Genomic DNA, 288,358 nt, shown 5'->3' with positions numbered 1-288,358 from the left:
AGCCGCCTCGGTAGTAAAAGGCAAAGACACAATTTAAATTCATTTGGTTGAAAAGATAAATGCAGCTAAAAGCCCAGTGTACAGGAGCCAAATGCTTTGGCCCAGGAAACAAACAATGGACTTGGCTGTGAGCCACCGGAGCCACTCACCTTTGCTTAGGGCAGTGGTTCTCAACCTTCCTAATGCCGCGACCCTTTAATACAGTTCCTCATGTTGTGGTGACCCCCAATTTCATTGTTACAAATTGAACATAATTAAAGCATAGTGATTAATCACAAAAACAATATGTAATTATATATGTGTTTTCCGATGGTCTTAGGCAACCCCTGTAAAAGGGTTGTTCAACCCCCAAAGGGGTCACGACCCACAGATTGAGAACCTCTGGCTTAGGGCTTGTTTCTGAGCAGCTGCAAGCCTTACTCAGGGGGCCTATCCTAGCACTGGGTGTGGAAGCGGACTGCTGAGTGAAACGCTGGGCAGTGGGGTAGGCAGAAAGGGCTTGACCAGGGCAGGATGCAGATGGTGGAGAGGGAGCCCGAGAGGCTTCAAGGGCTACCTGGGGCCCTGTGAGATTGCCGATGCAGCCTGTTAGCAAAGAGGTGCTGTGGGTGACGACAGACGTTTTTGTCTCACATAAATTATTTTCTGAGAATAATTTATTGAATCTTAGAGGCAATATCAAGGTTTCCAGGTCATTGAGTTCTTGGTTAATGTCCTACTAGCTAGAAGGAGAAGTTAATGCCTACTTAACTCATAGGAAGTAATTTCTTAAAATTTTTATTTTCCTTTCCAGGTTGCCTTGAGTTAACTTTTAATCTGGTAAATAGTTAACTCATCTTCTACACCATTTCCTGACTTAATTCTGACCTCTTTAACTCCTGGCCACTCGATTATTTGAGGTCTTGCTTCTCTCCTTAGACCTAATATTGCTGTACTTTCTCTTTCCCTCCTCCTCTGGGATTTTTAGTCCATTTGACTGTGTTTTTTCAGGTGCTTCAGGATATTTACCTCTAAGGATATACCTGCCCCTGACATTGTGACCAGTGTTCCTTCAGGGTGTGCCTTACAGCACACACATCCCCTTCTCCATCAATTTTGGTTTGGGTTTTTCTTGGTCACCCCATTAGTAAGATCCCATTGAAGTACACACTACCTGCCTTCTCAGAGGAATTCTTTTTTTAAAAATATATTTTATTGATTTTTTTACAGAGAGGAAGGGAGAGGGATAGAGAGTTAGAAACATTGATGAGAGAGAGAGAAACAGCCCTAACTGGTTTGGCTCAGTGGATAGAGCATCGGCCTGCAGTCTCAAGAGAGAAACATCGATCAGCTGCCTCCTGCACACCCCCTACTGGGGATGTTGCCCGAAACCGAGGTACATGCCCTTGACTGGAATCGAACCTGGGACCTTTCAGACCCCAGGCCAACGCTCTATCCACTGAGCCAAACTAGCTACGGCCTCAGAGGAATTCTTGATAGTTGTCACTGATTGTATTACTTGCCAAGATACCTTCACAGCTTCCCCTGGTTTTAAATATATTGCCATTGCTTGTAGGATGTCACCATCAACGAGGGCAAGGAGAGGAGGTGAACACAATCCACAAGAGTCAATATCACTACTTTAGAATGAGCAGTTGTATTTTGGGGGAAAGAAATGTATAACTATCGGCCAATATGAGGAAAAAAAGAAAATGTACTTTAAGTAGGCAAAATTGGGGGAGTTGGAGAGAGTCTCTTGACTTTTAGGGCATGATGTTTTTGTATCTTCAGGCAAGAACAATGAACTGTCCTAATGACTTAGATACTCGTCAGTCAAAATGATTTGAATGTCACTCTCTGAAATTAATGGTCTTCAGTTTTTCTCCTGCCTTGGCTTGGAGTTACAAGTGAAGGCAGTCGGTTCCCAGGATGTTTTGTGCTTCTTGTTTTTTGTTTGTTTATGTTTTACAATGAGCATAAGTTCAGCAGCTGCCGAGTCAGGGAAACGGAATTCCACGATGTTTATGATTGCTAGTGGAATTCATTGCTCTATGTGATAATTCTTGTTCATAATGATGAATTAAAAATTGTCTAAGTATGTTAAACGGTATTTGACAAGTTATTTTCTTCTAGAGAATTACCATTATTGGTTAATCATACAAAATATTTATAACTGCCGACATTTTATTATTTTAAAATTTTTTATGAAGATAATTTTTTCTCATAAAACACATACGCCTATCCCACCACTTTTGCTTGGGTAAGTTCTTTCCTTGGTGCTGAGTGTAACCCTCTAATCCAAACTGCCACTTATGACAAATCAGGACTTCCAGGACCACAAACACAGATCCTGTAGATCACATGTTCCAGAGATGGTGAATGGGATTTCTCCCAAGGGCTGGATGTGCAGACCATTATATCGTCTCACACTTTGAGAGTCTCCCCTCTCCAGACTTACTGAGCATCCTTTGATGGTGCTGCCTCTTTATCTCTGACCTCTAAGTAGGGTCACTGCTGTAACAGCCGGGAGAAAGCTTTCAGGGATGAATGAGTGCTCAGAGAAATCAGGTGGCACGCTCTGTCCAGCACAGCGATCATTTCTGACAATGCTGATGGACGGACTGCCCCTACAGCCCATTGATTTCACTGTCAAGCAGATAAGATGTAGCATATTGATGAGTCTTTGTCATTACTTTGCCAAGGTGTCTTGTCAGATAAAAGACCAATAGAGGAAACCAACTTAAGACAGGCCATCACATCAATTTTCTTGGTGCTGAAGGGAAGAGAATGAACTGTGATATTTAAACTAATCAATGCCTATAAAGATACTTTTAAACTCTTACAATAAATTGTTTTGATTTTCACAAAAAAAGAAGAGTGGTTTATAAAAAAGATAAAGGAAAATGGGCCACAAACGTTGAAGTAAAAGATTTCCATTCACAGTAAAGTTACAACTGAGACTCCTTTTTAATGTTTACCTATATTAAAGGCTTGTCTCTATAACATGAGAGTGTAAAAGGCCTGTGCAATCTATTTTAACTCCCCAGTATTGGTTCCTGGAACTCACATCTGAGAGCATAGGTCACTGTATATTCTTTATTTTAAATTCAGAGGGAACTTCAGGCTGGGGTGCCAGTAACCTAACCAAAGGGATTACTTAAAGATGCCATTTGAGCAACATAAGAGAGAAGCACCTTTTTCTAACCTCTCATCCCACAGTCCACTCATTTGCTTTTTGTATAAAATAGACTGGAAAGGGGGCAGGAGATAACTTTTAGAGGCTCTAACCCAGTGGTCCTGGCTTCCTCTTATTTCCCTAAAGCAGCGGTTCTCAACCTGTGGGTCGTGACCCCTTTGGCATTTGAACGACCCTTTCACAGGGGTCGCCTAAGACCATCCTGCATAACAGATATTTACATTACGATTCATAACAGTAGCAACATTACAGTTATGAAGTAGCAACGAACATAATTTTATGGTTGGGTCACAACATGAGGAACTGTATTTAAAGGGCCAGAAGGTTGAGAACCACTGCTAAAGGAAAGAGTAGCAGTTTTTATTGGCTTCTTCCCTGAAGCCAAAGGGAGTGGGAGATAAAAGCCCTCCTCATAAAGGTTGTGGGTGTCAGCACAAGAAACAGACACTCCTCCACACTTGACGTCTCCTGCGTAGTAGGGCTTGCACACTGCTCTGTGTTCCAGGATCAGGAGCACTGGGGGGAGATGGTGGAATTACAGGGTCAGAGGGAGGAGGCATGAATCAGCCCTCTTGAGAATTTCATAGTTCCCAGGAATGGGCTAGGGAAGGATGCTGAAGATAAATAGGTTGGGTAGGGGTGGCTGTAGGCTTGCTGGGGACTAGTGCAGGTTGGAATGAGACATGGGGGCCAGTTGAAGCTCAGCTTTTGAAGATGCATTCGATTTCAAAAAGAAGTTCCTTCAAGTTGAGTCCAATGCAAGCCGGGCCAGTGGGCCCTCCTACTACCCACTTCCCCTCCACAGATCACAGCTCGATGAGTGGAGCTGACTGCAGAAGAGCGGCAGCAATTTTTGCACGACTGCAGTGTGATCGCTCATATAAAGAAAAGTAGCTGGGCCAGCAAAGAAGAGGACTGTTTGCCATGCATGGGCATGTCGGAGCATGGATCTCCTCCCTCCCTCTCCCCACGCTTGCACTAGAGGAAAAGAGCAAGGAGGAAGGAGCAAGGCAAGGCTGTGGAACCGAAATCTAACCTTCATAGGAGCCCCACTTCCAGGTCAGCCTGCTGCTGCTGATCTGACCTCTGACTGAAGACACGAGAGGGAGCCCAGGTCAAACTGATCCAAGTGGCCCACACTGCCATTTGCAGAACCATGAATTAAACAGTTATTTTTGTAGGCACCGCTAAGTTTTAGGGGAGTTTGTTGTGCTGCACAAGCTATCTGCTACAACATTATATGATGTTTAAAAATCATAAAGAACCTTTAAAATAAAATCATCCCACAGTCCCATAACCCTAAGAAAGCTCAGCATTTTAGAATTAGTTTATTACTTAGCCTTACCCTAAAATTCCATTTGGATATGTTAGTCTAACAATTTCTGATCACACTACTTTCTCTTTCTGGTATGTATGTGCAGGCTTACAGAATTCCCTTTTAAGACACCGGAAAATGTTGAGCAATTTGCTTGTGTTGGGTCACCTTCCACACCAGTGCTTCAGCTTCCTGAGCATTCAGTTGAATTTTCACAGCTCCACCATGTCCTTGGTCAGATCAGAGGCCAGTCAAGGGAAGCAGTGCTGGAGGCAGCAGCTGTGCTGGCTGAAGCAGAAAAGATCACTTCAGCCAACCTTGATGGCCACTGACAGCATGCACCTTGGAAAATATCTTCTACTGGAGTTCTTCAGGTCCACTTTCATTTTATTGGGGGAAAATACACATTTTATTTTCCTTTTATTAGTTTTTGACATTAAATTCTTAGGGGAAAAAACATGTTAAAGGATAGGCCATGCTCATTGCCTTCATCCCCCCAATGATATCCTTTTACTTTAAAAAAATTCTTTTCACCAAATGGTCAGTAGCTTAATGACCTTTAATCAAATCAGACCGAGGTGAGATCTGCTTGGCATGGTTTAGAAAATAGCTATAGACTCAGGACTGGAGGTGTAAATTTTGTTCTTGGCACCAGAATAGGACTGTATTTGAACATCAACAATACAAAAACTATGACCACAGAAGAAATACATATCAAAATTGTTAAAGATTTCGCTCAGTTCAGTCATCAGTTCAAATGGAGACTGCAGTTAATTAATCAAGAGAAAGCTGAGACTTAGTCGGGCAGCAGTGGAAGAATTAGGAAAGATCATTGAGAGCAAAAATGTGTCATTAGAGACCAAGGCTGAGACCATTCACACCCTCATACTCACTATTACTGTGTATGGATGTGGAAGTTGAACAATAAAGAAGACTGATAGGGAAACCATTTATTTGTTTGAAACATGGTGTTGGAGGAGAGCTCTACAGATAGCCTGAACCATCAGAAAGACAAGTGGGTCCTACAGCAAATTAAGCCTGAAACATCGCTAGAGGAAAAAATGACAACACTGAAGCTGTCCTACTTGGGGCACATCATGAAATGGCAGGGTTCTTTGGAAAAGACAATAACGCTGGGAAAAATAGAAGACAACATGGAAAGAGGAGGACCAAATATAAGATGGATTGACTCCATAAAAGAAGCCATAGGCATGGGTCCGCAGGAGCTGAGCAGGGCTGCTGAGGACACGACATTGTGGACATTACGCATTCATAGGGCCACGGGAGTCAGAGCTGATGCAAGAGCGCGCGCACACACACACACACACACACACACACACACACACACACACACTTCGGACTCCATTCAAAGCATTTTATGCATTCTCACAGCAACTCTTGAGCTGGGTATTATTGTCAATCTTGTTTTATAGATAACTAGGGATCCAGTGCATGAATTCATGCACCTTGAAAGGAACTGTGGGCCGTGAGGCTCTGGTGGGCACAGGGGCAGGTCTTAGCCCATCCTTCATACCCCCACCCGGCCCCTCCTGCTGCGGCCCCCAGTTCCCTCTCTGCCAGCAGCCCCGCTTCTGTTGCCACTGCTCCCATGTGTTGATGGCACCACCCTGCTTGCACCCACTGATGGTGTGGAGCGATTGGGGGCAATGCCAGCAGCGGTTGTGAGTGAGGCCAGCGCTGTCAGTGGATGTGAGTGGCGGCTGCTGCCCTGATTGCCCCTCAGGAACAGGAGGAGGTGGAGAAGCCCTGAGGGGCCAGCAGCCAGTGTGAGTGCCAGGTGGGACCAGGCACACAGGAGCAAAGAATTTTCAGTAATCACCAGAGGCTAGACTCGATGACAGTGACTGGTACACAGCCTTGGTCTGGAATGCCCGCTCACCTGCTCCACCATCCCGCCACAGCCAATGCCTGCCATGTTCCACACTCTGCCGCCTACTGCCAATGCCCATCATGTTCCATGTGCACCCCCTGATGGTCAGTGCATGTCATAGTGACCGGGTGTTCAGTTGTTCTGCTGTTTGGTCTATTTGCATAATAGGGTTTTATATATATATAGGTGATACTGAGGGTCAGAGTGATAAACTAACTTTCCCAGAGTTATGTAGCTATTGATGGTGGGACAGGAACGGAATCCCAGTTCTGTCTGGGTCTATAGCTCACAATCTTAATGTAGAGCTATATGTAAATCAGATATTAGTATGTCAAAGTTATGAAAAGTGAAAAATGGTTTTAATCAATCAGCAAAAGGTTTGATTCAGACTAACCTCTTGCTGATAAGTTGAATTTACCAGATGTAGTATGATTGATCATTCCTTATTGGAACAACATGCTCCCATCTTGTCTCTTCTAAGATCTGGCTTGACATGAGATAATTTGTGGAGGATTTGATGTCCAGTGTTATCTAAGTTCATCAGTAACCATAACTTGTAGCAATGTACCATCTGTATAATCCTCTAAAGCAAATACAAGTATTTTACCTGCCTAGTGTTGCTTCATCTTCACATTACAAGAAGATTCATTCAAAGATCACTAAAGGATTTAGCTTGATGTAGCTTTTGTCTTTTCTTTTAGTTTAATAGTTCAATGGGCATTTTCTATAGGGCTACTGCCTTAGGAAAAGTGACCTCAGTGATTGTGTATGAAAAAAACTCCTAAATAAATAATAAATGGGTGAATGAATGATTGAGACACCAAAAATTTGACATAGGAATATGATTAACACTGCAGGCTAGTAGCAAAATCCTGTTTAATTTATTTTGGTCCACAGCACAATTCCCAACTTTAAGGAATGATTTCTGACTTAATTTCAGAGGGAAAATATTTTTAAGGGTAAAAATAAAAATAAAAAGTGGTAAATTAACATGGGTTAGCAACCAGTTCCCACTTTATCGCCTTTGTTTTTACTTCCCTCCCCGAAAGCTTATTTATCTTTACATGAAAAATCTCTGATACTTATCATCTCTTTAGAAAATCCTTTTTCCAGGTGTGTAGCTCAGCTACCCACTCTCCCCTCCATCTTCTCCAGGCCCTGCTGTGTCCTTGGCCCTGCCAGGCTCCTTACAGTCTTGAATGGCCTCAGAGAGTCAGTGTTTCCTGACTTCCCCACTTATTTGGCTGACTGTGGGGAAAACTGAACATAGTCACTGTGAAATGCCTCAAATGAAAGTTTTTACCACTTTAGAAGATATTTTAAATAAGAGATTAAAATAATAGTTTCTTAGTGGTCACTTAAATTAATTTTTCATTGAAAACCTATTTTATGTTACATCAGAGGACACAGATAACCATTCCAATGTGTTCAGTTTCACCTGTCTACTGACCAAATTTCAGCTGCCTGATAAACATCCCCCCTCATTTGTCTTGCAGTCATTTCAGATTTGACACTTCCAGAATTCAAGTGGTCATTATTCCTCATTGCACGAGGCTAGCTCTTTTTAAAAGAAAAATCCAAATGCTATATCATTATCACATAGTTTGAGCATTTAGTACACAATTTTGCCCTTAGTAGGTGCACATATTTGTTGAATTAAAGAAAATGCTAAAGTAAAAGGTTTTCTACCTAAAACTCATAAATAATGGCATTGCCCATAGCTACATGGGGGTGGGGAGGAAGTGAGAGAATTGGTAGAGATGTAAATAACATACTTTCTCTAGCTAAGGGACATGAAAGCTATGTCTTTTCATTTTTTTCCTTCAATTTGTTCAAATGTATTTTTTTGGTCACCCATAATTCAAAAACAGTTTAATGGAAAAACTTCAATTTATATATATATATATATATATATATATATGAACTGCAGTGTAAGAATAATTTTACCAACATGGAATTTAAAGTTTTTTATTTATTGAAGGTTAATTTTTCTTTTCATGAGAGAGCACCATGAAGTCCCTATAGATAAAATCATTTCCACCAGGCATTTGGCAACAGTTGCACTAATCTAAGGTTTCATTTTGAAAAATAAAATGCCTAGTCCTTTCTTTGAAAGGACAAAATCTTTGCCATAAAATGGTTTCCTGTGGGTCTAAGTTTGTCATATTTACTTCTATAAAGTGGCAGCTTCTCCCATGGCTTCTATTTTCATTTGCGCCGTATAGTTCTGCTTCACCTTTGCTTGTAGATCTTTCCGGTGGAAGTCAGCAGAATGTTTCTGTCTTACAAATAAGCGTTTACAAAGGGAAAGACTGGACCTAGTGAAAATGAGGTGGGTAATCAGCATCAGCTCCCCTCCTCAAAGGAAGGTCAGCCCCCATTCAGGGAGCGGGAAGTGTTTTCCGAAACACTACCATTCAGGTTCGATCTCTCCACCTCATTGATACACGAACAAGAACGTCCAGGCTTTCTCCCAAAATGCCTGAGGGGCCTGTTCAATGAATGAGTGTGGCCTAGAGATAACTTTTAAAAATGCTTTTTCCAAAAAGCGTTGGGTCTAATGGAGACTGCCAAGTTCTGGACAGCAAGTATGGAGGAAAATTGAAGTCTTAGCTGTTGGGACAAGTGCTTTATCTTCCCACACATGTCCCAGATTGCTTAATGCTTACACAAAGCCTATGGCCATAAAATTCCTTCTAGAAAGTCATCCCTTGGAGGAAACAGAATCAACCACAGCCTGCCCATTACAGAAGGCCAGCAGGCTGCATTATCCTGCAGGGATGAAGGATCTTTGGCTCCAAAAAGTCTCCAGTTGTTTTTTTCAGGTGATTTGTAGAACTGCTGAACCATCATCCTCTCTAGGAAGCAGGAGATAATAACAAGCAGGTTAAGGAATCATTAAGGCAAGCCTTGCTCATTGATGACGTTTCCTCCACATTCCTCATATTACATGCTTTTAAAGCTTGCCCCACGCCAGTTCACAATGCATTAGAACTGCTGGAAGGAGCAGCCTCATATAATATGGAAGAAGACGAAGAAGCCATGAACGACTGCATTGAGCTTGTCAGCTCAGACATGGAATAAACATCATCGTTGTGGTTCAAGCTGCCATTATAAACTCTTCTTGTGGTATGTCGTTCTTACCACAGTCAATACAGCTGGCAGATAAGATGTGCACCATTAAGCTGCATTACAAAGGAAAGGGAGTTTCCTGTCTAGGGAGCTACACCTCTCACGGTGTAAGGCTATGCAGACCTTCATCAGCCGGATGCACTGTTTTGTCCGGACCTTCACTGTGGACATTTCTATTAGCACCAGCTAATCCTTGGCCCTCCTCTTGTGCTGCTATTTGGGTTTCTTCCGAAGGGTGAATTGATGCTACCGAGTTTAGCCACATTAGCTAGTACATCATGGAATAGGATTCCAAATAGGTTTTGGCATGTATGCTGCTGGTGGGGGTTGAGAATTGGATGACTGTTCACTCCTGACATTTTTGCACCCGACTGTGATCAGGGAGCAGCAAAAAGTTGGTGAAAGAAAAAAAAGTTGTTGACAGCACAGAAGTAATAGAGTCTTGAAGCCCCGGCTGGGGAATTAGGCTGGTCTACAGAACAGCAAGGCCATATGGGTCAAGAAGCAATGAACCTTAAAATAGCTTTAAAAGGAAACAGATGAAAAGAGTGAAGAATTCACTGGGACACACACAGGCCTAAGAGCAGTCAGAGAGGAATCCTAGCAATACTAACAGAAAGTATGAACTACTGGCAGCAGAGGAAACGGCTGGAGGCAGACATTTGGGAAGGAACACGTTTTTGCAGGCAGTCAGAAGAGACAACCTTCTACCATACATAGAGGTGTTGCTCAACTTGCGATGGATGACGCCTTGACAAACCCAGTGTAAGTTGAAAATGCATTTAATAACCTAACTTACTGAACGTCATAGCTTAGTCTAACCTTCCTTAATGTGCTCAGAACATTTATATTAACCTATAGCAGGGCAGTTATATAAGTTTCATCTCAAGAGTAATTACCTTCTTCTAATCAGAAGCAGGGATACAGGTGGGCATTTCGTAGACATGATGTGATATCAAAACACAATGTTCAAAGACACTGGCAACACAGAACATAGAGTATGAGATGTCCACCTTCATGGTCAAGTGGCTGACCAGGAGTTGTGTTCACTGTCGCTGCCCAGTATCACGAGAGGGAATCAGACCGCATATTACTAGCCCAGGAAAAGATCAAAATTCAAATTTTGAAGTATGGTTTCTACTGATGAGTCTCATTTTCACACCATCGTAAAACTGAAAAATGGTGTCAAACCATCCTATTGGAGACCATCTGCATTTCAGCCGATGAGGCATGCACTCTAGGGGAGTTTGGAGGTTAGTCTATTGACCATGAAGAAAGTAGAGCCAGAGAGTACACTGTATCAAGTTTTCCTGCTAAAAAAACAAAAACAAGTTCTGGCCACAGTATGGAGGAACTGAAAGAAGGCAGAACTATGCAAAAAATAACTCCACAGGGATTTCTGACAGAAACTAGGCAAAAAAGTGATGGAAGCACCAGGGCATTTGCTGTGGGCAGTTTAGTTCCTGGGCTGGTTTGGAAACAGTCTTGTCATCTGTGCTCTCAGGTTGTTTCCTGCCTGACTGTCCTTATTCTCTGTTCTCATCTTTGAGAATTACATTTGTCAGATTGCCTTCGTTCTGGCATCCAGGTTGCTGTGGATGATGAGAGACATGGTTGAGGGTGAGAAAAGGGGAACTCCCAGAGTACTTCTCCTTTCTTAACATGCAGAGTCTCCAGAGAGAGCTGCATCTTCTTCCTGGCTTCAGCAGGATAGCCTCTCCCTCCTCCCTCCGTTAAGCCAGCTCCTGCTGGGCGCCCCACTGTGTCCTAGTTCTGCTTAGTGGCCCCAGTGTCTGGGCCCTTATACTATCTACTCCCTTTGTCCCTTAATCCTAGGGTGCTTGTGAATCTCTGAGTCATGTCACCACCACCCCTGTTTGGCTTCTTGCCATCACCTGTAATATCTTGTATTAAATTCTCCACTGGAAATGCCTAGAGTGATTCCTGTTTTCCTGGCTGGTCCCCGATGGATGCATGCCAACCACATAACATTGAAGCCTCTCTAGGTTTTATATATAAATGAAGCAAAAGAAAGAATCTGCTTGAAAGATAAAGGATGACAAGACGATGTCCTAAGGAGACCAGCACTGCTTGAACAGCTCAGAAGTTGAGGATCATATTTATAATAGAATTATTATTTTTTCCAGTTTTAATGAGATATAATTGACATACAACATTGTACTAGTTTTAGGTTCACAACATAATGATCTATATATAGTATGAAAGGATTATCACAATAAGTTTAGTAACCATCCATCCTCCATAGCTACAATTTTTCTTTCTTGCTATAAGGATTGTTTTTTGTTTTTTACAAAATCTTCCTAAGATAAGTTTTGACCTTTATTTGGGCAAGTTAGATAATCTGAAATCAGACCTTATATGTCTTTGAAATAAGTATAAAAATGTTGAAATGACCTATAGAACTGAAACACAAGTTGCAGCCAAGACAATAGACTGAACTCTTGTCATTTTCTTAGCTCTTTAATAGATGTCTGAAGTTTTAATTAGATATTCATCTGTCATTTGTGCTTTAGTCTGGTTATCCCCAGAGATGATGCTTATGTGTATTTCAAGAGAACTGTGAAAAGGCCCATATAAATATTACTGTATTTGACAATTACTGTAGAGTTGTCAGGAATGTACTATTTGATATTGTACAGTTGGTAATCCTCAGTATATGAACTCTTCAAAAGGCTTGTATATTTTTCAAAACTTATTATCATAGCACCTAATGTAATATTACATATCATTATTATATTATTATAATGCTTAATATAGTATAATGCAGTAATCATTAAATATAGCAGATAAAATAATTATAGAGACTTAGACTTTTGTTAGAGTTTGGCACCATCTTCTCTCAACACTGCTGTATAGCTTTCATTTTTTTTTTTATTATTAGTTAAGGTATTACAAATGTGTTCTCATCTCCCCCATTAATCCCCAACCTCCCCCGCCCCCCGCCCCGCCCTGCACACTCATGCTCCCATCCCCCTGTTGTCCATGTCCATTGGTTTGGCTTATATACATGTATACAAGTCCTTCGGTTGATCTCTTCCCCTTACCCCCGCCCTCCCCTACTTTCATTTTTAATAACATTTGTGATTATTCAACAAATGAATCAACTTATATAACATGTTATTTTTGTTAATAAGAAGGAAACCCAAGGGCAATGTTCTTCTAATTTCAAGTTGTGCATTTCTTATAAACAGCACCGTACTATCATACAGGAGCCTGGAAATTAAAATTTTTCAACTAAAATTTAACTTAGATGTGCACCCAAATAGTATGGCTTAGCACCAAAATCTTGGAGAGTCATCCCTTTCTTATGTGACTAGAAACATGGGAGTAAAGCAGCTAATTGAAATTCTAGCTGTAGGGAAAGACATTAAGGTTAACACACGTCTTGAGGGGGATAATGTTCTGGAGGCAAAGGAATGTTTCCTTGAAAATCTCACATGGTATTTTTAAAAGAATCCAGGCGTGAGTACATTTTACCTGGTGTCTATAGAGCTTAAGCCCATTGTCGTTAATATTTCTCTCCTGATTTTTGTTTTTGAATGTGATTTCCTTTTATATCTCTTGTTCTGGTTTCTTTAGAAATGTTGCATCAATAAGCTCATTTAGATCAGACAGGTCTGTCCCGCTTAAGGAAGCCAATGCACAAAACAAGGTGTTCACAGGCAAGAACTTCTGTAGTTTTACTTCTCTTGTTTAATGAGACTTTATAAAAGTTACTTTTGTATTTTTTTACATATTTTCTATGTGTGAACTTTTCCACCTCTTATGAATTTTATGTTTTATAAATGTCTTCACAATTTTACTGCTATTTTAAATTTTAACTTTCAAAATACTATAATTTACTGTAGTCAACAGATCCCAAATGACCAAGCTTCTGAATCTCAAAGTCCTAAACATGTTAGTGGCCATATTCAGCTGCAGAATTAGGGTCCTGATGCATTTTTGGTTAATCTCATTAATTCAAACCATCAGATTTTCTCTATAACCCTATATTTCAAGTAAAACCCACAATTTTTTTTTATTTTAAAATTAAGAAACTATAAAATTAAGAATTAATTAACTATAAGGATAACCAAAGTCACAGCAAAATCGTGTGTGCTCTTCCATCAGTATGACACATAGGGTTTCCCATGTCTCATGTTGTGTTTTAGACTGCATATACTGAAGTTGTAGCAAGTTCTTCCTTTGAACATGCTCATTGCACTCCCTCTAGTGATACACCCATGTATAAACATTGTTTCTGTGTGTGAGAGATGGAATTTCCCCAGAGGCCCACAAAACATTTAATGAAGTGTGAAGCACAAACATTTCATTACAACATATTGTGTACTTTTGCCTTTAATAACTACATTCCTCATCCAGGAAGTCTCGATAGCTTTCAGAAATGAATTACTGTAGCATTATTTCCCCCAGAATATAGTTTTTTCATGACAGAAACAGCACTTTCCTAAACTATTGTATTTATTAGCAACCTGTTGCCCTTCGACACTAGTGCTATTTTCATCGACCCTGGTCGAGTGTGTATCATTTAAACTTCCTTTAAAAAATATTAAAATAGTTTTATGTTATTGGATTCTTTTTTCTTCACCATACAAAACCACCACTGAAAACGATGCAAAGGAAGGGAAAGTGTGCAGTCGTTGAACATTACATTTAGTGGAGAATTACATTCTGAACTTCAAAAGTACAAGCATTTAATGGTGAAGTTTAGAGGGAGTAGGGAGATCTTTCCCTCGACTGAGCACAAAGGAGGCAGATTAGCTCTGAGCTCCTGCATTTTATTACTTCCCACTTCGGTTCACTCCAGAAAAACTCTCCATCTTTGCCTTCCTTCCCTTCCTCCATAAGGCAGCCCCCTATTGGCTCTTCTATACACATCAGAAAGTTGAGAAGCAACTTGTCCTACTGACTCTGAGCTTGTGCCAGTTAACAGAAGTCAATAGTTGTCCAATATCATAGCTCCAAACGGACACTTAAAAATAAGCTTAAATGTTTACAGCATGTGTGTACCTCTGTACAGTATCCCAGACACCAGCTTTTTCACAAAAGTAAAACAACAAACACAGACGATACAAAAACCTGTGGCAGGTGGTCCTTTATAATTGTTGTGTTCTTTTTTAAACTGATTTTAGAGTGAGGAAAGAAGAGAGAGAGAGAGAGAGAGAGAGAGAGAGAGAGAGAGAGAGAGAGAGAGAGAGAGAGAGAAACATTGAACAGTTGTCTCAGGTATGTGCCCTAACTGCGATCAAACCCTCCAACCTGCCACCTTTTGGTGTACAGAGCAACGCTCCAACCAACTGAGCCACACTAGCCAGGGCATAATGGGCATATTCTCAATTTGAAATTACATGCAGCTCCTGAGGTGAAGTGGGTCACATAATGTTATTTTATTGCTCTATTTTCCCTAGAATCATAGCTGTATCTCATGGCTTCATGATTATTGGTTTCTATTGGTAGTCTGTTCAGTCAGAGTTATGGGAAAATTAACAAGAAAACTATGGAGATGCTGTAGTATAGAGTTTTAACTGGTTTGTTTGGGTAAGAGGGTGATTGTGCAAGCAGATGTGAAGCTAGCTTCCTTTTTCCCAGAATCTTCAGAGCTTGGAGAAATAGCTACCCTTTCTATTCCTTCCTAACAAAGAAATATTTCATTGAACAAACATATATTTTTATGTGTTTTTTAAAAATATCTGTTTTCATTAAATTGGGACTTCTTTATCCGCCATTATTTCCATTAGATGTGATGCCAGAAGCTGCTTTAGAATCCCTTAATAATCCTGGCATTTGAGTGATGGTCTGTCACTAACTCATTAGGGAAGGCAGAAGGAACTAAAGCTTATTGTTAGCCATGGAGTTGGGGATGACAATAGCCAACAGCCAATATTATAAATACATGAAATACTTTGCCTTGGTCAATGATGGCCTTCATGGTTTTATCGTGAAATAAATTATCTAAATATTTAACATTGCTGATTTTAATTCACTTCTTAATTATCAATATTGTATGTCTAAATGATCATTAATACAAAACACCCTTTATTTTACTTTCTTGGATTTTTTTCTGTTAACATTCTGTTAAGAATGTTATCAAAATCTGTGTTCCTAGCCTGTGGATGAAGTTAAATTGGTGCTTGGTAAGGTACTCTTAGATAAATTTTGATTAAAAGAAATAAAAGTTATTTCAGTAATTTATGAAATCTATGAGGTATACATACCAAGGTTTAATTCTTGGTCTATAAAATTCCTGGAAAAAAACACACACAATATTTTTGGAAGGAGAATGAACAAGTGGCTACTTTCCGTGCAGTATAACTTTTCTTCAGTGGTGAGAGAAAGAGGAGACAGTTTGTGGCGAGGACCCTGTTTTTCTGCCACTTGCTTTTTCTTCATAGTTTTTGGTAAACTAAGTAACTTATTTGAAAGGGTGGTAGTTGGTGATTTAAATGAAAGAATTCTGAAAAAGAAACATCAAGGTTTTTACTGACTCCAGTCCTCCTTTCTTAACTCCTTGTTGCCCTTATTTTGCATACTGTACATGTAATCTACATTTACTCATTCATTTATTCATTTGACACATGGTCATTGAGCACTGCCTATGGGCATGTGGGAAATACAAAGATGAACAGACAGGAGTTATGCTTGTCAGTATGCCTACTAAATATGGCAACTGCTTCACATTGGGTCAGTCCTCTCGGACCTACTTTTATCACTCCTTTCTGTATGATAGAGGTTGGATACCTAAGAAATAAAAGTTCTCAGATTCCCTTATAGCTAGTATTCCACATGGGCACTTGGTCTCACCAAACAAATGCACCCACATAAGACTTTGAAAATGGCCCTAACAGGTTTGGCTCAGTGGCTAGCAGGGGTGGGCAAACTTTTTGACTCGAGGGCCACAATGGGTTCTTAAACTGGACCGGAGGGCTGGAACAAAAGCATGGATGGAGTGTTTGTGTGAACTAATATAAATTCAAAGTAAGCATCATTACATAAAAGGGTACGGTCTTTTTTTTTTAGTTTTATTCATTTCAAATGGGCCGGATCCGGCCCGCGGGCTGTAGTTTGCCCACGGCTGGGCTAGAGCGTCAGCCTGCAGACCAAAGGGTCCCAGGTTCGATTCAGGTCAAGGGCATGTACCTTCGTTGTGGGTACATCCCCAGTAGGGGGTGTGTAGGAGGCAGCTGATCGATGTTTCTCATTGATGTTTCTAACTCTATATCCCTCTCCTTTCCTCTCTGTAAAAAATCAATAAAATATATATTTTTTAAGAAGACTGAAAATGGAAGTGAGCAACTTGAGCTTGGGGTCATGTGTGGGACGATTGACTGTTTTGGTGGAAGCATTTGGTTTCCCCAAGGCAACTGAGATTGTATACTCTCTCTTCTATCCCTGGTGTTGTAGGTACCATGAACTGAGAGGAGGCAGTAGAAATGGAATTTCTATGTACACAAGGGAATTGTTTGCGTACAGTGACTTTGACTGCATTGTTTCTGGATGTGAAATAGCCTCCCAGTAATTCTATAAGCTATGTAATAACCTGTAATAAATCCCATCCTGTGTAAGCTAGATGGGGTGGATTGTGTTGTCTGTGTCAAAGTACCCTGGCCTTTATGCTACACAGTTGGCGGATATCGTGGGCATAAATTACTTTAGTACCAAGTAAACAGTAATTACTGCTATAGAAAGGTAAAGATAAACTTGTTCAGAAAGAGCTGTTGATACTTGAGAAAGGCTTTGGAAGGTGGACAAAGCAAACTTCTGGAATGGGAAAAAGGGCACACCAAGTTCAGGAAGAAGAGTAAGAGGTAGGAATGGGAGCAGGGCTGGAACATAGAAGCATAATAAGCAATAATGAGATATAATCAGATGTAGTGTTAGAAAGATAAATAGGAAATAATGAGACACTGAAATTTTTTGTGTAGGATGGAAAAGATTTACTGATTGACTTGTTCATTTAACAAGTGTTTCTTGAGACTCTATGCTGTGCCAGGCATTGTGCCAGACAGGACTCTACCTCATTATGATTAATTTAGTAGCAAAGTAAAGAATAACTTTCAGTGATGAGAGCACTGACGACAGGGAGCCAAGAGGCTTTTACCTTAGTCTAATGAGAGATAATGAGCAGTGGCAATAGGAATAGAGCTACTTTCTACTGTCGGCTTCTTTACTTGCCCATTTTAATTGCATGGCACAACTTTTTATTTTGCTGTATTAGTTTAAAATTCTGATGTATATATTTACACATACATAATGAGTTATGGTTTACTTATTATTTCATGTATGTATGGTATGTCACCTCCCATGAGATTGCAATTGCCCAATGAGTAAATGACTGATATTTTAGGCACATAACAGGCACCTAATAGAAATCCCCAAACCTACATAAGATTTGCAAAAATTATCAGAGAACTCCATGAGCCTACAAAACCATATCCAAGCCAGGTGTTAGCAAAGGTCATCCAGGCTTTTGTGGTTCAAGAAAAATTGATTTAAACCCCCATTTCACCTATAGAGGAAACTTAGCATCCAGGAGAACCTTTGAGTGTCCTCATGGGACAGGTTTGGGGCGGGTGAGGAAGGTTAGGATCATGCAGGTCTCCTCTGCTCCCAGGTTCCTGGTTCATCTATTTATTCCAGTTGTGCCCTTTTGTTCCATGATGAGCAATACCGTGACTCTTTCACTGATCAGAATACCAATACCAGCCTTGGTATAGAACAGACTTTTACTGATGAGTTAGAGTCACACAGAGAGTGTATATTAAGGCAAGCAAGTTTCTTGCAATTGGTTATCAGGAAGTCCTGCTCCTAATAGTCTTTTTGAGCACCCAACCCGCCAATCTCTCTCTAGTCATTTCTCTGTCAGGCCAATCTTTCCAACATACTGGTTTTTCTTTTGTTTTGTTTTGCTCTTCTTTCTCTCCATTTTATTCCCATCCCCAGTTCTCATTAATTTTATAAATGGAACAATCCAATCATTCATAGTTTCCTACTGTCTTCTCCAGGACAACCTCCTGGTTCAAGTTTGGATCCCACTTCCTCACCCAAAGCCATCATCTATTATGGAATTTTCCTAAACAAAAGGGGCACTCCTGTGTTATCAAATAATATGTATTTATTCTGCTATACACATAGTAGCAAAAATATGTTTCTGGGGAGACTCCTCTGTGAGAGGGGGACTTATATTCTCATCAGGAAACAGGAAGTAAAACTGGCAAAATAAATTAATGCCAATTTATGAAAAATTGTACATATGGAATTAAAATTTCAATTTTTAAACTGTGTTAAATTCTTAATTCAGTTCCCCATTGAATAAAGGAGTGATATTTAAACAACTTTTTAAAAGCATATTTAAAACTGTAAGGAGCAAACTTAATTTACTAGTCAATTCTACCAGGGCAACATTGGAATACCACTTTTTAAAGAGTTGTTGTGCTCCATAAAATGTAAATTTATTTCAACGCCTTTGGAAGTTTAAGTTCCATATATTTTTCTATGGATCAATCAAAACTTTTGAAAAACTACATATATAGTTTTTATATATAGTAATTAAAATAAATTACTTTATTTGCAGCTAATAAAAATAATACTGTAGAAGAATATACAATGACATAGATAGATTTCAAGATTTATTATGTAAAGAAAGGTTTACAAAATATTATGAATCCACTTATATAGAATATACACATTTATACATATATGTATATATGTGCATATATATATTAGGGTATATATATTTATACTTATAGTGTATAGATGGAATATATATAAGATGGTTACAAAAGCCTTATTCTCTTGCCCGTTTGTGAGCCAGAGATAGATTGGCTGCTGTGAAGTCACAATTCAGTGAACAGAGGCGTCAGAAGCTTCCAAAGCCCAGGGAAGCCTTCAGTTACGCCAGAGAAGCTCTTTGCTCTGCCCGATGAGTCTCGTGTGGCGGGTTCACACTGATACCCCACAAAGCCTGGAAGGAGAACATCATTCTGTGCAGAAAGAGCAAGCCTTCTCCCACCTACTCCTTGGCTTCCAAATATCCTGCTCTGCCTTGGGAACAAACAACCCTCAGGCATGTTTCCTATTTGGGGTTAAATTCAGTCTGTCAGTTGTTGATGGCATGTGACCCATCTCTGTTCACTTCTCTGCACATATAAAATACTTTCAGCTCAGAGTTCTCACTACTTTCGATAATTTAATAGTCGTTTATTTTCGGGGAGAGGATATGAATGCCAAGGAAGGGAAATAGTCTCAACCTCCCCTGTTTTGAACTGTTTTAGGGAAAAGCATACCTTCCAGGTAATTTTTAAAATAGAGTTTGTTGTAGGCATGTTCTGACTATAAAAATAATGCATTTTCATTTTGGTAAATTTTGAAAAAGAAAACAGTAACTATCATTCCCAGAAATAATCATTGTTAGTATTTTCTGATCTTTTACTGGAGTCTTGTACATTCCAGTGTGTATAAATGTGTATAGTCTATATAAATGGAATCATATAGTATTTAGTAAACCTTTCTTCACATAATAAATCTTGAGATATACCTATGTCATTGTATATTCTCCTACAGTATTATTTTTATTGGCTGCAAGTATAGTCATTTATTTTAATCAATCCCATACTGTTCACATATTTTGGTTGTTTTTAATTGTTTAGTATTTTAAATCATGCTTCAAAAAGGCATGTGCTTGTATTTGCATCTGAAATTGCACTTTATAACAAAAAGAAAATTTCAAGAAGCACAATTTCATCATCAGGAAATATGGAAACATAGTTATTGTTTTTGATAAATAGTGCTAATTTGTCTTCAAGAAATGCCATGCTGCCTGTGGTGTAGGGGGATGGCCATTTCTTAGGTGGTCATTTTGATTGTCATTATTTACCTTGAACTTTTTTATTTCAGTATTTGTAATTTTCAAGCTTTCTCTACAAACGGCTTTATTTTAGTTCTCTGTTACTGCTGTAACAAATTACCACAAACTTAGTGGCTTCAAAACCCCCCACAAATTTATCATCTTATAGTTCTCGAGGCCAGAAGGCTGACATAGGTCTCACAGGGCTATAATCAAGGTCTCAGCAAAGGTTCTAAGGGATAATCAGTTTTCTTCCTTTTCCAACTCCTAGAGTATACCTGCTGCCTCGGCTAGTGGCCCATTGCATCCTCAAAGCCCTCAGTGGTGGTTAAGTCCTTCTTGTAACATCATCTTTCTGGTTCTGATTCTCCTGCCTCCTTATGCTTCATTTATAGGCCCGTGGGATTCCACTGGCTCACCTGGATAGCCCAGCATAACTTCTCCATTTCAGGGTCAGCTTATTAACAACCTCAGCTCCATCTGCAGCCTTCATTTCCTTTTGCCATGTAATAGAATATGTTCGTAGGTTCTGGGATAGGACATGGACATATTTGGTGGATGTTATTCTGCTTCCCACCTTTTTCATTTCCTACAAGGAAAAATACAACATAGGAATTTCAGGGCATTTACTACATACAATTTGAATTTTGTAACCACATTACCTATGTGCAGAGTTGTGTGTATTGTATTTCTATATCTATGGCTCTAGAAAAATTTCTTAAGCTTCCTTCTGTGTAATTTCTTGGACAGTTTGTCTTGGATAGCTATGTCTTTTGATAAGCACCCATGATACATGAGCTTTAGAAAGGAAATCTAGAGAAATCATCATTGTGAAGGAAATTGCTACATTGATATATTCCACACTCCAGCATTTAAAAATTCATGTTTTGGTTGTACTTCCATGGCTTTTCTTTCTGTTGCTGATGCCCTACAGCAGCGGTTCTCAACCTGTGGGTCTTGACCCCTTTGGGGGTCGAACGACCCTTTCACAGGGATCACCTAATACATCCTGCATATCAGATATTTACATTATGATTCATAACAGTAGCAAAATTACAGTTATGAAGTAGAAACAAAAATAATTTTATGGTTGGGGGTCACCACAACATGAGGAACTGTATTAAAGGGTCGTGGCATTGGGAAGGTTGAGAACCACTGCACAGGATTTCAAAGTACCCTCATTGCTTCTGGCATTGCTTTTTGGCAAGGTACAAACAGGTTGCAGACAGACCAGTAGATTGGATTTCGTGGTAGCCCTTATAACAGATATTTATTCAAACCCAAAGATCTAGAAGGTACATGGCTTTTGTTACTGTGAGTGATCTAAAAATAGCGTGTGACTTGCCATGCACAGGATGCCTGTCACAGAGGTCAGTCCTACTGTGATCGACTGAAACAGACCGAGCGCCAAGCAGGTGCCAGCAAGCACCGTCTCACATTGATGGAGTGTGAGGGGCCATCCTGTAAAAAAGGTTTCCAGTGAAGTGGTTGGAAATACTTTTTCCTTAGAGTACGCTTGAAAGGAAAGGCGGGGGGCGGGAAGGCCGACCACCATGACCGAGCTCCATCAGGAAGCGCTCCAAAGCGAGAGGGAACAGCTCAGACACAGTTTTAGCACCTCTGGTTTTCAGAACACAGTTGGATGTAATGTCAACATCAAGGAACTGACAGAGAAAAGCTAACTGGTGTGAAAAAAGACCCACCCCACTCCTTCTGCAGAAGCTTCTAAATGCCAGTTGTCTAAACCTATTGGTAAGCATGGATGCATTATTAATGAAGCCAGCAGCCTGCCTGGTGCTGCTCAGAGGGTTCAAGCATTTAGTAGGAAATATTTCTGTGAAGTTGTGCACAAAATAATGACAGTGTCTGTCTTAAATCTAAACAAATGGCTGTTGCAGGCTCTGGGGAGGCTGCGAGAAAGCAGCTGCTTTCCAGAGAAAGGCAGAGGGGCACCACCTGCTGCAGACAGACGGGCAGGCAGTGGCCCGCTGAATACCGACTCCTTAATAATTTAGGGCAACAGGAACCCCTGGCTCTTCCAACATGGCGTTGCCCCTTCATCACAGGCTTTGCTTTACCCTAATGAGCTACTTGAAGAATTTGACGCTAACGCGTCTTCCAGCAATTCTCCAAAGACTAGCACTCAAACTGCCACAATGAAGAGTACTCTCTGCTACTGAAGGGTCCATTTTCTGATTTTTTTCCACTCTTTTCCTTGCTCTTTTATCTCCTTCTTACCTCCCCCCCCCCCCCCCCACATCCCCTTGGCCATTTTTTTCTGTCTTTCTTCCATCGTTTTCAGTTTTTCAATCCTTCCATTTATATCATAAGAATGACAGGTAAAATGCTAAGTTAGGAAAAAGGTTTAGAATCACCTTTCTCCATAAACTTTCGATATATTAAAGGAGCAAAACACGATACATGCGTGATCTGATTAGGTTCCTAGGAGGAATATTTGAGCAAGACCGTGTGCTCAATGGGTCTTTTCCCTTGGACACTTCCACAACCAAGCTTGCAGATGAGTCCAGCAGTCCCATCATGTTCTGCAGAAGGAGATATGTTCTAAGGTTCAGTAGAATAATCCCAGCCAACTGGACTGCCCTTCAGTGGTCACATGTGAAGCCCAATTCTCATGACTCATACAGATCATAACTGCAAGAGGCAATCTGAGGCTTAATTGGTCTCACAAAATAAAAATGTTAGAAAAGTGGTGTTTTTATTTACTAGTGGAATAACACTTCTCTTGGCATTTTTCTTTCCTATTTGTTTAACAAGGATTTATTGAACCCCGCAATGTGTCAGGCATGAGGCTTGCTGATACAGCAGTGATCAAGGCTGACCACTACTCTCATGAGATTTTCACTCTCTTTGGGGGATTTATAAATGATAAACTAGTAAATAAATACATCAAGGCATCAATTACTAGTTGTGTCGAGTGCTTTAGAAGCTCTATGTAACAGTTTCATGGAGAGAAAATGGGCAGGGTTAGAAGGAGGCTCCTACAGACTTGAGTTGTGAGGATGGTTTCGCTGAGGAGGTAGCATCTTAGCTGAGACCTAAAAAGTGAGAAGAAGCCAACCATAAGGTCGGAAATGTTTATCTGCAGGTACATAAGTCATTTCAGCATTATAGTATATGGCTTCCTCCATATCCATTCTTCCCTATTCCCTACTAACAAAGTCATAATTTTATTCCAAACAGTACGCTGTCTCGATAAAAGATAATTATTTTCTGGCTTCTTTTACAGATAAGGGTGGTTAATGAGATAGAAGTAGCAGGTATTAAGACACCGGTAAGATTTCTGGGAAATCTCATAGGGGAATTGTCTCAGCTAGGAAACATGACCTTGTGCCTTTCCTCCCCTGCCTCCTCTTTGTTGCCTGGAGTGTGGTTGTTAGGCTGGAGCTGTAGCAGCCATGTTGAGCCATGTGTCAATCTTGAAAATAAACCTGTGACTAAGAATGTAGAACACAAAGCTAGAAGAAGCAGAGTTGGCTTGCCTCCATATTACTAGTAGCCTATCAGTGCCTAGCCCTCGACACTTTACATGTGGAAGAAAAATAAACTTCTATCTTAGTCTAGAGTTCAGTTTGGGAATTCTGTTGTATACATCGGAACATAATTCTTTCAGAGACACCACACTGTGTTATTTTACATTCAGCCTTTGGATTCAAATATTAGTTATTGAAAGAGAATAAATATGATCTAATTTACTAGGAAAGGAGACATTGCTAAGAATTTTAAAAATAGAGGTATCTTTGAGGAGGATTTTCCCAATACTAAAATGTTCTTTAAAAAATAATTTCAGAGATGATTCACATATACACTTTTTCATGCTTTTTAATATTTAAAAATGAGACAACTTGAAAGATCTTATAAACAGAGAAATGAAAACCTCAGAATGTCCAAGAAGCCAAAAGGGACTTTTTCAATTCTAATTTTCCATTCTTTTGAAATTTTTTGTATCATTTCTTGTTATACTTATCCCTTTGAGCAGAAATTAAAGTAGGTCACCTAATCATATTTTTCTTTTACCAAGATAATTCTAAAATTAGTTGTACAAATTTTTTTTTTGAAAATTGATGTGTTTTCTTGGCTATGTCTTCCTTCTGTTAATATTAAGCACAATATCCCTTGTGGGACTCATGAATCAGTGTTGTCGTACCTGAGACATCTTCATGTTTACATTCATATGATATCATTTACATGAGCAGTGGCTGTTGGTAAATGTTGACTCTACATTTTCACTTGTTTAAAAGTAAAAATGTAAAGGAGGAAATATAATTGTTTTTCTTAAGTTGATATTATTTTCCAAGTAGGCATTTGAATTATTTTAATATTAATTCACTTATTTTTTTTGAATTGAGATATAGCTGACATATAACATTACATTAGCTTCAGGCATATAACATAATGATTCAATGTTTATATATATATATATATACACTAGAGGGCTGGTGCACAAAAATTTGTGCACTGGCGGGGGGGGAGGGGTCCCTCAGCCCGGCCTGTGCCCTCTCGCAGTCTGGGACCCCTCAGGGGATGACCACCTGCTGGCTTAGGCCCAATCCCCCGGGGAGTGGGCCTAAGATGGCAATCAGACATCCCTCTGGCAGCCTGGCAGCCCTCAGGGGATGTCCACTTGCCAGCGGGGAGCAGGCCAAAACTGCAGTCGGACATCCTTAGCACTGCTGAGGAGGCAGGAGAGGCTCCCACTACCACCGCTGTACTGGCAGCCATCAGCCTGGCTTGTGGCTGAGCAGAGCTCCTCCCATATGAGAATGCCCTGACCACCAGAGGGCAGCTTCTGCATTGAGCGTCTGCCCCCTGGTAGTCAATGTGTGTCATAGTGATCAGTCATCCCCAGTCCTGCTGTTAGGGTCAGTTTGCATATTACCCTTCTACTATATAGGATAGAGGCCTGGTGCACGGGTCGGGGCAGGCTGGTTTGCCCTGAAGGGTGTCCTGGATCAGGGTGGGGGTCCCGCTTGGGTGCATGGCCAGCCTGGAAGAGGGGATGATAGCTGTTTGCAGCTGGTCACACCCCCTTCAGGGTGGGGGTCCCCACTGGGGTGCCTGGCCAGCCTGGCTGATGGGATGATGGCTGTTTGCAGCTGGTCACACACCCTTCAAGGTAGGGGTCCCCACTGGGGTGCCTGGCCAGTCTGGGTGAGGGGCTGAGGGCTGTTTTCAGGCTGGTGGGCGACTGAAGCTCCCAGCCTCTCCTTTTTTCTTTTCTTTTTTTAATTCTGGGATTTATTTACCTTCTATAGCTGTCACTGGAGCTGAGAGCCGGCTCCAGCTCTGAGGCCGTTGCCGGCTGAAAGCGGGTATCTGGGTTTGTTTAGATTCTATAATTGAAACTCTGTTGCCATCACTGGAGCTCTAAGCTCTGAGCCTGCTGACAGCTGAAAGCAGGTACCTGAGGTTTGTTTAGGTTCTATAATTGCAACATTGTTCATCAAGAGCTCAGAGCTGTGCTGCGGCAGGCGGGGAACCTTGGCTTCCTCCGTCACTGGAGCAAGCAAGCCTCATGTTCACTTCAGGTGCCTGGCTGCTGGCCGCCATCTTGGCTGGCAGTTAATTTGCATATCTTGCTGATTAGCCAATGGGAAGGGTAGTGAAGTTATGGTTAATTACCATGTTTCTCTATTATTAGATAGGATTGTGAAATGATCACCAAAATAAGTCTAGTTCACATCCATCACCTTACATAGTTATAATTTTTAGTGTGTAATGAAAAATAACATTTACTCTCAGCAACTTTCAAATACATAAAAACCTTGCTTATTGTTAAAGTCTAATAGACAGCAATGAATTTAGAGATTTTTATGAAGATTCTGTTACATTAACTTATTTACCCATTTTGTTTAATAAGTGGGAATTTTCTTTTGTCGCTTAAGTTATACAATTTATTCGCTGAAAGGAGATGAAAGGAGGGCACCAACTAAATGTTTAAAATTTTAAAAAAAATCATACTAAGAAAAATACCCCAAACAACCAGAAGTATGGTTGTGAATGTGACAGACCTGTGTACAACTAACCTTGGTGCCAACCAAGATGGGATTAATACCGTAAATAAAGTGAACTAAAGCTAGAGGATAATTAATCCTGAATATGGGAATCAAAGAAGGCTTCTGAGATGCAGGGCATCTGAGGGGGTCTTGAAAGATAGAAAAGGTTTTGAAAGCCTGCAAATTGTGAGGAAGTCATGACAGGCAGAGGGGAGAGTGTGGGCAGAAGTCTGATGGGGTGAAAACGCCAGTAAATATGGAAGGTTATATTCTTGGAGGCAGGAGATGAGGGAGTGGATGTTGTATGGGACTTACAGTTACTTTTGTTCTTCAAAGCCACATCTTAGGAAGGAAACAGGAATGAAACAACAAATGCCTGCGTGACATTTTGGGAGAGTGGAATGAAAAGGGAAATCAGGTGCAATGAGAGAAAACAACTAACGTTGGGCCCTGTCCCCGCAGGCCGCCCAGTATTTCACATAACATTGACACTGAGATGTGAAGGTCCCCAGCTATGTAACTTTTGGGAAAGAGCATTTCAAGAGAGGGAGCAGAGCTGGTATATTTAAGGGACTGGAAGTGTGTCTGAGAGGAGTTGGGAATATGGAGGAGGAGTGGCAGGAGGTAGGGTGTATAGGAATCAGATCATCTCCAGCCTTTTGTGCCATGTAAGGGTCTTGGATTTTATTCTGAGTGCATGGGATGCTACAGGAAGGATTTATGCAGAAAAATGGCTTGGTTTGGCTTATGATTTACAAGATCATGAACTGATTTATGGAGAATAGATTGAAGAGGAAGCATAGAGACTAGGAGGCCATTGCAGGAATCTGAGTGAGATGTGGGGAAGGGCAGTGGATTTGGGAACTATTGGAGAGGTAGAATCCAAAGGCTTAATTAAGATTGTCTATTGGGTTGGGGCAGTGGAGAGGGAGGAATCCAGCATGACTCTCTTGAAGTCCTATAACTAAAGTTATAGTGAAATTGCTAGAGTCACCAAATTCAGGAAGAGGTTATGAAAGAAATTGGAATTCTCTAGAATTTTCAAGATTCCTATTCTACTTACAAATTATAGAATGATAAAATAGGAGGTGATTCTGATGGCCAAAAGTCAGACTTATTTAAATCATAGTCTCACTTCTAAGGACCTAACCCTCTAAAAATAAATTTCTTTTTGTTACCTTACTTGAAATCTAAAGTAAATGCCCCAAAGTAAATATAATACTCTGTGGTAGTTGTAGATTAATTTTTGGATTTTTCTTGAAACATTTAAAAATGTCTTCTTTGTTTAAAATAAAAAATTTTTGTTGATTCTGACCATTTATAGCTAATCTTTTTTTTAGTGTTAAAGATGAATAATCATTCCCGATGATGGTGGTGGACAGATTCAGCTGAATAACTGAATATCTCAAAATTAATGTTAACCACCTAATTATTTTTCCTACCGAGACTTTGACTAGATTTGTTAAAAAGAGCAAAGAAGATGGATTTTTTGCATTTCTCAGTTTTGCATTTGAGTTGGCGAAATGATGATCTGAGAAATCCCAAAAGGCGTAGAAAAGAAGCCATAGCACTTGGATGCCATAACGTAACTTACATAATTGATTATTAACTAAAGTCTATTTTTAAATAGTCTACAAACATAGCACCCCCTTATGCACTGACAGCTTTTTAGATATCTGAGAAGCCATATATATTTTCTTATTTTCAAATTTCAAAACAAAAGTTTTTAGAGGTCAAGTAAATGAGGTCTGAAATATTATTTTTGACTACTACTGTTCCACCACATAGAAAAAAGAATTCCTTTTGAAAGATATATTTCTACGTGTGTTTCAGAGAAGTTTGAATTTGGGCTCCTAGTGGTACCCAGGAAATGAAATGAACCATAAATGAGACACATCAAAAGTAACTGACAAAGAACTTTTTCAATATTAAAGTGATGAATCAGAGCTCAAATTAACAAGTAAAGGAGTTCGCCTATAATGAAAATCTTTTTCCAACATAACACTTCATTATAAAGGGAGTTTTTCTATAATAGAAGCAAGTGTAATTACATTTTTATATATAATTAGGACATTATTATCATTTCACCATATCAAAGTTCATTATAAGACATCTCCAATACATTTTTTATAGAGTAAAAATAAAAAGAGAACAGGAGTCCTTCAATTAGATTCGTATAAGGACATCCACAGAGACTGAGAGAAGCTGATCAAACAGCTTATTTAGCCCAAAAGGGACCAGGTAGAACCCACGTTGCTTTTATGACACAGAAGTTGCATTTTTTTTGTATCCCGTATAAGTTATAATTGTAGTTTTCACCCCATTCGTATTCAACCATGAGACATTAAAGGTGCAACGTTCTCAGCTGGAACTCGACTTTACCCCACCATTTCAAGCTGCTGTACCACAGTTCCTCAGTGCCCACTCTGCTTGGCATAATTCCTATTGGGCCTGACATGAACACCTGTCCAACGGGAAGGAATCTACAAACCGCGCTATTTCACCAGTTTCATAAAAACAATTAAGGCCCCTTCTTCCCCTGCCCCCAATCACCTCATAACATCTTTGGAAGATAAAGTAGTTTCTAATAAATAAAAAGTTACATTTTAAAACAAATTACATAACAGATATGTCTAGTCAAATGTGAAAAATGTATCATGTGGCAGAATTTGTAAGTGGGTGTGTACAAATAAATCTTGACTTGCAGAAATTAGCACATTAATATATTCAAAGTTAATTAAAACAAAATGCATTTTTGTGCATTATTAACCAGTGAATGTTGTTTTTGTGCAGATGAAATGATGACGGTAACATGATTTGGGGAATTGACTCTTAATACTCCAACTTCAGAATGTCTTCATTTTGGTATACTTAAGACCCCTCACTGAACAGAGCCCCGTGAATTTATCATGAAATTTTATGATTTTCAGCCTTTGCTCTACAGGCAGGATGTGAGGGATGTGCCAGAGAAAGATTTATTTCTGCCCCGTGTAGTTAGAGTCCCAGAAGGTCAGTGCTTGGAGCTGGAGAGAGCTTCGCCTTGTACAGACAGGGAAACTGAGACACAAAAACCGCCCTCCCTGAGCCTGGACCTGGAGCCAGGGCTGGGACCTCTAGGCTCCACCCCAGTCTGATGGCTTTTTTCTAGTTTCTCTATGATGATCTCAGTTCCAAAACATAATTTTTAAAATCAAATTATTATCTCTACTGCACTAAGTAATTTATCTTTAGTTTGAAGATTTTTTATGTGTATGTGTTTGCTTTAAGATATACCATCTCAAATTCCCCACCTTTTTTTTAGGTAGCAGTTTGGTGTGAATTAATATATGTAAACAAATAAAATACATGTAAGTTATCTCCAAAACTAATGATTCAGGAGGTATTTCAGGAGCTTATGATTTATAATTTTAAATACCTATTATTATTATTATTAAGTTACTATAAAACTATAAAAATTTATTGGACTTTCTGATGAATACAGTTTAATAAATGGATAATTTATATATGACCATTTCACCTGGGCTCTACAGATCTTTTTATTCTTTGTGTTTTTTTACTCTGATGGGTGCATATTATTTTTTATAATATGCCCATACTTTGCATATAAAGTGTTAAAGAAGACTCTGAAGAACCAGGTCAGTTATGACAGAGGTGGATTTGAAATAATCCTTTTCTCACTTAAACCTCCCTGCTTCTCAATATAAGTGGTAAGTCATAGATATCAGAATTGTGATTTACTGGTTTGATCATTCACTTATGTAGCTAGAAATATAGTTGTTTAGACAAAGTGAATCCTCTTAAAAATTAACTTGCCCTCCTAATTTCTTAAACCCAATTTAGTAATCAGGAACTTCTCACTGTACTCATGCTCCTGCCTGTAATCCTGTTTGTGATCACATCATCACTGGCTTGTGGGTGAAATCTTTATCCAAAATAGCAGCCAGTATTTCTGTTCCCAGGCAGGCTGTCTGCTTGTTCCTTTGGAATGTTCATAAGATTTTCTTGTAAATATTAGAATTTTCTATGGAAATTATTTCTTACAACCAGACAGTTTCTCCTTTATCATGTTAAAATGCTAAATATTAAGATGATAGTCTCTGTTTGTGATTCCTGAGGGAAGGGGGAGAAATCTGTTAACTGCCTTCTTACTCCTTGCCTTTTACATTTAAAATCCCTAAGTGAGCATGTGTCACATTTCCCTCCAAATTAACCTAAAAAGTATTGTGCAGGAACATTATTTGAATATTGCAAGTTAAAAGTCTGAAACTATCTCCATTTTTTTTTTTTAGCCAAAATGAAATTTATAGTCTGTTGAAAACAATTAACAGAAGGGAGACAAAATCAATTATTGGATTAAATTTATTAAACCTCTATCATATGATCAAACTATGTACCTGCTGTCCTGTCCCACAATAAATGAATGCTTGGACCGAAAATGAGCAACTTGATGTGGACCGCGCTGTCAGCTGCGTTTGGCGCCTGGCAGCCACGTTTCCAGGCCATCTCAGTGACATTAGCCTGTCCGTGAGGCACTTCTCTCTGCACCAGCTCACGTGTTCGGTTGTCACTGCGTTGCATGCTCAGATTTCTTTAAGGTGCACATGCTGTTTATACATTTACATGCATTTGTTTAGATCTGTTTCTTCCATCTGACTGTTGGCCCTTTGAAGGAAGGAAATCTATTTGCCGTTTTATTTTCTTCTTTCCAAAGTGCCAGGTAAAGAGCTCTGCCCACCGCAGGTCTTCAGAAAATATCAGTGGTTTGTTTGCTAACAGCCGATCACTATGACATTATGGTTTTGTGCTTGTTTGTTTTGTTTTAGTTCTGTGGTACTGCTATCCCTCAAAAAAGCTGAAAACGTCTTCCTTTTAAAAAAACATATGAATGCTGGTGGGTGAAACTGGGACCAGGGGACTCTAATGCATTATCATGTCCCCACCACCTTTGTAGATAAATACACCCTAAGGTTTCAGATGTCTTCCCAAGGAAGCATCAAGCACGGACGTGCTTCTTCTTTACAGCAGAGGTGTCTTTTCACAAATCAAAGGTCTAGGTTTTTCCAAGTTGCTTTCGGAACGCTGGGCTGGGTGAAGCACCCCTTTTAGCCTATAAAAGGACCGATATCACATTCCGAGTCTGAAGTTATGTGGATTCATATTTAATTATGTTGGCCAATTATTTTGCTACCCTCACAGAAGGGGGAGGATGGTGACATAGACGAGAATTCCCAGGCCACATGAACTATTGCTATCCCTCCTAGCCATCACTTCCATACTATCTACATATCCTGCCTCCTTTAAAAAAAAAATGAAACTTTTGTCTGTGAAAAGAATAGCATTAAAAGAAAGTGCCACAGAAGGCAGCTGCGTTTGGCATCGAGCAACATGCTGCAAGTGCTTGCAGTTCAGAAATGCATGTTCGCTTCTCCAGAAGGAAAAATTCTTGCTCCCGTTGTGTTTACAGTAAAAAGCTCCAGACATGTTTTTACAACGTTGACTCCAGCTTGGACAGATTTATTATACTTGGAAATGGGGCTCCGCTCTTTTCAACCTTTAGCTCCTTGAGGTTAATATGAATGATTATTTTCACAAAGAATGTGCGCAGTATATTTGTGTATTTTCCTAAGTGGTGGCTACAATTGGGACATCATTTAAGGTGAAATTAAAAGGGAGCTTTGTAACACTTAATGAAGTGGCCAATTCTCAATTCAATATGCTATTCTTGTGCAAGAAAATGGAAATTTTATGAATGATAAATTTAGGTATCTGAATCTATTCCTTTTATGAATATGTCTGGCCCCAGGTAAGGGAAAATTCACAAAAGACTGAAATGATTTTGTTTTAAGGTTCTATATTTGGTCAGATAGAGCAAATCCTGTTATAATTTTCCACATGAACCTCTAGCTTCATATTTTCACATCAGAAAATCAGGCAGACAATGGTGAGCTATCACTCTCAGGAGTAGACCTTTGTATTTGACTGTACAACCACGGAAATATACTTAACATGCTTTTTCTTCCATAAGACCTGCTCTGAAAAAGCTCTCTCCCCAACTCCCTACGCCAGGCTGTGTGTATTTTGCGGTCATCCAGCCGTCCATTCGCTCACATCTGCACACACGCTTTCGTTCAGAGAGATGCCTAAGGACCGACCACAATGCTGATAGCTGCTCTCGGGGAGCTCCCAGCCTGGCAGCAAAGCTCACACGAGCATAAACATGGGGTTAATGCTTTCATTGTTTCAAAAGCAGTGTTTGCTTGCTTTCCCTGCCTCCTCCTCCACAAGGGTTGCTTCGCCTGGGAGATTCGCCTCAGGGTTGAAACGCTGCAGCAGCAGGGACTCTGGTGGGCAGCATCCCTTCTTCAAGAGAGGATGCAGCCCTGCTCCTGTGCTGCGAGGCTGCGTCTCAGGGGCAGCTGGGACAGCTGTCATGGCCAGCTCATCTCCTGTCTTATCTGACCTCTTCTGGGCTCATTTCATCCATAAGCAATGTCTGAAGTTTCATCCAGTGGACGGTGCTCCCACTCTGATAATGTAATTATTAGGGTCCCTCAGTCAACCAGTTGGCCAGATGAACATAGAGAGCAATCTCTCCCAGATGCCCTTGGCACCTGACAGATGGCTGTGTCAGTCATGTTTAAAGGCACTGTGTGTGCCTGAGCCCTTTTAGGCCCCTTTAAAGCTGTCCAGCCAAGTTGAGTGTTAGAGAGAAGAGTGTCATCCAAACAGCATGACTGATATGAGGCTCAAAAATTACCAAGAGGAAATAAGGGGAAGATAGTTTGAAAGGGCATGATGCAGCCCGGCTGCTGTTGCTCAGTGGTTGAGCGTTGACCATGTACCAAGAGGTCATGGGTTTGATTCCCTGTCAGGGTACATGTCTGGGTTGTGGGCTCGATCCCTAGTAGAGAGCATACAGGAGACAGCTGATCAATGCTGTCTCTCATCTATGTTTCTATCTCTCTATCCCTCTCCCTTCCCAGTGGATAAGGCACGGGTACTGTCTGCATTCACAGAGCTCACTGTGTAAGAGAGAAGCATGATCTTCTTTGTGGATCTTATTGCAATCTAAGAACGGAGTTCTTTTAGCCGGAAAGAAGCCTGGGATTCCCAGCAAGTAACCTCGAAATTTCCCACATCAGTGAAGACAGTGGAGCAGTAGGTAATGAGGTGGCCACTGGATGCAACTTTTAGATGAAGCTCAATCCTGCTCAGTCTGAGTCCCTCGGAGTGTCTCTTGACTCAGCCTCTTTTCTTCATCTGACTGTGTCATCTCAGTCTGGAGAACTGCACGTGTCCGGTGGTCTCCCTGCACCACTGTCTCCCAGTGGGGCTGGGGCCCTTCCTTACCGCTGTCAGAGCCTCTTCCCTTTGCTGGAGGCTTTGTGTTGGCTTCCTGTCTGTAGGTTGAGTTCCACATGCCTTATCTTAGCATATGAGGCCTTGTAGAGTCTGCTTAAACTTACTTCCCTCTTCTCATTGCCTGTCATTCTGTCTCCCACCTCGCCTTCCTCCCCCCCCCCCCCGCCACACACACACACACACACACACACACACACACACACACACACAGATACAGACTAAGCTCTGGCCACACGGACGTTCTCACAGTTCCCCAAAGCTGCTGCTCACTCATGACTGCAGCCCTCAGCACATGCCCTTCGCCCAGCTGGAAGCTTCTCTTCACACGTTAAAGTTGCAGACTCTGCATGTGGTCTTGCCACCCTTGTCCTGGCAGACAGTTTAGGCAGGACTGTTCCCTCCCAGGAGATCCCACAGCACGTTTTCATTCCTTTAAAGGATGATATTATAGGTTGTCTGTGTGCACATGTCCTCTCCCTATGAGTTCCTGGGGGGAAGGGGTTGTGCCTCACCCATCCTCATATCCTAGGGGCCCAGCAGCATCTCTGGCACTGAGCGACAGGCTAATAAATGCTGCCTGAATGACTGGATACGTGAAGGAAATCAACTGTGCCTGCTCCAAGGCCTAGCGCATCAGTACCTCTTGTTATTCATTGTTTAAAAGAGCTCAGTGGCAGTCATTTTGTGGCAGTCTCCGGGGTGAGTCTGTGACCACCTGGGGCCCACACCGCATTCCATATCAGGAAGAAGCAGCTGCTGATGGCTTGAATGTAGCTCCAGAAAGCGAAGTTCTGTATCAGAGCAGAATAGCCCCTAAGCACAGAACCTTTGTCCCTGATTGCTCACAGCTCCCCCGTTACTAGCAGTGGGGTCAGGCCTCTCTGTACGGAGCCACTGCCGGCTTTGTTTTTCCCAAAAGTATTTTCCTCTGGCTTCAAAGAAGTACAGCAATGCTGTTTGGGCGATGGTCCCTCTGTGATGCCAAGACGTTTCAGAACAATGCTACGATGCCATGTCGCACCTACTACCACTGAGACAAGCCCAGAAGTTAAATTATGAAGCAAACGTAAGCTTTGAAGAAATTTTTATTTAATCTGTATTCCCCTGTTTCATCTGCACAACCATCCAGCACAATCTGCATCATTATTAGCCACATCAACTTACTAAAAAAAAAAAAAAAAAAGAAAAGAGAGAGAGAGTAAAAAGTAAGACATCTGTGTTACAGCATTAATATATTCAAAGGTTTTTACTTTCATCTTGCAGGCATTAACAGTGTGTAAATGCAATGTAAGCGCGACGTACAACAGCACTAAGTTAGCAGAAGAAAAGCCTTAGGAAAAGAAGGGGGCGGGCTGGCAGAAAAAGAAAGAAAGGTGTGTGTGTGTGGAGGGGACCACGGGGTTGGGAATAATGTAAAAATCAGAGTTTTTCCGGTACGTGGAGTATTTTGCCTATTGCTCTTCCATGGCTTTGCTTCTAATTGCCGGCGCAGTTTCTAAGGCACTGAGGCAACCCTCAAGCAGTGCGCCCAAGGTGTGTTTGTGCTGCTATGCCCTCTGGCTTGGCTGCCAGCCTATTCCCTTAGATCAGAGCCAGAAGGCAGACTGTTTTCGAATACCGATCACCTCACCCGGACCTAATCCTTTGAGTTCTCTTTGGCATCTATTCCTTCTGCCAGTTTCCTCCTCTGTTCCTCTCTTTCCTTCTGAAGTTGACAACAAAGACATCCTCAGGGCCCTCCTTGATGTGAGACCACTCTTGATGTTATTACAGTGTGTGTGTTTTTTGTACCCTAAAGTTGTGCTACTTTTATATTCAGCTAGCACAATATTTGCACACCAGAAGATAAAGAACATGTGAATACGTTATACACAGTGATAGTTTCTTTCGCATTCGTACCCCTCTGTGTTTTTTGATGTAAACCCTCCTCTTTCCCTGTCACTCATCTACATACCTGATCAAGAACCCGAAGGCCTCCCTTTATAGATGATGTTACTTCTCTACCTCAAATTGGCCTGACCTGCCACTTTTAATTTTAAGAAGATGGCTGTACGAGATATGGATGAATATGGAATTTCTATGAGGCACAAAACTTTTGAACGGTTCCTGTCCTCTGTGATAGTGAGTTTTAAAAGGGAAATCTCCAAAGAGCTAATTAGTAGACAAGTAGAGCTCAGCCTGAACAAAGCTGAAGAGATGGCGGATAACTAAAAGGACCTGGCCAGAGCTGACAAAAATCAAAGCCCTGACAGGGAGCTGGCAGTAACCTTGGGCTGCGAACTGACAGGGACAATAAAACAAATGCTCCGAACCCGGCAGAGAGTGACAGCCTCGGTACGGGCTCTCAACGAGCACAATATCACCACAACAGGAAGCGGTGATTTTTCAGCAGGCAAACCAAAGGCTTTTCCACCCACCCCAATGCCAGCAAATGTGAACTGGCTCCAGCCACCACCCTGAAGTGGGAGAGAGAGGGAGAGTGAGAAGGGGAGGGGGTCGGGGAGAGGGAGAGGGAGAGACAGAGAGACAGAGAAATGGCCCCTTAGAGCTTTTAAAAGTTCCTGGGAAGTTCCAGGCTTGTTTAACTAGAGAGTAGAAAGTCTTTCTCTGGAGCAGCAGGAGGAATGTGAAGTGGCCCAACGTGGAGACAGAGCTGGGCTGTTGCTGGCCGCTCAGGCAGAGGAGCAGAGAAGGAAAGCTGAGGGAAAGCGCTAGTTGGGGAAAACCTGTCCAGGCCAGGACTTGACTAGCCCAATGGCCAGCAAATAAATGGTTGCAAATCAAAGGAGTGGTCCTGGCCAGAAGCTTGAGGCATGCAAGGGCAAAGGAAAGTGGGGTCAAGAAAAGAGTAACAGGAAACATAAGTTGTAAGGAGAGGTATGGAGCAGAGAGCCACATTTTAAAACTACTAGAAGAGAGAGAAAATACACAAAAAATTCTTTCAAAAATCTTCTTTTATTTACTAAGAAGAGAGAGGAAGTTCCGATAGGTTTATATCAGGCTTAGGCACTAATGAGCTACAGTCTAAAATCCCAAGGATGCAAAGCCCATGAGAGGTAGGAAAGGATGCTTCCGTTAACCGAGTGATCCGAAAATTTCTCTGTGTTTACAAGGCTCCTTATATATTTCTGGACATACAAACAATTATATTTAGGAAAGAAGCCAAGCCCTACAAAGTGCTATGACGGCAATGAGGTAAAACTTGAAAGCAAGCACTTAAAACACATTCAGCTTTGAAACCCAAATGCTGGTAATGTACATTAGGTGGTTTTTATCATCCCTAAATAAGGTCTGAGTTTCAGGCATATTCTTCTGCTTCTATATTTATTCTTCTCCGAGATTCTAAAATCCAAACCCTTACTGAAGAAGCACTTGAAGACATGAGCAGTGACTGCACACTCCAGGGGTATTATCTCAGAGAAAAACAAGGAGCTAGGAAAGGTGAAAGCTTTAGAAGGAGATACCTGAGGCATTTTTCAAAGTCTATAAAATATGCTTAAGTTCATGGAAAATGCATCTCAATTTTCTTGCTCAGACTCCAGTGTCTCCAATCATATACCTCAAAATTTATATCCTATTTACATAATTATATTATCCTAAATATTATATTTGCTATTTATCTTAAGACTGTTATTGAATTCTCCCATTTGATAAGTTAAAAAGCTTGGCTTGGCTCAGAATGAGTCTGATCTCATATGATAGTCTGAATCTGGACAAGAATGAAGATAAGTAAGAAAGCAACTATTTGAAGATTTGGCTCATAGACAAGCTGGCCCATATTAAACTTTCGGTAAAGGAATAATTTTTTTCTTTTAATTTGGGTTTGAGATTCAATGACCATTTTGGAAAAATAAGCATATATTCAGAACAGCTTCTAAAATATATCTGCATATATCTAAAGCTGAGTTGCATAATCTAAAAAAGAAAAAGCAAGTAATTTAGAAGTCATTATAAAACACGACCTAGCAAATACTTGGTGTTTGTTTCTCCTTAATTCACATCTACAGGAAAAACTAAGGGTTTTCTGTTTCATATTTAAAGATGATGCTACTAATCCACCCACAGTAGAACACATGAGTTATTTTCTCTAGGACTGGAGATAGACTTTTGGTGAGACATTGGTAGGGCTAACTCAAACATCTTTATCCCAGAACACTATCACATATTTGTGGTTCCTGCCCAAGATTCAGAAGAATAATGAGAATCTGGAAACTTTCCTGGGGGGGAGCACTTTGGTCCCTTGTACAGATAGAGTTCCCAAGGCCCAGGAAGTTGGAAAGCTTAAACTGCATAATGAAACTGCACAGTGGCCACGCCAAAAGGAGAGCCCAGGCCTGACACTGTCCACCAGACCTTTCACTACTAAGAGGCACATGAACCACACCGGTACATACCCGCCTAGCTTATTGACCTGCTTTGGTAATAATCAATTACTGGCTGGAGTCTAGGTAAAAATAAACTGTCCAGCTATCCAGGCCTGGATGATCATCCCTTCGTGGTCTATCTTACTGCTGAAATCCTCCCTCCTTCCTTCTCTGATGAAATTATTGTCTCTTGCTAGCTCGGTCTAATTAGGCTGCTACACCAAAATACCATAGACTGGGTGGCTTAAACAACAGGTCTTTCTTTCTCACAGTTCTGAAGGCTGGCAGGTTCTCAAGATCAGAGTGCCATGGTGGTCGGATGCTCAGTGAGGCCCCTCTTCCTGGTTGCCTTTTTGCTGTGTCCTCACAGGGTGGACAGAGAGATTGCCAGCTCTCTGGTCTCTGCTTTTAGGGCACTAATCCCATCATGAGGTCCCCACTCTCATGACGTCATTTAAATCTAGTTACCTCCCAGAGGATTCTCCCTCGCCCCTCCAGCCACCATCACGCCAGGGATAAAATCTTTAACCTGAATGTGGGAGAAGACACTATCATTCCGTCCACAACACTTGCCATCACTTTGGGTTCGTTCCTTCATACCTTCATCAGGCACATCAGTTTGAGAAAACAAAACGAGAGTTGGTGATTGGTTTTTTCCCTTGTAGCATCTCTAATGGTGTCTGGCATACAGTGGTGTTCAATAATATTTTTTGAATAAGTAAATGAACCAATTTCTAGTTCTTAGGTGAAAATCAGACAGTAGCTCTATGGATTTTAAAAAATAACTCTTCATCTGAATCTTAATTAGAACTCATTGAGATGACCCTTTATAAGCTAACTGCTCCCACTCAACTTTTACTGGTGATTATACCTTCTTGATTGGCCCATCTATAATTTATTGATAAAAAATTTCACCTAAGTTTGCTTAATTAATGCAAATTTTGAAAATTCTTCTCTAAACATATGCACTTGTTTGTATAAAGTGATTTTTTTCCCTTTGTGGATCTCTGTGACAAATCCTTGAAGTATGTCACAACAAAATGGAAGAGAGAGTTGAAAACACACTGTCATGTAGACACAGATTATGTATGCTTCATTTCCATAACGTCAGACAGATTTCCTTTTTTTTTTTTCTGAATTTTTCAATGGCAACTCTTCAAGGAATTCTTCAAATTCTTCAGTGACTCTGAGTGGATGCTTCTCATTTCTTTTTCAGTCATCCATCTCTTAGGGCCTTTAAACAGACTTCTCTGTGGCAGCATCCACATACATTGCTATCAGTATAAAACCATAGAAACACTACATTTTCCCAGTCTCTGCACATTGCAATGAACTCATCTCAACACTGACTTTCTTCTTCGTTTAGACTAGAGAACAAATACATTTTCTAAAGGACCATATGGCTTTTGGTTTAAAAGAAAAAAAGACAAATTGACCTAAATAGTAAAAGCTAGGCACCAATCCTATAATTGCAATTTAGGAAAATCATCAAAAGATATCAATGTTAAATGCCAAGATAGCTTTTGGGAAACATAATGTGTGTCAACAACAAATATTTGTTGAGCTCTGCTTAATAAACTCTGCTACTGTGTGTGTGTGTGTGTGAGTATATACACCCACACACGCATTCAGATATGTATATATGAATAGGTAGGCAATCTCTAACTTCCAAAACAGTTCTTCCAAGTACATCACATCTAAACACATTGCTCCACTATTATAATTGGCAGTCAGAATAGTCCACAAATGCTGATTTCACAGAAATCACATTGACAGTCAAAATTCGAATATACCCCCTAGCCAAATGTTACCATTATAATCTGAAAAGGGGTAATAGTGTTCATGGCACAGATTTATTGCCTTTTATCATCTAAAATATGATATATTAAATTCCCACTTCTTTTTTTAGCTGGGTGGCATTAGGACTAAAATTTATAAACTGAGGAACTTGGCAATAGTTCCTTATCTAACTTACTGGGACTTGGTAAGTTTCCCTTTTCCCAGTTATCTTATTTGTAAAATAATTATTCCAGTAAGAGATTAGAAATACTCACACTTAAAAAAATAAAAGGTGGCAGTCTACTGCTTGTAATGATTATATTAGATTTCCACCAGGCTTTCCTCACTTCTGAAATACATAAACCACCAGTAACATAGTCAACTACAAGATCTCTGATTTGAGACAAATACAAATCATTATGGTGCTCAAATTTAGAACAATAATCTGAGATTACATTTTGTATATCTGTGATAATAATTTCCACCTTAATGTGCTTCACATAAATGCTTGTTGATAAGTATTTTACAGTTTTACAGATGGCAAAAGTAGGGAGTCTGTTAGCAAAGTTTTAAAGTTAAATCCATGATTTCCTGATTCCGTTTATCCATGAGACCCATGCTATGATCTAATTGCCTCTCCAGTCCTTTGAACATACCTATGGCAAATGTGCTGTCTCCTCTTTTTTCCTAAACAGTCACAGAAGCCCTAGCCTGTTTGGTTCAGTGGGTAGAACACTGGCCTGTGGACCAAATGGTCCTGGGTCGATTCTAGTCAGGGGCAAGTCAAGGGTATGTACCTTAGTTGCAGGCTCTTCCCTGAGCCGATTAGGCCCTGGTCAGAGCTTGTGCAGGAGGCAACCAATGGATGTGTTTCTCTCACATGGATGTTTTTCTCCGTCTTTCCCTCTCTCCCTAAAAATCAATGGAAAAATATCCTCAGGTGAGGATAAACAAACTGCAAAAACAGTCACAGGATAATATTTAGCATTAAATTAAAATAATTTATAATTTTTAATATTTGAAAATTAAAATAATTTTCTGATATAATAGGCTAATGCCTTTTAATAGAATTACTTCAGAGTTAACTTTTCTAGCTGAAGATGAGTATACACCATGCTTTTCTAGTTAATTATTTTCTATATTTATCAACAAATCAAATGATGCATATCTCATAGATTTGATTAAGTAATGCTCACCAACAATGGGCACACTCAGCACTGGTTGAACGCTCTGTAAAAGCCAGCAGCTGTCCTATGTAAGGGACTAATTATGCATGATGAATGTCTAATTTGAGAGCAACACAAAGCTCATTTTATTTAAAGAGCAAAGAAATTGATGTGACACACTTCATGTATCTCTTGAATTTTTTGGTTGACTTTACTAAGTCTAAAGATGAGTGTGTAAATGACAACCTCTACTCTTGGTTCAGGAACCAGAAAAGGTGGTACATTTTCCATTGGGAAGAACTTATGACATGCATGAATGATTCTGAGTATCTTACTATTTATACAGGAATTTTGTGGTTCAGTACTGAGGTGCTGTGCATTTTAATTAGAGGCTAACTGTGTCTTTCCTCAATATACCCGCAAAAAATAAAATACTGAGTAGTGGGATAAACATGAAAAATTCAGAAAACAACCACAAATTTCTCCTTTAACAACTTGTCCCATGTTTATGAAATATCTTGGTTAAAGTATATCTGATAAAATAAATATTTTTGTGTGTCTCTTTTACATCAACTGCATTTTTTTTCTTTTTACCTATGAACTCCCTTCACCCATTTCTCCCACCCCCATCCTCTACCTCAGGCACCCACCAATCTGCTTTCTGAATCTATGAGCTTCTTTGTTTTGTTTTCTTTTTATATCCCATGTATAAGTGAGATCATTAGGTATTTGTCTCTATCTATCTGACTTATTTCACTTAGCAAAATGGCAAGATTGTTACAAATGGCAAGATTTCATTCTTTATTAGGGCTGAATAATATTTCATTTTGATGGAGTCTTTGGGGTTTTCTATATAGAATATCATGTCATCTGTAAACAGTGATAGTTTTACTTCTTCCTGTCCAGGTTGACTGCCTTTTATTTCTTTTTCCTGCCTAATTGCTCCGGCTCGGACTTCCAATGCTGTGTAGAAAAGAAGTGGTGAGAGTGGGCATTTAGCCTGTTCCCCATCTCAAAGGAGAGGCTTTCAGCTGCTCACCATGGAGGCTGTTAGCTGTAGGCTTGTCATACATGGCCTTTGTTATCTTCATTTATATTCCCTCTAATCCACTTTGTTGGGAGTTTTTACCATAAATGGATGTTGAATTTTCTCACAGGCTTTTTCCTGTGCCCTGATCTTGCAGCTGCCCAGGGGATGCCTCTTGACTGCCTGGCTCTGGAGGCCCGGGTAGCTTGTGCTCCTGGTCTGATGGGATTCTACTATTTGCTGTCACCCAGAAAGGAGCTCCTCCTCCTGTCTGGCACCCCTATTTTTGCACCCGCTGCCATGGGATCCTCTGCATAGCATGGCTCTGGTGGCCTCTGGGTCTCATAGGACTGTAACCAGCAGGGAAAGAGTTCTTAAACAGCCACCACCCCAAGGGCGCAGCAAGAGTCAGCAGATCCAGAAGCTTAGATATTTTGTGAAGGAGGCCTATTAGCTAATTAGCCTGGCTTTGGTCTGAGGGGAAGACTTCTAATAAAACAGGCATCTAGGTGCTGACTGTAATTCTTTACAAAGACCCAGGAGGGTGGGAAGTATCTTTACAAAGTTCTCCTTCTGGCCCTAACGGTATTGCTCAGTGGATAGAGTCGGCCTGCAGACTGAAGGGTCCCAGGTTCAATTCCGGTCAAGGGCATGTACCTTGGTTGCAGGCACATCCCCAGTAGGGGGTGTGCAGGAGGCAACTGATGGATGCTTCTCTCTCATCAATGTTTCTAACTCTCTATCCCTCTACCTTCCTCTCTGTAAAAAAATCAATAAAATATATTTTTAAAAAAAGTTCTCCTGCCGCGCTTCAAAGCTCCAGTGTTTCCTGGGAGGAGACATTACACACGGCTCATGCCCTGGTTTTTACATCTGGTGCCCCGATTTTGTAGCTGTGGCCCAGGGGAAGCTCCATGATTGCCTGGCTCTGGTGGCCAAGGGGGCCCGCATTTCTGGGTCCCATGGGACTCTGGCAATCAGAGGGATGGTTCTTGGCAAGCTGCCACTCTTGGGGCACTGTGCAGACAGCAGACTGAGGCACAGCCCCAGCTTCTCTGTGAAGAAGGCCTCTTGGATTGTGCTGGAGCTTTGGTCTGAGGGGCAGGATTCAGGTTTGGCATTAGTCCGGGGGCTCCAGAGCTGCTCTCCAAGAATGCAGACTGTGCATCCCATCCTGGCGCCCTCTAGTTGTATGCTCCATTATAACAGAGAGCATTTCTGTCTAGTTTACCACTCCCTCCAAACTGTCTATCTCAGGGCCTGGCATGCAATTGTCAGTGAAAATAATATGTTTTGGATAAAAGAATGAATATGTTTTAGATAAAAGAATGAATGGAACACAGAACAATCGCGGTTATTCAATTTCGTTGAGTTCTAAAGATGTCACATCTAGGTAGTTGGGTGGACAATTCCTTATGATTTCCATTTTCTCTAATCATTATTTTTGTCTTTTACAGGGGATATAGCATAATATATCACACATGGTGCACTGACACCCTTGAAGGTTTGAGTCATCCAGACTGATGCACTATCACCAGGTAAGTGATAAAACCACTTGGAGGGAAGAACACATACACTGAAACAGACAGACTCAGACTTGTATACCAAGATACTTAAGCTCTCTGAACCCAGGTCCATCTTCATAGAACACTCGCCTTGTTTCATTCAGTGAGCAAATGAATATAAATTATCTTACATCACACCCAGTAACATATGGTAGGTCTGGATTACATATTAGCCCCTTCCCTTTCCTTTAGAGGTATATATAGACGATTGTTATATTCATATTGAGAATTTGAGGGAAAGAATTCTACTGTAGCCTGTGAATTATGCATCATTCTGCTGTTTTCACTTAAGGCTTTGGACGGCCTATCATCTGCTTATTTGATGTAGTCTCTTTACATCTTCAGTGCTCTCCTTACATGGACTCATTTTCCCAATTAAGCCTAGACACATAGGCATTGATTTATAGCAAGAACACAAGTAGTTAAAGGAAGTCAACATTGAACTCAATGGGCCATATTAAACCCACATTAAATCCACCTGAGCTTCACTCATTCTCCTCTTGACAGTGTAATTATAGGGGCGAGCAGTGAGGCTGATGGGTGAAGTGATGGCACAGATGGTGGGAGAGTGGAAGACAGGTGTTTGAATGGAGGCACCCTTCCCATTAGGTCTGTCCAATTCAACAATTATCAATATATGTGTCTTACCCTATGAGTTCTATTTGTATTATATTGGTTCTGCAGATGGTCACTGAGTAAACAGATACAAAAAAAACCATCAAATTATGTTTAAATATTAAATATAACATTGACATGGGCTGATCTAGCCATTGGAAAGATAATTGTGTCCATGGTGACCTTTTGTGAGGAGAGGCCCTAAGTGTTTAGTACCATCAGTGGGCCTGAATTCTGAAAGCTACAAGCAGGTGTGGCTGCCAGAAGAGACTCACCAAATCCTAATAATTTGACCTGACCACTTATGTTAGCGTTAAGAGTGCATCGTTTCCCCTAGTTCCTATCAGCATCAGAAAGGAACAAGCACCGTGCAATAGGTCAGCTTATGTCAGTAGCTCTAAAGCAATATTTGGTAATATAGGAAAACAGTTAGAAACTGCATTCAATTGAATCTGGCCTTGTTAGAAGCCACTCCAACCTAACTGGCAACATCCAGTCAAAACTTTTTGAGTTGGTCATTCTGGGATGTTCAAAACCAGTCATTGCACTAAGAAGTACAGATTTTGGACACTGTTGTTTCAGGAGAAAGTGTGAGAGACTGGTGACAAGTGTGAAGAAGACTGGATGGCACATCGGGAGAGGATGATAGGAGGCTTGCTGTGGAGAAAGCAAGGTCAAGTAAGTGGAGAACCAAAGATATCGTCGCCTCCTTTATGTCATACAAAGTGCTGGTAACACTTCTCTTTACTTCAACCACATTCTGCCCTTCCCTCAGATTCCACCTTAACTAAAGAGTCCTGCAAACCCTTCCCCCAGATTCCACCTTAACTAAAGAGTCCTGCAAACTCTGCTTACACAGCCTCAAAGGTTTTGAATACATCACTGCTTTCATGGGGCAATGGCAGGTTCTACATATGGAAGACTCCCAGGCTTGCTGGCTCTAACTCTGCAATCCTGCTGCCACACTAAGCACATTCAGAACATGTAAGTGAGGAGAGATGGGAGCAGAAGGACCCTCTCTCCTCTCTGAGATAAATGCATAGAAACCATTGTGTGCATTATATGTGCTCTACCTGGGGCCAACTCCTTGGGATTGTAAACAAATCGAGGATGTTGGAAATGCACTCAAAGTCTTGAGTGCTTGTCATGTGACAGAAGGCACTAGGGAAAGAGTGATGGGCAAGCTAGTCCAAGCCTCTGTTTTAATAAGACTTAACCCCAGTCAACTGGGGGTCACCAACAACAAACAAACTATACAAATAAATATAAAAAATAATTACTATGAATTCTGTGAATTAATGTGTAGTGATTGGTACATGTAACAGAGCATCCTGGCCTCTACTTGGGGGTTAGCCAGAGCTTCTTTGAGGAAAACAGTATTCATGCTGAGACAGGAAACTGGAGAATTATTTAGCCAGATCAAAAATGGGGAAGTGTTCCGTTTTAGGACAGAACTTATAGGAAGGCCCCAGGAAAGAAAAGGGAGTGGGTGGCACATTAGAGGAGAAAAAGGAAGATCAGCACAGTCTAACTTAAAGAGGTGATACGGAGGGGCAAGATCACACAGACGCCTGTGGGAACTCAGTTTATCCCTTGTGGTGTGGGAAACCGTTGAAAAGAATAGATGAAAGCTGAGGGACAATGTTTTCAGAAGTTCAGTTTGGATGTGTTGTGGGTACCTGGAAAGATCCAAGGTGGAAATGGGAAAGGAGCTAAGAGAGTGTCCTGACATTTCAAGTGAGAGACGACGGTGACCTGAGCTAGGGTGGCAATGGGAACGGACAGAGAAGCATGCACAGATGTGAACTGGCTTTTCTGCAAACTCTACCTGGGCCACGTCCTTTTTCACAGCTAATTAGGCCAAAGCATTTAAAGTATATCTTGCCCTGGTGGGTTTGACTCAGTGGATGGAGCATCGGCCTGCGGACTGAAGGGTCCCAGGTTCGATTCCGGTCAAGTGCACATGCCTGGGTTGCAGGCTCGGTCCCCAGTAGTGGGCATGCAGGAGGCAGCCGATCAATGATTCTCTCTCATCCTTGATGTTTCTATCTCTCTCTTCCTCTCTGAAATCAATAAAAAAATATTTTTTAAAAATAAAGTATATCTTATTTTCTGGGAAATAATTGCTTCTCTCTCTGTAAATAGGCACAATGATACTTATATTGTTAAGAAGAGTGCTTAGTACTGCCTTACAGTGCCAGGAATTTTCCAACAATGTAAGGCTAATTCATGTAGGGATAATAATGGTTTGTAAGTGAAGCTATCTCACTTCACTTCTATGATAAGGAGCCCTCTATACATGCTACATTGAAACCTATCATTTGCATGTACTAAATGAAATTATGACTATAACTTAATAAGAGTAAATGAAACACCTAGATGCATTATAAATATTGTAAACCACCAGAATTATAAACAATGTGCATTTTATTGAGAGCACCAATCCTTCCTTACCTGGTTAACTGGCAATGGTTACTCCATGTCTTAGTCCATTTGCATCCTATCTCTATCTGAGCCCACTCTTCCCTACTGGCTGTTTCCGTTGTCTGGTGGAATCCTCTGCATTTCAGCCCCTTCTTTTGTTCTAACTAGTCTGCTCTCTGCTTTTCCTTTAATTTCCTTCTTTTTTTCTGCTGGGTTAGTAGGTTTCTCTTATGCGCTCCCGTTTCACTCTCATCTGTCCTTTCTCTTCCTCTTGCTGCACACCACACTGATTTCTTGCCCTCTCCTTCTGTTCTTTGCTCTTTTTTCTTTTCTGCCCTCACTTGCGATTTCTCTCAGGAAACTCTGCTACTTTTCAGAGAGAGGGAAGTTAAATCCCAAACTTACCCAGTCTGTAATAAAGCCAGTGTCTCCATTGAAGTCAGGAGAAGAAGCTGATTGGATGAACCAGTGAGCACTAGCCTTAGTTCTGGGAAACTAAACCACGTGATATAACAAGGGATTTCTCAAGGCTCTATCTGCACCAGAGGTCAGCTTTGATGCCTGAGTTCTCTAAGAGGCCCCTGGGGAGAATATGTCAGGAAAGAAGGCCATCAGCATAAGGCACAGCAGAGAACCCATGTGGTACCTACTTTGTACTTGGGCATGTGGGGGTGCTGGACCAGGTGTGTACAGCTTTGACATCAGAGACGATGTTCATCCACTTGTGAATTTTAGTTGCTCAAAGTTCAAAAGTCACAGAGAAAAGAATGGAAGACTTGAAGTCATTTATGCATTCATTTACTCAACAAATAATTATTGAGCCTTAACTTTGTACTAGGCACTGTTTTGGACAATGGAAGTAATGGAGTGAACAAAACAGTCTCTGTCCTTAAGGAGTTATATTTTGGTACAGGAGACACAATAAAACTCAAACAAATAAATGTACTACTACTACTACTATTATTACTACTACAATACTACTAATAATTATAGCTACCACTTACATAATGCTTACAATTAGCCAAGCATTGTTCTTATTCTCTTACACAGATTAACTCCCTTAATTCTCACAACCCTCTTTTAAGGTGGGTGCTACCATAATTCCCATTTTACGGATGAGTAGAAATAGGTTAAGTATCCTTCTCAAGGTAATGGCCTTAAGTGGAAGAGTTATATAATATCAGTGATAAACATAATCAGGAAAAATAAAGGTCAAATATGCCATATACACATTTGGCCGGTGGAAGTGATATAATTACAGTAACAACATGGTCTTTGGAAGCTGAGTTCTTGGATCAATGAGCTACAAATGAGTTCTGTGACTTTGAGCAAATTATATCCTTTATTTTATAAAATAAAAGCAAATTCTATAATGATTGGAAAAGACTTGGCGCAGGCTTGGCCTGCAACGTATACATCAAAATGAACAGGGCTTGCAGGCCAACAGCAGCAAGGACAGAGGGAGGAGAAAACAAATTGCCTGTGGCTGAATGTTTCTAGGACAGAAAATAATTGTTTCCTTAAGGATTTGGTCACTTGGAAGACTAAGAAGGTAGGAGAGTCGGATCTCTCCAAGGAAATGGACTTTTTCAAGAAATGATCATTGTTGGCAGATGCATGAGGGTAGAGGCTCCCTGAGGAGCTCAGCCTGGCTGGCAGGAGAGAGCGGCCATGCCCCAGGGGTTTGCAGGACTTCACATACCACAGCTGGAGGCCTAAAGTTGGAAGGATCACACAGTCCCCTCTTGATGACAGAAAGTAAAAGGGCTGGGCCCGCCTGGAGCCCTGTTATTGAGGGAAATCTCACCTGGTGATGCATAGGTGGCTCTTTGTACAGATCTGAGGGGGAAGAAGATGGCCTGAAGCAATGACGTCTATTTTCATTAGTCTTAACAACCTCATAATTCTCTCTTTTGCTTTTCCCATACTCACTCTGTTCAACAGGAACCTAGCTTGTATTTCTCATTATTGTAATATGAAAAAATTTTTTTAGTTGTCACTAATGTGATCCTTAGTTTTTTTCTCCTTCCTATAATCATGCTCTTTGCTTATCTGCTTCATTATTACCAATCAAGATGCAGCCAAGTTCATTCAAAGCATATCTCTCTGAAAGATGTATTGTATTCTCTTTAGGTGGTTATTTGGTGTATTGAAAAGAAGTAGGCCTTGGGATCGCACAGGGATTTTCTTAGTCAGTCAAAAAGACTTTAGAAACCATGACCTCTGCCCAATTAAAAATTAAAAATGTTTAGTACCAGTGTTCAAATATACATTGGCATTGCAGTTGATATTAATGGTTTGAAAATGAAGATGAGTGGATTTTTTTGCTGGATTTTACCAATACTATCTTCTAGCATATGGGGAAATCCATTTGGCTTGCTATGGAATCCTTTCTTCAATGGTGTATAGGGATAATAAGCATCTATAAGACTAGTGTATTAGATATAGGATGGCTTCAATAGGATCTGTCTGCAACTTGTATAGGAACATTCATTCAATCAAGGGAATAATTTAGTGCGATAACTTTATGGAGAGAGGAGAGGATGAGTACAATACAAGCTTGTTATATTGTAAAACATGAAGTTTTAACACCTGTAATATTCTTAGTGAAAATTTTATTTAAGAAAAATAAGCACACTCTTTTGGATCACTGTTGATATTACTTAGTACATTAGAGAAGAATTCCCACAGATTTATCGTTATCAGTATCAACATGCTTCAATTAAATGCCTCCACATTGTGTGACTTTGTTGACTATATAAACAATGCCTGTTGGTAGCACAGGTTGGTGAGGTTAACCTAGCTCTCCTTGGTCTGACAGACACACTGTGGCTCCTTTTGAGTCTTTCTTAATGAGTTAGAGCTGGTGCTCCAATTTCTCTCTTACATTCCATTATTATTATTATTATTATTATTACTTTAAAAATATTTTTAAATTCTTATTTTTTTTCAGCTTTGACCTCCATATATTCTCTAGACTTGATTCAAATGCCTAACCATTTTTAGGTAAATTTTCTGAGACAAATAGCCTGGAATGACTGTCATCACTAAAACTTAAAATTGTATTATTTAACCTATGTTCTCACCTGTGGACAGTCAGTATGTGTAAGTCTATTAATAATCATCCCCAATGAGATTAATTAGCACTCTCCTCTTTTATTTGAAAGACCTGTATTTGAGTGTGAAGCCATGTTAACATATAATTGATAGAGAATCAACATTTAAAAATATATACATATTTTTATTGATTTCAAAGCGGAAGGGAGAGGGACAGGGAGATAGAAACATCAATGATGAGAAAGAATCACTGATTGACTGCCTCCTGCATGCCCCCTACTGGGGATGGAGCCTGCAATCTGGACATATGCCCTTGGCTGGAATTGAACCCGGGACCCTTCAGTCCACAGGCTGATGCTCTATCTACTGAGCAAAACCGGCCAGGGTTTAACATTTGTTTTTGTTTTGATCCATGGGCCCTTCAGAGCAGTTACAGTACAAGATTCAAAATAGCAACAACACAAAAAGGATGAAGTAAAAAATAAAAAGGCTCCAGGGAAACCAACCTATAAATCTGAGTGGGACTGGCCAGTGGTCTTTTAGGAGACACATATATTAGTAGCTCTAGACTGGACTTCTTGACTGGACTGATGGACTTGTATGTAGTTAACAATTGAGCAAAAATTACTGCTTCTTTAGTATAAAAAAAGTCAGCTTCACATTAACTTTTTTGCCGAGTTCCAAGCAAATGAAAAGCACCATATTCTATTTAAAAATGTTTAGGCATTAGAAGAAGTATGTTTTCATAGGACAGGATAATATGGATGTGAGTATTTGAGAAGCAAGCTTTTCCTCTTTGAAAGAGTTACAGAGGAAATATAGTCAATAATATTGTAATAACTTGCATGGTGTGCTCTGAAAGGCATGGTGGTGCCTCCTAGCTCAGGGGACATTTCCAGATTCTACTTCTCACTCTGTGTTCTGAATGCTCTCGCTCGGTCCCAGAATGCTTTGTTTCTCTTCCATTGCTTGACCTCAATTAGGCTCTTGTCCAGCCACTGCTGTCCACCGGGTTTTAAATGTCGGTGTCAGCTTTGGCTGCTTTCTTTGATTAAAGCCATCATCTGTGGAGTTGCCCTGCCCTATCCCAGCCCTAGGCTCTGCCTTATCCCAGCCCTAGGCTCTGCCCACAGGGTATCCACCTAATGGAAGGGTTGTTTGAACTTCACTCTGAGTCTCTTTCCTGCCCCTTCCAAGTGTGAAGTGGCTGGGCAGGCCAGGATTCCTTAACTGCAATGAAACGGAGCCATTTATTTCTTCCGGAGCCTCCATACCTCTGACAAGAACACACCCAGAGCTTGAAATCACAGACTCCTGCTTCTCTAGATAGTCAGCTAGAAATAGAGATGGAACCCAAATTTTAGCAGATTCCCTATGTCTAGTTTGCTTTCTAGCTTTGGATTGGGCTGCTCAGATGTGTCTCCAGGTCTATAGCCACAAACTAATCACCAAAGAAATTTCACAACATTCCAGCCTGATTTATCCCCAATGAACTACTCAGTCCTCATCTCTCAACCTTCAGGTCTTGTTCTCCACACTTCATTAAGCACTTCTTTTAATTTTTCTTAAACCACATAACATGGTATTTTATTCTTTATTACAAAAAGCCTTTATAATCACTCCATGTCATTTTATATTGTTCCCCACGCTATTTATTTCTGGATGTATTTTGATATGTCTTCCACATGAAATTAGAACTTTCTTGAAGGTAAGGACTGCGTCTTAAACTTCTTTCATGTTTTCTCCAAAGATTGTAATGTTATGCTAAGTTCATAAATGAATATTGGTTTGAATTATTATTGACAGGAATTAACCAAAAAAGAAGAGATTGGTGCACATAATTTTTAATGTCCATTAAAATGCATGTTTTAAATTATTTTTAATCTGTGCAGTAAATGTATAAGTGCTAAAATTGTCAATTAGAAGCAAGTATGAAAGCCTTTTTATCTTTTTTGAATATATTTCTTTATTGATTTCAGAGAGAGGAAGGAAGAGGGAGAGAGAGATTAGAAACATCAATGATGAGAGAGAATCATTGATCGGCTGCCTCCTGCATGCCCCCCACTGGAGATCGAGCCTGCAACCCAGGTATGTGCCCTTGGTTGGAATCGAACCTGGGACCCTTCAGTCCGCCGGCCAACGCCCTATCCACTGAGCCAAACCGGCTAGGACGAAAGCCTTTTTATCTTTATTGAAACATTTAAAACAGATGAAATTCCAAGTTCTCAGATAAATGGTGAAAAAGGAAAAAATATATATTTTTTTGATAACTTGAAAAAAGTTAAAATAGTTTCCAAATAACAATTTTCATACATCAATTGTTAGGTAGTCTTACCTCATCATTTTAAAAAGTGTCTATTAACATCTTCATTGTCCACTTTATATAAATAAATGAAAAATATGAGCCTTGAAATCAGAGGGTAGAGTTTTGGTTTGATAAAGGCAAATGCTAACACCTCATTTTGGCACTGTAGTTTAATGAAGTTCCTTTTAACATGCATTTAATAAAATACTGAATGAAAAGCTCAGCTATTTCATTGCATGCTTTGTACACAGCACCTGCTCATCCTCCTTTTTGGGAAACTGCTGCTTTCTGCTTATAAATGATATGTCTTTTGTCTTGTGGCTTAATGTTTCTGGAATTTAAAAAATATCTTATGTTAAAGTTAAACCTACTTATGGCACATTAACATATGAAGCCAAAGATTATCTTGCCACGGGCCATTGCTATGCCCCTCAATAATACAAATTTGATCAAAATCAGATATTGAAGTAGACAACATTCACTGGAAAGTTTTCATTTCTTTCCTATTTTCTTAAAATCCCTGGAAACTTGTTTATTTCAGTAAAGAGCCCACCCCCCTTCCAAACGCGGCAGCCTTCCTAGAGCTTTATTTAAATGCCTCTGCCGAATGAAAGGCTCCTTTCATGTCATTTCAAGCCCTGAAGTACCAAAAGGGTAAATAACTTGAAGTATCATTTTTGACTGACTTGACTTTGAAACAGGCGCAGCCTGCGTAAACAGCTGCTCAGCCCAGACGCTCACCTGTCTTCTCTAAGCAGTGCTTCCGTTACCTACTAATGTTGGTAACAATGATAAACACCTTAATTCACTGGATTAATGAGTTAGAGCCAATAGAAAAGGACAAAAACCCATAACTTTTCCACAAACTTAGTTAAATGTCAAGGTTTTTAAAGGCCTAGTTAGCAAGTATATTAGATGAGATATGTCAGTTTCCCAATTTACGACTCTGACTTGTCTCTTGTGATTCCTTATAGCCTCTAGCCATTCTCTTCTTACCTGAGGCAGTCTCTGGCAAAAACCTGATGCTTCCAGTCATTCTGCATTCTTGTGTTTCTTCAAAAATAATTGGACAGGCACCTTTCCATAAACAATCATCATTAGTGATATAAGGTACACAGATACGAATACCACACAAATAAGTTTCAATGGAGTGTCTTGAGCCAAGCGGTAATAATTTGGCCTGTGTGTTCCTGATGTGATTGACAGAGAGTTAATGCACTTAGCACTCTTCCAGGAGGCTCTGAGTGTTAGCTCCTTGATGCTCAGAAAGTCCTGCTCCCAGAAAAGTGACATAGACGTTGACCATCGAGTTTGTTGCTATTCAATAGCCGGTTCCGTTTCCAGGCTCTATGATTAAAGTCATTATAGGAACTGTCAGCAGGGCGAAGAAATGAAAACTGTCACAAGAAGCAACTGTCTGAAATGTTAAAGATTCCCATATTGTTGAACAGTTTTAAAGCAGGAGATTTTAACTTAATGAAGCTCAACCTAAATTACAAAGCTTCAAATATTTTCTGCTAGATTGATTAATCCCATATTCCTCTATTCCTTCCTTCCTTCCTTCCTTCCTTCCTTCCTTCCTTCCTTCCTTCCTTCCTTCCTTCCTTCCTTCCTTCCCCTTCTTCGGAAAATTCTGCAAAATAAAAATTTAAAAAGCCAAACCTCTGTTCTTATGGCTATGAACAAAGTTTACAACAAATATGAGTTACCGCCTTTCAAGGATTGATTCTTAGCAGCGTGCTTATTCTGTGGGAAAGACTGAGTAAACTAAAAGCACATGACCTGAAGGTTTTTGGTAATTATTTTTATATTGCGTGACCGTGATGACTCTAATATTCAATGGAACACAATATTTTCATTCTGATGGTGAGCCTGGACATGCTTATAAGTTGCTACTAGTTATTTTGTTCTAATGGTAAAAGTTAACATCCCTTATTTATAATTGGGATTTATTATTGTTTTTATAATTTTATAAATAGAGCATTAGATATACAGACCATTGAAATGATTTATAAGTTGAAAATTTTTTGGAAATTCATTAATTTAAAAAAATGGATTTTGAGTACATACATCAGTACTTATTAACACTATTAGATTATCAATTAACATTTTATTTTGTACTGTATTTAAAAATAAATGGGAAGTCTAAGAAATGGCTAGAGGTCAGAGGAGCCCACGAAGGTATGATAACTGAATGTAATTTGGTATCCTGAACAGGATCTCAGAACAGAAAAGAGATATTAGGAAAATTTAGTGAAATCCGAATAATGTGTGGAATTTAGTTAACCCATATTGGTTCTGTAATTGTGACACATGTGCAGTAGGACAGCAATGAGGATTGCCGTGGGATACATGGTATACTAAAGAATGATTTGCTGTTTATCTGAGATTCACATTTAACCGGGTGTCCTGTACTTTATCGGCTAAATCTGGCCACTCTGATAGTAATGTCAGATACTAACGACAGGAGAAATTGGATGAGGGGTTTACAGGAACTCCCTATAATATCTTTACAACTTTTCTGTAAACCTGAAATTATTCTCAAGTAAGAAGTGTATTTAAATTTTTAAAAAGCAAATGGGAACACATATAGCTCATGCTTTAACATGTTAGTTGGAGCATTTTACATAACTAAAAGAGATTAAAATCTGACACCAGCCTAAACTTATAATTCTTTTCCAATATGTAAACAAGTTTGCCTTTTCAATAATGTATGTTTTAACCCATTTGCCAGTGAGAGGAGAGCCGGATACAATTATACTAACAGTGATAGTCTTCTATTTATTTTTCTTTCCTCACCTGCTATGCCCAGGTTTTGACATTAAGAATATTGTGTTTGATATTTTCTGCATTAAAAGCCACTTTAGGCTTTGGTTCCATTTTACTCCCAGTCAGAAAGATCAGAAAAAGCTCAAGTCACACAGTGAGAAACTTTATCCACTGAATGAGACATTATCCATTCCACCAGACTGCAAATCAAAGAGTATCTCTTAGGCTGCTTAAAAATTCATTTTAAAATCTGATCCTGATTGTACTTTTATGGTAATTTCGTACCATCAATCATCCTTTTACCTTTAGTCTCTGGGTCCACTGCTCTCCCCATAGATCTCATTCACTCTGCCTCATTATAATTCTTTAGGTGAGAAAACAGGGGAAGAAACCTTAACAGAAAATGAGAGAAAGATGTAAATTTCTTGAGAAAAGTCAGATTCACTAAGAAGCAGAGCTAATGATATGTTCTGATCTTCTTTTCTTTTTGTAATTAAAAGATGGGAGGAATAACAGACCTCAAAAAAGCCCTCCCCTCCCAAGAAAAAAATCCAGTCTTCCATGCAAATAACCTATTTGTAATCTGCATTCTGTCTCCCTAATATACCTTATAGTTCTAAACTGCCAGGGTTCCAACTTGTCCCTGCCACTTGAAGTGAACAAAAGAAATGTTTTTGAAACTCCAGAGAACTTTCCTTGCATTGTGTGATGTTTGCCTGCCCTGCACCCAGGCTGCCTCCTTCTTAATTCTGTTTTTAGGAAACGCAAGGGTCAGAATTACCAGCAGGCAGCGGTTAGCCATGCAGAGCAGGCCCCTCGCTAGGTACATAGGTTCACATAGAGTTATGGGAAATCAATAACATAACTTTGGTTATTATTCTCCGTTTGGCAACGTGTATGTGCCTGCTCCAGCTAACAATTAATCACTGGGAGGGAACAGCATATGGCTGCGTGTCAGCCAGAAAGCGCTCGTGGCAAGTGAAATGATTTCTCACATCCAGTTTAAGTCAAGCATTCATTCAGCCTTTGCAGCATGATTCAATTTTACTAACAATAAATGTTATATTTTTGCTCCATTGATTTGAATGCTGACTCTGGTGTAAAGCATATTTCTTAGAGCAACAAGAAATGTGATAGATAATAAACTCAGCAGTGCGGCTCAGCCTCGGTACATTTAGATTGGAATAAAAAGCGGCCATTAACCACCAGGGAAGGGGCTGATTCCTCTCTCTCTCAAGTACCAAGTCCAGCTGCACTGTCGCTCATAAGGTCTTTAGCAAAATGTCGTGCCATAAACCACAGAATGCCAATAATAGCAATAATCCCTCCAAAAATGGGTTGTTACCAGCAGTTAGTGACCAGTTTCTTAGTCAATGGCCTGAGGGGAAAGGCTTCAGGAAAGCTGTACTCACTATTTCCTCTCAGGCAATTTAACTGGATGCATTAAACTGCATTTTCATTGGGATTTCAAAATGTTTGTGCTCTGACAAGGCACTCATCTTAAGGCCTTTTGATTAAATCTCCATCTCCACAGTTTTAGGAAGAGCAAATAAGCAACACATCTAAGTGTGGAAGTGGGGTCATTTAAACAGTCTCTTAATTAGTAACTTAAGTGACAACCTGAAATACTGTATATAAAAATATATACGCCAATATAATCGCACACAAGTTTTTTGTTCATGATCGAATGCTCTGTGCCATTGATGAGCTGTAAACTGACCCTCCGTTCATTCATTTGTTCATGGAGATGACAGTTCCCACTTCGCGGGGTATTGTGAGGCTCAAAGGCAATTCTGTTTGTGAAAGAGATGGAAAACTACCTTGTGCCTGGGTAGCATGAGGCAGGGACCGCTAGCCAGCCCCTCCTTCATCAGTAGCAGCCAGTTGTGCTTTGACAGAGCTAACTGGTTAGTTCTCACATATGCCCAGAGGATTAAATTTTAACTCCATTTGCAAAGGGAGATGGGGATAAGAGTGGGGAGGTGACCAGGGCAATGAGTTTTCAGGAATTGCATCTAACAAGCGTCTGAACCCATTGAAATTTAGATTGAAAATTCAAGGTTTAAGGGACACAGCATTTATTTTGGGACTTATAAAACACTAGCTCCTCTTCTTTTGAAAGTTGTTAAAACATCTGTTTATTATAGGCTAGTTTCTGTTAGAAAAGAGTAGTACCTTGCATGCAAATTAACTCAGACCCATGGACATGGGACTTCGAAGTGATTACAAGGAGTTTTAAAATTCCACAAGTGAAATAGTAAGAATGTTATAATAAGTAATATTTGGACAAACTGCTTGATACCATTATTATTTAGCATCCTAATCTACATGAACATAGAAGTATTTGACCAACATATGTGGGAATAGTTGGCAGAAACGTTTCAGCTGATAATAGGATATACAGTGGCTGAAATGTTCATAACTAAATAATAATAATAATAATAATAATAGTAATATGTAACATTTGCCTTTCAGGAACTCCAAATTAATATTTCAAATGCCATATAATTGATGCATTGTTTTTCCTGATCACATCTAAAATAATTTCTCCTCCTGATTCATATTTTAGGTATGTGATTAACATATTAGAATGAGGCACGAACATCAAAACCCTTATTTCAATGCATTAATCATAGGAATATACTTCTAAATTTAAACTAAAGTGTTCTGACACTATTTATATATCAATCATAAATCATTCACAAACTTGAATAGGTTACATAGAATTTTTTAATTCATCTACTTCCACAGTCTATTGGTTTCATGTGAAATACTTCAATTGCTCATTAATCACAAACATTAACTTAACTTTGTAAATAAAGGCAAAAAATGATTGACATTACAAGGAAAATGGCATGCATCAGGCACCAGTTACTTTTTACTCATTATATATAGTGCTATCTCAGATCACAAATACTCACTTGTATGTGTGCACTGAGGACAAAGGTAAAGAGCATACTGTCTGTCTATCTATATATCTATCTACCTACCTGTCTATCTAATCCATCTATATTGTTGCATGTTATATATTTTTTCTTTGTGAAAAATCAAAGTAAAATAAATGAAGGCTTACATAGTAAGTTTATCAGATTGAAATTACATGTCAAGGAAAGTCCAATATACATTTGAAATCAGAAGTTTTTATTTTCCTCATAACCTAAGGACAAGATGGGTCTCCAGCATCCATCCCTTTTAAAAAACAACTGGGAATGATGAAGGGCAGGATTTGTCACCTGAAGTGAATGGGCTGGGGGTTAACGTGCTTGTGAAGAGCTCGGGGAGGGGAATGAAGACGTGGCCCACTCTGAGGTGCCATTTTACAAAGAGAAAGGCAGGATGGAGGGGCCCTGCGTGGGGCAGGTGGACAGAAATCCTTGCCACAGAAAACAGGCTTGAGTTTGGGCAGATGGGGGAGGTGCTGAACCTGCTTCCCTCAAATCTGTTCTCTCTCCTCACCGCCCTCTCCCCCACGACCATTTTACGGATGTCTAAAATTATTGGAGTGGAGGGAGACTAAGCTTTCTATCCTTTGGTGCCACTCGGGAGAAGGTGATGGTGTGCACTGTAAAGGGTCTGATTGAAAGGGACAGAGTGTGAGGTCATGGCCCCAGCAGTAAGAGAATGGACAGGACCAGGTGAGGCCTGGGCAGTCAGGAGAGGCTGTGGACACAGGAAACCAGCTTTGCAACTCTTCTGTGTTTCTTTCTCCAGCCACCCTTTGCCTGCAAATTCAGCTCTTAGGAATATTTACAGAGTATAAAATAATGAGAGCTGAATTTCTTGGAAGAAAGAAAAGCAAGCTTTCTACTCAGACTGTGTCTTGAAAGAGTATGAAGAATGGAGGGAAAGAGCGTATAAAACATAGCATTAGTTCAGAATTTTACTCACTTAATTTTCTTTTATTTGACATGGTACTAATGTGTTACACATTAGAAGAGTAAACAAAACTGTGAAAAGGATGCTAAAAAATTCTTTTGGAGGACTTTAGTGCCTTATACTCTCACAAATGATGGCATTGGTGGGAGAGAGTGATGGGGAATCAGAGGGAAGAGAAAAAAAAACAACATACAGATTACAGTTTTAGGTGTTTCATCACATATTATTATTTTTTGGTCCTCAACTTTGAGGTAGTTGTTATTATCTCCAGTTCACAGTTGGAAAGGCCATATAATTTTAAGTAATATGCCCAAGCTGGTATTTTGCATAGCTAGATAACCTAGTCTCCAAAACCAAGGCCCCCAGGTACTAATGCTCAAGTTCTTTCCACAGCAACACTTAAGGGTCTCAGGCCTGGCAGGACATCTACCTATAAAATCACATTGATAACAATTAATTTGAATGATTATAACATATCTGTTATTGGGGTTGCATTTTAAAATACCAGTTTTAAAGTCTATACATTTTCAAAGTAAATTATCTGCAAATAGTTTTGATTCCTGACATAAGTTTCCATATTGTCCTGGTGGAAAAAGAGGATTTTTGAACGGGATATTTTTAACCAACACTAGTGGCCTACGTGCTTTGCAATTATCAAAAGATTAAAAAGACCTTCCTGTAAGGTTTTCTTAGAATTTTTGAATGTCGCTTTTCCACTCACTGCTCCCTAACCTGCTTTATTTTTCAGACTTCTAGAGACACACTTTCCAAAGAACCTGGCCTCATGCTTCAGGTGCTCATGGAACTGGAATTGTCAACACAACCCTTGCACCTCGGGCTTCTCACAATGTGAAACATTGTTCAAATTACAAGATTATTCAGTAACCTAAGCCATTTCAGGTGAAATCAACATTTCAGGGCTAGATGGAACCACTGAGAACATTGAGTTCAACTCCTCAGATATGTTTGCAATCCTTCAGATGTCTCACAGTGTACCCAGTAAAGCCCATTTCTTCAAAAGCCCTCACCTAAATGCGGGACCCCCTTGCTAAAGACGTTTTACTAAAAGCAGTTCTTAGCATTATGGCCGGGTAACAGTCCCTGCGTGTGAACAGTGCAAATAAATCTGATTTGTGGCTGTAAGCAATATTATAACAGGGCAATGATTTTCAGGCCCTGCTCCCGTTCCACAGGCTGGAGCATGGGCTTTCACTAGTAAAACTTCATAGCAGTGATCTTTTTCAAATATATAGAAAAAATTATCAGGATTTTCTCTGCCAATATGTTTAGCCCCCATATCTTTGAAGGCTTCTCTATTTGAAACTTTAGTATAAAATATATCCTTTAAAACTAAATTATTTGGAATTTGTTGCTTTACTATTTTATATTTATCAATATTTTAACATTTCACATTATGACTTTTATAGTTGTTCAACTAAAAGTTGAATATATGGGACTCACTGTAATAGGGGGCTACATTCCTGACTGAGAAACTGGTACCTGATTTTTAAGTAAAACCAGACACACATATGCTATTTAACCAATTGTCAGTAATACATTTTTACATCACATAGCATGAAATGCTCTAATCACATTTCTGGAAGTGGCAAATTATAACTAACATCTCTAACATGTTTCTCATTCAAGTAGGAGACAGAAAAGAACCAATGATACATATTTATCCAGTGCATTCTCAGAGAAGCCTCAGGACAGCTGAGGACTCCTGGGCTGGGCCTGCCCTGGGCAGCCTGGACTTAGGAATTGGGTAGGGGAGTTGCACCCCAGCTGGGTGGTGTTTGTTTCTCTTTATTAAGTACTATAAGTAAATAGCATGGGTATAATTTCCAGAATTTTGCCCATATGAATCTCAGTAAGTTGGATCATTGTGAATCAAAAGTGAATCATACTCTAAATCTGATTTGATGAAAGCACAAAATAATAGAAAGGATTCTTATCCATGAGTAGATGAGTGGATAAAAAAGCCATGGAACATTTACAATGGAATATTATGCAGCCATAAAAAGGAGTTCTTACCTCTTGTGGCACCATAGATGAACCTGGAGATTGTTATATAAGTGAAATAAGCCAGTCAGAGAAAGACAAATATCATGTGATCTCACTTATACGTGGAATCTAATGAACAAAATAAACTCATGAACAAGATTGAAGCAGAGGCATGAATACATGGAACAGGCTAACATCTGTTCGGGGCGGGAGGTTGGGGGACTGGATGAAGGAAAGTGAAGAGATTAGTCAAAGAACATATCTGCATAAACCATGGACATAGACAACAGTGGGGTCAGGAGGAAGGGGGGCGCTGGGTGGAGGTGGACAAAGCAGAAAGGAGAAATGGGGACATTTGTAATAGAGTCAACAATAAAAATAAAGGTTTTTTGTTTTAAAAAAACTCTTGTAAAATACATGAAAAGGAAGTCTAATAGGAAAGGATTTAGTTCATAAAATGGAAATGAAATGAAGAAACTAATTCTTCAAAGAACTGATAAAGAAATTTGAGACCATTTTTCTATATATCTGGAAAGGTCTTTACATTGTACCTTACATGGAATTTTTAAAAAATTCCTAAAGCTAGTATTATCTGCTTTTGTTTGGGGAGCCTTACGATTCTCATTTAGAATGTGTATATTCAACATAGGATTGCAGGATTTGCTCCTCAACTTCTATTTATCAGAACAGAGGCTGAGAGAGCCACCTAAGAACATGGGGCAGAGAGGTGGTAGGAGTGTATGTTAAGATTCAAGCCTACAAATCAAATCAAGATGTTTGAGTATCTCATTCAACCCCATTAGTCCAGTAAGTCAGGAAAACTGGATAAGATGAATTCTAGCAAGTGCCTGGGGACCTCTTCTACTTGGTCTTCTAATTATCCAGGAAAAGAATGCTATTGCAGAAAAATTAAGCTAATGACTAGAATTCTCTCAGCAGTAAATTTTAATCCCCCACGTTTGTCTCATGCCTTTTCTATGAGAGACTTGAGTGTAAACTAGTATCTCATTTTAGTATCTCATTCAGAACTGGTTTCTTAGGAGGAGGGGGTTTGGTCCTGATGACTAAGCAAAATGATGTGTTGGAAACTGAGCTGATATTTACCTTTCAGTGTGTCCTTCCTATCTTGCTCTGCACCTGGCACATATTAAGTGTGCAAGAAACTGTTGTGCAGTGATAGGGTAAATGAACGCATGCTATGTGGGAGGGATTCTGAAGACTGGAGAGGCAGTGGATTGTAAGGTAGAATATTCAAACTACCTCAAAAGTGTCGTAATTTTTTTTTATTTCTTTCTATTTCCACTGCTACCACCTTAGTCCAGATTTTATCATCTCTTACATAAACTACAATAGTCCCTCCTTACTTGGCCTTCCTGCTGTTATTCTTGCCCCTTACATTCTGTTCTCCACAGTTCAACGTAATCTTTTAAAAATATGAGTCAGATTATACATGCTCCTACTTAAAACCCTTCCCTGGTTTCCTGTAGCATTTGAACTATATGCTGACTCCCTCGCCTGGCCCACAAAGGCCTTGCTTCACCTGGCACCTGCCTAACTTCCTTATTTTTTATCCTTGACTATTTGCCGTAGCCACTATGCTCATGTGACCCTTACCTTCCTATTTCTTGGATATATCAAACTTCTTTGCACCTCACATCCTTTGCGCTGGCTATTCTCTCTACCTGGTGAGCTGAGCGCCTCCTTATCATGGAGGCCCCAGCTTACATCTCCTCTTTGGAGGAGCCTTCTCTGACCACCTCACCAAAAATAGCCCCCGGTGCCGCTATAGGATATCATTGATTATTTTAATCATTTTGCACTTATTGCCATCTGCTCCTTTCTTGTTTACTATTTTATTGCTTATCTCCCTTGCATTAAAGGGTGAGTATCATGAGAACTTATCCAAACATAAATCCTCAAGAAACAGAACAGTCTGGCATTTAATAAGAGTTCAGTAATAGACTGTTGAAAACAATAAAAGAATAAATGAGTTGTCTTGGCTTGTGAAGAATCTGTGATGGAGAATCTTGATGAAGAATGCATTGTCCTGTGGGTTTCTATGTACTGCTGTGTCTGTTCCAAGTGCCAAAATAACACATTTACACAAGGTGGGAATCAGTTAAGCAAGAATATTTCTGGTGTCGTGTAGGCAATGCAATGGCTCATGAATGGGATTTTATTTTCTGTTTGGAAAGTTCACCAGAAATGAACCATTTACATTTCATTTAGTCACATTTAAAACGTGAAGTTTCCAAGTGGCCATTTTGTCCTAATTTCTGACTGGCTTCTCAATATCTGTGCTGTGTTAGTGTGATTCTTCCCATCCAGCATAGGCAGGGTTGTTTTCTGTGTCTCCGGTTTATACAGTTGTTGACAAGTAAACACCAGCTGTGTGGGGAGCTGGCATATTTCCAGGCAGGGTGTTATCATAGGAATCTGCAATGGGGAAGGAGTAGGGGTGATGAAGTGGGAATCTGTCCACCCACACTGGTTGGACAGCCTACTTTAAAACTCTCCCAGCGCCAACGGAGCTTAATATGGTTGTTACAGGGAGTGTGTGCACTGTGATGGCAATGTGTCAGGCCTAATTGGGACCTTCTGAGAGCTAAGAGGATGTGAAATTCTAGCAAGAAAATGTTAATCCAGTCACAAACACCGTATTCACAGGAAAACTTTCCTTCAGCCCTCCCTGCCTTCCTTACTTAGCTATTCAAGGGAAATGATGGGTGCATGCAAACTTATAAAAATTTAAACTATTTGGGTGCTTTTTGGAAATGACTTCCAGAGCTCGACTAAACAAGAAAAAAATTCTTCCATGAAAATTAGATATTTAATAGGTATCGCTGACTCCTCTCTCACATAAGGGCAGGTCCAGCCAGTTAGAAAAGCACCTGGATTTACAGGAGTGACATTTGCAGGTGATTCAAATTTAAACCAAGCCTACCCTGTGAAGTCAGCCCCAAGGAATTCACAGCTCTCTGCATTAACCCCAATTTCCAATTTTAGGTAAATGTTCACCAAACCATGTCTGGAACAGTAAATGGAAAGAAATCCAGTATATAGGAAAAAAATCTCTCCTTCTCTGACTTAGAGGGAAGCTGAGGAGGGGTAGAATGTTGTCTATGCTGATATGATCCATTCTGGTGTCATTAACACCCAGTCAGGACCACTCCCTGTGGGGGGCTAGCTAAGCTTATGACCTAGATTTGTCTTTTGCTAGTGGAGGTATTGGGTCAAGGTACTTGGAAGCAAGGAGTCAAAATACTTCTCAGATCATGAGATGACTTTGGGTGTCATGACCTTCATTTCACCTTGCTAGTTGACCAATCATGAACAAAAGAGCAACAACTCATAAATGCCATCACTTGTGTGTTGTACGGTATGGTTAACCATGAGAAGAAGCTTTGAACAATAAACTGTGACATCTATAAAGATAAATCTAAATGAAGTAAAGCAAGAGACCTTAGAGAAATGTCCTTTGCCATGCCTCCCCTTTCTATTTGGAAACGAATGAACTCTTAAGGGGTTTGTTTCATTGGATGTCTAGATGTATTGGGAAAGTTTGAAGTAATTGTTGAATATTTTATCTTGGCCTGGTTTGTGCTAACATTTATTGACCATATACTATGTGCCAGATACTATTCATGTGCTTTACATATATTAAATCATTTAATTATCACAACAGCCCCAAAAAGCAGGTATGTTATTATACCCATTTACACAGGCAAGGAATTGCACAATGTCACTTGGCTTTAAAATTGCAGCACTCTTATGAAAATAAAGTACCACCTAACTTATCATTTTCAAAAGAGGGCTTGAGCCAAACTGGAGAAAATGTTTTGATTTGTGAGAACTGAGAGTGTCAGACGAGCCAATACTTAGGAAAATACATTGGGAGCCAGACGGAGGAAGAGAGCAGCATTCCGGACTGAAGGAGACTCTCATACATGGGTATGAGCATTGACTGATCAGGACCTACATTTCCAAGCATCCAGCATCTTACAGTCATACCATTTCCTTGCTATCTAAAGTGACACGAGTATCACAGTGGTTTACAGTATTTGCCTTGACTGCACACCATGTATCCTATTTATTGTTGATGTACATATTTGCTTTGCTTTGTATAGTTTATCTCAAGGGCTTCAAGGGGAGCAATATGAAAAGAGCTCTTCTGTGAGATTTCTTGCTTTCCTGCATCTGGTGTGTAACTTACATGTGACTACTTATTGGTTACTAGATGCCCGGTGCACGAATTTGTGCATCAGTGGGGTCCCTCTGCCTGGCCTGCAGGATCGAGTTGAAACCAGCTCTCCAAACCCCCTGAGGGGTCCCAGATTGCAAGAGGGCACAGACCAGGCCGAGGGACCCAACTGGTGCATGATCGGGACCGGGGAGAGATGTGGAAGGTTGGCCAGCTGGGGAGGGGACACAGGAGGGCTCCAGGGCATGTCTAGCCTGTCTTGCTCAGTCCTGATTGGCTGGACCCCAGCAGCAAGCTAACTTACCAGTTGGAGCATCTGCCCCCTGGTGGTCAGTGCATGTCATAGCGAGCAGTTTAGTGACCTTAGCATATCATTAGCATATTATGCTTTGATTGGTTGAACAGCTGACTGGTCAACCAGACACTTAGCATATTAAGCTTTTATTGTATAGGATACTTAGGACAAAGTGGGTTGCTGTGTCATGCCAGGTTCCCCAGAAGCAATTCTTTGTTTATCTAGCTTTCTTCTAGATCATCTCCAAAGATCTGTCTACTTGTGTTTTAGTTCAATGTTTTATGGTGTCTCACTGAGGCCAGATAGTACAGAAAGGGACTTTGTGTTTTGTGTTAATTTCTCCTTTCAAAGCTTCATGCTCAAACAGAACTAATGACAGTGTCAGATGTCCTTTACCTGAAGCTTAACAAGCAAGTCCTAAGCTCCAAACAGAAAATGGCTTTATTGGACATCCCACACCAAACCACAGACAGCTTCTTAATCTTTCTCAAATATTCAAAGTTAGCATCATTCCTATTATGAAATACATTTTTAAAATTCCCTGGGAGAATTTGACTTTGTCATTTTTAAAATTCCCTGATGAAACTTATGTTGAAGTAACAAACATTATTTTTCATTTCTGCCATATTCAGCTCATTAGGAAATAGTCAGCCAGAGACATTAATGCCTGCTCCATTCATGCAAAAGTGTTCTCATTATTTTCCATGCCATCTCTAAACTTATTCAAAAGAAAAAAAAAAGATCTCACCATGAAACTCATTCTGACTACAGGGATCTCCATGAACTGTATTTAAAAATTTAGCAGAAAATGTCCTCTTCCTATACATGAAGTTCTTTTTATAAATTGTAAAGGCCTTGAATTTTAGGAGCCACTTTTATGATGTCTTTTTTCAGGGAACCTATGAAATCAAGAAAAGATGCTCCTACAGGTGGCATTGTCTCAGCATATCACTTTCTTCTGATTAAGAGCACCACGGAGCTGCTGGCAGTCCTTGCTGGATTTCATACAAATAATGAATTCTTTCAACATTTTCTTCTAATGCATATTCTTAAACTGATGAACCAGCTGGTAGGACAGTTTCAGACATGGAAAAGACTGACTCAATGAGAGCACGTTACCCATAACCCCAGTCTACAATTGAGCACAGCCCACGTCCCACCATAGTGAGGGCTTTGATGTGGATAACACATTCAAGGACAGAGTGTCAATGCTACTCAGTTGCTCTATTATCAGTTATAAATGAGGAACTTTCTCTCTTTTGGATTTGCCTTCCCAAATTCATCTTAGGTGTTGGTTCCTATGCTTAAGGATACCTATACTTAAAAGGTGCTGTAAAAGACAGGCCTGGGAGATTTCCTGTGAAGTGTGAGGTAGGTCACCATGCTCCACAGAACTAGAGGGATATGATGCAGTACCTGGGCTTAAGAGTGAAAAGGGAGAAGCAAAGTTTTGGATTCTAGTAGTCCAAGAAGACTGATTAATTTACCAGGTCCTGATGGTTTTCCACAATGACCCACTGGCACCTTTCTGGATAACAAGGATTCTTTACTACTTAACACAGTCAAACTTTGATAATCCACTGTGTCCTCCTGGGTCTAAAATCATATTCCATGGATACTCATTGCTCTAGGTCCACGGCAGTGAAAGGGCATTGAGGAGGACTTGGGCATGACTGGGGTATAGACTCGTGGAATGTCTACAAAATCATCATCTCTAGTGTGGTGGCTCTCAGACTTGGCTGCACATTTGAATTGCCTGCAGAGATTTGAAAAATCCTCCTACCTATAATTAGGTAGAAATCCCTAAGAATGAAACTCAGGATTTTAAAAAGACTCTTAGGTGAGGCAAGTGAGCAGAAAAGTTTAAGACCCAGTACTGTCTTGCCCTTGCTACTCAAAGTGCCCTCCGTGGACGTGTAGCTTATTGGATCTGCAGACTCTGAGGTCCCTTCTCAGAATTGAGTTAGCATCTGCAGAAACACTGACATTTGGTAAGTGTTGCAGGATAATCTGCATTTATAATAAGCACCCCTGTGATTCTTAAGGCTACCCAAATTTGGGAAACTCTGATCTAGAATTGTTCTTATTATATGACAGCATGCCCAAGGGTTAAACCCAGGCTGCGTGATTTCTTCTTTCTTGATTCAAATGAATGCTGTTTTATGTTCAGCAGTTAATTTTCCCGTCTTCTCTCTCCTTACTGCCATTTCCCCTTCTTCCTTGAATTACTCAGACACCCACCCCCATTGGAGCTAAGAGAAGAGAGAATTCCTGAGAGATAGACACAGGTTGAGATGTCTTGTGGCTCTTGAGAGACACAATTTGACTTATGTACCTTTTGCATAATCTGCCTATAAAGAATGGTCATTTTAAAAAATATTTATTTATTTAAATTTATCTTTATTGAAAGTATTATAGATGTCCTCCCTTTTTGTCCGCATTGACCCCCACCACCTCACACCCACCCCTCCCAGGCCTTCACCACACGAACTTTATCTTAAATTGGCCTTTTAGCTATTCATCTTTGCATTTTTCAAAGTAGTTGCTTAGTGATTACACTATTTATTCTTAACTTTCCCCACATTTTACTTAGATTTCATATTTTACCACTTCATACAAAATTTATGAACCTTATATCCATACTAGAGGCACAATGCACAAAATCATGCATGGGGGAGAGGTCCCTCAGCCCGGCCTGTGTCCTCTCACAATCCAGGACCCCTTGGGATGTCAGGCCTAAACCAGCAGCCAGACATCCCTCTCGCAATCCAAGATGCTGGATGCATCAGTGGCCATATTTTTCATACAGGTGAAAGGCATCTTGCTGTTGTATGGGCAGCTACATTTTTTTGCCCTGATTATAAAAAGTAGTACATAACATGATCCTTCTGAGGCAGTAGTACCATTTTCCCCATCTTATGGGTGAAAAAACTGAAGCAGAAAGAAGTTAAGTAATTAGCTTTGTCACACAGTTATAAGTGTCAGAATCAGGGCTGACCACAAAATGTGCAAACCAGAGTCCATGCATGTCATCGCTGCATTATTCAGTTTCTTCAGTGTTAGAGTAGCCTTGCCAGGTTTTAATTTTTAAATCTAAGAGACTTTCCCAATATATAGGGTAGGGTCCCTAGGCCTGGCCAGCAATCAGGGTCATCTGTGGGACAAAAGGCAGGCAGAGTGATTGGGGAGTCCTGCTGGCACCTGCCTTGGCTGGCACCTGCCAGACCAGGAGCAGCTCCTGCATTGAGTGTCTTCCCCCTGGTGGTCAGCGTGCATCATAGTGACCGGTCGGTCCACTGGTCGTTCTGCCATTTGGTTGATTTGCATATTAAGGTTTTATTATATAGGACAGGTCCATTTATTCCCTCACCCCAACCTTTATGCTATACTTATCCTATATAATAAATTGACCCTAACGGTGGAACAACCAGTCACTATAATGCACACTGACCACCAGAGGGCAGGCACTCAATGCAGGAGCTGCCCCCTGGTTGTCAGTGCGCCTCCACAGGGGGAGCCCTGCTCAGCCAGAAGCTGGCTTATGGCTGGCCAGTGCAGCACCGGTGGTGGGAGCCTCTCCAGCCTCCCAGGCAGCACTAAGGATGTCTGACTAATGGCTCTCCTCTGAGGAGCAGGCCTAAGCCATTAGTCGGACATCCCTCAAGGGCTCAAGGGCTGCCAGAGGGATGTCTGACTGCCAGCTTAAGCCTGATCCCCCGGGAAGTGGGCTTAAGCCATCAGTTGGACATCCCCTGAGGGGTCGAGACTGCGAGAGGGTGCAGGCTGGGCTGAGGGACACCCCCCATGAATGCACAAATTTTTGTGCACCAGGCCTCTAGTCATGTAGGTTACATTTACATATTTTATACACCCTACAATACAGTGTCATGATTTTTACTTTAGTCAGATGCATTCTTCTTGGAAATTAATATGATTTTAATATTTTATATTTATTTAAATGTTATATTTAACATATTCATGGATTATCATTCCTTTTTGAAGAGGCTCCATCTATGCCATTCTCCTTTACATGATGAACTTCATTTAGTATTCCTTGTAGTGCAGGTCTGCCAACAATGAGTTCTCTTAGTTTTCATCTGTTTGAAAATTTTCTTATTTCACCTTCACTGGGGTGGACAGACCTTGAGGTGACTCCTAATGCCCCACCTTCTGGTGTTCATGCCTTTTAATAGCCCTCTCTGGGACTGGGACTTGCTTCTAACCAGTAGAATATGGCAAAGTGATGGGATGCCACTCCCATGGTTATGCGACATGATAAAACTGTCTTGATAGCTCACTCTAGAGTTTCTCTTTCATTTTATGATTCTGAGCAAGCAAGCAAGATGCCTTGAAACAATTGGACTCCACAGGGCAAGAAATTTCAACCAGTGTCTAGTTGTTGAGGATGGCCTCAGTCTTATGAACTCAAAGAAATAGATTCTTCCTCTAACCTGAGTGAGCTTTTAAGAGGATTCATTATTGTTAGTTGAGTTTCCATCTAAGAACTTGAGCCCTGGCCAACACCTTGATTGCGGGCTTGCAGAGGACCCAGCCAAGGCATCCTCTGATTTCTGATCCACAGGAACTATGGGATAATAGATGTTGTGTTTTTTTAGGCCACTAAGTTTGTAGTAATTTCTTTTTACTTTTAAAAAATATTTTTATTGATTTCTGAGAGGAAGGGAGAGGGAGAGATAGAAACATCAATGATGAAAGAGAATCATTGATCAGCTGGCTCTTACACACCCCCTACTGGGACTCAAGCCCAGAATCCAGGCATGTGCCTTAACCAGAATCAAACCAGCAACCTCTTGGTTCATAGGTCAACGCTCAACCACTGAGCCACACTGGCCAGGCTGTAGTAATTTTTTTTTTATGCAGCAGATATAGTCATTTATGAAGTATTAACTGACTTTAGAATTCTGCATTGACATTTATTCTTTCATCACTCTGAAGCTGTTATTCTATTGTCTTTTGCCCTTTTGATGTGATGTCAGAAGTCATTCAGATGATTGTTCCCAAGTATGCAATGTGTGATTTTTCTCTGGCTGCTTTCACATATTTTCTTACCTTTGGTTTTCAGGAATTGAGTATGATGTATCTATATGTGGTTTTCTTTGTTTGTTTGTTTTCCCTACTTGGGATTTGTTGAGCTTCTTGAAATTGTGAGTTTATAACTGTCACAAAAATGAGGAAATTTAGCCATTATTTCTTCAAACATACAGAGGCTATTTAAAGAACAAATGTTCAGTGTGGTTGGAGAATAGGTTAGAGCAGGGTTTCTCAACCCTGGTGCTATTGACAGATTGGACTAGATACTGTTTGTTGTGGAGGCAAGCGTCCTGTGTATTTTAGGATGTCCAGCAGGATCACTGACATCTCCCACGTTACGACACCAAAAATATCACCAGACATTGTCAAATACCCTCCAGGAGCAATATCGCCCCTGTTTGAGGACCAGTGAGTCAAAGAATTGCTGGAACACAGGGCTGGAAAATGCACAGAGGGCTACAATTTGAGAGATCTGGTATGCCAGCAAAGGGTATTCCACTTAATTTAATAGACAAAGCATATTCACTAATGATTTCTGGGCTAGGGAATTATAGAACCAATAAAGTGACTTAGGGAGAATAATTTGGTAGTTTGTAAAACTGTTTTCATTTTTGTAAAATATAAATAAGTACTATTTATAATATATATCAAATCACTTAACTTACTTGTGCCTCAGTTTTCTCATGAGTAAAATGGGGGAAATGCTATAATTGTGGCATTTTAATAAGTACTAAATGAATTAATTCACATAAAGTACTTGGAACAATGCCTGGTACATTTAAATACATTTTTTCAGTATATTGTTAATGTTCCTTATCAAAAACAAGGTACTGTTGTGGTGTGAGCAACTTTAGATAATTTTTGAAGTGCAGTTACCATTTCTAATAAGAATCAATATAAAATAATTTATTCCAAAACTAAGTCTACATAGAACCAAAATAATCACACCCAAAGGGATTACTATTCCCAGTCCTCCTTAAACTCTGGATTAAAAGCTAATAAAATTACACTTAAACACAAAATGGGAGAAACATTAAAAAGAGAGAGAAAACTGATTTTCAAGCTGCTTCTCAAATACAGATTGGAGCGCCCTGGAACCATGTAGACAGACGAGGCACCAGCCCACAACTGCTCCACAGGGGCAACTTTCAATGGGTCGGCTTCCACATGTAATTGCTAACAAGCCACAGGTGCCAAGCCACATGAGCCGGCGATAGCCTGATTTTGAGAAGAGAAATGACAATTCTTTACCCATCATTCATCCCAAGGTGCGCTTGTCATCTCTCATAGCACAGAGCGAGTTACCTTTTTATTAGTGGCTTTGGAAATACTTTTGCCGGGGAGCAGCAGCAGCATCCTTATCTGCAAAACCGCGTGTAAATGAGACTATGCCTACGGAAGCCATACATGCCGCTGCCTGGGGGATGAAAGGTGTGCATTTGGGCTCTCAGGCAGCGAGATTAGGGTTCCTGCCTGCCTGCCTGTCTCTTCACACTGACCAAAATGATGGGCAAATGCAGTTCTCCCAGCTTGCTTTGTTCTGTTCCCTCTTTTTCTGGCCATGTAACCTCACCACATGAAGTTAAGGAAATACTTTATCTAAAATACAAAATCAAGTTAATTTTATCGGTTGCTTAATAACACAACCTATTTCTTCTAGTTTTCAAAATGCTTTGCCATAAGCCATCTTGCTTGAGCCCCTACCAAAGCCCTCGGTAAATAGCACAAATATTATCTACTCCTTTCTGAAGGAAACTGGGGTTCACTGAGGTTAAATGTCTTGTCCATGGACCTGGTGAAACTTGAGAGTAGAAGGTAGGTTTTCTGGCTCAGAGTCCCAACTCTGTGACTGTGGACAAGTCTCTTAAACATTCTGTACCACAGGGTCCAACAATATTCATTACCTCTTCCTTTTTATTCCAGTCGGAATCATATATGCAACTAACAAATTTACAGATATCATGAGACTCTTCTCATACTTTGACTGATTTTCTTCAGAAGATTCTTGCTTGGCCTTTAATCATGACCCCCTTAAGTCCTTCATAACCCCCTCTTCTCGGTGACACCTTGGCAGGATTCCGCCACCTTCGGCTACTTGTCCAGCCCCATTCTTGCTTATAGTTAAGGTTTGTCCTGTTCATCCATCTTTGATCACAATTCAGTCCAAAGCTTTCCTTTCCTCCTCCCACTGTAGGTGAGATTTATGATGAGAGGCTCTGACATGGTGATAAGAACATGGTCTGGGTCTCCAATACCAACTCTCCCTCCTCCTTCTAGGTTAGTTCTTGTAGTTTTGGAGTGGGAAATGGGGCGGGGGTGGGGGGACTTGAGAGAACTTTTTGAGTAATGGTAATGCTGTATATTAATTGCTGTGATAGTGGAGTCAAGACTATACATTTGCCAAAAATCAATTTGTTATACCTCAGTAAAACTTACTTCAAAAAATTTAGCAACATTGTTGGTATGGTGAGCTAGTTGGAAGTCTTTTTCTAGAATTTCAGGTATTGCCGGAAATGGAAGTTACTGTTTGATTTTTTTAATGGGAATTTTTCAGTTGTGAACCTGTGAATAGAGGAACCATTCCAATAAATATATAAAGTCCTCCCAGCCATCCTTTGAGCTTCACTGAAGAATAGGAATCTATATTTAGGTGCAAAGTGCGTACTACATGAATGCAGCCACTGATTTTTTCAATGAGTAGGAACGATCCACTGAAGGTACATATACAGATGTCAGTATTTGTATCCTTGCTATGAAACGTCTTTTCCATCTCAACCTTGTAGTAAGTTAGCATCTCTCACTCAGGTTCATCTTGATCCAACCAGGATTCAGATATCACAGTTCCTTTTTTTTTTTTTTTTTTCAGTTTAGGAACCTTCAGTCTCTCTCACCAAAGCAGAAGTTTCCTCCATGAGATCACCCGCTGTTATATCATCTCCAGACCCTTGAGCTGTTCTAAAATCAAGATGAACTTAAATTCATTAAAGCAGCAAATAGTTATCAAGCACCTTGTATGTAGCACTGTGCCAGATGTTATAAAATATGGGAAAATATGTGACAGTCCTGTCTTCAAATAATTTAAAAATACAGCTAGAGGTCAGATAAGAAGGCATAAAAAGCTAGATATCAATGAAAGATACAAATAAAAGTTTACCAAAGAGCTGCCCAAAGACAGCACGTGATTAACCGCATTGTGAGTTGTATGGACAGTAACTGCTGTCAAAGTTTAGCAGAGTCTGTTTATTCATGTCACCTCTCCATTCCACCTGATCTACCAAAGCTACTCTGCTCTCTAACCACCCACCCCCATGTATCTTCCCCAGTGCACTAGCTTTCTCCGTACTGTTTAACTCAGCAGGCAGATGCTTGGTGAGCCTCGTCAGAACGGCCTTTACTATCACTGTATCTGGGAATTATTTGCTTGTCTGCTGAGTCCTAAGAGTCACCTACACTCCCAAGATGAGAAAGACAGCAGCCTTGGGAATTGGGTGTGTCTAAAAAACCACCTCAGAACACCTGGGCACTTCAAAGATGGGTTTGAGGTATGCGGAGAAGGCTCCTCTTAGACAGTTACTGGAGGGGACCCTAAGTGGCTGAGAAGGAATGTGGGGGTTGCCCAAGAAGAATAGAGGCAGAAAGAGTGGCATGGGCAAAGGTACAGAGATGTGAAAGAGCAGGGGTAGGTATAGGGATCTGTGAGTAGCTGGTTATAACAGGAGTAAAGGATGAGAATGGTGGGGTGGTAAGATGTGAGAAAAGAAAGGGTTGATGCAAGTAGGAAAGATAGCAAATGTGGGATCCTGTTTGACATGTAAATTAAAAAGTTTTAAATATAAGGTGGTTCCAAAAGGCAGCGTAGTGCTGTAATCAAGAGCACAGTTTCTGAAGGTAGACTCCCTGACTTGAAATATCAGTGTCAACACTTGTTAGCTGTGTGTACTTGGGTATGTTATCTAGCCTTTTTGAGAGAATTAATATATTTAAATACATGTAAATGCTTAGAGCATAGCACATAATATGTACTTTAAAAGGTAGTAGTAATAATAACAAACAGTAAAGAATGAGATAAGACCTCCAAGAGTAATGCTGAAAGTTGTGGGTTCTCTATTCCCTCCCAAACCCCTTCCTTGCAACAGGAGGATGTGGTTTCAGTGAGAATCACTGTACGGATATATAAAGAAATGCAAGTTCACATGCTTTCCCAAGAGCCCAGGTAGGCGACAGATGATGAAAACCCAAACTAAGGCAATCAAACAATTCACAACCTGCAGTGAGAAGGGTAGAGAATCTAGAGATAGTTAGGAGGTAAAATTGACAGGACTTGGTAATCAACTGACTCTAAAGAGAGGAAGGTATCAAAAATGATTTTGAAGACAATCAGCTGCTGTCTTCCATCCTGGGAGTGAAGGTCTGTTTTAGGAATTGGCAACTCTAGCAATAACTTCACAGTTTGGTAATAGCTCCTGCATATTATTACGTTGCAGATAGTAGACCAAATAAAGCTTCATAGCAGTCTAATTAAATGATCTAAGAAACTCACTAATACTAGTAGGAAAAATAGCCAGAATATATCATTGAATTTTTACAAAAACACATAAATCAAAATTCTTACGTGTTCAGGCTTATAAAAAAAATAGCCTTGCTATTTTACTGGCTGAATAAAGTATCAGATTAGTTTTTTTTATGAATCATTCATTTCATTGAGGTAAATTTATATATTCTAAAGTGCACAGATCTGCACATTTCAATGAGTTTTGACAAATGCATACACCTGTGCAATCCACATCCTTAATGAGAAACACAAAATTTCCATTTCCTCAGAAAGTCCACTCATGCTCATAACCCATCAATTCCTGCCCTCCCAGAGGAAACTGTCATATTCAAATTTCTCATGTAAATGGAATCACATAGTCAGCACCCTCACATGTCTGACATCTTTTGCTCAGCACAAAGTTGTGAGATTTATTTGTGTTATTGAGTGGATCAGGGGTTCATGCCTTTTTATTGCTGATTGGTATACAGTTGTATGAGTACCCTATTATTTGTCTGTTCTCAATCCATGGTTATTTGAATTGTTGCCAGAATGGGGTTAATAGGAACAAAGCTCTCACGTAGAGTTTTGTATAAATATTATGTGGACATATGTTTTCATTTCTCCTTAATAAATGCCTACAAGAGTAATTGCTGAGCCATAGGATAGGTGATTCACTTTATATGAAACAGACAAAAAATTTTCCAAAATGGAGCAAAATGTTATACTCCCATTAGCAATTTCAGTTTCTCCAAATCCCATGAATATTTAGTGTTTTTATTTTTGTATTTATTTTTCCCTATCCTGTGAGTGTATTCCAGTGAAGACCTCTTTCAGGTTGCAGATTTCTGGCCTCTAGTATCCTCATATGACAGAGCTCTCTGGAATCTCTTGCAGAAGGAGGGCACTAATCCCATTTTTGAGAACTCTCCCCTCATGGCCTAATCACCTCCCAAAGGTCCTACCTCCAAATACCATCACATTGGAGATTAGGATTGAGCGTAGGAATGAGGGGGACAAACATTTAGTCTATAACACCCTGACAGGAGCAGGAAAGAAGAAAGAGACTCAACCCAAGAGTGGAGGGACGCTAGAAGCATTTTGTTCTACCTGGAGTGTGTTAATCTGTGAGTTTTTCTTGCCACCGAAGAAGGAACTGAACCTGCCATATTCCCATATTATTTTGTATAGAGTGGTTCTCAACCTTCTGGCCCTTTAAATACAGTTCCTCGTGTTGTGACCCAACCATAAAATTATGTTTGTTGCTACTTCATAACTGTAATGTTGCTACTGTTATGAATCGTAATGTAAATATCTGATATGCAGGATGGTCTTAGACGACCCCTGTGAAAGGGTTGTTTGACTGCCAAAGGGGTTGCAACCCACAGGTTGAGAACTGCTGGATAGAAGGTAAACTGTAGGTAAATAATTCATTTTATTCAGCATTTCAAGTTTGATGTTTATGTGGGATGCCATGGCCAAGGGACTCTCAGATAGTTGTTTTCAAAGACAAGATTTTTTATTAAAGATTACATTTATGGAGTTACTGCCATTGTTTGGTCAGCTTCTGAATTAAGACTCATGTTTCTGCTACTTCAAAAACACTTAAAAACTTGGGTTTTTTTCACTTTTAGTTTATCACCTGGAAGGACTTGAGAAAAATGTGTAAAAAACATAGACCAACACAATAATTTGTCTGCTATCTGTAATCAATATCATTTTCTCTCCTCTTTCCTTCTTTGACATGTATTGATTGACTGACTGTTGCTTTTTGTGTGTGTGTGTGCACTGTTTCCTATTAATGAATTAATATATTTGTGGAGTCTTTTGTCATTTTCACAGCATTCTACACATCATATGCATTATTTCATTTAATCTCATAATAATTATGAGGGGAAAAAAACAGAAAAATAAGTGTTACACCCATTTTACAAACATAGAAATGGGAACAGAGGGGTTAAGTAACCTCCCAGAAAAACAAAGGGAGCTGTGACAAGAGCTCAGATTTCTTTCTTTCTTTCTTTTTTAAAATATTTATTGATTTGAGAGAGAGAGGGGCAGAGAAAGAGAGAGAGAGAAACATCAATTTGTTGTTCCATTTATTTATGCATTCATTGGTTGATTTTTGTATCTGCCTTGACCAGGGATCAAACCCAAAACCTTGGTGTATCAGTTCAACACTCTAGCTAACTGGCCAGGACCAAGCCCAGATTTCTTACTGAAGCAATTTAATCACCAAATGTAGCACACACAAAATGGAGTTTTGTATACTCTATATCTACAGAAATATGTATTGAAAATTAGTAATCAAACTCACTGAGGAAAATGTTTTATATACAAACTAGAGGCCTGATGCACAAAATTCGTGCAAGAGTAGGCTTTCTTTCCCTTGGCTGCTGGCACCGGCTTCCCTCTGGCTGCCGGCAGGCACTCAGGACCTGGGCTTCCCTCACAGCTTTGTCAGGAAGGTCATCTGGAATGATGTCTGGTCTAATAAGCATATTATGCTTTTATTATTATAGATGCATTTAATGATATATACTAGAATTATTTTTCCTGAAGAAATATTTCAAAGTGAAATCTAAATTTAGGGTTAGATAGAAATTGCAGTTGAATTCAGAAATCAGTCTTTTCTAAACTTATTTGTTAGGTTGGGCTTTATAGCATCAAAAACCAGTGTGTTGAATGCAGTTGGCAATCGATTAATTTCCCAAAGAGATGGAAACAGATGCTTCCGCATCTCTTTCACATTTGCGTGATGAGGCAATTGAACTGATCATATTTTACCAAATCAATTCAACTTGCTCAACTTTAGAACAAATCATGACTCTTTCATACCACAAATGTTCAACTGTACTGCCAGAGAGTAGGCATCATATTGATGTGCTTGACTTTCTCTCTTCTTTCATCTCCTTTCTTTGCCTTCTCCTTTCTTCATATCCCACTCCAACTTAAAGAGACTTTTGTTCTGGATCCAGTTTGTGCATTCTGCCAAAATGCATGGTTGAATTGGTAAAACAGAAAGAACAGATGAAAGATAATCAAATGCTAAGTCAATTTCCTCTATCAATCAGATAAATTTTCTCTTGTCATTTATAGTATGTGTTGCTTAGTTAAAATAGGAAGCCCACCAGGCAGAAGAATCCTAAGGTACCTGTAGGTTTTATCACGGAGTCAAAATTTCTACAGCACTAATTGACATAAAATGATAATATACTCTAGTGAGCTACTTTACTCATAATTTTTCATAATGCTGCATTTAGTATATCTAGATTATACGTGCAATTATGCATCAGGAAGTAGAACTCCCTGGCTATTGATGATATACCATCATATGGGTTTGTCTTTTTCCTAAAATCATCAAGGCTAATATTCAGCATGTACTGCTTGCTGATAGTATACTAAGCCAAAGGACATTGTACCAAAAGGAAAAACAACTATCATTTTCATGCTCTGTTTGTTATTTATAATGCATTGAGACAAAAAGGAAAAAAATAATCAAATAGTCAATCCCACAATAAAACTGCCAACTCACCATGTGCCCTGAAGAGGCTGATGGGGCAGGTGGTTAACAGGGCACTGTGGGCAGCTGGATCTGCCTTCTGCTCGGTTCATGCAAGCAGAGGCCAGAATACTCTTAACCTTTTATGGGTGGATGAACAACTAATTAGGAATCTCTAATTGCCTTCTCTCTGAGGGCTCTCTCCCAACTATGTCATGAAGGTATCAGCAGAGAAGTGTTGTTCATCCAAGGTGATGTTAACTTTTTGTGAAATTAAGAGACCTTTATTTGAAAACCACTTCAATAGCTTCAGGCGTAGAATAGAAGAAATGTACTCCAGGCTGTAATAATTGCTGGCTGCCCTGGGAACTGGCTTCAAGGCCGGAGCAGCCGTGGCTTCATGCAAGCACATCCTCTAATTATTGAAAAACCTGTGTAGAGTCTTCATGTTAATCAGTCTCTCAGAGACTTCAGCTTTATGTGGTTAGTGCAGATTTATAGCATTTTTCTTTTCCTGTTATTAAAACTGATATTTCACAAGGAAGAAACTATCTCCAGACAACAGTTAAAATGCAAAGTTTCAGTCATAAAAGAAAACTGCAAGATTATTCTGAGAATATTCCTTAGAGAATTCCAAACAAGGATGAGAAACAACACATCAAAGCTGGGGTGCAGGGGGGGACTCAAAAATAAAAAGGCATGACTTTAAAATATTAACCAAAAGACTCAACAGTTGGCCCATGGAATCAAGAGGTTAGAGTGTAATTAACTTAAATGCTTGTTACAATTATGGAAATAAACATTTCTGCATGAAGGCAAACTGAATTATACATAATTATGAAGGCACTAAACTAATTGGAGCATTTGGATGAACAAAGTAGAAGCCAAATTGCCTTTTTAAACCAATGATACAGTGCTTTGCGAGCACCCCGCATGTGCATGGCAAATAGTAGTTAATGACGGAAAGCAGCATAGATAGAAACATATTTCTGTCAAGTCAACATTTTTGTTTCTCTTGTAGAGTATACTCATATAATATAGATTAAATTATAGTGATTCTTATTAAAGAGATACACAGCTAGGGCTGGCTGGTTATGCCAGTTGTAACTGATCTGTATAGCAAAACACCATTTCCATATTCTTGGTATTCCAGGCTTAATGCAATACTGAGGCCTGGCTAGCCTTGAGGTCACATGGGAGTAGAAACTGCTTGAGTTCTGGATTCAGACAGAGTAGCGCGTAATTTTGCTAAATGTGTAACAGGTTTTATAACCTCCCAGAGACTCAGATAACTATCTTAAAATATTTAATACTCAGTAAATAACTGACTCCAGGTTGGATTGACTCTCTTCAATGCTTTGATTATCTGACTGCAATTTTCTTCTTTTATGCCCTTTGACCCTCAACTCCTAAGCATATGACCAACTTTCTTGTCCTGGTTCATCACTTAGACCAGTGACCCATAATCATCTGAACTGGCAGTAACACTGGCAATAAAAGGGGGTAGTGGCCAGGACTACCAAGAACTTCTTTTCCTTCTTTGGAGTTCTGAGTGTGTGTGTGTGTGCGTGTGTATTCAGGTGGAGGGGCCATATAGATTTTATGAGTCACAGAAAGTTTAAATATTTTTTTTGGAAATTTGGCTTCTAACTGTGGCTCCAACTTTAGCCAACCTTCCCCTTTCATCTCTCAAAGGGAATGAAAAAAGTGTGCAATGGGAAAAACTTGATTTATATTCAGACAAGATTATGTGACTTAATTTCTCTGAGCCTCAGAATCTCAATCCTAAAGTGAGAGTAATGCCTTTTCAGAAAATTCTTATGAGGATTAAATGGAATAGCCCAGAGTGTCTGGAATCATGACTGGTTCATTATAGGTGTTCAATAAACCACCTGATTGCCAAGAACAATGGACAAGACAACTACACTACTCATTCATTGTTTCCCAGCCAGTCACTTCTATCCTTAAATTCTTTTTACAAGTCTTACTTTTCTGCAAATCTATCTATTGAAATGAAAATAATCCTTCACAGCTAGGAAGCCAACTACATATAGATGTACACACACACCAACTACATGTACACACACACCATTGATCTCCCAGTAAATTGAGAAAATATAATATGTATGCATGCTTATGCTCTGTAGTGTGTGTGTGTGTGTGTGTGTGTGTGTGTGTGTGTGTGGCTATATGTCTCAATAGCTATTTAGAATATAACTTCTTAAAAAACAATGAATCTTGTGCAAGTTTAATTCTGTTTAGTTCCTAGGTTTATGAGAACATGACAGAAACACTATTGTGGCTGCATTTTGTTGGAATAAGAGTTTCACTCACCAGCGACTCATCGCTTGACTGTTTCATATTCTCAGCATTTTTTTCTACCCAATCCTCACATCTCTCCCATGCATTTGTCTTTATATTTGCATTGTCTGGTAATTTGAATATTTTTATTTGAGATTATTTGGCCTATGTCAGGTATTCTTCTCTCTGGTCCCCAGGGTCTTGTATCTTGTTTTTAACTTCTTCTCTCTCCTTGCTCTCTTTTTATCAGATGTCATCCATTGTGCCTCACTATTTTACCCTTGGGTGTTTCAATTATGCATGAATGAGATCTGCCTCACAGTTGCATGCTTCCGTTTTCAGTCTAAATAACTGCACAGAAGAATGAAAGTCTCTGTGTTGAACTTGAGAGGCTCTCAGCTGGACGCGGGTTTCATTTGGATGCGCTCTGGTCCTCTCTCCCAGTAGCAATTGTTTAAACCAGCATCTCTGAGTTCACCGTGTTGTTGCATCCAGCTCTCTCCAGCCTGTGCTCTAGTATTCAGCTAATCCACTATTTCCACATTTGTATATTTGCAATGGCCATGGTTGCTTTGAGTTTCCTTTGAAACAAAAACCAGATAATTTAGCAGCAGTTTCTCTAAGAGTCTACATCAACAAATAGTGTTTCAGCAGTACCAATAAAGCACTATTCTTCTATTAAGCCCCATGATTTAAAACAATCAGAATTTCTCAGGTTTTCAAACTTACCACATTTTTTAGGAGGTAGGAATGAAAAGAGTGGAAAATATCATCTTAGCATTAAAAATTGTGTGTGCCCACGGCAGATACAGAGAAGAGCAAAAAAGGGATGATTATTAGAGTTGGTTTCCTTTTGTAAATCATCAATCTGGCCATGAATAAAACTCTTAGCTCCCCTAGCTTGCTCCTGTCATAGAACCAACCACATTTTATTACTTATTGTATTACACTTATTTGACTATGTGTCCCCAGTACCCCACACAATGCCTGACCCATAAAAGAAATTCAATGATAAATGAATGAGTGAATGAATCACAAAGATGCTATAACTGTGACAATAAAAAGGATTATTATGTTATGCATTTTAATTACACATGTACGTGAGTGAAGTAAATCTGAGGTTGTAGCTTTGTAGTTAGGACAATTTTAGGTGTTTTTTCCCCCTGTGCATTATTCTCACAGGTAATCCTTTGAATCTCATGCACCAAATAATTTTAAATATCTATGCCACCTTTATATAAGAAGGCTTCTTTATTATTAATACAATTAGAGGCCCGGAGCACAACATTCGTGCACTCAGGCGGGGTCCCTCAACCTGGCCTGCGCCTTCTCACAGTCTGGGAGCCCCACAGTCAATCACCCCACAGAAGGAGGCCCAGGCTACCTGGACGAGGCACTGCTGTGGGTGGGTGGGGCCTCCCTCTATGGGGCGATAGATGGCTGAGCTCTGTGATGGATCACCCCCGCAGAAGGAGGCTCCGCCCACCTGCCACAGCACTGCCACCACTGGGTAGCCTGGGCCTCTCTCTTTGGGGCAATCGTTCACACCCCACAGAGGGAGGCCCTGCCCACCTGCCACAGCCTGCTGGTCAGTGGCCTGGGCCTCCCTCTTTGGTGCAATTGTGGAGCCCCCCCGATTGATCACCCTACTGGCTGGTGGTCTGGGTCTCCCTCCGCTAGGCGATCATGGGGCAATGACCGAAACCCCGACAAATCGCATTGCACCCTCCTTGGCTGGCCTGGCACCAGTGGGTGTCATAGCATTGTTGTCCAGATGGTAGTTCTGCTGTTTGGCCGTTCAGTTGATTTGCATATTACACTTTTATTATTATAGAGTAGTGGCCCGGTGCATGAAATTCAGCCCGGCCCTCAGCCCGGCCTGCACCCTCTCCAATCTGGGACCTCTTGGGGGATGTCTGACTGCCACTTTAGGGATCGGGCTTAAACCAACAGTCAGACAACCCTCTCGCAATCCAGGACTGCTGGCTCCTAATTGCTTGCCTGCCTGCCGCCCTGCTTGCCCCCAACTGCCCCCCCGCCGGCCTGCTTGCCCCCAACTGACCCCCACTGATGGAATGCTCACCCCCAACTGACCCCCCACTGATGGCCTGCTCACCCCTAACTGGCCCCCCCTGCTGTCCTGCTTGCCCCCAACCTCCCCAGCCCCTCGATGGCCTGAACCCCCCCCTCCCCTCCCCCACCAGCCTGATCACCCACAACTGCCCTCCCATCTTGGCCCCTAACCGCCTCTACTTCAGCCCTGCCACCATGGCTTTGTCCAGAAGAACATCTGGGAGGTCTCCTGGAAGGTCTCCCAGTCTAATTAGCATATTACCCTTTTATTAGTTAGATAGAGGCCTGGTGCATGGGTGGGAGCTGGCTGGTTTGCCCTGAAGGGTGTCTCTGATCAGGGTGGGGGTCCTCTTGGTGGGCGGGGTGGCCTGGGCAAGGGGCCTGTGATGGTTTGCAGGATGGCTACACCTCCATTGGGGGTGGGGTCCCTAATGGGGGGTCGTGGCCAGCCTGGGTAAGGGGCTGATGGCTGTTTGCAGGCTGGCCACGCCCCCCAGTAAAGACCCCCACCCCGATGGTGGCATGGCCAGCCTGCGTGAGGGGCTGTGGGCCATTTGCAGGCCCCTCCCTCGGCAGCCGGCCTGGGTGACCCAAGCCTCTCCTATGCTCAGGCCGGCTCCGTGACTGCCGCCCACAGGCCCCCTCCTTCGGTGCCAGCCCAGGTGGGTGGGAAGCTTGACTTCCTCCATCACCAGGGGCGACCCAAGCCTCCCGCCTGCTCTGGCTGGCCATCTTTGTCCCACTAATTTGTATATTCCCTCCTGATTGGCTGTGGGGGTGTCACGGAGGTTTGGTCAATTTACACATTTGTCTATTATTCGTGTAGATGGGTGTGGCATACATAATTAGAGAAACAATATAAAGTATCTTCCTTCGTGAGTGAATAAGGTGGTTTATGCCACACTTACTTAGAAGAATACCTCAGAGTCTTGGTAGGGTATTTTTTACCCGTTAATGGTTTAATTGTTGTCACTCTGTAGAGGTCAGACACTGGTTGTGTTGTGAACAATCCTTACAGCCAATCTGTAGAGCATCGTGGAGTAGAGAATTTCCTAGCATCCTAGCAGTCTCCCTTAGATGAACAGCAAGCGCTCTGCCAGGGAAATGTATGTGCTGTTTCCTGAGCTGGTCTAGCTTCATTTCATTAAAGAAGAACATCTTTAAAAATGTTGTGTTAAGCTCTCCAGTGGTGCCACCTGGTCACAGAGATCAATGCCCTGCACTGTTAAGGATGACAAACAGTCGTGTGTTCTTTATTGCATAGAAACTACACTCTTGCAACATCAGAGGAGGAGTGACTAGAATTTGGAAGCAGTAGCATCAAACATAAGCAAGAAATGTGTATGGAGGCCAGCATTTCCCAGGAATGTGGACTTCATAAGACATAAAATTTCAAAATATCTTGTAAAAGAATGAGCAGGACCAGTACAGAGCTGCAAAGCTTTTATTACCAAGTGATGCCATTAAGACACATGCATACTCCCCATTACTAACTGCCACCCTTGTAAAAGAAGGAAGAGTTAAAAAAAAAACTGGGAGGGGCACCATTTGAGCAGTTCTTTAAGTATAAGTGTCCTTATTTTTCTTTGCACAAAGTGTGGCCCGTGCGGTTGATGGCTCAGGCTCCTGCCTCATTCTTTTCAGGATCAATCTCACAAGGCCGGTGTTGAATAAGCCACATCTGTTCAGTCCTGCGCAGGACATAGGAGATGTTGAGATTTTTACTGCTTCTTTAAGCAACAGAGTAGAAGGCTGTGTCTGTACTTAAAGTGTACATTCAAAACCCACTCACCCAGCGCCAGACTGACCCTTCTGTCCTGTGGAAACTCAGGACAGCGACACCAAGAAAATCCAGAGGGATTGGAAGAATGTAAGAGAACCAATAGAAAACTGAGTTCTGCTCACCTACCAGCTAAATGTTTTCTCTTAAGAGGCTTCATTGTCATTCAGTGTAGCCAATAATTACCCCCGAGTATACATTTTCAAGGATAATAAACAAAAGGGTTCATCTGTGATGTGATCAGCAGTGCTTCTAATGGGACACAATAAGGAGCAAAGTAAATACAAATCAACAAACATACGACTGTAGGAAAAACAACATCATCCCTCTAGGGAACATCAGGGGAAAAACTGAAGAAACAAAAACCAATCAACCTGCTCAAACAAAGACTGCGTATAAGGGATGTAATTATTAGTTAAACCATCTTAATGAAATGTACAGACCTATGTGCTCTTAGATAGATAATTCATGTGCAATTTTATCCTCTCTCAAGGTTTAATTAAATATTTGCCTTTTGGCTAATCAACAGCAATTAATAAGAGATGCTTACGTTCATAAAATGTATGAGAAGTGTGGACATGGCCTTCACTGGCATTTTAGTGGTCTACATAAAAGCATGGGCAGGCAACAACACAGGTCAGAATTAAAGAACCTGTATATTAGGGTTCTCCAGAGAAAGAGAACTCAGTGTGTGTGTGTGTGTGTGTGTGTGTGTGGTGGCAGAGATAGGGAGAAAGAGAGAAGACAGAGAGATAGAAGAAAAGAGATAGATTTATTTTAAGGATTTGGCTCCTGCAATGCTGGGGGACAAGTCCAAATTCTGTAAGGTCAGGCTAGCTGGCTAGAGACCCAGGGGAGTAGAGATGGCAGTCTGGAGGCAAAAATTATTCATCCTCGGGGAATTTCCATCTTTTCTTTTATCAGCTTTACTGAAAGTTCACTGATTCAACTGTTAATCTTATCTAAAGATACCTTCACAGCAATATGTAGACTGTTTGGCCAAATATCTGGTTCCTGTGGCCTAGCCAAGTTGACACAGAAAATCAATCATCACAATCCCCAAAGGCAGAGAGAGAAAAAAAGCATGTTTATTTTTAAATAGAAGGCTCAAAATGGATGAAAAAGTAAATATAATAAATACTTGATAGGTAAAGTCTCTTTGTAAGTATCACATTTATCAGCATAGAGCTAGGAAAAAGAATTTGACTGGATTGAAAGGGAAAAAAAAGTAATAATGAGTAGTTGACCCAGAGTCATCTGTATCTTAAAAATCTCCTTGTGTCTTATGTGTGGATATGCACTCATGGCACCAGCAAGGCACAGAACTGCAAGGCAAAGAAGGGGACTTATTAAACACATAAAGAACCAAGAGTGTCATGACTGGTCATGAAATAAATGATGACTCTTGATCCTCAGTGTTGTGCCACCACTTCATGTAAGCAAACAGCCATAGTCTGTCTAGAACATAAAAATAAAAAAATCAAGGCAGGAGGAGACTCATGAATGACAATGATGACTGTGAATTACCAGTGCATTTTGCACCTTTGGACTGTGGTTTAAGAAGGAACTTTGAGTAACCCTCTGGTGGAAATTTATTTTGCCTTAGTTTACACTCGGTGATTCCTTAAAAGTAATTTGTAGCAAAGAAATTCTTCAACTACAGTCCACAGTGAACCATGGTTTGGGGGAAGCAGAGAAAGTCATACCCCTTCCAGAATTTAACCAGAGCAGCTCTGATTTAGACATCAGCTTTATCAGAATTCGTTTGAAAAATCAACGATTCCACTGCTAAAGAAGCTTTGAAAAATCACTGTTGCTCTCATTTCTTCATTTACAGACATTATTTGTATGTCCATAAAATGAGCAGAGAAGTCATGCTGGGGCAAGGCCCTGGCTATCCCTGAGGCAGATTAATTTGGGAAAAGTTGACACAGGACACAGACTTGACCAACCTAAGATGACTTTGTGTGACAGAATATGTCATCCCTTCCTCCAGGGATTGCAGTCCTCACTAGGGCACAAGCGGGGAAGTAGAAATAGGCTGGATTTCAGCCACCATGTCTCACCTCTCCTCTCAGGAGCCTTTGTTCAAGGTCTAAAACACACAGCGGTATCTTTGACCCTGTGCCCATGTTCCTGAAGGGCCTGAATAGTTATGTAACATTACCATATCTGCCTGGTAAATTAAATCCAGGATCTTTCTCTCTGTGTGCAAATGGTGTTTATATCAGGTAAACTAATAGATTGATATAGCCAAAAGATTACTAACCAAAAGAACTGCAACTTACACAGCAACACCCAGAAGTGGCTTGCTTGGGGGAAATAATCAATTTTCTATTTTGAAATTCTGCCCACCCTTAGAATTCACACCTAAAACAGCCAGGAAAGGGATAGATACTCGTAGATACAGAAGATCAGCCACCAGAAGATCCATATTTGCAAGGGCAGGAGATGATTTTTTTTTAGATAGTATTATATTTCACCTTAAAGCAGGACCTTTTTTGGGGGGGATCCTCTTCCTCATACCCTCTGACAATTGCTCTCAGGGTTAGGAAACTCCCCCTCGTCTTTGCTCCTTAGGGGAAGCAGCCACGAGAAAATGACTGATAACTGCAGAAAGAGACTGGGTCCCAGGAGCTGGAAGGCACTTGGAAGGATGAGAAGAAATAGTTTTAAAGACCAATGACCATCTGGGCTTGGAAAGGTGGGGGAAGAGAAGAGAGAATCCAGGAAGATGGGCTCAGCAATGGCTACAGAGGCTCTCCCACACCCAGAGTGCAGCTGGGCAAGTCAGCCACCTCAGGAAAACACTCTCCAGGGCTGTGGCCCTGAGGCATGCGTATATATTGACATGCATTGAACAACAACACTTTGGAAAGACACTGGTTTATTACTTCTCAGAAGTGTGTGTGTGTGTGTGTGTGTGTGTGTGTGTGTGCAGGAATCTGTCACTCTTCCCCCTTAGTCTAAAGACCATCTGTTACCTGTACTTGTCCTTGCAGAGGATGGGAAGGCAGAATCATGCACAGGAACAGCTCACCAGTAAGGCTATTTTTATTTTCAGTTACAATCAGACCTTTTGTGTTAAGGGGAATAGTGTCTCAGTTTCAGCAGATTCTTGGAGAGGTTGGTCATTCTATTCCAGAGAAATTATTCTACCAGGTCTAGATTCAGTTGGGTTCTTTGAAGTTTCAGAATGCGGTGAAGTTTTTTGATCTGCACCAGATACATACGTTAGTGTGAACACTCAGTTACAGTGTGATTAGTTAGTCACTGTGGATTTTCTATATCCTTTGCTCTCTTTTTCTGATTTTTGGCCATTCCACTGCTCATTAACAACTCCATGAGAAATAAAAGAGGAAATAAGATAAAACTCAAATCAAGGATGTCATATTCTCTCTGATTTGCTCTGACTTAGCTAGGGAGAAAGTTGACCATATTGGCTGAAAAGGCAGTGAATTTCAATGACCCATCTTGACTGTGAAAGGAGAGATGACATGTAGCTGGTCTTGCAGTGTGAAGAAAGGCCTGCCTTGTCAGAGCTGGATGACCCATGTTCTTCTGCTACTGCCGTTAGCTGGATGATCATTTCATCTCCTTGGACTTCAACTTCCTCAATTGTAACTTGGACTGGATGTTTCCATTTTCTTGGAAAACTTCCATCTAGGCACTGGCAGTTAGGGAATTCACTTGCAACTAAGAGTCCTTACACCTACATAGCCTCCTTGTGACCATTAGTCATCATCTTCTGAGGAAGTTAATAGGAAGTAATGTGCAATTTGTTAGTCATAAAACAGAGACAGAAATCTGGCCCTACTCTCATTAATCCCTTGCTCCTTCACATGATCCACTCTTCCCTATAGACCCCCAGCCAGTTACTATTGCCATGCCTCACTCTCCTGGTTTTCAGGTATTTATTGGAATAAATACAGAAGTGGCTTCCTCTTCCATCCTCAGCGCTGAGTATGGGAACTTTATGGTGAATAACTCCCCCACCCATTCCCCAGTTCAAGGTCCACTGTCAAAACGACATCCTTATCATCTCTTTCAGGGTTTGCACATGTTAACTCTTATTCTAACATTATTCAAATATTTATTCTAATATAACACTAACCCTTAATCCTAACATAACTCAAACATGCTATTTCTACCTCCTTAAATACCTTTTTTTTTCTTGCAAATAGTCCTGCTATGTGGAGTCTTTAGCCAAAGAATGCAGTTTTCATTATTTTCTGGATATTAGCAGGGCAGCTATCTCAGATATTTTGGGGACTCACTTTGACTTTATCCTAATTTCACTGCTGGTCTAATATATATTTCTTCATTTGGAGCCAGCATTCAAAATAATCTATATGAATAAATGGATAAGATAAAATAAACTTTCTGAGTAAATCCTTAATGTTGTTCATTTTTATACTCTTAAATACCAAATGTTTATTTGCTGCATAATAGAAACTAGAATCGTTTTATTAAAATGTAAATAATATGTACTATAGCTTAATTTCTCACATAAGAAAAGTATTCAGAATAGATAATTGCTTCTATTCCCCATCCATTGTTCACTATCTAATAAAATTTTGCTATGTAATTTTCATTTTTAAATCTTTTAATTATTATAAAATTTAACGGGCCTGTGTCATTGCTAATAATAACTAATAGTAGCTTCCTTCTCCTTCTGAGGTAAACTTTCCTTGTCATGCATCACTGTAGGTCTTTTTTCTTTTGCCACTTTTTCCATTCTGTTTCACTCTTTAAAAAAAAAAAATACCACAGAAGTCCTTTGTTTTCATTCTCTCTTTGGAAAGGTATACTGAAGTTTCAAAGACTTTCAAACACAAACCACATACCTGTGTCTTGAGAAATAGATGCAATGAAGGAAGTTTGATATCTTTGTAATGATAATTTAATGGCTATACTACTAGATGTTAGAAAATTCCTCAAAGTAAAATCCTTGAAACAAGATAACAATGTATGCAGTCATTAAGAATATCTGATAGGCATGGTATGAATCATATATTAAAATGTGTCCTGACTTAAATTTAAAGCATTAGTTTAAACAATTCTCTGTAGAATAAATACTATCATGACCTAGATTTTGATGATTATCTTTCATTCAGTCTGAAAGGAGACCTTCAAACTCACTGCCTAAGGCACTAGTGAGCTCCAGGTTTTACTCACTCATGAAAGAAAAATAAGAGTCACTCTTGAGAAGTGAGAAATCTCACAGTAAAAACCCAGTGTGGGGTTATCTGTATTTCATTTCAGCAACCACACCTTTGTAGACCCTTAGTTTATTATTACCAACTTACTTAACTCTTTTACCATAATCCATGATTGTAAACTGGCCTTCATAAGTTAGCATTAATGCAACTGAAGTGTTTTTTAAATGTATCCCATTAGGTAATTTTATTTAGGAAGTAATCATTTCTAATTAGTAAATTAAAACTGATATGTAAACAAGTAATAATGGCTTACAGCCTGGAAGCAAGAGATCACGTAAAACCAGTAAAAGGTGACAGTCGACCAGTAGACCAGTAGAATAGGTTTGCCAGGGCTAGATCTCTGGCTCAAATGGAAACAGGGGCAGTGGTGAGGGGGAAATGGAACAGCCTGCCCCAGGTAGGAGCTGTCCACAAAGAAGGCTGCCTGGGACTTCGGTGAGACTTGTTTTACTATACCTACACCACTGCCATTCTCCAAATTTCAAGTAAATATTAAGTATATATTACAAATTATGTTATGAATATTATTGAGCATAGTGATAATAGCCTATGGGTTTTGACGCTGACAAAGCCAAAATCATTTTCAATGTCAGAAGAACGTTTATATATTTATTTAATTTTCTATTACATGTTAACACTTCCCCCTCCATGGTTTTTATCCCATTCCTGGTTTTTAATGCAAGCAGTATTCCATTATCACCTAATAGAGACCACCAATACTACGTTCCAGACCTGTTTATTCATTGGCTCCGTGACATGCTCTCCCTGAATATGTCAATGACATCTCAAATGTAACATGTCAAAATAGCACCATGGATTTGCCCTCTCTTTGTTCCACCTGAGAAACCCAACTTTAACTCTCTCAGATTTCTCCATTTCTTAAAGGAATCACCATACTTTCTGCTGCTGAATCCAAACATCTAGGATTAGGTAGACTGCATTCAAATTTTTCTTGACTCTTCTCCTTTTTTAATATATTCCATTTCTACTACTGTGATCAAAGCCACCTCATTATTTCACCTACATTAATGAATGCAATTGCCTTCTGAGAAGTCTCCCTATCTACTCCAGTAGCCCACCCTTCACAAGTAGCCAGAAAACTTTTAAACATGTCGAAAAGATCATGGTACTCTCTTGCTTAAATTCTCTAATGACTTTGTAACATACCTATAATGAAATCCAACTTTCTTACCATGGCCTAAGGTTCTATGTACTCACCCTTCTACCTCATCTCATATATGTACCTCTCCCCTTGGATCACTGCCCTCCAACCAAATGTGTTCTAACCTTGGGCCATGTATTAGTTTTCTATGCTCTGTAACAAATTGCTAAAAACTTAACAACTGAGAACAACACATCTATTACCACATAATTTCTGTGGATCAGGGCTTAGCTGGATCCTCTGCTTACCCTCTCACGAGGCTACAATCAGGCATTGGCCAGGGCTGTGTTCTCATTTGGACTCTCTACTAAGGTAGCACCTGCTTCCCCACTGGTGTGGTTTTAGGAAGCTTTGGTTTCTTTGTGGCTGTAAGATGCATGGTAGCTTGCTTTTACAAAACCAACAATACATAAGCCCTGGCCAGGTAGCTCAGTAGAGTGTCATCTTGATATGCCAAGGTTGCTGGTTCCATTCCTGGTCAGGGCGCATACAAGTAGCAACCAATGAATGCATGAATAAGTGGAACATCAAAGCCAACAACATGAGACAGGAAGACTAGAGCAATTCTAATAGATCGAGCCTAATATCACATTAATCATGGAAGTGACAGCTTATCATTTTTGCCATATTCTGATTTTTAGAACCAAGTCACAGATATCACACACACAAGGGGATGCTGTGGACATGAAAAGGAAGCAATCACAAGAGGTACCTGAACTGTCTGCCACATGTCAACATCCCAATTTTGCTCCCACCTCTGGAGCTTTGCCTGTTCTATACCATCTACCCATGATTCTCTTCCCCCAGATCACTCTTCTACTAGATCAGTGCCTGACTTCATCATAGTTTTCTTTCTTTAAAAAAAAATTTAAATTCTTTATTGTTTAAAGTATTACATATGTCTCCTTTTCCCCCCATAACCTCTCCCTGGCCATTCCCACCCCCCAGTACATTCCCTCCTCCTCCCCTCCTATTGCCTATGACCATGGGTTATGCTTATATGCATGCATACAAGTCCTTTGATGGTTCCCTTACCCCCACCCCTTCCCTGTCTTCCCTCTGAGGTTAGACAGTCTGTTCAATGCTTCTGTGTCTCTGGATCTGTTTTTGTTAATCAGTTTATGTTGTTCATTATATTCCACAAATGAGTGAGAATGTGATATTTCTCTTTCTCCGACTGGCTTATTTCACTTAGCATAATGCTCTCCAGGTCCATCCATGCTGTTGCAAGTGGTGAGAGTTCCTTCTTTTGTACAGCAGCATAGTATTGCAGTTTTTTAATTCACTCATCTGCTGATGGTCACTCTGGCTGTTGCCAAATCTTAGCTATGGTGAATTGTGCTGCTATGAACATAGTGGTGCATATATCCTTTCTGATTAGTGTTTTTGATTTCTTGGGATATATTCCTAGAAGTGGGATTACTAGATCAAATGAGAGTTCCATTTTTAATTTTTTGAGAAAACTCCATACTGTTTTACACAGTGGCTGCAGCAGTCTGCATTCCCACCAGCAGTGCACAAGGGTCATCATAGTTTTCATTCAGATTTTACTTCAAATGTCACTTTTACACGGAGGCCTTTTCTAATAGTCCAATCTAAACAAACATCCTCTAACACACACACACATACACACACACACACTAATCTAATGTAATTACCTCATTTTTTTTCTGATTCATAGCCCAGAAAACATTTATTTACTAGAGGCCTGGTGCATGAATTTGTGCATCAGTGGGGTCCCTCAGCCTGGCCTGCGGGATCGGGCTGAAACCGGCTCTCCGACATCCCTTGAGGGGTCCAGGATTGCAAGAGGGCACAGGCCAGGCTGAGTAACCCCACCAGTGCATGATTGGGGCCGGGGAGGGACATGAGAGGTTGGCCAGCTGCAGAGGGACCACGGGAGGGTTCCAGGGCATGGCTGGCCCATCTCGTTCAGTCCTGATTGGCTGGACCCCGATCGGAGCGTCTGCCCTTTGGTGGTCAGTGCACATCATAGCAACTGGTCAACCAGTCGACTGTCTGCCCCCTGGTGGAAAGTGCACGTCATAGCGAGCAGTTGAGCAGCCTTAGCATATCATTAGCATATGATGCTTTGTTGGTTGAATGGAAGACTGGACACTTAGCATACTAGGCTTTTATTACATAGGATTTACTATCTGTCTCCCATTTCCTCCACTAGAATATCATGCCCACTAGGCCCATTAGACTGGAGACCTGTGTGTCCTGATTAGAACCATATTTTCAGTACTTAGAAATGATAGGCAATAGCAAAACTAGTATTACTGGCCAAATTTAATGTAATATTCTACTAAACAGCTTATAATTTATAATTTTACTTGGTATAAAGAATTGAAAGAATTGTAAGATTCCCATTTGAAAAATTTAAAAATAAATTTATCAAACCTTGTTCTAAAAATTAGTCTGCTAATGAGAGTAGCAAAGTGCAAAATGCAGTGCTTGTGAGTCTGAGGTCTGAATTAAAATCTATAATTACTTTCATTTTCTTATTTTAGAAGGATTATGAAGAAAAAATACAACTTATAATTTTATATCTGCAATGATAATTTCATTTCTAAATATATATTACCTATTTACATGAGGTATATTCATGTGTATATGAATTTTGCAGACTCTAAGCACAACATTCTATCTTCACTTAGATAATTGCCATGTCTTTTCCAGTTGGAAAAGTAGAAAATTTGAACAGCTGTAATGCTCACTGGGATAAAAAGAGACACTGAAATAAGTTGCTCTGTAAAGTTTCATAGAAGGCAGTCTTCTGTGGAAACACTAGCTCAGTGGCTAGTTTACAGCTTTGCAGATTTAAAGGCAAATATTTACCAGTTCACCAAGACATAATTAAGAAGTATAAAATGATTTATATTAACCAAAATTTTAAAAAGACTAATTAATATACCTGATTGCCAATTTATGTTCAAAACTGTATTTGGCAAGGCAAAAATCCTGGGTGTTATTTAGGGTATAACTGCCTATTTAACAGTAGAAAGCAAATCATAGAAAGTCACAGGTGAGCACAGAATGAGAAAGGAGTCAGATGTCCTTAAAATATACACCTGCCAAGCTTTGAAAGCCTGCAGGATTGCCATACTCTAGGGCTGTCCCTGGCTAGGTAGGGACTTTGCCAAGCCTCTCTGGAGACTTGTAAATTCTTCCTCATCCACTGCCTTCTGCTGTTTTTATCAGTCATAACATTGTCTCCTCTAGGAAACTTCTATTCAGGGGAATCAATTATCGACACAACTTTCCAAAAATACAACTGGGTCTTTATAACCGTAAGTCCTCAGTCTTAGTGGCAACACTTTACAAGTGATTTCATATAATGCGCTACTTTTATAGATGCAGAGCCCTCTTTAGTACCTGTAGCTTCTTATGGAATCAACTATATGCATTATTCTTTACTTGATTAAATAATTATCTGCTTAAATGCTTTTGGTGGCACTAATCCAGAAGAAAGGAAAAATATTTTCATTCTGAATTTCATCAATATTTTAGAAGAATAAGCTATTGGAAAACATCTTCAATTTTATCACAAATTTCAACTTTTTTTCCCCTCTGGAACAAAAGGTGAGAGAGGGGGAAATGGAAACACTGAAATTCACGATTTGAGTGTCAGATTTCTTGAAAATATTTTACTCTTCCTTCCATGGGTTGTTGGAACAGTGAAAACTGATGGATGTGCTCTTCTGGAATTTGTGTGTGTAATGAGTTGCTAGATGAGCTCTATCTACTGAGAACGATTATAATGGTGGTTTATTTGATCTTTAACAGCGCTGCCGTCTCCATCTCATCATTCAATATGAATGTTTAAAAACAGAAGAGGTAATTTAGAGAATTTTCTAGGCTTATTATGTATTAGCTATGTATTAGGGAACCAGTAGACATCTTCAACCAAGTAAGTTTCTGTTTTTACAAAAAATATGCCTTCTATGATTTTCATGAAAAATTAAGTGCATAAAGTTAAGTTCATTTTATTTGTGGTAAACTTTTATTGAGTTCAAACAGCCTAATCAGAGTTTCTTCTTTCCACAAAACCACCCACCTACCATTTCAAAAGCACTTCTGGGATCAGAAGACAGGAAGTATGGGACTGAAAAAATAAAGGAAGACACTGAAATATTCAGGAATTTGAGAGTCATTATCTTTTTGTAATTTAATGAGGTTTCTCTAAGTTTTCCTCCCAATCACCAATGGAAAGTTCATGCCATGCATTTCTACGTGACCTATATAAAACGCTGCGCTCTTCCTGTTGGGATTGGCAAAGGGCAGCCTGAGTGAAGAGAGAAGCACACGAGGGTTTCAGAAGGCAGGAAGGCGAATCCAGGCTGGACAGGATGCCGAGACCACGCTGCTCTTTCTAGAGAGAGGAAGTTAGTGAAAGATACACTGATTCAGGGCAAGTGGGAATATTCGTATAAGCAGCACATTGATGAGGTGAAAGGGACAGGGTGGTTGGGTGGGTGACATTGGAAGTTTCCATAATGAATATAGCTTGCTAATCAAAATAATTGCTATTGTCATTAGGTGGCAGTCAATCAGATGATATTAAGATTGTATTAATACTGTGATCTGGAAGAGTTGCTAGGAGACCTCTCACCTTCAAAGGGACCATTCCCATCTGCAAAACATAAATAATCAAAGTCAGTAGAGCATCATAATTAGGAGCAAGGTCTGTAGAGTCAGAAAATCTGAATATTTACCAGGTTTGTAGCTTATTAGCTGAGTAAACATAAGCACTACAGCAGAACTCAGAACCTTCTGCACAACCATGGGGAGCTTCACAAAGCAGAGGCAGAGCTAACCCTGCTCAGGCTTGAAACAGTTACTCAAACAGTACAGTCAGTGTCTGGCAGATTGGTGCTGACCTTGAATGCATTCAAGGGCAACATGCTCTAGTCCAGGCAGTAGGAGCCAAAAGTTCTCTGAAATTACCCATTCAGAAGAGGTGGAGAATTAATCAGGATCTTAGTTGTAAAGATCAGAAATCAACTCGGGCTAATATATGCAGATACTATTTTATTAAAATCATATTGGATCACTCACAAAATATTCATAGAGCTGGAGACCATATATGAAGGTTTGACACAATACCCCAAATCATGCTTCATAATTGGTCCTATGAATACTCTCATACCACAGAGTTTGTGGGCACAGATGCCCCACCTTGGGCTTCTACCTCCATCAGTGCTGGATCAGGGCCCTAGGCAGTGCTGCCTTTGAAAATGGGTCATGATGGCTGCCACTGCTCTCAGCCTTGCCATTCTCTGTGTGATCCCTATGTGTTTGTATGATTCACTGCTGGTTTTACAAACTGGCTGGGAGCCGGTAACAAATGAGGTGTGGATTGCTGGGAAGCCTGAGGTCAGTACCAGAGGAGAAAGAGTCAGATCTGAGCTGTGAGTTTGAGTCCAGAGCAGAGGGAATACAGAACAGATTGGGAGTAGGATGGGAGATGGGCTGTGGTACTGGTCTAGGACTTAGGCCTTTAAGAAGACAAGGACTTCAGTCTAGTTCTCCCTGGTATTGGTGGAGATGGATCACAAAGCTTGAAGGCAAAGAAGCAGTTGTCTCTTTAGCCTGCCTGTCTTTACTTCAGTGAGTTCACTGAGGATATAAGTTAGCTTTATATTCCTACCCTAGCAGAGTACCTGGCTATTGAAATGCATGGATGGATAGATGGATGAGTGGATTTAGACTTTCACATTTGGTGCGTAGGACTGCTATTCCATATTTTCCCCTCTTAAAACTAATTCAGCTTTTATTTATACCTTTATTTAATAAGTTCTTTCCCTCTGAGACTGTACTGGAAGTTGTAGTAGAATTTTACCAAATGTGATATTTGTCATCTTATTTATGACAGTCTTTGAAAATATCATTATATTCTATATTTTTGTTTAGAATCCCCCTTGCATATACACCATTAGATTTTTATCCTTGGAAAATGGGGAACTTCATTTCTGAATTATATTGAAAAAAATAATAATAGGCCTCTTAATATATATATGTGTGTGTATAAATATACATATATGTGATAATTGTATACATATAACTAGCTGGATAGAAGTATATATGTATATGTTTATTTTTATGTACAGACATAATTAAGGTTTAAGAGATTTGATAACTACTGAAGCATATTATTTTGTGAAGATTTGGCTCTATTTGTAGAAAACATTGCTATTGTAGGTTTATCCAGTCAATGGAGGCACAAGATAATGAGTAAATTTAACAATGAAGCATATTTTCAAATTCAAATGGCATTCTTAATTATGAGCAGATTTAGCAGTCTGCTAGAATTGCATCATAAGAACCAAAAGTAAGACTGTGCTGAAAAAAAGGGGGCAAATATTTTTAATACCAACTGACATTTATATGACAAATACTGAAAGTTGTTTTTTTGTATACTTTGGATTGAAAACAATGTGACTTATTAAAGGAAAAAACAACTGAAATTAGATTTAAATCAAGGAAATATGCATTAGATAGCAAACAAAGTAGCTTAGGTTTTCAAGGTAGGTCCTGAAGACTTTCCAGGCTTTTTAGAAGTTGATAGCTTTAAGGATTTTTTCCCCCAAAGCCCTCAACTTTCAAATGTGCTCTTTCCTAACATTGGCATGCCTGAGTACCATGTCCACAGTCTACTGCTTCTCCTCCACACCTCTTTCATGGTACAAAATCTTGCCAAAGGGACAATTTGAGAATGCATACTTTGCAATCTATTGCTGATTCTATTTGACTAAACCCTAAAAGCTAGTTTTGTAGTTTCTTTTAACTGCAAACACTTATGACAATTACAAGAATGTTATGCATATTGGTAAAAATCTATAAAAAGACTTTTGACTCTAAATTAAGTATAAAAATTACTTGCAAGCATCAATAAGCAACTGGCTTTTTGTTTTACCTTAGAATATCTAGTGCGATACACACTGTTTATGTAAGATCAATAAATATTGACTAGATTTCTCCATCTAATTTATTCTACAAATGGAAAATATTTAAACCTCAAAAATATTTTATAGTTTCAATGAGTTCAAAACATATCATCATTGGACATAAATAGAATATTTTGGCCTCAAATTTTTTTAAATATATTTTTATTGATTTCAGAGAGGAAGAGAGGGGAGGAGAGAGATAGAAACATCAATGATAAGAGAGAATCATCGATAGGCTGCCTCCTGCAAGCCTCCCACTAGGGATCGAGCCCTCAACCCAGAGCATGTGCCCTTGACTGGAATCGAACCAGGACCCCTTAGTTCGCAAGCCAATGCTCTAACCACTGAGAAAAATCAGCTAGGGCTGGCTTCAAATTTTTAAGTGAATTTTATCAAATCTCTATGTAGCAATAGAAAATAAATGTAACTATATATGCTCTTTAGTGCAATTTCTTAATTGAATTTTAGAGTTTCAGCTATTACTTTAGAAAATGTATAATGTTCTAAAATGTTCAGTGTGAAACTTGATATTATCTTTAATGCTTACTAATTTGTGTTTTTTAAAACAAATTTTATTATTTTATTTTTTATCACCTAATACTTTCTTAATTATTGTGTAAACTAGTATTCTGTAGTTGTAAGTGGTAGAAATCAACTCTGGTTAACTTTAGAAAAGTTCATTTATTGGAATGGTATCAGAGGCCTACAGAATCATTGTGAAGTTGTGAACTAGACTTGGGAAGGGCTGATATCAGGCCGATCCTACACCTGGAAACCAACAACTGTCGCTGTTACCACAGGGCAGAACACAGCTTCAAGAGGAAATCAGAGACCATCATTCAGATCAGCCTCCAAAATCCAAAGATGTACATATAAGCATTTTGGTTGAATATGCAAATTTTAACAAATTATCTTTTACATTAGAATATTTCTTCATCTAAGCTATCCTCAATCCTTACTGATGTGAAAGACACCTGTATTTCCATAAGATATATATTGTTCCTTTTGCAAGTATTTATATTATCAAGGCATGGAATTACCTGCTCCTTCTTGCTCTCCGTGTTCTATTAGACTACTTGTCAGGGCAGTGATCCGGCATAATATTCTTCGAGATGGTAAGATAATTAAGGTCCCTGAAAACTAAATTGCAGCAAAGAGCCATAGTTGACAGATTTCTGAGTTGGAAAATAAAAGTACACTGCTAACCCTCCTAGGTAACAGCAAATCGCTTCTTTTTTCTTGCTATCAATCAGAATATGGGGTGGGGGCAGTAGATGCTACCTAACAGCAAGAAGGCTCTATTAGAAACAGTAGCACAATTTGGATCACCATCTGGTCAACCTTTTATTCTTTAAGATATACATCTATGTTGTGCAGCTAACACAGATAATTAAAAAAGAATAGTCAAGGAGTTATCACTCCTAAAATTTTCAAGTCTGAAATTCCCCCAGAAATGCAGTATTGCTTTTGATTTACTATTTTGGTAGGAAAGTACAGGGTTAGCTGGCAGCTGATCTGTGGTAGCTTTTTGTTTATTTATCTCCAGGGATGCCTGGAGCCATGATACTCCCTTTAGCCAAGATAGGAATAAATGTACTCGCTAGTGATATATAATCACTATTTAAAGGTTGAAGCTCCCTTAATTCACCTGTACTACCTTGTCTACCTTGTTTATTAAAAATATATATTTTATAATCTGCATCTGTTTTACCTGATTATATAGCCTGGTTTTGGCTATGTGATCAGTGGTATATAAAAGACCCTTTGGTGAAAAGGAAAGCCTTTGTACACTGTTGGTGAGAATGTAAATTTATATAGCCATTATGGAAAATTAAAACTAGAACTACCATATGACTGGCATTCTCACTTGAGGTATATAGCCAAAGTGCCCTTCAATGGATGAATGGATGAGTGGAAAAGAAAAATGGAAGATATGTATATATATATTGCAAGTAGAATTGATTTATGGTTAATAGAATGACTTGTATTGCTGGCTCCCTCACCTACAGTGTGTGACAGGAGGCAATGAATAAAAGCCTTGCTTTCTAGCACAGCTATATTTGGGAATAAGCAACAGGCCTCACTCTCTTGTCCTCTGTATGTATGAGAGAATGAGCAAAGAAGTGAGCTTCCTTGCACTTACAAGTGAGAGATGAGATGGAATGATGGGCTGAGATTAACAGGCTGACATTAATCAGTGTAAATATAAAATCTTGAGTTTCAGGTAAAAAAATCACACAGACACACACACACACACACACACACACACAGATTCTACAAAGAGATCTTGGGTTTTTAGCTCACCACAACTCAAAATTAGATTTTCTTTCTGGAGAATACAAGGGAAAAGACGGCTCTGGCTGCAACTAAGGCTGAGGATGAGGGGAATGAATTGACTTAACTAGCTCGCTAAAGTGGCATCAGGTCATGGAGGTCACGAATGCCAACCTGAGTGTCTTTCCATCAATCGTGTGGACAGCAGGGAAATGTTGGTGAAATATTGAGAATGCAGCGCCATGAAGGAAATGTTTCGGGGCGGCAAATGCCAGGCCGATGGTCTGGACCTAGAACGAATTTCTGAAAGCGGTCTCACTTTTGAAAGCTGCCTTGTTTGAAAAGCCTGCAGGGTCTAAGGGCCTCCCTGCCCCCCGTCCCCAGCCCTCTGCAGGCCCCGCCCCCACCAGGCCCCGCCCCCGTGACGAGGAGTCTGGGAGCTGCCCCAATCCCGAGCCCCAGTGCAGCCTAACCCCACCCCGCCCGCCTGCACCGCCCCCTCTGTATCCCTGGAGACGCTCCGGCGTCTGCTCGCCCAGCCCTGGCTTCGCCAAGTCCTGAAAACAAGAAGGGAAGTCGGGGCAGCGCCAGGGCCCTGCACCTGCCATTGGTGGAGGAGTCACTGAAGGGGAATGGAAAACCAGAGCTCCCCAGAGCCAGTCCACCGAGGTTCGTGACGCAGGGACAAGGCAGGGGCAGGGCTTCCACAGCTCCCAGGAGAGGCGGGCAGTGCCTTCCCTGCCCACCCCCACCTCCCACCGCCCCCCCAGACCTTCCTCGCTGGTCTAGAGACTCCTCTCAGAGTTCCTCAGCTGGGGCCCTGGCTCGGCAGTGCACCTGAGCCTGTGAGGACAAATTAGTTGGCCTGTTTAGAACCAGGCAGGAGCAGACAGGGACCTGAGGTGTCCTCAGTTTGGGTAAACGTAACGCAATCTCATAAGTCTGAGCGATCAGGTGGTTATCCCTGATGTCGCATTTGTACTGGAATAGAGGGTGGGGCAAAAATAGTTGTAAGCATCTGAAACACAGAGTTTATTCTTTATTAATTATTGTATTATTTTACATCTGAACAACTGTAAACCGACTTTTGCCCCACCCTGTAACATAACAATATAGGTAGTGGCGTTTCATTGATTAGTGATTAATTTATCCCATAGTGTCTATACTTTTTTTTTTTTTTAAAGTTCCTCTAACCTCATAGTAAGTATTTGGTATTTGTTGTATGAATAACTTTTCATGATGTGGAGCGGGGAGAGAAATTGTTCTATTAACTAATTTAAATTTTTTTTCCTTTTCTCCTTCGCTATTATTCTTTACTTCCTGATGTTCAGGCTGAAGTCTAGCTTGGAAAGATTTTCAGCAGAAACCTCCATTGTAAGTCGAGTGAATCATGCCTGTCTTCAAACACTTTCACTAATGTATATTTTGATTAACCCTCAGTAAATGTTCATTAGTAGGAAATCTATGTATTTAAAAACTTACCTAATTACCTCCCATGGAGTGCTAGAAGTGTCCAAAAATTATGATGTAGGAGATAAAAATTTAGTGACTCTTCAAACTCATGTTAATTTTAAAAATTCTTTTTGGGAGTGTAATTCTTTGGTAGTTTTTTCAAACTTTCATAGTAAGAGAGCTTGTGGTGATCATATGAAAAGTTCTCATTGTTATAAATGGTTTTGAACATAGTGAAATCCTATTTATTTTGTATTCTCTTGATGACAACTAATAAATTTGCTTGCTGAGGTTTGTTGGCTTTTACCCTAAAGTGCCTGAATTCTGGAGACAGTGGTCAGCCTCAGGCATTGTCACTCCTAAGCAGACTGCCCTGCACGATGCTAGGCCTCCCCTCCTCCCTGTGTATTTCCTGAGGAGGATCTCTCCTGGGAGAGTGGGCAACAACAGGGTTACTCTTTGAAGAATTTTACTTGGAGGCCAGAGATTTAAACTCACACTGTGGGACACATTCAGCCTGACCAGCGTCCTCAAACCTTTCATCCCGTGTTTCTCCATTCTCATCTGTCCTTGCATGTGGGGGCCAAATTTAGAGACTAAATATGACCGATACAAGAGCCAACCAGCAGATCAAAGAATCCACCAGCCATGAATTGGCTTCAGGCAGCCTTTTGATCTTTGTCTCAGCCCCTGTGGTGCCACATGCAGCGCCGCCCACTTGCTGGCACTGGGGGGGGGGGGGGGGGGGGGGCTGCCTCTGGGTCCTCCTCACAGACTGCTTCCCCCTCAGCTCCTGGGGCTAAGCTCGTTTTGGTACCAGCTAGAGCAGTGGTTCTCAACCTTGGCTGCACATTTAGAATCACCTGGGAATCTTTTTAAAATCCTGATTTCTGGGCCTCACCCTCCGGAAATTCTGTTTCTTTGTTACTAATGTTGTGGCCCCACCCCATAACAAAGAAACAGAATTCCCGGAGGATGAGGCCCAGAAATCAGGATTTTAAAAAGATTCCCAGGTGATTCTAATGTGCAGCCAAGGTTGAGAACCACTGAGCTGGAGAAATACTTCTTCTCTCCCTTACCCGAATCTGAACCATTGCCCTTCCTGCCTTTGCTCCCATCTTGTGTGATTTCCTCTGTGGTCTTGAGCTAGGAGAACCCCGATGAAGTGCCATGGTTAAGGATGTGTTCCATTTCTGCTTCAGGCTCGGGTAGTTTAATTCCTCATGATTAGAGATCACCTAGGCGCTGGGGATACTGGTCATACCAGGAAAATGATACAGCTCAATTTAACAAACAGCAAAAAGCTTTCTTCAATCTGCAGGTAAAAGTAAGCCTGAAATAACAGGCCCCAAAGCATGCTTGCATTTTTTCTCACTTATTTTCCCTCTGGCTGTGTCTATATGCTAGATTACAACTATTTTCTAATTCAGCATAAATAAGACTGTATTTATAAAAAAAGATAGTGATTACTTAAATGAGAAAATAATTTGTTACAGGATCCCTTTAAATATTTAATGCATTTCAAATATTAAGTGTGCAAAATTTCAGTACACACATTATCTATGATGGAAAACAAAATATGTGGCCATGTATTGTGAAAAACAAAAATCCCCTTTTTCAAAAGGCATAGGCAAGGTAAGCTGTGGGGTTTAGAGTGGGGAGGGAGCCTGTTTAACTGCCACCCTAACTCTGGCCTGAAACTTTGCAGCATAGATTGCTTGAGGGATATTTTCCCCAATATGCAGTTAATACCTTTTTTCTACTTTATCATTCAGCTCTGATCACCCCCCATTCAGAGTTTGTGCCTTGAGGCTTGCCAGCAGGGCTTGCAATACTTACATTAAACTAAATTTAAGAGTAAAGCTGCTCCTGCTGCTAATGTTCTCAGATCAGAGGAGAGCAAAATGAAGGAACTGGAAGCTGAAACTTTAATGGTAGGAAACGTTGACTCAAGTTTTTAGAGGGGAAGAAATCACAGCTGATCTGTGTGACAAAGAAGACCTTTTCCTCTCCCTATATGACAGTGATGGCGAACCTAAGACACGCGTGTCAGAGGTGACACGCGAACTCGGTTTTTTTGGTTGATTTTTCTTTGTTAAATGGCATTTAAATATATAAAATAAAAATCAAAAATATAAGTCTTTGTTTTACTATGGTTGCAAATATCAAAAAATTTCTATATGCGACATGGCACCAGAGTTAAGTTAGGGTTTTTCAAAATGCTGACACGCCGAGCTCAAAAGGTTCACCATCGTGCTCTGTGACATTTGCATCGGATTTCATTAGTTGTTTATATTTCCTAGCAAAATAATCTAACCCCAGTAAACATTAAAAAGGACAATTCTTATATCCCATACTTGTAGCCCAACTTGGGGAGAGGGTGCTGATACGTATCTTGATGGGATATATTGGCTGGATCAGAGCTTCTGGGGCCTGGTCCCACTGTTTGTAAGTAGCCTTGTCTTCCTAGTATTTAGAGAAATTACAAGTACTGTTTTCTTATTTTAAAGCACAATTATGCATTCATCACCCCTGCACCAATGCCCTTGTTATGCAAAGTGGGGCTCTCAGAAGAGTCTTGATTCATAGAGGATGGAATGCCCAGACTGAAGCAAGAACAGTCTCTGTTTTCTCCTCTCCTTTTCAAAACCCACTAGGGAGAGACCAGTCAGGGTTAGGAAACTGAGATGGTCCAGATTTGCTCTGTAACATTAGAGGATTCCGCACATGGCGTCTCACAGTTTCTGTGAAACAGGCTCGTGGGAGGTGGGTTTGGGAGCCTTTTGTGTCCCTTCAAAACTGTACGTGGGGTCCAGCCCTGTGTTGGTCATAATTTGTCACCACAAGTTCTGCAAAGGTTGCCACTTAATAAGTTCTGGTTATGCAATAACTCAACTAATTAATGCAACACCTAATCAGAGAAATAAATTTTTTTTCAAATTACAAAAGAATTAAGTCACTATATTATGAAGTTATAAAGTATAATACAATGTTTCTAATGTTTGCTATAGATCTTCTATATATTGTGTTTTTTGTGTATTGTCTGTTTTCCCCCCACATCCACCCCTATAATGTAAATTCACCAAGTCAGAGATCTTTGTCTTTTTGTTCAGTTGTATCTTCAACACCTAGAATAGTATCTAGCACCAAGTAGTACCTTAATCGTTGAATATATTCAAGGTCTAGATTGATGATGACTTATCCTATGTCACAAAGGTAGTAAATCCTAGAGGTAAATAATGTAAAAACCAAAAACAAGCCTTCCTGTTGCTTGGTGGGGCTCATAGTAGAGGTCAAAACTGATGGACATAGTGGTGGTGGAATCAAGAAGCTCTGGCTTTGGGGTGCCTTTCTATTTAACAGTAGAAGTGTGGGTTCTTTGGCGCCTGAAAGCCCTCACAGCATATGACAATTTCATCATTCTATGTCCACTGACATTGTTTCCACACTTCTTCCTCTTTGGAGTAAGGTTTAGATAACTTGGTTTGTTTGTTTGTTTGTTTTAAAATATATTTTATTGATTTTTTTACAGAGAGGAAGGGAGAGAGATAGAGAGTTAGAAACATCAGTGAGAGAGAAACATCGATCAGTTGCCTCCTGCACACCCCCTACTGGGGATGTGCCCGCAACCAAGGTACATGCCCTTGACCAGAATTGAACCTGGACCCTTGAGTCTGCAGGCTGATGCTCTATCCACTGAGCCAAACTGGTCAGGGCTAGATAACTTGGTTTTATAGACTCACTTTTTTAAAAAACATTTTTAAAAAATATATTTTATTGATTTTTTACAGAGAGGAAGGGAGAGGGATAGAGAGGTAGAAGCATCGATGAGAGAGAAACATTGATCAGCCGCCTCCTGCACACCCCCTACTGGGAATGTGCCCGCAACTAAGGTACATGCCCTTGACCAGAATCGAACCTGGGACCCTTCAGTCTGCAGGCCGACGCTCTATCCACTGAGCCAAACAGGCTACGGCCTCACTTTTATTATTATCACTCATCTTCTCCAGTGTGACTAATTGCATTTCCCAAAGATGGCCCCAATAATATTGTTCATCTCACATTCTTTCTGTCAATGTGACTTTGATGCTCTCTCATCAACTGGGGGGGTCTATATTCACTAGCTTTGAATTCACAACTGGGGGGCCTATTGTTATAGCAGAAGTGATGCTATGTAACTCCCAAGGACAGGCCCTAAAAGGGGAACAGCTTCCACCTGGCTTTTCTTAGGGATACTTGCCTTTGGACCCCTAAGCTTCCAAGCAAGAAGTCTAGGTTCACCATGCTGTGAGGAAGCTCAAGCCATATGGAAAGGTCACTTGTACATGTTCTTCCAGAGACCCCAGTTGATGTCCCAGCTAATAGTTGGCATCAACTATCAGATATAGGAGTAAAGGCACATACAGATGCTTTCTGCTTCCCCTCATTGAGTTACCCCCAACTTTTAAGTCTTCCCAGCAGAGGTCCCTGCCATTGTGCAGTAGAGAAAAGCCAATCCATTGTGCCTTATCCTAATTCTTGACCACAAAAAATGTGAAAGATAATAAAATGATTATTGTTTGAATTAATCTTTTTTAAAACCACTGTGTTTCGAAGTGATTTGTTACACTGTTTTCTTTGTGTGTCTCTCATGACAGCTATCTCCATGTTGAGAATTATTCTTGGCATCTGTCCTTTCTAAGGGAAAGCCTTTATTTGTGAATGATAAAGTTTTTTAGAAAATAGAAAAATATGAGCAATTTTCAATTATTGATCATAGCAGGCAAGCAAAGCATGAACATTTGAAATTCGTAGCTGCCCTAAAAATCTTTACTTTTTAATTGCAATCATTTCTCTTATACCAACACTCCTGATTGACTGAATTTTCAACTCATTAATCAGATTTTCTCCTTCATGGTAGAGAGGCAGACAAGTAATAAATTGGCCACAAGGCATCTAGTAGAGGAAAATAATGAGAGAAGTAACCTGTGGAATTCACTCACTGAGTATCTGCCCCTATAATGAATAACAGAGCTGTAGCTCTGTGTACACCCAGGCTTTCTCAGCTCAGATGATAGGCTGTGGATCTAACAATGTCCTAAAATATTCTTTGAAAGATTTATTCTTTAAAATACCATTTCTGTGTGTGTGTGTGTGTATGTGTGTGTTTATTTGTAGTCTGGAATGACGACCCTACCCCCACTGCCCATGTCACGCCCCAAGCTTACAGCCTTAGCCAGAGAGAAGCTGCCATGCTCCCCCAGAACAACGCCACGGTACGTGACCTTGGTTTTCATTTCTCTTCCTGCAGAATAAACTCCTTCCTGTAAGAATGCCAATAACATGTCTCAGAAAACAAGGTGTTTAAAGACAAAAGTATATTGTTATATTTAGAGTATTCAAATGTGTGGTGTTAAAAGAATTGATGGACTTCACTTAAATATTAAGAATATATTTAATTAACAAGCTAGTGCTCATTTGATAATTTTATTTCATACTAGAAGCACAGTGCACGGATTCGTGCACCGGTGGGGTCCCTCAGCCTGGCCTGTACCCTCTGCAATCCAGGATCCCTCAGAGGATGTCGGAGAGCCAGTTTCAGCCTGATCCCTGGAGGCCAGGCCAAGGGTCCCCACCAGTGCACAAATTTATGCACCGGGCCAGTTTTGGCCCAATCCCCGCAGGCCAGGCCAAGGGACCCTGCTCGTGCACAAATCCGTGCACAGGGCCTCTAGTATGCATATAAAATCTTTGGCTAATCTCTTTCTGCTCTACCCCTCTCCCCTTCCCTCTGAAATTCATCACTCTGTTCCATGTTTCCATGCCTGTGCGTTGAGTATCTGCCCCCTGGTGGTCAGTGTGTGTCATAGCTATCAGTCAAATGGTCACTTAGGCTTTTAGATAGATAGATAGATAGATAGATAGATAGATAGATAGATAGATAGATAGATTCCCATTATATCATAGTTCCTATAAAGCTTTGGAAATACATTTTTTTAAAAAAAAAAAAATGTGTATGGAGAACAAAATGCAGAAGCTTTAGGAATGAATAGTGTCTGGCTTCCAATCCACAAGGTCCTGAATGCTGATTTCTGCTTTGGGGGAAGGAAGACACAGTCTTACTACTAAGGTAGATTGGCAGGCATGATTTAGCTCCTGAAATGACCATAGGGCCTGCAAACACACCATCTAACTGCTGCTGCCAGTGAGGGGCTGCAGAACCCCAGAGTTGTAGCCCAGAAACTGCAGGACAGAGAACTTGATGTATTTTGTCATAATTATGAATATTAACTAATATTGCATTGTTTGGTAATTGCATTTATAATTGTATTGATGTTTAATAATGCACATGCTGTTTATCAATATAAATAATTTGCCTATCTTGGTCTGATTATTTTCTTTACATACATGCTTTTCAATTCCTGCCAAGCATAATGATCAAAGACAGTATTATGAGACTACTTTGTTCTGAAAAACATCATACCTCATTTTTAGTATTTCTGGGAAAGACCAAAGCCCCTGGACCAAACAAATACATTTAGCTAGACTACATAAAAAACACTTTTATAATAGAAAATCAAATTTTCTTTTCAAATTTTTCAAAAAAATAATTTTTATAAATACATAATTCCAGGATATATATTGTTATGGTGGTATAACTGGTATATTATATTACAGATACATATGTACATATACTAGTATATATATTTTACTTTTGAGCAATGTGAAATATTAACACAGCCTGAAAAAGATTCTTCTTATTCTTGTTTTTAATTATTGAGATTACATTTCCTTTACAATATGAGTAAAAATATAGCCAATCTCACATCTCTAAAATAAGATGGATTTTCAAAGAAAAATTTTTCTTGTATTTGTATTGAATAAAAACATTTTTTATCCTAACCATTTAAAGGAAAGTTTTGTATCAACATTCTCCATTACTTCCGAATAAAAACAGATAATTGTTCAGTTCCATACTCCCATGCTTATAAACTATTAATAATATGCTTATATTTAAAGGTTCAAGGGAGTGTAAAGAATAAAACACTATACATGTAATATATTTCTCAGTAAAGTGTTCTTAAAATCACTTTGAACTTTTAATAATTATTTGAGTTTTATCTATGACTTAAAAAAAACACTCAAGCAGCATTTCAGAGCAAATTTGTTAATGTTTGGAACAAATAAATGTTACACATTTGTATCCAATAGGTAGTCTTAGTTCAAGATTCTGTGCCAAACAGAATATGACTTCGTGAAAGTTATGCTGTGAAACAGCATGAGTAAAATGGAAGATCTCCTCAGTTTTAAGTAAAAAAATTCCATTAATTAAAAAATGCAGATTATTTTAATGTGTTTGGTTTTTATTTGTTTACACACTGGGTTTAATATTCTTCCCTGCCTCTTTCATATGAGAAAATGAAAATTTAGAAATTATCAATCAATAACCTAACTCTACAGCTACTACAGAACATTTATTATATATGGTTTCATGCCCTGAATATTTGTGTTCTCCTGGTGGCATTTTATGTTTGGTAGCTTTTCTACTCAATAAGGCAGTGCTTTATTATTTCTTTCCATTTCATTTAGGTCTGAGTTGATCAAAGAAAAAGATGACATAGATCATTATCTGGAGGTGAAGTTCAAAGGATTGTCAAAAGAGGAGGTTGCTGCGTGAGTATAACCTCTTAAAGGCACTTTAATATAAAGTTTGTTTCTTTTGTCTTGATTCCTTATTGAAATTTCAGTTTTCCTGTGCAGTACACCTTTTCATTGGAACTTGACATTTAAAAATTAAAGCTCATATTAAATAGTGATAAGTCATGTCTATTGATCTTACACATATCAAAGTCTTTAATTTTATGGCTCTCAAAATTCTCATATTTACCAAGCTATTATACTGTCACATTTGTAATATTATAGTTAAATCTGTGCCGTTAATTGCTTATTAACCTCCATTTTAAGGTGTGTTGCCTCCATGTGGGTGAAAAAAAGCTTTAAGAGAAAGATTCATATATCTTTTTTTCCTAGTGATTAAAAAATAATTCTTACTAATGTGTTTCCTCCCCACCCCAGAACCCACAAAAGATTTAATGAATTATAGTTTATTGGTTAATTTTTAAATAATTCTAAATTGTATGAATTTAGTTTTTAAATAAACAATGTAAACTTTGCCATTTTACCTACCACTAGTTAGAAGCTAATTTATGTTGAGTGTAAAAACAATTTAAAAAATCCATGTAGGTTAGAGATAAATAAATAGAAAAATAGCTAAACAGGTTTATATTTCTTACCTATAGACTTGGTGATTCTGTTATCAGATCTTTAGTTGTAAGCATTGAAAAATCAAATCTTGTAAATGCATGTGCATCTTGTAGAATTCATTAAATCATCCAATTAAAATATTTTATGAAGAAATACTTTAAAAATTATATTAGTATTGTCCAGGACTAATGAAAAAGTATTCCTAATGATATTTTTGATATTGATTTTTATATAATCTAAAATTCTTAAGTTTCTTGATGCATTTCCTTTTATTTGATATTATTTTGCCAATTTGAATATGACAGAAATAGGGAATAGCTCATTCTGTCGGTAGATACTTTATTTTATGGAGTGACAAAATTTTACAGTAGCTGTCAGCACTTCTTCCTTGGAGCTCTACTAACAGCCATATGTAGTATCTGAGACCTTTTGTTAAATGTTCTTCTGATTGTTAATTTGTTAACTTCCCATGGTAGCCTGTTGGGTAAAACTAAAGGTCAATATTGTCTGATTACATACTTCTAAAAAGAAAAATACATATGAGTGACACTTGCATTCTGATTTAAATATAAGAACACCCAAACAGCTGTAAGTGGCTTAAAAATTTGGGCTTTAGTTTGGAATTAAACTTCTTCTTCTATAATTTAACAAGCTGGAAATCCATATATGTAAAATCTGCTAAGCTCTCCGTCGGTATTGAAGAAAACTTTGATCTAAGACAATGCAAAATAGGCTATATTGATGCGTATTCTCTTAATAATATATTTTTTCACTAAGGAGATTACCAGATTGATTTTAAATTCAACAAGTAGCACTGGGTAAATTTCAGTCCTTAATATTGCATTTTTCTTAAAGCTACCCATCTGTCTCTAAAGTATTCAGACCTTCATTAAACAGCACCCTCTCTCATCTTCCAGCTTTAGTGTATTGCCATTCCCTTGGCCTAGAATGTATTTTCCCTTTACCATGTCCTGGCTGACGGTTACTCATTCTTAAATGGCTCAACTATATTAGGTAACCTTGCTAGCCTAATACCTGTAATGAAACCTACCCTAAGATCTACAATACCCAGAATGCCTCCCATCATGGCACTTACAGCTTTGTATCGATATGGCTACTTTGTGTCCTCTCCTAGACGGTCAGCTCCAGGAGGGCTGGAGCCATGGATGCCCACGTGTGTCTTTAGTGCTCGTGCCTGTCTCACAGGTTTTGAGCCAGGTACGAAGATATCAATGAGTGGTGAGCATTTGTCCCTTCATCGCCTTGCGCGTGTGCCCTGTCTAAAATGCCCTCCTCTTTCCCCACTCCTGTGTACTTGCTAAACTTTTTCTCTTCCAGCCTCTGCCTGCTTCTTGCTCTGTGAGGCCTCCGTCAGCTCCTCCTCACCCACATGCTAGAGTCCAGGGCTCCTGCTTGAGCTCTCTTTAGTAACCACTGACAATCATGTTTGTGTGGGGTTTTTCCTTCCTGATTAATGTTTAACAAACTATAGAATGTGACCCATTAGTGCGTCGTGGTTATGACCCATCTGTTTAGGGATCATGACCAGTATTTTAAAAAATGAAAGGGAGGAGAGTAAAATAGAGCTTTAGAAAGGCATGCTCTGCACAGAGTAAGGCTGATATTGGGAGGGCGCCCAATGTAATGAAATAGAGTGCGGGTTCTACTACCAGCCTCCCCAGGCGCCAGCTTCACACTACTAGCACTGGCTGATTTTGGCTGAGCACTTATCCTTCCTGTGTCTCACTTTCCTCATCTGAGAAAAATAGGGATAATAATGATAGGGCCTGGCTCATTCGTAGTTATGAGGATTGAGTTGTTGTTTATTAAGAGATGGGAACATTTTGAGTAGTCTTGGTCTTGAACTTTTGCTTCATAGACATGCATGAAGCAAATATATGTGCACATGTACTGAATGGCAATAGAAAAGTCTTTCTTACTGTGAATTGCCATAGGAAAGGACTCTGCTCTAGACTTAGAGTCCTTTGCAAGCAGGGATTGTTTTTCACTCTCCTTTTAAGACTCTTCTGACTTACACAAAATACCACTTTATTGCTTGCTTACTTGCTTTGTAGGAAGGATTGAAGAAATTTAAAGTTAACGTTTTATATTACACAGCTGTCAGATTATAAATAGAAAATAAAAGGCAAATGAAGGAGAAGTAGGTAAATATGCTTCCCACTAGAGTTAATATAGTTCCCCTGAGGAAACATTAAGTTTCACTCTGAACTCCTGGGCAGACTGGGCAAAAAGGGAGAGGTAATGGACTATGCATTTCTCATTACCTGAGGAAAGGAAACATATCAATTCTTCAAAAGAAACAAGCTTTTTCCTGATAATAAATTACAAAAGGAAGTTATCACATGACATCATATAAGGAAAATGGAGCAACATATTATAACTTTGCATACCTAATAAATAATAAAATGGATATTTTGCTTGTCGTAAATATTATATCTCTTAGGTAGGTTTTACTTCAAGCAAGATAGCAATGGGTAAGATATATTAAATGAATCCTGTAAGCTGGTCTGTTTTAAGTGATCCTTACAATAACCCTGTGAAGGGCTGACATTGCTGCCAGAGACCAAGGCATGGAGAGGTTCAGTAATTTGACCAGGGGGATCTAATGTTATAAATAAGCTGAAGCAATAAGATAGGAAAAGTGATTCATAGAGAGGAAGGAATGACTAAGCGAGACAGAAAATGGATCAGTCATACATGGGAGATCAGAACTCCAGACTCCTCCGAATTCCCATTACCACTGTGGCTCTGGAACCTCCCTTCGGGTCTACCTCATGAGGATGCGGTCATTCTGTAATCCTGATTCAGACATCCATAAGCTCCCTTTAAGCTTGTCTGGAACAACCTCTTATCTTACAACCAGAGCAGCCAGAGAAATATATTACTAGACAGGGAATTGCCTTAAAAATTTAGTTTAGTGGGTTTTTTCCCCACTGGAAGATCAAGATCAAAATGGATAGCTAAGCACATTTCCTTCCTCTATTTGAATTTACAACATAGAAGTACAAAAGATGGTAAAGTCTCAACATAATGAGAAAGAAGAGAAAAGAAAATGAGAGCTTCCAAGATTTCCAGATATATATTTTAAGAAAGCAGTTGGAATATTACCAAGGATAAAAAGTGACATTTCATAATGATTAAAAGAGGTGGTTTATCAGAAAGACATAACCCTAAATGTTTATGTTCCTAATGACAGACTTCAAAATACATAAAACAAAAAAATGATAGAAAGAAAAGGAGAAACAGATAAGTCCACAATTACAATTGGAGATTCTAACACTGCTCTCTCAGTAATTGATAGAAAAATTAGTATTATTGAAGACTTGAATAATACCATGGATCAGCTTAATTGACATTTAGAGAACATTCCACAACATCAGAACACACACTATTTTCAAATGTACATTGAACATTCACCAAAGAAGATTATATTCTGAGCTATAAAATAAAACAAAAATGAAAGGATTTATATCCTACAAATAATTTTCTCTTACAACAATTAAATCAAGTTATAAATAATAGCAGGAAGATCTCTGGAAAACCCCCCACCCAAAAAAAAATTTTTTTGGAAACTAGACAATATACTTGTAAATAAACCATTGACCAAAGAAAAAAATCACAAGGCAAATTAGAAAATATTTTGAACTGAGTAAAAGAGAAAACATGGTATGGAATACAGCTAAAGTAGTGCTAAAGGGAAGTTTATAGCATTAACATGCTTATATTAGAAAAATAGAAATGTCTAAAATCAGTGTCCTAAGCTTTCATTTAAAAAAAAATAGAAAAAAATTATTTAAACTTAGCAGAGGAACAGGAATAGTGAAGTGAGAGCAGAAAACAAAAACATTAGAGAAAAATCAATGAAACTAAAAACTAGTTCTCTTAAAATATCAATAAAATTGATTAGTGTCTAGTCAGACTGGTCAAAGAAAAAGGGAGGAGACACAATAAACCCTTTCAGAAATGAAAAGACATATCAGTATAGATTGTCCTAATATATAAAGAGCCAGGATCCGTCATGACTGAAACATCCAGATGGACGACCAACCACAAGGCTAGGGTGCTGGCCAGAGCGGCGGAAGTCAGTCCTGGACCCCAGTGGCCCGCAGCGGGAGCCAGTCCTGGCTCCCAGCAGTTCATGGTGGAAGCTGGTCCTGGGTCCCGGTGGCCCATGGCACAGCAGCGGGAGGGAGCTATGGGCCCCGGCCGCCCGCGGCACGGCGGTGGCAGGAGGGAGCTGTGGGAATGGAGCCATGCTGCCATTGAACTGGCCTCTGGGTCCCTCCCCCGACCCACAGGCTCCAGGGAACCAGACCATGCTGCCATTGGACTGCATCTTGGTGCCTACCCCTGGCCCTCAGGCTCCAGAAACTGGAGCCATGCTGAGATGGGACTGGCCTTTTGGTCCCGCCCCCCTCCCACAGGCTCTGGGGAACTGGAGACATGCTGCGATCGGACTGGCCTCTTGGTCCTTACCTCCCCCGTCCACAGGCCCAGGGAACCAGAGCCATGCTGCGATGGGACTGGACCCTACCCTAGGGGTTCCAGATTGTGAGAGCTTACAGGCTGGGCTGAGAGAGACCCCTCTGAGTGCATGAATTTTTGTGCACCGGGCCTCTAGTACAAATATAAGAATGCTACTTAGGGAAAAAGCATTATGCTGATAAACAACTTATATGGAATGGCTAAATTTATTGAAAGACGCTGCCAAGTTGGCTTAAGTAGAAATAGAGAAAACAGAAGGTTTATCTCCCTTAAAGACATTGAATTAGTCATTTAAAACCTTATAAAGAAAATTCCAGGTCCATATGGCTTCGCTGGTGCATTCTACCTAACTTGTGAGGAGGAAATAAGGCCAATTTGGCTCATATTCTTCAAAAAAATAGAAAAGGAGGAAACACTTCTGAACTCCTTCTGCCAGACTGGGATTACCCTGATACCAGAATGAGGAAGAGCCAGTTCATAAAAGGAAAACTATAGGATAATATCTCTCAAGACAATGATGCAAAAAATCTTAAAGAAAAAAAATTCAAAATGAAGCTAAATAAATAGAAAAACCTCTGCTTTAAGAAGCCTCAATCTTACGTAAACAAAAAATATTACACAAAGTGTATGTTCTGCCAAAGTAATACATTAAAAGGTCTTTTTCTGGACACACAGTGCATTATGTACACTATCTGTACTTTGCTTTTTGTATTAATATATTTTGAAGGTCACTACAAAAACATCTGAAAGAATAGTCACAGTTGGCCTGAGCTCCTGCCAGGGAGGCTGTGCACCATGCAAAGTCCTTTCCATTTGGCATTGGCGCGAGGAATACCCAGCCTTGCTCTCCTGACCCGCACTCCTCAGAACGAAGCCTGCACACAGAGGGAGTGCAAGCATGCTTACCTGTGTTAGGAAACCTAGAACTCACCATGGCTGGGGTGGCTCCGTTGGTTGAGCACTGGTTCCCATGAACAGAGAGGATACCAGTTTAATTCCTGGTTTTAGGTTTGATCCCCAGGAGGGAGCCTGCAGGAGGCAGCCAATAGATGTTTCTCACATCCAGTGTCACTCTCTTTCTCTCTCTCTAAAATATCAATAAAAACATATTTTTTGCCGAAACCGGTTTGGCTCAGTGGATAGAGCGTCGGCCTGCGGACTGAGAGGTCCCAGGTTCAATTCCGGTCAAGGGCATGTACCTGGGTTGCGGGCATATCCCCAGTGGGAGATGTGCAGGAGGCAGCTGATCGATGATTCTCTCTCATCGATGTTTCTAACTCTCTATCCCTCTCCCTTCCTCTCTATAAAAAATCAATAAAATATATTTAAAAAAAAAAACATATTTTTTTTAAAAAAAAAGAAACCTAGAACTTCATTATAATAAACAAACAAATATACTCTGATATTTGAGAATATAACACAATACAAAAGAAAGAAAAGGTGAACCAAAGAATACTCAGCCTGAGCTGAAACAAAGTTTCTATAGGGAAAGGAGACCTTTTAAAGATTTCCAGATTGTTTTTTACAGACATTGTAGAAAATCTTATAAGATGTACCTGATGCTATGAAAGACTTCAAAGAAATGGAATTTTTTTTTATTGTACAAAGATTTGTCTTTTTATATAACCAGTTATTTTGTTTTATGGGTCGACTTTTTGGTTTTTGTTTATTCATTATGGATTTACCTTTAATATTTTCTTCCCTGTACTTTATTTGACTTCATGTCATTGGTTATTTTCTTAGGATTTCTTTTCTAGCATCCTGAGTTGAAAGCTAGCTTCTTCACTTGTCCAAGTTGTTCTTGTTTTCTAGCAAATACATTTAAATTATAAATTTCCTTTTGAGTACCATGATGACTTCCTCCCCCAGGACCTGATATTTAGTTTTTATTCTCTCACTTCTAAATCTATGAAAATTTCCAAGATAGTTTCCTCTTTAGGCAATGAATAATTTAGAAATATATTTGTAAATTTTCAGGTGAATAATTTTTTCTCATTTTTTTTTTTTTTAATGAGAGGATTCAGGATTGTGAAGTGAATTTATTTTTGTGCTCAGTAAATGAACCCTATATGATATCAGTTAATGAAATTTCTAGTGTGTCCAGTACATGGTCAATTTTTATAAATATTTCTTGTACTTTTGAAAAATATGTATTTTCAATTTATTTGGTAGACAATTCTATCAGAATCTAATAATTAGATTGAGCCTGTTATTTTAGTCAAGCTCAACAGTTGTTATTCAAAACTTTCTTTGAAATATATATTTTTTCCTCACAGATATACTTTTTATTGATTTTTAGAGAAAGGAAAGGAAAGAAATGTAGAGAAACATCTATGTGAACCCTCCACCTTTCAGTGCATGGGACGATGCTCCAACCAACTGAGTCACACTGGCCAGGGCTATATAAAACTTTTTAACCTCTACTTTATTTGTAATCTTCGGGAGTGGGGAGAGGCATTAAAATAAATTTCTTCTTTTTCTGAAATGTTTATAAATCTTGAATCTATGTTATTAGATGTATTGTTTCCTAATTGCTATATTTTTCAGAAAATTAATCTATTTATGAATCACTGATATGTGTATGCCCTTTAATTTTTTATGACTTCTTTTTTGCTTTATGTTAATCAAGGTATACAAACTCTCTTTTTGTTGGCATTTTCACTATTATATGAAAATACAGACGAAACAAATGACATGTTCTCTGTCTCAAGGAAGTTATAATCCCTAATATATCTATTTTTACTATTTCCTAAACATTTAAATTCAAAGCTCTTTTATTTTCTCACCTCACAAATACTTCCTTTAGTTCTTACAATATTCTTATTCTTATACATATTTGATTTTTATATACCTTATGCTCTCAGTTATAAGAAAGAATTTTCTGAATGTTTGAGATAGCTACAATAAAATTAATACAACATTCAGGAAAAGAAGATACTATCTGCAAGTATTGTCTAACCAAAGCTTCAAAAATGATTGATTTATTTTTTGGTTTTATTTTAGTTTTTACTAAATGGAAAACAAAATGTATGTTCTGGAAGTTTGATCACTATGTACACATGGCCTGAGAGGAATCCTGGCCCAGCTCTTCCTATGTGCAGTACAGCCCTCCTTTGTTATGGTAATTAAAGAGCAGACAATACGAAAGGTTTCTTCACAAAGCTTACAATTTGGTAGTTATCTTTTAAGCATTCAAGTTTGAAAGGGGAAAAATGTATGCTTAAAGTATTTTTGATACGGGGAAAATTAAAATATGTTTCGTGAAAAGATGAGTATCCACAATAGAAACTTAAAAACTCAAATAAATGAGGTCACCTGCTGCCCTAAAATAACCAGAACTTGACATTTCTCTTCAGTTAAATTTACTGCAGATTTCTTATCCAAGAAATAGAAAAGGACAGAGCTGGAATGAGCCTAAAAGTTATTTGATTTAGTTTTTAATTTATTCTATCCAAAAAAGTCAAAAGAGTGTAGTTAACAGAATACCAATGGGTAGTTTGTAATGATCAGTTTATAAAGATTTTTTTTTTCTTATGACAGAAGAAATGTCATAATGAAGAACTGTAACTGCAGTTTTGTTACTTACTCTTACACTATGGTTCGTTATGTTGCTGAATAGAGCATGAATAGTATTTTGTTTTCATTTTTAATTTACATGATTTTTCCCTTTGAATTTAAACCAGTATTGTTTTTCTTAGGTACTTCTCATGTTTATAGCCCATGCATGCTATTTTTTGCCATTATTTAAGTATTATAGTATCATAATATTGTAAGGAAATATGTTTGAAAGGAGCAAAATTAAAATGTATGTGATAAAGTTATAGGTGTAAAGAATTGATCAGTTTACTTTTACCAAAGAAACCTCTTCTTACAGTTGTTTAATGTGAAAGGCTTTTCTTGAAAAGGTTAAGAAAGTTCTAATCAACTTTTGTACATTATGTAGAACTTCATTTTCTAAACTCTGCAAAAGAAAGTTTCATATTTAATGGGAAATCATGAATTATTCCATTTATTATCTACTTCCTCCTTTCAAAGACACGATCTGGATAAAAGGCGGGGTGAATAATTTCAAAAAAATACAATACATTTTTAATGGGAAGGTGCAAACTACAGATTCTCATGACTATTAGCAAGTGTAGAGGAAACAGAATTTTACTTGCAAAACTCGTCAAACTCTTGAAAATATAAAATGTATGACATACTTTAGTAAAAAAAGAGCACAGTGAGCTGAAGTTTTCTTTTTAATGCAACTTGTTGTTTTTACAAAGTTTTAACTTTATATTCTCCAGCCTTACATTTTTATTAAAAGTTTGATGTTTCACTCAATTTATATGGAAACTTGATAGTTCTTTTATTTATAAAGATATGTAGATGAAGAACTGAAAGAAAAATTTAAATATCTTTTGAGATGAATTGTTTTAAAAGAATTCAAAAAATTTGGAGAGCAATCACAGAATTATGTTTTAAAAAACAGTGATATATTATATGGAGTTTTATATTAATTAAAAATTATAAATAGTAATTTAAACAAAAATATGGGAGTGATGTGCTAATGTAATCATGTTTACATGTGTGTGAAGTCCATTGTTCATAGTGATGTAGTATGAAGTTTATATTTTGTTTTTTTCCTTTTTTATGGTTCATTTTCATTGTATTAGGATGCAGAACATAACAGAATTGTTATTCAGATTTTTTAATAATTATAACTCAATCCAAAAACTAAGATTATTTTCAAACTTTATTTTTTAGCTTATGTTTAATTGGTTAAGTAACAATATAACCAATTTAATACAATTGTTATATAACTGTTTTCCTATGGTGGAAAGTCATAGTGTAAATTTAAAAACAGCAACACCAACAACAATACTAGTAAACATGGTTGCTTCATTTAGCCAAAGTTGTCTGGACTCAATTGAGGTACTTCTGGCTTGAAAATACTTTCACTGAAAATTCTTTTTAAACAATGACATTCACTTTATACCTTTCCATTTATGATCTGTGTCTTAAAACATCTTTTGTTAAAAAAAAAAAAATTAACTTCTCCAGAGAGTTTGCAAGTAATAAGAGTATTTATAAAGATTTTATTTGTAATTAACCTCATACAGAGGTTAATTACAGTGCTTTTTCACTAAATTTCTAGTGCTTTTTCACTAAATTTCTTCCAGTGATTTTTCACTAAATTTCTAAAGAAAAATTTTTTTAAAATGTGGTTAAGTTTAGTAAAGATTTTTCAGTAACAAAAACATGTGGAAGCCGTGGGTAGATATTTTGGTAATATTGTATATTGACTGATGAATAGTTTATTCATTTCTGATTGATTACAATCGCTGTACTTCAAATATTTGATTGAATGGGAATCACTTGAGTAAATCATTTTCAACAGGGTATGTACCTGAAAAAATGCCTTTATGTTACAAGAATTATTTAAAGCTATTAAAAGGATTGTAGTCTGTCTACTAAATAACCATGGCTTTCCTGTGATACCAGGTAACAACCACCAGCAAAATTTCTATTAGATTGATTAACATTTATTATCTCACAAAAAGTATTGCCTTTTTGCTAAATATCAGTTTAACATATTGAATCTGTCTTTGTTTCATTCTACGTGAATATCCTGTATATTCTAAAATAAATCACCCATATTGAAGTGAATTCTTATTGTGCTATTGAGAGAATTCTTTGCTGATCAAAGTTTTTAATATTTTATTTTTGTTGAAATACTTATATTAGTAACAGTCCAATTTACATAATACTATGAGCTAAACTTCCTTAGTTGTTATTGTTGTTATTTTTATTATTAGATTTTTTAAAAACGAATTAAAGGTTGATTTGGATTAAATAGTGTTTTTCAAATAGCATTTTTCAGTTGGTATATATACTTTTAAAATTTTGAAAATCTGTGCTTTCTAACTTTGATTATCAAGAGATACAAATATGTATTTTCAAAAAATATAAAGCAAAACGTATATGTAACAATTTCCTCTAAAGACTCAAATTAGTAAACTTCTAATTGCTTAGAAAAATCACAAAACCTCTTGTGGAGTGGATTTTATTTATTTATTTTTAAGTTATCAATAAATCCAGCTATCTAAAATAAATCTTAATCTAAACTGAAACCAAAATCCTGCTGTATTACCAGTTATTAATGTTCTGATTGCTGATAACATTATTATGTTGGTTAGTTTTTTCAGTTGATTATTTATTTGGACAGTGATTCTAATAAATTTTCAGGAGCAGTATAAACTAATACATATATGCATTAGTGGTGTTTTGCTTTTATTATTTATTTTGGAATGACGCTAAAATGTTATATATGTCAATCTTTATTAGGAGGGTGTTTAGATTAAATTATAGCAGTATATGAAGTATATTATGATAAGAAAATATGATTACAATTTCACAAAGAAAATCAAGATTATTATAATGGCTATGATGTTAAAATTCCTATTATATGATTAATCATAGCTCCAATAATATCAGTATGTGTTACTTTGTTTATTAAAAAAATTAAGCTTCAGTGATCATATTATGTTCATTACATGTTCATTTTTCTTTAAGGATGTTCTGCTAAAATGTTTAGGAGAAATTAATAACAATGTTCATTTGAATAATTAAATCTAATTGTAATGACTAATTATTGGAAAGGATAGATTCTTTGGTCCCAAATATAACAAACTCTATTTTTTGAGATATTAACTTCTAAATAGTTAAGTAATATAGAAAATAAGCAGTTATCAGGTTATTTATGACTTGTGGATATACTGAGATACAAAGTGTCTTTGTTTTAGAGAAATCATAATTTTAAAAGGGGTTTTATATATATTTAATTTGGATTAACAAAATGCCTCACTAAGTGTGTGAATCTCTAAAATATATTTCTAGTTTTTTCCAAACATGAGCATTGAATGGTTTGAAAACTTCATCTGTGAGATGCCATCTGCCCTATTTACATTTTTAAGAGTTGAGTATTTGTTAACTGATCTCATAGACAGTTACATGTTTTGCTGTTACCAGATGGATGAGATAGAATACCATGCATAACTTTACATTTATCTTCTTTGAGTGCCACCTTATTTGCATATCAATTAAAATAATATCTGTATTAAGATGGATAATGAAAGTTATCAAATTTACATGAAGTGACTGCAGTTTGCTGAATTTCCAGTAGATGCCCCCAGAGACCAGTCAACTCATTGGAAATCCTTTAAATTTGAAAAGAGACTTTTTTATATTGAAACTTTTTTTTCTTGCTATATTTTGAAGTACCTGGAAAATAATTAAAGGTCATAAAAAACTCAACTTTCCAATAGTTATTACACAAAAATATGTATGTGTGATGGTAGTGTGATTCCTAATCAGCATTAATCAACACTATTACTAATCATTGTTAAAAAACAAATGTGTAAAATTAAGAAAAATGCTTTCAGTTTTCATTGTGATATCATTCTATATGCTTTTAAAGTTAAGTCATTTCAAACGGTGCTAATTTTTTTTTCTATCTGATTTCTCTTAATATGCTGAAAAATGCTGTATCTTTGCTTTAGCTTTTTTGGAGGAAATTGTCCTTTTCATGAAAAACTATAAAACATAACCAAATAATTTATGTGATTGTTATCAGTGTGTGTGTGTGTGTGTGTGTGTGTGTGTGTGTAAAATATATATTCCCCGTTCTAATTATACGTAATATCTACCCACACTGAAAAGTATGGCTAAGAATAGTGACTCACTTTATTCCATGGAAATTATATTAACTGAAGCTATTTAAGTATTAATTTAAGAGTCAATGTAATTATCCCGTAGGTGATTCCAATAACATTTATCCCTACAATATGAATGTAAGACTCTTCTAACTGACACAAAGATAACCCACTAGTGACTTATAAATATTAATTTAATGGAATAAAAGTATTATCCAGACTTTTGATTAGATATTACATATCTTTTGAGTTTATCTTTGTCAGATTAAATAAAAATTTTATGATCTTTTTAAAGTATGGATTTTTATTGAATTGCTTTTGAACTATTTTACTGAACGTGAAGTTTCACCTTGATACAGTATTTCAGTTTATAGTATAAAGAAAATATGTTAAATCTATTAATTCTATAATAGAATAGTTGATAATGCGTTTTGATTTTGAAAGCCTGTAAGTAAGAGAGAATAAAATAAGCTGTCATATCTACTCATTCCATTCATTCATGTGTTCATTTTTGCAGAAGTGTGTGCTTTTCATCCTTTCATGTGTTTGTCTCTTTCGGTGTTTTCCCTGTTAGACTTTACACCCTTGAGTGGTGATCACGTTATTCAGTTGGCTTTGCATGGACGCCATTGGTTGTCTGCTCCCTCGTTTTAAGGACAGGGATTGTCTGGGAGAGTCACAGAATGACGCCTGTCATTGCCCCCAGTTTACCAGGGATCCAAACAACACATTGACATTACATTGTAACTGTCTGGTTATGTCAAATTCCTAAACAATCAATGCAAATAAACAGAAAATTGTGCAGAAGGAGGAGGAGAAGAAATATCAACAATATTTGATATAGTAGGCAGCCATGTGGTAAAGTAAAAAAAATTCAAGACTTCCAGTCTGAGAAACCTGGGTGCAAATTCCAACTCTGCCTCTATTAGTTTGTATTGCTTTGGCCGCAGTGATGGCGAACCTTTTGAGCTCAGCGTGTCAGCATTTTGAAAAACCCTAACTTAACTCTGGTGCCGTGTCACATATAGAAATTTTTTGATATTTGCAACCATAGTAAAACAAAGACTTATATTTTTGATATTTATTTTATATATTTAAATGCCATTTAACAAGGAAAAATCAACCCAAAAAATGAGTTTGCGTGTCACCTCTGACACGCGTGTCATAGGTTCGCCATCACTGGCTTTGGGCAAGTCACAACCTCAGGTTTTTTGTTGTTGTTGTTGTTGTTGTTATTGTTTTTACCTGTAAAAATAGAAGTAGTACTTTGTAGAGTTCCTGTGTGAGTTAGAAATAATGTCCACACAGTGTCTGACACACGTAGGTGCTCTATAAATGGTAGCTATTCAAAAATGGTTTCAGGCAGAGTTTAAAAATGATATAATATTTCCATGGCCTTTTAACAGAAAGCTCCCCATTCCCCAGCTCCACGCATTCAGCTGCTGTGGAGGTATTTGAGATTGCTCAGTTTTACTTTCTGCCAGTCTACAGAATTTTTTAATTTTAGAATTTTTTAGGGAAATTTTGATGTAAATTCAGAATATTTACATATAATCTCTACTGAATAATGTCTTTGACTAGTAGTAATATAGTCCATGTTAAATGCATGGATGCTTAATTCTTTAAACCCATTCTTCCCCAGGGCACCCCTTAGCCTAGGGCAGCCTCAGGTATCTGCAGTGGCAAAAATCTTCCTTAGGCCAGTGACCCATAGATGTCCAGCACACCCATGGCTGTCGCAACTTGTGCTTCCATGGGTGGCCTGCTTTCTGTCAGGACAACTCTTCCCAAATTCCACATGATCAAATCTCCCCATAAGTTTTTCCAGAATTCTCAATTTTCAGTACAGTGACTTCAGGTCAAGGAAATTTTTCTTTTCCTGATATTTAGAAAGGACATATTTTAATTTAAACTAATATTTGTTTTAATATGTAAATGAAACCAGAGACTAATCAGTTCATGTCCAAGTGAAATAAATAATGAATTTGCATTCCATTTATATTTATATTTGTATTTTTTAAAAATTCCTTTCCATAAAGTGAGTGAACCTTGGCTGTGGTTGTCTGTTATGAAATATAAAACCTGAGAAGTCCAAATATAATATAATGGTGGAAATTAACATGTATTTTTATTTTCAGACACCCGGCCAGTTTGTTGTAATAAATGAAAAATTTTGCAGGTAAAAGAAATTATTTACATTATAATAATAAAAGCATAATATGATAATTAGACCAGACATCCTTCCGGACGTGATTCTGGACATCCTTCCAGAAGAAGCCAGGGCTGGAGGGAAGCCCGGGTCCCGGGTGCCAGAGGGAAGCCGGTGCCAGCAGGCAGGGGAAGGAAAACCTACTCTTGCATGAATTTTGTGCATCCGGCCTCTAGTAAAGTATAAATAAGAATCTATTTAGCAAATCACTATAATTGCTCTTTTTTGCTCTCAAATATTAGTAATAAGACTTAAAGAATGGCACATACACACACACATATAAAATAGAGATATTAGAATAGTAATGTATTCTGAAATACTATTCTATTTGAAATGTCTTTTGCAAAGAGTGGTCTATTTTAAAAATATACTTGAAATTTTAAAAATTGCTTTTAGTTACATGTTGTGGATATTTTGAGGTTGAAAGATGTATTGGAAACAAGTTTAGTCCAGTCCCTTCTGAATCAGTTCCGTGTTCTTTGGTCAGAGTCAGCAGAAACTGCTTCTGACTAAATAAAGTGGAAATGATTTTATGGGCAGGATATTGGGTAACTTGCTGAATTTAGGGGGGAACTGTCTCCAAAGAAAAGAGCAAGACCTGGCACCCTTGTATCTTGAATGGGTCTAGGTAGCAAGACCTACATGAGACTCCCGTCGGGATGTTGCTGCCAGGTGGTTTGAGCTCCAACCTTCTACACTTTTGTGTTTCTTACTTCAACTTTCAAAATCCTGGAGAAGGGGCAGTGGCTTAACTGGAGTCACTGACCCACCTGTGCCCAGGGAGTCTTTGCAATCAGGTCCAACCGAGAGGACACACAGCGTGGGGCCAGCCGTTTCCAAAGTACTTTGCATTCTGGGAGGACCCAGTCCAACCCAGGCAGCCTCGCCTTCCGGGGCAGGGAAATGGACCAGAGGGTGCTTTCCTGCATCTCTGTCCCAGGTGAGATTAGAACTGGGATGGCCTCATCTAGTGTTTATTTTTATTGTTTAAAATGAATAGTCTAATTTTGGTTCATTTAGTCTATTCTTCATTTCTGCTCCAGAATGCGCTCCCATTCACAGGAAAACATGCTGGCAGCTCAGGCATCGACCTACATTTAGTGCCAGTGCTTGTTTAAAGCCTGGTTGGATTTCCAGGCCCTTATCCTCTCAGTCCTCCTATACCACCCCAAAACTCTCTTTGGGGTTACCCCTTGGGTATTCTTTTAGGCTCCTCAATCTCAAGTTATCTGAATCCAAATTCATTCTTTCCCCAAAACTGTTCATCCTTTTGTGTTCCCCTCTTCAGCAAATTAGCAATTACCCCCTCCAAAAACCTGGCTCCTCTTGTTCCATCACCCCCAACATTCACTCATGAATCAAGTAATCAATATTTTTCTCTCCTAACTATGTGTTGAATCCACCTGGTTCTATTTACTCTCTCAGTTCCCTCAGTTCCATTGTATGACATTCAAATTAAACTGGGCAGCTGGCCCAGCTTTATCCGGCATCCCTGAGCACCGGGGTTTGTCAGCGTTCACTTCCAGATCTTGATCTAGGACCTGTGATAGACACTGGCTTTGCCTATCTGTATCCATTTCTCCCTTCTTCTTTGCCAACATAACTGCAGTTTCGTTTATGGTAGCAAGGTGCCCTAGAACAGGCAGCACCTTTGTTTTTCTAGTCTCCTTGTAGCAAGGATGGCTGTGGGACAGGGTTCTGGCCAGTGGAACCAAAGTGGACATCTGTTAGTAGTTGCAGAACTGTTTCTCTTTTCCCCAATAATAGGGAAAGACACAGCTGGTACCATCCCATCCTCCCCTTTTTTTTGTGGCCTTGAAGGTGGAAATGATCACTGGGAGCTGGAGAAGCCCTCCAGTGACCAGCAGGGGACAAGCATGAAGGAAAGGCTAAAATAAGGTTCAAGGCCTGAGCCTTGAACTTGCCAGCCAAGGCCAGTAGCAGCCTACCTTTAGGCATCTTGTTCTGTGAGAAATATAAACCTCTCATTTTGAAGGCAATGTGAGGCCAGTTTTCTCTTTCTTGTAGTTGAATGTTTCCCTAGCATGTGGGGTTCTATACAGATGTCCATCTCTGATGCACGCGATCCATCCTTTTCCATCAGCTCTGGAAATATACTGACCTGACTCCCCTCCATCCCTCCTCAGTGCTTCTTATTCTCAGAGTCGTAGCTGTGTCCTCCTTCGGTCCCCAGTGGGCAGTCCACACAACAGCCTTTAGCACTCATCCCCTTCCTATGGCATTGTGGGGAGGGGAGGAGAGAGGACATGGGCTTCCACAGCATCCCATTGCTTCTTCTCCACACTCTCTCATGACTAGAAAGCAGGAACTTAAATGTTATTTCCTCCTGCCATGTAGGTATGGCATATATTAATATGCACACTTCACAGATGACAAGAAATGAGGTTGAGGGGGATTTCATAGACCTGGGTGTTCTGATCCAGACTTTGGGTGTTTTGACTAATTCTAGTCTATTTCCACTCCACACTGAAATTTTTATTGCAAGTAGTATCATATCAAATCAGTTGTTCTAAATATTTTTCTTCTACTTATTAAAAAAGAGGAGTGTACTAACCGGTTTGGCTCAATGGATAGAGCGTCAGCCTGCAGACTGAAGGGTCCCAGGTTCAATTCCAGTCAAGGGCATGTACCTTGGTTGCAGGCACATCCCCAGTAGGGAGTGTGCAGAGGGCAGCTGGTCAATGTTTCTCTCTCATCAATGTTTCTAGCTCTCTATCCCTCTCCCTTTCTCTCTCTGTAAAAAATCAATAAAATATATAATAAATAAATAAATAAAAAGAGGAGTGCAAAATAGTTAATATAAAGCTATATCATTTGGTCTCTAAATTCTTGTTTAGTGGAATAATAGCCACCCTATTTCCTGCATGGCAATTTGCATCTGAAATTATTTATTATTTGTTTGCTTATTTGTTGATTGTTTTCTCCCATGAGAATACAAACTTGCCCCAGGGCATTGAACCTAATAGGTCTAGAACAGTGCTTGGTGCTTAACAGGAAACTCAATAGCTATTTTTTGAATAAATAAATAGAATATTTACTTGTCACTTTATCTCCTTGCATATGATTTATTATTAAGTTAGTAGTGAAATATTGATCTAACAAATTATAATGTAATCTTAACATAAGTAACTCAAAAATATATTTGGTAATACATTTCAATAAACATATTCTGCATGAATGAATGAATGAATGACTGAGCCTACATAACATACAGTGAAACCATTTACTCTAGACTGCATGCTTTGATATTAAAATATTTTACTTTTTTTTTGTTTTGCTCAGGTTATTGGTCGTTTTGTTTTGGTGAAAGTCTAGTATATCAAGTATTTTTGGATGTCATCAATTGCCATGGTCTGGAATGTTTGGTGCCCCAAATTCATATGTTGAAATCCTAATCCCTAAAAGTGGTAGTAAATAGGGGCTTTGGGAAGTGCTCAGGTCATGGGTAGATCCCTCCTGAATGGGATTAGTACCTGATAGAAGAGGCTTCAGAGCAGCGGTTCTCAACCTGTGGGTCGCAACCCCTTTGGGGGTCGAACGACCCTTTCACAGGGGTCACCTAAGACCATCGGAAAACACATATATAATTACATATTGTTTTTGTGATTAATCACTATGCTTTAATTATGTTCAATTTGTAACAATGAAAATACATCCTGCATATCAGATATTTACATTACGATTCATAACAGTAGCAAAATTACAGTTATAAATTAGCAACAAAAATAATTTTATGGTTGAGGGTCACCACAACATGAGGAACTGTATCAAAGGGTGGCAGCATTAGGAAGGTTGAAAACCACTGCTCCAGAGAGATCTCCAGCCCCTTCCACTCTGTGAGGGCACAACACAGCTAGAAGGTACCAGCACAAACCACACTGACGCCTTGATCTCGAACTTCTAGCCTCCAGAACTGTGAGCGATAAATTTCTTTTGTAGATAAGCTATTCAGTAATATTTTGTTACAGCAGCTCAGACAGACTAAGACATCAGTCAACTACCTAGCTTGTGTGTCCATATCAAAGGGAGCTCAGCTTTAGAATTGATATATTTATAATGTAATTTTATTAAAACTACTGAGTTTAGATGGCTCCTGGCATCTTTCGTTAAACTGAAGTTCTTCAGTGGTTAGTTTTCAGTGCTTTCACGGAGGAAAAAAAGGCAGCATGATTCAACCTTTCATTATTATAGGAAAAAAACACTGCACAGACTTCAAGAATGAAAATAACATTTTGAGTGTTCTGATTCTCGCTCCCAGTTACCGGAACACATACAAGAAGAACATCTGTGTGGACATGCTGCGAGATGGGTATCACAAGTCCTTCACTGAGCTCTTCACCCTGATGGAGAAGTGGGAAGCCCTGAGGGAGGCTGCGAGGGTCAGGTCCGTCTTCTGGTTGCAGAAACCCCTGGAGGAGCAGCCTGATAAGCTGGATCACTTCTACTACTACCTGACCAGGGCTGAGGTGGCTGAAAGGAAAAGTAAGTGCAGGAAGGATTACAAATTGTTTCTTGTATACTGATATACCTTGATGTGGAGATGGGGGAATGAGGAGAGATAAACCAAAGAACTTATATACTTACTAGAGGCCCAGTGCACAAATTTGTGCACTAGTAGGGTTCTTCGGCCTGGCTGGTGATTGGGGCTGATTGAGGCTATCTCACCAATCCCTACCAGGGCGATCGGGGCCAGCCGGCCAGGGGAGGGACCACAGGAGGTTGGCCACCACGGGAGGTTGGCTGTTCATCCTTTTGTGTTCCCCTCTTCAGCAAATTAGCAATTACCCCCTCCAAAAACCTGGCTCCTCTTGTTCCATCACCCCCAACATTCACTCATGAATCAAGTAATCAATATTTTTCTCTCCTAACTATGTGTTGAATCCACCTGGTTCTATTTACTCTCTCAGTTCCCTCAGTTCCATTGTATGACATTCAAATTAAACTGACCACCAGGAGGTAGCTCCTGCATTCAGCGTCTGCCTTCTAGTGGTCAATATGCATCATAGCAACTGGTCAGCCAGTTGTTCATTGCAATGGTCACTTAGGCTTTTATATATGTAGATATGCATAGCCCATAGATATGGGCCATAGGGTGGGGAAGCCCTGAGGAGATGGGTTGGGTCTAGATGGAGGGGAACAAAGGAGGGGGAAATGGGAGACATTGTAATACTGTCAACAATAAAAAATATACTAAAAAAATAAATTGTTTCATGTATGAATTTGAGACATTAAGACATCTTAGCACAGTTCAACCTAGTCAAATAAGCATCTTTATGGAATAAGTGCCAAAATCTTGAATCACGGGGCTGCCCCAGACACAGGGGTATTGTGGTACTGTCATTGCAAACCAGAGGAGACAAGGAATAGCACCTAATACCATCTCCACAACTTTCCAATGTATTAAAATCTTCTGTATCACTAAATATGAAACTTTCCAGAGTTCTTTATCTATGAACTGAATATTGACTTTCATTGAGGCGATACTTTCAAAGAGCATTAGAATTTGAAAATTAGTATACTGATTTTCTAGTATTTGATAATGGAACTTGAGGGTTTCATCAATAAATGCTATAGATTTCAATCAGAATTTTTACTAGTAAACTAGAGGCCCAGTGCACAAAAATTTGTGCACTTGGGGGGTCCCTCAGCCCGGCCTGTGCCCTCTCGAAGTCTGGGACCCCTCAGGGGATGACCGCCTGCTGGCTTAGGCCCGCTTCCTGGGGGAATTGGGCCTACGCTGGCAGTCAGACATCCCTCTGGCAGCCCAGGAGCCCTCAGGGGATGTCCACTTGCCAGTGGGGACCAGGCCTAAGCTGCAGTTGGGCATCCTTAGCGCTGCTGAGGAGGTGGGAGAGGCTCCTGCCATCACTGCTGTTCTGGCAGCCGTCAGCCTGGCTTGTGGCTGAGCAGAGCTCCCCCTGTGGGAGCGCACTGACCACCATGGGGCAGCTCCTGCATTGAGTGTCTGCCCTCTGGTGGTCAGTGTGTGTCATAGTGACCAGTCATTCCCAGTTGTTCTGCTATTAGGGTCAATTTGCATATTATCCTTTTATTATATGCCTGGTGCATGGGTAGGGGCTGGCTGGTTTGCCCTGAAGGGTGTCCCAGATCAGGGTGGGGGTCCCGCTGGGGTGCCTGGCCAGCCTGGGTTGGGGCTGAGGGCCATTTTCAGACTTGCCACACCCCTTTCAGGGTGGGGGTCCCTGCTGGAGTGCCTGGACAGCTGGGTAAGGGGCTGAGGGCTGTTTTCAGATTTTCCACACCCCCTTCAGGGAAGGGGGTCTTGCTGGGGTGCCTGGCCAACCTGGGGGAGTGGCTGATGGCTGTTTGCAGGCTGCCAAGTCCCCCAGCAGGGACCCTCACCCCATGAGGGTGTGGCCAGCCTGGGTGAGGGGCTGATGGCTGTTTGCAGGCTGGCCACAGCCCCTTCAGGGTGGAGGTCCCTGCTAGGGTACCTGGCCAGCCTGGGGGAGTGGCTGATGGCGGTTTGCAGGTGGGCCACAGCCCCCAGCCACCCAAGCTCCCAGGGGAGGCTGGCTGGAAGCAGGTATCTGGGATTTATTTATCTTCTATAATTGAAACTTTGTTGCCTTTAGCGGAGGCCACAGCTGGCCAGGGCAGGCGGAAAGCTTGGCTTCCTCCATCACCGGGGCATGCAAGCCTTTTGCATGCTCCAGCTCCATGGCTGCTGGCTGCCATCTTGGTTGGGTTAATTTGCATGTAGTCGCTCTGATTGGCTGGTGGGCGTGGCTTGGGGCATAGCAAAGGTTTGGTCAATTTGCATGTTTCTCTTTTATTAGATTAGATAATGAGAAGAATTAAAAGCTGCAAATCACAATTATGAATAAAATTGTTAATTTTATGTATTTCATCACATTGTTTCTAACAGATTCTTTTTTTGTGTGTCCTAAGATTTTCCAGAAAGTCACTATGTTTCAAGTATTGAAGAAAATATTTTAATTTCTACTATAGTACTGATGTTGTTTTCATTTGTATTTCTTAGTTACATATTAGAGATTAGTCATTTTATATCATCAAAGACGGGAAATCCTAGATTTTGACATACACTTGGCATTCTAAATTATTCTTTCCTTCAACTTCTTGTGTGAAAGTACCATAGGACCTAAAGAGAGAAGCTCATGCCCTACCATGACAATGTCTACATTTCACTTCAGGCCTTTCTATGAAAAAATATTAGCAACATTTTGTTACTTAATGCTACAATGGGGGAAATTGATGGGGCCATGGAAACAGCATCAGAAGATAGCAAGAAGTCTTTCAACATCCTTAGTAGAGTCAATACGTATTTCTCATCAGGTTGTGACCTGACTTACAAATATGAGTAACACAAAAATCCTACCACCACCACCATAAGTGAACTAGAGAGAGAGAGAGAGCGCAAATAGGAGGTGATTATTTGTATTATGAGAAGAATTTAACTGTAGAATTGACTTTTAAAATAGAATACTTGGGCAAATTTTAAAATGTTATTTACATACAATTTCTCTGTAAATTAACTTTTATAAATAAAAAAATGCTATTTTAAAAAACCTACATACTGATATCAACCACAAATTCTGAAGTGATATTTACACTGAAAATAAAATTGATCAAGGTTAAATTTGCCCAGTGGTCATTTTTTTCAAGTTGAATCATCATATTCACTAAAGGCTTTAAATAGAGGCTTTCATTTAAGTAGAATAAACATGAGTCAAATACATCACTTCAGAAAGTGTCATTAATATGAGAAACTTATCATAAAGCATTTTGTAATGATAAGCAAACTAAAAATGCTAAATAGTCATTTTAGGGTAGAAAACATTTTAATTTATAATCTTTTATTAAAGAAAAGTAACTATACATATAAGTAAAAATGTTTCTCCAATTCCAAAAATTAGCAAAGTCCAAATTTTATAATAACCAATATCTTATATACATGGTATAAATAATGAAAATAAATATTTCTTTACTGAGTGGTCTATTATATATCCATGGCAACCAAGGTTGCATTTGTTAAATGGAACAAAATTACCTCTTGCCCAAAATTACTCTTTTATAGGGTTATCTCCATCAAAATGCAGTGGCTTTTGCCTGTTTGAAATAGAGAAAATTAAAATTATTGCAATAAATATTATTGGAAATGCTTCCATTGCAGGACATATGAAACATTTACATGTTCTTTTTAAAATTTTGTATACTTTTTTTTTCACATTTAACACATGAATTTTGTTGGGAGAAAATTGTTACTTGAGTTAAGACTATCACAGGAAATGGGTAAGGAATATGCACATTCACTCTTATTAACTTGGATTAATCCTAAATCCTTAAACACACACACACACACACACGCACACACGCACACGCGCTTCAGGTAATATATAGAATTCTGTTAATAGTACTTCAAGATTCCATTGCATATGGTTATGAGATCTAAGACGTTTACTCTGAAGTAGCATATCTCTGAGAATTCGCATTTCTTCTCATTGAAAAGACCGTCACCCTAGAGTTACCATGAAGTTCATGTTATCAAAGCTGTGGCACTAACAATAGTTACCTTGTGGTCAGTTCTGTCTCTTGAGATTTCCAGAACGGGAATCTAGACTTACTTAAATTATTTTGCAAAACATTTTCTGTTTTCTAGCAAAGAAGTATTTTAAAGTAAGCCAGTCATTGCTTTTTGGATTATTTTCCATTTGTTAAAGTGTTTCTTTGTCCCTGAAAATGTTTCTTATATTACCCGTTGTTGTGAGTAATCTCTGTACCATCTGTAACATTATGGTTATGGCCCCGTGCCCCCATGGGGCTAGAGAAGAGATGACAATAATGGTAATGGGCAACTGAATCAATAGATAATTCAAACATTATTTACACTTGACTTTATTTTTTAGATAAGTCTTTATTGTTGAAAGTATTACATATGTCTCTTTTTTTCTCCATTGCCCTCTCCTACTCCCCCCCTCACCCCCCCCCTCCCCCCCCCCCCCCCCCCCCAAGCCTTCACCGCCCACTTTAAATTATTGCCAAGGGTTAACTAGCAATTTTTTTTCTGGTAACATTTACTTAGGATATTCAAAGTATATTCTACTCAAGCAGAGTTCCACAGGATGTTGATAGGTTTTATGTGAAGCAAAACAAAAATAATTTTCTGGTGAAATAAGTTTGAGAAACATGTGAATTAACATTAATGTCAGGCAGGTTGGTTTATTGCAGGACTTACCAGAGCCTTTAACATGCCAATGTATTTACTGAAGGAGGGAAATTAGCAAGATAATTTCCCAAACTTATTTTATCATGGAATTTCCTTTTTTAGGTAGCTTAATAAATACTGATCTAAATAAAAATGAACAATAAAGTTGATTTTTATTTTATAAATAAACCTGCAGATAATTCAAGGAGGGTAAAGGCTGCTTATAATGTGAAAAATACAAGCCATATATTTGAATCACACAAAGATTAAAAACTTGAATATATCCCTTTATACTTATTACTCTGAAAAAATTCCATTTATCTTGATAGCTCATATCACTCATTCTAAAAAAAAAACACAAACTTTATTTATGAAATGTTAGAAATGTTTTTCTATTAAGGCCTAATTACTGAAAAATAGAAAAGTTATTTCAGCATTACATATATTTTTAAAAAGTTCATTATATAACTTTTAAAAATGGAAGAGAAGAAGTATTTTAATTACAGGCTTAAAAAATAACTCTCTAATCACTGAATACGACAAAGAATATAAAATACTACAACCCAGATTTTAGTGTTCTGTTCACAGTAGGTAGAAGACTCAGAATGGGAAGATCGCACGTGGGAGAAGCCAGCTCTGAGATGAGCGCATGGTTTTAAAGTAAATACCCTCAAGTTAGTCTCCGATTTTCACCTGTGCTGCTGCAGGATGGCTCTCTGGAGGCCGACAGGGAAAACATTTTAGTTTTACTTTATTTTTAGGTATAAAACCTATTTTGAGGTAAATCTAATTTCCCGTGGAATTATGAAGCAATATATGTAAAGGAATGACTTTGGTTTAGAAATTTCTTTTGGAACATTGGAGTGACTTATGTACAGTTCTAGTAAGCTTATTTTCAATTTTTCTAAGCAATTCAACTTTAATCTTACAGGAATGGTTGTGGGCAATGTATAAATATTTTTCACAATTGTAACCTTTTCAGGAATATATCAGTGAATAATAATGATTGTGTGTTTTTTAAATCCTTGGAAAGGTAATCCAGAGGCTACCACATATTTACAAGTGTGCTTTTTGCACAAAGGCAAAAAGACATAAGGATTCTGAATTTGTTCCTATTCACCAATAGATTGGAGTTTACAGGATTGAGACACAAGTTATAAACATACAATGTTTTGATTCAAGTTTATGATTGATGACAGTGGGATTTACAAGACTGATTCACAAAGGATTAATACTTTTTTTTTTAGTACAAATAGGTCAGATGCCACTTCAGGGGAAAGGGTAGCTTTAACACACTAACAACTAATAAACTAATACTGTTTGAGTGACAGGGATGACTAGTATTAATGCATTTTCAACAGAAAAAAGGACTCATAGAAAACAAAAGCATAGAAGTTCACTCTTTCTTAGCGTTGCTGGTAACTCTTATGCCTGGAAATATTGCTAGAAAGTATATGGAGCTTATTGCGTCATCTTTTTTTCTTTTCTTTATTGATTAAGGTATTACATATATGTCCTTATCCTTTCATTGCCCCCCTACTGCCCCCACTCATGCCCTCAAATCCCTGTTGTCCGTATCCATTGGTTAGGCTTATATGCATGCATACAAGTCCTTTGGTTGATCTCTCCCCCTTACCCCCACTCTCCCCTACCTTCCCTCTGTGGTTTGACTCTCTGATTGATGTTTCTCGGTCTCTGGATCTGTTTTTTTTTTTTTTTTCATCAGTTTATGTTGTTCATTATATTCCACAAATGAGTGAGATCATGTGATATTTATCTTTCTCTGACTGGCTTATTTCGCTTAGCATAATGCTCTCCAGTTCTATCTATGCTGTTGTAAATGGTAAGAATTCCTTCTTTTTATAGCAGCATAGTATTCCATTGTGTAGATGTATCACAGTTTTTAATCCACTCATTCTTGATTTTTTTTCTTATAAGCCTCATGATTGTTTTTCTTCTAAGTGAAAAACCTTGCCATTTTCATTTACATTATTTCATTTACATTATTTACATTATTTCATTTACATTATTTACATTATTTACATTTTATTTACATTATTTACATTGCCATAGTTAAGAAACCTTGCTTTCTCTGTATTTTTAATCTTTAGTGAGAAAAGTTTTTAATGATAACCACATACTCATTTCTTCTGAAAGCACTGAGCACATTGCTACTATATGTTGTTGTCTTTTGTCTTATATATAAAGTCTAGTGAGTCAACCAAAGAGTATGTTCATTTCCAGCATGTGCTAAGTTTTGGGGAAGATTTTTTGTTGCTTTCCTCATATGCATATTCTTTAATTAATGCAATTACTTTCATAGTTAATATACATTAAGTTTTGCATTTCAAGTTTTAAATGTAGTTAATCATGTTTTAAAGGAAAAATAGAAAATAAATGTCACTGTATCGGTTTGCCATTCGAAGGGATGTGTCATTCTAATGCAGTTTATGATGTTTTTCTCTCTTTGAAGAATATTTTGAAGATGTCTATGATAACTTGTATGCTCTGGCCTGTTACTTCAATAATTCTGAAGACAAGTGGGTAAGGAACCACTTCTACAAACGATGTTTTGAGATTGCTGAACTGATCAAAATTGACGGTGGGAAGAAAGAAGCCGAGGCGCATGGACACATGGGACTTCTCTTTGAGGAAGAGGGTGAGTGGCCCTTGGCCTGGATGCCTTGGGTGCCTTGGAGGATCCAGAGTCCAGGCAATCAGAAGGCACGTGGGGGTCGACAAAAAGACCTGAGGCTTTATAAAAATATAAGTTACTGAGATTCAAAAGCAAAGGTGTGACTTACGGACTCACCTTCAGTATTGCTTGTGTCTGACGTCTGCCCCAGCGCTAAGCCTCAAGTTCCCAGCAGCATCACAAAGAGAAAGCGCCCCCTAACCCCCATACATCCTTCATTCACAAACATGCTGCACCATTTTGAATTGTTTTTCCTTTTTTAGCGCTTTCTTTGTTCATTTTAAATTAATTTCTCATGTGTGAAAATGGGTATTTTTCCAAGTGCCCCTATACAAAAAACAAAAAATATCTAAAAAACTCAGATATGGCTCCATCATGATTTTTATAGTAATTTCTGAAGGAAATGTTCTTTTTTAAAAATAACTTCATAGCTAACAATGTTATCTTAAGACAAACCAAACTCTAAAACAACAAAAAATCACCAGAAACATATGTTGTATGGTGGTTTGTGGTTTAATAAGGACTGCAAGTAGAAATTTAAGTTATACTTATTTATGTAAGGACTAGTGTCCTGGTGCACGGATTCGTGTACATTGAAAGGAAATTAATTAGTCCCTCTGGTGCAGGGATTAATGCAGGTGGTCCCAGGCAGTGGCTGGCGGGGCAAGACTGAGCCAGATGGGCCGGACACCCCCTGGAGCCAACCTCCCATGGTCCCTCCCCAGCCGGCTGCACCTGGGCCAGTGCCGCAGCTCAAAGGGCGTCTGCGGAGTAAGCGGGGTCCCTCCAGCAGGTGGGATCCCTTGGCCTGGCCTGCAGGGATCAGGCCAAAACTGGCTCTCCGACATCCCCCGAGGGGTCCCGGAGTGCAAGAGGAATTGCAAGGAACCGGGCTCCCTCCTCCCTGGTTCCAGGGTGTCACAGCTTGGCAGCTCCTGTGTTGAGCATCTGCCCCCTGGTGGTCAGTGCGCATCATAGCTACCGGCTGGTCAGATGGTCAGACGGTTGCTTAGCCTTTTATATATCTATAGATAGTGGGTAGAAAATATATCTGAAGACAAAAATACTTTATCATGTTTTTCAATTTGTAAAAATGGGGTAAGTTCTTGCTTAAATAAAGTAAGATGCAAGGTGAAATTTTTGCTTAAGCTTTTAAAAATTACTACCAGTATTCCCATTTCACAGGTGAGATAAATACTTTTTTTTTAAGCTTTTAAAAAGTATCTTCACTTTGAGGATGAGGAAACTGGCACAATGAGGGAAAGCTAGTTAGTGTTGAAACTGGTATTAGTCAGCTAGCTTCACAGCCTGTTGCTAGTAGCCCCTGCTCTACACCAACAAATAATTGCTTTACTTTTTTGATGAGCTAAGTCTAAAAATTCCTGAAGATTATATGCTAAAATATAATGCTGCACTTTGCTGTCAACTATGGGAACCCCCTAAAAGAATAAAATAAAAATTGCTTTTTGGTTTGTTTTTATAATTGAAGCCATCAAATTCTGTCGCCTATGATGACAAATCAAATAATTAAACTGTCAGTTACTGGTCCCAAAAGAGAAGTCACAAAATAAATAAGAAATAATATCAGAAAATAAGGGGTGATTAAGTCAGGGCTACACTGATGAAAATGTAAGAGTGGTCTGGTAAGATTCAGATAGCTACTAATAAGTATATTCTGAATTTTTCTAAAAAATTTATTTCTGATTTTTAATATTTGGTTTGATTTCTCAAAAAATTTTTATTGTGGTAAAAAACTATATAACAAAATTGGCCATCTGTTTCTAAGTTCATTGGTGTTAAGTATATTCACATTATCATATAACCAGACTTCAGAACTTTTTCATCTTGCAAAATTGAAAGTCAATACCTAGTAAACAACAACTCCTGGTTTCTTTGTTCTGTTTTTTTTAAAATCTTTCGATGTATTTCTATTGGAGGATTTATTAATTGCTTCATTCATTCATTCATTCATTCATTCATCCATTCATCCATTTACTCATCCAACAAATATTGGAGTGCCTAGTAATCTTGATCAGTAACCATGGCACCTGGTTGCCCACATCATTTTAGTGGCTGAGAGTGAGGATGCATTTGGGAAATGTGATCAGGGTGGGGCTGCCCTGAGAGCAGGTCGTTGGCTGGCTTACATTTAGCTGTCCCACCATATAGCATAATTCCATAGTAAATCGAATATTTTGACTATGTAATTATTTTCAGGTTGTGTTGTTTAGTTTTGCAACTACTTTCTGTCAGATCTGAATTATTTTTCTATGGCTTAATCAGTTCATAGGCCCTGAGAAGCATGCCTTTACTGCCTGATGGATAAAGTGGGTGAGTTGGTATTGATGAAAAATTCTAGAGACTGCCTTTGATTGTGTACTGTACCTAGCAATGGTGAAAATTACTGGTGTAGCTTTTATAATTTTAGAATTTTCATGAAGGAGGTAAAGTAGAGCTATCCAAAATATGTGGCTAGGGTGGAATGGGGACTTACCTGGCTGTAGGGTTCCCACTGAAGTGACTATGGTGTAGCTTCCGCATATCTGACCTGATTGGTCTAGACAAGCTAATGGAGGCCCCACAGCAACAGCTAGGTGGCAGCTGTGCTCAGGGGCAGGTGGCAGCATCCTGATTCCAGGGGTGCCCATTCAGGTTAAAGCAGGATACCAGCCGGCAGATGGCAAAAGGCGGACTGTCAGGGCCCAACCGAGCAGGCTGCAGTCCAGGGCATGGCTCCAGCGCCCTCAGGGAACCATAGAGCAAATGAACTTGAGCAGAGGCCATAGTCACAGGGTCTGGGCACCTGAGTACAATCAGGGCCAGTGTTTAGCCCAGTGGTACATATGGGACCAGAGCCTCACCCAGAGCCCCCTGGCCAGAGTCAAGCACAGCAGACAGGTTCTAACCCCCAGTGCTGCTAAAGATGGGCCCTCTTGTACAGTGTGCCTGATCTCCATTGGCTCAAGGGCTGGCAGTTTCATTCTTCAGGGCAGGTATTTTGACGATAGCTGGGGTGGCAGACATGGACTAGTCATGGACTGACAAACACTTGTGCAAATCAGTGGCTATATATTCAGTCAGAATTGTGACCTATTTGTAAGGACTTTTTCATGCAAACAGGGCAAAGAGGCAGAGAGCATTCATGCCATCCTGGAGCATTGGGGAAGGCCCTCAGACACTGATCAATAGGAGATATGCCCATTCAGAGGTCTAGTGGGCCAGGTGTCAGACCTGGGGGGAGAGAGCGCTTTTTAAAAGACAGAATTTGTGAAGCACTGGCTCCTTCCCAGTATGATCAGGGGCAAGGACAATGAAAACACGATGATATAGCAGAACCTTAACTGCAGTCCTTTCCTGCCAGGGCAGCATTAGTGCTCAGATGGAGCCCCAAACCCTTCCCTGACCAAGGAACTGGGTCCAGTTCCTCGCAGCTTTATTGGGAGCTGGTAAACTAGAGCAGTGTTGACCACATCATTGTTTATAGTTGAGCAAATACCAGAACCTTTTTCTCTGCCCTTTCCAATGATTTAGAATCTGGGTCCAAACTTTGCTTTTGACCAAATTAATGGACTTAGTACTAGGGACCAGCTGGTTTCCGTAGAGCCCTGCAGAAGGCCAGTCTCTTTTGTAGGAGGCTAGCATGGAGGGACATCAGACTTGGACAAATTAACCCTTAATTTCTGCCTGTTTTTTTGTCCTGTCACTCCTTCCCCAATTCCAATGGGCAGCTTCTAATTATCATCTCTCACTCTGGGACCACCCTCTTCTATTCCAACCCATATGGGCTTTGAGTCTGAACTTGCCTGTGGGAGATCAGGAGGAGGATTAGAAATAGATGTTGGGTGATAGCCCGGATGCTGATCATGTTCACGGGAGACGGGCAGGGGAAGCCATTGTTGGAACAGCTTAGGGAGTGCACACCACCTATTTCAGAAAGCCATTACCTGTGCTTTAGCCCAAGGATTGATTAAAGGCAAACCAGGATCTACAGCATTGATCCCAAGTTCTCCCCATGACTGAGGAAAGACAGAGTTATCCTGGTTAGCTTGCTCATGTCTTAGAATTAATGTTGACCTGGACAGATTCGAAATAGTGTGTGTCAGTGTGGTTTGCCAGGGCCCCGAGGGCGCCAGTAGTAGGGTAGTGTTTGGAGACACACTGGAATGCCTCTTGGTTACTAACTGGCAATCCTGAAGCTGGTCACAACGCCACCTGCAGGACTCTTCCTCTCCATGGTTGGCCTTTAATCTACCTCCAGTCCCCTGACTTGCTACCAGGAGGCCATGGTCTGGGCCTGGCTGGACACCCAGTTTGCTGGGACAGTTGCCATGCTAACAAGGTAATTGGTCAGAAGCACTCACAGCATGCCTGCTGGGGCAGCACTGCTCAAAGATGGCTCCCAGAGACAGGAGCAGCAGCAGGAGTGCTGGTCCCCCACCGCCCTTTCATTGGATGCTGTATGTTTAGGGAAGTATCGTCCAACTCCTGTTGTGATCTGGGGCCAGACAGAATAGCAATATGATGTGGCAGAGCCTTGATACCAGCCATATCCTGCCAGCTCAGCACCCAGGCTTTGAGGTTGCAGAGTCCCTCCCGTGCATGATCTGCAGAGGGGGTGCAGGGAAAGGTATGGGGGCTGAGGTATGTGCCTAGGGTTGCAGCCATGGGATGTAGCATACAAATAGCAAGATTTCCCACGTAGGCATTCACTGTTAGGGGAGCATCAACCTCTCCCCTGTCAGGAGAGAGGGACTGGGGCATAAGCCTTTGCAATAGGTCAGGATTGAGTTCCTTAAAAGCACTGAGCCTAACTGGTTTCCTTGGAACCTTCTTAGAGTCCATCTTATTTTCTAGGAAACCAGCCTGTGGAGAGCGGCTACAGTGTTTGGACAGGTTCAAGCCTCAGACTAATGAGAGAGCATAGTCCTCTTATTGCCACGTGCAAGTCCCAGCTTGGAGGGCAAGTCTTCCCAGCACAATTATAGTCAACAGCTATAGTTGTAAGCTTGAACCTATGGTCCAAACATGTGGCCTCACGTGTCCGAGTAAGATGGGCTTGATAGAGTTCAGGTGCATGTAGTAGTTGAGTAGAATCGAAACCCACAAGAATGTTGTAAACATCTTGACCACACCCTTACTTTGCCTCGTGGAATCTGGCTATAAAATAAAGACATGGTTTGTAGTACGTGGCGCTGTCGCTAGCTCTCCATCAGAGAGGACAGCTTTTATTCTCTTGTCTGTCTTTTCTCAATCCTTCACTGTCCCCTCTCAGCGTCACTGAACCTGGCTGAGCTGGCACGGCACATAAGGTGCTTTGGGGCTGAGTATGCCATAGCCGTGTCAGCTCGCCACACCAGCCTGCAGGGGATCAGTGTTGGATGAGTTAACCCTTACCTCTTACTAGTAAATCTTTAAGTTCTGCATAAAGAGATTATGGGCACAGAAGTCCTGATCTTTAAGAATTAGGACAAAGCTAGGACCATGAGCAAGATTCTGAGCTTCAAAAGGAGCCCCCCCCCCCCCCCGCCCTTCCCCACGACCAGATGTTTCCAAGAACTGATCAAGGTAGAAGAGAACCAGTGAGTTAAAGCAAGAGACGATCAAACCTGTCCTGGAAGAATGCCTGATAGACACTGGGCTTGAATGAGGTGCTGTTCCTACAACTGCCTCCCCCCCCCCAACTCTAGGTAGAAGCAGGGTATTCTACCAGCTCCAATGGCTCGTGGACAGAGCCAGGGGGAGACTGTCCATCCTGCTTGCCTTTAAATACCAGGACTAAATAGGCTGCTTCTCATTGAGGAGTGTAGGGAATGCAAGGAAAACAAAGCATTCGTCTTGCAACAGCTCTCACAGCAACTGATTCAACTCCTCTAAGCCCAAGCCCTACATGTGTGAGGGGAATGGCATTTTCCCTGTTCAGCAGTCTGGACGTTAAGCCGGTTGGAGGCACCACCAAAAAGACCAGTTCTTATTTCTTCAAATGAAGACCTCCTGCCGTGAAGCCTCTTAGCACTGTCCTCATACACAGCCTGATCCTTTTGCCCTGTCCCCTCTCTGCCTTGACCTCAGATTTGCCGTGGGCATGGTCTCCCATGTGCCTCACGCTGTGACCGTGTCTGTGACTCTGATTATCTGTTTGCTCGGTGGAGAAGGACTTTTCCAGCAGCCCGCAGACTCCTGTCATGGGATCACACTCTTTTGCTCTGCTTCTCCAGGTTTGGTACTGACAGCTCTTAGTAACTGCACTGCCAGTCAGGACAAGTGTTGTAATACTGCTGGCACTTCCTGGTTACTCATTTGAGAAAGAATTTCCAATCACATTTTTTATGCGTTGAATTGTAGACCCCAAAAAGATGTTGAATTCTTAACCTCCAGTATTTGTAGAAGACGGAGATACGATGACCCTAATTAGATGGACCCTAATGACTGGTGTCCTCATAAGGAGGAGACTGGGCAGAGAGAAAGACATATACAGAGGGAAAGCAGTGTGAAGACACGGAGAACATCATCTACAAGCCAAGGAACACCTGAAGCTACCAAGACCCAGGAGGGTGGCACTGAGTGGGTTCTCCCTACAGCCCAGCAGGAAGCAACCCAGCTGACCTCTTGGTTCAGACTAGCAGCCTCCAGAGAACGAACTCTGCCATTGGCGCCACCCAGTCTGTGGTACTTTGTAGCGGCAGCCCCAGGAAACTAACACGGTATTCAATATGGTGTCAGTAATTTTTCCTAACTTAAAAAGAAAAGATGTCATTTCAGGGGCAATAGGGAATTACAATAATGGTAAAGTGATGTGAGGACATGTGACGAATGTCATGTTCCTTCATTTCAGGCTCTGACAGATAAGACATTTGTGATAGTATCAACTGGATACTATCTAAAATAATATGAGGAGATGTTTTCGTATTCTCCTAACATCTCCTATAAACAATCTTTTCCTACAGTTTTGGCTTTTTTTTTACCTTATTCTGTATTCCATTAAAACATGACTTCATTTGGTGGATGTGTTTATTCTTTGTTATTTTAAATGAAATTTATCATCACGGTATTCAGTTCTCAAAAAAAAAAAAAAGGTTAAAATACAATAATATCATCAAAGATGCCACATCAAAATTGATAGAAATTTCTTGGTAGTTTCTTATTTGTCATGGAATAATGTTTGCCACTTTATTAGAAAAACAGCCTTAATAACTAAAAGAAATGCAAAGGATATATCAGTTTTTAGTGTGGTATTTTATTTTCTCTTTCATTTTATTAAAAATTAATAGAGATGTAAGCGCTGTTGAGGGGATTTAAAACCCATCAAATACACAACATCTCATCTGAACGGAGGCGCCTCTGGAGAAGCACGCTGAGGATGTGGAAGGAAGACAGGTGCATTCTGCATATGTGCCCTTTCGTACCACACAACTGGTTACCTTGTGCATGTGTTGCTTTTTAATTAGGGGAAAAGGTAGCTAATTTTTTAAAAATCTGTTAAATTAAAAAGCATAGGAAAGGGCAGAAGGTTTTTAGAGTTGGTAAGAAATATAGTGGGGGATGGGAACAACCGGGGGGAGGTGTGGGGGGGAGGGGGTAAGGAGACTTATGTAATACTTTAAACAATTCAGAATTCAAATTAGAAAAAAAAATGCAAAAAGATATAATAGTGACAATTAAAGAACTATTATAGATCCAGTCCCATTATTAATGAAGTAGAAAAGTGGGGGCAATGTGAATTGTGAATTGGTTTTCAGATAGAAAGGGAAGCTCAAAGCTGCAAGAGTAGTAGAAATATGGGTTACAGCTTAAGTAAAGCAGGCACAGGGATTACATTAGTGTTAGATGATAAATGCTGAATGATTTTCTTGGTTTAGATCAGGGGTCCTCAAACTTTTTAAACAGGGGGCCAGTTCACTGTCCCTCAGACCGTTGGAGGGCCGGACTATAGTTTAAAAAAAAACTATGAACAAATTCCTATGCACACTGCACATATCTTATTTTGAAGTAAAAAAACAAAGCGGGAACAAATACAATATTTGTATTGCATGTGGCCCGCGGGCCGTAGTTTGAGGACCCCTGGTTTAGATACTTAACCTAACACGGCATTGAAGCACAAGGCTGCAGATGAAGTCTAGCGGAGGAGAAACTGTTAGGCGGGGCAGTAAACTTGGATTCTCTTGACATTGTCATTGGCTAGTTAACTGTGTTGATCTTGCTTCCCTTGTCTCTGACGTGAGGGAGTGCGAGCACGTGCACTTCGCTCTTAGTTCACGTCCAGCTTTGATTTCCACGGCTGCTTAGGTGGCTATTGAAAAACCAGTCTTTTAAAACTCTGTCAACTTCTTTCCTTATTAGGGAAAGAAAAATGTCAGTTTATAAAAAGCAGAGATGGAGCCTAAAATTAACTTCTTTGTACCACTCTTCATTATTAAAAAACAATAATAAATCAATTCTAGCTCTTCAGAGAATTCTTTTGACGATCAAATGAGATAAGCGAAGTGCCTGGTGTTCTGCTTGGCACATATGGCACGTAGGCCTACATAAAGGCTGCTTTCTGTTTTCACATTTTCTCCCTCACAGTGTGCCTGCTACTTAAGTAGACGGGGAGAGCTACCATGCCACAAAAGTGCAATATCAGGCCGACAGGCAGCACCTGTAGTGAGCCCCAGTTAAAACTGGAGAAAGTCCTCAGAGAGGCCAGCAAGGCAGTAGTGATCTGCACTGGGGACCCCCTCACCTGCTCCAGCTGGGAACCGCTGCTCTTCTTCCTCTGGGTGTCTCCCTTCATCTCCTCCCTCTTCCTTTGAGCTCCGACCTTGCATCTTGGTCCTCCCGTCTTCTCCACTGAGGATGCCTCTAGATGAGAGGGCAGGCCTTACTCTATGAATAACTTCCCTGTTGCCTTTCCAAGTGCTAAGATCACATTTCTGCACACAGTAGGTACATATTATTTTGGTCTTTGCTTGTCCCTATTCTTCCACTTGAATGCTGGGCTCCTGCAGACACTTTGAAGGGGCAGTAGCTTGGGTGGAGAATAGAAGAAGACAAGAACTATTCTCTGGTGATTCATTTTTCACAGGTTTTCATGATTCCTAAGTTGATGCTCGAGAAGAGCATAATTTGCCAATGAGGAAGCTGAACCGGAGTAATTAAACATTTTGCCATGGCCACATAGTTTGTTAGTAGCAGGTGCAAGACCCAATCCAGAGCTCCAGACCCCTGTCAGCTAGCTTCTCCTTCTCTGTGAAATGCTCAACACAAATACACACGGACTATCTTAATATTGCATGGTTCTTCAAACTGATTTACCAGTATCATTTAGATCAGTGGTTCTCAGCCTTCCTAATGCTGCAACCCTTTAATACAGTTCCTCATGTTGTGGTGACCCCCAGCCATAAAATTATTTTTGTTGCTACTTCATAACTATAATTTTGCTATTGTTATGAATTGTAATATAAATATCTGATATGCAGGATCTATTTTCATTGTTACAATTTGAACATAATTAAAGCATAGTGATTAATCACAAAAACAATATGTAATTAATGTGCTTTCCAGTGGTCTTAGGTGACCCCTGTGAAAGCGTTGTTCGACCTCCAAAGGGGTCGCGACCCACAGGTTGAGAACTGCTGATTTAGATGGACTTAGAGCAAGTCAGCTGTATCTGCGATGTACATAGCGGCAGTCACACATAGGTGTATGATGCGACATATGAAGTGCTTTTTCTCATGCATGATGTAGGTGATGTTATTCCCCTTTGTAGATTTGCAGGAAACAGGGATCTGAGAGCTTACATGAGAACTAAAACATATCAGAGCCCAGACTGGACCCCCGTGTCTTTGGATCTTAGTCTGGTGTCCTTTCACTTCCTGGAACCACATCTCTGCACAAAGGTTTGCTCAGCAGAGAGACCTCACAAAGCTGACCTTCTGGATTTACCTATTTTTATTAAAATTGTAATAATAAAAGACTCTGATATAAAATGAACCCTGAGAAAATTATAAATAAAAAAAATTGTGTCTCCTTTTTTATATCCTCTGTCGTTTGCCAGCTTGACCAACCATCTGCCTTCATGGTCCTTTCCCCATCCCCCACCCCAAGAGCCCCATGCAGTGTTCACTGAGAATCTCTTTCCATCTGTGGGTACTAGTGACCTGACCCCCTCATGATGTAATGTTTACTACAGTTTCAGCCTAGCCAGGTTGTGCAGAGACAGGATGGTTCTCTAAGAAAGCAAGTCCATGAAGGCTAGCACAGTATAGAGGCCTTTTCAAACAAAGAGCAGATTGGAGGAGAACGTGACTAGTAGACTGAGGGAGTGGGGGCAGGCAGGTCTGGGTGGCTCTATAATCCGGCTTTTGTCACGTGTTGACATGTGAATTAGGCTGCTCAATAATTGTGGGTAGGATAACCTAGAATGGGGGGACCAGAAGCAGGAGAAGCTCAAGGAGGTGTTGAGACTGGTGAGGGGAGTGGGCTGGTATGTTGGCTAAATAGATGGAAAGGAAGGATGACTCCAGACATTGCAGCAGAAGAAACAGCATTGGTATTCACATAGAGGGTAGGGGATTGGAGAAAGGAAAAATATAACTTTATATGCAGCATATATGACAAAGAACAAGTAGCTATATTCTGTATAAAGTATATATCAATTGGTAAGAAAAATGTTAAGATGACTGTAATTTAATGGAAAGAGGATAAAAAGAGACAATTTGTCAAAGAGGAAATATGATATGTAATGAATATATAGGAAAATAACAAACTTCTACAAAAATCAGTTTGAATCATTGTGAAATGCCATTTAACACTTCTTAAAATGCAAAAAAAAAGAGTAATTAAGATTCCTTAAAATAATACTTACAGGTATTGCTGGTGATAATTTGAATCATTTAAATGATTTTGGGAAGAAATACAGCAATGCTTAGCAAGTATAAAATTTTCAATACATCTTTATCGATTAACTTCACTTTTAGAAATGTGGAAAGTAGTTCTAATAAAATAATTTAGGTTAGCGGAAATTTACATTAATCTCTTTACAACTGTTTAAAAATTCTGTATGAATATAGAAAAGGAGGGGAATGATACTTGACCAAAATTTTCAAGTGCTTTTTAAGATTTCCTCCTCATCGTGTTTTATTTATGCTGACAAAATATTTTTTGCCTGTAAAATATATTACACTTTTGCTAAATATTTTCAAAATTCTTTGTATTTTGAGTCAGTGTTAGGGTCACTGCTCCACAGGATTTGCCTGGGCCTGAGCAGGCTCCCAGGACTGGATTCGGTGTTTGAACCTGCAAGTCCCAGGCAAACCTGAATAAAATGGTTGCCCTAATGTAGGGAACATTAACATTTTATTTTGTATCTCTAAACCTAGCATTTTATTCATGCTCCAAACAATGGTAAGACAATCATGTCTTTTTTTTTTTTTTGCTATTAATAGATTTTGACACACATAACATGATTATTTTCGAGTTTAAGTGACTCTTATTTATTTTAATTTTTATTGAATTTATTGAGGTGATATTAATTAATAAAATTATATAGGTTTCAAGGGTACAATTCTATAATCCATCATTTGTATATTGTATTGTGTGTTTACCATCCCAAGTCCAGTCTCTTTCTGTCACCAGTTATACCCCTTTACCCTCTTCTACCTCCCCCCACCCCCCTTGCCCCTCCAGTAATCACCATACTGGGGTGTTTTTTTTTTAATTTCTTTATTGGTTAAGGTATTACAAATGTGTCCTCATTTCCCATTAACCCCCAACCTCCCCGTCCCCCCTGCCCCCACTCCTGCTCTCATCCCCCTGTTGTCCGTGTCCATTTTTTTTGTTGTTTTGGTGTTTGTTTGTTTTTGCTTACTCCCTTCACCTTTCTACCCAGCTTCCCATCCCCCCTCCCCTCTGACAGCTGTCAGTCTGTTCTGTACCTATGGAATCACTCTTATTTTCTGTTTAAGTTGCTGTCATATTTTAAAATTTGTAACCATGAAGCCTCTATTACATACATAATGCCTCAAGAGAAAACAGCACTGGAACCAACAAAGGGCAACTCATTCAATGTTTACCCTGAAAATAGATTTCCTGGTGGGCACTGTGGATATTTGGGCTAGAGAAGTGGGGGGAACAAAAACCTTCCTCCAACGGTTGCTGCTGAATCATGACCAAGCTCTCCCTCAGCCCCGTGTCCTTCCCCGCCTGCTCACACCTCTAGTACAACTGCCCAAGTTCATGGGGAACGTTTTTTCCCTCTTAATAGTTAAAAAATAAATTATATTTGTCTATTTCCCCTCACTTTTAAACTGCTTCTAAATTTGCATTTTAAAGGTCCCTTTGGAGGAAACTTTTCCAAAAAGATTCTCTGAAAGAGTGAACACATTAATCCATTCAGGTTTCCTAGTAACAATATGAAATAAAGCCAAAAAGTGTCTAAGGATGAACCCGATTACTCCAACATATCCACCCATAGGAAGGCGCCGGGGCTGATGCCTGGCGGCAGCATCTCCCCTTTCACATCTGCATGGTTGCCTGGCTCACCACTCCGGCACTTCTCGTTCGGATTAAATTCCAAGAATGGATTCGAAAAGTGGGCACTAGTATCCATTTTCTAAGGTGCACCTGACTAGATCGGTATTAGAAACTGATCACTTTACATTGGAATGAAAGTGAATTTAATATTAAAAAGTTATTTTTTGCCCTGGCCAGATTTGCTCAGTGATTAGTGTGTGGGCCTTGGGACCGAAGGGTCACAGGTTCAATTCCTGGTCAAGGGCACATACCTAGGTTGCAGTTCCCCAGCCCCAATAGGGGCAGGTGAGGGAGGCAACTAATTAATGTCTCTCTCACATAGATGTTTCTCTCTCTCTCTCTCTCTCTCTCTCTCTCTCTCTCTCTCTCTCCTCCCCCTCCTCCCTCCCACTCTCTAGAAATCAATGGAAAAAATATCCTCGGGAGAGGATTAAAAAATTTAAAAAAAGTTATTTTTCATAAGTTAAGTCAATTAGCATTACTTTTTCTATATTAATTAGTTGTCACTTTTCAAGGCATGTCAGTTTATTTCCCATCTACTATATGTACTTGTTCATAAGACCTTACAGTATTTAATCAAGAGATCCTTTTAAAGTATTGATAGCCACAAGAAAATTATTCCATGTTTGATCTGTGTTAAAGAACCAAAGTCCAAGATCTTTGAATGGAACTTAGAATAAAAATGTAATTAGGTTACATCCCTAAAGTCTGATATATCTTTAAACAAGACTGCAAATGAAACTTTATTAGAGCTTCAAATGAATTATTTCATTGCATTTTTTTAAAATTCATTTTCTTCCCCTTTTCTTTCATGTCTGTGTTACTGACAGAGCTGCCTCTATTTTACCTGTCTTTTTCAGGGAGTTTTAATTATTTACTGCTTAACGAGGAGTGCGGAGACACAGCCTCATTCAGAGGTGCCTGCTCTGCTGCGGGTTTTTCTTTTTCAAAGCTTTGCAGGGAGGTCTTGAAAGCTGCACTGAGCCTCCAGTCTCCACACACTGAATAGATGGCTCTGGAGGCCGTGTGGCCTCTGATCCTCTGAGAAGAGGCACTGCCCCAGAAAAGCTCTTTGGAAATACCACTGTCCAAGGGCGAGAGGGGTGAGAGTTGGGCGAAGTGTACCGTTTCCAACTAGCACCTCAGGTGGGTCTCAATTCGAAAAAGTGGCACTGCTCCATGCTATTTAGGTGTTAAAGCAGTCCCTATAGCAGGCCCATCCCGATTGGCTCCAACTGGCAGACAAATAGAGACCATGGCATGAAACGTTACTGAATCTGTGCAAAACCCAGGCACTCTGCACGGTGCCAGCACAATTGTTTTAATGCCCCTTGCAAACACATCCCAAAGTTGGCATTGCCATCCTCATTTCAGAGCCCTTCAAGAAAGGATGTGAATGGTCCAATTATATCATGATGTTGAGATTCAAGCCTTGGTCTCTGCATTTATGTCAAACATTGGACACAGTTTCTAAAAAAAAGGGTCACCATAAGGAAGTAAAGCCCCATCTCTGGGCATCATTCTGCCACCTGCTTGATATGTGAATTTAGGCCAGAGAAGCCCTAAGGCTTATCTTCCTCATCTCTAAAATATAGGCACTAACAAATATATGTAGCAGCTACTGTTGTGCTCGGCATATGATCAGTGCTCAAGTAACATTTTTTTCTCCCTCCAAACTCACCTAGATAGATTACTGTCAGTTTGTTATCTATAATAATAAAAGCGTAATATGCTAATTAGACCAGACATCCTTCTGGACAACCTTCCGGACAAAGCCAGGGCTGTGAGGGAAACCCGGGTCCCAGGTGCCTGCCAGTGGCCGGAGGGAAGCCCAGGTCTCAGGTGCCAGAGGGAAGCTTGTGCCAGCAGCCAGGGGAAGGAAGGCCTACTCTTGCACAAATCTCATGCATCAGGACTCTAGTCCTATATAATAAAAGGTGAATATGCAAATCAACCCAAATGGTGGAATGACTGGTCGCTATGATGAGCACTGACCACCCAGGGGCAGACACTCAATGCAGGAGCTGCCCCCTGGTGGTCAATGCACTCCCATGGGAGCGCTGCTCAGTCGGTTCATGGCTGACAAATGTAGCAGCAGTGGTGCAGTGGCGGGATCCTCTCCTGCCTCCACTGCAGGTGGGTGGTAAGGAGCGAGAGGTCCGGGACTGCGAGGACCCCAGACTGCGAGAGGGATGTCTTACTGCCGGCTTACTAGTAGGCCTAATCCCCCAGGGGTTCGGGCCTAAGCCAGCAGGCAGACATCCCCAAGGGGTCCCAGACTGCAAGAGGGCACAGGCCAGGCTAAGGAACCCCCCCTCCTCCCCCAGTGCACAAATGTCGTGCACCAGGCCTCTAGCCTATATATATAAAAGCCAAAGCGACCATTCAACCGTTCGACTGCTGGACTGTTCAACCGGTAACTATGATGTGCACTGGCCACCATGGGGCAGATGCTCAATGCACAGGCATGGAAACATGAAACAGACTGAAGAATCTGAGAAGGAAAGAGGGAGGACAGAGGGAGGAGAGCCGGAAGAGATTAACCAAAGATCTTATATGCACACTAGAGGCCCGGTGCACGGATTCATGCACCAGTGGGGTCCTTCAGCCTGGCCTGCGGCAATCGGGCCAAATACCTGCGCCAGGCCTCTGACATCCCCTAAGGGGTCCAGGATTGTGAGAGGGTGCAGGCCAGGCCAAGGGACCCCACTGATGCATGAATTCATGCACCGGGCCTCTAGTTTATTTTATAATATCCAAAATATCATATGCTTATTTTCAATCAAAACCACTCACCTCCAACTTCCATAAGTTAATCAATACTCTGATACTTTGGTCTATATGCTTCCATCCCTTTCTCTTTACTCATATAAATACATATCCATAATCAGTATGTGGTTTATCTAAAATCAGGAACACTATGTGATTCAAGTAAGAATTAAATTATTGATTAAGTCCAGAGCAATATAATTCATCAGTTGATCTAATGTGTCAATACTGACTTTATTTCTCATATTTTTATGCTTGTCAACAACACGTCTAACTTAGTATTTTAAGGTGAGGTGGAAACCATGAAGTAAAACAATTTATCATTTGAGGAAAATAGTAAACTCTATGAATTCTCCCAGGTTTATAATGGCTAGTATGAATTTCTTATTTATGCATTACACATTTTAAAAAATTGAGTAATCTTCATACTTCTGATTATGAACATGTAAGAGCAAAGATGTCTAATGCTTAATCCTTAGAAACTAGAAAACGTGGATAGGAACCACCTGCCTATGTTTATTAGAACATAGACCAGTGAAGCCTGCTTACCGTTCCTATCACTGGCCACAATGCAGCTATCTAAAATCACAAACAACAATTAATAACAGTTCCTCCAAAATATTTTAGGGATCTTCTAGATTTTATTTATTTATTTTTTGCATTGGTTTCAGGTGTACAGCACAGTAGTTAGACAATCATCTACCAAGTGTTGCCCTCGATATTTCCAGTGCCAGCCTGGCACCATACAAAGTCACCGAAATATTATTGGCTGTATTCCCTATGCCGTACTTTACATCCCTGGGACCATTTTGTAACTGCTAAATTGTACTTCTTAATCTCTTCTCCTCTTTCACCCAGTCCCCCACCTCCCACCAGTTGGCAAATCCTCTGGATTTTAAAAATCAACTTACTAGCATTGCCAACATCAGTAAGAAAGCCCTTGGTGAGTTCCTCCCACACCTGTGTTCCTGTGGTCCTTTCCGCTGTCTGGCTTAATGACTCGTGCCCTTTAACCGGGGTGTGGTGGTAGCATTCCTATAATGTCCATCTGAAGTCTTTGCTCAAAATGATAAAGGAAGAATTTCATTTTCTAAATAGCATCTTAAATTTCTTCTAAGTATCCCAAAGTAGCAACAAAAGTTATGGGCACATTTTCTTCCTGGTTTATTAGGGAGACTATTGAGCTGCAGGACAAAATCCCTGCTTTCCAGTGTTCCATTTGCAAAGGCGTGCAGTGGGTTATAATATAGAACAGATCTCCTCTGACAAGAGAGAAACCCTTGAAAATGATAGTTTCCACTGGGAAATGGGACCGGCCCTTAACTATTTCTGCATGTATAGTGCCATTATAATGATCAGAATGGAATGTAAAAACCTAAAGATAATATAAAATGTTCGTGTGGTTAAACTGAAATAGAAAGCAGTGTCTTTTGTTTTTACAAAAGGGCAATAACATTTTTCTCTTTCTGCTACTCTTCAATATTGCTTCTAGCAGGTTTTATGTCTACATTGTATGGAATAGTAGCTTAACGCCAAAGATGTCCAGTAGCTCCAGATTAAAATGTCATAAAATATACATAAAGCTTTATTGTTCCTCTAGGTTGCTGCTTTAAACTAAAGTGGAATATTTCCCTAAATTCCTCAACAAATGTGCACAATTTAGAACTAAATATGCCTAAGACTTATACGAGTGCTGCTGAAGAAATAGGCCTTATGGGCCTGTCAAATTATTTTCATGCAATTGTTTCTGTGGCATTATTTCTACTGGCAAATGTACAAGTTGATAGAAAAGGAAATAATTAGCTACTTTCAGAACTGCTGATGCATGGAGCTAATGCAGGCCAGTCTGAGCGTCTTAGAGATTGTGACATTTTAAATTACCTGAACGAAAAAAAAAACCAGGAGCTATCTTTGGACATAATTAACATCTTGCCTAATGAATGTCAGGCTAGACAGAGTCACACTTTATTTATGAAATATTATTTTATTCAAACTTGCTCTCCCCCTTATTATATTGCAAACTTTAGATTTGTGTGCTGTTTTCTTAAGTGGAGCAACTTCTTTTTTTTTTCTTTTTTCTTTTCCCTCCCCCTTCAAGTAATCAATGCACTGCTGAATGAGTTCATTTTAATGCACTCAATCATGCCTCTAATGTTCGTAGCTTACGGGCGCAAGCATCAGTAATGCAGGAATGTTATATGGCTTTAGTTTGGGCCATTTCATAAAATATTCATGGAATCAAAAATGTGCATCAAAATAGCGGCTGGGAGAATTACATTTATGTTCCTGCTTTTATGGCAGCTTCACATTTAAACCCATTTGTGTTAATATCTAGTCAATCTTCCTACTTTAAAAAAAACTAAAATGGGAGAGATCATATACATTCTCCTTTGCTTAATATTTGTTCTAGACATCTGCTGTGATACCACAAATATCTATAAACTTTCAGAGACGCTACACAGGGAAGAGAGGCAAACAACTATTTGGATAATACCCAAATATATAAAATCTTATTTTCCCTACATAGTGTTTGTCTTAGAATCCTACCAAGCAGTTTTGCAGTTTACAACATTGTTTGGGTTTGGTTCGTATTTTTATATAAATGGATGGCTTTCTTGGTTGTGTGGGCTTTCAGTAAAGTGAAACTCCTTTCTAGTAGTGTTATTTTGAAAGTGCACTTTCCTTTATGTGACAAACAAAATGCATTTCCTTTATGTGTCAGCCTTTTTCTTGTTTATGTAAATGTTATATAATTGTTTAAACAACAACCACCCTGAGGCTTAGGCTACTTCTATCCACACCTGGATCCTCTTGTTCTACGCACTTGTTCATGGTGTGTCCGTAAGATGTGCTTTCTGACGTTACCTCCTATTACTGAGATAAATAGATCATTGATGGTATTGATGGGAGGCCATCTCCAGTCTATTCAACAAGACATATTGGCTCCATTTTCTTCCCTGAGTCACTGGACGTATTAGTGGACTCTCTATATTCTTGCCAAGCACTTGAGTGAGCAGTAGTTGGTGGATCTTCCTTATTGTGATGTCTCATGTGATCCTTGTTGCTCACGGTGATGATGAGTATTTGTTGGTAATTCAGGAGACTTTTAACATCTATGACTATTCCTGAGGCCTTCTCTTTTCTGTCCTTATTTCAGTTAACTTTTATTTTTGTGAGACCTTGGTGTAATCATTCTTCTCTCCGACCTCTTCTTCAATAGGAAATAATGTTGGTATTTGATAATTCCAGAAAAGGGATGTTGTCTAGATCCTTGTCCTTCAATGAGATTGATGGTAGAATCTGAAAATCTGTCCTGGTTCTAATACATTAAAGTTTATTTTTTTTAAGTTTATTTGATGACAAAGTGTAGTAGGCTGTATATGAAGACTTGGAAGATGCTATAAAGGGATGCTATGAGCCAAAGTGGAAAAATCTAGTTCATGATCTTCATTTATATTTAGCTTTGTCAAAATGAGCACTCTATTGATGACCATTTAAGGTATTTCTATTAAATTTAAATTTCAAAACAAGATGTATTATGTCTTAATAAATATGTAGTCTCAATATCAGAGTCTTTACTCAGAAAGTAATAAAATCTTTAAAATTCCTATGCACAGTTGGAAATATAAATTGGATGGAAATCATATCATTGTTAATCATGCTTAAAGGAAAATACTTGCATATTTAGATGACTATAGTCCCTTTATAAGATAGACGTATATTTTAACATTTTAAATCAAACATTGTACTATTTTATATAATATGTACTTTCAATCTGACCAGCCATTAGCAGTTTTAGCCACGCCCTTTATGTGCTTATGGTCATTTTTTTTTTAATTAAATCTTTATTGCTCAGATTATTACATTTGTTCCTCTTTTTTCCCCCCATAACTCCCCTCCTCCCAGTTCCCGCCCTACCATCCGCCCTCACTCCCCACCCACTGTCCTCATCCATAGGTGCACGATTTTTTCCAGTCTCTTCCCGCATCTCCCACACCCCTTTCCCCCACAAGAATAGTCAGTCCATTCCCTTTCTATGTCCCTGATTCTATTATGATCACCAGATTATTTATTCACTTGATTCTTAGATTCACTTGTTGATAGATGCATGTTTGTTGTTCATAATTTGTATCTTTACCTTTTTCTTCTTCTTCCTCTTCTTAAAGGATACCTTTCAGAATTTCATATAATACTGGTTTGGTGGTGATGAACTTCTTTAGCTTTTCCTTATCTGTGAAGCTCTTTATCTGACCTTCAGTTCTGAATGATAGCTTTGCTGGATAAAGTAATCTTGGTTGTAGGTTCTTGGTATTCATCACTTTGAATATTTCTTGCCATTCCCTTCTGGCCTGCAAAGTTTCTGTTGAGAAATCAGCCGTATGGGTACTCCCTTGTAGGTAACTGAGTTTCTTTCTCTTGCTGCTCTTAAGAGTCTCTCTTTGTCTTTTGCTCTTGGCATTTTAATTATGATGTGTCTTGGTGTGGTCCTCTTTGGATTCCTTTTGTTTGGGGTTCTCTGTGCTTCCTGGACTTGTAAGTCTATTTCTTTCACTGGGTAGGGGAAGTTTTCTGTCATTATTTCTTCAAATAGGTTTTCAATATCTTGCTCTCTCTCATCTTCTGGCACCCCTATAATTCTGATGTTGGTACGCTTGAAGCTGTCCCAGAGGCTCCTTACACTATCTTCGTATTTTCGGATTCTTTTTTCAATTTGCTTTTCCGGTTGGGTGTTTTTAGCTTCTTCGCATTTCAAATCTTTGCCTTGATTCTTGCAGTCCTCTGGTCTGCTGTTGGGAGTCTGTATAGTATTCGTTATTTCAGTCCGTGTATGTTTAATTTCTAGTTGGTTCTTTATCATAACATCGAGGGTCTCATTAGATTTGTTGAGGATCTCAATAACTTTATCGGCGGCTTCTAGACAGTTCTTGAGAGACCTTAAATGTGTGGTTCTGAACTGAATATCCTCCATGCTTATGGTCATTTAGATCAAGTCCCTGCTGGCTTATTTACTGACCTATTTACCTCCGAATGATTTTAGAAATGAGTCCCTACATCTGAGGACTGGAAAACTCTACTTCCTCTGTGTAGGCACTTTGGTGTAAAATGCTGATCAGAATCCCCAGTGAGCTCATCTGTGGCAAAGTGATTAAGGAACAGTGAAACCATAAACAGGTAGGTATGGCCACAGGTGACTAAGTCTGGGGCACCTGAGGAATTCCAGGTGCCCCCCACAGATGTCACCACGTGGTTCAGGGAAGTAAGAAATTTAGATGTAGGTCACATCCGAAGCTCATCAGAGGCTAACACCTGTGCTTTTATGCTAGAGGTGACCTTGATTATCTGAGTATAGTCACAGTTATAGAACGGGAAGAGACTAGAAATCACACAATTTAAGCATTACTTTTTTACTTGAGAGATTTATGTCCAGAAAATATAACTTACCCCACCTAAAGTCCTGACTCTTGGTTTGTTGGCTAACATGTGATATGGTGGTACGAAGCTGTACGTGTTTTGTGATCCCGGGTTTAAATCCTAAACATCCGTTTTTAGCCATTTAAGTCATTTAACCTTTGTGAGCCTCAAGCTTTCTCTTTAGTGTAAGAGTAATATTTACTTCACCAGTTTTTTGAACGTCACATAATGTATAGGATGGGGAAGCTTTCCATTTTGACTAGTACCTAGCAGGCCTTCAGGGGAGAATAGTTCCCTGTTCTCTTTTTCCTGAGCGTCTTGAACCACGATCCTTCCTTGTGGGACACCTCAAGTAGTCTATTCTGAGAGCTGAATCTTGGCCAGTCATCAGGAGCTAAGCACTACTAGCCCCAAAGCCCCAGCAAAAATCGAGCTCAACCAAAAACAACTATTCTCAGTAATTCAGAGGCCGCCTTTCATTGCAACCGGCCAACACCAATGTCCCAAGTACCTCCCTTACCTCATTCCTGATTAGACAGCCTGTGCATGATGCCTAATGGCATCAGTGACCCAGGGAAGTCTGGGATATGTGGGACACAAGGACACAGTCCCCACCTTTTCTTCACTCTTCCCCACATTCACCCCTCTCCCCATTTCCTCCACCTTTCCTTTCCCCACTTTCTGCCTTCCCCTCCCCTCCCCCTTTTTGTCCCCTTGCAAATCAAATATTGAACATGACTATCAACTCTCATATTTTATTTGCTTCATTATACCTCATTTGCATGTCATTGTAATTAGTTAAGTTAACCAAAGCCTCATCTCCTGGCTCTCCTCCTAAAATTCTTAGCAAATCTGTTATTTTATAACCCAACTTTGGACCCTCTTTCCATCTGGTTACTGTATGCGACCCTCAATGTTGTTAAGTCTTTCCTAGTTTCCTTACAGTCCCAATTTTCTCTGGACTTTCTGGTTTACTCACAGTCGCCTGTATCCACCATCTCCTGTTCACATGGCCAAAGAGAAATATGTGTCTATGCTTTGTGAATAGATGGATGCTGGATAGGAAAAAAGAACTCTTGTATACATCTTCCCAGGGAGGCAGAGCTGTACTTTACAGGTAGAAATATAGTTAACAGAGGAAACATAGCACACATATATGTCAATGCTTCATTCGAGTTTCTTAAAGAATGAGGGTCATGGGTATTCAGAGCAAGGTGTTTCTGGTGAGAGGTGCTAAGGAGAGAGATGACAAACTATGCTGCTTTTTGGGAGGTAAAGAAAAATTGTCGGTTAAATGTAAAGATAGATTAGAGCAGTGAACTTCAACCTTGAATATTCGTATCAAAAATGAAAAAGGATTGGGCATTATTTTTAAAATAGCTCCTATTGTATACTTATTACAAATGGACATAATGTGCTGATAGAAACATTAGGAAATGACAGTTATAAGAGAAAAAATAAAAGCAGGAAAAACCCGTTCCTCACCTATATAACACTGATAATGTTTTGTAAATGTTTTCTGATGCTTTTCAATATTAACACCAGGCCATGTAATGAAATATTCTTATATAATATCATACTTATAGTCTTTGTAATATCATCTTTGCAGTCTTTTATCATGTGAAAACTTCATAATACAAGTTTATAAACATCTCTGCAGTACACATTCCCGTTTGTCTGTGTCTTTGCTCATATGCCCTCCTCTGCATGACACAGCAGGGTCCAGACAGGCCACGTCTTTACTGAATTTGGGTACAGATTATTTGCTCATTAACCATCTCTCTTTTTGAAAATATTTGTGTTGATTTCAGAGAGAAAGGGAGATGGAGAGATAGAAATATCAATGATGAGCGAGAATCATTGATCAGCTGCCTCCTGCACGTCCCCCACTGAGTTTTGAGCCTGCAACCTGTGCATGTTCCCTGACTGGAAATCAAACCATAACCTCCTGGTTCATAGGTTGATGCTCAACCACTGAGCCATGCAGACTGGCAGACTGGACATTATCCATTTCTTTTGTGTTTCTGTGTGAATACTATTCTTTTTTATGTGTGCATTCTTTAATGCTTTAATATTGGTAATGTTAGATAACAAATTTGGTGCAAAAATAGGAGGAAATGATATGTCATAGTCTTGGCAGTGGCTACACTATCTGGTAATATCCAACCTGAAATATCCAGTGAATCCTATTTGAGGAAATACATTGAACCTGATATGATCTAAACAGGGTTAATTTAATCAGCCACAATAACATGGTAATAAGGACTCAACTGTGTCTTTTGCAGGAAAAGGAAATTGTACTTAAAAAACAAATTAGTGCCCTAACCGGTTTGGCTCAGTAGATAAAGCGTCGGCCTGCGGACTGAAAGGTCCCAGGTTCGATTCTGGTCAAGGGCATGTACCTTGGTTGCGGGCACATCCCCAGTGGGGGGTGTGCAGGAGGCAGCTGGTCGATGCTTATCTCTCATGGATGTTTCTAACTCTCTATCCCTCTCCCTTTCTCTCTGTAAAAAGTCAATAAAATATATTTAATAAAAAAACAAATTAGTGGCTATATTTCAATCAACCATTTGGATTTTTAAAAACTATTATCGCTATGTCAACAGTAGCGATGTTTATTGAGCACATACTCTGCATTAGGTATTGAACTCATATTAATTTCTCACAAAAACACCTTGAATAGTTTCACTATAATTGTATTTTACAGAAGAATTAAACTCAGGCACAGGAAGGGTAGTAATTAGCCTGAGGCTCAACAGCAAAAAATGATCAAATAAAGTTGGGATAGAAACTCAGGCTGTTTGGACTCATCCTTAACCACTTCTGTTTGAACTCCTAGATATAAGTGCTTTTCCAATTTATTTCAATTAGGGAACTCCAATAAAAGAGTATTTACATTATAGGACGGGGTGAACATTTCCACAAGGCAATTCACAAGTAAAATGCAATCCACAGCAGGGAGCTGCAAGCTGCTCTTCCAGAAATAGGCTTGCTCATATTCCAAGGAATGAAATGACTCAAAGCTAATTTAGAGTTTTGGCTTTGAGAAGATATAGTTGGACTATATTGGGGAATGTAATCCAGAAAGGCAGTTAAGTTACATTTTGATTATTCAAAATTAAACAGAATTATGTACACAAATGCCTGCTTGGAAAGTTCTGTCAACTTTGAGAAGACCCATAATATTTGAATTTGGAAGTTCTAATGGATGCATCCTTTCTCAAGATGCCAGCATCCTTCTTGAGAATGAAGAATGCTGCCTGGTGGGAGAGCAGTGCAGGGCAGTGGTGCGGAGCCTGGGCGCCGGAGTCAGACTGCCTGGATCTACGCACCCACTACACGGGCCATCTTGGGCAAAGTTCTTACCCTCACTTTCTCTTCTATAAAATGGAATCATGAGTCTAGTCCACGTGACTGTTCTGAAGGTTGAGAAATGTATATAAAGCACATAACTCCATGCTTTGCGTATGTAATGTTAAATGAATGTAAGCCAGTGTGATGCTAATGAATAATTATTAGTGGACTTTCACACTCTCTCTAAACATCGGTAATCCTAGTCAGTTTCTACTACCAAAGTGCATCCCTCTAGCAAGTGTCCAACCAGAATCAGTGCTGTATCGGAGTCCACACGGAGACAGCTCCCTTTCCAGCTTAAGTCTTAGAAACCCTTGAATATATTTCACGCTCTCCCCCACCCCCTTAATAGTAAAACATAAGATGTACGCAAAATTTTTGAAAGTATGTTCTGGCCTGTGGTTTATATTTATGAATGGCTCTTACTCTTCAGGTAAGCTTCTGGACGCTGCCGAGCATTATGAAGCGTTCCATCAATTGACACAAGGGCGGAGGTGGAAGGATGAGACAGGCCGCTTTCTCAACTTGTTGGCCTGCGAGAGTCTCCTGAGGACGTACAGATTACTCTCCGACAAAATGCTGGAAAATAAAGATTACACACAGGCCATCAGAATTCTAATAAAAGCTTCTGAAATAGCCAAAGAAGGTAAGTGGGAAAGAACACTCTCACACGGCTTCCTTTAATGGGCAGACGCTGCTTCTCCCAAGAGAGACATAAACATCGTCAAGTGTTTGGGTGATTATTTCCTATGAAATGCAAAGACAAATGCCATCAATATCCTTTCAAATTTCACTGTAAAACAGAGGAGCCTTAGTGCTGACAACAAGAAATCCATTAGTTTCTTGAAAGCTTTATCTCCAAAATTACAACCTTCTGGGAGGAGTGTTATAAAACAATGAACCCATAATGAGAAAGTACGGTCGTTTGCAAAAGTTAAGTGTGTGTGTGTGTGTGTGTGTGTGTGTGTGTGTGTGTGTTTAAGGTCTTATTATTCTCATAATCTGATAGACTTTTCATTGTTTGTAAATTCCCCATTGTCAGGTAATAGGGAAGATTTGCTAAATATTAGGAGTAACAGGAAAATAGAACTCTAATATATTGTAGACTCTTGCCTGTCACAGTGTGGCCTTTGGGCTGGCAGCATCAGCATCATCAGGAAGCTTGTAAGTAAAGCAGCAACTCGGGGCCCCACCTGGGACCTCCTGCATCAGAATCTGCAGTTAGCAAGTTCCCCAGGTGATTCACATTCACATTACAGCAGTAGAAACACCTTTGCAAAAGGGAATCCCTGATATTCTGTATCATTTGCATACATACAAAGTATTTAAAAATTGTGGAGCATACTAGTATGCTCACAAGCTTTTACTTTGTGAAATGCAAGGGTATTTTATTACCATACTAGTAGCCCGGTGCATGAAATTCCTGTACTGGAAGGGGGGGGGGGGTCCCTCAGCCCAGCCTGTGCTCTCACAGTCAGGTAGCCCCATGATTGATCACCCCGAAGAAGGAGGCCCCGCCCACACACCACAGCCCGCTGGTCGGTGGCCTGGGCCTCCCTCTGTGGGCTGATCATGGGGCGATGGCTGGGCCCCCAACCAATCGCATCGCACCCCGCCTTGGCTGGCCTGGCACCAGTGGGTGTCATAGCGTGGTAGTCTGGATGTTCGTTCTGCTGTTCAGCCATTCGGTCAATTTGCACATTATACTTTTATTATGGGTAGTAATGTATTAATAGAGTAGCCTTTTCATGAAGAAAAAAAGATAAAAATTATGCTCTTGCCCTGAACTTTATTGGCTTGTGGATATATTTTCTCTATTGAAATAGCAGATGGCTTATTTGGAATAAGCAAGACTGATTTTTCTGGGTGTGATTTTAATTTTCTAAGTAGCAAAAGTAAACATCTTAGCTTATTGTCTCTATTATGTATTTTAATGATATTAGTTGGAATACCCATAGGAAAACATCCCACCCCCCTTTTGAAAGATGTATTTCACTGCATGAACTACTTTTGAATGAATGGTGATCTAGTACCTTCTCCAAAGGGGTAAACCGTGATGTAAATAGTTAGCTCTTAGATCAATTGCAGTAGCTGACTTTAGTTACCTGGAAAGTTATGTGGAATTTCAATGAAAATATCAATTAGGAAAAGGTATTTTGCTTTAGGTTCCCATATGCTAAATTGTAAAGTCGTTCACAAAGAAAGAATGGTTCCCATCAAGAATCTTGAAAATAAAAACAGTATTTTCTTTAAGATAAATGATTATTGATTTAGAGAGCAAAGCCAATATTAATTCAACCCACTCAAACTACACAATATAAACAGTATTTCTCCCTTTGCTAGATGTGTCACTCAACTTTAATAGCCCTGACATTTCCCTCCGTTCTTTCATTGCTTTCACTTTTCTTAACTTTTTCTGAACTAGTAAACAGGAAAACTTTTATGCTTAAATCCCATTTTAAAACTAATATTTGATGTGATCTAGCTGTTTAAATTAGCTGCCTCAAAACCAGTGGTTCTCAGCCTTGGCTGCACATTAGAATCACCTGGGAATCTTTTTAAAATCCTGGGCCTCATCCTCGGGCCCAGAAATCAGGATCTATTACTGCTCAAAATCTATCAACCAGGGTAGATGTTCTTCCTCTCCTCCTCTTTGCTGGGATGCCCTTTACAAAAAAAAAAAATAGATGCAAATGATAGTAATACATCAGTGCATGCTGTGGTTAGTGGTTTAACGCAGTTACTCCATTTAACACAGCAAGTCACATATAACCAACTTTTCATCATTCCAGGGCCACTTCCCTTCTCAGCCTCTTCCTTTTGCCGCCCCCCCCCCTTCCCTAGTCTCATTCCTATCCCATCACTCATATACCTATTCTAGAGGAAAAGTTAGTGCCCAGGTGAATTTTAAGAGTTAAAATTCCAGACTGGATCTACTGGTCTCATCCACTCCGCTGAACGGAAATCTTATAATTCTTTGCAATTGGTGTAATGGCTAGAGAAGAAAAAAATACAGCCACTGGCATTTGCAGTCCTATTTTCTTGCAGTCTTCCAAATGAGACACGCTCCATGAGGGATAATGCACTCGTGAAGTGCTGAGCACGAAAGCAGCACAGAGAATTGCTGGCTCCTGCTGACATCCATCATGGTGGGAACGCAGAGTTCAGAAATCTAAGGATACTTACTTTCTAAAGATCAAAAGTGAGGGTGCACCTGTCAGCATTTGCATTACCTAGGAGTTAGTTAGGTGACACTGAAAGCCAATGACTTCCCAAAGTAGAAGGATAGTATTCTTTTCATGTTTAAGCATCTTGAATGGTTTTTATAAGTATATCATATGTAAATGTTATATCTAGTATATTAAATGTGAGTAAATTATGTTTATGAGATGGTATGATGTATATATTATTGGACCACATGTTGCATGTTTACACATTCTACTTTTGGAAAAGAGAATTTGATAATTCCTGGAATAAAGCGCATTACACAGAAATAAGAAAGGTTTAATTCCTCGTGAAAAGAAGATGAAAAACAAAGAAAAATGACTCTTTCAGTCACTCTCATCCAAATTTTAACCAATAGCTTTTAAATTGAACCTAATAAAAAATAATTCCTGAATTTGCTAATCATCTGCCCTGTTAGAGACTTAGCTCAATGTCAGTTTTGTGTATGCATGTTTGTGTATGCATCATGTAATGTTGGTTCTCTTAAGTGATTATTTGATGTGTGTAGTAGCAGCCATGCTGGACGACTATAGGTCTTTACACGGTGGACCAGCATAGAAATTATACATGAGTCTCAAAATGATAATACCGGTCTGTGCATGTCGAGGATAACTCCTCGTGATTATATTACTTATGCACTTTAACATCTGTGATTCAGGTAAATTGTGAAGCAACAGACTTTTTTTTTTTTAACAGAAAATAGATTTCAGGGATTGTTGATAAATGTGTATACTTTGCTATAACTGTCTACTGTCTTAAAAGCAAATATTGTTTGTTGTAATGAATAAATTTCTTTAAAGCCACGATAATTTTCTGTATTTTCACTTTAGCAAATGACAAAAAGATGGAAGGGGAAGCTTCCTATTACTTGGGCTTAGCACACTTGGCTGCTGGAGAGCTTGACACAGCATTAGAAGTAAGTTGAACTAAATGTTTAAGTGTTCCCACTTTAAATTTTTGTTTTATTGTATTTTATTTTATTGTATGTTGTTATAAGTCTAACAGATATGGACCTTATAGCAGTGTACATATGTATAGACACTAACATACAATAGCAATATTCTGGAAGCACAAAAATTGTTTTTATTGTTTATAAAAGGTAGTACATAGTCAATTACCATTAAATGCTTTAGGATACATGAAAGTTAAATATATAGAATCATGTAACTGTCTATATTCTCATATCACCAAGGACAAGAGAAATGGGTTTAAATGGCAGTAAAAAGTAAGTAATAAAAAAAGTTACTAAAGAACCTGGCGGGTAGCTCAGTTGGTTGGAGTATCATCCAGATACTCCAAGGTTGAAGGTTCAATCCCCCATCAGGACACATACAAGAAGCAACCAACAAATGCATAACTAAGTGGAACAAATTGGCATTTCTCTCTGTATATACAAGCATCATGCCATGCACTGGATCTGTTCTATAAATTTGCAAGATAACACTAGTGGTGTAGTGTAGAGTGCAGCTATAGGGTTAAGCCTCGGACTGACCTGTTGGCAAAGCCACAAACAAGTCCCAGCTTAGAGGGCACAGTCCTCTTAGCATAATTAGGCTTGACCTTATGATGCTCCCTAGATCTTATCTGGGAAGCTAATGGGCTGTGGGAGATGTAGCAAGTGCTGCCAAAACAAGTGAAACTCACAAGAACATTGTAACTATGGTGACCACTACCTTGTTTACCTCTGACTATAAAATAAAGGCTCAGCTTGTCTCTGGATCTCTCTCTCTGTGTGGCCTCAGCCAGGCACAGGAAGATCCACCTAGACCCAGCTTATTCTCTTTGTCTGTCATTTCTTCATCCTTTCGCCGCCCTCCTTCAGGCTTTTGAACCCTTGACTGAGCTGGCTCGGCCCAGTGTAGGTAGTCTAGTAATGAATGTTATTAGGAAACTAATACACAGAGTGATTAGAAAAGATAATTCACATAAAGTTTTAAGACCACCTGCCTGGTATATAATGAACCTTTGATAATGATTAGCTTTTAACACTTTTACCCTGACCAGTTTCTGGGCATTAGTAGAAGTGAAGGTGGTGACGAGTAGATGCAGTAGTTCTGAAAGACTTGGGAATAGAGCAGGGGTGGGCAAACTTTTTGATTCGAGGGCCACAATGGGTTCTTAAACTGGACCGGAGGGCTGGAACAAAAGCATGGATGGAGTGTTTGTGTGAACTAATATAAATTCAAAGTAAACATCATTACATAAAAGGGTACGGTCTTTTTTTTTTTAGTTTTATTCATTTCAAATGGCCCGCGGGCCGTAGTTTGCCCACGGCTGGAATAGACTAAATGTGGGAGGCAAGGGATGTAGAGGTGTCCAGATGGACCCTAGATTCCTGGCTGTGTGGCTGGATAAATGCCGGGCTCATTCACTGAGGCAGAGAATGCTGAAGGGTACCAGCCTTGGGGGAAATGGAGAGTTCCGTTTTGAATGTTGAATTTGAGGACATTTTAAGATATCCAAGGAGACAGAAGTACATGTGAGTCTGTACACAAAAGGAAATCTAGGTTGGAGATGCTGTATAAACTTCACACTGAAAAATGTGTAACTTTAAGCAAACTAGAGCTGAGGAGTAGAGGAGATTTCCTAGAGTAGGTGAACAGTGATTGATGAAAAAGTCCTAGGGCCAAGCTGGGTGAAGGTGGTACAAAGGGGATTAAGCAAGAGTGTCCATGGAAGTGGGAGGAAAACCAGGAATAGATGATCTGACCAAAGATAAGCCAGGGGAACTCAGCAGGTCTAAAAGACTTAAATATGCCAACTCCTTTGCCTCCTATCCCAGGTTTTGGGCTGGAATAAGAGAGCTCCTTGCAGATATTTTCAGTAAGAACTTATCCCCCTCCCGTAGGCAAATATGTGGGTTAGTTAGGTTAGTTAATGGTTGTTCCCAGCCAGGGCAGAGGCTTTGGGAAACCAGGCAGGCCACACTCCAGGCCTCGGGCTCACTGCTGCACTCACCATACAAGACCAGTCTTTGCAGTTGGGAAGAGTCGGGGGCTGTCTTGGAACCCAGGTCTCATGGCAGAATATTGCTGCCTTTTGGGAACACAGCTGATCCAGAACTGAGACCTTGCAGGAACCAAGCATAAGATTTGGGTCAGATCCACAGGAGAGCTGCAGGGCCAAAAGTGGGTTTTGTTGTCAGGTCTGGACACAGGACGCCAAGAGCAAAGTCGAGAAGGAGCCACCAAGGATTGGGAAGTTGGGCTTGGGACTGGCTGGGTGGAGAATGGACACTGAGCAGTAGTAGATTTGGGGGGTGGAGGTCTCCCAGCTCAGGCTGGTGGCAGAGAGCAGCCGGCTTCTGTGGTTGGACTCATATAAAATAGGTTCCCACAAAACCTGACATCTTGCTTGGATCTCAGGTTGAAGGCCATGTCTTTTCATCCTCTCTAGTATCTGACTTCAGCCACTTTCCCCTGCTTCCTTTCAGGGATAACAGGGCATGCTTCAGACTACCATTTGATTCCCCTTTCTCTTTTTGCTTCTGGACCTGGGAGCTCCTCATGTTACATAAACGATCTATTATTATTTATTTGCAAACTACTGCGTGTCTTTCCAACTGCAGTCTCTCTCCTTCCGACAGCATTGCTTCTGGTTTACAAGATGTCTGTTAGCAACTCACAACATATTTTACTTCTTTAGTGAATATATTGGGGGGGGGAAATCACATGATTAGTTCATAAATAGGACTGATTACTTGATTGATTGATTAGATATCTGTCCAGTTATCTAATGGTAAAGTAAAAATTCAACATAAAAAAATTTTTTTTGAAATCTTCTTTTATCCTACGCTCCACTCCCTCCCTGTGCAGTATTACCAACACCATTGATAGCATTTCTGTCCAGTTTGCTGTGAAGGGGGCCAGAATGCTAAGAAACCAGCTTTGTGGTGCTGGAGCCAGAGTGATAGCTGGTCGTTTGATCTAGCACTTCCTTCCCTCTTCTTATTCAGTCTAGCTTTAGTGTTCCTCAATGCCATATACTGTTTTTATTTTCTCACCTGTAATTTAAGTTTTGAATTTAGAACATTTTCACATATTCAGTATCTTGCCTCTAGATTCAATCTCCACCTCTCACAGATGTCTCTCTTCCAATAATGTTGTTCATCTGTTTAAAAACTTTTACATGATTTTTCTGAGAAACTGGGCTTAGAGAAACCTGTCATAAGGAAATATTTCTAATTGAAGGTTCTGATGATCATAAACAGATGAGATTTTGAAAATTTTCTAATTTAACTTAAAGGCTTTAATTTATTGATATATGATTAATACATGTAATATGAGAATACGTTGGCAAGCATATGAATACAGTCTGGCTGATAAAAAGTTCTTTTCTCAGTGACAGAATAGAGCCAACCTAAAAACAAATAGTGGATTTCTTTAGGGCTGAAGTACCTATAGTAATGAGGAAAAGGTATTTGGTGAAGGGAAAGGACAGTTACTCTAATAAACCTGTGCATGAGGTCATGGAGACCCTGACATTTAAAGAGGAGAATGTTACCTGCATATATCAGGTGCTGAGAAAAGAAATAGTCATCCCCTTTGGCCATCATCAATTTAGATCTATAAATGCTCCATGTAGAGTAAATTCTGAATTTTAGAAGGTAAATCTTATGAAGTTCTAAGGTTTTAGAGAGAAAAACTCTGGGGTGGGCAAAAGTAGGTTAATAATAAATAATGCAATAATTAATATGGGAATAATAATACAAGAATAAACTGTGTTTCACATACTCACAGCTGTAAACCTGCTTTTTCCCACCCCTTTATTTTATTAAAAATCACATTTAAGGCCTTGTGCAAAGTTGGACCAGCTTTCGCAGTCAAATATTGCAACCATGAAATTATTTTAAGAAAAAGGAAGGTCCTCCCTTAGCACTTTGTTTTTATACATGAATTTTCTTCCTCTCTAATCCTTTATTCCACTTAAAAATTTTGGTAACACCACCTTTAAATTTACTCATTTAGTATGTTCAGTGAATTATTTGCTTCCTGTTATTTAGCAATAATGCAGCCTACCAAAAAATTATACTGTGAAAGCAAAATTCATCGTATTGATATTTCATTAATTTCATCATATGTACTATGATTTAATTTTTCCATATACAAAACAGCAGCTCTCTTTTTGCATATGTTAGCATCTTTATAATAGCTTAGAGTGCTTCTAACATTGGTGTTAGTGTGCGTACAAGGTTACCCCAAGTCTGTAGCCTCAGCAGCAGCAGCATTTTGTGGCAAAATTATCTTATTAACATATCAGAACAAATATAGGATGTCCCAAAAATTGCATATATACACTTTGAATAATTATGAAGGCAGTGTTTATTAACATACATTTCATTTTCAGAATTGAGCTATTGGCCGTTAAAGTATGCATACATTTTGGGGAACATACCCTGTAGTTAGACTATTTAATTCCAATAAGTCATGGATCATATTTGTAAAATGATATATTCTTGGGGTCTCACTAAGTAAATGTAATTAGATGTTATTTATTTTTTCAACTCAATAGATGTAAACAAAGATAAAACCATTTTATATGAGGGCATCTCTAACAAAGAATGATTTGTTTGTAATCATTTGTTTGGGGGGAATGATCCTTGTAGCTATTCCCATTTAGTTCCTTTCTCTATTTAGAATGTTACCTTCTCCCTTAAAAGTCACTCCATTCTTGATATTGATGGACTCTTTATTAAAATGACTAGAGGCCCGGTGCACAGATTCATGCACAATGAAAGGAAATTAATTAGAAGGTAGCCAGCAGGGCGGGACTGGGCAAGACGGGCTGGACACACCCTGGAGCCAACCTCCCACAGTCCCTCCCCAGCCGGCTGCACCTGGGGCAGCACTGGGTCTCAAAGGGCATCTGTGAAGTGAGCGGGGTCCCTCCAGCAGGTGGGGTCCCTTGGCCTGGCCTGTGGGGATTGGGCTGAAACCGACATCCCCCAAGGGGTCCTGGAGTATGAGAGGGCATTCTGCAAAGTTGCTGTCGCTCGGCTGCTCCTGCATTGAGCATCTGCCCCCTGCTGGTCAGTGCGTGTCATATCTACTGGCCGGTCGGCTAGTCACTTGGCTTTTTATATACAAAGATAATCTAGCTGACATGCAGATGCTTTGGTAGATTCCACAGTAATGTTCATAAAACAAGTTTTTCTTTTGGCCCCTTTTATAAGCAGAGACTTTTATCTACCGCTGAAGCCATTATGCAAACAGAATAAATTGGTATTTCATATTTAAAGAAAAAAATCCAGCACACTGAAAGAAAAACGATTTGAATTTCTACTTCCTTGTCTTCAAAGAACAGTAAAAGAGATACATTCTTGACTCAAGGCAACATTAATTTTTTTAAATCCTCACTTCCATTTAAATTTTTTTTCAATTTGTCATTCTCTAGGATATTCTGAAGCCTGTATGTTTCTTCATGCCACTCCCTAAACACCAAAGTTTCTCGTTTATTCCACTCACATATTAACCACTCCTCTCCCTTCCCTCTTTCCTTCTGCCTTCTCTTCTCTCTCAGGTAAAGAAATTGTGGCTCTTTTCAGCAGGCCGTTTGTATCCTTACATCCCTATTCTCCCCCCAAATTTATAACTCACTTAAAAAATAGGATTTATGGCCCTAACTGGTTTGGCTCAGTGGATAGAGCGTTGGCCTGTGGACTGAAAGGTCCCAGGTTCGATTCCAGTCAAGGGCCAGTAGGGGGTGTGCAGGAGGCAGCTAATCCATGTTTCTAACTCTCTATCTTTCTCCCTTCCTCTCTGTAAAAAATCAATAAAATATATTTTTTTAAAAATAGGATTTAGTCAAAAAAGGAATTTGAGTTATTTACTTATTTAAAGATCAGAACTATTCACTTCTCATGCAATAGAAGTTGTCTTTACTTGCCAATTAGAAACCAGTACCTAAAATTGACCCTTCTGCTCCTGTTTAATGGCCTCAGTGCCTGAGGGGGACTCCGATGCTGGCACAGAGGAAACGGTGGACTCCTTCTCCCTGAAGACCGCTGGTTACCATTGCCCCAAACATGCAGACAGTCCTGCCTGCGGCCAGCTTGCCTCCTATGCTGTGCAGTTCATCCCCAGCTTCCGGCGCAGGTTAGAGGGCTCTCCACTCCACTGGGGACGATTCAGGTGTAAGCTTGGGGTCGCAGCAGTCATTTTCTACTTCACCCCAGAGTATTCATCTGCCTCATTCTTGTGTCCTATGACCCACTCAGGCGGTCTCCTCCAGAATCTAAAAGGAGCAGCTGTTACAGACCCATTTACCCCAATTGTTGCCACACCAACCTCTTTCCTTTAGCATCATATGCCTTCCACACACCCTCACACCAGTGCACAACTAGCACTTACTTCCTTTTCATTCCAAACATTTGCTAAGTAGAGAAATGTTCAAAATATCCGTTATCTGACAAGCAAAAGAAAGATGATAAGATTAGAAAACACACCCATATAAGAAGAAAATAGTCATATTTCCTAATTTTAAAAAATTGATTTATTTCCAAACTGCATAAAGTTACATTACTCAAAATTATAAAGCAATCATCTAAGGCATGGGATAAGCATGAATTCCATATCTGATATTATTTAATACATTTTTGAACAAGTAGACTTACTTGGAAAATAACATTTTAGGTAGTTCATAAAAATGTGTTTTAATAATTTGGTGATTATTAAAATGTAAAATGTCTTAATAATTTGCTACTACTGTCTTTGTATTTAAAGTCATGACCTTTCTAAAATATTAAAACAGATAACCTCCAGTAATAACTAGATATATGTTTCTGGAGCAAAAATTGTTTGTAGACTAGAATATTAGTAAATTGAATGTGGTGTATTTTAAAATTTCCTCATTAATTGAGTTTAGTTCTCGTTATACCTTTTTCTTCTGTTTAATTTTTCTAATTCTTCTCTTTTCAATGTTACAGATTAGAAAAATAGCATGCGTAGGGATTTTTCTTTTGAAATGATGAATACTTAATGGTATCTGTCATATAAATTATAATACTTGTCATTTAAATGATAAAAAATTACAGAAAAAGAAAAAACTCAAGAAAAATGAAAATATGTCCTTTTAAAATAGTAATATGTAATGTAAAAACTTGTAAGATATAGACAGACTTTAATGGAAATAAAGAGATATTTGATGTCAGGAAAGAAAGGGGTCCATGGCCTAAATTAATATAAACACTGATATTCTAGTAGTAAGATGTATTGATTCTTTGACATGTGAAAACTGGTTTTGATCCCTTTGAGACCTAGAATAGCACTTTAACCAAAACTTCATGATTATTATTATTATTCATTATAAAAAGTGCTGCTGGAGTAGCTGTTTACAAAGCTGCTGACATTTTATTTCCAGTCATTCACATTTTTAGAAATAGTGCAAAAAATTCCCAATACTCATTTTGAGAGAAAATAAAGAAAAGGATAGTTACTTTTATTTGGTTCATCCTAAAAGGATAAACTTCAACACACTGAAAATTAAGTACCTAATCAACTACACGGAATAGTAGTGACATATGGAACATAATGTATGTACACTCCTTAAAGTTCAAGGCCTCGCACAAGAAAATGTTCTCCGGAGCAATAAAGCGACCTGCATAGTTCATCAGAAGACTAATTGTGTGACAGACCTAGAGGCAGCGGCTCAGCTGTTAGTGCACGTTGATATAGAGGCCATCGCACCTGCAAGAACCTGGAGATGATTATAAGACTCACATGTTAAACAGCAATAGTATGTGGATCCTACTTTGTCCTTCCAGATTGAGCCAAATTATATTTTCCTCTACCACACAATAGGGGTCACTTCAGAAAGAAAAATGTAATTCGACATCTTAAAAATATCCAAAATATTCTCAAATGTATTTGCTGTGTAGACAGTTACTTGATCTTCAGTGAACAGCTATATGGATATTAGAGCTTATCCTATATAATAAAAGCCTAATATGCTAAGTGTCCAGTCATCTGGTCGGCCATTCAACCAATCAACGTGTAATATGCTAATGATATGCTAAGGCTGCTCAATTGCTTGCTATGACGTGCACTGACCACCAGGGGGAAGATGCTCCAACCAGTAGGTGAGCTTGGTGCTGGGGTCCAGTCAATTGGGACTGAGTGAGATGGGCTGGACACACCCTGGAGCCCTCCTACTGTCCCTCTCCAGCTGGCCAACCTCCCACATCCCTCCCCTGCCCTGATCATGCACCAATGGGGTCCCTTGGCCTGACCTGCACCCTCTCGCAATCCAGGACCACTCAGGAGATGTCAGAGAGCCGGTTTCGGCCTGATCCCACAGGCTAGGCACAGGAACCCCACTGGTGCACAAATTTGTGCACCGGGCCTCTAGTTCAGTATAATTAGTGTTCAATAAAAATAACTTATAATAGACTTTAAAATAACATTAATGCTACACTCCTAGTATTCAATTGTGTATTTAGAGCACTATTTTACCCAATAATTTCAGTTTCACTTAATAAACATAAAATTTTAGTCAATAACTAATAAACTAAACTTGCTCTATATTAAATCTGCATTTGTCCTATGAATGTCCTCTATACACCCTCCTTTTCCCCTAAATGATAATGACGATGGCCATGATAGAGAAAGAGAAGGAAGGTGACAAAGAAACCAAACAACCCACAAAATGGTGTTCAGCTCCTGAATAATCAAGAGTTGATTACATAAATGTAGGTAACAGTTTTTATTTGTGGGTATTTTAAAGGAGAACATTAATATTCTTTTATATAAAAGCATAATTTAGAGGTATGGAAGGTTAGCAAGGATGTGAGACAACAGGAAGTGCAGTTAGAGGTGGAAGCTGGGGTAGAAAGTGAAGGGATGGGTGAGATTCAGGATGATTAACCCATGGAAAGCCAGTCCCACACTGCAGAGAAACTCTTTAGCAACACATCAGAGAGGGGAAAGGGAGCAGAGTGGGGAGGAAGGATGAAAGAGACAGATTTATTAAAAACAACTGATAAAAACTTACTGACCAATGATTAACGTGTATCTTGCTCTAAAGAGTTTGAGTAACTCAATCCATGTGTTAGAGTTTCAAAGTAAATAACAGTATAACTTACTCACAAAATCTTTTTCATTGTAGTCTTAATGTGTTTTTACAGTTTGTACTTAAAAACAATATTCAGATATTTTTTTGCAAAGCTTATAAGGCATTCTTTGAGTTTCTGTAAAAGCGTGGGCCATGAGAGGTGAAGTTTTGGACTATTAGACTAACAACCGTGATGTCTTGGTTTGGGTTTCTCCAGTAGCAGACTTCGAGATGTGGCTTTGAGCACAAGTAGTTTATCTGGGAGGGGTTCCACCGGTGAGTTACTACTGTGGGAAAATGGAACTCAGTCCTGCTGGACACTGAGAGCCAGTGTAGAAACCAGCCAATTACCCCAGTAAAGGGACAAGGGAGCTGGGGTATTTATTTGCCCACCAGTTCCCATCCTTCATCGGTTGAGAGCTGCTTCCAGGGACACTCATTCTCCAGCAATTCTAGTGTACCATGAGCCCAGCCATTGGGCAGACAGCAGCCTTTGGCTGGCTGTGGTCTTCCCTCTAACCTTGGATTTATAGACCTCCCACCACCACTACTCACCCCAGTCAATCTCTAGGAAAGGTTCCCTAAACAAGCTAAGCCAATCAGGTTGCTTGCCTGGTAATTTTGTCTTTTCAAATCAGAGCCAGTCCTCTTTGGTGAGGTTGGCCTGGAGCCTCCAGAGCCATGAAGGACCGTGGGAAAATAAAGCTTACACACAGAAACCGAGATGAGAAATGGAGAGAGCAATTCCTAGTGGCATTGAGTCCCTAGTTTATCCTTTTGCCTAAATTAGATTGGGGTGGTCTTTGTCCAGTGAAATCAACTGAGCCCTAACTGATAGAGAATCATCACCAGGAGCAACAATAGCAACCACTGTGTCTTTGTGTGCTATGTGCCTAGAACAGTACCAACTTTATCATTTACATGTTTCATCCCATTAATACTCACAAGAACCCTAAGAGACAGATATGATTAGTATTTTCTACTTACCCTCACTCCCATTTCACAGATGAAGACCGAGGCTTAGATTAAGTAACCCGTCTCTTCTTGCTCCCAATGCAAATTTACTCTCTGCCAGAAACAATTAGGAAATGCAAGGGAACATGCATAAACAGTACTGTTAGTTTGATTTTAAATTGAAAAATCTGGTAGGGCAGAATGCTTATATTTTTGGGGTAAAATGAAGTAGAGGAAGGGAAATAGGGCCCTTCCCTTAGATTTCAATTCTCTGTTACCGACTTAAACATTATCATGGGTTAATAGAGTGGTTAAGAACATGGCCCCTGGTTTCTAATCCTGTGACCTTGTGTGCCTCGGTTTACTTAATCTCCCTTGTGCCTTGGTTTCCTTATTGACAGCATAAGGATTATACTAGTACCTAATTTATGGGTAATTTTGAGGATTAAATGGATTAATATGAAGAAAGTATTTGGAACTATATCTGGCATACTCTACTGTCTCAATAAATACTGGTGAATATTATAGAACAGTAAAAGTATAATTTGCTTATGGATTATGTTATTCCTGCTACCACTACTGTCTTACCAGATCAGAGACAAATCTCGTAGGATCCTGCTTTGTAAAATGAAGATGCTATTTATTAATATAGCATGTTGATAAAAATTCCAATAGAACAGTAAAGAGATAATGGTTTATTGGTCCTTATTATTGTACTGCAAATGATTTAACTATACATTTCCCCTAAATTTAATTAAACATATTCATTTTCCCTATGAGCTTATATTAGCTTACAGCAGAGTGACTATTTATTATGTTCATTTTATATGTTTATAATATCATAGATATTACAAAAATAAACATTTCCTTTTGAAATATTATGTAAATGAACATTAATATTTGTTACAATGTTGCAAAGCCAAAATTACTTTTTAATTGTTTATTTTAATAGATTATATGGGAATGGAAAAGTACTACCCAGGCAAACACTATGATCTTCAAATTAATTTTGAAAGTACCAGAAAAGACCACCAAATTGGGAGTCAGACATCCTAGGTTCCAGTTCTGGTTCTGGTTTTGTCACCAAGTTCTTTGGCCTGGATAAGTCATTAAGCTTTGTTCAGCTTCCTCAACGACATTGTGGCAGGACACAATTGTTGTAATATTGGTCGACAGTAGGGCAGGTGGTACCAAAAGGAGCTAGAACTTGAGCCCATCTATGTGGTGGTATTGTTAGGCACCATCTTGGCACTGAGGTGGGAGGGGCCAGATAAGAGTGCTGCCTCTGAAATCAGGCGACCTGGGTTCATGTCCTTACGACTTGTATGACCTTGGCCTAGCAGCTTCATCTTTATGTACCTGTTTCCTTACCTTTAAAAAGAGATAAGAATAAATATTAATGCCTACTCATGGGATGTTGGGAAAATTAAAATAGTTGATGGGTAGTCTTAAGAATAATCTGTGACTTATTTATTCAGCACATAGTTTTGGAGCACCTATTACCAAGCCCTGTTCTAGACACTTGGCTTATCAGCAATAGCAAACCAGAGATCTCTGTTGTCCTGAAGGTTCCATCCCATTTGAAAAAGATGGTAATGAAAATTAAATGTAATAAACAAGTGAATGAGATAGTATGTTAGATAATAATAAGCACTATAGAAAAAAGGAAGAAAATACAACAGAGGAATGCTTCAGGAGTATCAAAGCAAGTGGTGGGGTGAGGATTTTAAATAGGTGATCAGAGAAGGTCTGGTTGAGAATTTGACATTTGAGAAAAGACTGGAAGCAGATGAGAGAGTTAGCCAGGCAGATGTGTGAGGGACACACGTTCTAAGCAGAGGCCATAGTCAGGACCAAAGCCTGATGGCAGCAGTGTCCCCGGGAAGCTTGGGGCCAGCAAGACTGAGGAAGAGCAAAGGGGAGCAGAGCAGGAGGAGCCAGAGTCAAAGAGGGAAGGGGTGGTGGCCTAAACCAGTTTGGCTCAGTGGATAGAGCATCGGCCTGCAGACTGAAAGGTCCCAGGTTTGATTCCAGTCAAGTGCATGTACCTTGGTTGTGGGCACATCCCCAGTAGGAGGTGTGCAGGAGGCAGCTGATCGATGTTTCTCTCTCATCGATGTTTCCAACTCTCTATCCTTCTCCCTTCCTCTCTGTAAAAATATCAATAAAAATATATTTTTTTAAAAAAAGGAGAAAAGGGGTGGGATCCTGGAAGCCTTGCTGGCCATTGTGAAGCCAGGCGTTTTCTCCTGAGTGGAAATGGGATCATTGTAGGCAAATGAATGTCAGAATAAATACTCAGTATTGACTATTATAATTAGGCCACAGACTGAAAAAATAGCAACTGGTAATAGGCAAAGCTGTATCTGGGCAAACATGAAGTTAACATCTAGACTGGCAGATGTCAGTGTGCAGTAGGCGCTCCTGTAGATGTTTAGGGGCTGGCTTCCAGGAACTGTGAAGCATTACACTGTGAGTGAAGGTCTAGGTCAGCATAGACATGCTTGCTGTAATCCAGCAGCAGGAGTCACAAACCAATAAACCCAGTTCAGGTTCTTTCTCCTCCTCCAACTCTAGGACTGTGTGTTCTGGAGCAAGTCACTCAACCTCTCTGCACTTCATTTTTCTCATTTGTACAGTGGAAATATTGTGAAGATTAAATGCACCATAAATGTAAATACTTGCACATGTGGATTTTGCTCAATACATGGTAGTAACCACCATAGGCAAGTGACAAGCACAAAGCCACAGGCTGGAGATCAGGAGTAGGACTCCTAATGTGAGCATATTGATGGCAGCAAGGTAGGTCTCCAGACTTTCAATAAGTAGGGATCAGATCAGGTATCAAGACAGAGACTCAATCAAGAAGAACAAGACTGGGACACAGCTCATGAGAACAGGGCTAGGACACATGGTGGGGGCTTGGTCTAAACAGACATGGTAAGAGCCAGGTCACCATAACAGAGGTTGAGATCAGAATATAATCTACACACACTGATGTGATACCAAGCTTCTACCCTGGCACGTCGGGGACAGACGTGGTCCTGGGGACCGGAGCAGGGCGACACTGCTCAATGAAGGGACCCCGGCTGGGAGGATGGCTGAGCTTAGGAAGCAGGGCCACTAGCAAGGGATTCCAGATATGATCTCCACCAGTCCTTTGGGCTCTATAATCTCCATTTCTAAGTATTGGTAATAATTTGAAAACGCCAAAGATAATATCCTACTTTATGCTATCAAACCTAAAGCTTACTATAAGAACGGTAGCAGCAATTTGTTTTGCCTTTTTATTTTCAGCTCATATGTTATTTCAGAGCCGATCAAAGGCATTGGTTGCAAAGTAGAGAATAAATCACACTTCTAAATAAACCACTAAAGAGTGTTAAATTGATTTAAGTGATTTTAGGAATATTAATATTTAAAACATCTGTGTCCCAAGTCTCTTTATGACTACCTATAGCAATAATAACTACCATTTCATTCTACCATTCTTCATTTTATAATATTACATAGTAAACTGTGGGAAAACATTATTTTTTAGCCCCAGAACAGAAGTATAAGATTTCAGTTGTTTATTTAGGTTCAAATATCTTGAATTTTATTCAATCAATAAAAGTATACTCGATTAATGCCTTCATTTTATCCTTTGCCTAGGTTGAGGTGAATAGAGTGCAGTGTCTGCTTTTTATTATTTAAAAAACTTTGCCTTTCAGTCACATTTCTTTGCATTAAATTTGATTTTAAGCTGCATGTATTTCAGGATTAGTCCCAGTCTGGAGAAATTTTCTAGCTTCACAATTTTGCATCTTTGGCTTATCTTCAAATATTCTTAAAATTGCATATAAGAATCTCCTAGATTTTTATTAATACACGGGGGAAGAAAAGGAAGCCTCAGTGTTCAAGAGGGTCTGGGCACCGAGGGTTCCACGCATCCACTTTGGTGTCAGAGGCACCCAGGCTGCCCGGTTGGACAGCCAGCTGTGTGAGTGGTGAAAGCAAGCAGACATCTGGATCCCAGTGCACGCGTTCCAAGGCATTTCTGAACTGCTCATGCATTCATACTTACCCAAGTCCGCAGCCTTGCCCGGGGCTTGCTCCTCAGTTTCCTCTCCTCCTCAGCCTGTCTCCATCTTTTTCCGCACTTCAGCAACCTCCCTTTTCCTTTCCAAGTTGCCTCCATCTGCTCATGTGTCAGCATGGCTCTCCTGCCACACAGCTCACTGAGGAATCCATCCCGTGCCTGTCACCGCTCAGCGCTCTGTGCCACACTGGCTTGTTTTGTCAATAACCATTTATTTGTTGCTGGAACAGTAGCAGCCATTACATCTGACCTCCCTGTTTCATCAATTATGGATAGATTATTGGATGTGAACATCTGCAAAAGCTTGCTGTTGGACTCACCTCCTGCCTGGGATTAGATAAAGTACTAAACTGTTGTTTATTGTCAGGCCAAAACTCTACTGGGAAGGCAGGGAATTCCAAGAGTGGCAGAGCCCCATCAGAAGTATCAGAAATCGTTTCATATTGCCACCGTTTCCCCGAAGATTCCGGCCACTCATTATTCACACGTATTACTAGCTGGTATAACCTACTTGATAAAAGCTCTTGGCAGGCGTCACATTTCCACTCATTGTCTCATCTGTCAGAATGGAAATGACTCATAACTTGCTTTCTTGTCTCTTTTATCACGGTGAAAGGGTAATAGACAAAGCTTCCTCTGCATGCAAGCATTCGGGGAAGATTCAAGAAATGTGTTCGCATAGCCGGATAGGAAATCATTACATCATGGATCTAAATCAGGGTTTACCGAGTTTACCAGAATAATGGCTTGTGGTGGAAAGGTTATCAAATTGTGCAGAGAGAATATGCTCCAAATGTTTTTCAGGGCTCTCATAGATTTCTGAGAAGGGGAAAGAAAATGGAATTTTATGGAAGTCTGCCTTAAATGAGGGAGAAATCTAGTAAAAGGGATTATGAGTAGAAGCTGGCTCTCCTGCCAAGGGAAAGACGAATCTCCTAGTGGTAATTGGTTCATGAAGAAATAGAGAAATATTCACAGTATTAGTGTTTATTAAAACCATCTAGGAAGTCACTCACTGATAGAAACCACTCATTGGTTTGGTCCCATAGAGCCATAAACCATGTTGTTCAGAGGTCAAGTGGAAGAAGGCTGCTACGGTGGCCACTTTGGGGAAGGCCGAGGAACTTGGCTTGTCACCACGCTAGTGACTTTTCACGGTTTACTTCTCTGTCTTAACTCCTTACTTATCAAAGTAGAAACTACATTAGTCTTTCATCATTCTAGATGAAAACAAAGAGAAAAAGGTATTTTGTATTCCCTCCACAGATTGGAAGAATTATTCCTCAAGATACCATGGCTACTTAACATGATGTCAGCCTCTGATCTTCCTGTGCTCACTGAGCATGAGGCCACGCGCACTCATAATGGGGAAACACATTCATTAGAGAATGCGACTAGATGAAACAAGCACACATTTACATAGGGGCTCTATGTTATTTTGAAAAATCATTTAAATCCTCCTTTGGGAATCTGGCTTGTTTTCTGATACTTGAACTCTCCAGAACTGGCTATTAACTGAAAATTTTCATATAGTTTCCATTTACCATAGTTATAAAGTTATTTTTTAATAAAGGGAGATGTAATGTAAAACATTATGAAATATGATATAAATATATAATAAGGTGTAATATATTATGTAAATATATTAATATCTATAATAATAAAAGTATAATATGCTAATTAGACCGAACGTCCTTCTGGAGTCCTTCCAGAGGACCTTCTGGACGAAGCCAGGATGCAAGGGAAACCTGGGTCCTGGGTGCCTGCCAGCAGCTGGAGGGAAGCCCGGGTCCTGGATGCCTGCCAGCGGCTGGAGGGAAGCCCGGGTCCCGCGTGCCAGAGGGAAGCTGGTGCCGGCAGCCGGGGGAAGGAAGACCTACTCTTGCACAAATTTCATGCATCAGGCCTCTATTTATATAATAATTTACATAAGAGCTTATTCTTCTTTAAGCCAATTAAATAGTTATATATAATATAATTACTATAATATAGCATATAAAATATCATGAAATCCACATTAATGTTTCTGCAAGTACTTCACTACCAGTACTTTGCAAAGGCTCTACCATATTTATTCAACAATTGTCAACTTTAGCATAAGACTAGGAGTTAGGGGTATAATGGAGAACAAAACAGAAATAGTTCCTGTCTTTACAGTACTTATGATATAATTGGAGAGAGACAAATATTAATAAGTAGATATATTAATGCTGTGGTAAGTGCTACAATAGCACAAAAAAGTGATGTGTGTGTGTGTGTGTGTGTGTGTACCCAAGCACTGAAAGAGTCGGGTGTGAAATCCAATGCGGGCAGAAGGATGTGGAGATGGAGAGAAGTGAGCTCATTCCTGAGAGTGGAAGGCCTGCATGACACAGTCCAGCAGGACAGTGATGTTGACATTTCTGCCCTGAAAAAAGAGTAACAATACCTAGTTGGTCAAATTAGATTTGGTGGGCATATCATCTGATTCATTTTGCCAGCGCTCTCTTTGGTCTCCATAAATAACAGAGAACTGAAATTACTTTCAGTGTCATCATGGGTATAATGGAATTATTGTTCACACTCACTTATCATCATGTAAACATAGCCAAGTGGAGATTGATCATTTCTCAGCTTAAAAATATACACAAACTTCCTCCCCACCCCCACCGCTTTATATAATCTGTGTCTACTGGCCTGTTGCCATGGAAAGAATCAACCTGTAGTCTCTCACTGATTAACATAGAGGAGGAAATGGCTTGACGTTATTTACTTGCCACTTTAGCTCTAGAGAACCCTTTTATGTCTCAGTACTTCTCAGTTTTATTCTTTGGGTATAAGAAAGAGATTCGTTCAGATTACGGCAAGTAAGGGAATTGATTGTAAAGATTCCTGTGGCAATGAGAGAGACCCTATCCGAGGAATACCCAGGATCAGCAGGCCTCCCAGACCGAAGATTTGGGGGAACTGGAGAACCCCTAGGAGACAGGGGCTGAATTTTCTCATTATCCCCTCAGCAGCAGCCGTCGGTTTGATTCATTCTATTGACACAACTCGGTCACTGTCTTGGTGTTCACTTATCTCTGAGCACCTTCTCACTCCGGCCATCACTAACTTCTCAGTGAGTCTGGATTGCCTAAGAGAACATGATTGGGCTAAATAATCACTATAATCTTCCATTGAACAGAACACTTTATATGAGGCCACTGCACAGATTACTGGACTCACTTTCATCCAGGTCCCCCTAGCAATATATAAAACAAAACCCCAAAGGATTTCTATCACAGGAGCTTAAGGGCAGAGAATTTTTCTTCTTAAGGTGCTATAGAATATAACTCACACTATGATTGGGCTGTACAGGATAAATATTTCCACACTTTCAAATTTATAGTATAAAAATAACAACTGAGAATTAGAATAAAAATTCTTCATTAATATGTCCCTCATTAACATAGCACAAAACTGTATCACCAACTTAGGAATTGGCAGTTTTGAGCAATATATTCCAATTTATTATTTAGCAAACTTTTATTTTTAACTATAAGTGAAATTTTATCTTATTATTTTGGAATTTGAGAATCATCTGTACATGGATGGGTAGAGAGTTTTAGGTGAGAGAAGATTATTGGAAAGTTTTTGAAGTATAATACTATCCTTATAACTTTTGAAAATGCAATACAAACTCCTAGCATGTGAGAAATTAACTAGCAACTCTAATTCAGTTTATGAAATTTAAGGATAACCTTAAATTTTATCAAATTCTTTAAAATTTCAGACTTTAAAAGAAAAATTTGCTAATTTTGAAGAGCACTGGTCATTGCATTTATAATAGCTGCTATTTAATATGAATCAAAACCATTGTAGATTCAGCTCTCTTTGCTATCACCTATTTCATTGTAGGGACTTTAAAAATAAAAAATGTAGCCCTAACCAGTTTGGCTCAGTGGATAGAGCAAATCCACCTGTGGACTAAAGGGTCCCAGGTTCAATTCTGGCAGGGGGCACATGCCTGGGTTGCGGGCTTGGTCCAACATGCAGGAGGCAACCAATCAATGATTCCCTCTCATCAGTGATGTTTCTATCTCTCTTCCTCTCCCTTCCTCTCTGAAATCAATAAAAATATATTTAAAAAAAAAATAAAATGTAGGTCATTAAGATGATACAAGATTGTTCAAATGAGGGGGTAGCATAAAAATAACATTTCAACTGAATAAAATGAGTCATCATTAAAAAAATTTTTTTAATATAAATTTCCTGGGATTTTAAAGCCAAAGATACATGATTGAAAATAATAAGGGCATATATTGAATTACTAAATATATCAATGGAGAGTCCTAAAGTCAAAGTCATATTTTTGGAAGAGAAAATTCTAGATCATTTTGTCCCACCCCATTGTCTTGCAGACTTGGAAACCGAAGCTCAAGGTAACCAAGTTACCTATCCAAGATCATACCCTGAGCTCATGGCAGAAGAGAAGCTAGAACTCATATCTTCTAACACTCAGTCCTTTCTGTAGCCCATGTGGCCTTCACTTTATTGCTGGGCGATGTAAGCAGTCCAAATGGTGAGCAATGAATTTCAGGGAGAAAGAGTGCATACTCCAAATGATCAAATAAAAAGTAAAGCTACACTTCCCCTAACTTATAGTTTCAGCAGAATGCAAAATATTTGACTACTTTTGTGTATTATAGTTTATGGAGCTGCATGCTTGATGGCCTTAGTGTTGATTCCATATAACATATTTGTAGGGAAGGATTATGTGTTTATTGCATGACAGATACTGTGCGCTTGCACAAAGTGTTTAAGAGACTTTAAGTGATGTGAGACCAGCCCTGTCTGCTCCGTTTTTATCATCTTCCACCATTGCCTACTGCTGGCTCCAGGAGACGCTCTGACTGCTGGTGCTGCCCAGTCTGGTCCTCAGCCTGTTACTGCAGTGCTTGTCAGAAATCATTAGCCATCGATTTCTTGACTAATGTTGCAGGTGATTGTCTGAATCAGGTTCAGACACTGTAAATGAGGCAGAAACATCCTTTCTGCTCACCAACTGTGAAATGGCTAAAGGGGGTTAGATTGCCAGGAATGAAAATAAATGTATTTCCGATAAGATTTGACAATGATTTCAAGCTCAAGATGGCAACTTGATTTTTATCTCTGCGTTTCTTATCACACAAAAATAAAGCTGTATCATTGCCTTTTTCTCTTCAAAGTAATGCATTGTATTGAGCCCAGTGTGGAGCTTTCATTACGACGAGGCACAATTTGGAGTTTGTGTAGGGGATATATAACCACATGTGCGTTGTGCCGCCTTTCAATGTGAACAAGAAAGAAAGAGGTTAAGAAAATGCACCCCTGGCAATGGACGCATAACTTCTTGTTTACAGACAAATCTAAAGGATGCCCCTTTATGGTTTTTCAGACATATTTTTGTCCAAGTGGGTTTATTTGAGCCCTTCTAGGACTCTTAGACTTGCAGACGAAACTACAAATAAAATGTTCAAATGCAGCTAAACTGTTGGGTCTTTGTTCTCGCTTGTTTCAGAGCATCCCAGATGCCTCTGTAAGTCTGGGGGCTTTGACACGGCAAAGCAGCCATCTTTCAGGATTGGAAGAACTGTCACAGGGAAGGGGAACCAGCTTGTGTTGTCCCACAAAACACAACCTGGCCAGCAGGCAGAGGTTACAGATTTTGCTTCACCTCTGCCCATAGTTTTCTCACGTAACTCTCCAATAGCTGAGTGGCTAGCCTCACAACGAGATAGTTTCCAATTATGGATAATTTTTCAAGAGAAGGCTAGGTCAAGGTTTCTCAATAAAAGCACTATTTACCTTTGCGAGTGGATAAATCTTTATTGTAGGGGCTACGTGTGAATTGTGAGGTATTGAGTAGCATCCTTGGCTTTCACTCCCTGGATGCCATGAGCACCTCTCCCAGTGAGGACAACCTAAAATGTCTCTCGTCATTGCCAGATATCTCCAGGGGGCAAAATTGTCCCCATTTGAGAACTGACAGGTTAGATGTTGGGAAAAGTAAGGATTTGCTTCATTCAAATCCTTAGTGGGGGTACTGTGGGTTTACTTTTTTTTTTATTTTAGTTTTTTTATTGAATTTTAGAGAGGAAGCAAGAGGGAGAGGGAACGAAACATCAATATGAGAGAGCTAAACATTGATTGGCTGCCTCCTGCAAACCCTGTATTGGGGATCAAACCAGGAATCGAACTGGCATCCTTATGGTGCACAGGACAATGCCTAATCAATTAGACCACACTGCCAGGGTGGTACTGTTGATTTTTTAATGAAATGAAAAATACTTCTATTTTTATCATATGTGCTTTCCATTTGTACCCTTATTTAGCTTGTAAGTCTCCTACATATAACTATGTTTCAAACTTTTGTAGGAATGGTGGGGGGAAGGATAGGTAAAGATGCACACATTTTTATATAAATGTCAGGCTTATTATTCTTTACCTTTCAATTTCTCATTAGATTTATAAAAAAAATAACTTACGCAGTTTGGGCAATGATCGCTCTGAGTCAGGGCTGCTTTTGTGCATGTGCCACCTAGACAATCACAGAGGACTGTTTGTAAAAGGACCTTCGTGGGTGCCTTTAAACACCTCATCTTATTGGAAATTCATAACTTCCCTTCAAGGTAGACTTTATTCATTTCCATTTTATACCTGAGGCATTGAGTCACTCGATACATGTCACTCAGCTCCTTAGTAGGTCTGCCTGACTTGAAAGCTTAGGATATTTGGAGAAAATTGGAGCACCCAGAGGGAGATTTGATTAATTATCCCATAAGGCCCTTCCAAAGCCTGGTCTATCCCCTCAGAGTAAAAGTCCCAACTGATTTCAAATATTGAAATAACTAAGAGAGAGCAGAGGGGTGGAGGGTGGTAACTGGAGGAAGGAATATACTGTATATAGGAAAAAATAGCAGAAATATGATGTAAAGGTAAGATTAGAGTTCACTACAAGTTTTACAAAATTTCCACATCAAATGGTCTGGATGCAAGAACTTATTTATATAGTAGTTTCTATGGATTGGATTAGTTTCCTGCAGAGACAATGGTAGATAGAGTCACCAGGCAGAGCACAAGGCCCATTTAAACTTCACGCCACCGATCAGTATTAGTTTGAGTTGTGCATGCTCTAGGTTATGCCATGAGAGAAAGAAAAATATTTCCTCTCCTTTCCCTAGACATGGGAACAACTCTAGATAAAATTTTGAAAACTTGGAATCATGGGAAACAAGGCAGCCAATTGCTGCACCTTGAATGTGGCACATTTTAACCAAGCACATTGAGCTGCCTCAAGAGTAGAAAGACAAAAAAGTCCTGAAAAAGACTACTTTTGTGTGCAGGTAGAATAAATGGATGAAATGGAATGACCAGCCTTACTTTTAGAACAATAATCAAATTCTTTCTTGGTAATCAGAAAGTTAAATTGCACATGGAAAGTCTGTCAGTTAATGTCATCAATTAGAACTTTGATTACTTGGTCCATGTTACTAGACAAAACATTCTATGTATAACCTTTTAAACAAACTTTTATATTGGACATTGTGGCTTCTTTGTACCCAGTAAAGCTTTTTTCCCCTTATTTTATCACTCATTTCTGTCTCCAATCATTTGCTCAAGCTGCCCCTCTTCACTACTGACCCCAGCTCCTATCATTTGTTTAAAATGCAGATTGAGTTTCTCTTTCTAGGTGAAGCCTTTCCCAGTTGTATTTTCTTCAATGTTCCTATGACTAGCTGAAATTCACTTATTTATTTATTTCATTCCAAATCATCTCCTCATCATCTAAATACAGTGTAGCCTGTGTGGGGGCAAGGATTTTCCATTACTCTCTGATGTAGTCTTAGCACCAAGATCAAAGCTTGGAAGATAGAAGCCATTCAGTATTTAATAAGTCAATGTCCTTGGACTAAATTTTCAGTCCTTAATACAGACTTAAAGCACTATACAATTTCAATGTCTGTAAATCTTATTGCCTTATATAGTAAGATCTTTAAGACCAGGGTTATATCTAATATACAGACTTAAAGCACTATACAATTTCAATGTCTGTAAGTCTTATTGCCTTATATAGTAAGATCTTTAAGACCAGGGTTATATCTAATATATATATGTGTGTATATATATAAAAGCCCAAGCAACCATTATGGCTGGTCGCTATGACATGCACTGACCACCAGGGGGCAGATGTTCAATGCAGGAGCTGCCCCTGGTGGTCAGTACACTCCCAAAGCTAACCTCTCACAGCTGGCCAACCTCCCATGGCCCCTCCCCCCCCCCACCTCCCAACTGGACAAGAGGGCCCTATCAGTCCTGATTTCTGGCCAGGCCAAGGGACCCCACTCATGCATGAATTTGTGCACCGGGCCTCTAGTAAAATTTTATATATATATATATATATATATATATATATATATATATATATATAATTTGAATTGAAATAATACATACATTTTACACATATATAATTTTACCTTACAGTTACATCTATTTAGCTAATGGAATGTACTAAAGGAGTTCTTTGTATAACACATTGATCCTGAAGGTTGAGCATTATTAAGAATTCTTAAAGTGATAATGAGAGGAAATGAAAATAGCATATAGTTACCTTTTTTAGTATCAGTGACTTACAAATACCTGACTTTCATATCTGCTGCTATTAATTTTGTTTTTAGGTGGCTGATATAAATTATCTCATTTTAAGAACTTGGATTTTATTTGAAAATATCTTTCCAAGTAAATAAATTTCATTCTAGTGGGAAGATAGAGTTCATTGCAGTGAAATCACTGTCAAACCTTCATCTCCATTATTCACTGAAATCATTGAAACAATTTGATCCACTGGTCATGTAGCACTCAGTTTTTATTAGGTATGTGACCTGACTTTTCCAATTTTGGCAACCTCATTATCATGCACAATTTGGTGTTCATTTAAATTTACATTGTAGTATGCTTAATCAGTGTTTTCCTCTGTCTTTTGATAAAGGTTGATTAAGTTAATTGTCTATAAAAATTAAATATATATAATGAATTTTCAATTTAACAAAATTTTTTGTACCTGAGATTCTTTCTTCTTTCTTCTCCTATTTGTGATGCTAGATTTTAATTTTCCAGACCCTGGACTTGTTTCAAGCATATTGCGTGCCAGGGGATAGTCAATCAAGTACAGGGGATCCCTCACATCTCCACACTGCAGCTTATCACTTGAAGTACTCATTGAAAAGGGGTTCTAGTCTTTGTCTAAGGATTCTAGTTGATCAATATTTATTAAAATTTAAATTATACCTTGCCGACTTTAAAAGACACTTGAGGTTGCTTACTATGAGAGCAATATAAGACATCTTTATTTTCAGAATTCATAATCTCACTTTCTCTTTCCACTTACTTTTATGGGTTTTCTTAATTTTCATTTTAACGATGTTCCTTTCTACTCCCTTCAGGTTGAACTATACAATTCACCAATCTTCTGGGTTTTGCCTTGAATTCTCCTTATGATTTCACCTGACTTTACTTTCTCGCAATAGTGCTCATGTTCCTGAGGAACGGGGTCCTTGTTCTTGATTTAGATGAGCTCCTGTACTGCACTTACCAAGGTCCTCAACATAGATTTCCTGTAATTGACTGTTTCCCTATTGGACCAGCGATGACCTGTGTTCTTCCCACTGCCTATGTATTTCCTATTTGTAGGTAAAGGAGATACAGGAACTTTCTCAAACCACAGATACAATTTGAGTCTTTGCCTTGAGGTAGAAAGCTTTCACCAGGAGTCATTCACCAATGGCTGGTTTTTCCCAGAGACTCCCTGTCCTAAGGTTTACAATGTCGCACTCTATATTACCTTACGGTAGCCTCACAACAGCTCTCAGAAGTGGATTTTCTTTTTTACTTCTGAGGAAATTAAGTTTAGGGAGCCTTCCTGGCCCACATATGTTAAGCTTGAAAGAACTGGAACTTGAACCAAGTCTTTTTACTCTATGGTTAGTATTCATTCCAGCATCCATACCACGTCTGGCTCTATAAAGAAGGTTCTATAGAATCAAGTCTGAAGCCAAAACCTAACCCCAGACTGAGCTGTTTTGGGCCCTGCTGCTCCCTGGAAGCATGGCACACTGGTGTGAGATGAGAGCTGTCAACATAGATGCATCTATCTATAGTTACTTGGGCACCTACCCTCTTATCCTTGGACTGAAGAGTCCCACCTCTGAAATAAAATTGGGCACCCCCATATGTTATTGGACTGCTTCAGGGCCTCTGGTGGCCGGAGTGGCACAGTGTAAGCACCGTAAGCCCTGGAGAAACCTGTCTTCAGTCATCACTAATTCCCACAATTGCATCAGGTCTCGAGGGCTGCAAGCATGCTCTCTACTGGTTGAGGTTTCCATGGGTATGATGTAGCACCTGGCACACAGTAACAATATTTGCTGAAAACAAACTATTTTTGACTTAATATAATAGTAAATCTTAAAGCTCTAGAATGTCAAATAAAAATATATGGACCAAAAAAGATACTAGAAAGTTACTTTCTAAATTTTTATACTTGGATTCAATCAGGCCTCATAAATTCACAAAATTTTGGAGTTCTTCCCCTTAATTCAGAAAGGTCTATGTCAAGGCATATCTAACTAAGTCTAGGTGTTGTCAGTATGCAAGACCAAGTGAGAAGAATATTCTCAGGTTTATACAGGTTTATTAAAAGCCTTAACAACGATAGTTAAACACTTGAACTTTGCAGGTTTAGTGGGAATTAAACTGGGTCAACATGTATCAGTAAGTTTTAATATGAGTATCTGCCAAGCACTCACTTGGAAACCCAAATCTTATGAGGTATCCCAATGGCCTTCTCTAAATTATTTCCCAACAATTAACTTTTAGGAAGTAAAGAAGAAGACCAACACTGCCTCTAATACTTAATTCTCTGAGCTGCTGAGTTCAGGCCATGGTCCATGCTCATCTTGGTGTCCTCCCTCATACCGTCTCTCCCAACGCTGTCAAATGATTCTCACTAATTCTTTCTTAGAAAATGTACAAAAAGGATTTCCATAAAGGTCTTTGGAAATTTCCTGTATCCTCCTGTGTGTAATAGGTTGGTTCAAATAACAATGAAGGAAGGAGAAAGAATGGGGGCTTTGTTTTATGTACTTTCCTTCTCTTGGCCATCAAAAGGGGAAAGGAATAAAAAGAAAAATGATGCCATACAGATGATGTCAGCGTTAAATTAAATTAAATTAATATCATGCATTAGACTGTGGCAGCCATAATCTTTTGATTATTGAAGAGATTGTTGGTAATGAAGTACATTTGTAATAAATACTTTTAGTGTATACTGAATACGTGTACAAACTGTGAGAAATGCATCTAATAAAATGATAGATTTAGAAATTGCCTGGCACCTAAATTCATGTTTTTCAAACAGCTATTTATAGAAAGAAAAGTGATATTTAAGCTCCCATAGTAGAATATTATAATCTGCTTTATATTACCTTAGGTAATAGTCCCATATTTTAAAATAATGGTGCAAGCCATTCAATTATTTATTCACACCTAAGTTATATAAATTGGACGATTTTGGATTGTGCAGGAAAAGAATTATTACCATGAAAGTAAGACCTCACTGTCACGGCTTAAAGAGAATGCTGTGAAACAAGTTATACTATAGATAAAAATAAACCAAACCAACATGAATTTTTAATAAACAAAAAATAGTTTATGGAAACATTAAAAACAACTATTAATTTTAATCACTGTGGCTGTGCTGTACGTTTCACATGTGTTTCTCCTCCTGCTAGGACCTCAACACTTACAGTGAGATCTCCACGGAGCTGGAGGATGACCTCAGCCTGGGGAGAGCCTATGAAGCCATAGCCAGAGTCCTGCAGAGGTAAGTTAGCACATCCTTGTCTTCCTGTCACTGTGAATTCACTCAACTGTGAAAGACTTAAATTGTTTGAGGTCTGTCGCTTTCCATTACTGCCTGCTTAAATTTTAAGCAGTGCCCTTCTTAAGTGACCCTTTCATCAGAAGTTATTTTAAACCAACGTGGTATTCCATCCAAGCTATGCGTCTAAGGTCTTCTCTGTCTATTCCTCCTTTGTATTACTTTATTTTTTATTTTCTGTACATTTAGTGATGACCTTGAGTGAAAGGGAAAAATCAGGTCACATCTCACAGGTTAAAAAAGCAGAGAGCATAGAAGTACATTGTACGCTTCAGTCACTGTGGCTCCCCGCCTTGCCAGATCTCCTCTTGGAGGAAACTGTCCACTTGCGCTTCAGTCATGCTGCTTCCGTTAAGACATCTCTCCATAGAGCAGATCTGGAGGAACAATTGGGTGCAAAAACAATATTCCCAAAATTTCACTTAAAACAGAAAATTTAAGGAAAGTATACATGAAAAACCTCTGATACAAATTTTTCCATGGAAAGTATATGATTGGCCCTTCACTCATTGCGCTGTGTCTGTTGTACACTCCATTTAAGCATTGCATCATATAGGAGCACCACTAGCATTATAATGTAAGGCAAGGTAGTCTAAGATTTGGTAAGAAAAGTTATCAAAGTTAAGACCTTGGTTTTGGGTATGTTATCTTATATACAAGATACAGCTTTTTAATCATGATAGTAGTAATAATATAGGTATAGATTGTGTCAAGTTTAATTTCTTCTCATTTATATTTTACTTGTAAATATATACAGGGTGGTGTTTTAAAAGGTAAAATTGTTATTTAAAAGTCATTGAAAACATCATATGCCTAGGGAAGTAAGAGTACGTCATCATTATGTAATAATCCTTAAGTGCTAAATAAATAATTAAATATTAAAATCCAACACCAATGAACGAAAAGGTGCCCTACAAAATGCCAAATAAAAGGCCAGGCAGTCATCACTGGGTGCATGGTTAAGGACATGGACATATGTATAAGGAGAGAATGGACATCTGCTCATGGAAGGCAGAGCCACATGAGTGTCGTGGTTCCTCCAGGTAAAGATTAGTGACTCACCCATGGAAGAGCAACCCCGCTGTCCCTTACACTTTTACTTTACAAATAACAATGGGAAAGAAGCAAATGTTTGAACACAAAGAATAGATACGTATGTATTCAATTTCGTGCCTATGTGGGACACACAAGCTCTGTGCCCTTTTGTCCAGCTCTATTTGATTATTAAATTATTTAGCCCTACTGTTAGCACTGCTCAGAATCAGTAAAAACTGGCTGGATTATTTATCTTGTTTTGTAGTAGCAGACCTGGCCTGAGCCCATACACTTAAATAAATGTGTCTGTTAATGTGTTTATAAAATAATTTTTACAAAATGGCATTGTGTCCCAACGTAACTAGAGAGATAAAACTCCAGGGGAAAATATTTTCTTTTGTAAACATATTGAGCAGACAAGTGTTTGGTTACAAAAATACAATTATTTTTGAAATTTCTGGAGACATGCAGTTATCTTAAACTAATTCTCACCTGTTAACCTAGTGCAGTGATGGCGAACCTCTGACACGCGAACTCGTTTTTTTGGTTGATTTTTCTTTGTTAGATGGCATTTAAATATATAAAATAAATATCAAAAATATAAGTCTTTGTTTTACTATGGTTGCAAATATCAAAAAATTTCTCTATGTGCCACGGCACCAGAGTTAAGTTAGGGTTTTTCAAAATGCTGACATGCTGAGCTCAAAAGGTTCGCCATCACTGGCCTAGTGTTTCATTGGGATATTTTAGTGTTTCCACTCCAGGGTTTGAATTTCTGGTCTATACAGTAAAAGCTGGGCGGGAGTTGAACAGTTATTGGTAAATATTGGCAATAACAACAACAGACAATCTAATGTTTTAATTTGACTGCTTAAGTATTACTTGGGATGCAGGTGTGGAAAAGAATATTGCTTTGGAAGATTTGACATATGAAGTGGGGTGTGTTTGGGGTAGTCATAGGGACAATTCAATTCCAATACTCTCAACAGTCCAGCAACTTGCCTTGGGGCAAACCTATAATGGGCAGGAAGACTTATCCCTAGCTCACTTTTATTCCAAATGAAACTAATTCCACCTGTAAGAATTCTCATCAACCAAATTGCAGATGAAGCTGTTGATGATTTCTTTGGGCTTTACATTTAATAATGTTATGCAGCACACAAGAATACAGGAGATGCTTCATGTGAGGTCTTAGGGCAAAAGTGTTCCAAGTCCACAACAGCTTTCCAATCCAAACCTGAAGCGTTGCTGGTGCTTATGGAGGAGCGCTCCCGGGAGTGTAAGCCTTGGCATATTCTTCTCCATGTGTGCAAAATAACTCAAGAGGTGGGCAGATGTGTCAAAACCAAAAGTTCTGTACAGGCAACATCAGCACCCAAAATATCAGAAGCCTTAGTAAATCAAGCCCACTACTTACTGGAAATATTTTGATATGAATTTTGTGATCTTTTTAAAAAATTTGCTTCAAGGGCTTGGTGTTTTTTGACACATATTCACACACACACACACACACACACACACACACACATACACACATATATGTATGTCCCTTTCATAGTCCTAAACTGTCCTCAAATTAGCAGAAATAGAGCGCAACAAAAATAGAGGAAATTATGGTGGTGTCGGCTGAGGAATAAATCAAGCTGCATATGGAGCTTAGCATCACCTCTAAATCTCTTTCCCAACCTGTGCAATTGCACAGGCTTCACTAATGGGAAGCCCTATCTCTATAAACATATTTTATCTCTTTAAAGGAAATGGAAGAGGATAGCCATGTCTGGGATAAGTGTGTGTCTGAGGCCATCAGCTGAGCATGCATGAAGGGTGAATAGGCTTTAAGGCTGGAAGCTTCTAAATTGGTTATAAGAATTTATACTGTGATTTCAACTGAAAAACACAGCACATTCCCTCCAGGCTGAGGACTTGGCAATGCAGAGCTGCTCAGTAGGTAATGCTAGAACTATCCCTGGTATTAGAGTTACTGATGCAGGTTTTAATAATGAGCCAGGTTTGTTATTTTTGCTATTGGTCTGAATAACATTAAGCAGCCTAACAGAAAATAGGCATTTACAATGCCCTTTTTTCCTACTTGAAATACTAGTGGGGGGGGAAAGAGTCAGTATTCTAACATAACAATTGCCCATGACACAGCTATGAAAGCCAGAATTATAGTCCATAAAACAAAGAGACAGTGAGTTGAGAAATTACCAAGTAAATATTATTATATGTAGACAAACAATTTGAGTAAATATAGAAGGGGGAATAACCTCAATTTTTCTTACAGCATTTTTTGGCCTCATTTTCTGAAATAACTCATTTACTAAAACGGCACAACTCTCCAACATAATCAGGGTGGCTTATATAGGGGGGAAATTACAAAAATGACAGTTGTTCAAGTCACCTTGGTCACAATTGGCCTGGGTTTATTCCATAGCCCTTGTAAATTTTCTTATAAACTTGGGTTCAATTATTTCCTAGAAAACTTTCCACAGTGGACATCTTTCAATCAATCAGTACAAAGTTTCAAGTTTGAAAATTAACTTTCTGTTACAGCTGAAAATTAATTTCTTCTTGCTTGAGAGAAATGACATGCCCTAGTGATTTCCATATATTCTTTAAAATGGAACATTCAGGCTTTGATGCGAAATCTCCTAAAAATGACCCCCCAAAATACATCAAAACATTTCTATTAATTCATGAAATTAAAGACAGCGTTTTACATTTTCTCCTGTCACTGATTCCATTTGCCTTATTGCTTTCATCTGTGGCCCACAAACTTGGTAGCACAATCAACAAACCCCTTGGCGGCCGCTTCATCTCTGCTCTATTTGATTTCTTCTCTCTGAGTAAATGATTAAGTTTTCATGCATTGGTTCAACCAAAATCTATGTTCACTCAACCACATCCTTTATTGATTACTTCTACTGCAAACAGTAGGCCAAGTGTGATATACATAATTGGACAGTTGTCAGGGGATGTGGGTGTTAACAGTCCTGTTTTCCCAGTTGGAAACTGGAATCACCTTGATACACAAATATTCTGCACTGTTTCATTCTCATTCTTTGGACCGAGGAGTCCTGTTCCTCAGAATATATGTTTTTAACTCTCTAAGGTCTGGTTGAATGAATTTAATGATTATACCATATAATATGCTGCTCAAGTTGCACCTGTGCACTGCATATAGAAAACTGGAATTAATATTTGCCTAACATTTTAACCTTGTCCTTGAACTCATTCAAGTAATCCCTAGCATTTCTGTGATAAAAAAAAAAAAATTTTATTATTTCCCTTCTAAAGAAAGACTGGCTTCTAAATCTAAGGCTAACTTTTAAATTTAGAACTCCTTTAAGCAACATATAATGTTTATATTTCAGATGCTATATTAACAGCTGTGCTGGCTATAGAGCTGTGTGTTCACTGAGTGGAGCATATAATTTATAATGGGAAGGCTATTTCTGTAGCATTATTTGTGAGAGCAAGTTCCAGATACTTTTCAATGCTTTGGCGATCTGTTGCTCCTTTGGGAGGAAAACAACTCGACTCACCCAGCAATAGTTTTATTTATACTATTTTGTATTTCTTATACACTGAACTTGTTGTGCTTTTTTGTTTGTTTGATTGTATATGTTGTGATTTAACAATCCTCAGCAGGCCAAACTTAATTCAAAATATACTTCCATCAAAAATATATCAGCTTTTAGGAACATTAACATAAATAAGCTTCAGTGAGTCCATTTTAGCTAAATAAAAACAATAATTTTTTCCACTAAGGTTTTAAAGTGATATGCAAAGAATTCTCTATTTTTTTATGTCATTTTTTTTTTCTTGAATACTACTATCCAAGAAAGAGCTTGGAGAGTTAACATCAATTTGATCAAACATTTTTAGTTCTAGGAATTTATGAGTTTGCTCAAAATTCTTAATATATTTATTTATATTTTTATACTCTTGAGTTCTCTATCATTTTTGTTTTTCCATGAAGCAAATATTTAAATTAAAGCAATGAGTATACCTCTTTTTAATATTTTAATTCATGTCTGCATTTGAAATAATCCTCATAACAACTCATATTTTTTTCTGGAGAATTGAGCCATGCCTAAATGTAGAAGAAGATTATTCATAATTTTGTTATGAGAAGGTGAGAACTGAATCATAAAAGGCAATATTAACTTTGGGAATGTAAAATTCCATTCTATTTCTTATATGTAAACCATTCTCTTACCAGTAAGAAAGGAAGAAATAATGCATTTTATAGTGCCTGATACTCAAGTAAACAAAAAGTGTTAGTTCTTTGACACATGTCCCCTAGAAAATAGATAGTAGGACTTTATTTGCCTATCTGTCTTGCAAAGTGTCCCCTCAAACCATGGTATTTCATTCATAATGAAAGATTTTCTAAAAGTAATGTCTAGCTAATTTGACTTTTCTTCTCAGCTGGTGGTAGATTCTATCAAGCAGAGAACTGTGGGTATGATAACTTTTTACTTCACTGAGAGGTAATAATAATAATAATAATAATAATAATAATTAATAATAATAGCTGTCCTTTAATGAATCTCTGTGTGCCAGGCTATACATGCATGTAATTTTTCATCTCACAACACTCTGTGGTCACTTTAAAAATGAGAAAATTGGAGCTGAGGAAGATGTGTTCAAAGCTATTCAATTAAAAGTCCAAACTTGGGATTAATGGCTAGATATTTCGAATATGCACCATAGCACTCTGCAACTTTAAAGCAATTTACCTGATTTTTATAAACATACTAATGCTTATCTATGAACATGCATGTGGTCCTTGTCAAATCTTGGGAGGTTATGCAAGTTGATACCTCTAATCCTGCTACCACCTGTTTTTTAAAAAAAGGGGGGACATATGCAATTCTTTCAACAATCAAGATTTATAAAAATAATAATAATAGATTGCACACCTTTGAAATGCTTGTGGCATATTCTTTTGAATGACCCCTATAGATGTGCATCTTGTTTGAGAGGTAGGTTTGATATTTGCAAACAGCCAAAGGATTTAGAGTCACATTTAGAAAAAAAACCACATAATAATATCTAGGGCTAACTCCATTTGGGGGACATAATTGATTAAATTACTTATAAATGCTTTATAATAAACCTACACTATGAAGATGTTTCCTAAAGAGGGATTCCAAGATGCCATCAGCTTCATCACTAGGTGACATCTTTGGAGATAACCACTTGGAGGAAATTCTGTTCCTTTGCATGTTAGTAAATCTGGACATTTGGAAATACAGTCCAGGGGTGGGGAGAATGAGGTGTAGAAATATAGATTTTCCATGTGTGCATACGGGAGTTAGAGCACGCCATAGCAGCATGTGAAATTGCCCATAGTAAGCATCTAGTGGAGGGGGAGGACAGTCTTAGAACTCTGGAAAGAGTCAACTTTGGGTGGGTAGAGACTCTAATGTCAGTAAGATACCCAGGAAGATAAAACTATGAGAAAACAGGTCAGCTTGAGTTCTGGACAGTAGAGGGAGAACCATTTGGAGAAAGATGGGATGTTAACGGCCGGGATTCCCAGCGTGTGTGTTAAGGCCTGAGTAAAGGCACAGGATGAAGAGGCCTGGGAGCAGAGCAAGGAGCCTGAGTCCATATACACTAAACATGTGATCCATTTCAAAATTCAAACATATGACAGTTTTTCAAATTTATATAGGTGCTTTGAGTTCACCATTGTATTCCCTGGAGTTGGCTCCAAATCCTTTGGCTGCCTTTTACGATCAAATTTACACAATAAGCTCTAGACATGTTCTTGTGAGGAGGATATTGAAGGGAATATGCTCCAAGTGTCAAAGCACTATACATAGTTCATCGTGCCCATCACAGTTAATCCCATGCACAAATTTATATATTTATCTCTCCAAATTGACAGGGAAACTCTTTAAAAGCAGGAACCATATTCCCCAGAAAGTAGCATTCTAGGTTTCTTGATATTACTGGAATATCCAGAAGACAGGAGTTTACAGTCATGAACTTCAAACATCCAACCCCATGACTAGGGTTCTCACAATTTACCTGGAAGCTTGACTTTCATGTCTACTGCATAAATGTTTCCAGTCTCAAACTTCCTACCATTGCTTCATTCAAAACTATATGAATGGCTGGTATATACCAAGCACTCTGCTAGAAACGATGTCTTTCTGGGCATTTTACCAGTATGTAACACCTGTATAGGTAACTTCTGGAATGCCTGAGACTTCACTGCCGAGGGATGCTGACAAAAAAAAACTACCATTCACCTTTCATAAACTTTTAAAAGGTTTTATTGAAAAAAAACCCAACTTTATTGCATTATAATTCATATACCATGCAATTTGCCTTTTAAAGTCTACAGTTCAGTCACTTTCAGTATATTTACAGAGTTTAATTTGAGATCATTTTCATCACCCTGAAAAGAAGCCCTACACCCTTTAGCAGCCACTCCCCAGCCTCTAGTTATCACTAACCCACTTTCTGTCCCTATGGATTTGCCTACTGCACATTTCATGTAAATGGAATTATATAATATGTGGCTATTTGTGACTGGCTTCTTTAATTTAGTATGTTTTCAATGTTTATCCATATAATAGCATGTATCAATACTTCATTCCTTCTTATAAGAATGAGGCTAAATAATATCCCATTGTACAGATATATGACATTTTGTTTATCCATTCATAGACATTTGGATTGTTTCCACTTCTTGGCTATGAAGAACAATGTTGTAATGAACACTCATGTACAAGTTTTTGTATGGACATATTCTCATTTATCTTGGGTATATATGTATGAGTAGGATAGGTGGGTCATGTGATAACTCTATGTCAAAGTTTCTGAGGAATTGACCAGCTGTTTTCCAACACAGCTGCAGCAGTTTACATTTCCACCAGCCATGCATAAAGGTTAAAAGGTTTACATTGTAACTTACTATATATTCCAACAAAATCAAGCCATGTGTTTTTAACTTGATATTTTCACTTTAAATTTCACTATCCTGATAACCTTCTAAAGCAAAAGATGCACAAGATCTTCTCTTCACTGTGATATTAAGTGAAATGATACTCCAATAGTTTCCTGTTTTATTTATTCTAGCCAAGGAGAGATGGTAGAAGCAATTACATACCTGAAGAAATTTGTGAAACTGGCAAGAAACAATTTTCAAAAGCTAGATGTTGTGAAAGCAAGTACAATGCTTGGTGACATCTACAATGAAAAAGTGAGTATATGTGTTTCTTGCTTATGGGGGAAGAAAAAGTAGCTTTAAAATTTATTCCCATTGTGTCCTCACTTTCCCCCATACATTGTGCAGAATGACCCCAGGGCTGCAGCACTTAGTTGATGCACAGGGCAGTGACTGGAAAGAGAACCATCTCTTTTTTTCCTCTTCCTCCAGCACCTGAGTGCCATGTCAGGCACAGTCACCACAAGCTGCCAATCTTGATGCCCATCTTCACAGCCAATGCAGGTCCTAAGTAATTTCAGATGTGAAGGTCAATTAAAATATTTAAATTCAAAGGAACTTCATTATAATAGTTGGCTCTCACCAGCTGACACTGACATTGGTGGCTCTTGCTCCAAATTCTCGTTTTACTAACCCAGCGGTGAGGCCTCTGCTAGGTCCCACAGGAGAAGAAAGGACAGTCCCAAGAGCAGTTCTGAAGGAAATATGCAATTCTAGCAGCAGATTGGTTATGGGAAAGAAGAGAGAAAGGCGAGAAAAAAGTATAAAATAAAAGTATCTCATTCAAGAGGCCATTACTAGTGAAATGCAGGTCACACTTTAATGTTAACTTTCCATGTAGCACTTATTGTTTTCTTATTTGTGACGTTTTATTGTTGCTATTGTTTAATCAGGCTGGAATGGAAGCTTAATGAGAACAAAGAGCATATCTGCCTTGTTTATTATTTTATTTCAGTGTCTAGCAGAGAACCCGGCTCAGAGTTGGGGAGCTAAAAATTTAATTTGCTGAGTCAATCAATAAATTTATAAGCAATTTTATATAACTGAAGAGTAGTCTTTTCTCACTTCTGAAATCCTAAACTTATATATTTTATTCTTGTACAATATTTTGGCAGTTTGAAAACTTGTAGTGAATCTTTAAAAGCAAATCTAATGGTACTCGTCAGTCTACCTTTTAAGGCCCTCATCATAAGATGAAACCTTTTCTGGTTTCATATAATCATGTAATGTATTCTAATAATAATTTCTAAGAAATAATATTATTATTATAAGGCCACAGTACAAAACTATGTTTGGAAAAATGTTGGAGTTTTCTCTCATTGGTATAGTGTTATTATAATTAAAATTAACATATCTTAAAAATATCCTTTATCTTAGATCAATTCTCTTTTATGTAGTAAAATAATCCTTTTACTACATAGTCCTGAAAGTGGCCACCAATCCTGCCCTCCTCAGATGATCTTTTTCTGGACTGACTGTTCATTGAAAACATATAATTAATACAAAGTGGCCAAATGAGAATGTTTTAGGGAAAATAACTTAATGAGATTTCTCATTCCCTAATAAGATCAGAGAATAGTCACATAGTTAAAACAATCATAGTTCCAACACTGAAATAGTAGGGAAAATGTGCACGAAATTATTCTTCCTTATTTCTGAGAAAATGCCCATTTGTTCTGAGCTTGAGATAGAGTAACATTTTAGACACCAAAAAGGATCTAGTAAGAATCAGAATCATGCTTGAAAATTCTATGTTATAGTGTAATAACACAAGCTTTGTTTCAAGGCCTATGATGTCATCAAGACCCTGTCCTGAAATTGTCCACTAAGTGCTTATCAGTGATATTTATAACATTAAATGAAGTTCTTGTCTAATAAGATGCATTCATGAAATGCATAAATTCATTTATATATTCTCAAATTCATATTTAAGATTACCAGGATTAGCAACTAGAATCTTCTGAATTTTATAATAGGATAGGGATTAACCGATAACAGAAATGAACTATCAAGGTTAGACAGAACCTTTGGAGAATAGATTAAATTTAGATATTAAACTCTTAAAGAATTAAAATTCTGGAAATATAATATACCTTAATGATGTCTCATTCCAAAAAGGTATGTATAAAAGCACTTCCATCTGAGAATTAATGTATTTTATTAAGAGTGTTTTAAACTAGAGAAATTACATTAATGCCAGTTTTATGACAGTTGTGTGTCTAAAGATTGAATGCTAGGCACAATTTAAGGGAAGAATAATTACCTTAAGAATGGTGAAGACCTGGGGTGAGGGGTGGGGGCGGGCTAGACGGAGTCAATGGGGGAGGAAGGGGGACATATGTAATACTTTCAAAAAAATTTTTTTAAAAAGAATAATAACCTCATTTTAGTGCTCCTATTTTTAAGGGAGAAAAAGCACTTGTTAAATAAGATCTAATAAAAATTTTAGGCACATAAATACTTACACTGACAGCTAGCTCACCTCCTGATTGTAAACTTGTTTCATTGCTGAATTCCCAATGTGTGGTATGGGGCTGGCATATAGTAGATGGCCAATGAATAAATGGATGAATAAATGAGTTTGTTTTAACATAAATGAAGTAATATACCAAAAAATTTCTGGAAATTCAACTATATGTTAATTATTCCTGGTCCCTAATTTTCCTGAACCTCTCACCTAAAACAATAAATAGCCTAAAGCACAAAATTATAACTAGAAAAATAATTAGATATTTATACTTCTCTTTTTAAAAATAGAAATATTTGGCCTGGCTGGTGATGCTCAGTGGTTGAGCCTCAATCTATGAACCAGGAGATCATGGTTTAATTCCTGGTCAGGGCACATGCCCAGGTTGTGGGCTCGATTCCCAGTAGTGGGTGTGCAAGAGTCAACTGATCAATGATTTTCTCTCATCATTGATGTTTCTATCTCTTGCTCCCTCTCCCTTCCTCTCTCTGAAATTAAAAACAAAACAAAAAAAAACACATTAGAAATAGAAAGATTTGGACTAGTCATATATTTTCATATATTTTATCCTATATCTTTGATGTCTAGCAGGACAATCTATAATTTCAATGAATTTTATTTTCACGTTCAATATTTCTGTTGTTTCTCAATCATCTAATTTACTAATTGGCATATACATATCTGATAGTTTTGTTTCCTAATTAAGTAATCTTATTCTCATATCAATTCTATTATTCTATGTTTTATACTTTGAAATAAGAGAAAGAATTGCTCATCTCAGCAAACAAGAATTAGTATTTGTATGATATAGAAGGATTTTGTTTAAATTGGCAAACCTAAACTCCCTTGTGGGCACGTAACAGAGTGTTATATGTGCTGCTCATAACTGTCACGTAAGCCCTACTTCTCCCCCTCCTCACCTTGCTAGCAGCTTCTTTATTCAGTCAGTTTGACTGCTCGCTGAACTCCAGTTATACAGAGGTACATAGAGTTGACTGTGCACCGCACCTGAACTGGTGTGTAGTATAAAGCTATTACTGTGGTGTTTTTATTTCTAATTCCTTCATAAAATATTGCGAGAGAATGACTCACAAAGCCAGAACAAAACATTCTCTCTTATAAGGGTTTCCTTTCAAAAGAGAAAGCATGTAAGTTTTTGTGTATATTCGATAGAGAGTAAGGTGAGGGTAGGGCAGGGAAGGGGAGAGGAGAACGGAGCCCAAGTGTTATGTCAGTGAAGAAAGGAAATCTTGTTGCCTAGAGTTTTTATAAATATAGCTCAATTCTGAAAAGATCTTTCGTTGAGGATGTTTTTAATGAGGATTTTCAGAAGACTTGGGGGCAGCGAAGATAGTCTTTTCTCTGAGACTCAATTTCATCATTTGTAAAATAAGATTTTCTCATAGGATGACTTATGAAAGCTAATGACATACTTATATCTGAAGTCCTTGGGCCTGGCCCTGATACTTCATAAAAGTTAGAGAAACATTATTCATTTGTGGGCAATAGCTTTTAGGAGGAGAGGTGAGGATGACAACAACAAAAAAGAAAAGAACAACAACAAAGACCTTTAATTTTTGTAATTTAAAATGTTGCAGAGAACTTGGAGAAGAGATGGACATTTAAATGATCATTTAGGTGGTATTAGTCCTACCAAGATCTTTTTTTTTTTTAATCGCAGTCAAGAATGGCATGTGCATGTGGTAGAACAAGACTAAATACTAAATCAACAGACACATACATCTATTTTCACTGATGATTGCTTAACAGCTTGGTTGGAAATTATCTTGTACTGTGTCTAATAGCTAAAGCTAGTTAAAAATATTTCATTAGGTAAATCCTGTACTACAAGTAAGAAAATATCATCCATATCAATGTGAATTGATTCATTCTTTTCCAAACTTTTTTGCTATCATGTATTAGGTTAAACCATATAAAAATGCTAATATTTAAATATTTTTTTATCCAAAAAACTTATGTTTCACACAGTTCAACCTGATAGATACGGTTTTCTTAGTGAATTAACTTCAAGAATCGCACAGTTAGTAATCCTGATGTTTAAAGAACACCTTGTTGTAACAGAGACCCTGCTTGCCATCACTTTCTTCCTGAAGATGAACTGATATAACTGTTGAAAGAACAGTGTGGTCCTTGTCAAGGTGGTAAGACATGTGAAATGGTAAACTGAAAATTAAGAAAAAAATCATTTCTCTTCTATTTTTAGGGACACTACAACAAAGCTTCTGAATACTTCCAGCAAGCTTTTGACACTACAGCAGAGCTAACAAATGTGCCTCTGATGGATGAAACCAAAGTTCATTACGGAATAGCAAAAGCTCATCAGATGATGCTGACAATTAACAATTATATAGAAGCCGCAGATCTCTCCAGCCTGAACAGCCTGCTCTCGTGGAAGGAGACTAGAAGTAGCATTTCACCTGACCCGGTTATTGGTAAGGCATTGGTTTTTTGTGTGTGATTTTACATCGTTCTTAATGTCTAAGTCATTTTCATTTGTAAAGGTTTACTCAGCCATTGGTGATTTTAATTATATGGGCAATTTTATTTGTTCCTTATGTGAATATTATATGTACTTTTGTGCTATCTTGTACCTTCAATTTTAAGGAAAGCATAAAATCATGGGAATGATGCCTTCAACTTGATAAATGGCCATCCTCAAGCTTTTTTTTAGACCAGTGATGTTCAATGTTCAACAGTAAGTAGTGATCAGTTGTGAAGACTGTGAAATAAGTTTTGTGTTTTTTTTTTAATGTTCAGTGTTGTGCCTTATTGTCAAGAGCAGGTGTATACAGGTGCTGATTAATATTAAACTCTTACTGTTCTGATGGTAGTGAATTTTCCTATTTGTTGTCAATTCAAATTTGAATATTAACTTCAACAATATTTGGTAGTAATTTCACTCAAAGCCACTTTTTTCCTTTATATGTTTGCTGGTGACAATTAGTCAAAATAGTCCATTAAAACAAATAACTTGGTAGGAGAGGGTCAGTTTTGCCTGTCAACTTGACTAGGCTTTAGTCCTCAGTTAAGAATTTTAGATTGGGGTGGGTTGTTTTTTTTTTTAACAGTACTGCCTGTGACAGACCTTGGGTTGCATGAGTATTTGTTTGCAAGTCAAACTTTTCAAAGCAATATATTTTAAATATTTTGGGATAACTCAAATGGAATCATTTGGAAAAATTTTGTAATGTGAAGCAGCATCTCCACCTTTGAACTCTTTTTTTTCTTTTTTTTTATTAAATCTTTATTGTTCAGATTATTACATTTGTTCCTACTCTTTTTTTTCTTGTTTAGATAAAACAATAATCTCTCTTGATATTTATTTCCTCCATAGAATAAACAGTAAATTGGGCACAAATGAATTTTATTGACTCTTTATATTAGCAAAATACCAATTACCACTCTCTGACCCCTAGTTATGAAGAATGGTCTCGTTCCAAATGTATGCACAGCAAGGAAAAACAAGAGGAAGACTTTAAAAACAGAAGGCTTGTTGAATTTCAATGCACTCAAGTGCCCCAAAATATTTATGGTTAACTATTGGTAATTATTGACAACCACTTTTGATCATATGTTGCTTACTTCTGAATGTTGTCTTGTCGTATATTTGGGAGTTTCTTCTGTAGTTTGGAGGTATCTCCCCTTTCATTTCTCATTCTTCCTTCCCAGGAGATCAAGTAGGGAAAGTACGATCCATCTAGTAGAATACTTGCTTTGATAAAAGGTTTGGCAGAGAGTAGGTTGAGTCACTCATGTTTTCAAGTTTCCCTTGGATGTACTTTAGCCATCACACGATGATCATGAAAAAAATACTCAAAACCGGCTTTTGATCAGAGCCATGTGTCTAATTGCTATAATCCAGCTTTTGACTTTTAAAAAATCTTATTTTACTTTTCTTTACTCTATAAAGCTATTTTTCTATTTTTAAATATTTTATCTCCATAGTGTTTGTAAGAATGCATTGTGTTCTAAAGGACTTGGGAAGAGAACAAAAATGCATTTGAAACTATTATTCGGAGAGTAAAACCTCAGCTATTCATATGATAGAGATGATTAAATTCAACAGAATGCTAAGAAAGTACACCCCCTTACTGATTCATTTGATCAAGATTAGAAATCTATGCATGGATGAGCGGCATCATTATAAAAGTGAGAAATAATCATCATTCAGATTCTAATATAAATAAGTTAATTCTCATGCTATTAGGGTGTTTAACATTTTTAGGGGCAGTTGTTCTATATAGAAATAAAACCTGTATGACATTATCAACACAATTGCTTGTTTACAAAGAATATTTTAGCTCAAAGTACACTTTAAAGTCTACTTCACAATGTTTCCAAAATATTTCTTAACCACAACTCCTATTATTCTTCTGTCTTCGCTCTGCTTAAAAACCTTCATTGGCTCCCTACTGCCTATAAATTAAGTACAAGCTTCCCAACCTTTTCTGACCACCTTTCTCCCCAGCTACCCACCTCCTCCCAGACACCTCACTTCCAGCCCCAACACTCCCCAGAAACATCTCACTGATTTTGCAAGGACCTTCTCAAATGCTAAAGTCTTCCCTGATTCCCCTCTCACTTGAATGTTATCTTTTCTCTCTGTTCCCACATTGAATCTCATTCATTAATCCCAAACACGTTTTGTCATATTTTGCATACTATCCTAGCCATTTCTTTAATTGCCTTATCTTCCCATTGGGAATATGAGTCTCTTGGAAACAGGTTCTGATTCTTGGTGTTCCCTACGAAAGAAGGCACATGTCTAACAACTGCTTGCTAGCAGGTAAATATTTGTCAAATTAAAGAAAATTCAGTGAGTATGTATGTCTTAGCCATAAACTAGTTTGCACTAACCACTTTTAAAAACAAGATTCATAGTTTCCACCTCTTGGAAAATATGAGAAAAACAACCCTATGATGCAACACCGCATTCTGATTACCATGCAATCACGTGAAAGCAGGACAACGCCAAGTATGAGGTTGACAAAATGCAGAAATATTATTTGGAAGTCTGAGCAGCTTTTAGGTTTTCAAATGTTGCCTTTCTTGTCAGAAAAGGCGTCTTTAATCTTGCTACAGAGGGGTCCCATGTAGTCAGAAAAAGGCAGATCAAAGATTTGAAAGATACATTATAAAAGCTGTGCAGTTATCTTCACCTCTGAGACTCGCATCCTCCAAACAAATCATTAGCTCACAGAGCAGGCAATATTCCTTTAAGCAGAGGAACATGACCCCCTAAGGGAATAGAGCAGTGAGAGCACTCAGGTCTCTGGATGAAATGTAGCAGTCATTCATCAGCAATCCTCTTATCTTTGTACCCTTCAGAGGAAGCACAGCAAATATAGGAACCTTCATACCATTCTAATACTCCCCGGTATAGTTTGAATGGTTTCACATTCCTCCTTCCCTTTCCAATAGTTATATAAGAATAGATTCTTCTCCCAAATTTAAGAATTTAAAAGAAATTCAAATCTATTGCAGTTTAATAACATATTTGAAGTCTGACCCAATAGAAATTAGTTAGCTCTGGGAGGCTTAAGGGCCTGTGAATTTCTGTTGATTTCTCTAGACCAGTGATGGCGAACCTTTTGAGCTCGGCGTGTCAGCATTTTGAAAAACACTAACTTAACTCTGGTGCCGTGTCACATATAGAAATTTTTTTATATTTGCAACCATAGTAAAACAAAGACTTATATTTTGATATTTATTTTATATATTTAAATGCCATTTAACAAAGAAAAATCAACCAAAAAATGAGTTCTCATGTCACCTCTGACACGCGTGTCATAGGTTCTCCATCACTGCTCTAGACTATAGTTTATTTTCCTTACTATAATTATTATCTCTACAATCATGAAATTTTTGGTAATGAAAAGTTAATTCATTTTGCCTTGTGGAGATCACAGACCCAGATGTGGGACAGGGACACAGAAGCAAAAGCTATCTATTTATCTATCTATCTATCTATCTATCTATCTATCTATCTATCTATCATCTATCTATCTATCTATCTCTATCTCTGTCTCCCTTCCTCTCTTTCTCTCAAACATATCCTTGGGTGAGGATTAAAATGAATGAATGAATAAATAAATCTATACTAATAAAAGAGTAATATGCTAATTAGACGGGGTCGACTGGCCATCTTCTGGATGTCCGACTTCCTTCAGGACAAAGCCATGGTGGTGGGGGCCAAGGCAGAGGCAGTTAGGGGCAATCAGGCTGGTAGTGGAGAGCAGTTAGGGGTGAGATAAGACTGGCAGGGGAGGGCAGTTGGGGATAACCGGGCTGGCAGGAGATGGCAGTTGGGGGCATTAGGCAGGCAGGCAGATGAGTGGTTAGGAGCCAGTGGTGGAATTGGGCCTAAACCGGCAGTCAGACATTCCCCAAGGTTGCAGGCCGGGCTGAGGGACACCCTCCCCCCCGCACGAATTTCATGCACCGGGCCTCTGGTACATAAATAAATAAGTCCCAAACATGATTCTAGAAAACCCTATTTAAAAATTCTTTTACATTGTTTTTGCCATAATATTACAAGTATATTAACTTATAGTGAGGGAGTGAGAAAAAAAATAAAGGCTAATGAGAGGAATCATTATATATAACCTTGTACAGAATTACTTCCAAGTTCCTTAGCTGTGCTCTATAAAAACACTTCTTTAAGGCTTTTTAGGCAAACTCAATGACAGGATTAAGGCAACTTCAAAAGAGACAAGGCTGTGAGTTTGGAAAAGGCATATTTCAGATGGGCCATCTTCTCGGACCATATTCCCAGATATTGTAAACAATCACTTTGAATCCCATTTCTATCACATCATAGATGGCGAACCTGGATAGCTTTACCTTTTTTTACCTCATATCCAGGGGAATATGACAGTTTCACCTCACAAGATTGCCCTGACAGTCCTTTTGGTTGCCGACCCAGTGGCCATTGCCCAACTTCTTTCCTGCTAAAGGAATCCTGATTGTTCTCTTTCCTCTAGGTGACATGTCCTTAGGGGGAGGTCAGGCCTTTTCCCATCCCCAGTGGCTGAATATTACATAACTAGTGTAAGCCAGTCACTAAGACCTCATTACACTTGCCAAGTGATAGCTGTAGGGAGGATATGTGACACAATTCTAATTAATGATATAAGAGAAGAAAATCTTCTGAGGAATGAAGGTTTTATTCATTCTTAAAAAGGGACACAAGATGATGCAATTTCCTTTTTCCTGACTTTAAATGTCACGCGAATATATGATGCCTAGAGCTGCTTTAGCCAACTTGCCACCAGCTACCAAACTGATGATGGAGCAAGAAAGCGTGGAAGGAGTCTAGGTCCTTAATGAGCCCCTTCCATGCTAAATTAACTAGTCCTGTAATTTAACCACCTTTTTTTTTAATGTGAGATAAATTTTTCTATTTCTCAAGTCACTTTTAGCTGGTGGGAGTTTTTTTGGTTGTTGTTTCTTTAAAAAAAACAAAACACAAAACAATAGGTTAAAGCTCTAAGAGCTAGGGCACAATAACAATAAAGTGCCAAGCAGTGCTGACACATGATCTAGCACAGAGTAGCCACTGTGGTCGATATTGTAGCCCCAGCAGCTACCGCAACACCTCGCACATAACAGTGCTCAAGGATTGCCTGAACTGTGGACTTTTTATTGAATAATCCTTTTATTTCGTTTTCAAGCATTAGGCAGTATCTCAGAATCTGACATTCTCTCTGAATTTGAAAGATGTCCCATGATCTAAGTTTACTTCCCTCCTCCCAACTTAACCTCTTTCCTAATTAGAACACCTATCCTTCAGAGGCTGGAAGTTCTGGCCACTGTTAGGGAGAAATCACTGAGTGAACTGATTCACACCATACTGTGAATGGCTGAAAGTCTTTAACCTATTCAGAGCAATTGTGATTTTTTTAAATGTTTGAACATTGCCTATTTCCAAAACTTAGGGCAGCTGTAATGTAGTGTGTAATTGAAATCATCCAGGCACTGTTGGGCAAGATAATTATGAATAATGAGGCCAACACAAAGATCTTCTAAAGTCTGGGAATCTACCCTAAAATTCAATTCTCTAAGCTATTCCTGCATTCCAAATCTTTCCTTTTCAATATAAATCTATACCTATTTTTAAAAAAATGAAATCAAAACCTTATTAGAATTTTTATGTGACACATCACGCTCCCATTAAAGAAAGTGATGAAAGCTAAGGTCCCTCTCATCAAAAAACACTCAGTTAGCGCATGTAGTACTTAGAGGGCTCAGGAACCACTGCGGAGGGGGTCGAATTCACAAGTGCTTACCAGTACCTGGTTCTTCACTCTTCTGGGCACATGGGAGATGGCTCTTCTCAGTCCCTGGAAACCAGGCCAGGGCTCTGGGACCAGTCCTGGCCCAGGCGCCAGAGGCACTTCTGGGCTCCGACAGAGGAGAGCCCACCTGAGATCCTGCCGCTGGTTCTTGCTCGGCTGCAGTGAGCAGGGAGGAAGCCTCGTTAAAAATTCTGGAGCCGCTTAACTCATGAGTGTGCGGGGCGGGGGGGGAGGTTGGGAGTTAATGGGGGGGATGAGGACACATTTGTAATACCTCAACTAATAATAAAAATATATATATATATAAAAAAAATTCTGGAGCCGCAAGATTGAAGCAGGCGGGATCGCTCACTGTGCAGGTGCGGAGCACCTGTTCTGGAAAGTCACTTATACCTGCAGCAGCCTTGTTGTGGGCACAGAATAGCCCTCTATTGGGGAGAGCCACGGTGATTTTCGGAGTAGTTTCTTCTCTCAGCTTAATTTAGGCTGCCCTGACTCCACGAGCTTCAGGCTTCTTGATGACAGCCCCCTGAATAGCAGCCGTGGGAGCTCCGGTGGGAAAACTGTGACAGCCGCTTCTCTGTATGACAAGTCAGAAACTCTGTGTTTCTGTGTTACAAGTCTGCCTGTGACTTTTTAGAGGCAGAGAGTCTTTGTGTTTTCTTTCATTTCCAGTCACACAAAAAACAAGTTTGCTAAGACAAGTTGAAGATGAAACATTAAAATATATTCTTTTTTAAAATATATACTTTTTATTGAGAGAGAGAGAGAGAGAGAGAGAGAGAGAGAGAGGGGGAGAGAGAGAGAGAGAGAGAAACATCAATGATGAGAGAGAATCATTGATCAGCTGCCTACTACACGCCTCACACTGGGGATCGAGCCTGCACTCTGGGCATATGCCCTGACTGGGAATTGAACTGGGACCTCCTGACGCTCAACCACTTAGCCGGCCAGGCTAAAATATGTTCTTTATATGTGCTCTGCTACTGTCAAACAGCTTAAGAAAGATATGCATCTTTTCCATTAATCTAATTTAAGTTGATAGGTTATCAAAGTGTACTTCTAATACATTTCAAGAAAGAGCGTAGGGAATTGGATGTCTTCTGCAAATGATAAAAAATAATTCCAAATCTGAAACATGCTGAAAAAGACAAATCAATAGCTCACTGCAGCCAAATTCTTAAATAAAAAGGACAGCAGAATTTGAGCCTGAATTTCAAATTTCCTTATTCAAATACAGTTCATCCATCTTCGTATGTTTTCTACAACACAAGCGACAGGTTTGGCTTTCTTAGGAATCAAGTATTCTTCAGAAAACTAATGCTCACTTCATTGGGAAATAATAATGTAGCTCTAGATCCCTCGGGTTGAAAGATCTTTTTTCTTTTTCTTTTTTTCCCCTCTCTGAGAGCCTCCTTCTCTATCTGCTGCCGTGGTTCAATAAAAGAGAATTCTTGATTGCTCAAACAAAAACTGTACTTCTTTTAGATTCTGCTCACAGTTCTTGGTAGCTGATGGTGTTACCAGTTTTAACTTTCCAATGTACACTGAACTCACCAAGAAAAATGTAGCTGAGTTTCTCTAATCTGGTTTAAATTCAATTTCTGCAATTGCTCATTTGAAAAGCTTATGAAAAGCTTGGTGGTTGGTGCAAGCATAGCTGGCGCTGTTCCAGTAGAAGGCGAGGGTTGGACGTTCTGGCAGAACCCTGTTGTCACCTGTTTATATTAATTTTATTCCCAGTGAGGGTCTTACCTCGCTTCTAGCTACATCGTTTTACCTATGATCATGGATTCTAAACAGTGTGCCAATTTAACTAAAATACTTTCTACCATTTTGCCCCCTAATTGGTAGGGGGCAAAGGTCTTCTAGTCTTGCTTTATTGTTACTGTGCTCTTAAGGCTCTGTTAGGACAATTGTAGTGATATTTGATCCATATGATTTTTTCCCCCCCAAAAAAGTGACATTAATACTGTATTTAAAACATGAACCTAGTAAAGAAACACATTTTCTTGGCTTCTAATTCTTCCCAAAGTTTCCTTGATCCAGGGTATTGTGTGGGAGTTTTTCTTTCTAATTACCTCTCACTTGGTATTGTCATCATTATGAATTTTATTTTTTTTAACCACAACATCAATCAAAAATTATATCCATGGTCCCAGAATTCACTTTCCTTTATATTTGTTACTCTGTCCTCCTTGTGTCTTTAACTCCCTGACAAGAGTGAATGTTTTTATAGTCTAGGTTCTTTAGCATAATTAATAGAAAAATAAACACTTTTCATGATGCATATTCTTTTAGAAATTATAATGCTTTATTATGTGACTGACTTGGCTAGCAGTCACTGGATATATATTTCACTTCTCATGGATGATTCTTGCCACCGGGGATGGTACAATAAGTAAAGTATGGGAAATATTAAGCAAGAATCTGATCAGAAGAAATGCTAGAATATTTCTTAATTTTTATGCCAGTCCATCCTGACCAGTGTCTTAACCTTCCTAAGTGAATCTTTAAAACACTTCTAATGTACCTGAACACATTTACTTCCTCAATCCTCTGAACTAATCTTGCAATAAAATAATTATTAAAGACACTGACCAATATTCATCACCCCCAAATCCTTTAACACTACAATGTACTTAGGTTGTTTTTTCTACCTTTTAATGCATTCTAACCTTCAATCAAAAAACCTGAGTAAATAGATATGTGTGTTTTTTATCATGCCCTTAAGGTAAACAAAGTTGGATTTTGTCAAGCCAATGGGGAAAACTAAAGTTAGCTCATTTAAGTGCTATGCCTCTAAGGCAGTGGTTCTCAACCTGTGGGTCGTGACCCCTTTGGAGGTCGAACAACCATTTCACAGGGGTCGCCTAAGACCATCAGAAAACACATATATAATTACATATTGTTTTGTGATTAATCACTATGCTTTAATTATGTTCAATTTGTAACAATGAAATTGGGGGTCACCACAACATGAGGAACTGTATTAAAGGGTCGCGGCATTAGGAAGGTTGAGAACCACTGGTCTAAGGGATTGCGTTTATTGACTTCTAACATGGAATCGGGCACCCAAAATGAGAAAGAAAAAACCGGTTAATTTTAGCCTTTGGTGAGAAACAGTATCTGATTTTTCTGAATTAAGACTATACATTTTATTAGTTGATGTAGTACAGCTGTATTGCAGAATACAACTAATAAAATGTAGGTTGTATTGTTATCAAAAGAATTTTAGTTCAGTCCTTTCAAAGGTCTTCTAGTCTTGCTTATTAGACAAGCTCCTGGGAAGGAATACATAGTTTTTCTTGAGTCTCCACATATTTTTAACTTAGGTATTAAAATAACAGTGGAAATATGAAATGAAGCTGCAAAATCAATAGTTAAGAAGAGGTTGGTGAAAAACATTAGAACAATCTGGATCCGAATGACCATTATAATATTTTGAGGTTAATATTTTTGCTGTTTAGATCTATTTGGTCCAAGTTTTTGCCAACAACGACTAATAAGATTATGAAAAGAAGGAAATAAACTACACAGAAGGAAGATGGTATGTCCAACCTTTAGGTATTAATTAAAATTGAAAACAAAATTAATAAATATAAGAGCTCGTTGTATTGATTATAACATAAGCAAGTGAAACATTTTTCATAAAAGTCTTAGTGGAGACAGGTTAACAGACTGGTATTATGATTTGATCAAAGGAATTCTTCCTAAAATATGGATATCCAAGTAGCTATATTAACTCTCTCTCATCTGAATGGATTCACTTATTCATTCACCTTCATACAGGGCTTTACATTATAACTTTATCTGAAGACTTCTATGATGAAATATGAATATAGTATTTTCTTTGGTAATTTGATTGGCAGGAAATAGAGAGCAAATACACACAGCTTTTTAATAATTTATAATTACTTACATGAATCTACTAAGTTTAGGCACACAATTATATGACTAATTATGTTGAAAATCCAAGTGGATGCTTAAATAGATGACCATGCCTCGAGGCCTTTCCAGTTGTTTCTGCTGTCTCATTTAACCATGCAAATGTTATTAAGCATTCCTGGCTAAAAATGTTCAAGCATGTGCAAGTGTAATTGCATAGATAATTATGCATAATACTGCCACTTCCTATATCTAACATAGGAATTTTCCTTTAAAGAATATTAGCTTCCTACTGGGTAACTTTCTCAGTACTTGCAAAGAAAATATAATTTGTAAAAGATAAGTAGACCAATAAATCCTATTACTCTTTCTTCAGACTCTCTTCTTGACTCTTTTAAGCATAACAATTTGAAGTAAAACAGAGAAATATAAAGCCATATACAAAAAATTAAAGCAATTTTAAATACCTATAAGTGTAAAAATCTATATTCACAAAGTATAATTCAATAACTGTTTTTAGATTCGTGTAAATATTTATACAAATCTGTTAACAAGGATACAAAAGAATTAACAACCCTGTTCTATGAATAAAAACATATGTGACAATATACTAAAGGCATGTTCATATAAGAGCAAAAAATGTCCAGAAAAAAATTAAACAGCACATTCACATTAGCAAGTTAATTTCTTGTCAGGAAAAATATTAGAATGTCCTTGCTGATGCCATACCTCACCAGATTGGATTCTGCACGGACCTGCTGAGCAAGTCACAGCTCTGGATGCAAACTTTGGCATGTATGCAGCTGATTGGTGGAGCCTGGCTCACATGACTCTGCCCAGATGCAAGAGAAGCTGGAAAAGTATCTGGCTTTTCAATGCCTTACTTGAATTATAATTTCTGAAGCATGGAAATGGAGGTTTAGATGCTGACAGGCAACCACTAGAAATAGTGCCAAGTGCTATGAAGAAAAAAAGAGGGGGTGGAGAACAGAAAGGGATTGCCTTTGGGGAGGGCTATTTTAAACAGAAGGTTCAGAGAAGCCACACAAAAGAGGCATGGTTTGCATAGAAACCTGATTGAAATGAGCAAACAAGCTGTGTGAATATCTACAAGGGTGGGGAAAAGATATGCAGGTAAAGCTAGGCTTGTTCAAATAACAATGAGAAGACCAATATGGTGGGAGTAAATCGAGGGAGGAGGAGAGGGAAAAATTGAACTTTTAGTAGCTGACAGTTCATTTAGGCCCTCCAGGCCATAGTGATGACTTTGGATTATATTCCAATTATGATGGAAAATTGTCCTTGAGGTCTGAGTATGGGACACTGACTTTTTAGAAGGATCACTTTGGCTGCTGGGTGAACAACAAGTTGTAAAGCAGTGGACTTGAACTAAAACCTCCAGTAAAAAAAAAAAAAATGTATTTTACCTGGTGACAGAATTCATAGTTGAATCAAGAGTTTGACAAAAAAAAATACAATATGTGAAGCAGGCTGGTGTTTTTCTAGTATAGTCTGATCTATTTCATTTTTTTAATTTTAAAGAAATTATAAGCAAAAGGGCCTTATAAGGAAAAAATTGAAATTAGAATTGTTCTCTGGTGACTTGGAATATACCGTTTCATTTTCTATCCTGATACAAGTATTTTAAGATACCCTGTGGAAAACTAAACTTCACAATAAACTTTAGGCAGTTTCTCAAGGGTGCAACTAAAGGGCCATCTGCATTAAAACTGCCCGATTGGTGGTGATCAGAGAGGTGGTTATAGATGCATTACCACAGATTCATCGAATCAGAATCTCCTGAGACTAGGGCTTGAGAATCTGTTTTTAACAAGCTCGCCAGGTGATTCTTATGTGTGAGAACTACTCATAAATTTTTCAATATTTTAAGGTAATAATGCAAGGTTAGATTTTTATTACATATATTCTATACATTTAGATATTATATACTTCTATATTATATATTTATATATTTTGCTATATATAATGTATACATGTTTATCAATATATAAAATATAGATTTATCAATATATAATAAGCATATATATGTAAACCCATTTAGTGGATGTTTGGATAACATTTCTTAATATTATAAATTCACATGAAATATGGAAAGCACTCTAAATCAGTACATTGATTCCTTTCATTCCTTTTAAATATCTATTTTTAAATCAAGTGAAAGTCCTTGAACTCTTCCTTCCTAATCCTGATGCTTATTTGTTACTTCGTATCATTTATCAGAAGTAACATTTTTTTTTCTGCTCAGTTACCTTTCCTTTCTCCTCCTAAATGTTTCCAAAATTTCACTTCCCCAAGGAGCCAAATACCCACGTTGAAGCACAGTTAAAAGTCACGTAGTCACAACTCCACGATTCTAGGTGTTACATGACGGCCTCATTTTTCAGTAGATTTGCATGGCATTGACTTTTACTAAACATTTTCCTCAGCATTTTCTCACCATGTCATTCTGTTTTTGATACATTCTGAATACAACAGATTAGATGGTTTCTCTAAAATAGGTTTTTAAGGTATCATTAGAGAGTGGGGAAAATTTTCTTAGTTCTAAAAGGAAACAGGAAGCAGCTATATTATTGATCACATGCCTGCAAAATCCGCTTCGATCTGATGCATTTGATGTGTGTAAAGAATTGGGATTAAGATCTGATGTCCTAAAGTCACTTTGTAAAATGTTTTCCAATTTCGCATTCACTTTTGTTGTGGTTGGAACAATGTCCCCCACATCAATGGTCTGCACGTCAAAGGAATCATCTCCCATCCACTCAGCTTCGAAAACAAAAAAAGGGACAGAATTCTTAGGTGTTCCTGGCGAAACATGGGTTAAAGTGGACAGTACAGCAGGAAGTGCTCAGTTGGCCTGCTCTGTGGTGGGAGACTGCGGTCCTAGCTAATGACTTGTAGGTAGGAATCCTCAGGTCTCTCAGGTGGTTTCAGTCGACCAGTTTCAGCAGAATGATGAAAAGGTTGAGATAAAATAAACTGACAGTTGCTACTCATCACAGGCAGCAAGCTGTACCCAGGCAGCTGAGACCCCGGGAGCCCTCTTTCGAAACAAAGGCTTTCACTGCAGTGAGCAATGAACTCCACATTTAAAAAAAAAATGGGAGCAGGTTGGCAGCTGGTGACCGACTGGAGGAGGGAAAGGAGGGAAACTGGGAAACACAGCAATCGTTGGCTAATTAGAAGCCACCCCCACCTACTTAATACCAACCCATTAAGCAGAAAACACTTTTCATCCTTCTCCCCTGCTACACATGGCATTGTACTCCAATCAATACCCTCCCACTGGCTGCCTCAGTGCCCACAAATAAATACACTTCAAGTTTAAGAATGCAGTAATTGATTTGGGGCAGTGAAACTGCAGCTTTCCCAGTGTATCTTCTGAAGATACTAATGCGGTGTTTGTGATGCTTAGATAAAGCAATCATATCTGTAAACTGACAGCTGCCGGAGTTGAAAAACATAAGGGAAACCTAGACATGATAGACTTGTTTGAGCTTTCAAATATTTGGCTTACTAAACTCACTCACAAGCACCATTTGGCCCTCTACACCTACACACACATACATACACTTTATAAGATGACATATGAGAAGTAATGATAGGTATACATAAAATTATCTTGCATTATGTTTGTACATAATTTTAATAGAATTATTAAATAATAAAAAAGAGGCTCTAAAAGCAGTGGAAATAGCAGGTGGTTCTATTCTACATGGAAACCTATAAATTCAATCTTATTTTGACTGGCTTCCAGGGTAGTCTTCCAGCCAGAGGAGATTCAGAACCAATGTAAAGGAAGTAAAATGAGCCCTTGGCAGTTTCACCAATAGGTGGGAGCCAATGAATGTAATTGTAGTGATGCCCAGACTCATCCAGATAGAGGCAAATGTGATCTAACTCTAACCTGTTTAAAAATCCCAGACTATAATGGCTCACATGGTAAAAATTAAAGAGAATCATATCATCTAGTTCTTTTCTTTAAAATATTTAAGTCAATATTTTAATTACTGATAAAACTCACATATTAACAATGTTAACCAATGGATCTAAGAATGTGTCACATATTTTCCTCAAACTCAATTTACAATATTATTTCAAAGCTTTTTCTAAGCCACAGTGAATTCCTTTAAAAATCTATTGCTCCTATTTGTTTATGGTATAAAGCTATACAAAACACTGAGATAGTTAGAAATTACTTGGGAAATTTAAGAGATTAATTGGAAGAAATAACATTATTTTTTAAAACTATATAAATGGGAAATATTCCATTGAGGTTAGCAATAAATGGCTATAATGAAATCTTTTTCAAAAGTCCACACACAATAATTCTGGAACTAGACATTTATTTTATTTATTCCTTTTTTGTTCAAATATGTTTTTATTGATTTCAGAGAGTAAGGAAGGGGGAGAGATAGATAGAAACATCAATGATGAGAAAGAATCATTAATTGGCTGCCTTCTGTATGCCCCACACTGGGGATCGAGCCCACCACCTGGGCATATGCTGTGACCTCCTAGTTCATAGGTTGAAGCTCAAACACTGAGCCATGCCTATTTATACATTAACTTTACAGGGATTCTAAGATCATTTTAAATATACTTCAGATTGAAACTCTTCCTCCTATTTTTCCCAAAGTCGTTGCTGCCCAACTTATAAATCTTAGAACAGCATTTCAAAACTTCTTTCTGCAAGGTTGCTCTTTGTTGCTCATCATTTCTAGAAACTAACTCAGTATGTGGTCCATTTCTTTCCTAATAGAGAAATGTGTACTCACATAAGTACAGTTGCAAACATGAGATGTGATTGTAGACGCTGAAATTGCTGTTTGATGTGTGTGCATATACAGCTGATTCTGTGCATCAGAGAATCTATAAGAACCTAAGTATTCAGAAATCAGAATGAAAACTGGAAGAGATTTTCCAACAGAATTCCTACCAAAAGAAAATTAAATGAAAATAAAGAAAGGGTAAATGACATACTGATACATTCTGCCCCTCTCTGAAAAGTGGTTGCCCTCAAGGTATTGGCACAGATATGGCAATAAGAGAGGCAGACAGACTTGAGATATATTTTTGTGCAGAATCAAGACTTGTTGATGGATACATTTCAGGGTAAATAACAAAAAGAAATAAAGGATGATTCCTTAATTTTTGGCTTGAGTAACTGTGTAGAGATGACTGGGAAAAATCAAGGATTCTAACTTAGATGTTTTGTTTTAAATGTTGAAGGTGTTTATTAGATCCTCAACTACAAATGTCAAGCAGGACTTGTATGTGTGTGTCTGGAGCTCAGATGGGAGGACTGGGCTGCAGATATGAATGTCAGAATCATAGCTCATGAATCATATTTGCAGCAGTGATACTTTATGAAATAACTTTGAAAGAGCATAAAAAGTGAAAAATGGCCAAGGCCTGAGAATGAGGAGGTTACTCTACAAGTTAAAATTGAGGTTTAAGGGCGGAGCTAGAGGACAGGAAAGAGCACAGATGACTACATATCCATGAAACACTTTATTTCCATTTAAAGGTGGAAGATACATTTTTAGACTTTAAAAGTCATTGTGGCTTAAGAGGAAGGAGCAAGAAGACAAGTGATAGGATATGAGTTCCCAAAGTTAACGGCGGGGGTAAGGTAGGAATGATCCAATAGACAGGGAAGAAATTATGGTGAAAGAGAGGGGACAGTTGTTGGAGCAGTGTTCTTATTTGGTCAAGAGGGAGTGGGATGATCTACACAAAAGGCAGGGTGAGCCTTTGATGGCATCTTGAACACATCTCCATGGAAACAGGAGTGCATACACATGGCAAGTTAGGTGAGTAGATATGTTGGAAGCTTATCCAAGTTATCTTTTAATTGCTCCAGGTGTCTTAGTGAAATAAGAAACATCATTATCTAGAGGCTACACTTATGGAGAAAAGAGAAGGCATAAAATCATTATCTAGGAGAATGAGAGAGTAGGTGGGCTAGGTCAATATATGATCATTCCAAGGCAAATCTAATGGGTCACTTGAGGTTTAAAGTGTACTTTTTCATTTCATTTGTTATAACCGGGTAGTTCTATGTTCTACCTATGTGAAGTCTGGCTTATGAAAATCATCCAGATTGCTTGAAGTCTGATACAAAAGGAAGATATTGAAATTTTTATTTTAATCCTATGCCCTTCCTATACTCAACCATCTTTAGGGGTTATTTTAGCAAAGCTATCTCCTTTTATGTCCTCTACATTTAAAGTTTTGCAGTTGAGAGAAATTTTGTATTTCCAACTGTATCTCTTGAAAACTATATCTCTTAAAAAATGTAAAAAGAGGCCCAGTCAGAGTGCTCAGTTGACTGAGCATCGTGCCATGCACTGAAAGGTTGCATGCTTGATTCCCAGTCAGGGCATATACCTAGGTTGTGGGTTTGATCCCCAGTCAGGGAGTGTATGGATGGCAACCAATCGATGTTTCTCTTTCACATCGATGTTTCTCTCTCTCCCTTCCTCTTTCTAAATATGTCATTGGGTGCTCAGCCAGGGTGGCTCAGTGTTTGAGGTTGACGCATGAACCAGGAGGTCATGGTTCGATTCCAGTCAGGGCACTGCCCAGGTTGTGGGGTTTGGTCCCCTGTAGGGGCCAATTGGTGATTCTCTCTCATCATTGATGTGTCTATCTCTCTCTCCATCTCCCTTCCTCTCTCTACAATCAACAAAAATAAATATATAAAAATAAACATGTCCTTGGATGAGGATAAAAATTAAACAAAAATTGTAAAAATGTAAAAAAGGAAACTCTGCTTAAAATGGAAACTATTTCATAATTAAATGAGCCATTTCTGAAACTATTAAGCTAATTGATATGCAAAGCTTTTACCAAATTTGTATTTAAGGAAATGTTAAACGTTTTTGCACTATTGCTGTCACTGGAATTTACTGATCACGTTTACAGACATACTCATCAGTGCTATTAGAAGGAACATTTGAGCAACATACAGCCTTTGACCAAAAATTGACCATAAAACTAAAAACTAAAGTCCTCTCATTTCTCAGTAATGATGGCTTAGCGCTCTGCTCCCGGCATTTCATATAATGTGCCTGTAAACTCTATTCTGGACCCAAAACTATGATTAGTATATTTAATCAATGGTTCCTGTCCTTATTGGGGCTATCCACATATCAAAACAGTATGTGCTAATTGCACATTAAAACAGCGAAGATTTCAGAAGTAATATAAAATAATGACTAACATGTACTGAGCCCTCACACGTTAGACCCTATGCTAAGCAATTTCTATGCTGTATCTCTTTTATTCCTGCAAAGATGCGGTAAGGCAGGCACAGGTAAGCTTCTTGGCAGAAGGAACCTTGGTCACCCTATTCACTGAATGTCAGTGCCCGGCATCACATGGCCTTAGAATGTACATTTTTCAATAAATGAACAAATATTCTTATTGCTGCCATTTTACACTTTAGAAAACTGAGGCTTAGGAAGAGGTTAAGAGTGAGTGACAGAGCTGGAATCCGAACCCAGGTTCCTTTGACTTCAGAATCCATGTTTTAACCACTGTCTTTGCCCTATTTAGTCATTGACCCCTGGCTGATTTTAAAAGATGTTATCTCCTATTAGATGATGCTTAATTTTGAACTCCTTGAAGACCAGAATTCAGTTGGGTGCATTTCTGACAAGCAAATTGTTATTCATTCCAGTCAAAGAAATTGCAGACCTACTCAAGGAAATATTTGCCTCCAACTCCTTAAATATAAAAGGTCTTCTTTTTTAAAAAGTGAAGATGTTTTAAGTGTTCCCATCAAAGTGGTAACAGAAAACTGATGTGAAGGAGGAAGCATGGTCTTGATACTCAAAATGTGGTAGCAAGACATCACTTAGCAGTACAGACACCACGTGGAGTCTCTTAGAAATGAGAAATACGGAAGCTTGTTCCTACCCAGCTCTCCTGATAAGATCAGCATTTTAACAGGATTCCAAGAGTTCCCAACCCTGGCTGCACTTTAGAATCCTCTATCAGCTTTTTAAAACTTGATGCAGAGACCTCACACCCCACACCCAAAGATCTGGATTTTAATGGTACCCAGACAATTTTTTAAAATAAAATTTAAAGCTTTTTGAGCTCGGCGTGTCAGCATTTTGAAAAACCCTAACTTAACTCTGGTGCCATGGCACATATAGAAATTTTTTGATATTTGCAAACATAGTAAAACAAAGACTTATATTTTTGATATTTCTTTTATATATTTAAATGCCATTTAACAAAGAAAAATCAACCAAAAAAATGAGTTCGTGTGTCACCTCTGACATGCGTATCATAGGTCCGCCATCACTGTTCTAAGAACAGCCTAGAGTTCAGAACCACTAGAATTATAAGCCTAAAAGTGATCAAGTCTAGGTTCTTTTCCCAGTGCCCGCACCGGCTGAACCAATCATCTAACTTCTCTAGGTCTGCCTTTTAGTCTACTCGGTGAAGATGCTATATATGCCCCTACTACAGGGGAGTTGAAGCAGATCGACACAATAAACTCTGAGAAAGTTTAAAGCATAATGTGCATGCTACTTTTATTTTTTAATTATTTTTATGTTCACCATTTCAATGTTAAAGTCTTATTTTAAATGACTGGGAGTATGCGTGCAGGGCAATTCTTTAGAAATTTTGAAATTGTGAAAGCAACTGAAGATTTACATGCTCCTAAAACATATGAGGAATAACCGAAAAGTGTCTGCATGAAAGCCAGTTCTGGGTCATTTTTGTGCGACACTGATTATCAGCCCAAAGTGTAACTAAGACGGTAATTGGAAGTAGGGCAGACCCACTATGAGAAGATACATTTTTCTGTCCTGTGTAAATCACATCAGAAATTGGGCCTTTCTTTTGCTTTTAATGATATGTCATGTGCTATCTCTTTATTTGGGGCATGCATGAAAATATATCCTTTATCTTTATTTTCGTTTCTAAAAGCTATAAATAACCAGTGGTAGACCCTTATACTATTTTTTGCTACTTTATTTTTGTTAGGTATGTCTTAGTAAAACTCCATAATTCATAAAGAGAGAAATCTTTTTTTAAATCCTGAAAGTCAGGAGAATATTCTAAAATGTGATTAAAAAATTTGAGTATTTGACTTTATCAGATACAGTACTTTTTATTGTATGTAAGTCAATGTGTATTTAAAAGGAAAGACAAAAATATTTGCAATCACTAGAGCAAATCATTCGCAACATTATGTCTTGTTATGTTAGAATTTCAACCATAAATGCTGATATTAAGGATTTGATTCAAAACTTTGATATTATAAGGTAAATAGGTAGTTTTAAGAAAAGAAAGATTTGAAGAAGAGGGAAATGCTTGAGAGCAACCGTTTTGTTGCTGAAAGTTAGGCATAGTTAATAGGTTAATTTCTGTTTATTGAATAAGAGAGCCCAATGCTGATTGATATAGTAATTTCAGTGTTTGCTATGGCAAATATTTAGCTCATTATCAGTTTTAATAGCATTTTGCAGAACAAGCCTTTTCTTGACATCTAGAAAATACTATTAAATTTCCCTGCATAGATACATTGTTATGACATGCAATAACTACTTGAATATAAAGGGGATTAATAATTTAAAAGGTGTTAACAAATTAGGGCCATCATTAAAAATAGACTTTGAACCATTTTGTAGCAAAATCAGATTGAGGTAATGCTCCGCTCTTATGATAAAGAATTACTGCATTAATTCTGCAAAGTGAACTTATTGCTCCTATTCGTCTCCAAAACCCTGGAGCATTAAAAGACAGGAAGAATGAAATGATCACTGCATTTTTTCCAGGCACAACAGCTCCAATATTTCCATCACAGTTTCACAGCTCAGCCAGCCCAGTTGTGTTAATGGGGGAGGGAAGGGGCCCTTCCACATGTCATCTTCTTCTTTAATTTTGCTTTTAGCCTGTCCTATAAAATCGGGCCAGATATTCTCAGACAGCTTATGATAATTAATAGAGAATTGTATGTAACTTATGGACCGTCAGTATTAACTACATGACTTAATGCTCTTTTGCATTTGACTTTTTAAAATTTAATCCATGAGTGTGTTGAAGATCTTATTTCCACATCTGTTACCCTCCTGGTGGCTGGAGTTGATTTAGCTGATGAGGACAGCTAAGTGGTGTCCCCTTCCTCTCTACTACTCCATGCACATCTCTCCTAAGGATAAATATTCATCCTAAAACTAAGCACTTTGGGATACAGAGGGCAACCCGCGTAAATTATTTTTGGTTAGGAGAAACTGGTAGCTACATTCTCCCATTTGAATATTTAAATTTAATACTCAATTTTCTGTACTTACTTAATCTTCTTTTCTCCAAAAAAAAAAAAAAAATTACATATGATAGCACATTTTTTAAAACTATTATACTTGATAACTGAAGTCTCTGTGCAAACTGTTGACATAAACTGAAAAGAAAATGAAAACTTGTATAGAAATTGCAACTCTGAAGTATATGTTTATAGAATCATGGCATAGTAGAGCTGAAATAGAACTAAGAGGTCACCTTGCTAAACCCTTGACTTTTAAAGGTGAGGAAACTGAGGCCCAGAGAGCTTAAATGGAGCGCTTCCCCATGCAACGCACTGAATGATGGGATCTCTCCGCTGTCAGTTTTGCAATACCAGCCATCCTTCAGGTCGGAAATTGCCATATTTCTCAATATTACTTGAGCACTTTATTAATTACAGCTGTGAAGTAGAAGGAATGCTCTACTTAGGGTCAGCTGGCCTAGAATTTGAGTCCCGAATCATGCACATGCCCTGGAGAAAAATCACTTGACCTCTTAATGGTGCCAGTTCCCTCATATCCACTGAATGTAGACAACAATCCCCCACCTCAGAGATGCCATGTGGATGAACTGAGATGAAGCCTGTAAACTATAAATCATTATACAAATATAAGTTATTATCATTAAGAGGGAATGTCTGCTTCCAGTAAATTAAGGCATTTTGTTATCTGGGAGGGGAATTATTCGTTAGCTAACACGTTAGCAAGGCCTGGAGGCAATGGGACAAAACAATATGTTTTCATTCTGAGAGAAGAAAGGTAGAGAAAGACTTTGGGCTTTGGTAATTAGAGCGGAAGGAGGAGGCACCCAGGGCAGTTGTCAAAAACAGAGGAAAGGAAAGGGAGGAGATGGGAGCTTCTTATAATTGAGAAAATGGGGGCTTAGAGAGGTTAAGTAATTTGACCCCCATGACCCAGCCAGAAGGTGTTAGAAGTAGAACTGAAAACAAGGCTCTCTGATTCCTGAGACCAGATGTGACTAACTCCTGGGGGAATGATTCACAATATCAACAGAATGAAATTCTCGCACAGAGATCATAAGAGAACACTCTTATCTCATGTCAAAAGTTGTAGGTGCCATGTACTGTGAAGGAAAACTATGCAAGCTCTGGAGATGTGGAAGGCCAACCTGCTGACCAGTGATGGCCGGAAGGTTTGGTTTACAGCAAGATCGAGTGAATGATTCTAAAGGAATTTGCCAATGACCTTCTTTAACTTTATACAATGCATTTAAGAACTGAATGACTCCTAAATGTCTAGTTCTAACAATGCTGTTTTTACCCACCAAGGCTTCTTCTCAATTCACAGGCCTTTTAACAATCCCTTCTAACCTGTATCTCCTATTTGGGTTATAAATTGAGAAAAAGGTATTTAACAATTTATTAAACCTTTTGATTTCATCCTGTGCTAAGGTCTAATGAAACCTAATGCTGAAGTATACTTACACATAATGTCATTTAATCCAGTTTTGAAAATCACTGCAATGAAATTTAGTAATTATGAGACTAATGGCTTTATTACAAACCCGCTTTTAAAAGATACTAATTCAGTTTTCTTGTTTAATGTTTTTATCAGATAGGTAGTCCATGGGCAACAAATATATTATTAAAATATTCATTTAGAAATATTTAGCCCTACCAATCCCATTCAAATAGTGAGGCCTCCTCATCCACCACCGATGCCATGGGAATGCGTAGAAGAATTGTAAACTTCATCTCTGAAAATACCTCCTGGTATAGAAGTAGAGAGAGAGAAGCAGCTCTGAAATGGTAACCAATAAAAGGAGCAATTTGTTCTGTGGTAGATGCCAAGCCCCAGACCAGGCTTGCACACAATGATCTCCTGATCAAAATCCTCTTTCCTCACTTGTCAGAATTGTTTTACTTCTGACAATACATCTTACTTCTGTCTGAGATTCAGTAATGATGTATTTCTTTAAGTAAACAAACATTCATTTTTAAATGCAAATATCTGTCAGAAGGTAGTGGGCATTCAGACATGAGAATTGACTGGCTTAATCAGATTGCTTTCTTCCTAACATTTAGCTGAGCACTGCTGAACTAAGGCCCTGTGATTCGGAGTGAATGATATTTTGATTCTCTGCTCCCCCGATTTATTCCATTTCTGAAAACCCAGGAAATGCAGCCATCGGAGGGCATAGGTGCTTAGGCAGAGGCCGTATATGCTGAGCAACATTCCCCTCCAGCGAGTCGGAGCTTTAAAAACACACAGCCAGTGTATTGACAGTTGATATATAGCCTTTGAATTTGCACTCCTAGACCAAGATTCCCCTAACCATGGACTATTATCATCACTTAAAATGGTAAACCTGGGCAAATGCCAAGGCCTGCCTGTCTTTTGAAGTCTATCTATCTAATCGATCCACCTGGTGTGGGGCTATGTTACAAAGCAAATCAACTGTGTTAGTGCTGACGTGGGGATAAGGAATGCCTTGGTATCCCCGAAGGACCATCTACTAGTACTTATACACAGGGATACTTTCAGGAAGAAATGATATTAAATGCTTTCATTTTTATAGATAAGATGAAAATTAGAGCTTTAGTTCCAAATTTAGCCCATTCTTTGTTTTAAAAATTAACACCTGGAAAATTAAATGTATTTAATTTAAATGTTAACTTGTGATTTTTTTGTTTCTTAAAAAAAAAAAAAAAAAAAAAAACTAGGCCTTTAAGTTATAACTTGACTTTATCAAGAATTGCTTTCCATTAAAATTATGTCTTACAAGTGAATTAGCCTTAATACATACACTTCTCTCTTTTTCTTATATTAAGGATGTAATGTTCTAAGTTTTTAAAATAGCAGACAATTACCCTTTTAAATGTATCTAGTGTATGTACATGCCTCTAAGATATATAAGGCTAGCTGTTTTTAAATAAGCCCTAAAATTCTTTTAAACTTTTCATTACATTTTTTCTACAAAATAATAAAGTAATATATGAAGGGGTTTTTTTGGTAACACATATAAAAATACATAAATATTGCTTATGTCCAGACTGAAAGCCAACAAGCCTGTGCACAAAAAGCAAAATAGTCTAATCAGTAAATTGGAATCTGATGTTCTTCCTGGGGAGATAAAAAGAAGGAAACACCTCTCTTCTAGTAGCTGTCACTTTTATCAGACAATAGGAAAGCCCCTCACGTTAGTGGCACCTCAGGCCATGACCGTCCTTTTGAACTGACTTTGTCCAGCACATTCCTGTCCCTTAGCCTCATATCTCCAAGGATTGCTTTTGCTAACATTGTTAAGGACCCCAGTCTGGAGGGGATCCCTTTACTATATTTTGATCATCTGTAGATAAAATGTCAAGCACTAGTGATGTAATAGAAGCAGATTATATTTATGCTTGAACATGATTTATTTTTAAAAAAGAAAAACCTCTTACCTAACTGAACCTAGGTATATGTACTCTCCTAAATGGATTCTATGTTCAAGTATTTTTCCTTTTTAAAATTAATTATTCTTATTGAAATACTTATAAACCAATTAACCAGGGAACTGTGTGTCAGTAATGCCTTAAGGAATATTACTTATTGGGATGACGGAGGCTTGGAGTTGTGATTGAATATGAAACTATCAGCTCCCTCCCCCTACGCCCCCCAGAGAGGGGTGAAGGCTGCATCTCTCTCGAGTAGCCCCTTGAGGTTAGCTTAGAGCAGAGCTTTTGCTTTGGAAGAAGCTGTCAGCCTCTGGGCTACAGGAATATGCTGTTTTTAATAAGAACCTTGCACAAGACAGTAGCTATGATTTGGAGTCTATTTTCTCCCCTCTACCCCTCTTGAAATGGAACCTATCACAAGGTGATTGAATACTTAATGCCAAACTAGTTCTGAGTGTTAGAAATCACCAAGAACTTCCACTCCAGATGTTAAACTTACAAAAAAAAACAACGGTGTGATTAAGATGCTTTTGGCTTATCTCCTGCACTTCGCACTCGGCAAATATCGTTATGTTGCATAGTGTGATCTTTTCTCTAGAACAAAGTTTGGAACTTGCTTGGAGTCAGCCTTTAAATATGAATGTGCCATCTCTGAAAAATAAATAAGGTGCAGATTGAAAAAATAGAGGCTTTTTGGTCAAGTCTATGAGTGCAGCAAGTTTGGAGGTCGTGGTCTATGACTTTCACTTTCAGATCTCACTGATGGTGACTACGATAAAGACTGATATTGCTCCTGTTTCTGACATCCTGCTATTTTCTCTGCCATCAACCAGTTAACCATTGACCAATTTTACCTTTTTAAAACATGTGTCATTTAACTAAATCTATCTGAAAGTGATGAGATAAGTACATCTACTCCTTGTATTGCCTTAAGACAAAAGTGGGGAACGTCCAACCCCAGAACCATACAAGGCCCATGAAATCATTTGGCCTGGCCATGCCAAGGCATTAGGGGTAAGTTAATTAAATGTTTGACCAAATATAGCAAGCTAATCTTTAAGCTGGTAATTTTGCATGGCCCACAAATGATGTTATAAATATTCAAATGGCCTTTGGCAGAAAAAAGTTTCCCCACCCCTTCATTAACAGTCCTAGCCTAAATTCAATTGCTCATCACCTTTAATATACCCTTTACTATCTCACAATACTTACATTAACCTTACCTTGAAGATGGTATGTTCTACCATATCCAACACCACATTGGGGTTAAAGCATTTAACACATTTGGGATTGCCATCAACAACAATGCCTTACATTTACTAAAAGTCAGCAATAGAACTGAGCATATATGGAGGTGATCAGAAAAAATTTTCATCATATCCCCAAGAATATGACTCTTCAACCTGAAGTTGATAGAGATTAAGAAGAGATTCTCATTTACTTAAATAGTTGGGATGAGGAGGGGAATATCAGAAGCAGAGCACAAGCAACAGAGAATTAATGTCATTCAGCGTTATGCCTGGGGAACTGACAGTGAGCCCCAAATCCAGAAACATGCTTCAGCTACACATTTACAGCTCAGAATTTCAATATCAAAGCTCAGTTTGGTTGTCAGCTTTGATAGCTGATGTAGAATGTGGGCTTATCCTATATAATAAAAGGCTAATATGCAAATTGACCAAACAGCAGAATGACCAGTCGCTATGACACGCACTGACCACCAGGGGGCAGACGCTCAACACAGGAACTGCCCCCTGGTGGTCAGTGAGCTCCCACAGGGGGAGCTCTGCTCAGCCAGAAGACGGGCTCACGGCTGGCGAGCACAGCAGCAGTGACTGGAGCTTCTCCCACCTCACGGCAGTGCTAAGGATGTACCCTGAGGGCTCCCAGACTGTGAGAGGGCACAGGCCAGGCTGAGGGACACCCCTCTCCTAAGTGCATGAATTTTGTGTACCAGGCCTCTAGTATTGTTTATATTTTAAAGAGATAGAAAGGTGTTCATGTCCTACAAGTGTATCAGAAATAAGAACAAATGGGACATTATACTTAGTGTTTCATAAACCAGACAGCCTACGGTCTGTGGTCAACTCAATTCTCACCTTTTATTTGTAGCCCTGAATTCTTTTATGACTATTTTTCAATAGTTAAAGTTTTTAATAGTGTGCATGTGTGGAAAGCACCTTCTTTCTTAAAAGATATGAATGCATTGCTAAGTGGAAACTGAAAATATAGATACATTAAGCACTGTATGCATTGTATCATTACTTGCATATCTTTTCTGTGGGAGGGAAGGGGAATTGCAGGGGTTGACTAAGTTAGATCATCTATTCCTGAATCCAAAAGTCTCAAAAGCAGTAATCATGTGCTCATTCCTGCACACTTTCCTGAAATAAAAACTGAACACAGTTAATAGAATTAATGTCTCAGTGAACCCCAATTGTGTATGTAATAATTGGCTACTATAGACTTTATCTAAGGGGGTGATTCTTGGTTGACTGTAATAACAGTGAGATTACAGTAAAGAGAGATGGCCAGCTTTTGTTGTCTACAAACTATGTTGCCTCTTAATTGAAACCAGCAGAGAGAAAAAGAAATTACACCAATTCTATAGATATACTGCTGAGAGCTTTCTATTATATTTCTACCACAGATGTTATATCACCATTAAATTCATACATTCAGGCCCCGGGAATCAGGTCTGCCTGACACATAGTTTGGCTAAAATGAATCTACTGTATTAGTTTTTGTGAAAATGATTAAGCTCTCTGGATTCCAGATCAGTTCTATTTTTCAAGTAGTTGAAGGCAAATAAACCCTAATGTAAGAGACAAAATGAGGAAAAGCCGACAGTGATAAAAATTAAACCGCAAAGGAAAGCAAGCTGTCATGTGACATAGTCTGAGTCACAAAACAGCACAAGGTCATTGATTTGGCAGTTTTGTTTTTTTTTAACCTGCTAATCCGAAACATTTTTAAAAGCCTTTTGAGGAGATTGTCTGTCACAAACGCATAATTTTAATCAGAATTCTTACAATGTTTCCCAAGTTCCTAAAGGCAATCAGCTCCACTGAAATTAGTAACTCAGATAAATCACCATTAATTCACTAATATAAGCCAGCAGGTGGTTTTGAGCCCAGAGACATTCCCTGGTTATTTAAATTATGTATATCACACCACTAAAGAAAGAGTTAGGAAAAGGGAGCACAGAGGCAAGTCTATTGAAAAAAAATATATCTGTTGAGGGATAATACTCAACTAAAATCTCCTGCAACTTCTACATCTTACCCAGAGGAATACATGGCAGCTGTGACCCCCTGGATCAAAAAATACCATTCACCAACATCCAGTTCTTATTTCAACATCGATTATGCATGCATTGTACAAAGTGTGCATGGGAAGCTTACCTGAATATATTTGTTCTAGAAAGATTACCAATTACTAAAGAATAGCAGAGGAAGAATTGTTTTTCATGAATAATTTGTGACACAAGAGAATCCTTTTCATAATCTTTATGCCCTTGTGCTCTTTAATTGACCTACTCCAATTTGTGTAATTGGGGTTTATTTCCTAGATTATAAAAAGAGATAAAGGCACCATGCAGCTGCCAACCATCTAAGAATGTATTTGTGATTAAATGGTACAGAAGATGGTTAGTTTATATTAAAAATTAACTTGTCCATATAGAGGCAACTTTTCTTAACCCTGTTAGAGATCTACCCCTGTATTCTCATGGACATCTCCCTCAACAGTTAAAATTTTGTTAGTCTAACCACAATACCTTTTGGGCAAAATCCAGATACCTTGTTTTATTCTGTTTTGCTAATGCTACCTATAGTATGTATCATTTTAAATTTCATAGATGTAATATCTCCTTAATAAGATCTCAAAAGCATGAACATGATAAAGTAAGTATATATCTGAAGCTGACTAAAGACTTTGCTGAAGAAAATCATAGAGCCTAATTCTGTTGAAACAAAGTTGAATTTCAATAAACTAGAACATGTTGGGGCAGGAGATATGCATTTGTTTTAGCAAGACCAAAAGTCTTTTTTTAACTTACCTTTATTGTTGACACTATTACAAATATCCCCATTTCCCCCACCTCCACCCAGCTCCCACTCCCCTTCCCTCTGGCCATCACCACACAGTTGTCTGTGTCTATGGATTATGCATCTATGTTCTTTGGCCAAAAAGTCTTTTTGAATTGAAGCTTTCAGAGATAAACAAGCTTCTGGAATAGGCTAGACTTAGTTCTGGGTCATTCTTTGAGCTCCATTTGGAGCTGTTGATGCAGAACCTGCAATTTACACCTTCACCATGTCTGGAAGGGAGCAGAAACCAGACCCATCTACCGAATTGGGCAGTGGGAGACTCTTCTCCCCAGCATTTCTCTAAACACACTCTCTTTCACCTCAGGGAGGGCGGGGGGGAAAACCCACTCCCCTCCTCCACCAACACATCAAAATTCCCTAAAAGTACTGCTGTAGTTTAGAATTACCTGGGAAATACTTTAAACCATTAGTCCACTGTGCTGCATATTTGCAACAGGATCAAACAAAACGGAAAACCATGACTACTTTAATTTCTTGAAGTTAGATTCAGCATCAAACTGAGCAATTACTTCACAAATAAGAAAACCTAACACCCTAACGCTAAGCCAGTTGGAACATCAGCAAAGTGCATTTGGAATTTGGGACGATGTACCATCTCTAATTTCTCCTCCGAGTCTGCATCCTTGTTGGAGCCTCCTAGCGAGTCCTGTGCGGCATTGTAGCCCCGGATGGTGCCAAGAAGCAAGCACTGACTTGTTGCTCGCTTCATGAAACCATGCCCTTTGATATCATTTTCTAAGTTTGTAATAATGCTGCTGTGACTCCTGCTGTTCACAAATATTTTATTTATAAAATCTATCCTCCCCCAGGGCTGGTACAGAGGAGCTACAAGCTGAAGGCTAGTGCGCACACATGAGCGCCACGCTCTAGGAGACCGAGCTGCTTTCACTCACGGCAGTCGCCGGGCTGGGAGTTTAGGCAGAGTAAAGTAGCTGCGCTTCCCACCTGCCACGCAGAAAGAGAAGTATCTCTTTGCAGATAGGTTTTCCTGTTGTGATATTCTTTAGACAAAAGGGGAAATAGATTGGGAGGTAACAGTGCCCTTTGCTTTCGTGTGAGCCCTAGAGGCCAGCATGACAGGCAAAAGAAAAAAATATTTTCCAAAACCATCTTTAGAGTAACATTTGAATTCTCAACCTGACACGGTATATTTCGGAACATCGAGTAGTCTTTATGTACTCCACATTCCCAACACTTGACCACACTGTTCCATCAATTATTGAAAGCATCAGTACAGTGTGAGTCCAGGTAAGGTGGGCAGAAGAGCACTTCGTTTTGTATCAGAAGGCCTGGGGTTTCTACAGATACAAGGATTGTTCTGTCAGGGGTATTTTAGGTAGCCTTCCACCAGTAGAGCATTGAGCATGACTGTAGTTAATAACTAAATTGTCGTCTAGAGTTCAGACATTAGCGAAGCTCTGTTTAAAACAGGATGGAAGAAGAATTCTTCATTTCCTCTCTATCTGTTGCCCAGCCAACCTTTGCTGCTACAGCAGACAACACCACTGTGACTAACCACGCTGAAGTGTCTCCCTCCATACCCAACATCTCGTGCCAGTCCCAGCTCCATGACCAGGGGTGCTCTCCCCACCTGCCACCATTTCCTGTTCCTCGTCTGTTTCCAGGAGCCTTTGGTTCTTGCCAACACATTTCTACTTTCTCTCACTTGACTCAGAGTGCTCTCTGCCCTTTTTCCTCCAGGCTCTCGCCCCGCTCCTGCCTTCCCCATCCGTCCACCAACTTCTGCCACTGTCTTCTCAGACCCGTTGTCCGATATCCCCACTGTGGATATGCCAAGTGCTTGATCAAAATCGGGGGTAGTCCAGCACCCACACCAGGCCTCTGGGTGTTGATGTTCAATAAGCATTTGCTCTCTGAATCTGGGTAAGTGGGCTTTTGATGAAGAATGACAAGGAATCCATTTCCACTTTCCTCTTCATTTTTCAGATTTTCACTCCTGAGATATTGAAAGGGTTGGGGGACCACTCTCTTGTCTCCACCTCTAATACATACACCTCCCTGCAGGGGTAACCTTTACTTGAGTATGAATTATAAGCTGGGTATTTCCTAGGCCCTGGAAATATAAAATGAAAAAACACAATCCCTGCCATTAAAGAGCTCCTATACAGACAAGTAAGCAGATGACAAGAGGCCGTGGCAGTGATGAGAGAGGCTCACATGCCACCTGTGGGGGCACACAGGCTGCCACCCATCCTGCTGAGCAGAGGTCCTTACTGCATCTCCACGCTGTGCTTGGGGAGGAACCAACCCCTGTGCTGAGCCCTTTGGGGAACTAGAATGTACATGAGAAGACTGTGGGGAAACTTGCAGGCGTTTACTAGAAAAATCTCTTTGACCTGGAAATCTATATTTGAGGAACCTCTAAGTTCTCTCTCTGTCACTGTGCACCTATTCATTCTTCATTTCTCTCCTCTGCCTTTCTCTCTCTCTCTCTCTCTCTCTCTCTCTCTCTCTCTCTCTCTCTCTCTCTCTCTCTCACACACACACACACACACACACACACACACACATCTCTGCATGGGAGACATCTAACAAAAACCTCCTTCATTACAGGTGTGTGGGCATTTGCTCCCAGAGTTCCTGTTACGGGGTTCTACCTGTTCCTTTGATTAGCTGCTTCCTGTGAGGGGAGCTCTCCCCAGCCCAGTCTGTAGTTATTTCCATTCCATCAATCCCAGATGCAAAAGGAACCACTTGCTGCTGATGCCATAATTCAGCGACTGTGCTGCCCACACCCTTCATGGGGCAGTGTAGATTAACTGCTCTGTCAATTCAAACTGATACACAAAGTTTGGGTTTTCAAAAGCTAAATAAGCAAAACGCCCAGCAGAAGAAAATCAAAGCGATCTATAATAATCCTCAAACGAGATGTATTCACCCCCAAACTGGCTCCTGATGGAAACCGATGCACTGAGGAACTGGACTGAATATTTCTTTGGGCTCCACAAAACCGAAGGGTGTCTCGAAGGCAATGCTTTGTTGTCTTAGGACATGAGAAGAAAAAATAACCCAGAAAAAGCAGTCTGGCTGTGCAGCTTGTTCCCTTTTGAACTCTGCAAGCCATCTACCTCTAATGCAACCTGACACTGCTAATTTTGGCATTAGAGTTTGAAATGAAAATCAATATCTGTTTTGAGCTTGAAAACAGTGACTGTACCTTGGGCAGAGCATGGCCAGGCGCTTATTTTCAGTGATCCATAGGTGAGGTCATAGAAATTTCCAATTTAGAGCATTGCAAACACATATTCAGATGAAATCTGATTGTCTTGGTGGAATTAACTATGTCACATTCTCCCACCCTCCTAAGACCTGTTATGCTTTACAAGGTTTCTTATGTTTTCTTCCTTAAAAAACCCCTGCTCCTGAGAACAATTTCCACATGAGATTTCGAGACTTGCCTGCCTTTCCTGCTAGGACAAAAGGTCTTTGACTAATGTAGGTGAAGAGTAAAGGGATGAGGGCCTGAGGACTGACCTCTCTCATGATGTCAGGCTGAGAAGTTAGCTAATGCTTTTGCAGGAAAAAAAGTCCTGTCTGAGAAATTTATTTCATATTGTGTTTTCCGTTACCTTTTTTCGTTTTATATTTCCATTAAAGTCTCTTCTGAAAAGAAAATTATATTCCAAAATGTTTGATATATGTAGCATAATATAATTTAACCTTTACTTTGATCAGTAGGAGAATGGATTAATAAAGTGTGGTACATTCAGAAAATGAAATATTACTCAGTGTTAAAAAGAAATGAGCTATCAAGCCATGGTAAAACATGGAGGAAACTTGAATGCATGTTACTAAGTGAAAGAAACCAATCTGAAAAGCTAACACACTATCTTATTCCTACTACATGGTATTCTGGAAAATGCAAAACTATGGAGACAGTAAAAAGTAGTGGTTTCCAGGGATTAGGGTTGTAGGAAGGATGAATAAGGAAAGCACACAGGGCAGCAAAACTATTCTGTATGATTCTGGTGGGTACATGTCATTATATTTGTGTCAAAACCCATAGAATTGCAATACCAAGGGTGAACCCTGATGAAATCTATGGACTTTGGGTGATAATAACATGGCAATGTAGGTTCACTTTTATGCGAATAAATATTCTTTTATCCTTTTATACATGCATGGAATGTTTCTGAAAGGATACCCAATAAACAGAAACAGTGATTGCCTCTAGGGAGGAGACATAAGTAGCTGGGGACCAGGGGTTTTGAATAGACTTTTCACTGTCCAACCTTCAAAAAAAAGAAGTACCATGTGAATGTGTCACTTATTAAAACATAACTTTTGAAGTAAAGAATATGACATGCAGGGAATTCTATATAATAAAAAGCTAATACGCAAATTGTCCCGACGGGTGGGAGTTCGACTGACCAGGAGTTAGATATAAGCTGACCCCGAGGGGGCAGCATAGAACATGATGGGTGTCAGCAACATGGCGCTGGCAGCAGGTGGTAGTGGAGGCACTGCCGGCCCCAATGGGCCCTGATGAGAGCAGGACCACAGCGGGATGTTGGAGCAGGTGAGCAGGTGGCGCCAGGCCAAGGCAGGTGTGAGTGGGGGCCCTGATTGCCCCGCCGGTTGGCTCACAGATAGGCCCTGATCACTGGCCTGGTCTAGGGACCCTACCTGTGCACAAATTCCATGCACCGGACCTCTAGTAATTACATAATTCTTAGAGCAGTCTATTGAGCTGCTGAAACCAAAATATCATAGACGGGGAGGCTTATACACAACAGGAATCTATTTCTCACAGTCCTGGAGGCTGAGAAGTCTAAGATCAAGGTGCTGGCAGATTCAGTGGTGAGCACCCACTGTTGGCTCTTGGATAGCTGTTCTTTCACTGTGTCCTATTATGGTGGAAGGAGTGAAAAGCTTCCTGGGGCCTTATTCATAAGGTCACTAATCCCATCTATGAGGGTTCCACCCTCATGACCTAATCTCCAAAGTCCTCACCTCTAAATATCATGCATTATGTTGGGTGTGAGGATTTAATATGTGAATTTTGGGAGGGCTCAAACATTGTCTATAGCGGGGCCTATTATTTTTTCACTGTTTTACAGATGACTTAATAAAATTCTTCCTCTCTAGTGTCAATACACACAGACTGCTTATTCATTTTACTTCCTGAAGTTTAAACCCCTTTCTACATTTAGTTTATACTTTATAGTTTAGAAAAAGTGACCTCATGGAGGCCTCTTTAATATCATTCCAAATGCATTGTTTGTATATCATCTTAATAAAAAATACTACTCAATGTTGAGCAAGATAACAGGTAGCAAATAGAAAAGTGTAACTATGTGACAATATTTAAATACAGGTCAGCCCAAGTAAGATATAACGAGGTATGAGGGCAGAGACTGCATTAGGGAAAGGTTTTAAATAGGTAGTGTAGGTGTATAGATATAAGGGACTCTATTCAAGTTTATGTATAATTTTCCTGACTTTCCCAATATGTGTGATTAGATGCTGTATGATGCTGGAGCAGCCCACCACAACTGTAAAGTAGACCATTTGAGTTTTTTATTCCCAGATTTTCAAGTCAGATAAAAACAGCAAGATTGATGACTGTATATTTTTATGTATTTTATATTGATATTATATGTATTTAACATATTAAAATATATTTATATTATGTCTACATATTTATATTATGTATATACTAAATATTTATACATTACATATAAATTTGATAGTCTTATCACTGAAAAGCCTATTTTTATTTTTTTCTTTACCTTAATTCGTCCACATGGGATTAGCCATAAAAAGTCTTTTCCCAGTAACTTTTATCATCTGAATATGAATCATTATCATTTTTAATCTCTTCCCATTATTAAAGCATAATGTATGTAGGTCTTTACACAGAAAATATGTCTGGTTTTAAGACATAGCACCTTTCCCCTCAACCACAGTGTAATGGAGCCAAAGAAGGTAAATTTGAATGGAGATTATTTGTGTAGTAAGAAAAAACATCCTTCCAACTCTGCTATTTCTTGCTCCTCCGCTCTGTGCCCATGCATACTGCAGTTAGAGAACTAAAATGGGGAAAGGGGACATGATGCCCTCTCTGCTCTTTAATACAACTGAATTTTTAAAAATTAAGATAATTTGTGTAGCTGGAAACTTCTTTTATAAAGACAGGAAGGAAATACTAAATAAGTATTTATATAAACTTAACTTTTAAATTATTTGAAGCCATCGTGCATAAAGAAATGTCATTTCTGCCCTGGCCAGTGTTTCTCAGTGGTTAAAAGGGTTTTCAAAAATGACTTTCACTTATCTAAAGTCAAAACATATGCACAGACGGATAATGAGCACATGTTGAGGATACAGCCTCTAACACAGAGATGCTCCACTTTCCAAATTTTTTACCAGCTAACCAAGCTATCAAAGAATCTGCATCCTACCATGGAAAACCCAGCAGTCTTATATTTTCCCGAGACAAGCATTTAAATGTCTTCTGTTAATGTCTAAATGTGTTGTTGTTTTTTTGAAACCCTGTGCCCCTTACTAGATTATTCTAAATTAATTGCTTTAAGAAATTATACATAAAACTCTCATTTCCCCTCTGAAGTCCAGGCACTAATCCAAAGAAAGATGCCATGATTGGAGACAGAGCGCCCCACTGCCCCCCTCTACCATGTACTCCTGAGCCCATCTAACTTGAACACTGCTACAATCTGTACCCTAGAATCTATCCCACAAATGTTTTTCACTTGCTGGGTGCTCAGTGACTGCTGAATGAATGACAAATGAATAGCGGTTACCAGTTGAGAGAGACAGTGCGTGTTCAACATAAACTCTACACACTACTGGAAAAGTTAAAATTTGTGTCATTCTGAGAGTGGAGTTGCCTGAATCTCTGTCTCATTATTATACAAGTGAAATAAGAAATATGCTTAATCAAAAGAGTGTTGCTGCATGGCTGCTGCAAAGCACACGTCATAATGGCCCAGGCCTGTTCTAAGTAGCATTTCAGGAGTCTTTGTGTATGATTTTTATTTCTCATTGTCCTCACCTTCTCTACAAGAATGACTGATAGCCTTTCCTTGTGATATCTTGGCTTTTAAGAGTGTTGTTTTATCTATTTTTTATGACCAACCTTACACTGGTTAAGTGTAATTTTCACTTTATGCAGCATATATAAAAAAATCTGTGATATGGTATCCCATGAATTAACAAGAATGGCTGGACAAAAGACAAGAAATCTTTTAAAAACGAATGTTCACATTAGATACCTTGGATAGGTAGGCCTTCTGGGGATTTTTCCTCAATGCAACAAAATTGCACCATTTCTATTTTCAGAAATAGCTTCTTTAGGACACTGAGCTCGTCCAAAGTCATATTACATAAGTAAGGGCTTAGTTTGTACATTACTATTTTACATCTTAGAGTCTTACTAAATCCTTTTTTGATCAATCTGATATTGAAGAGATCTATATTGATTTCTTCTTCACTTGTTTATGGTATTTATTTTGATATACCTAAGATTAAAAGCCAAATTAACAAGTGTAATCAATTTTGGTAGCGATAAAGAAAAGTCCTCTGGTACCCTTACACACATTCATCTAGGGATAAAATACTTAAGTGAAGATGTTGTAATAAATGGATCGATTTATTCAATCGCTTGGCATAAAAACATTAGCCCTGGGAAAGCGCTTTCCTCTAAGAGCTTTAGCTCCCCAGTTTCACTTGTGTTGCACCAAATGATTTACATTTTTAGAGAAATTTCATGTCTGCGGTGAGCTCCCGTGAAAACATGAATAAATTGCTTTCTTCCCCTCTTTTCCTGACTTTATAAAGCCGAATCCATTAGGGGTCCAGTCAAAGTATAATGAAATCAAGGCAGCAACAACTCACATGATGCAAACCCTGGATTAGGATTCGTCCAAGCTCAGTTGTCCTGGCCTATGTGTCAGACTAGTGGTCTGCAGGGACATCCCTGGGGCACGTGGCAATTTTTTAAACTGCTGCATTAGAAGCAGTCTCTAGAAGACAAGAAATTAAATAGACAAATAACGATTAAGAACTGAATAGGCTTTCTCCACAAAATCAGATAAATCAACCTCTCCATGGCCAACACATTGAGTTGCCTGGAGCCTTTCTTGGTACTCACCTTCCTTCTGAATTCACTGGAGTAAGAATGAGTATAAAAGTTAGGAGCATGGACGACGCATACCATATTATTATGTGGAATCTAATGAATAAAATAACCTAACAAAATAGAACCAGAATCATAGATACAGAGAACAGACTGACAGCTGTCAGAAGGGAATAGGGTTGGGACCTGGGTGAAAAAGGTGAAGGGGTTAAGAGAAAAAAAGACATCATAGATACAGACAGCAATGTGGTGATTGCCAGAGGAAGGGGGGGCGGGGGAAGAGGGCAAAGGGGAGATAAATGGTGGCGGTAAGACACCTGCCTTTGGGTGGTGAGCACAGAATGCAGTATGCAGATGGTGCGTTATAAGCTTGCACTTGAAACATGTGTAGTTTTATTGACCAGTGCCACTAAATTGACCAACTGATTCAATACAAAAAAAAGACTTTTTTAAAGGAGCATGCCCTTTGAATCCAATCCAACCTGGGTTTGAGTCTCCACTGAGCCAGTTATATATGAGTGATATGGAGCAAGTGAACCTCTCCAACCTTTGGTTCCCCTTTCTGTAAAGCAGGGATAGTAATACCTGGAGCATAAGGTGGTTGAGAGGTTTTTTTAAAAAGTCCCAATTACATCCCCTAGTACAGCATACATTCTCAATCCATGGAAACAAATTTAATTTCTACTTACGATCTGAATGTTGCAACTAAACAGGACAAGTAGCTATTACTTCACCTTTTACAGAATATGCCATTTTGCTCCTACCTTAAATAGTATAAGTAAGAGTAAGCTTATATAAAACAACTAGAGGCCTGGTGTACAGATTCGTGCACCAGTGGGGTCTCTTGGCCTGGCCTGCACCCTCTTGCAATTGGGACCCCTCGGGGGATGTCAGACTGCCGGTTTCGGCCCCATCCCCACAGGTCAGGCCGAGGGACCCCACCAGTGCATGAATCCCTACACCGGGCCTCTAGTATGCATATAAGATCTTTGATAAATCTCTTCCCGCCCTCCGCCGACCCCCTTACCTCTGAAATTCATCAGTCTATTCCATGTTTCCATGCTTGTGCCTTGAGCATCTGCCCCCTGGTGGTCAGTGCATGTCATAACTATTGGTCCAACAGTCAAATGGCCACTTAGGCTTTTATCCTATATAATAAAAGCCTAATATGCTAAGTGCTGGGTCATCCAGTTGTCCATTCAACCAATCAAAGCATATATGCTAATGATATGCTAAGGCTACTCAATCACTCACTTTGATGTACACTGACCACCAGGGGGCAGACACTCTGACCAGTAAGTTAGCTTGCTGCTGGGGGTCTGGCCAATTGGGACTGAGTGAGACAGGCTGGACACACCCTGGAGCCCTCCCGCAGTCTCTCCCTGGCCGGCCAACCTCGCACATCCCTCCTTGACCCCGATCGTGCACTGGTGGGGTTCCTTGGCCTGGCCTGCTCCTTCTCGCAATCTGGGACCCCTCAGGGGATGTCAGAGAGTTGGTTTCGGCTCTATCCCACAGGCCAGATCGAGGGATCCCACTGGTACACGAATTCGTGCACCGGGCCTCTGGTATATATAGATGAGTCTCAATGTTAATGAGAAAATGAATCACCTTGAGATCCTTTTAAAAATGTAGATTCTAATTTACTAGGTCTGCATTCCTAACAAGCTCCTGATAATACTGGTGGGAGAATTGTTTTGGTTTTTCAAGGAAGATCTATTTCTAGGCACTAGAATTTACTAGAAACTTTGCTGCTGACAAGGTCCATATTGACTCATAATATTTGGACTGGATATTGTATACCTACAGCATCTTTTGTTTGAAAATCTCAGCGTACATTGGAAAATTCATGTTTTGCAAAAAATATTAATTTTTACATCTCTATATTATTTATTGAAAATGTTAGCTCCTATACACTCCTTTGTTCTAAAGTAGTCTGTTCATGAAAAAAGCATAGAGTTTACGTGTTTTCCAAACACTATTATTTTTATAAAAGCACCAGAAAAAAATCGAAATCTTCTACCAGTATTTAGATTTATATTACATACTAGAGACCCAGTGCATGAAATTTTGTGCACTGGGGGTGGTTACTCAGCCCGGCCTGTGCTCTCTCGCAGTCTGGGACCCCTTGCTTCTTACCACCCACCTGCAGCGAAGACAGGAGAGGCTCCTGCCACTGCCACTGCTCTCACCAGCCATGAGCCTGGCTTCTGGTTGAGCAGCACTCCCCCTGTGGGAGCACACTGACCACCAGGGGGCAGCTCCTGTGTTGAGTGTCTGCCCCCTGGTGGTCAGTGCGCATCATAGCAAACGGTCATTCTGCCATTTGATTGATTTGCATTTTAGGGTTTTATTACTAGTATTTAGGATATTACATTTCACCTAATTTGGTCAAGGACAATTAAACTTTGGGAGTGATAATAAAATGGTTACTGCTTTTAAGTCATTAATTCATCCTCAAGCTTCAGTTCAGGGAAATATATAAGCAAGATAGATTTTCAAATGAAGGTTTAAATTAGAGGTAGATTTCCTCATTTTTAGATTTGAGATATGATGATTTTCAAATCTTGAGGGGTTTTTTTTCTTTTTAACCAAAATAGTTAAAACAAAAAGTGTAAACTACAATGTGAAAAAAAAAGTAATGATCAGCATATATCCTTAATTTATCACAGTTTACCTTCACGTGACATTAGACCAGTTAGCATCCTATATAAGAAAAGGCTAATATGAAAATCAGCCAAAGAGTGGAATGACCGGTCACCATGACATGCACTGACTACCAGGAGGCAGACGCTCAATGCAGGATCTTCCCCCTGGTGGTCAGTGCGCTCCCACAGGGGGAGCACTGCTCAGCCAGAAGCCGGGCTCATGTCTGGCAAGTGCAGCGGTGGTGGTGGGAGCCTCTCCCACCTCTGCAGCAGTGCTAAGGATGTCCGTCTGGCAGCTCAGTCCAGCTCCCCACAAGGAGCGGGCCTAAGCCACCAGTCAGAAATCCCCCAAGGGCTCCCGGACTGCAAGAGGGCTCAGGCCAGGCTGAGGCACCCACCCACCCCCCTCCCTCCAGTGCACTAATTTCGTGCACCAGGGCTCTAATAGAGATAAGAACATTGAGAAGCATACTTCTATTTCTCCCCTCCCAGCCTTTGCAGTGTTGTTATCATATATTATACTTTTACATATATTATAAACTCCACAATCTATATTAGTATTATTTTGTTTAAATAATCAAATGTTACTTGAAGAAATTCTTAAATTAAAAAAATATTTTATATTCATTCATGTACTTACTATTTCTGATGTTTTTCATTTCTTAGCATAGATTCAGATTTCCATCTGGTGTCATTTTTCTTCTGCCTGAGGACTTAATCATTTCTTGTAGTGCTGTCTACTGCTGATGAATTGCTTCAGCTTTGTTTCTCAAAAAGTCTTTATTTTGTATTCATTTTTAAATTTTGTTTTCCATTACTCCTTATTCCCTCCCCCTCCCCAACAATAAGCACATTGTTATCTGTGTCATGATGCATTCATTTTTTAAAGATATTTTTACTGGATATAGTAGTCTAAGTTTAACAGGGTATTGTATTTTTTAGTATTCTAGGTTTCTTTTACTTTAGATCTGTGTGTTTGTGATATTCATTAATTTTAATTTTTTACATTATTCACCCATCATCTTCCAGAACTCTAATAACATATATAGTATGCTGCCTAAAGCTGTCCTATACCTCACTGATGTTCCATTCATCTTTTTAATTCTTGATCTTTCTTTGTCTTATTTCAGGTAGTTTTTACTCTGTCTTCAATTTCACTAATGCTTTCTTTCATTTTACCTTCCATGTGTCTAAACATTCTTTAATGTCTAAAATACAGCTATAATAACTTTCAATGTGTTTGTTCCAAATTCTAATGACTGTGTCAGTCTTGATTGATTTATTTTTCTCCTCATTATGCTTCCTTTCATAGTTTGTAATTTTTATTAGATGACAGACATTTTGAATTTTGCCTTATTTTTGGTGCTGGATACTTTTTTAGTCCTGTAAATATTCTTGAGCTTTGTTCAGAGATGCAATAAAGTTATCTGGAAACAATTTGCTCCTTTTGGGTTTTCTTTTGAGATCTGTTAGGTGGGGTCAGAGAAAGCTTTTGTCTAGGGGTAATTATTCCCCACCTCTTAGTCAAGAACTTTCTGGGTACTCTACCCAATGCCCTATGAATTACGAGTTTTTCTGTTCTGGCTGGTGACAACAAGGAGCATTCCTAGCCTTCTGTGAACACCATATACTGTTCATTGACATTCTTTTGCATTGTTCTTTCCTCATCCTTGAGTAGTTTCCTCACATATGTGCTGTGACCTGTCCTTTGCTGAATATTTGCAGGTGGCCTTCACAGATCTCCAGGATTCTGTGTGCAGCTTTCTCCTCTCCAGCACACGGGTTTCTAATGACTGTGTCAGTCTTGATTGATTTATTTTTGCCTGGGTCTCCCAGCCTCTCAGCTTCATCTCCTCAACTAAGGAAGTTCTCTGGGCTCTCCCTGGCTCCTCCCTCTCTGAGCCATGACTGGAAGCTTCCTCAAGGCAGCAAGCTGGGCAATCATAAAGCTCATATTGCTTGTTTCCTATCTTTCAGGAATCACTGACTTTTGTTATCTCAGGTCCAGTGTCTTCAAAATCATTGTTTTCTATATTTTGTTCAAGGATTTGGGGGGAGCTGATGGAGGTATTGTTTCAAGAAAGAGGGTAAACTGATTTCTGTTCCTCCATCTTGACTAGAAAAAAAAATGCAGAATTTGTAATGTAGCATTAGCAGGAGAAATAAAATGAACAGTATGAAGACATCAACATTGTATTTATTTATCTTAAGAAAGTATTTAGTATCTACATAGATTGACAGATCTAAAGGAGAAACTCTCATTGAAGTTTAGATATCCAAAAGAAGAAATTCAGTATAATTTTGTGCTAATATGGTATCTTCAATACTTCCAGGTCTAGCCCCATTCCACCTATTTTTAAGATAATGATGCTTACGGGAAAGAAAAGAACCCCTATTTTTGAGTTAGAATATACTTCTGATCCTTGTATAAATTTTCGTTGGCTTCAAATATTAACAAAACCCTTTGGAAGGGAATTGCTATATTCCAGAATCTGTAATATGAAGAGTACATGTCAGTTTTTGACACTTGAAAGAACCTGCCCAAACTTAAATTATGTCTCCTGCCTTAAAAGTTTACATCTTGACTGTTATACTCACCAGCTATGGAATAACCACATCATAACCTCAACTTCAAAGCACAGAACAAATTACCTTTCTGTTTGTTTACAAAAAGTAGGAGAGTCTTACCAGGAAACAACTCATACATGTTCTTGGTAGAGTGAGATTAAGTCTATAATCTCAGGGTTCGGTTTATAGAATTTTTACAGAACTGTTGGATGAGAAGTGGAGTGGGGGAAGGAGAAAGGGAAAGAGAAGGAAAAGAGTTGCAGCAAATTATATGCTAGCATCAAGTACATGAACACATAAGCTGCTCTTCCCATGACTAAATTTCATTTTGTGATTGTTATATGCTATTTCACACACACACACACACACACACACACACACACACACACCCCCCAAGATCCGTTGTCCTACTTTGCTCTGTGTCACAGGACACAGACTTCAGACTGCATCTCACAGGTTCACTTGCCTCTGGCTTCCTGGTTTGGATCAGTCCAAAGGGAGTCACCAGCAAGATTATCAGAGGTGAGGAAGGTAAAGAAGTCTGGGAATTATTTCTCTGCCCCTGACTTCAGTTCAGTTCTGCAGTGGTGACACTCTACAACTGCTGCTTCTGGATTCTACCGCTGACCCCTTTTCTAAACCTCCGCTTCTCACTCAGGGTGCAATAACACCATCCTCTCCCCCTTTACCTTCAGCCCCAGGGAAGATGATGGCATGGCATCCCTTCATGGCAAGGTGCTGGGTGTTTCCCCATCCCTTGTTGGTTCCTCAGCCCTGCCCTCACCTTCCAATAGTCCCTTCATTAGTCTCTTCAGACTCCTAGTTGAATGTGCCATCTGTTTCCTCCCGACTGATACCCACTCCTCCTCTGCTGTATCAAGTGGAGTGGCTAAAGGCAACCAAGTACAAGAAATATTAGGAAACTTCCACTTGCTGGAAAGTTCAGTCAATTGGAGAACAGAGCTAGAGGCCAAAATTAGCGCCTGGCTGTGCTCCAGGATGGCAGGCTCTGTCCCTGACCAGACATTTTCCACACCATCAGTTACAAGGAGGAGCATGCGGAAAAGGACAAATGAGGCTATGCCAATCCGCCACCGCTCTGGGAGCATGTTCAAAAACTGGCTGTTCAACGGAGATCGCTTCAAAATCATCTTTGTTCCCAAAGGACAGCTTTTGTAACCTGATTCTAGTAAAAGTTTTATGTAGGTTCTTTAAAATAATAAAGCCATAACTGTCAATATCTTTTTCAAAGTTATACCATCATTTCGTTACTTCACCTATAGCTAATTTATGATACCATGGGTTAAAAGTCAAACTTATCAAATCATGTTTTAAATTGGTAATGGGATTCAGGGTTTATAAGAATATATATTTAACTCACTTCTTTTAAAAAAATTTTAACTGTTATGATTAAATGACTGAAACTACATACCCATTGTCTACAGAATAATAAATAAATGCTTATTTATTTATTTATTTATTTATTTATTTGAAGTTATTTTATCATTATCAAGTGTGAATGACAAATTTTCTTTCTTTTTTTTTAATCCTCACCAGAGGATATGTTTCCATTGATTTTTTAAGAGAGAGTGGAAAGGAGAGAGGGAGGAGGTACAGAGAAAGAGAGAGAGAGAGAGAGAGAGAGAGAAGAAAAATCAATGTGAGAGAGACACATCACATCAATTGGTTGCCTCCCAAACACCACAGCTGGTGATCAAACTTGTAGCCCAGGCATGTGACCTTGACTGGGAATCAAACCCTTTGGTGTGAGGGCCAATGCTCTAACCACTGAGCACACTGGCCAGGGCAAATTTTCAACTTATATACATATTTCCTCAAACAAAACTCTTTTCTCCTTAGTATAGTTGCCTTATAAAACCATATTATAATTAGGCTATTGTAGTTATACTATTGTATTAATATTAATGTAGTGGACTTACTTCCATGGTTTTAATTTTATGTGATTTGAATACATGGGAAGGAGGGAGAGGCTTTTTTTTTTTTTTTCCCCAGAAATCAGTTTCTGAGACTCTCTGCTATCAATGAAAAAAAAGTATTGTTTCTACTAAAATTGAATCTATGACTTTAAGTAGAATGTGCTGAAATGCTAAAGCAAAATATAATCTCTTCATGGCATAATGCTAAAAGTGCCCATAAGATATGAGCATTTATATACATAGCATTTATTCTTAATTGTTTTCATAAAACACAATCTATTTTATTTTTTAACAAAACCTTTTGCATCATTTTGATAAGGTCAACAGAAAGCACAGTTTTTTAACGTTAGGTGATCAACTTTTTGACAATAGCAGAACCAGCGTGGCTAATGGAATAATAGCCTGCAGGGTCCAGCTAAATATGATATACGAACGTAATCAACCCCTGTGATGACTATTCAGAAGTAATCCCTTTAGCTTTGAACTGCAGCATATATTTCAACAAGGCAAAAACCATATGAAGAAATTCTCTACAGACCACACTGATACAATACAGCCTTCATATCCTGCTCTATGTGTTTGCTGTTTATAGTGAGTTTTAAATTTAAGGTAATGACTACTGTATATTCATGTGAGCATACAATACTTTTGATTTGTTGTGGAAAGGTTGAATCCATTACCAGGGGTCTAAGTCTATAAACTCTGACACAACCTTTATGTATGAGTTATTATTTACTTTTTTCTAGAATACGGCCACTAAAAATGTTTTGCATGGCAAAATTATAAAAATTCACCTTTTCAGTTACAAAACTACCAGGTAGTATCTCCTCCATTTTGATTTGTACTTTTCTACAGATAACATTTAAAAAATATTAGTTTATTTATAAAGTTTATGTATAATACTGTATTACATATTTGAAAATTATATGTCATTGTTTTCAAATAAAAGGGTGTGTGGTAGGTTTATTGCAATTCAGCATTTGCTGACTTATTCCATTGCTCTTTGGTACAATGTAGGCTAAGTGGTGATATAAATGAGATCCTTTTGTTCCTGCTTGAGGGACTCTACCATTTAAGATTCCTCATATTGGCAACAAATTAGTGCTTGTTTCTACTGAAATGGGCGACAGTATAAGCAATTATCGCACTCTCAACTTTGTCTTGGTTTGGTCTCCCTTACTGGGGTGAATTGGTCCTAATCTTCCAGCTTCCTTGAAGACCTACAGATCAAACATCTCAAATCACATTGTCAGGCAGACTCACAGCAGAAAACCTAGGTGAGGAATCTAAATGAGAGCGTCTACCAAGACGGAAACAAGAGTGAGCACCCCTGTGGTGCTCTCCTTGTTGCAAATAAAAGCATCAGAACACTTGAATGATGAGGTAAAGTGCTCCCCTATGTAATTAATCATCGCTAATGTTTCCTAGCACAGAGAGAACATTAATGTCTTCTATTTAAACTAGCAAATGTGGCCTACATTGAAAAGAATCGCTACAGATAGAGCTATTTTTCTCAGATAATTTACTTGGGAAATATTCCTCAATAAAAATCACCACTCCTCAACATCTGGGGAATGAATGCTAAACAATTACTTGAGGCTACCCAGGCACAATTTCAAACTTAGGAAATCCAGGAAGGATTTCTCCAGCTTAAGAGATACTGTTACATCTGCCATACCAAGAATGCTGAGTTTTAGACATTAGATCTAAAAGAGGCACTGGGATGTTACTATGCTTCTACATGTTGTGATGCAGTGAAAAATATTAAACTGAGAACCCCAAGGTGCTTCTTTACCTAAAACAATGATAGGGCATACTTGCTGGGGTTCTTGTTCCGGCATTAAGAAGGGTTCAGCAATCTGGAGAAGGGGCTGTGTGTAACTTAATAAAGCGTCTAGAGATGAAGCATAATTTTCAAAGGCACTTGGGGGTCAGAGGAGCCTAGCTAAAGAAACTAAGATCTCCTCGTCTCAGGACCCCATGCTTTTTATTAACACAAATTGTCCTGAGGTGAGGCAGAGATATATACTTCAAAGGGTCAGAGTTTCCTATACAGAGGCCATTGTCAGATTTGGCAAAATCGCCTATGGCTGTTCAGGTGTTTAGCCAGTAGGAGGCAATAACATGTAGATTAAGATGCCCTGAGCTATCTGGCAGCAAGCAATCATCCCTTTTCAGGTTTGGGGAAATGCCCTTCAGCCACTCCAGATGATTCAGCCCTTGCTGACATGCTGGAATTGGCTTCTAGCACATACTAGTTAAGGTAACAGCTAAGCTCCTGTTTCAAGAGCCCCAATAGTACAGCAGTTTTAAAATATATATATATATATATATATATATATATATATATATATATATGTATATATATATATATATATATGTATATATATACATATATATATATATCCTAATCCTTAAGTGGGCCATTTATATTAATGCAGTAGCCCCACTGACATTCAGGGGGCCATGACCTTCCATCTGCCTGCCTCACCACCCTCTAGAACAGGGTTTCTCAATCTTGCCCTGTTGACATTTTGATCTGGATGAATTTTTTTTATTGCGGAAGGGAGATGAAATGGCTGTGATAGGCACTGTTGAATGTTTAGCAGCATCCCAAACCTCTTCCCATTAAATGCCAGTAACAAGTCCACCTACCTGTTGTCACAACAAAAATGTCTCCAAACAATTTTCAAATTCCCCAGTGGGGCAAAATCACCTGCAGTGGTGAACCACTAAGTTAAGGTATCGTCATCGTCTACATGGTAGAAAATGAATCCTAAGGTAATAGTTCCATGTGTAAGACTGAGGGAAAGGGAAGGTTTTAGGGAAAATGAATGCCCAACATCTAACACTCAGACCCAGGAGCATAATGTCTCACTGTCCACATTCATTGGTGAGAACTGAAGCTTGTCACTTCAACTAAATATTGATGTGCTGGTGAAGATCTAGGAGAGAGGAAAACCTGATGCTGGAGGCAGAAGGAGTTACTGGAGTCATGTCTTGTGTGGTGGGCGGGGGAGGGTGAGATCTAATGAAGAAGTAGAGGGGTGGCCTTCGAAGGGAGCACAGGGAAGAGAGAGCATGGGTGAGTTACTCTTGACACGGAACTTGAGGAAGTTGTTTTTTCCTACTGTTTTTTATTCCCTCTTGAAACTAGGAAATGAATCATCAGCTGAAAATGATAATGCCTGTGGAGGGTTGGAGTTTTAAGAAAACAGAAAAAAAAACATTTAAATAGACATCTAGGAATGTAGAAGAATGAATGGACTAGGAATGTTTAAAGTGAGGCCACTTGAGCAATACTGTGCATGAGAAGAATGGGCAGAGTTGAGTTTACAGTTTTGTGAAGTTCGCATGACAAAGTGAGAGAAGGGTAAGGAAGTCAGGCGACATGCAAGGGAGTGAACGACCCTGGAATTTAAATTGTATGAAGAAGGAATAGAATTCACTAATGTGAGGAGGAACAGTGGAAAGGTGGTAGGATTGCAGGTCCCAGTTTGAAGAATTCCTGGGGTTGGTGTCCTAGAAGGAGTGATCTAAAAAGATAAAAGCTGTTAGTCAAGTAGTTAAACACAGAAAACTTGAGTTTGAAGAGGACTTGCAGTCTCTGGTAATGACTAAGTCCAAGTATGGCCATGGGAATTAATGACTGTGGGTGGATGAAGGTCCAGATTTAAAAGGATGGAGCTCAAGGAATTAAGACTCTAGGTCAGCGGTTCTCAACCTGTGGGTCGCAACCCCTGTGGCGGTCGAACGACCCTTTCACAGGGGTCGCCTAAGACCATCCTGCATATCAGATATTTACATTACGATTCATAACAGTAGCAACATTACAGTTATGAAGTAGCAACGAGAATAATTTTATGGTTGGGTCACAACATGAGGAACTGTATTTAAAGGGCCAGAAGGTTGAGAACCACTGCTCTAGGTGGAAGAATCTTCTACATGTACATTGAAATTGCTAAATTACGAAAAGTAACAATGAGCCAATACAAAAATTAATTGTAGTTAGATCATAATACTTGATTGGATAAATTGATCATGTGAACTTCGGGAAGAAGAGGGAGGCCAAAGGTCCTGAAGGAGAACAGGATGTAAGAAGGACGCCTACCTATATCCAGGTCCAATGGTAAGAATACTGAGGAAAAGAAAAACAAAAAGGGCTTCTGGACTGGCAGTGTCTGCAGAGGACAGCCACGTTTCTGTTAGAGCAAGAAAGTAAAGGGTGAGAACACAGTGGACTGTGTCAGGAACTGTGGTGGGTGTGAGATGGGGACAAAATAGGAAACGTACAGAGCCTGAGGGAAAGCAGAATATAAGAAATGAAGGGGAACCTGGAAACTGAGACTTGTCATAAGCAAGGAGAAAACGCATTTCATTAGATTAGTTCCAGTGGCTTCAAGTCAAAAACAGAAGGGCAGATATGGAAGTTAAGTATCAAATTAACATGTTTATTTGTATCTATAAACTTCCCATATCTCATTGCATTATTTGCATACTTTATATTGCTCTAAATTATTTTTCCTTCTGAGTGTTTCTTTAATAAGTCATCATATCCCCAACATGTGGCTGTTGTAGTTGCATTTTCTATGTCACAAGAATTCTTTGGGTTAGAAATTCAAGCATGGCTTAGCTATCATTTGACGTCACCCAACAGTGATGCTCAGCTGACAGATGGGCTGGTTTGAAAAGTCTGAGACAGCTTCACTCACAGCCTGTAGCCTTGGTGGAATGGCTGGAAGGCTGGGCTCAGCAGGGACTATCAAGAAGAGCAACCTTCCTAATGCCGCGACCCTTTTATAACAGTTCCTCATGTTGTGGTCACTCCCAATTTCATTGTTACAAATTGAACATAACTAAAGCATAGTGATTAATCACAAAAACAATATGTAATTATATATGTGTTTTCCAATGGTCTTAGGTGACCCCTGTGAAAGGGTCCTTTGACCCCCAAAGGGGTCGCGACCCACAGGTTGAGAACCACTGAACTAGAGCACCTATTCATGGTCTCCAGGATGACAGTCTCAGGGCGATAGGACTTGTTATATGATGACTGGCTTCCGTCAAAGCAAGCATCCTAAGAGCACTGAGTGGAAGCTGCATAGCCGTTTGGAGTTAGCCTCAGAAGTCAGGCTGTTACTTCTTCCACGTTCTGTTGATGACAGAGTCCTAAGCCTAGCCCAAATTCAAGGAGAGGGGAATTCATTTCCACCTCTTGATGGGCGAGTGGCAAGGTCAACTGTTGAGGAAAATATGAGGGGAGGGGAGATATTGTTGTGGCGATCTTTGGCCAATATTATCTGCCCTGGTGACAGAGGGGAAACATACCTTTATCATACAAGTGCTTAGGGTAGATATCCCTGAAAAGGGATTCCCAGGTTCAAGTTCAAAATAACTGAGTTGTATTTGTGATAAACCATTAATTGTATAATTTCTTTTTCTTTAGGAGACCCTAGAAGATCCACAATGGAAAAGATATAGCACACCTCAGAGCACTTGGAAGAACAACTCAGTGGGTATGATAAATCAAGTGAATAGTTTCTATTAAGAGCCCACATTGTAAAGATGCTAAGTATAATCTAATTCTTCAAACACATGAAGAATAATTTCAACTAGCACTTGATAAGCTAATTCTGAAACATTGCTTTTTAAAAAATCATATTTACTGTTAAATATCACACAAGGTTAAGTATTTTTCATCTTTTAAGCTATGTCTGAAAATTACAGAAAACAATAATATCTTTCCAAGCAAGTGTATTTACTTTCTAGCCCAAAATAAATTTAATTTTATAATTTATTTTATTTTAGATTTCCAGCTAATAAAAAGAGACTTAAACCAGCTTTTGACTCAGCAACAAAGCAAGAAGAAATTTATCATGTCACCGGAGTCTTCAATTCTCTATACAGTAGTATGTTACAAATAACACACAGTTATAATAAACTATGCCTATGTTTTCATTGGATTTTGTATTGCAATGTACAAATTTTGTCTAAAACATCTAAGTCCATGAAAACAAATTATATCCAAAATGCTTGAATATTAACAATTATCCATGGAGTTTCCTCAAAAAGTTAAAAATTTGACTCCCAGTAATCCCACTTCTAGGACTATATCCCAAGAAACCAGAAACACCAATCAGAAAAGATATATGTGCCGGGGTCCAGCCCCAGTGGGTCCAGGGGTCCCCAAAGGCGTAGACGGAGTCGGCAAAGAGGGAAGGACACGAAGACAGTGTTCAGTTGATAAGCAGCCTAGCCAGGATCTCCAGCCAGGATCTCCAGCCAAGTTCTGGTCTGGATCTCCAGAGAGGTTCTGCTGTTTATTGTCTTGTTACATCCGTATTCATACCAGTTGATTTTAATCCTGTCAATTTCTATTACAGAGGTTAGGGCGTTTCTTATCTCCATTCCAGGGAGTAAAGATTATGTAGCTTAAGCATGATTGTTTGTAGTTAAAGTGATTAACTACCTGCCTGGCACTTAGTTAAGGAGTTTTATCCCCTCCCTGACTTCAGGGAAAAAATCCCTACCTGGGGAAACAACCTTTCTCGGAGAGGTGACCTTGGTTAAAACACACAGCGCTAAGGGGAGCAAACATATTAAGAACAGTATACTATATACGCCAGATCCCTTGAAACATATGCTGTGCAGATGTTTCTTTCCTGCAGCGACTGTGTCAAGCAGTAAGGATGGACCGGCTTCCGGCATATATGCACCCCTATGTTCATAGCAGCACAATTTATAATAGCTAAGATTTGGAAACAGCTAAGTGCCCATCAACAGATGAGTGGATTAAAAAACTGTGATAGGGGAGGCTAGGGGACTGTCTAGGGCGGGGGGATAAAATGGACACATATGTAATACCCTTTGTAATACTTTAAGCAATAAAAAAAAAAAAAATGAAAAAAAAATAATAAAAATAAAAAACTGTGGTACATCTACACAATGGAATATTATGCTGTGGTAAAAAGGAACTTTTACCATTTGCAACAGCATGGATGAAACTGGATTCATTATGCTAAGCAAAATAAGTCAGTCGGGGAAAGATAACTAGCACATGATCTCACTCATATGTGGGATATAATGATCAACATAATTTGATGAACAAGAATAGTAGGGGAGGGGGGTTAGAGAGCAACCAAAGGACTTGTATGCATGCATATTAGCATAACCCAGGGGTGGGCAAACTTTTTGACTCAAGGGCCACAATGGGTTCTTAAACTGGACCGGAGGGCCAGAACAAAAGCATGGATGGAGTGTTTGTGTGAACTAATATAAATTCAAAGTAAACATCATTACATAAAAGGGTATGGTCTTTTTTTTCAATAGTTTTATTCATTTCAAACGGGCCGGATCCAACCCGCGGGCCATAGTTTGCCCACGGCTGTACTAGACTGTCCCTACTTGAGAAACCAATCGCAAGTTCTAAGTTATTCCTTATATTTCTGATTATGTTGGCTACAAATCAGGAATTCCATGACCCACTCCTCAGGTTCAATAAATTGCTATCACAGCTCACAGAACACAGGGAAACACCTGCCAGTTTATTATCTATATAAAAAAAAGCATAATATGCTAATTAGACCAGATGTCCTTCTAGATGTCCTTCCTTCCAGACAAAGCTGCAGTAGGCGGGGGCCAAGGCAGAGGCATAAGAGGCCCCCAGCTGCAGTGGTGGTGGCAGGGGCTGGGGCCAAGGCCCTTGCATGAATTTCGTGCATCAGGCCTCTAATAAAGGATATAATAAATGATATAACTGAACCACCAATAGAAGAGATGGATAGGGCAAGGTGTGGGGGAGGAGCACAGCACTTCCATGCCCTCCTCAGGCCTGGCACCCTCCCAGCACCAGCTGGGAACTCTGAATCTTACCGTGGTGTAATGTGTTTCCTTAACCATTTTCATTACAAACACCCCATCTCAATCTCACTCTATTTAAAAAGTAAAACTAACCATCAGAAAACTTTTTTTCCTTTTATATGAATAAGTGTATCCTTGAAGTTCTAAGTTCAAATAACAATTTTTTTTCTCTGAAGCCTTTCTGTAATAACAGCCTTTTGCTGTAATGTAAGCAAAATTAATTTTAAAGATCCTTTAAAAATGTTTGGAAAGTTTTGTGAGAATATCTATATATGTGAAAGGCTAACATGCTAAGTGTCCATCTGACTGATAGCTATGGTGCACACTGACCACCAGGGGACAGACACCCAATGCAGGAGTTGCGGTGACATGCACTGGCCATTTACAGAAAAATGGTACCGTGGACCTGACGCCCACAAAGCAACACTCAGCTTTCCCCAGGTGGGACACAGGCCCTACCACCACCCCGGAGCAGCAGCCCACCAAGTCACAGCCAACACTGCCATGACCCCACGGCACAAAATGTGGCCCATAGCCCAGCCTAGTCCGGAAACAGTGGCTGTGGGCACTGGGTAATGACATCACGTAGCAACGTCCAGCTTCCTCTTCCTAGCAACTAGTCTCCTTGCAGTTTCTTCAGCCTAGGAACACAACTTGCTTTATAGCCAGGTGGAACCATTTTACACTTTAACCAAATGTCTGTGAAGCATTTTCCCGTGCCTCATCTCATTTTATCCTCACAGAAGTTCTGGAGTAGGTAGATAGGAGACTCGGTGGAATCCTATTTTTTTTCATTAGCTGGAAAACGGAGATTTAGAAAGCTTAGAAACTTGACCCGACTGAAAAGAAGTAAGAAATGGTGGACCTTGAAAATGACTTCAGGTTTTCTCACTGTACAGAATACAGTCAAACACTGCTGCAGTTAAATATTTTACCCTTTGTTCTCCCTGCATGATCTACAATAATAATCTGCTTCATGTAGATATTTACTGTTGCGTTGCTGACAATTACCTGAAAGAGAAGTTGGGGTGCTTCACTGGGCTGGAAAAAGTTTAGCTAAATCAGAAAGCAGGAGTAATTAAGCAAGTTTATTCTGTGTATATGAAAGGCTAAGTTGACTTGCACATGCACACTACATATAAAGCTCTCACTGGCACCAATAGCACATGTGTGTTTTGATCTGTCATTGTCATTCATGAATTTGGTTGACATTTCTATTATAGAGAAAGGGCGAATAGCAATATTTAAATATTTCTTATAATTAATTTCCTTTCAGTGTGCATGAATTTATGCACCAGGCCACTAGTTGTTTTTGTTTTTTTAAATGCCCATATCTTTGTAAACACTTCAGGAAATTAGATATATCAAACATAAACCTGTTGGAAAGGTCAACAGAAGCCAGACTTCACCATTAAATGCTGAACAGACACACTGCTATCCCTTCTGATAGATTTAATCAAAAGGTTTTTCTTTAAATTTCAATTTGAGTCATTTTTATTTGTGAATCTGAAAACAAAATCAAGATTTTATGATGACAGGTGCAAATCACAATTGTATCAAATGCTAGTACTTCTCTATAAAGGGTCCTTGCATAAATAATGTAGCAAGGACTATTCACTGAGAACACATAACTATGTACAATGATCTCTAATTCCTTTTAAGTATATATGGCAGTGCCTAAAATACAACATTCTATAATCTATAATAATAGAAGTGTAATATGCTAATGAGACCAGACGTCCTTCTGGACGACTTTCCGGATGAAATCCGGGGCTGCGAAGGAAGCGCAGGTCCCAGGTGCTGAAGGGAAGCCCAGGTCCTAGATGCCAGAGGGAAGCCAGTACCGGTAGCCAGGGGAAGGAAGGCCTACTTTTGAATGAATTTCATGCATCGGGCCTCTACTATACTATAATTACTTTCACTTTTAGTTTCTCCTTTTAAAATTGTTACAATATTTTGTCATTTCTGTTTTTCTGCTACCGTATTATGCCATTTGTGTTACCTAAAAGTCATTTAAAAATGCAGCCCAGTTTATAATAAACAAATATATTTGAGCCTCCACATTGTAGGTAACACTGAAAGTGTCCTGGAAGCTATGAATTGATGTAACTTTTAAAGGGTCCTTTGTCATTCTTCCCTCTCCCCACCTTTTCCCTTCTAGGGGGCCTTCCTTTCCTCCCATAGACTTGCCATAGCATATCTACACAGGAATGATGGTACATATCAAAATGTATAAGACATATTTGGTTAACTTTCAAGAGCCTCATTTAAAGATAAAATATAGAGAGTTTTTAGAAAAAGAAATGAACATGACTTCCATTAGGTGAAAATCTTTAAGGCCTTCTTTCCAAAGTTACTTTACTTCAATATTTTTATAGGAATGTATTTTTTTAAAAAATATATTTTATTGATTTTTTACAGAGAGGAAAGGAGAGAGATAGAGAGTTAGAAACGTCGATGACAGAGAAACATCGATCAGCTACCTCCTGCACACCCCCTACTGGGGATGTGCCTGCAACCAAGGTACATGCCCTTGACTGGTATTGAACCTGGGACCTTTCAGTCCGCAGGCCAATGCTCTATCCACTGAGCCAAACTGGTTAGGGCCCCTATAGGAATGTATTATATCGTTATCACTAACTGATATTTATCTCTCCTCCCCCCACCACACATACACATAACATCCTATATAATAAAAGGCTAATATGCAAATTGTCCCCATGGGTGGGAGTTCAACTGACCAGGAGTTAGACGTGCGCTAACCACCAGGGGGCGGCATGGAACATGGTGGGCGTTGGCGATGCAGTGCTGGCAGCGGGCGGCAGTGGAGGCGCTGCTGGCTCCGGTGGGCTCTAACGTGTTCAGTCTAAGTTTTTTTAAAAAAAGGGAAAGAGGGAAATGAGGGATGAAGCTACGAGAAATTTCTTCTTTTTGTCCAATTTACACATTGTAGAAAACTATAGTTTCTTTAGACATAATTCATTCAGGATTGAGATTCCCAATGCAATTATTCACTTTTGCTAATTGTCAAGATGCTGTAGGTTTATTCTAGCTTTCAAAGTAAACCGTCATTATTGAAGCAACAAGCAGTGAGGATATTGTAGCTTACAGCGGACAGGATAAAAAGCCACATCCATGGAGCCAACATTCAAGTCTCAACAAGTGAGTAAATGAGACAAATCATTAGAAAAGCTTGGAAAAAATAAGGATGTGATAGATAATAATGGAGAAGGACTGTTTTGCATAGCTCAGCAGGGAAGGAGTCTGAAGGGACACCGTTGGAACTGAGACCTGCATGATGAGAAGAATGCAGCCATGTGAACATCCAAAAGGAGAGGCATTCCAGCAGCCAGAACAGCCATACAAGGCTCTGAGATAAGAAAGACTTTGGTGTGCTTTGGGATATGAAGGAGGATGGTGTGATTGTAGCACAATGAGCAGGACAGAGGGGCACCAGATGGAGGTAAAGAAATAGGCAGGCAGGTACCAGATCTTAAGTATCTTTAGACCAGAGTAAAAAGTTCAGATGGTATTCTAAATACCAATGGGAAGTCACTCAAAACTTTTAAACTTAGAACACATGAGAACTTATTTACATTTTTGAAAGACAACTTTGGCTCTGTAAAGAGAATATATAAGGGCAACAGGTATATGAAAAGATGATTAACTTCACTAGCTATTGGGGAAATACAAATCAAAACCACAATGAGATACCATCTCGCACCTGTTAGATGGCTGTTTATCAACAGACAGGTAATGCAAGTGTTGGACAGGTTGTGGAGAAAAAGGAACCCTCATACACTGCTGGTAGAAATGTAACTTGGTACAGTCACTATGGAAAACAGTATGGAGGTTCCTCGAAAAATTAAGAATAGAGTTACTATGTGACCCAGAAATCCCTCTTCTGGGTATCTACCTCCTAAAATTAAAAACATTTATCTGTAAATATATATGTATCCCTATGTTCATTGTAGTATTATTTGTGGTGGCCAGGAAATAGAAACAACTGAAGTGCCCTTCAATAGATGATTGGATAAGGAAGATGTGGTACATGTGTAGCATGGAACACTACTCAGCCTCAGGAAAAGATGAAATACTGCCATTTGTGGTAACATGGATAGATCTTCAGAATACCATACTACATGAAATGAGTCAGAGGGAGAAAGTCAAGACCCTATGATTTTATTCATATGTAGGCTATGAAACTGAAAGCAACAAACAAACAAAAAGAAACCTTATAGACACAGACAACAGTATGGTGGTTACCAGAGGGAAAGAGGGTAGGGAGATGTAGTAAAAGGTAAAAGGGGTCAGATATAGATGACCCAAAGCAACATATAGATGATGTATCATAGAATTGTGCCCTTGAAACCTATATGATTTTATTAACCAATGTCACCCCAATAAATTTAATTTAAAAATTTTAAAGAAAAGGGGAAAAAAGTTCCCCTTGTTTTCTTTAGAATATGTTACAGACATTTTCAGAAAGCATTTGTAACCTTATTCCAACACAATGTTTATTTGCCAGTGTACTTAGTGCGGGAGGAGGGAGAACTGTGAATGTGCAGGTTTTGTCCATGTGCCATGAATTTAAGCTGTTGATTGGCATCAACGATGACAACACAGTGCCACGGGTTCTCTAATTCTTTGCAACTGAGGCCGAGAGACATGAGTTACACTTGACTGCACGGTGTCTCCTCACAGAACTGATAAGGAGCAGGGCATGGCCTAGCAGTGCTCTTTACACAGAACACCCCCGTTCGCGGTTTCCCCTCTGACTTTTCTTACACAGGCCATTGATTCTCAACAGTTTAAATTTAAAATCAATATTTTTAATAAAATAGTTTTGCGCTTTTCATCTTTAGTGCCGAACTAAAAATCAAACGTATTGGAAGAGAATCCAAATGAGCGTACGCGGTAAAGAGGGGGCTATCGGTGAAAAACATTTTAGCAAAGTCCATGAACATGAAATATTTCTGTTTCACAAAAAGCTGTGTGAATGGACATACCATGTAACTCTTACTCATTAGCTATAGATAAACTCTGAAAATTGGTTTCAGGGAAAGAAAGTAAATTGATTGATATCAAATTTTTAAAGTGCATTTGGTAGTTTTGAGATAAGTTAAGTAGTTTGTTCTTTTAAAGTAAATACGGAGTACTTTTCATTGATGGTATTCTTGAGTCAAACATGTAGAGAAAATGTACTTTAGGGTGCAGGGATTTAGAAGCATTCCCGACGTTGCTCAAAGTGCTGATGCTAGTACTTAGATACTACCTAAATAATTCTCCATTAATTTGGGAAAGTGGAATGATAACTTTTTAAAACTACTCAAAATTACATATTACACATATTGTAGAAAACACAAAATACAAATAATTAAAGAAACAAAATCACAAATAAGTAAATGAACAGAACAAAAATCACAAAGGGATGCTATATTTTATGTGTTTACAAAAAGATGATCAGACTACGTATTTCTATTTTTAATTATTTTGTTGTGGTAATGCATTTTGTGACACACAGTTTTAAAAATCTACTACAGAACACATTTTGAAGTCTAGCTTTCACTCAGATCTCTGTTTTCCTTATTACCCTGACCCATTTTTAATAGATTCTTGTGTATTCTTCTAGTTTTATTTTTTAAGTTTAATTCCATTATTAAGACCTTTTCTTTTCTTTTCTTTTTTAGCACTTTTAGGTTGACAGCAAAATTGAGAGGAGGGACAAAGATTTCCCATACCTGTGCAGAGAGCCAGGAATCCGCTCTTTCTTTGCCATCAGAGAACAAGGTGACAAGGAATCCAAACATTCTAACTGAAAGGCTAGCCTTCCGGGTCATTTAGCAAATATATAAAAAAATGCAAGATCATGGGACACATACATTTGGATAATTTGTTAGGTTTCTGTATAGCTTTTACATACTTTGGCAGATGATATGTGGGTGCTCATTTGTTCTCAGCTTCCAGCAGGGCAGATGGCTTCTAAGTTCTACAAATTCTTAGAAAGCAAAGAGCTTCTCATCTTGTTTACTGCTGTATTTCCAGGATCAAACACATGGCAAATGAACTGTTAAATGAAAAAGGTGCCCCATGGTTAAAAAATGTTTGGGAAATGCTACTTTTTGCAGTTCCCTCTGGATTAGCTATACAAATTAGCACTATAAAGTGCTTTGAGAATCCAACAATTTTAACCAATTCCCTGCCTCCTTTTTCCCCAGAGACCTTCACACATCTTCTTTATGGGGAAAGACTTAGAAATTGTTCGAATCAATAGCATATGTCAACCAGCTCACTTTGGGAACCTCTCAAGACACCTGGAATGGATGGAAGGTACACTCAAATATGGTCCCAGATACAATCCAAGCATTACAAAAAGCTAAGAAATATTTTGGATACTCTTAAAGGAAATAAATATAAGATTTTATCTTTTAAGAACAAATCAAAAATTAAATGATAGTGAAAAAATTTATCTTTTCCTGGAATTTTTCTACCTAAAAATAGGCAGCTTAGAGAGGGATGAAGAGGGAAAAGTTATGATCCTATTATTAAATTTGAGGTGAAGAATAAATATCCCATAAACTTTTAATACTAATTTAACACCTCATTTGTCCATTTAAAATGTATTTACTTCTGTTGTCACCAAGCTTGATTCAAATGCTAACCAATTTAGCATTTTTAGTTTAAGCATGGATATGCATAGTAATTAATACTGATGCTAATTATGACTAACACTTGGTATCAGTATAAGTTAGAATAGGAAATTCATACTATAGATTTTTAATTTAAACTGAAACTATAGAATAAGTGGGACTGTATATTAGGATTCTTTCAGGGGAAAAAAAAGCCACAGAAAACCCATTCAAACTCACTGAATCATATAAAAGGACTTATGGACACCATTGGCCTCAGGAATCACTGAAATGAGGAACTCAACTCTCTCCTTCTCTCCTCTATTCTTCGACTTATCTCCCATTCCCTCCTCTGCTCTCTTCACTCCTCTTATTCTCTGACCCTCTTTCTCTCCCCCTCTCACACCCTCCATCTCAACCCCAGTGTCTCATCTCAGCTTCTCTTTGTATTGCCCTCCTTCTCCCCAGTTGCAGAGTTTTTTTCATAAGTCAGGAATCCTGGCAGCCGACAGCTCCAAGTTATAGCAATACAGCTTGGAATCTCCAAAGGACAGAATATCTCAACTCTGTATATGAAAGGGAAGAAGTCTGATTGGGCCTCTGTATATGAAAACTCAAGGGAAGAAATCTGATTGGGCCCTTGCAGCCCAAGCATACCACCAAATGAAGTAAACTAAAAAAGGCAGGTACTCTTACTGGAAGAGGGGGAAAGTGATGCTTGGCTTACAGAACTTCAGTCCTGTAAACTGACTGTAAACTGTTAAGTTTTTGGAAATGAATCTGACAACATATATCAAGATCCTATAAATGCATGATGGCAATCTATGCTAAGAAAAGAATTTAAGCCCAGAAGTCATATGCATGAAGAAGTACACTATAACATCATTTACATACCAAATATTGTGTTTAATCTATGAACCCAGAAAAAGGAAAACAAATAGGGAAACTATAAGTTTACAGTGAGATATGATGTTACCATAATAAAGAATACTGCCTGAAGCCAGGATTCCTGACCTAAGTAAAAACGCAAACTGCAAACCTACAAACACAACCCTGGAAAAAAATAACTAGACAAAAAGATAGAAGAAACAAACAACTCCAAAATGTTAGTTCACTTTGAGTAGTAAGGCAATGGGTCATAGTTTATCCTTCATGTTGTATATTCTTAAAATGACTGAGATGAATATCCTTCATGTATATTCATTTTAAAATATTTCCTATTTACCATATTTCCTACAATAAACATGTATAATTTTAATGATTAACACCCATTAACTTTAAGTTTTAATAAATGATAAGACTCAAGCATTTAAGTATCAAATAGCTGTTTTTTGAACTTATCTTCCCAAGTTTACAAAGGGTTTCTCAAAAACCGTCATTTATTTCAAAATATTACTATAAATTATATAGACTAATGGCCTTTACCTACCCTAGGGAAGTGGGAAAAACTAAAAAAGGAACATACAGAATGAGGTACAAGCTAGTTAATCATAAGAGGAAGGAATATTTGCTTCCCTAATCTAAAAGCTATGCTATCCAGAGATAAAACGTCATTAGGTAACATGTGCAGCAAATCAGCTATTTCTTGAAGGATGAATTTAAATTGTGTAGAATGGAACAGAAATAGCTAGTTCTTTTTAGATTTAGGCAAGGTCTAGCAGCTGTCTCCCCACCCCTAGCCGTCCTTCAGACCTTCCTGCCCCTTGACCCCGGGGCCCTGATATGCACAAACCTCACCTACCCCACTCCCAATCCATCTCCTTCCCAACCTCAACCTGACTCCTCTGCGTTGTGATTCACTTCACCCTCCAAGTTTCTACTCAGGAGGATGAGGAAAGTCATTAAGAATTGTCTTCTAGTCAATAAGGCAAGAGGGGCAATGGGGAAGTGAGAGCATCAGACAGAGGCAACGCAACAGCTGCCCCATCCCGGTTGTGCTACTGAGACAGAATAGACTAGTTCCCCACCATGGTCGCTCAGACCTCAGTCTCAGTCAGCAAAATGAAACACTGCTCTGAAACTAAGTCTGCCAAATGTGCAAATAGAGCCCTTAATAGTCACAATCATTTATCTTATCCAAATTTCTTATAAGGTCATCATCGGACAGAAGGCCACATAGTAAAGGTTTCTTCCACCTGGAGTTTGTACCACCCATATTGCAGTCTTGCTATGCGACCTCAGATCAGTACCTTCATCTCTTTGTTCCTATAATATGAGAAGTTTGCAGGAAGTCATCTCTAAACTCCTTTTGGCTATAACATTTTATTATCCTATGGAATTCTTTCTCCAAAGCTTTACCTATGGTGCTTCAAAATCTTGTGTCATTGCCTGCTAACTCTCCCTTGGGTCCTCTCACAGGGTAGATTTGAAACTTTTCAGTTTGCCCATAAGCTCAACTATAAAATCAAAATGTTAGTATTCAAAACAAAAAGAATTACTTTCATTTAACATTTTCACACACAAAAATTTAGCTATTAAAATGTAGCTATATGATTAAATTTAAATAACCACTGTAATGTAAAATAGGTTTCAGATTTTTTTAAAAAAAAAAAACCTATGCTAAGGCCCTAACCGGTTTGGCTCAGTGGATAGAGCGTCGGCCTGCAGACTGAGGGGTCCCAGGTTCGATTCCAGTCAGGGGCATGTACCTGGGTTGTGGGCACGTCCCCAGTGGGGGGTGTGCGGGAGGCAGCTGATCGTTGTTTCTCATTGATGTTTCTGACTCTCTGTCTCTCTCCCTCCCTCTCTGTAAAAAATCAATAAAATATATTTTTTTAAAAACCTATGCTAAGGAGCAAAGAGTTTAGAAAAGGGGATTTAATATGAGGAATAGGATGTATGGGGAGGGAGAGAAAGAAGACGTGAACGAAGGATAAAGGAAGGTTGTGTATCATTAGATAATATAGAGACCCAGAGCATGGGTGGGGTCCCTCGGCCTGGCTGGCAATCAGGGCTGTCTCGCCCAGTCCTGATTGGGGCTGATGGGGGCCGGCTGGCCTGGGAAGGACCACAGGAGGTTGGCCGGCTGGCAGGGGAGGGAATGTGGGAGGGCTCCAGGGCATGTCCAGCCCTCTTGCCAGTCCCGACTGGCCGGACCCCAGCAGCAAGCTAACCTACCGGTCAGAGTGTCTGCCCCCTGGTGTTCAGTGCGTGTCATAGCAACTGGTCGAACCGAACTGTCGACCAATAGGTCAGACACTTAGCATATTACACTTTTATTATATAGGATGGGAACGTACTTTCAAAAACCAATTACTAAAGTTCAGTGAAAATTCTATCATTTGTGTTTGAAAAATAAAACCTGGGAAGTCAACTTTTTAATTTTTTTATATCCTACATAATGTCTCCTAAATCCCCCTAGATCAGTGGTTCTCAACCTTCCTAATGACGTAATACAGTTCCTCATGTTGTGGTGACCCCCAATTTCATTGTTACAAATTGAACATAATTAAAGCATAGTGATTAATCACAAAAACAATATATAATTATATATGTGTTTTCCGATGGTCTTAGGCGACCCCTGTGAAAGGGTCATTCGACCCCCAAAGGGTTGCAACCCACAGGTTGAGAACCGCTGCCCTAGATAATAAATAAAGATCAAGAGATCTTTATTACACACACCATGCTCCTCCACTCTCTCCCCAACCTCCCAGTGGAATCAGACATCACAAGCTGCTGATTTAGCTGCCAACCTTGACTCCTCGCCTCCATTGCCTACCCCACTGCTGATCTGACTTATCCAGGGGCCTGAGATCCATTCTGCTCTGTAGATCATGCTTGGTCTTGCACTAAGCAGTAGGTTACTGCCTTCCTTTCCTTCAGTGGATAAGATTTTGCTTTCACATGGATTAACCACCTCAGAGTACCCGCTCTCAGGACTTCTTATGATGTGATAACAATAAACATTCTTCTTATTAAAAACTTTAAAGTTGGGAGAAACTAAGATGGCGGCATAGGTAAACACCGGGAAATTGTCGCCTCACACAACAATTGAAAATTACTGCAAAGGACTGAGCAAACATCATCCAGAACAACAGAAAGGCTGGCTGAGTGTAAATTCTACAACTAGAAGGAAAGAAAAGCACACTGAGAGCCAGAGGCGCTGCGGAGGTGAAGTGCAGAGGTACAAGTGCAGAGGTACGGCGGCTCGCGCGCGCGAGGAAAGGGGGTGGCACCTGAGGACGCGGCTGTCTTTTTGAATCACAAGCTCCCGACTGCTCTGAACTCCGGTTCCGGGAAGTCTCTGGGGACCCAGGACTCATACAGGGAGAAGCTGGTCTGTCCAGCAGCGGGCGAACTTGAAGGCGGCTTTCCCTCAGAGGTGCTTGCAGCAATTAGCGGGTCACTGAGACCCGCGACTCCGGGCGGAGAATCAGCCATAGCTCCTTGATCTGCCCTTGGATTCCCTGAGACCCTGCCCCACCCAGGCTGCGGCAGAGGCTTTTGCATGTGAATGTACCTAACTGCAGCCGAGCCGGGCAGACCCGGAACTTCCAAGAGAAGGCCCAAGGCCCCGCAGCGCTTGCATTGCTTCACAGCTGAGCCTCTTCGTGGCTCCTGCTGTGTGGCCTCAGGCAGAGGCTGAATTAGCACCTCCTTAGATCCAGGAGCCACTGTACCCAGTGGTCAGAGGGGGACCATCCAGACTGCAACTCCTCAGATCCATAAGGGACACACTCAGGGAGCAGACTCAGTGAGCATCAAAGCCCCACTGAAGCAAGTCTTGCCCCAGAGGGGTGTCTTCAGCACAGAAGTTCTCCCACTTTAGACACAGCTGATTCTCACAGCCAATTGGCCTGGAGGTCAATTCCTCCCAGTGATTCTACAACAACCAAGGCACCAAGAGTGCACCAAGAGTGTCCACCCCAGGTAACTGGGGAGGCTGAGCTACTGGGCCCTACAGGACACCTGGCGCGCAGGGCCACTCTATCAACACAGGGAAGCTGCCAAAATGCGGAGACAAAGAAACAGGTCACAAATGGCAGAAATGGAGGAAAGCAAACGATTGGATATAGAGTTCAAGGCCACGTTTATAAGGTTTTTCAAGAATTTTATGGAAACCACCGATAAATTTAATGAATCCCTCAATAAGTATAGTGAGACCATGGAGGACATGAAAAAGGACCACCTAGAAATTAAGCATACACTGACTGAAATAAAGAATAATTTACAGAGATCCAGCAGCAAACAAGAGGATCCCAAGAATCAAGTCAAAGATTTGAAATACAAAGAAACAAAAAATACCCAACCGAAAAAGAAAAAAGAAAAGAGATTCCAAAAATATGAAGATAGTGTAAGGAACCTCTGGGACAACTTCAAGCGTACCAACATCAGAATTATAGGGGTACCAGAAGGAGAGAGAGGGAAAGATATTGAAAACCTTTTTGAAGAAATAATGACAGAGAACTTCCCCTACCTGGTGAAAGAAATGGACTTACAAGTCCAGGAAGCACAGAGAACCCCAAACAAAAGGAATCCAAAGAGGACCACACCAAGACACATCATAATTAAAATGCCAAGAGCAAAAGATAAAGAGAGAATCTTAAAAGCAGCAAGAGAAAGACAGTCAGTTACCTACAAGGGAGTACCCATACGACTGTCAGCTGATTTCTCAACAGAAACCATGCAGGCCAGAAGAGAGTGGCAAGAAATATTCAAAGTGATGAATAGCAAGAACCTGCAACCAAGATTACTTTATCCAGCAAAGCTATCATTCAGAATAGAAGGTCAGATAAAGAGCTTCACGGATAAGAAAAAGCTAAAGGAGTTCATCACCACCAAACCAGCATTATATGAAATGCTGAAAGGTATTCTTTAAGAAGAGGAAGAAGAAAAAGGAACTCTTACCATTTGCCACAGCATGGATGGAACTGGAGAGCGGATAAATACCACATGATCTCACTCATTTGTGGAATATAATGAACAACATAAGCTGATGAACAAGGACTGATCCAGAGACGGAGAGGCATTGATTGGACTGTCCGGCCTTGGAGGGAAGGTAGGGGAGGGTGGGGGTAAGGGGGAAAGATCAACCAAAGGACTTATATGCAAGCATATAGGCCTAATCAATGGACATGGACAACGGGGGGGTGAGGGCATGAGCGGGGGGGGGGGGGGGGGTAGAGGGTAACGTGGGGACAAGGACACATATGTAATATCTTAATCAATAAAAAATATATTAAAAAAAAAACTTTAAAGTTGACTTCAGAGACAGTGGCCACTTTCATGTGTGATGACTCAAAATTGTGATCTATAAAAGGAGGTTTAGAATGTGCACAAACTAAGGATCCAGCAAGGACAGTCAGTGGTCCACAGATGTAAATAAATTGAATGTGTGTGGATGAACCCAGGTGAGCCACATAGAAATGCATCTGCTTAAATGCCTTTCCACTTTAACAAACACCGCCTGTTCCCGGCACCGGCCAGGATGGCTGCTCTGACTGGAGTGGAGCTCCCAGCAGCCTGAGGGGCCTCAGATCTCTCCATCCCTTACACATTCTTGCAGGCTCTTAGGTCTGCTGAGTACCCCTTCACAGCCTAGCACTTCCTTTGTATTTTCATATGTAAAGCTTAGTAAACTGTTTTATTGCTTCTGTCAGTATGCGGCCTACTTTGAGCATTTGAAGTATAACTGAAGTTTTGAGTCTCTACGCATCTCTACCAACAGGAAAGGGTGAGTTAATTAAAAGCTTAACTAATGCTCCTCACCCGACTTCCACACCACCTTTTCTTGTGGCCTGGCTCCCAGCCAAGTCCTGCAGACGGTGACCACCAAAGCCAGCTCCCCAGCTGCTGGGAAATGCGGGTCCCAGATTATTATACCGTGGCTGGATTATTATGTATTAAAACGAATAAGAAATAGATTTGAAATAGGTAACTGAGGCTTATTGACATGCTATCATTTTCTTAACTCTGTTAACACTGTGAGGTTCTCATCTTGCAAAATGAACACTGTTCACATCCACAACTGTTAAAGCAGGGACTGGTTGCTTCTTTCCCAAAATATTACACCGACATGTTCTGCAAATAATAAAAGTGAATCATTTTTGAAGCACTAGCACAGAAAATGCAATCATCTAGTTCCACAAAAAAGATTAAAAGAGAAACTTTGCCCAGTTTACAGCCTAAATTTTTAAAAAATGTGTTGATTCTAAAAATAAAACCATACCATCTTTATAATATTAGAAAAGGAAAATCTCCTCTACTTCTAATATCCTGTTTCCTAGAAACCAAAAAGAAAGTATCTTTTCTCAATAAAAGGGTAATGAATGGAGTATTGTTTTCATTGAACAAAGAATGTGTGCAATAATTGTGCATAAACTTAAGATTCTAGAGCAAATGTATGAAAAATCATGTTAATTGAAATGGCAAATGCGTGCAAAGTTCAATGGCCAAACAGAATCTTTTCTTGAGCATCCACTATAGTTATCTCATGTCTCCACTTGACTTTAACAAATACGTATAGTTTACATAAGTGGAAGCAGGCTCTGAAGAAGAGAAATTCTTCATTCTGCCTGTGTCAGTTCTGGGTGTGTGTTGCAGGGGTGAAAAGGAAAGTGGATCGGTGTAAACCATCTTCTGATGAAATATAATTTACTGTTCCAACTTCTTCAACACTCTGTACTTACATCCACAGCTCTCATTATTTACTTATCACTTTCTTCAGCTGTCTTTCCCCCCAAAGTATGTAAACTTTTCAAGGATAAGATATGTATTTTATTCTCAGCATCTTTCAAAATACCTGAAACTCAATGAAAGTTTGTTAAATTAATACTTTAAATGTCCCACTTACTAATTAATATAGTTATTCCAGGAATCATGGTGGTGGGGAGCATCATCAGATATGGGGAAAACAGGTCTCAGATCTCATCAAATCTTAAATATAGCAGCAAAATTCCCTAAATTACAATGACTTCCAGAATACACTTGCAATCATAGATTCACACATAAAACCCAAAAGAAAAAGGAAAGTGGAGAAAAATACTCTTTGTTCATTTCACTCCTATGCACCCATGTATAGTGTTATATTTTGAATGACCTTTATTTTCTACATGATGAGATGCTCCCTACCCGGAACATCAGAAATTGGTTTCTCAGTCCCAGGTTATTGACCTCCTAGAATAGATCCTGACACTTGACTTGCTTCTGGTACCAGCAAGCAGCCTGTGTGCCTACCTAACCAGTTCTACTGGGCTGCTGTTTAAATGTTAGCATTGTTAGCATTGTAATGCTAAAGCCACTACTAACATCTTAGCATTATACCCCTAAAGCTGAAGCAGCATCTATTTCACATTCCCCTAGGTGACTTTACTGTCAATTTCCTCAAAAAATATAAGAAGAACTTGTAACTAAAATACTAGGAAAACACCACATTTTTATGTGGTTAATACAAAAATATGATCATTGTCACTAGAAATGACATTCTCAGCATATCAAGTTATCTCTTCTAGGCTTTTCAGGATTATCCTTAAGACAATAAATACATGGCATCTTCAAATAATTTATGCATCAATATTATTAACAAATAAGCCCCTGAGGTAACATGCTAATTATGTTCTGAATTTTGTAGATAAAGTAATTGAGAGAAACAAGATTATTTTCCCAAGTTCTCAAAATATCCTTTATAATAAAAGGCTAATATGCAAATTGACCAGTCGCTATGACATGCACTGACCACCAGGGGGCAGATGCTCAACGCAGGAGCTGCCCCTGGTGGTCAGTGCGCTCCCACAAGGGGAGCACCACTCAGCCACAAGCCGGGCTCACTGCTGATTGAGTGCAACAGCGGTGGCGGGAGCCACTCCCGCCTCTACAGCAGCGCTAAGGATGTCCTACTGACGGCATAGGCCCGCTTCCCTCTAAGCCATCAGTCAGACATTCCCCAAGGGCTCCTGGACTGCAAGAGGGCATTGGCTGGGCTGAGGGGACCCCCCCCCCCCTGCCACCCGAGTGCACAAATTTCGTGCACCAGGCCTCTAGTAGAAAATATAACATTAACACACCAAACTCTTGTGTTATCATGGCTCCAACTAATCTCCTCCCAAAGAGGATTTGAAGTTACACACCATCAGTGGGGAGGTGGGGGGGGGGAGGTAATATTTTGTGAGTATCTAAAATGTGCTAAACACTATGCTAGTAACTCAGATAATGGTTAAAGCATTGAATAAAAAAGTGTTGGTCTCATTTTACAAGTGACAATAGTAAATCACAGATTTGTTTTCCAAGATCACATAGCTAGGAATATCACAGTCCTAATTTGTCCAGAATTTGAACCCAGGTCTATCCAATTCCAAAGCTGATGCCTGCCATACTAAAACCAGAAAGCACATAATGCAGTGAATAGACCAAAAAAAAACCAACCAAACAAACAAACAAAAAAACAAGTTATAAAAGACTAGAGGACAGGGAGATAAATATTCCCAAGAGATATATATTGGGAAAAAAATCTCTTACATTTTAACTAAAATCTTAAACCCTCACTATCAGCCAAGGCAACTTGTGAAATCACAAAAGTAGCAGCCCTCATTGATCTAAATCAAAGAAGACTATCTGTTTATCAAGAAGGAGAAACAGCTTTATAAGTTGTAAGAGATATTTCTTGTGTAGGTCAGACACTGAACCTCATACAATAGAATCTATTTTCTCCACAGCAGTTACTCAAAGATGTCAGAGATGCCGCTCACAGAGATGTTTTTTACCCAGACTCATCTCTATAGCCAGTTTCAAGCAAACTAGCATGCCGCTAGCATAAGTGAAAATAATAATAATAACAATAACAAGGCAATGACATCATACAAAATAACGTTCTCACATCATTATATCTGAGTCTTCCCTTTTCACCCCATGTCATTAGCAAACATATTTCTGATAACAAGTAAAAGAGCCTGCCACCTCTGCCAGAACTACTGGTTATTTTTTAAGTCCTTTAGTCTGTCAGTCAATCAACAACTATTATTGCCCACCATGTGCCAAGGTCTGTGCTCAGTGCAAGTTAAGCTCAACAGATCGGCCCCCTGCAATACAGTTTACCCGCCGGTGGAGGAAACAAGTCACCTAGTCACATAAATATTTATATTCAGATTCCAGGAAGTGTTATGAAGGCACTGCAAATGCTAAGACAGCCAATCATAGCGGCGTGCCCTGGCCTAGAACAGAGGCAGAAAGGCTAAGAAATGCATCCCTGAGAGAGCAGCATGTGAGCTGAGATCCGACTTGCTTTTGTGAAGCACAGAACTAGCCACCAACATTTGTCAGTTAGGTGTGTGTACCGCAGCATGTTAGAGACTGTGACGTGGACAAAGAAGCCTAAGGTATACATCGTTGAACAAGTTTAAATTCAATGAGACAGAAAAGATAGAGACACATGAGAAGCTCACAATACAGGGAAGTACTAGAGAAGTAACAACTAAGTGGCACAAACGACTGATACGGGCAAAGGGATAGACTGGTAAGGACGGGTGTGGCCCACAAAGGGTTCTCATAAAAGGTACATGATGGAGGCCCTACAACGATGGTTTTCCAATGGTTTTGGCTAAAACCCCCAATATGAAATACATTTACACTGTGGCCAAATACAAACATACAGATATACATAACTAAAATGAAAGTTTCATGAAGCAACACTTGTTTTCACATGTAGTCCACAGTGATTGTATTCATTTTTTAAAAATATTTTTTGTGCTGGTAAAAACCCACTAAATAAGTTTATTACCTACTAATGCATCATAGTCTAATATTTGAAAGTCCTGTAACAAAGGATTTCTTCACCGAGGCAAAAGAGAGTAATTCTCACCTCCTGCAAAGGTGACCCAAGCCTAATTCTTTTCTCACCACGCCTCCTGCTTCTCCTCACTACTTGCCACATAGCTCCCTTCGCAGGAAGGAAGCACACCCAGAATGTGGCCACACCAGATTTCCACATTATAACCTCCTCCAAGGCACTGTCCCCACCACTAGCTCCTACCACCACCAGTAGCACCAGCCTGATGCTCAGTGGAAATGTGTGAAGCCAGACTTACATTTCAGGGCCTGAAGCTACACATGTACAGGGGGAATTTATCCATTCATTCAGTATGTTTCTTCGGAAGCACAAGGTTCAGGCCCAATTCCCTTTTCCAAGGTCAGTCCTTTATTGATCACACCACCAGTTAGTGGAGACAGGAAAGCATGTATCATGCAGAGTAGGCAACCACTTTTCCACGAAATCTATGGTGCTCCCTCACCAATACCCACCAATGTTAACAAACATTTCACCTAGGAAAGGGGTCTCATTCTTCAATCAAGCCTATCTAAAATACTTTTCATTAAGTATAAAGGCAATGAAAAATTCTGGCTATAGATCTGACCTAAGACCCTAAAAGGAATAGTGCCCATTACATAGACATTCTCCAGTGTGTTTTTATTTTATTAAAGAAGAGATAGTTGTTTAAAAATAAAATGTTAACTCAAAAGAATACTCAGTTTGAATCAGATGGGGAACAGGTTAAGAAATGCATCCATTGCATTGTATTGATACAAATGATGAAAATATATGTATTGGTCAGGTACTAAAAATTAAAACCAACATTGATAAACATGTATTTCTCCTATTCATGTACAAGCCTCCTTTAAAAATCTGGAGGAATGGTTATCTTCCACCACTGGTAGGCATAACTAATGTTAGTAATCTGGGAAGCCATGGAGGAATTCCTCAGCTGACACACATGTCCCTGTGTGTCACACACCTGCTAACCTTCCCTGTGCCGGCATCACAGGGGAGAGTAGAGCTGCCTCCTGGCCTAGCCTGGCTCACTCCGCGGTTTGTTTTGTTTGATGTGTAGTAATCTGAAGAGTACGGATGCTAAAAGCAAGGCATTTGATGCTCTATGATGCTAGCATAGAAGCAGGCTCATTTCTGTCTAGTCTTAACCACAACCACTTCACAGGGTAGCCGTATTTCTAGAACTGGCATTCTCCTACAAATGAAACTTCAAACCTGAGTGAGCCCCCAGTTTAGGGCTGTGGCTCCTCTAGACACAAATAGGAGGGGCTCTCAGGTCACGAAAGTTATCTACGGGGTGTTAGAGACTAAGGGACCTGATGTGAGATTTGAATCAGATCTGATCATCTTCATTCTCTTATGTCAAAGATGGTGCTTAAGTCGCATGTACGTGTTTAAACTTCCATATAACAAGCTGAGACCAGGCGGCTCCGCCTTCTCACATGGTGGGAAGGAAGTGAGGCCCATTTATGCATTAACTGAATTTGCTCTCCTGCGTGCCTGGTGGTTGCTGGGCCGGGGCTGGAAAAGCAAGTTCCACCTTTTAGTCAAAAGGCCCGTGAGTTGTTTTCTCGGGTCTACACGGGGTACCCTGTAAGAATGACAATCGGAAAAGCTGGATTCGTGGGGCAGCCTCGGATGGGAAGTCAAATGAAGCTCAGTGATGCACTGTGGCTCCCGGAAGCAGAGGGCCTGGGGGACCCCAGCCTCGCAGCCTTGGGACGCTTCTCCGGCTTTGGGACAGGGACGAGGCTGTGCCTCCGATGGAAGCGCAAAGGGCGGGCCTGGGCTTCCTCGGCCTAAGTGGGCGGTGAAGGCACCTGGGGGTGGGGGGTGGGGGGGACTGGGTGGCGCCTCGCTCTGGTTAGGGGGAAAGTGCAACAAAGGCCTGAAGGCAGCGGGGAGGATAGGCGGACGAAGGAGCTGCTGCATTCACACCACGGCCAGGGCGCAGGCAAGGGCTGCGAGGCGGGGACAGCCGGAACCCTCGAGGCTCCGAGGCCCGGGCGCCCCCCCCCCCACCCCCAGGACCTGACGCCCGCCTTGCAGCCGATCGCCGATCGCCGTGGTTCCCCAGCCTCGGGACACCCGACCGAGACAGCAGCCGCGCTGCGCCTCCCGAATGCAATTTTGACCTATGTCCTCCCCTTCTCCGCCCCCCCCCGCCCCCCCCCCCCGCGCGCGCGCGCGCACACACACACACACACACACACAAAACACCCGGTCGGCAGCCTGAAGGCCACAGCCCGGAGGGAAGAGCAGGAAAGAAAGGGAATGGGGTGGGGGAGGGGATGCGGAGCGAAGAAGCGGTGTCATTTCCACCAACTGGGCTCTTTCCTGACCCAGCCGCTCATCTGTCACCGCTGTCTCATTCCTGTTATTTACATCTGTCTTTAGCATTCTAATTACTCGCTTTATTACTTTAGCCTGGAGGAATCCTGTAAAAAACAACGGAGATGAGGATCCTACCACACAATAAAACTGCCCAAAATCCCCACTGCACATTATACAGAGCACTTGAGAATATTTGTGCTGTTATATGACCTCAATATGTCCTTAGATTGATCTTATTATATCTCTTTCTCCCTTCTCTTTCTCCGTGAATGTAATGAACTCTTTAAGGTGTGGAGTGCACGAACAAACTGTCCAACAAATGATGCAAATGAGATTGTACTTGGAGCAGGAGGGAAAGGGTTGGGAGGGTTGGGAATGACTTTGAGTATCTGGACCCCTCTACCCAGGACCAGATCCTAAATTCTTGGTTTTATCTTTACTTCAGTGTGGTAACGTAGAGCTGTAGAGCCGTCTTCACACACAAGCTTCTAAGGCTGAAAGAAGTTGGAAATTTAGAGGAGAGAATAAAATGCCTAATGTCTTTACTTATCTTGCATTAATCTCTGAGTCCCCAGAAGGTCTCAGGAGGGGAAGTGAATTTAGAGTAGAGATAGAAGTGGAGGTTCAAAATCATGATAGTCCCAATGTTTTCCTTATGATGTAAGACTTAGAAGTGCAGGGGTAGGGGGTGTACAAAAATCTCACTAAACGGTCAATAGCAGGATTCACAGATACACTCAAACCGAAAGGAGGCTGATACAACCTACCAGAAAGTCCGGGACAAAATGCAGCTTTCTAACGTTATTTATTCCTGCTAGTGGAATTATTGTTGCACTCAGTTGCAATTTTCTGGCTGTGCTAATGGTGTTCTTTATTATGTTACACTAACATAATCTCCTCCAGAAAGAAAATGACAAAATATATGGATTTTTAGATAAATAACTGAGGTAATTTATTGGCCTTTATGCTCTTCTGGTGGGGTGGCTGATAGATAATGTAATAATATGTACATAATTAAGCGGGTTTACTGTACCTCAGTCAAAATATGGTCAAGAGCAGTATCCCTGTCTTTAGGCCTATGGTTTTCTCAATGGAAATTTACTTCCTCCACCCTGTGGAATAAAAGGAAGACCTCAGGAATGAAACAGCGAGGTGCTAAGTAAGGGATGAAGGTGTCAAAAACAATAATAAAGAAAACAGGTGAACTCTTTCATAAAGAACCTTAGATCAGAGCCCATTTTTCTACACTCCCCACCCCTCTTCATAAGGTTCAGGGAGTCATGTTAAATATAAATTAACAAGAAAAAAAAAAGGAAACGTTGAAAATAAACAGGTCTTCCCAGAGAAATGAATGACTTACACCCAGGTCAGAGACACACACCTTTGCAGGACCCACAAGCAGGACCTGCAGTCAAGGAAGCTCAAAGGCTGCTGGGAAATCACTCACAGCAAACTTGGTCACCAAATGCCCCCTGGCCCCGGCTTCTGGAGGTTGCCCCTCCAAGGCCTGGTGTACTTGCTCTTCCAAACTCATCTAAATTACATCAATAACAGAGCGCACCCTTTAATGAGCTCTCAACTTTAAAGACTTGAAGGATATTAACAAGCCGCTTGACAAATGGTGCTTAGAAGCACATTAAAGACGCTGCTAATGGAGCGCATAATGACGGCTAATTTTCGATCAGATATAAATTAGAGCCCCAACAGTTATTTGCCTTAAGGACTTTATGTAAATGATTCTGTTCTGTATAAACTGAAAAGCGAAGAGAGCCCTGCCATTTGGGCAATCCTTGCGGATATGATTAATAGATCTGCAACAGAACTGGGCAGAGACAACTGATGGCATTTCCCTCTGAAAGTCAGTGTTTAGGTAGTAAATATGGTAACTTCTCCCTCAACCAGAAGAGTACAAGTGTCCTTGGCTTCTCCTCCATATGCTTAAAGACACGCACAAAAGTAGGGCATCCAGGCTCATCTCCCTTAGACTGGAACCTCACACCCACCAAGATACCCAGAACAGCCACAGCTCCACCCTTCACTGGGACCCAAATCTGCACGCATGCTCCCTCACCACCTAGCCCTGCATCACCTCAGAGACACAGACAGAGTCACTGGGATCTAAGCTCTACTGACCTCTCTTTAGAATCCTCTACTGTGAAATCGCTTGAGAGCTCATGCCTAGCTTTGCACACAATTCAGATTCTGCTTGAGTGTGCTAGAAAGGGCGATTGGGAGAGGAACATGAGGAGGAGAGGGGGAGGAAGAAAGATGATGATAGTAGTTAGTGGTGAACTTGAGAAGAATAGAAAAGAATTTGAGAACAGGAATTGAGATAAGAAAGGTTGGGGGAACACTAATATCTACCCAAATTAAAGTGGAGGAGACATTGTGGCTTTGTGTTTTGTTTGTTTTCCCTTCTATGCCTCCCAAGTAAGTGCTAAGTCTCAAGTCATAAGAGTGTATGAAAGGGTTTGGAGATTGATTCTTAAAATGCATTGCCTTCCAACCTGCTCTGATGGTTATTGGGAAGCCTGGAAGAGGAGTGCCCCTACAATGCTGTTACCTGTGTCCAGTTTCTGCTTTATCACTTCTGCTGGGCATCAGCTGGGACACATGTCCTGTGTAACGCTCTGAACGTAGTTTCAGACATAGCATCCTCTCTTGAACAAGGGGAAAGAGTTTGTGTAAGTGTGTGAGTTTTCAAAACCTGAAAAAACACCCAACTCTAGCTTGTCAGCAGCTCATTATGAATTACAAACAAACAAAAATTCAACATTTCTGCTCCAGGAAAGCCGAGCATTACTGAACCTCAGGACAGTTTTCTCTGCCTCATGCATGCAAGATAAATATAGATTTGGGGGGATCATTTTTATAAGCAATTCATGGGCAATATTAAAGTTGATACAGAAATCCTGCCTCAATAAGGGAGCTGTGACCATCAACCCTCAGAGGGAAGGCAGGGGAGGGGAGAGATCAACCAAAGGACTTGTATGCATGCATATAAGCATAACCAATGGACACACACACCAGGGGGGTGAGGGCATGAGCGGGGAGGTGGGGGGGCAATGGGGGGATAAGGTCACATATATAATACCTTAATCAATAAAGAAAAAAAAAATAAGGGATCTGTTTCTACCAGTGGCACCGGCTTTTAAGATATCCTTGTCCAAGCCATTTGAGAGATAAAAGTAATGAGATGCAGGCAGGAGATGGGGGGAATGGAAGGGTGAGAGGCTGAGCATTGAAGAGATTTCTCCTAGACGGATGAAATCATTTTATCTTGTAGTAATTGATATCTAATGGCCAGGAGTTAAATGCAGGAGAGTAAGATGTTTCTTACCATCATTAGTGAGTTATGAAGTAGTTTTAAATTGGGGTACAATAAATACTATGGTCCTCATCTTCCACTAAATCTATCTATTCCTCCCTCCAACCCTCCTCCCCAACTGCACACACTTCCGGTGCCAGAGGGGCACACAGGAAACATCTGGACATGCCCTGTACCTAGCGGTGTGGGGGTCCGTGGCCATGGGAGCAAGTGGAAAGAGCAGCCTTCACTCCCGTTTTGTCTGATAGCAAAACCCTGCTCCTCCTCGCTGATGCCAGAATTTGGCGGTAAAAACTATTTTTTAGAAATAAAACTGAGAGTGATGTTACTAACAAAATTAATAACAAAACCGAAGAATTCTGGTCTCACTGAGTTTTCAAAGGAAACGTGGCTGGGCAGTTCAGGATGAGAAGTGATATTCGCCACCTTCCATTCAGGAGCTTGATTGGCTTATTCTTCCACTTTCTCCTCCCGCCCCGAGTGGATATAGTTCATGTCACTTTTAGGGAAGTTTGTGGCTTTATTTACAGTGAATGAGCACATGTTATTAAGATTAATGACTAGTTATCCAGGTACTTCAGCTCCTCTCCCTGAACAAATTGAGAATGCCTGGTGGCCTGGGACGGGGCTGGCTCCCGCAGTGCCCTTTGCATGTTATCAGGGCTCCTCTCCCTCTTCCACACACCCACTCGGTCTAAGACAGGGAGGGGGCAGGTGTGGTCATTCTTTGCATTTCTTCCTCTCCCTGGGGGAAGGTAGAGCTCACTCCTATTAACCACCCGGCTCCCCCTCACACTCCCTCTTTTTCCTCGTTCACCGCTCCATCTCCCAATGAATCCCAGGGGGGTGGGGCATAAGTCTCACTGAAAAGGAAAGAAGCATGAGGGGGAAAAATCAATGAAATGATTTAGGAAATGAAAGGATGGGCCCCTCTGACAGGTGCTGTAATTAAAAGCTCTCAGGGCTGCAAAGTGAAAAGTTGATGAAGAAAAGTTGCCAATCAAGTCTCTCCTAACTCATTTAGGACCGGTTCACGGAAGTTAGAAACTTCATTTAAGGATGTGAGCCCCACGGTCCTCAAAAAATGACTTTTCTCTCAGGAGGATCACAGGTCCTAGCTGGGCAGCCAGGGGCAGGGTTCTGTTGCTACTCACCCCTCTCCCCCAAGACTAAAGACTCTGCAGGTAGAGGAGGGCGGGTGCCTCACTCTGGTTCCAGGCGAAGGAGTGGGCACTTCCAGGGACTGAGATGGAAAGTGAGCCAGCTCAGGCCTTGCTGGTTAGAGCCTGGGAGTAGGTACCACAGTGGCACTTAAACCCCCCTTTGGAAGTCACCACGAAGTCCGAAGTCTGAGAGGGCCCAGAGCCTGACTCCCGAGGGAATCTAATCCTGGCCCCGCACCTCTGCTAGGGGCCTAGCCGCTTCCTGGGAGTCACAGACTCCTTCCACCTCCGGAGCCAAAAGACACACGCGTGGGCTCTGTGGAGAGACAGGAAGGACACCCGTGGCAAACAGCAGGTAGAAGCCGGGCAGGTCATGGAAGAACGATCCCACGAAGGTGAGTCTCCAGCACCTTCTAGGCGAAGCCTGCGTCGTGGCCAGACACGGGGAGATGCGGAGTGAGTTTGAGAAGTTTCCCCGAGGCCTCCTAGGCCCCGGACTGGCTCTGAATGTGTCTGTGTCCATTCCCGTGTGTGTGTCCCCGGATGACAAGTTGAGAGGAAAATGTCACAGTGACCAGAGGGTCTCTGCCCCTCCCCGCGGCCCCTGGCTTCAGGCCAAGCCCAGGGACACGGGTGCACCCCGTCAGGTGCATCTCCTCCACGTGGTCAGGGATTTGGTTCAGGCCGGTTTGTACAGCTCCTGTTTAATACAGACCTCGCTTTTGCTATGCCAGAGGGCCGGCTGGTCTCAGGCCGCCATCCTCACCCACAGTCCAAGGAGTAGAAAAACCCATGGGTTTATCACTAGGAAAGCACGACACCAGGATTGGAGCAGAAAGGTTGGCTTTTCTGGGCAAGTTGTGGACTTTCCCAGGAAATCCTACGCTTACACTCCTTGGCCCCAGACTGCGGTTGAATTTGGACCATAAGGTGGCACGGCCCGCCCCTCCTCCAAGGGATCACCTCCTTCCCCAACCCCGCACTCACCACCTCACCCAAACTGAGATCTACTCTGTCTCTTGGGGGTCAAGAAACCTCCACCCCGTTTGACCAAATTGCACAGAGATGCCATTTAGCAAAGCCCTGGTGACCAGCTGGGAAAGTAGGACGTCTGGCCCTGTGCGTATTAACCCTCCACCTCCCGGTGAGCACAGCAGCCTCAGGTCACTCAGGCCTCCCAGGAACGCAAACTCTGCCCCCCAGTCAGGCGGAGGGCGCTGATTGAAGCCTTTGAGTCACTTACAAACCCATCAGCAAGTTGTTTGCTGTTTAATCAAACCCCATTGATTTAACAGGACTACTTGGCATCTTACAAGAATTCTAGGAGTTAGTTTACTTCCTTCAAAAACACTGAATACAAATTTTTCATTTTCTTGTCGCCTCAAATTGCTCCGGGAAACCTAGGATGCTACAAGAGACCACCCCCCACCCAATCAAAGAAAAAAAAAACACCACTTACCAATATACACAAATAAGATTTTGAATATGCTCCTAGGGTCCAGAAAATGAGAAGGCTGAGGGAAAGAGGAAGGAGGAAGTATTATATTTCTGAAAAAATATAACAAAAATTTTAGACGCACGACCCAGACACTATGGGAGGGCGAGGGGGCTCAGGCTTCCGTTAGCTACACAGACGTCTGGGGGCGGGGGAGGGCGCTCGCTCTCCGCCGGGTGACAGCTGGAGTAATGGCTGCAGACCCCGCGTTGGGGTGGGGTGGGGTGGGGCGGGGGAGGCTGGGGGTGGGGGCAGTAATTACCAGCCGGGCTCACCGCCTCCCTACTTTAGGGCGAACCCGTGCTTTTTTTTTTTTTTTTTTTTTTTGCGAGTCCAGCTGCGCGTTCGCCTTGCTGCTCGGCCTCGGGGCATCTAGGAGCCTGGAAGGGGACGGGGGGGGGGGGGGGGGCGGTGCTAGAGAACTTTGCATCGGGGTTCCTAAAGAGACTCTGAAGTAGCATGTCCCCGAGGTCCCAACCTTTCGGGGCTGTGGAGCAAAGGAAAGCTGAACTGAGACCGCTCCGCACCCAGCAGCCCCCAACCTCTGGGCCCGCGTTGGGGACCCGGCAGAAAGGGCGGGGGGCTGTGCCGGAGCGGGTAGCAGCCCCGGAAACGGTGATCCTTCAGTTCTGGCGACACAAGACCCAACCGTTTCACGCGGGTTCCAGGGAAGGCCAGGCCAGGTCCTAGCCTACTCCCACCATCTCCCCTCCGGGCCCACGAAAGCGCAAACCCTCAGAGGGCGCACCAGCTCCCTGGGGCCCCGTACCCTGAAGTGAAGTGTCCGCCGAGGGATCCAGCTGGGAAGGGCGGGGAGGAGGGGCGAGGGGTAGGGGCTAGGGCTCTCCACCTCCTCCCGCCGCCTCCCTCCCGCGGGCTGGAAGCCTCTCGGAGTCTGGGATTTTTTCAGAATAATTGATGGGTCCAGTTCTCCAGAGCTTTCCCCGGTGAGAGCGCGGCGGACCGCGCTAGAATTTAAATAGACGTGATTAGTGCAATGCAAGGGGGCCATGCGCCCGGGCCTCTCTTTCTCGCGGGTTCCTGGCTGCGTTCCTGGCAAGACGCCTGCTCCCCCGGGCTCTAGGGGCCGTGCGGGGCCAGCGCCAGCTCGGCCAGCGCCGGTGGGCGGCTCTGCTCCCCACCCCCAACCCTATGGACTCCAAGCCTCACTCTCTCCCCACATACCTCTGACCACCGTGCACCCCGACCTGGAGGAGAGGGGAGTGGGGGCTGGCAGGCAACCCAGGGCCAGCGGCTTGCGAAGTGGTGGTAAGCCAGGGGGTGGGTGCAGGGATCCGGCAGCTGGATCCCTGTCCCCGCACCTGCTTCTCACATTCTCCCCTTTCTGTACCTCTGCCCTCACCCGCCGTCCCCTCTGCCGGCTGCCCAGCCAACGCAGCTTGAGCCGTGGAATTCACAGCGCCCGGCACTTACCCAAAGCGCAAAGAAGGTCCCCTCCACAAAGAAGTGACCTAGGCTGGGGGAAAGCCTTCCCCTTTGCTCTCTCTCACTTCCCTGTCTCGTTGATTTGTTCCTGAAGGGGGGCCTGTGCATTCTTATAACATCTACAGCCAATTAATATTGCATTAACTCTATTTTTTTAAAAAACACACACACAAAAGCACCAGAACACTGCACCCTATCAAAGCCATCTATTATTCACGGAAAGGTAATTGGAGACCTCGGCTATGTGTGTTACAGGCCAGTGGAGGAAAACAGAGTCGTGACAGTATTTCAGAAAGCAAGGGGATCGAGGGGATCTAATATTTAATTTCAAGTCTGTGGTTTTCTAATTCGAGATTAAAAGCAGTCACGTCTTTGAAGCCAGACAGTTGGTATAAATGTACAGTTAAAATATTCTATTCCGGGGTCCCTAGGCAGAGCTCTCTGCTCGTCCCAGGCTTCATTAAATTTTTATTATCATCCCAGACTAGAGCAGGGAATGAGTGGAAAGACTGTCCATCTAATTGCAATTGATAAAAAAAAAAAAAGCTTTGAGATTTCCCCCTCATTTTAATGAATTAACAGCAGTTTTCTTCTTACGTCCAGCCTTTCCCAGCCCTGTGGTACACATAATCACTTTATCACACAGACACATTTTCTACTTTCTAACAGGCATGGGGTTTGGCTGTCTTCTCTGCCCTTTGAGAGGCCTGGGGGGTGGGAGGTGGGAGTGAAGGGAGACGGGGTCCTGGAGGCTGGCTTCAGAAAGTAATGATATATGAAGAAAAGGTGACATCAGTTCTTGAAGGATCTGGCGAAAGATCAACGACAGACAACATTTGCACTAAGCTGGTTCTTCCTGTGGCAAGATGAAAGCATATTGTTACCCAAACAAAACAAACAGACTATTAAACCCGGCTGCATTTTTCTACAGCCTTTCCACTGTGTGGGATGAAAGCAGAGTCATATTTTATTTTATTTATCTTTCTCACTGCCACCCCATCACACATACCTCAAAAAAACCCTTTTGCTCTCTTTGAGCCTTCATGTGCTGCTAAACTGTCACACCAAAGAACTATGGACTGTAGATGTGTGTGTGTGTGTGTGTGTGTGTGTGTGCAGGGAGTCTGTTTCAACAAGGGTGTTTTAAATTTTTTTGAAACTGGTGCAAACAAAGCTTTTCATCTCTAGGCCTTGAAAGCACAGAATAAAACCCACAGTTTGCTTTCTGAGCAGCTTCCTATTATCACATCGCCACTTAATTTTATTTCTATTCTCTCCAAGTTAAATAGAAAGACTGGCTCACAAGGGAGCTGCCATGTGCCTACAGACTGGGGATGTCAAGCAGAGAGACTCACTGTGCAAAGTTAATTTCAATTCCCGAGGAGGATTTCACATTCCGGCTGGCTCTGACCCACAGTAATTAGCTGAGATAACTAATGATTACTTACTTATTCCTTGTAATTATCTGGATTTAATAATTTGCTGTGTAATTTATTAATTTGCTCATAATAGCCTTTCAGTACTGGGAATGGCTCTCTTAAAGGGGCAAAGCAGGAAAAACTCAGTGATTTTTTTTTTGCCTCATTGCCATAAATCTGTCTCTTGACAAATGTAGGCTTCAGGAGCATTTCTATCATAATCATCTGGAACCTTTGTCTTTCTTGTTGTTCCATCAGGATACAACTTTTTTTCTTCTGTTGCAGCCCCTCCCTCCAAGGCCAACTACAAAGTTAAGTGCATGCATGCAGTTTTGAGTTCTAATGTGGACCATTTATACCTGGAGATATAAATTATTTTCAACAAACAAGTGAAAAGATGAATTTCTAAACTTACTGTCATGGCTTTCCCAGAAAAATTTGAGATTCATTTTTTTTCATTAACATGCCTTTTAAAATCAAGTAAAAAAATGTAGTACCTTTTTCACCATCTCCTCAGAGCTTCCCCAATAGATACGTCAAAAGTAATTTTTTCATTTTAAGTTTGAAATAAAGCATGTTTACCACACAAATTCTAATTCTGTTGGCAAAGAGAGGTCTCAGAATCTTTTACTGTGAAAAGACTTAGTTATGTTTTGTTGTTTAGAAATAAAGCATGTTTACCACACAAATTCTAATTCTGTTGGCAAAGAGAGGTCTCAGAATCTTTTACTGTGAAAAGACTTAGTTATGTTTTGTTGTTTACTTTAAAATACATTTTCTAGAAAAACAGGAGAGTATTTCATTGAATGTAAATCTTATTTCATTTGCTTTTGCATAGTTCCATTTCCCCCCAAGTTTATCTGTCAATGAAACTTAGTCTAACAAAAGAATTGACCAACTGATTTAATGTCAAATATCCAAAGGAAACTGCATTTTTCTAGAAATATTATAATCCAATTGGTGTAGAGAGTACTTAGGTAACAATCAGGCCTTACTCGATCTTTGCTGTTAGTCATTTATTCCATTCTAGTTTAGATTTAGATAATCACTTGGAACAAAAGGATTGAATCATTTGCCTTTATAAAAGTTTAAAAAATAAACTACAAAGTTCTGAAATATCAAATTGAGGATGACTAGATGTACTAATTCAATATATAAATATCAATTTCCAATAGAAAGTATTGTGAATCTTGAGGAAATAAAGTTAGAAAAGGAGTCATGAATGCCTATAGATTTGATTGATATGACAAAGATCTTCAGCCTCAATTTGCTGTTTATCCATCTGAGTATTTTGAAAGTCAATACCAAATGGATATTTCTCAACAATGTATACAGGATTCACTCCACTCTTACTTTTCATTTCTTTAAGATCAATTCTCTTCTTTCTAAATCTCTTTGGTTTGTTTTGGTATGTCTCTGCAACTCTAATTCATAAAAACTTTCAGAATATATTTTTCCTAAAATTCTGCTCTTCTCATAAAGCAAACACATTTAAGCAGGCTTCATTAATGGATGTAATCTTCATCTTGTAGGCAAGAGAGGTGGGGGGAGGGGTTACCCTTGTACTTCAAAATGCACTAAAGAGGACACCTATTTCTTTTCTATTCAATATGTTTCTCAACTTATACTACTCACACTGGATTTATCTCTTTATTTGAAGGTGTCATATTTGTAGAAAGAAAACTAGCACACTTGTTTTTCCCCTGACTCCCCTCTCTCTTAATGCACCCATCCTAGACCCTTAGATAACAGTCACATATAGGAAGAAGGAGGTGCTATTTATTGAAGACAATTTTTATCCTAGATTAGCAAGCCTGATTTGCTACATACTCAACCCATTTAATTCATTTCCTCCACTCTGCAAAAAAATAAGCAAGCAGAAAGTTCTCCAGGTGGCTAGAACTGCACTGTCAAAACATGTTGGAGTAGGGCCCAATCATGTGGTTGCTATCCGTGGTGCTGAAATCAGTATCCAGCGCAGTGAGATTGGAGGTTGGCTGTTTAAAAAGACTTTCAGAAAAACTGAATCTAAGAATAGGGGATGAAATGGAAGAAGGGACTTTCAAACTCCAAAACACAGGATCAAAATTAAACCATCAATATTACTATATCTTAATTTATAATTCTTTCTTTTAAATCCCTATAACTTTTGGTTTTCTTAGGCATCTATGCAATGCATCCTATTATTTCGAAATGGACACATGGATTTCGTTTCTTCAGGGGTCTTCTTATTTCAGATATAGGAAGATAAATTCTTCTACCCATTACCCGTCCAACTTTTACAACTTTTTGTTACATCTGAAAATCACAATCAGTTTTCCAACATTTAACCCCAACTTGAGTCACTATAACAATTTTCATTGACTCATAGTATATTACCTATCTTTATCCTCAAAATAAGAAGTACCCCCAGACAATTCCATATTAGAAGGGTCACAGCTCAAGCTAGCAGAATTACCCCTGGTGGATGACCTGTTTCCTCTCTTGTTGACTTATAAATTAGTATGATGTTTCATCGTTAATAATGCAAGTATCTAAACTAGAGCTTTCCTTGGGGGGGGGGCGGGGGTAGACCATTTGAGTCCCTAATATGTTGCTCAACTGTTGTAAGAAGTCTTAAAATTATTAAAAAGGTAAGGAGATGTCTTTAAACTATGATCACAAAAAAGAAGTCTGTGTATCAAATATGCAAAATTTCTTTGTGCCAGACCACTGTTAGACAGACTTCCAGCAACTCTGATTATCTGTGTGAGACATAGAAAGGGGGCAATAGTTTGCTCCTTCTAACCACCTAGGCAATACTTTGCTCCTCATCCCCACTCTACATATTGTAGAACGTGGGTTTCCTTAAAGGTATGGGAAAGAGGGAGGGAAGGTGGGAAGGAGGGAGGCAGAGAATAAGGGAGAGAGGGAGGGAGAGAGTAAGGGAGAGAAAGAGAGAGAGAGAGAGAGAGAGAGACTGTACTTCCTGCTCTTGTTTGGGGGCGCTGCTTCCCAGGAGTAGTAGCTAAACTGCGGACTATGGAGGACCAGCTCCTAGGCCTCAACCAGAGTTTCCTACTCTCCCAACTGGGTCTTGACTCTTGACGTACCCAGTCTCCCAGTGCTGCTGAAAACCAAACTGAGTTCCTTTCTTCCTTTTACTCATGCAACACCTCTGCTCACAAAGATTCTCTTTGCAGAATTATTGCAGATCCAGGGAAAGGACTCTCAAGGAGGTGTTTAGAATCACATATCATGATCTCAACTGGGCAGAAAAGCAAAGCACCCTGTGAGATGAGCTCTGACTGTTAGGAGGCCATGAAAACCCTGTCATTTTACACTTCCCTAGAGAAACACCTCCTACTAAATCCAAGTCAGACTTTGATAACAGCCTCTCCATAATAAACCATAAAATGTGTTTCTGTTTTTAAAAAATTCCCTATCAAAATAATTCCAATGTAAATGATTTAAAACATCACATTTTAAAAGCCATTTAATTTTAATAGCACATTTTAATGAAAAAGCAGCATACTTTGCCAATAAAACATTAAAATCATCTCTTCAATGAAAGACAATCAAACCACACCAAAAATAATACATTACCATAGTAAATAAACCATCTATTAACAAAAACAAGAAACCAGGTCATATACAGAACTCAAGACTTCGGAGATCCTTAGATGGAACAGCAATACAGCAAAATTTGTAAGAATATATCTATATGTGTATCGTTTTGAATGAAATATTTACAGTAGATAAGGTACCAGTCATCATGTACCCATTTTTTTGTTCCAAAAGAATTTTACCAGGCAATGTGAATTTACAAGCAGTGCACTGTCTTTCTTTGAGAAAAATTAGTTTTTCTACAAACAAACCTCCAAAAGGAAAAACCGAAGGAATCCTATAAATGTTAAAATGTAGTTAACAAAGCAATAGAAAACCAGAAGACTGAAATACCTTGGTGAAATCTTAGAATCTGGAAGAACAAACACCAAGTGGCAAATGCACCAAAAGCTAGAAAATGATGCATTATAGTCATGTTTCCAACTGCTTCACTTCTTCTCTTCCATTAGAGGTGTGTGTGTGTGTGTGTGTGTGTGTGTGTGTGTATAAGGGTGTGTAAGAGCATGTACAGTGGGGACAATGTGGGAATCCCCATTAAATATGTAACGAAGTAAACAATACTTTGGACAGTGAATCAGGTCTACACGATTAAGACATCCATTACTGAGTGTCAACTCACAAATCAGAACACTACCAGTAAAAACAAAGAAAAAATTCTTCATTCCAAGTGAGCATATACAAATGGGCTGAAAGAAACAGTGTTAATAGGAAAGCTGTAAAAATTCAGTAAACTCATCAAACATAAACATTTTTTAACTTCACTAACCATACTCCCCCCCCATTTTTTAAGACTAAAGAAGTTTAATTAATTAGAATGTTTACAAATTAAGTTGCCAGAGAGATAAATTAATAATTTACAGAGGGTTGTTCGGCAATAATCTAATAATAGCTTTCAAGATCAGTGAACACAGCAGGCGCAACTCCTTTCTTAAGCATTAACACTTCAGAGAAGGACGAAGGGGGTAAGAACCACAATAAAAATATATATATAATATACAGTGTAAATGCAGAAAATCTGCCATCTTTTTTAAAATTCAAAATACTTTAGAGATGTCTCTGTCACATTAAGCATCAACTCTAGTTTAAAGTTCCAGTCCTGAATCAATTTCTATTTCTGAAAAATAGCTGCAAAGGGTACTTTTAAACTTGAACAAGGGTGATGTCTTTAGGAATAAAAACAAATCTTACTTGATCATTCTGGGGGCCTTTCAAAGGGCTGTCTCTTCTGCCTTCCCGCAAATAGCCAGCCCACAGGCTTCCTCTGCGGAAGTCCAGGTGCCTTTTCCGGGGTGGGGTGGGGCTCAAAGGGACAACTTTGCTGCAACTTGACAAATCCCTTCTTTTGTTTTTCTTTCCTTGCAGGAGTCGTTTCACATTCTCACCGGGCTTGCGGCTCAGCTGCGCGCTCACTCTCCAATCCCCCATTTTCTCTGGATTCACATTTACTGGAATGATTTCTGGTCGCCAAACGTGGAAAGAAAAAGGGCAGGAGAGAGAGAGAGGGAGGGAAAAGAGGGGATGAGGAGGGGGTTGTCCCTGGAGAGGCCAAGGGTCTCCTAAATGCCCGCAGAATATTTCATTCTTTTCTGTTTCTGCCTCTGGTTGCAGAACCAGACGCGCACCACGTTTTTCTTAAGGTCCAGCTTCTCCGCGATGGCGGCGATCTTCTCGGAGGAGGGCCGCGGCTGGATGGCGAAGTAGGCTTCCAGCGAGCGTTTCTCCGGCGCCGCGATGGATGTGCGTTTGCGCTTCTTCTCTGCGCTGTTGAAGAGCTCTGGCTTGGTGAGCTTCTCGCGGTGGGACTTCTCGGCCTCCTCGAGCCATGCTTGCAAGATGGGTTTGAGCGCGATCATATTGTTGTGCGACAGCGTGAGGGACTCAAACCTGCAGATGGTGCTCTGGCTCAGCGAGCCCACGCCGGGGATCTTGAGGTTGGCCAGCGCGGAGCCCACATCAGCCTGGGTCACCCCCAGCTTGATGCGTCGCTGCTTGAAGCGCTCGGCGAATGCCTCCAGGTCCCGGGGGTCGGCGTCCACGTCGCTCATGCAGCCCATGTGTGAGGGCAGCCCGTGAGTGTGGGCCATGCTGAGCGCTGCTTGATGCATGGGGTTCATGGTAGCCATGTGCGGCGCATGAGCTGGCGTGGATACCACGGCGCCGTCGTGGCCCGCCATGGCACCCAGCGCC

General features: G+C 39.6%; 2 protein-coding genes across 2 annotated transcripts in view; one reads left to right on the top strand and one right to left on the bottom strand.

Annotated features, from left to right (window-relative positions):
* The first annotated feature begins 100,596 nt into the window (after positions 1 to 100,596).
* Positions 100,597 to 252,133, top strand: TTC29 (tetratricopeptide repeat domain 29). The gene is made up of 13 exons (XM_036314703.1): positions 100,597 to 100,716; positions 101,379 to 101,421; positions 106,657 to 106,754; positions 109,069 to 109,152; positions 128,435 to 128,658; positions 135,837 to 136,022; positions 160,537 to 160,749; positions 164,159 to 164,244; positions 190,200 to 190,291; positions 198,485 to 198,608; positions 203,045 to 203,273; positions 251,580 to 251,649; positions 251,942 to 252,133. Exons 3-12 carry the CDS (start codon positions 106,663 to 106,665, stop codon positions 251,612 to 251,614), a joined length of 1,365 nt encoding a protein of 454 aa, XP_036170596.1. The 5' UTR covers positions 100,597 to 100,716; positions 101,379 to 101,421; positions 106,657 to 106,662; the 3' UTR covers positions 251,615 to 251,649; positions 251,942 to 252,133.
* A 35,594-nt stretch (positions 252,134 to 287,727) lies between these two features.
* The window catches only part of POU4F2 (POU class 4 homeobox 2), a 1,657-nt gene continuing 1,026 nt past the window's right edge, over positions 287,728 to 288,358 (bottom strand). Inside the window, exon 2 of the mRNA XM_036312181.1 lies at positions 287,728 to 288,358. This exon is cut by the window's right edge and continues 311 nt beyond it. Coding sequence (XP_036168074.1) covers positions 287,728 to 288,358 — 631 coding nt within the window.

Source organism: Myotis myotis, unplaced genomic scaffold (genome assembly GCF_014108235.1).
Source record: "Myotis myotis isolate mMyoMyo1 unplaced genomic scaffold, mMyoMyo1.p scaffold_m19_p_6, whole genome shotgun sequence".
Lineage (NCBI taxonomy): Eukaryota > Metazoa > Chordata > Mammalia > Chiroptera > Vespertilionidae > Myotis > Myotis myotis.
This window is presented reverse-complemented; position numbering and strand designations above follow the sequence as displayed.

Coding starts and splice junctions, on each gene's coding strand:
- TTC29 (XM_036314703.1), top strand. CDS start 106,663: ATGACGACCCTACCCCCACTGCCCATGTCACGCCCCAAGCTTACAGCC. Junction 106,755..109,068: donor TCCCCCAGAACAACGCCACG/GTACGTGACCTT, acceptor CATTTCATTTAG/GTCTGAGTTGATCAAAGAAA. Junction 109,153..128,434: donor TCAAAAGAGGAGGTTGCTGC/GTGAGTATAACC, acceptor TCTCGCTCCCAG/TTACCGGAACACATACAAGA.